This window comes from Astyanax mexicanus, chromosome 2 (genome assembly GCF_023375975.1).
Source record: "Astyanax mexicanus isolate ESR-SI-001 chromosome 2, AstMex3_surface, whole genome shotgun sequence".
Taxonomy (NCBI): domain Eukaryota; kingdom Metazoa; phylum Chordata; class Actinopteri; order Characiformes; family Acestrorhamphidae; genus Astyanax; species Astyanax mexicanus.
In genome coordinates this window covers 73,502,426-73,709,141 of record NC_064409.1, presented here as the reverse complement: position 1 = coordinate 73,709,141, position 206,716 = coordinate 73,502,426, and the positions used below count along the sequence as shown (strand labels likewise).

At 38.0% G+C, this 206,716-nt stretch overlaps 4 protein-coding genes and 1 long non-coding RNA gene across 8 annotated transcripts; 4 read left to right on the top strand and 1 right to left on the bottom strand.

Annotated features, from left to right (window-relative positions):
• The first annotated feature begins 3,805 nt into the window (after nt 1–3,805).
• Nucleotides 3,806–18,100, top strand: LOC103032643 (DEP domain containing MTOR interacting protein). Its single transcript, XM_022671979.2, has 5 exons — nt 3,806–3,945; nt 6,597–6,698; nt 10,362–10,432; nt 11,920–12,024; nt 14,173–18,100. The coding sequence occupies exons 1-5, from the start codon at nt 3,927–3,929 to the stop codon at nt 14,299–14,301; spliced, it is 426 nt and encodes a 141-aa protein (XP_022527700.1). The 5' UTR covers nt 3,806–3,926; the 3' UTR covers nt 14,302–18,100.
• Nucleotides 18,101–23,647: 5,547 nt separating this feature from the next.
• On the bottom strand, nt 23,648–27,735 carry LOC125799173 (uncharacterized). Its single transcript, XM_049475241.1, has 3 exons — nt 27,027–27,735; nt 26,496–26,597; nt 23,648–26,157 (listed from the first exon to the last, which is right to left on the bottom strand). Exons 1-3 carry the CDS (start codon nt 27,555–27,557, stop codon nt 24,013–24,015), a joined length of 2,778 nt encoding a protein of 925 aa, XP_049331198.1. The 5' UTR covers nt 27,558–27,735; the 3' UTR covers nt 23,648–24,012.
• Nucleotides 27,097–32,620, top strand: LOC111189493 (uncharacterized). 2 transcript variants are annotated; one of them, XM_049475245.1, is made up of 9 exons: nt 27,097–27,181; nt 28,304–28,393; nt 28,876–29,000; nt 29,233–29,679; nt 30,096–30,327; nt 30,406–30,665; nt 30,767–30,914; nt 31,260–31,369; nt 31,744–32,620. In XM_049475245.1, the coding sequence occupies exons 2-9, from the start codon at nt 28,345–28,347 to the stop codon at nt 32,053–32,055; spliced, it is 1,683 nt and encodes a 560-aa protein (XP_049331202.1). In that variant the 5' UTR covers nt 27,097–27,181; nt 28,304–28,344; the 3' UTR covers nt 32,056–32,620. The 2 variants fall into 2 exon arrangements, with proteins under 2 accessions (XP_049331202.1, XP_049331201.1); XM_049475244.1 differs by lacking the exon at nt 27,097–27,181 and adding an exon at nt 27,761–27,926.
• Nucleotides 32,621–43,766: 11,146 nt separating this feature from the next.
• Nucleotides 43,767–187,837, top strand: LOC103042852 (collagen alpha-1(XIV) chain). Of its 3 annotated transcripts, XM_049475238.1 has the most exons (49): nt 43,767–43,860; nt 44,759–44,858; nt 61,808–61,924; nt 72,804–72,809; nt 73,839–73,982; nt 75,370–75,459; nt 90,324–90,479; nt 91,669–91,788; nt 91,907–92,071; nt 94,008–94,169; nt 95,205–95,362; nt 96,056–96,185; nt 98,748–98,893; nt 100,276–100,405; nt 101,725–101,864; nt 105,541–105,667; nt 105,872–106,011; nt 106,107–106,239; nt 108,333–108,383; nt 109,723–109,868; nt 123,713–123,842; nt 124,076–124,198; nt 124,912–125,061; nt 126,327–126,443; nt 134,944–135,090; nt 138,427–138,501; nt 143,207–143,346; nt 146,094–146,217; nt 147,639–147,782; nt 148,573–148,737; nt 148,847–148,885; nt 150,616–150,754; nt 157,477–157,619; nt 158,866–158,975; nt 162,395–162,553; nt 163,562–163,639; nt 163,955–164,041; nt 165,569–165,622; nt 165,716–165,811; nt 168,406–168,459; nt 168,567–168,620; nt 170,177–170,230; nt 171,520–171,591; nt 174,504–174,539; nt 174,878–174,944; nt 178,207–178,395; nt 180,531–180,608; nt 182,121–182,273; nt 187,316–187,837. In XM_049475238.1, exons 2-49 carry the CDS (start codon nt 44,765–44,767, stop codon nt 187,567–187,569), a joined length of 5,586 nt encoding a protein of 1,861 aa, XP_049331195.1. In that variant the 5' UTR covers nt 43,767–43,860; nt 44,759–44,764; the 3' UTR covers nt 187,570–187,837. The 3 variants fall into 3 exon arrangements, with proteins under 3 accessions (XP_049331195.1, XP_049331194.1, XP_049331193.1); XM_049475237.1 differs by lacking the exons at nt 61,808–61,924; nt 72,804–72,809; nt 73,839–73,982; nt 75,370–75,459; XM_049475236.1 differs by lacking the exons at nt 61,808–61,924; nt 72,804–72,809; nt 73,839–73,982; nt 75,370–75,459 and having other exon boundaries at nt 187,271–187,837.
• Nucleotides 45,916–48,666, top strand: LOC125799186 (uncharacterized). Its single transcript, XR_007438015.1, has 3 exons — nt 45,916–46,208; nt 46,393–47,703; nt 48,316–48,666. It is a non-coding gene; the product is annotated as an uncharacterized LOC125799186 (long non-coding RNA).
• Nucleotides 187,838–206,716: the final 18,879 nt, after the last annotated feature.

Here is a 206,716-nt window from a genome sequence, read left to right as displayed (position 1 = left end):
AAGGTTATTTCAAACCGGCCTCAGTAAAATCTTAATAATAATAATGTTTTTAAGTTTCAAAAGGGCACTTTGGTTGATAAAGGGCAGAGTTTGTGGTGCTTTAGGACCACCTGATTGTCTATGTCTGCATGCCTCTGGTTGGTGGTCATCTTTGTAACAATGCTAAGTAGTTTCTGTATGTCCAGTTATAGGCTTTGATTTGTATGAATAGGGAAGGTCAGATTATTATTTAAAAATTAATTAAATTAAATTGTAATTAAATCACAGATAAAATCCAGTCCTTGTGAATAGTTTTGTATTTTTTAGCTCAGTAATGCACAGAAACTTGAATTGTTCAGCTTCCCCTGACTGATTTGCTTGCACAGATCTCCTTATCAAGGTGGGGTTTCCCTACTAGCGCACCATGATTGGTTATTTATATGTTGAGCATTACAGACAGTTTCAGTCATATTCAGCCAGTAAATGTATCTGTGCAGGGACCATATAAAGATACTAATTTGCACATTGATGCTGTTTCAGAGACTGATTTGTTCACATTAAAGAGAGATATAGTCTAATTACATTTATGGATGTTAACCGTTAAGATTGCCAGATGTCTGTCTCTCTCTCTCTCTCTATGTACACCAGTGCTGGTCTTCTTATCATTAGACTGTTATTGATGGCTGCAGCTGCAACATGTGGCAACATGACCCTGGAACATCCGTCCACCGCTCACATTCTCCTCCACCTCTGTCACTCAGTGAACCAACACTCACTAGTGTTTATGTGTTGTTTGTGTGTGTGTGTGTGTGTGTGTGTGTGTGTGTGTGTGTGTGTGTGTGTGTGTGTGTGTGTGTGTGTGTGACACTAATGATAATGACCGTTACTTGAATGACAGTATTAATCACAGTTACAGCATTAAATATGAAGATGACAGTTACAATAGTGACACTAATGATAATGACCGTTACTTGAATGACAGTATTAGTAACAGTTACAGCATTAAATATGAAGATGACAGTTACAATAGTGACACCAATGATAATAACCGTTACTTGAATGACAGTATTAATAACAGTTACAGCATTAAATATGAAGATGACAGTTACAATAGTGACACTAATGATAATGACCGTTACTTGAATGACAGTATTAATAACAGTTACAGCATTAAATATGAAGATAAGAGTTACAATAGTGACACTAATGATAATGACCGTTACTTGGATGACAGTATTAATAACAGTTGAAGATAAGAGTTACAATAGTGACACTAATGATATTGACCGTTACTTGAATGACAGTATTAATAACAGTTACAGCATTAAATATGAAGATAAGAGTTACAATAGTGACACTAATGATAATGACCGTTACTTGAATGACAGTATTAATCACAGTTACAGCATTAAATATGAAGATGACAGTTACAATAGTGACACTAATGATAATGACCGTTACTTGAATGACAGTATTAATCACAGTTACAGCATTAAATATGAAGATAAGAGTTACAATAGTGACACTAATGATAATGACCGTTACTTGAATGACAGTATTAATCACAGTTACAGCATTAAATATGAAGATGACAGTTACAATAGTGACATTAATGATAATGACCGTTACTTGAATGACAGTATTAATAACAGTTACAGCATTAAATATGAAGATGACAGTTACAATTGTGACACTAATGATAATGACCGTTACTTGATTGACAGTATTAATAACAGTTACAGCATTAAATATGAAGATAAGAGTTACAATAGTGACACTAATGATAATGACCGTTACTTGAATGACAGTATTAATAACAGTTACAGCATTAAATATGAAGATAAGAGTTACAATAGTGACACTAATGATAATGACCGTTACTTGAATGACAGTATTAATCACAGTTACACCATTAAATATGAAGATGACAGTTACAATAGTGACACTAATTATAATGACCGTTACTTGAATGACAGTATTAATCACAGTTACAGCATTAAATATGAAGATGACAGTTACAATAGTGACACTAATGATAATGACCGTTACTTGAATGACAGTATTAATAACAGTTACAGCATTAAATATGAAGATAAGAGTTACAATAGTGACACTAATGATAATGACCGTTACTTGAATGACAGTATTAATCACAGTTACAGCATTAAATATGAAGATGACAGTTACAATAGTGACATTAATGATAATGACCGTTACTTGAATGACAGTATTAATAACACTTACAGCATTAAATATGAAGATGACAGTTACAATAGTGACATTAATGATAATGACCGTTACTTGAATGACAGTATTAATAACAGTTACAGCATTAAATATGAAGATGAGAGTTACAATAGTGACACTAATGATAATGACCGTTACTTGAATGACAGTATTAATCACAGTTACAGCATTAAATATGAAGAAAAGAGTTACAATAGTGACACCAATGATAATGACCGTTACTTGAATGACAGTATTGATTGCAGTTACAGCATTAAATATGAAGACAAGAGTTGCAATAGTGACACTAATGATAACGACAGTTACTTGAATGACAGTATTAATCACAGTTACAGTATTAAATATGAAGATGAGAGTTACAATAGTGACACTAATTATGATGAGCGTTATGACAGTAATGACAGTTTTAGAGCACCCACAACAATGACTATGAAGATTACACTTACAATTGTAACAGTAATTATGATTAGCATTACATTAATGACAGCATTATGACACCCACAACAATGACTATGAAGAAGCCAATTACAAGTGTAACAGTAATTATGATGAGTGTTACAGTAATGACAGCATTATGACACCCACAAGAATGACTATGAAGATGACATTTACAATTGTAACAGTAATTATGATGACCGTTACAGTAATGACAGCATTATGATACCCACAACAATGACTATGCAGAAGCCTATTACAAGTGTAACAGTAATTATGATGAGTGTTACAGTAAGGACAGCATTATAACACCCACAACAATGACTATGAAGATGACAGTTACAATTGTAACAGTAATGATGATGACAGTGATAATGACAGCATTATAACACCCACAGTAATGACTATGAAGATGACATTTACAAATGTAACAGTAATGATGATGACAGTGATAATGACAGTACAGCGAAGATTGTGAAGATGATAGTTACTGTTATTAAAGCAATGGGGATAGTTACAGTAATGACAGTATTAATAACAGTTACAGCAATGATTATGAAGATGACAGTTACAACAATAATTATGATAATAATGAGAGTTACCGTAATTACAGCATTATAACACCTACAGCAATGACTATGGAAATGACAGTTACAATAGTTACAGTAATGATGATGGTTACAGTAATGACAGTATTAATAACAGTTCTAGCGATGTTTATGAAGATGACAGTCATAATTATGACAGTAATGATAAGGATGGCGGTTACAGTAAGGACAGTAATGATGACAGTTACAGGTGATGTTGTCTATGAAGATGATCATTACAGCTGTTACAGTAATGATGGTGTTATTATGGTACTTAAGAATTGTTAAAGCTGGTTATTGTTGTTGTAAAGTTGCCGCCATGCGTCACAGAGTGTTTTTATCTCTAAATAAGAAAGAGACACGATACTTATGGCAATGGAAAAACCCTGTGTGTGTGTGTGTGTGTTTGTGTGTGTGCATGTGTGTGTGTGTGTGTTAGAAAGAAAGAGAAAGAGAAGCAGCGAGTGTTCAGTTCTTATCTCATCCTGTCAGAGCCTGGCAACGCACCACCCCCTGCCCACACTGTTTACTCTACAGTTTAAACATTTACACATACACACACACACACACACACACACACACACACCCATACACCTGACACAGATCTACCCATACACAACCTTCAGACATCTCCGAAACACCACATTTGTGATTTGATGTAACTGGACTGACAGCACAATGGGACCCCGCACGGCAGGTGAGTCTAAACACACACACACACACACACACACACACACACACACAATACATACTACACATGTGTACACAAACACACACACACACATGAACACACTCCTTATGTTTCTTGACTAGACGTAGACTAGACCAGACTAGACTATAATTGTGTATTAAAGTACAAATACTAATAACTCTACTACTAATTTTATAGTAAATTCAATATAAAACGTATATTGTGTAGTTTTTGATCATTAGATTATCTAATTACAAGTTATAAGTCTTGATATGCTGCTGTCTGAAGGATATACAGCATGTTTGGCCTGCTAACATTGCTAACAACAACGGTTACATCAACACAGCATATTGTTTTATCAATGTTTCCTCCCACCTTTTTAATTTAACCTGCTTATAAATGAATATTTCTCACATACAGCAAAGCAAAACTGAAGTAGCAGGTGCGCATTATCATGATTACATTTAATAAATGCTTTTGTTTCTCTATAAGCTTTCTTTCATTATTAGCATTACGAGCATGTGGATTATATATGGTGGATTTTAACTTTCTGGACCTGGACTACCCACCTCTGTGTGTAAGTAAATATAGGTTTAAATAGGATCTCCGGTGGATTTGGCGTTTTTTTACAGAGACACTAAGACTAGGTCAGTGGCTGAACTGCACCTAGCAGGCGTAGTAACATAGCAGTAACATATGACATTGCAAAGACATTGTTATTAGTGTAAAAATGTCTTTTCATTTTTTCAAAATTTTCTAACTGTTGTTCTCCTCACTGCCTGCTGGTGTTGCAGTGCTGTCAGCCAATCAAAGGCAATATGTTTGCATGCATGAATATTCATGAGCAAGAGCCGAAATCCTATCATTTCTCTCAGACCACTCCTCCAGACTAAAGCAGCGTTTTCTCACAAAAAAACAGCTCACAAGGCATTCATTCATACTAGAGACCACAACTAGACATTTTAAAATAAATGAAAAAAATGTGATGGAATGAGACCTTTAAAGGATGTTAGTAGGGAATTAGCATCACTGATAAAAATAACTAAAAATAAGGGTCAATTTGTATTATTTAAAATATAAAAGAAAATATGCTAATTGAAATACTAATTTAAGTAATAAATGCAGCATTTGAGTAAAAGTAAGCTTTAAAACAGCATTTTACACATATTTACCACAAAAAAAGGTTTCTTTAAGCTTGTGTTGGTGATCAATTCAATGAAGTAGGTCCACACACACACACACACACACACACACACACACACATACACATTTTACCAACAATATTTTACCATAAATTAGAAAATCTAGATTTAGATAAACCTACAGTATGTTTAGAAAGTGATGCATGATATATTTACTTTAAAACATATAAGCTACAATAGAGCCAGTTCGATTGTGATTAAAGCAATAAAATAGTAAGAATAGTGAATTACTTGACCTACACACACAACGTTTGAATTGTGAAGCTAAAAGGTAACAAAATGATGTGCATTATTGCTGCATTGTGCTTGAATGATCTTTTTTAAGGTTATATGTGATCCTTCTACAGTTACACTGCGTAAAAAAATATACTGCAGAGAATACAAATCACATGTTGAGCGGTTTACATGCATTTCTGGACAAGCTGAGAGATATACAGTAGATCTTTAATCTGAATGAAAGATGTATTGTGGTACTATTGAGTACTATTTTATAGAGTAAGGATTTAATGCTAATATAACTCATATGATTATGCAGTGTTGCACAGTTTCAAGAAAGAGCTCTTGTGCGGCTTCACCAAAGTTAAGTAGTGCAGTAAGCAGAGCTCTGGCCTGGGAACACTGTTCCCCTTTATTACATATATTGAAAATGGTCCATCTCATATATTTGCAACAACCCCCTGCAAAAACTACAACTAAAACAAAACTGCAGTGTTATGTTTCAATTAAACATTAATTAACGTTAAAAAAGTTTGAACATGTATTTTTGTTTTTTTGAAAAACGAGTGAATTATCTGAATTAAACGAATACCAGTTCGAGGTAAGGAATGCAATTGCAGTAAATATTGATAGAATAATTAGTAATAGAGCTAGTAATTAAATATAAAATTTTTTTTTTTTTGGTTTCAGATATCTTTTGGATAATTAAATATGCACCAGGTCAAATTAACCCCAGAACACCATTGCTGTTCCTGACAAGTGAACATAATAGGAGGGTTAAGTAGCTGCAACAGATATATTGCTGTGGAATTATGAGCTCATGACCAAACAAATGTTCTGCTTTAATCTGTTATAGAATACATGACTGTGCTTTATCCCAGTGTGTGTGTGTGTGTGGGTGTGTGTAAATGCCTCTCTGATAAAGCTGTTATGTAAGTGTGAGATCAGGGGTGCAGTGTACAGTGGATAAATATTAGCCTGTTAGCAGGTAGTGTGATAAACACAGCAGATTTAGCACCACTGATTCAGACTGGAGCTCAGGGTGGAACCCAACACTCTGCTTTTAATGGGTTCTGGCCTTGAACTGGGTGATCCGGGTAATTCACCCATATTAGAGACAGAGAGTCATCTGTGCCAATCAGTAATCAATAGTTCTGTTCTGTTCTCTCTCTCTCTCTCTCTCTCTCTCTCTCTCTCTCTCTCGCTCTATCTCTCTCCCTCTATCTCTCTCTCGTTTAGCTGGGCCATCCAAACAGGAGAAGCTGGTGTCTGGGGGACGTCACGGTAGCAAAAGTGACAGTGACCAAGACGATTCTCCTGTGCTTAATAACCCAAAATCAGGTGTGTGTTTGTTTTAATTACTGCACAATTTCTTCACCATCTCTATTTACTTAATTATATACATTTAGACTAATAATAATAATAATACTATTAAATACAGCTCTGGAAAAAAATAAGAGACCACTTAAAAAATTAAAAACCTCTGGAATATAATCAAGAGGAAGATGGATGATCACAATCCATCAAACCAAACTGAACTACTTGAATTTTTGCACCAGGAGTAAAGGCATAAAGTTAACCAAAAGCAGTGTGTAAGACTGGTGGAGGAGAACCTGCCAAGATGCATAAAAACTGTGATTAAAAACCAGGGTTATTCAAATATTAAACCAAATATTGATTTCTACATTTCTAAACATTTATGAACATGAACATTGCATTATTTGAGGTCTGAAAACTTTTTTTCATCTTTTTTTTGTTATTTCAGCCATTTCTCATTTTCTGCAAAAAATCTCTAAATGACAATATTTTTATTTGGAATTTGGGAGAAATGTTATCTGTAGTTTATAGAATAAAACAACAGTGTTTATTTTACTCAAACATAAACCTATAAATAGCAAAATCAGAGAAACTGATTCAAAAACTGAAGTGGTATCTTCATTTTTTCCAGAGCTGTTTATCATTTTTTTTTTTTTTTTTTTTTGCTTAAAATTGTTTACTTTTTCCAAAAATAATTAGTGTGCCTTATGATTTGGTGCTCCTTATGTATAAATTCTACCAGTCAGGTATTAAGGAGCAGTAAAGCCACTCCACTGAAGTACAGAGTTATACAGGAGTTTCAGTTTAGTTCTCCAGCACCAAGACTGGAGCAGTATTAGCATTAGCCGCTAACCACTCTAAGCACTAGCTCTTTTGCTGCTGAGAGGTGAGTATTATCGGCCTGTAGCCTGCTGCTAACCCCAGCTAGCACTGCTGGAGCAGCATTAGCATTAGCCGCTAACCATGCAAAGTGTTAGCTCTTTTGCTGTTCAGAGGTGAGTGTTATCAGAGTATATTCCAACGGTGAGAGCTGCTAAATTAGAAGGAAAACATGGCGACACCCCTGTTCCTTACTTGTGTCGCTTAATCTGCTTTATAATCTGGTGAGCCTTATGTATGAAAAAAGACCAGAAAATAGACGTTTATTAATAATGTGCCTTATAATCCAGTGCACTTTATAATCTCAAACCCAAAGTAGACCCACAAAAGCAACAGAAAGAAAAACAACAACACAGAACAACAAAAAACAACAGCACACACACACACAGTAATATGAAAGTGTTATCAGTCTTAGCGGGTCATCTTTATGTATTAAATTATTAAAACTGATAAACAGTTCTGTACTACCTGTTCTGTATGTGTGGTACCACACCTCAGTGTCCTTCATGATCTATGATTACTTAAACCAGGTCGCTCAGTGCATTGAGATAAGGCTGAGATTATGTGTTCTAATGCCAAGTCTCCACTGCACAAATTGAACTGCAGTAGTTTCTGCGCCTGTGGGAGTAAAGGTTTAATAAAACTTGTATTGCAGTATTTTAATCATGCATCAGATCTTTTTTTGTTTTGTTTTTTGATTATTGGACACAGGTATTTGGGTTACAGTGGTAAAAAAAAAACACTGCAACTATGGTGTTACAACAATGTCAAAAGTCGAAGGCGCAAAAATTCCAGGTGAAAAAAATTAACCAGCGTGTTTTAACATTTTGCGTTTGTAAATTAACTTCTGGTGAGCAAGCAGAAAAAAGGAAATCGTGTGCGCGCTGAAGAAAATGTTGCTCTCAAGCTTCATTTTTCTCCTCTCTGGTGCTTTTTTTTCCTCACGCGCTGTGAGAATTACCTGCTGCAGCAGTTTATGCTCTGAATGTCTCAGTGTTTTGCGCTCAAATTGTGAAAGGGGTGGTTTTGACAGTTTGGGGGCGGGGCCAGGGTCACCTCCATCAGCGAACGCTATTGGCTGATATCTCCAGGATTTGTTACAGAACGCCTACCTCCATGAGCCGGAGGAGGTGGGGACAGAAGGACAGAAGGAGAGTCCTACTATCACAATTCCGAAAGCAAATTTGTTAGTTGAACTATTTAATGTTTTGACATTTTTTAGCCAAACAAATTACATGTATATTATAAAGAGGTTATATAGAAACAGTCTCTTCTAGTAGAGTCCTTGGCGTAGGTCCCGTCATCGGCCCAGGACTTGATACATCTGGGCTCTGCAGATCCTGTCGTGCATTGAAGACCAAAGAGGACCAACCTGGAGGCGGTGGGAAAGGAGGAGGGTAAGAACGACCATCAGCGTCTGAAAGGCAGCTAAGGTACTAAATAAGTGATCTTAATTAAAAGCAGAAGGGAACAGCTGATTGGATAGGCAATTAGGGGACATAGCATTGGAGTCTATAGTAGAACTTATGCTGCGCTTTCATTTAGCTAACTGGCTAACGTCTCGACTTTTGACATTGATGTGACGCCATATGCAACCTCCTCCTTCTCTTTTACTCTTTTAAGGCACTGACACTAAGTGGAGCAACTTATACTTGCATGACTGATGTTCAGTGACAATCAGTGAAAAGCAGATACTGTAAAAAAAGATGGCCGTCGTGTCTCCGTTCCCATTCATTCAGTGAAAATGAAGCCAAAATCTTCCTCCATGTTGGCGATCCTAAAACCCGAGTCTGCGCAGTAGAGATCAGAGGAGGGAGAAAGACTGTGGAGAGACAACCTACTCATTTAAATAACCCCGCCCCTGAGGGCTGCCTCGAGGTCACAGGCTGAGGAGCGGAGCTGACGGTCTGTTACTGGTCCCGCCCATAACCAGCCTTTTTACAATAACCACACCTTTTTTTAATAGAGCTGAAAAACGTTTTAAAAACGAATTCTGTGGAGATATAAAAAATTAACAATATAAGCGGAGGTTACACTAGCTGCTGCATTTAAATAATGGAGGTAGAATTACAGTATATTAGAAAAAAACGTGATTAAAAGTTGTTTGTTTTGCCATTGAAACCTATGGGGATGGGTGGGGTTACACAGCTTTCTGCAAACGAACAGCAGGGGGCGCCCGACCTGTGGTGGCTTTACTTTTGAGAGACGATGCTCTGTCCAGCTACACACAGTCTACGGTGAAAAGAAACCCTGGTTACTTTATTTATTATTTCTAAAACTGTTGTGAAACTGGCAAATAATTGCACAAGGCCATAACAACAATTTAACTATAAAACACAATGTGTTTGGCTTTAATCCTTGTTTTAAAGATGCAAAGATGAGAAACGTACTTAACCCTTTCTCATAATCAGATTCAGTTGTGTATGTAGGTTAAAGGTCAATAAGCTTAAAAAAACTAATGTTGTGTTCCAATAATTAGTGCTAAATGTATTTAAATCAGTAAAACGACAAGGGTGCCCAAATTTATGCTCCTGCCTAATTTTATTTAGAGAATTATTGCACTCTTTCTTTAAATCCTATTTTACTTTTTAAATATACTTAACTGAGCCAAACAACCAATTATTTATGAAGAAAAATCATAAAAATGATCAGGGGTGCCCAAACTTTTCAAACCACTGTAAGTCATGTGGTCATTGTCATGTAATGAGAGCAGTATTCTGAGATTCTGAGATTTAAAAAGCAATGTAGTGTCCACTTGTTAGTATATTATGAGTAATATTTCATGTGTTTTTTTTTTGTATGTATCAGTGGTGAAAAAACAGGTGAGTCCCGAGGAGCTTCAGAAACCTGGAGGGAAGTACATGAAGAGGATGTTCACGGTGAGCGTCACACCACACCCACATCCACCCATCTGTAATCAGAGTTTAGATACAACTATAATTTAAACACTTTAATGTAGATTTCAGATGTTTTTGAAGACAGGGAGGTCTTAAAGCTCAGGATCAAGGATGAAAATGTCTGCTTTCATCTTAAACACACTGCAGACTGTCTGAAATGACAGAGAGAAAAAGATCAAAGTTACAGTTTTTCTCAGTGCAATATGTTTCATGTCTGAAGTTTGCTTCTTTACTTCAGCACTGGGGCTTCAAATCTAATGCAATAATTAAAGCTTAGCTATTAAATAACATGATACACAATGCATTCCTAAATCATCAGAGTGAAGCTGTGTGGAGGTTACCTCTGCAGTTACTGACCAGCAGACTGTTGGATACTTTTTGTTGTCCTGTTGGCACCATAACTAATAAAAAACTGCAAAAAACCTAAATCTTAGCGAGTGAAATTGTCTAATTTCAAGGCATTAAATAAGAATTCTTGTCATACCAAACATTGTGTAAGTGTAAGAGGGTTTTACACACTTAAATGTGCACTTAAAATCATTTAATTTCCCCAAAAATCATCAGTGCATCTTATAATCCAGTGCACCTTATGTATGAATTCTACCAGTCAGGTTGTAAGAAGCAGTAAAGCCACTCCACTGAAGTACAGAGTTATACAGGAGTTTCACATTAGCACTAGCCGCTAACTGCGCTAAGCGTAACTGTAACTCTTACACTGTTCAAAGGTGATTATATCGGACTGTAGTCTGGTCCTGGCTTACCAGAACACTCAGGGTTCCTCAGTGTAGCACTGTTGGCGGCATTAGCCACTTCCTGCAGCTAACACTAGCAGTTAGGTGCTAATGCTAATGCTGCTGCACCTATCCTTAGTGGAAATCTAAGCCTACTGTACATAAACAAAAGTGCTTTACTTACACATATATACAGTTTAAAACGAACTTTTAAACTTTAAAAGAACATGTTTTCTTTAAGAATTACAGTTTTGTTTACGTAGCTTAGCTGAATTAGAAGAGAAACATGGCGACACCCCTGTTCCTTAATAGTGGGCAGTTGGGGCGAAGCAGACTGGTGATCATCCAACAACTTACTAATACATTTAACACTGGATGCACTTAAAAAATAGCATAAAAAACAGTAACTGGACTGAAGAGACAGTTTCTCCAACAAAGGCAGAATAACCCATTTTAATACACTAGATTTAAGAAGAACAATAAATGAGCAGGTGTCCCAATACTTTTATGAATAGTCTACATAAATGTCCATTATTTGTTAGCTTAGCTAAATTAATTACAATAATTAGTTAAACAAAACAAAAGAAGCCCATTTCAGACACCAACCTGATTAAATCTTGCAAGAGTAAGAGTATAGCTGCATGATTTGATAATAATGTTACTGAAATATCACTTTAATCTGCTTTAGGAATTATTTCAAACTGTATGCTTTGTATGAATGAATATGTGTGTATATAGATTGTGGGCGATGCCGTCGGCTGGGGGTTTGTCGTGAGAGGGTCTAGTCCATGTCATATTCAAGCTGTTGATCCCAGCGGACCTGCAGCTGCTGTTGGAATGAAGGTGAGGAACGTTGCATTCTGGGATATGTAGTACGTTAAAGAGAAGTGGCCCAGTTTGAGTTCCCAATCAAGTTTCCCTCAGGAAAAGTACAGGACATTTACAGGGGTTGGACAATGAAACTGAAACACCTGGTTTTAGACCACAATAATTTATAGTGGTGACGGACAGTTCTGGTGGAAACAGGAGAGTTGAGGTGCACATTGAATTCTGATGTGATTTGATCAGCCGTGGTTTTATGTTTTTTGAATGCAATCCTGTTTAGCACCCGAACATCCCTTTCAGAGAGCTTACAGCGTCCACAGTTAATCCTGTTGGATGTGGTTGGTCCTTCTTGGTGGTATGCTGACGTTACCCTGGATACCGTGGCTCTTGATGCATCACAAAGACTTGCTGTCTTGGTCACAGATGCTCCAGCAAGACGTGCAGCAACAATTTGTCCTCTTTTGAACTCTGGTATGTCACCCATAATGTTGTGTGCATTGCAATATTTTGAGCAGAACTGTGATCTTACCCTGCTAATTGAACCTTCACACTCTGCTCTTACTGGTGCAATGTGCAATTAATGAAGATTGGCCACCAGGCTGCTACAATTTAGCCATGAAACCTCCCACACTAAAATGACAGGTGTTTCAGTTTCATTGTCCAACCCCTGTATATTGCACACTGAGATGTCACACTGACAGTGGAAACTGACAGCTAAAATGTTAAGCAGTATCCTCATAATTAATACGAGTATAAATAGTGCTGCTGAGATCAGCAGGACATGAAGTCGTCATTACACTGGAATTTTGTGTGTATTACACTATAGATAAGATTCTGTGTGATGAAGGCAAGTTTACTGCTCTGGGCAAGGTCCACAGAACATTCCTGAGCGGTGTATCATCTAATTCTAATGGAACTGATATACATAAGAGTCTCAGATCAGATCCAGGAAACAGTTTGCTGAACTTTGAAATGTTCCTTGATGCAGTTGTATTAGTTCACTAATTTGAGAGAAATGCAAAACATAGACATGTAAACTCCAGTCCAACCCCCTGCCTCAAATTGTGTAGGTTCCACTTGTATGAGTAACACCCACTGAGGCATGGATTCCACAAGCCATAGCCAACATTGATCTATTTCGTAAATTGTGAATAATTAGCTTTTCTGACAAATTGTCTCGGTTCTTAAGACACTTGTTTAAACAAACTGGTAGTTTTTTTTCCACTGAAACATCAGACCTTCCTGATGTTTTTCAGATGTTCTGCCATTGTCTTTTATAACCATCACAGTTTGGATCTTGTCAAAAGTATCTTGGTCCACACCAAGCAGCCAAATATGGTCCAATCAAAGAGGTGGTCTTGATCTAGATGAGCTGAAAGGTGGTCGGTCCGGGTGGTATAATGTCTGCAGTGTAAAGATACTTTTTAGGTCTTTAGGAATTTCAGACCAATTACAGGAAGTTGAAGCAAATTATCGTTAACTATTCAGCAACAGAAGATGAAATAGAAGCCATGTAGCCATCTACTTGCCCATTTTTTTTTACCTCCTTCCAACACTTTGCCTTCAAGAACTCGCTGGTTACTTACTGCCTAATTTGTAGATCCCACATTTTGACAGATGCCATTATAACCAGACAATGGGCCCTATTTTAGTGATCTGAAGCGCAGGGGTCAGTTACGCATTACGCTGTTTGATTCAGGGTGTGAATTCTCAGGGATTCAGGGTGTGCGTCTCAGCAGAGGATACTGGCCTGAGCGTTCACACTGTGACGGTGCACCAGCAGCTCACTTAAGGAACCAAAGATGTAATGAGCAGGGAGATGTACACATGCTGAGGGCGTGCAATGCTCACAGCAGTCCTGCATGGCTAAGATAGAATTGGTTGACTGACTGTTGACTGTTGTGAGGTTTTTAATCAGTCAGTGGCGCAGCTGTGTTTTCCACCACCAAGATAGAAACACGCCATAAATTTAACTGAACACTCCTCACTTCAAGGCCACCACGCTCATCAGTGTATATATATTTTTTATAAACACTGACGATATTGTAATGCAGAGTGACAAAGTGTAAGATAGCAATGAGCATCGCAATGCGCCTTGCACAGGGTGTATGATAGGGCCTGATCACTTTGTTATGGCTGATCTATGTATGTTTGTTTTTTGTCCAGGTGTGTCAGTTCATAGTGTCTGTAAACGGAGTGAACGTGTTGGAGATGGACTATCGGACAGTCAGTCACCTCATCCTCACCGGTCCTCGCACTGTAGTGATGGAGGTGATGGAGCCCGTCGACTGCTGATGATACCGCTGAAGGAGTGACTCTGAAGACCACTGTAAGCTATTCTGATTAAAGGGTTCTAGACTGAACTTCCGCATTCACATCCCGTAAGTCCAGGTGATGCGCTAGGATCATCTAGACTTACTGGAGGATACTGTCTGCAGGATTTGCTCAGCAGGCCTGATACAGAAAGTTCTGGACGTGCAGACCAGTGTCGGAATCGCTCACCGTAACAATCATAATTAGCAGAAAGGGCAGAACTCAATATGCACAGCAGCAGCTGCAGCTGTAGCCCAGAATCACAATGATACCAGTCATACTTTTTACAGAGAGACTGTGAGCATCTGTAATTAGATTAGAAAGTTTCAAAAATAATGCTCTTATTTGATGAGCAGGGGTGCAAAAAAAAAATACAAGTACAAAGAAGCTACTTCACAATATGGGGCATGTATATTCTAAATGGGGTGTGGTTCAAAACTGAAAACATTAATGGAGGCAATAAATACAAAAAATACGTTTCATTAAAGTGGCAGTACATATTATTTTGTTTCTAAACTGAAAGCAGAAGCAACTTCTGAGTCGAAAAGGGATAAAATATTGTGTGTCGCTTTTCGCGGGAGTTCTTCTGGCCACGTCACACGTCTTTACGTACTTACATCACACGTACAGCCTCTAAAAGAGGATCCGGCTCAGTTTTACTGGATACAAGCGGCTGGTGGAGCAATGGAGACTTCAGAAGAGGAAACTCAGCTCAGTAGCTCATTCACTCATAGTAAAACCAAATAAACGAAGGAGTGAAGTTTCTGACTGAGCGTGCTCTCTTTCTCTTTGACTGAACATAACCTGGAATTGTATTCATCCGCTCTAAAAGGAGACCGCATCACACCCGCCCAGTTTAAAATGATTATTCCGTATGCTCGGTGTAAGTACCCATTCTCACCAGAGAGGGCACTAAGTCCTCTAAATCACAAAACTTACGACCGGCAAATTTCAATTGAATTGAAATACGTTTTTTTTATTATTATTTGTACCATCACTGACAACAATTTACTTTGTCCTGTAACATGAAATACAGTTTACAGTAGGCACCTATAGGGCACCAAATTATATTTAATCCCCTGGTGGGAACTTCTCCTTTAGAGGGGCATCTAACAGGGCACTTTAGAAAACCCTATACTGCACTGCATGTCATTTTCTCTATAGAGAAGGATGCGCTTTGGACACGGTTGAGTTAAGGGTGAAATAGAAGGCACTTAATGGCACCATTTGCTATGTGAAAAACAGAAAGAAACACATAGAAGGCAACTTATTAAAACACATTATCACATCTTAATTTAAATCCATCTTAGTGGGCGCTCCACTTTTTCCCTACATAAAGAGCAGTCAGTAGAGCACTTTGACTCTTTTTGTACCACTATAGAGGGCACTTAAAGGCATAGGGAGGGCCTTTTTAGCAATTTATAGCGCAACGCTCAATTGCGGATTATGCAGCTATATTTTAAAGGCATGTATTCATTCTCTTAATTAATCATGGTTGACCAATCAAGAGCTGAGTCAGCACCGAGCTCTCAAAACCCAAGAAAAACAGCAAAACAACAGTAATCTGCCCTTTAATCCGGCATATAAATGGCTTTTAAAAGGTAAATTAGAGCGTTTTTCTGAGATTAAAAACGTGAATTCAGCTGTAACTGGAAATATCTGCGTTGCAAAACTGTGCTGGACTGAGGAGCACAGCTTTCGACACATGCTCACGTTTACAAGCACGTGCCCAGCCATGTGGATGGAGGCCATGCCTCATGTTACCTCGTGTTTACTCCTGCTCGCCCTCCTTCTTGCGCTTCTCAGGCAGCAGCAGCCTGTCACTCACACAGACACAGAGACAGCGCTGAGTACCTACTTCTTGTGTCAAGAATTAAAACATTGTAGACTGTTGATGGGGTGTTAAATAGAAATGAGCATCACAACGTGCCTTGTGCAGTGTGTACAGTAGAGCCCAAATTGACATTAGGGTAGGGGTCAAAATTGGTAAAATGGTCAAAACAGTGATGAAGATACTAAAAGAAACATTGATCACTTTATTATTTGCTCATGTAGACAACGAAAGAAGGGCAATCCTGCATATTATCCATAACAATATCTCCTGATATCACTAATAATCTAATTGTATTATATTAAACCATATAAAATAGGCAGAAATCAGTTACGTTATCACACCAGTTTACAGTCATTTAAGGGTAAGTGGTTATTTTGCTGTCTATCTATGCACAATCTAGGGCCAGCACAGTGTCAGCAGTGGGGGATAAAGGAATTTGGGAAAACTCCTTGAAGGCATAACCAGGAATTCACTCTCAGTACTGAGACTCGAACCTTCGACCCTCCAGTTCTTAATCTTATATCTCAGTTTATCATTCAGCTACTGGCTGCACCAGTTGTCAGACTTAATCGAATTCATTAGTTATCTAAGACATGCCGTGACTGGGGAATATAGGTACAACAGATTATAGTGCTGATTATTCTGTATCTACTGTAACTGTAGATTAGCCCTAAGAGATCACTTCAGTTTTTGAATCAGTTTCTCTGATTTTGCTATTTATAGGTTTATGTTTGAGTAAAATTAACATTGTTGTTTTATTCTATAAACTACAGACAACATTTCTTTCAAATTCTAAATAAAATCTTGTCATTTAGAGCATTTATTTGCAGAAAATGAGAAATGGCTAAAATAACAAAAAAAGAGGCAGAGCTTTCAGACCTCAAATAATGCAAAGAAAAAAAAAACAAGTTCATAGATATAAAGTTTTAAGAATTCAGATTCTTATTTGGTGGAATAACCCTGGTTTTTAATCACAGTTTTCGTGCATCTTGGCAAGCTCTCCTCCACCAGTCTTACACACTGCTTTTGGATAACTTTATGCCTTTACTCCTGGTGCAAGAAAATTGGTCAAATCAAAGAAACTCATCATTTTTGAGAGGTCTCTTATTTAACAAGGAATTGCCTCTCAGTACTGGGACTCGAACCCTCGACCTTCCAGTTACTTCTTATCTTATATCTCAGCTTATCAGCACTGATATCACTGCTGATACTGGCCACTCTGATCCATTAGTAATCTGGAGCATGCCTGGACTGAGCAAACGCCCTGAGATAAGAACACCACCGTACAAAATGGAAAATGCAAACTATTTTTAAGAGTTAATATTTTTTATTTAATTATGTGAGGTGGATCTGTTATAATTCCTGTTTATATTAAGTTTTCTATTATTAAAAAAAGCTTATGTGAGTCCGGGCCCTGGTCTGCATGCCCTTTACCAAAGACTCTCTGTTACGTTTTCTCTTTTTAGTTGATTTTAGTTTTAGTTTTTATTTTTAGGCTAAATTAGATTTTTCAGTTTAATAATGACGATTTTTAACCATTAATTAATTAATTAATTTAACACTGTAATAAAACGCAATACCAAGAAAAGACATTTTATAAATCTGTATGTAATTATAATTCTGAAATGTGCTCATAGGCTTTAGTATTAAATCATATACTGTATGGTTTGATGTGTTTTTGTGTTGACATATTGCACTTGTTTGTGTCTGTGTTGTTTTTAATGTACAGAAATGTGATTGATAAGCTTTTAGTGAATCCTATCTAATGAATTCTCTACAGGAAGATCACATGTGTATGACCCAATTAAAAAATTAATCTGATTCTTTAAAATATTGCTGTATGTGTGATATAATCTATAACATAAGTGTAATAATTATAAGATAATGTAACAAACTGAATGCTTGACTGTGTATGTATGCACTTAGAATAAATGTATTTTAAAATAACATTTTTTTTTGTTGTCTGTTCATATTCAGTACTATAAAGGGCTAAAATAAGTGGGTTGTACATAGGCTTTAAATATGGAAATGTACACATAAATATATGTGTATTATTCTAATATTAAATATTAGACATGTGCTGCTGGGAGCCAAACTGCTGTGGCTAAAGACTGTGGTTAATTGCCCATGGTACATTACCATCCCACAGGATGTATTGAGGTAGTATGAACACTCGATGGCAGTATAGGCTGAATATACAGCTCTGGAAAAAATTAAAAGACCACTTCAGTTTCTGAATCAGTTTCTCTGATTTTGCTATTTATAGGTTTATGTTTGAGTAAAATGAACATTGTTGTTTTATTCTATAAACTACAGACAACATTTCTCCCAAATTCCTAATAAAAATATTCTCATTTAGAGCTTTTATTTGCAGAAAATGAGAAATGGCTGAAATAACTTTCAGAGCTTTCAGACCTCAAATAATGCAAAAAAAAAACAAGTTCACCTCCACCAGTCTTACACACTGCTTTTGGATAACTTTATGCTACTTCACTCCTGTTGCAAAAATTCAAGCAGTTCAGTTTGGTTTGATGACTTGTTATCATCCACCTTCCTCTTGATTATATTCCAGAGGTTTTCAATTTAGTAAAATCAAAGAAACTCATCATTTGTATGTGGTCTCTTATTTTTTCATCATTCAGTAATTCAGTTCCAAATCAGAAACTCATATATTATATAGATGTAATAAACAGAGAGTTATCTATTTTAAGTGTTTATTTTATTTTTGATTATTGATTGTGGCTTACAACCAATGAAAACCCAAAAATCTGTGTCTTAGAAAATTAGAATATTATAAAAGAACAATTCCTAGTTTTGGCAGTGTGCCAAGTCCTGCTGGAAAATGAAATCTGCATCTCTATAGAAGCATGAAGTGCTGTACGATTTTGTGGGAAAAAACTGCACTGATTTTGGACTTATAAAAATAAAACACAGTGGATCAACACCAGCAGATGACATGTCTCTCCAAACCATCACTGATTGGTGGAAACTTCACACTAGACCTCGAGCAGTTTGGACTGTGTGTCTCTCCACTCTTCCTCCAGACTCTGATCCCTTCATTTACTAATGAAATGTAAAATTTACTGATGATCAGTGATGGTTTGGAGGTAGTAGAGACAGTTAAAGCTCAACAAAAGCAGGAGGCTTTCAGCTGATGTGTCTGTCAGCTGATGTACCAGAATGGGCAGTGTCTTGTTGGGTTAGCGGTAGCTTGAAAGGACATGCTGGTGATGTGGGTGATGGGGGTCCTGGCCAGCAGGTGGATGCTTTAGATGCTTTATACCCATTTTGGCCATCAGTTCTGCGATTTCACAGAAGTAAAAGGTTGTTTTTCAAATTCAAGGAATTCCACAAAATGGGACACCATTTAGCTCCCTACACTCTCAGAAAAGGTAAGGTTGCAGCAAAGTGTTTTTAAGGTATACTGAGAATAGGAAAAAATGCAACTGAAAAGGGATGCCACCAATTTGTTGCTAATTTTCATGGTTTAAACAATTGTTTAATTGACAGTTTATTCCATAATGAAGTTTAAAATCATTTAAAGGTCAATATATAGTAAGAAAACTATGAGGTAGGAACAGTTATTTACAATTATACCATGTAAATCCTCCACCAGTGCAACCCTATCTCAAGACTAGATCTTCTGTACCTTTGGTTTAAACATTGGTCCCTAAGATTCCCTAAGTATTCCTGAGTTGGCAGCGACACCATCTCTTCAGAAAGGAGCTAAGGATGCTAGGAAAAACATCATGGCAGAACAACTTATTCCGAAAAAAAAACCTGGGGTGAATTTTTACTTCCTGGACCTGGACTACCCACCTTTGTGTGTAAGTATCTATAGGTTTACATAGGATCTCCGGTGGATTTTGTGTTTTACTGAGATTCTAAGACTAGGTCAGTGGCTGAACTGCACTTAGCAGGGTATTACACATGTTGTAAAGTAACATATGACATTGCAAAGACTGTTATTTGTGTAAAAATTACTTGTCGCAGTGCTGTTAGCCAATCAGAGTTGATATGTTTGCATGTATGAATATTCATGAGCAAGATCCAAAATCCTGTTGTTCTTTCACATCAGCAGTGTTATACCGGATCACCAGAGCACTTTTTTGTCACAAAAACAGCTCATACAAAAGACCACAACTAGACATTTTAAAATTAATGAAAAAATGATGAAATACAACATTTAGGAGACATATTTGTATAGTATTATGTTCCTTTACATTTGTTTTTCTCCTTTTAAGGTACACATTTGGACCTTAAGGATGATGCTACATATTTAAAGGTACATTAGCACTTTTTGTACTCAGGTAAACAAAAAATGTACCTCTACATCACCTTTATTGCTTATTTTTTGCCGTGTTTTGACCAAAAACTACTGACTGCCTATCTTGTCTGCATCCCCACCCCAGAGGCACCTCTGCAGGGTGGAACCGTGTTGAGATCGAAGGCCAGGCAGGAGTTAACAGGGGGTCAGGTTTACAGTTTAACCCGGGGTTCAGCAGCAGCGGCAGCAGCAGCTCTTTAAGGCTGTAGTCCGCAGCAGTTTAGAGCTCAGGTAGATAACTAAAACAAACAGCAGCTCAGGGCCTTGAAGGTCTTTAGTCCCCATTGTTTGCTATACTATAGATACCATTATACAAAAGCACTCCACCACCAATCTGCTGCTGGATCTACCTCCCCTCAGACTAATCCCCCCCCACCCGACCCCATCTAATTACCGCCTTCAGAAGTGCTTGATTAGCGTGAGTGAGGTATTAGACTGGGGTTGGAGGTTAAACCCTGCAGGAATGTGGGAGATCACTGCAGTACATTTCACTTAAAAGGGAATTCCACTGATGTTCCTGCACTGGGACACCTGCTCATTCATGTTTCTAACAAAAGCAAGGATACTGCAGTCTCTACTGTCCAGGAAAGGCTTTCTACTAGATTTTCTTTCAACTAGATTGCTGTGAGAATTTGATTGCATTCAGTAACTTCCTAACTCCCAATTCCAAAAGTATTAGATAGAGCACCATTATTCCAGACAACACCGGTGCCAACAAATTTGTGTGTGTTTGCTCTAGAACAGAGGTCACAAATAGGCGGACCGCGGTAGTTCAGACCCAGACGTTGTTCAATCCAGACCCAAACCGATAAACTACTGAGAAGGATTTAATTCTGACAGTGTTCATTTAAAGCGGCGGTACTTTTATTGTCTTTATGGTTTACATGCTTTGCAGCGCAGTAAACTTACAGACCAATCACGTGTGCTGTAAGATCACCAAACGCTCTCCTCTGCCAATCAGATCTGTGCAGATGCGAGCGTGCGGAGGAGCACACACAGGCGAAGCAGGCGATGAGAAGTCGGAGAATAAAGCGAAAAAAAAGCTAATACAGATGGTGCGCACCAGAAAAAGAGATTTAAATACTACCTTTATAAAACATACTAACAGTACTGTAACCGAGCGGTGTTACTTGGAGGAATTAAAGAGAAACAACTGAGACAAGAGTGCAAAATATTCCACTTTACTCCACCTGATCAGAACTCCTCAGCAAGAAAAAAAACTCCCTCTCTCACAGACGCGCTCTCTCTGCTCCCAAAACAACCCTACCTCAAAACTACGGCAACCCCCAGGGGACAAAAAGCATTGGCAACTTCCCCCTTCAGTTTTACCCACAACATAATAAAGTCTGATACAGCAATAATACTAAATAAAATAAAGCTGCTGTTTAAAAAAAAAAGCTGATTTTTTTTCAGCAAATATTTATCCATATATTGTACGATTTATCATTCATGTAATTATCATGACAGGCAGGCGCAAATCTAATATAAATAAAATTAAATAGAATAAATATAGCATTTTGAAACAAAGTTAACATACAGATTCACATTAATAGACTCGATAAGTTAAATTATTGAGGGTGTTTCCATTTATTTTTTATGATAGGTTGATAATGTAATTATTGTGACAGGCCTATTTAAAACAATACATATTGTTGAAATATACTAGTATGTGTCATTTGTTTTGTCTTTCAGTTGTTGATAAAACACTGCCAGAACTACTATAGGCTTCTTCAGTATACAGGATATAATACTGACTCATAACACAAGTTAAAAATGACGACGGTCTGGACCTCAGCCTGATGAAATTTTCTCTAACTGGACCGTACTGAATTCTAATTAAATACCCCTGTTCTAGACAGTCATATTGCTCACTGCTTTGAAGGCACTTAATAAAGTAAGTGGTGGTATGATGTGTCTAATACACTGCTGGATTTACATAATGATTGATTTATTATCCATAGGGGGCTAAGAGATTTTAACAGGTAAACTTAATAAAGGATTGTTTATTAGCTGATCAGTTGGATTCTGTGAAAAACACTATTTTAGGGCAGAGACCAGGGTTAAAAAAACTGCTTTAAACAACAAAAATCTGTCTAATTTCCACACCCCAGGTTGCCAGGTATAGAACAAAACATCATGGAAACAGTTGTGCTGCAGGCATAGTAGTGGGAGAGCTGGATATGTTTCTGCTGAACAGGTAATCACCAAGCTTCAGTAAGGTTTGCAAACCATAGCTAGGCAATTTACTAACCCCACTAATGTAGTAGAGATGGGCTTTTTGGGCATTGCAATAATCTTGCCCTTTGTGAAAAAGATAAATAAATATAGTGATTAATCACATTTTTGGAGGACTAAGTCCAATTGCACTACTATCCACGACCAGGCCTGATTACTGACAGACCTGTAGAATCAATAAATCGTTTAAATAGGTCCTGTCTAATAACCAAAAGCAGATAAAATATCTCAAAAAGCAGCACATTATGCCTCGATTTGAAGAAATTCAAAAACAGATAAGAAAACAAAGTCATTGATTATTCATCTATCAGTCAGGAAAGGTGTTAAAGTCATTTCTAAAGCCATGGAACACTGGTGAAGCTTCCCTGGAGTGACCGGCCAACTGAAATTACTCCAAAGGGGCCTGAAAACTCATCCAGGAGGTCACTCTCAAAAGAACCCAGAAGATCATTTACAGAACAACTGCTGGTCTCACTCGCCTCAGTTAAGATCAGTATTAATGATTCAATAATAAGAAAGAGACTGGGTGAAAATGGGCTCCATGGGAGAATTCCAAGATAAAAAACACTGCTGACCAAAAACAACACAAAAGGAACACATCTCACATTTACACTGCAAAAAATGAAATCTTAACAAGCAAAAAAATCTTGAAAATCAATAATAGTTCTTGTTTTTTTTCATTTAAGAATAATTTACTTGACAAGATTTGTATGTGTAAGATAAATGTTCTAGTTTTCAGAAAAGTTTTCTATGATTATCTTATTAAGATTTTTTTTCCAATTATAAGGAATTCCTAAAATGAAATAAGAAATTTTACTGTTATTACTGAAAGTGTCTGAGGCCCTCCGCTATAAAATAAGAAATTCAAGAAAACTTTACTTAATTTAAGAATACAATGTTCTTAAAACGTGTATGAGACGAAAAATACAAGACTTAAGTTTTAACATATTTTCCAATAAAAACTAAAGACAATATTTGACTGAAAAGTATTTTATTATTTTGTTTGCAATTGGGGCAGAGTGCATAGCTTCTATAAAAAAACAGAGCAAATAACATTAGTACAACAGGGTAAAAACATTCTATAAACACATGTCTTATCTTCAGAACATTTTAAAATGTATATGTTTATTACAAACATTGACCAGCCACTTCATATGCCTGAGCACATACAGGCATTCTTGACATAATAAAAAATCAAAAGCATAAATCAAAGAATGCAACAGGACAGAACAGTTACTCTATTTCAAAAACTCAATTGTTCCCTTAATTTGTTTCTCATAACTTAATTGCTTCTATACTATTCAGTAGTGCATCTGTGTAAGCCAATTACATCACCGAGATAATATTTCAGAGGAACGTAAGTGTGGTTCTTAAAGCTAATGGTGTAATAAGATGTGTAGTCAACAATCTTATCAGCATCAACAAACTCAGTAGCCTGAGCAAGATTTGGTACTTCAATTTCATAGCAAAGAAAACCACGATTGTAAGCTACAGTGTCATACACTTGACATTCAAAGCAATACAATGAAGAATCTGCAATGAATATGTCTTTTATAAGTCCAAATACAGGGGAACCTTCAACTTCATTAATAATAATCACTGACTTCTGGCAGACAAACTTATTGCCATTCAGCTCGAGCCATTTTACAGACACAATATGGTGCACCTTTTCTACACCCAAAAAATCCTTCAGTTTACCCTGTACATATTGTGCATCTCTCACACAAGACACTGGTCCCATTACCACCTCTTTTGAAAAAATTGGGTGGTCCATGCTGCTGACATTTTGACAGCTTTCATACATCTGGTTGTGCTTTACTAGAGACTTGCATACATTCTTGAAATTTAATTTTGATGACCACTGTTTGAAAAAGCAGTGTTTGGATTCAAATCTCATGCACATATGTCTCACCATTGGACCTAAAGCTTTAATCTGTGCTGGAATGTGAATCAGATAATGCTGCTTTGGTGTTATATTGTTCTCAGGAAACAATTGCTTCATGTTAACTAAGTGCTGATTGATAAGTGATTTGAGGTTTGATATGGTTGCAAGAGAAATTACTGGTGCAAACAACATTTGTACTATTTGTATTAATTCAGTAAGAGCTTCAGTGTATTCACTTCTTTCAAAACTGTCCAATACAAATGGTAAAATCTTGAGGAGGACAAGCATTTGACCAGAAGATTGCTTCAATTTGTTGTCATTTGATGACAGTGTTGTAACAGTTATGGGACATGGCTTGTCTCTGACATCAACTGAGTACGGATATCCTAGTACAGCACTATTGAATGTGTCTAGGTCAAGCTGTCCTGACAGGACCAGATGTTTCAACACACTTTTTATTTCTAGTGGAGCTACTCCTTCAAGTATTACATGCATGATATCTTGCGGAGTTTGCTTAATTAGATCAAATGATGGAAAGTCTACTAATTTGCTTTTCCTGTTAATTCCGTATGTGGTTTTCAAACTGTTTCTTAGGAAATCCGTAGAGGCTCTCTCAATTTCATTACACTGTCTGATGTGCCAACCTAATGTCCGTTGAACAAAGCTGTCCTCATCAAAGTAAATCTGCATGTCTTCAAAACTGCACTCGCAATGTCTACATTTGCAGAATGAAAATCCAACTCCCTCTTTAAACCCTGTAACCTCATGCTGAGCCAAGGTGTCACCGCAAAAAGAGACTAATGCTCCATATACAACTCTCTCACCCGCCACTGTTTTGATCCTCACACCATTGTACAGCAAATTCAGATCTTCTTGTATTCTATTCAGTATCACATCAATGCTACACTGAGCAATATCAGTTGCTTTTGCAATAGCAAGTAAACGGATAGCAGCCAGCTTAGACCTATATTTAGGATGTATGTTCCCTAAAGTGTAATACACCATTAGAAGTTTGTTTTTTGAGGCATGTGACCCCAGAGGATTACACAGTTCTATTTCGTCAGTATACAGTATCAGCTGTAGGGCATTGGGTCTAACAGAGAACAATGGATGCGATTTCAAAATATCACCATCAATTATGTCCTTTAAAAATCCAGCCCTGCATGTCTCTACACCTTTGTCAAACATGGATAGAACAACAGGATGTGAAAGTAACTGTTCCAAACTTTTGATCAAAGGTATGTAGTAAATGCACTCAGATCTAACAGCAAGAGCACGAGCGGGTCCTTGTCCTTTATAGCATGCAGACTGGGCAATCTCAATTTCTTGTGCTTCCACTACCCCAAACAGCTCCTTGACAGCTGAGTCTTGCATATAAGTAGTTGAAACTCTGGCAAATGGGTCTTCAAAATTATTAAAAATGTCCAATGACTCACTAAGCAGCTGATCTGTAGCTTCTGGATGTCTCTGAAATACCCGTGTCATCTGATTCCTCAAAGTGTCCAGCAGTGAAGCTTGGTAGTTCTGCACTCCAGCTACAATATCATTGACTGCACTCTGGGAGAAAGCAAAAAGGCCTTATTCATTAACAGTATCTTTACCTTATTCAAGTTATGCAGTACCTGTATTAATCAGTCCATAATGTAACTGCATGATTTCTTCATTTTGTTTATGTAATGCTTGACATTAACCACACAACATAATTTAGTTGGTTCAGAAAAACAGTATGGTTGGTACCTTTCAACATAATAGCAATCATTAATTCAGTCTACCTAATAGCTTAAACACACATCTTTTCACACTTATTACTGCATAATTATAACAAATTAACAGCAATCGCCTGACAAGAGCCAGTTGCAGTGTGTACGTACAGTATAAACAACATATTAACTTACCTGTGATAGATGGTGTTTCTCTCTTGCAGAAAGCACAAAGGCAGTGGCATGTTTCTTCAGTAGATCCACATTAGTATCTTCATGTATAGCACTTTCTCCTAGCTAGAAATAAAAACAGACATTATTTAATCATCTTTAATATTTAATAAATAACACATTTATTTGATATCAACATCTTAATTATTTCACGAGGACACAGGTGGGATTCGAATATATGTTGAATACGGCAGTTAAATCCACTTTAACAAGGAAAAATATTAACTGATACAGGAGTGATTAAACTTGCGCACCCCACAAACAGTCGGATAAACGCCTGAATGAAGTACTCTGAAAGAACAGTGAGTCGATTCCAAGCACGCCAACGTGCAGTCATTGGTTGAGTCGACACCGACTCATTAAAGAATCGACTCAATAGCAAATAAACAGACTGGTGGAGACAGCTGAAAGTTACGGGCGAATTTTTAACTTAGACAAAATTAACAAATAAGCTGCACCGGTACTCTGCTAGCTAAAAAAATGTCTGTAACTTACTTGTGAAGATTCAGGTAATGCTTCGTCCTGTTCCTCCTGGACTGTAAGCGTTGCGTCTTCAGTAGAAGCTGGCGGAGCGCCATCCGGGGCTGGAGCGGCGTGACCTCGGCCATGTTCAGCGGTCGAGCGGCCAGCATCACTAACAACACATCCAGGTATGCTTGCTGTGGTGGGTTCGCGTGCCTCAAGTGCTGACTGAATGCTAGGTACATCAAAATTCTCTAAACATCTTTCCCTCGGTTGCATTGGAACATATCTAGATGTACACGGCCCCGCACTGTCCTCCGTGGCTTTATCCGCCGTTCGGTCTCCACTGTGCCTCATACATTTGCGGCTGAGAAGATGCGAGGCATGGCTCCGTCTGACGTGGTAGTAAAAAGAGTTGTACACTCTGTATTCCTGAGTGCAGCCGTCAATGCCACAGATGACACGGAAATTCGGACTACGGCTGTGTACGGTATTAATGTGGTTCAGCAATGCTCTTAATGTCACTGCCACAAAAAGGCAGCAGATGAAGCAGCGCCAAATCATTTTACTGTGTAAATACAACCCTCATAACACAACCCTCGACCCCACAGCAGACCGCGAAAAGGATTGTTGTAGTGGCGGAAGGTTACATCAGTAGGAAAGAGTGGTACGTTGTAAACCGTATAAAGTATGTAACGTTAATGTTTTAAGTGGATACAACAAAAAACAAGGGCTTTAGTTTCTAATACTACTATAATTGGCTTATGTTTTATTTTAAATAAATAATACATTTTATAGCCAATTATTTTAACAGCGGATGTAGACACGACGGACGTAGTACTGCGGATAAGTAGCGCCCTTCGTCCTCCGAGAAAGCGGGAACCTCAGTTAACAGACGGGTTCGGAGGGTAATGCTAACTTAAAAGTTCTAAGGTACAGTATATAGCTACATTAGTTAATTATATTAGCTTCTATGATGTAACCAAAAAGCACTGTTACTTTAATAGTATATTTATTTTTACATTTGCGGTAAACTAGATGCATCCAGCTTAAGTGCTTACCTCACTCAGCCAGCTAGCCGTTAGCTAGCTTGATTAGCTAGTAGTTAGCTAACGTTACCTAATGTTTAGTGTACCGTTAGCTAACCGCTAGCTTAGCTAGCTAGATTAGCTAGTAGTTACCTATGTTTTTTTCTGTGTACCGTTAGCTATGAAAATAGCTAGCGTTGGCTAACTAGTTAGTTAACCTAGCTCTCCTAACGCTATCTTTGTGAGCCAGCTAGCTAAAAAAGAATCTGACTTTTTTGCTAGGACACCCTTGGGGACAGTAGTTATCTGGATACATCTCCCAGATGTCAGTGATGGAAAAACTGGACGCAGTGTCAGCGGCTACTTTGCAAGGTAAAATATAATTAACATTAAGTTAAATTGCATGTGCTGCTGCCCATGTGTGGTGGTAAATAACTGTGGTACATGCTTTTTCATATTTAAAGTTGTGCAGGGGTGTAACTTATATCATATTTTTCTTACTAATACTCACAGTAAGCTTATTTTTGCATGCATATTGTTTTCCTCTCCCATAATTAATATTAATTAGAATGTATGCATTATATAGTATGATTTATCTAAAAGCATATAGTATGATGTATCTAAAATAATTATATTAAGACCCCAAAAGATAAAACTTGGGAATTAGGCTTATATATGAATCCTGTACTGAGTTTTATCTTTATTTATTATTATTATTATTATTTATTATTATTATTTTTTAATCTGTTGATGCACATTCTGTAGCGCTGCAAGTAATACACATGTAAAAAATTATATTCAGGGGATTTTAATGGTAAGTTTAAAAATATATTTTTTTATATTTTTGTTTTTAGCTGCAAACATCAGTGAAGCCTTGTTACCAACTCTGTCCCGTGAAGATATCCGTGATCTTTTCCCTGGACCTGAACATTTTCTTAGGAGAAAAGCAATATGGAACCTGTTTCACACAGATCAAGAGGTAAACAGTAATTTAAGTCAGCCTACACTGCACATCATCATCAGGATTCAATCAGTTGTAACAAATAATTTTAAACAAAATCATAATTATTCCAATACATAATCTTCTCTTAATTGTTTCATCACTGTGTGATGTGAAGTTTACAGCTATAGTAACTTGTGATTACCAGCCAAGTAATGCTGCTAATGTTTTAGTTTATGAATTGTAATATTAGCTAAATGTTTATTGGCAGGGGCAGCAGACAGCATCTCCTAATCAAGAGAATGGTTCGAATGGCAGAGGGCTGGCCACTGTACAAGTCAACCCCTGTGTTTCAGAAACTCCTCGGTCCAGTGATCCTACACCTCCCCAACCTGATGTGCAAGAGACATTGGGCTCTCAGAGAACCCTTCAGCTCCCCAACCCTGAGTATGTTGTGTATACTGACAGTGAGCTGGAACATTTTAGAAAGCAGTATTTTGAAATGCAGCGTGTTGGCCAAGAACGTGGATGCACTCTTTCAAAAGAACTTCGCTGCCGATTAGTGAGGAACACGGTGACCAACATGGTGTCCATCATCAGAGCAACTACTACTGATTTCATGTATCCATCCAAAAATGATGTCCAGGCTATGGCAAAGCGGCTTGTGGAGTATTATCCAATGCTTCGTGATAACTCTGTGAACTGCAAACACACTTGGGTAAGTGTTTGTTCCATTTGTGAATCACCTTTTCATTAATGTCTCAAAAGCCATTTTTAAGTTTCAGTGATCAAAGACACAGTACACCATCCGTGATTGTTAATGAAAACTTCTATAAATTCTATTTATATAGATTAAAGATACATATTTTGAATAGGTTCTGGGCAATAAGGTAAAAATCTGTGTAATTTCAGTGTAATTTAATTCTGCTGTCATGAAGTATTCCATCGTGCTGGCTAAATTATTGATTAATTGTATAGCTTTTTTTTTTAAACACAATTTGTACTAGTTAGGATCTAGAATTCATGATATACAAAATAAGTGTCCCAAGATTAAAACAAATTGTGCAGTCTAAATGTTTAGTTGTAAATAGTAAAATTAAATGAGTGCATTACTTCAATGTCTTTCACATACAGGAATTGCTTTTCAAACAATTACTGAAAAGACTCCACAACATAAAGACACCAAAAAAGCGACAGGGACCTACACCACAAAGACGGAGGAAACGAAGACGGCTGAATTTTGAGTGTGCTGATGGTGATTCAAGCACATCCATCTCAGAGTCACCAGGAAGCACGGCATCAACTGTAATCTTAGACAGAACAAGAAGCAGCGCATCATCTTTGGATGGCATGAATTCACCTGCTGGTAAGTGTGATGTGTTATATATTTTTTATTATAGATTGTATTTGAACAAAAAACTGACTCCTTTGTTTTTAAAAACAGAAATTGTTGACCAGAGTGGAAAAGCTGCTGAAGATCTAGGAGTTCATTCTGGCACTGATAGTCAGCAAAGTCAAGCAAGGCACTACCGTACCCTGCAAGAGATGTATAAAAGGCAGAAACCTAACAAGGAGGCAGTTGCCCAGCTGCTTGACCTTGAGTTTGATGCTCGCAGAGCCTTCATCAACTCTGACACTTTGAGAGACCAGGACAGACCAGCTAACATACTGCAAGCATACCCCTGTTTCAGAGAAGTAGATAATGTAAGCAAATGTATTTATTTGTTGTATGCACCTAACTAGAATTTGAACATGTTGTGCTAAATCTTTCTGTGTGTGTTTGTGTTCTTGTTTATTTGGAACAGGTTATGGATGAACTTCGCCGCATTCTTGACAGATCTAACCCTGACTTTATTGCTGACCTGAAGACCCGCTGGGAGAGCTTTTATGGCAAAGCTCAGTTCTATGGAGTTTTTAAAAAGGTTCTGAGACCACCAACAACACAAGACAAAGGTAAGAAACCTTTCAGGAAATTCCAACCGCTTAAACACTTAAGCTTATACATCATGAGCTGCAGAGCTTCATGTTGCTAGAAATGAAAACAGATCCAGAACTGTGTTGTGCTACTCCAGAACATATTAGGCATCCACTATCCTACACTTGAGCTTGATGTTTAAATGAAATGATGTGCGAATATTAAGATGTAAATTCATTAATACCAATTACACACTACCCTGCTCCCCAGTTGAATTGGATCCAGCTTTTTGTGCAAAATATCACACTGATTTAAACACAAAGGAATCAAATGGCTAACACAAAAAATATACTAAACAATTCATCTACTTTTGTTTGGAACAGTGACACGCTCTGTAGCTATGATGAAGGCTCTGCCTGAGATGTTCCCTTCACCCGTGGCCCTACCTAAGAAGTTGGGACATGCAAGTGAGGCAGTGGTGCATGTTCTTGAGGTAAGAAATGTATAGGAAATGGCTTAGCCCTCAAATTTGAAATGTATATGAATTCTAAGACAAAACTGAGCTAGGGAATGCCTTCTGAAATACGTTTTGCTTGTGGTCTGCAAATTATATAATAAAGATTGTCTTGCATGAGTAGTGAATTAAGCCCTTGTGTGGAGGGCCATGGTTGTGTGCTCTATTCTAACAGTAAATTCCATATAAATTTAATTTCCTCATCAAGTTTCAGATTTCTCCTAAAATGTAGTTTAATTACAATTTGTGTTCTAAACTTCATAAAAATTACAAACCAAATTTAGATTCAAACTTTTGATTTAAATTAATTTTTCAGCATTATTCCATACTCATATTGATTTTCTTTGTTACAGCCCACAGAAAACCCAACCACCTACCTTCAGAGAAGACCAGTCTTCAGTCCAGTTCTGATCATTTGTGATAGCAACTGCATGCTGGCCATTGGGTCTACACCTGTGACAACTTTTCCAAAAGAAAACATTGACACAGGTGTGCTCTATCTTTTAGCATACTACTACACATTTCATCTGACCTATCCAAAGTGCATCGCAACACTCCTGTCAATACTTCAGACAGAAGTTCTGCAGGATGCCATTCATGATCGGGATGCAACTTCATCCTACAAAAAAACTTTGTCAGAGTGGAAAAAGTTCATTGGGGAGTAGTGAAAAGTGCCCTATGGCCATGCAGCAGTCGCTATCATTATCAGTAGGGGTGTAACAAATAGTGATTTGATTTATACTACTGATATCATTATTTGGTGTAGTCAGACAATTCAGTTAAATTGGGTTTATACAACCCTATCCATCCTGTGGTGCAGGATGACTTTGGTTGATGTTTGAATAAAATAACTGGTTATTTACCAAGTTTCATGTTTAAGTAATATAACTGGTTATTTAACCAGTTTAAGTTTCATGTTAAAAAACTGCATTAGATACTCTAGTTCATAAAAATGCTATTTCTCTGAGGCATGTGCATAAGGAAGTTTTGATTAGTTTAACTATTAAGAATAAAACACCTTACCATGAACGTGGTTTACTTTTGTTTATCTAAGCTAAAAGAGAAATGTATCTATTTGTTTTACGTTTCATACCAAGGTTGAGTTGCCACCACCCAGCATACTTTCACACTTGTTTCTCAGTAAGTTCTATGTAGCCTCATTGGAACTATTTTTGTAAGCATGTATTTCATGTCTCTGGAAATAATAATAAATAAAAAAAGGTGGAATGACTGGATGTGGTTGTTTTTACAATTTTTCAAGTAGAGTACAACATTATGACAAATTACTTAATATAAGAATTACAGTCTTAAATTAAGAAAAATAATTTATTAAATGATTCTTATTTTAAGATATTTAAGAGAAATAAATTATTAAAGGATTCTTATTTTAAGATATTTTTTGACCAAATGGTTTTATGAACATTACTAAAACAAGAATAATATGCTAGTTTTGGACTTTTTGGACATTTTTTATGATATTTAATCAAGCAAGTCTTGCTTAAATCTAGTCATAATGTCTTAAATTGGTTAATTATTACTGTTTTTTGAGATTACAAGATAATTTACATTGCAAGATTTTTTTTCTTGTTTCAAGAATTCTTAACAAGCTAAATTTTCTCACTATACTGGCAGATAATTTTGCTTGATTCAAGCATTGTTTTCTTATTTTGTTTTTATTTTTCTTATTTTTTGACCCTGATTTTTTGCAGTGTACCAACTAACATCTTGAAGATCTCCAGAACTTTGGGTAAATATTCTTTAGACTGACGTGAAAAAAGTGGAACTTTTTGGAAGGTGTGTGTCCCGTTACATCTGGAGTAAAACTAACACATAATTTCAGAAAAAGAACATCATACTGAATGTAAAACATGGTGGTGGTAGTTTGTGTGATGGTCTGGAGCTGCTTTGCTGCTTCAGGGTCTGGATAACTTGCTGTAAATAGATAGAAGCAGGATTTCTGCTGTTTACCAGGCCATCCTGAAGGAGAATCAGAATCCGGCCATCTGTTCATGACCTCAAGCTCAGGCATACTTGGGTTCTGCAGCAGGACAATGACCCAAAGCACACAAACAAAAAGTCCACCTCTGAATGGATTAAATAAAAAAACTAAATGACGGTTTTGGAAGAGTGGTCTAGTTAAAGTCTTGAGATTGAGATGCTGTGGATGATCTTAAACAGGAGGTTTATGCTGGAAAATCCTCCAATGTGTCTGAATTAAAACAATTCTGTAAAGAAAAATGGAACAAAATTTTTCCACAGGGAAGTAAAAGAATCTTTTTTTTAGTTATTGGTGAAGCTTGATTGAACCAAGTTATTAAGTTTAGGAGGCAAACACTTTTTTACTACTATAAAAAGTGTTTCTTTATATTTACCCAGGTTATATTGGTCTGATGTTAAAGTTTTTTTGATAATCGTAAAAATATCAGTATGAAAAAAAGCAAAAACTAAAGAAATATATAGGGGGAAAATACTTTTTCACACCACTATATACCAGTATGCTGCTGTACCATTATCAGTTTGCATGCCTGTATATTTATAATGTACATCTCTTATGATGCTCTGAGGGTTATTTCAGGATGCGTTTTTAGTCACACTGTTTGGCAGTATGATAATACTAAATGATGTGTTTAATATCTGTGTTTTATCTTGTTAGGAGCTTGTCCACGCTTGCTTAGAATGTAGAGCAGTAGGCTGGAGACACAGGGCAGGAGCTGTGCAGTCGGAGCTGCTTACAGTAAAGTGAACTGAGTCACTGTGTGCTGAGCTCCATGCTGGATGATTCATTGATTAGCAGTGATCTGCTACCAGCTTTTACCTGCACACGTTTTATCTTCTCATTTGTGAAAATGCACTTACCCGACAGTAATGTTCCCTACTTGAGATAAAAAGGGAAGAGTTAAAAAAAGAAATGTAATGAATTAAAGAGCATAATGAAGCAGAGAGCCTATTACTTGTATTTCATTATGTTTATTTTTTGTCCCAGTACATTTTGTCACATTGTATTTTTATTTAATTAATTTAGCTGGGCTTAAGCTCCTGACATGTCAAATGTCAAAATGTGCTCAAATAAATTAGGGGACAAAAAAGCCCTTACCTTTATAATAATCTATATTTATTTTAGCCCTACTAAAGCATGTACTTATTATGTATAAGCGCTAAGGCACTAGGAAATGTTTTGCCTGTTCTAAATTTTTAAACCTTGTAAAAAATAAAATAATAGAGAGTTCAATAAAAATCATTTAATTGAGCAATAAACTGCTCTGTTTCCAACCAAAACATACCAATTGACCCTTGTGTTTTCAACTAAAACTGCATGGTGTGCAGCTTGATATAGGGCATGTCAGTGTGTCTTTGCTATCATAACGGCAGGAAAAGTATGCATGGATTGCTGCAACTCCCTCCTTTACGCTTTCACCCACAAATCTCTCCATTAGTTTCAGTTGGTCCAGCACTCTGCCGCCCGTACCAATACCAGAACCCCATCCTTTCACGACATCACTCCTGTATTGCAGCAGCTTTACTTTGAGCTCCCGGTTAAGTTCCGCATTGGTTACAAAATTCTTTACTTTCAAAGCCATCAACAATCTCTCTCCACCATATCTTATAATATTGTAATTTAGAGCATTTATTTGCAGAAAATTAGAAATGGCTGAAATAACAAAAAAGATGCAGAGCTTTCAGACCTCAAATAATGCAAAGAAAAAAAAACAAGTTCATGTTCATAAAGTTTAAAGAGTAAAGAAATCAATATTTGGTGGAATAACCCATAACCGTGTTTTTTTAATCACAGTTTCATGAATCTTGGCATGTTCTCCTCCACCAGTCTTACACACTGCTTTTGGATAACTTTATGCTGCTTTACTCCTGGTGCAGACATTCAAGCAGTTCAGTTTGGTTTGACGGCTTGTGATCATTCATCTTCCTCTTGATTATATTCCAGAGGTTTTCAATTTGGTAAAATCATGGAAAATCATCCCAGTTAAGTGGTCTCTTATTTTTTTTTTTTTCAGAGCTGTATATATATATATATATATCTTAAATGTACATTTCTATCTACTCTCAGAAGGTCCAGAAGGTTCCCCACTGCCAACATTTTTTTCTTATTTGATTGACTGCACTTAGGCTAGGGGTAAAACTAGGAAAAAATACATATATATTGGTATATTTCACTTTAAGAATTTGTCTTATGCCGAAGCTGGTCCAGGGTCAACACTTCAATAACTTCTCCTTGCAGCTGGAGGAGTCCAAATACCTCAGGAATAGCCTACAGTGCTTGACCTGTTCAGTTACAGTGCAAAAATGTCAAAGTGAGAAGTTAGAATGGTGTCAGAGGATGAAATATTAGGTACAAAAAACTCGTAGAGACGGAGAGAAATCTGCAGGATATTTAACAGAATTAGAGCCAGTTTAAAACTCGGCTCTTTTCAGATTATATAACCTAAAGATTGAGCTCTGCTCTGTTTTTCTTTCTCTTTTACACACATTAGACTGCATTCTTTGGCTCCTAGAGTGTTGCATCAAGGTTACACACACACACACACACACACTCGGACACACCCAGCCAGTGTTCCTCGGCCAAAGGGGAAAGCTGGTGCTGGGATTTATGGAGCGCCGTTCCTGCTCTGTCACGGCTGTGACCCAGCTGTCATGGTGATGACGAGCTCATGCATTCCTCTCCGCGGATTCCGGCCTGTTCAGACACATCCAACATGGCCGACGGTGAGAGAGCTGCCCGGCTCCGCAGCCCCCGGCCGTGCACAGGAGCTTCACTTACACTGAACTCCGCCGGTACAGTATAGGAAACTCCTGAGGTGCATTCCTGTGATCCATACACTTCCATTCAGAATCTGCAATCTCTTCTTTCACTGATATTATTAAATCTGACTGTAGGTACATGCACAAGATATCAAAAAACAGCTATTAAATTCTCAGCGTTGGAGATTAGGTAGAGTCATATGAAAAAGTTTGGGCACCCCTATTAATCTTAATCATTTTTAGTAATAACTGATGGACACAGTAATACTTCAGGATTGAAATGAGGTTTATTGTAGAAACAGAAAATGTTCAATATGCATTAAACCAAAATTTGATCGGGGCAAAAGTTTAGGCACCTTTATCATTTTATTGATTTGAATACTCCTAACTACTTTTTACTGACTTACTGAAGCACAAAATTGGTTTGGTAACCTCATTGAGCTTTGGCTCTAGGAGTTTCCTCCTTGTTAAGCATTAGCCACTCCTCTAGGTCAGTCCAACTAAACAAGACCACACTTTAGATCCATGACCATGTTAAGTTGAATTAACAAATGCTTAACAGGATGCATTAGACAAAACGATCTTTCCTTTAAGCAGGGAAATATTATTTCTGTGTACTCTGTAATGTTATAAATATGAGGAATCTTGCAGATATGATTAACCATTTCAATCACACACTATTTTAAATAATAATAATAATAATAATAATAATAATAATAATAATAATAATAATAATTCTGCATGTGTGTGTATAGCTTTAATATAGTCTTTAATATTAAATTTGCAATGTAAAAAATCACAAAGAAAGAAAAATCACACTGTATGAGAAAACAGGTGTCTAAACTTTTGACTGGTACTGTAAATAGAGAGAAAACACAAATAATAATTAGGTTCTACCTGAAATACTCCAGAGGCAAGCTTGTAATAAGAAAAGTCTTTTATCAATAGCAATATCTTTCTGATATATAATTTAATGATAACAGGACATTAGGGCCATAGCAAATCATGGTAATGAAAATAATAATAAAAAAAAAATGAAAAATGTTCTTCCTAATTTTGCACTCAATTTGTTAGGCCAATTACTCAATCTCAATTCATTTTGACACTTTCATTAGTGATTCCCCCAACACTAGAATGGTAAATAGAGTATATAAAACACTATTTAGAGTTAAGTTTTTTTTATCTCAGTAGCATTATCAATGCTATGAATAATAACTATTGGAAATCAAGGCTCTACTGTTATAAGTAGAGATCTTTAAAAGACAGATGGAAGCTGGTGATTGGTCCAGACATGAGTGATACTGCATGCATTCGTCTACTGGTAGAAATTTCACTCAAGTTTTTACTTGAGTTTTGGAAACAACCCCAAAATCTTCCTATGCGGCACCAAAAAGTGTTTTACTGTAATCTCAGTTTCAGAATACCTTATACAGTATGGAATGATCCGGTCTACAGTATAATAACCTGACAGTGTGTGTCAGCATGTACTGTATAGGATACATCTCAATTCTCCTGAACTTCTTCACTCACATGTTGCATGGGTATTAGTGCAGTGTAAAATATCTATCCCCAGGGTTTAACAATTTAATCATCACATTCATCAGCTCCTGAGCACACACACATACACACACACACCCTCCCTGAAACTGAACGAGGTGACCCACATACTGCTAATCTCAACCTTTACCACAATAAAGAGCAAACACGTCATGATCAGTTTTTAAGGTGGCCAATTGCAAGTTGTTCTCCTATTTGAATCTCCTCTGAAGAGTGGCATCATGGACTCATCAAAACAACTCTCAAATGATCTAAAAACAAAGATTGTTCAACATAGTTGTTCAGGGGAAGGATACAAAAAGTTGTCTCAGAGATTTAACCTGTCAGTTTCCACTGTGAGGAACATAGTAAGGAAATGGAAGAGCACAGGGACAGTTCTTGTTAAGCCCAGAAGTGGCAGGCCAAGAAAAATATCAGAAAGACAGAGAAGAAGAATGGTGAGAACAGTCAAGGACAATCCACAGACCACCTCCAAGGAGCTGCAGCATCATCTTGCTGCAGATGGTGTCACTGTGCATCGGTCAACAATACAGCTCACTTTACACAAGGAGAAGCTGTATGGGAGAGTGATGCGAAAGAAGCCATTTCTGCAAGCACGCCACAAACAGAGCCGCCTGAGGTGTGCTTTTCCATACAGCTTCTCCTTGTGCAAAGTGCGCTGCAACTTGCAATTGGCCACCTTAAATACCTTTTCTCATGATTGGATACACCTGGCTATGAAGTTCAAAGCTCAGTGAGGTTACCAAACCAATTTTGTACTTTAGTAAGTCAGTAAAAAGTAGTTAGGATTATTCAAATCAATAAAATGGCCAATACTGCCTATACTTTTGCACCGGTCAAATTTTGGTTTGATGCATATTGAACATTTTCTGTTAGTACAATAAACCTCATTTCAATCATGAAATATTACTGTGTCCATCAGTTATTAGATATATCAAACTGAAATGGCTGTTTCAAACACCCAAATATTTAGAACTATAAATTATTAAGATTAATAGGGGTGCACAAACTTTTTCATATGGCTGTACATACTGCTGTGATTCCCATGTCTTTTGGATGTCAGTGTATTTTTTTGGTACTATTATTTTTGCTTTATCCACACAGCAAGTTCAGTTTTTTGGAGTAAACTCCCTGAGAGTTAATATCAACTCATTTTAAGAGTGTTCCATCGTGCATGACCATCTAATACACTCTATGACAGAGTAAAAGTAACTCATTAACTCTGGGAGTTGGGCTTTTAACTCTGTCCAGGAGTTTAATCTGAACTGTTGAGAGTTCAAATATTTATCCCATCTAGAGTAAAATACAGCTTTTAGCTGGAGCTAATTTTACCATAAACTCTTTCACAGTGTTAATAAATAATGCAAAAAAGAAGTTTTCAAGGCATTACCAGCACTTTGTCACAATTTCCAGTGCAGAAATGGTCACTTGCTGTTATGGCCAACAAAATGTAAGCTAGGCAAACAGCCATTATATAAAATATGATGAAATACCCCATGGAAGGTATATCTGGTGGGCAAGACTACACACTGATGGTGAGCTGGGATTGGGGGACACACCCCCAACTTGGAGAGTTGGAGAATAAACTCACAATTTAACACTTTCACACATTTTTGTTTAACTTCAGATTTTCGAACTTGAGAAATTTGCTGTGCACCTTTAAACATAAGAGCAAACTAACAACCCACTGCCGGCAGCTAAATGGCAAAGCTGCATAAGCGGGAGTCGAACCTACAACCTCCTGCTCATAGTATGGTGACTGTTCTTGTTCAATTGCTGAAATACAATTAGATTAGATATCTAAATTAATTCTCTGAGCAGTCAGAGAATTCTTAGACACATTTAAAATTATTTTTTTATAAAAATAGATCTAGGATCAATCTTGAAAGTTTACACAAAATACATTTTATGTAGGATACTGACACCTGTATTAGAATAACCACTAACTTTAAATTTTAGGCTATTAAATTATCACAAAAGTACATAAAGCACCTTAACACTGCAGTGCTGGTTTATTTTCTATCATTAATCAGACTGATTGAATCTGGTCAGACAGCGTGTGTTTGCTCACTATTCTGTTGTACTTAACTTTGTACTTCAATCCACTCTACAGTTTAAACAGTATAAACCCAATACTTTTACAGCAAACTAAATATCAATACTTTTACAGTAAACTTGATAAATCTTAACAGTTTTACAGTAAACTAGATAAATATCAATACTTTTACAGTAAACTTGATGAATCTCAATACTTGATAAATCTCAATACTTTTACAGTAAACTTGATAAATCTCAATACTTTACAGTAAACTTGATAAATCTCAATACTTTACAGTAAACTTGATAAATCTTATTACTTTTACAGTAAACTTGATAAATCTCATTACTTGATAAATCTTATTACTTTTACAGTAAACTTGATAAATCTCAATACTTTACAGTAAACTTGATAAATCTTATTACTTTTACAGTAAACTTGATAAATCTCATTACTTGATAAATCTTATTACTTTTACAGTAAACTTGATAAATCTCAATACTTTTACAGTAAACTTGATAAATCTCAATCTTTTACAGTAAACTTGATAAATCTCAATATTTTTACAGTAAACTTGATAAATCTTAATACTTTTACAGTAAACTTGATAAATCTCAATGCTTTCAATGTAAACTGGATGAATTTCAATACAAATATTAATTGGTGTAAACTTTACTGAATTCTACTTTACAGTGTAAATGTTGCAGCAGACTCTAGTCTTTGATCTTATTTACAATGAAATACCCACCTATATACTTAACAGAATAAAGTACTTTTCAGCTAAATATATAATGCATTCAAATGATAAACTTTTTGCCTCAATCAAAAACATACTGAACAAGGTATCACAGCTATGAGTTAAAGGTGTCAGAGATATTGGGCTTAGTGGCTGTTGCTTAGCTACAACAGGACATTTGCTATTGAGTTGTGGGATCTAGTGAAAGGTGCTGTTCTCGTATTCTCAGTGGTATTCTGAAAAAGGCCAGTTTCCTCCCACAGAAAGCTAATGATGCACACTCTTTAAAAAGAGGAGTAAAAGGAGCATATTAAAAAAATAAGATGGAATTAATCACAGTTATGAAAAACATGTACTTTTTATTTCCTGACTCTAATTCTGGTATGTATTAACTGGATAAATCTCAGTAGTTTTACAGTAAACTAGAGAAATCTCCGTAGTTTAAGGATAAACTGGAGAAATCATAAATGTTTTACAGTAAACTGGATGAATATTTATTGTTGTACAGTAAACTGGATACATTTCAGTAGTTAGAGAAATCAGTAGTTTTACAGTGTACTACATAAATCTCAATAGTTTAACAGTGAACTGGATCAATCTAAAGAGTTTTACAATAAACTGGATAAATCTTAGTAGTTTTACAGTAAACTGGAGAAATCTCAAATGTACTGTAAACTGGATAAATATAAACAGTTTTACAGTGAACTGGATAAATGTAACAATTTTACAATAAACTGGATAAATCTCAGTAGTTTTACAGTAAACTGGATAAATCTCAATAGTTTTACAGTGAATTGGATAAATTTCAGTAGTTTTACATAAAAATGGATAAATCCCAATAGTTTTACAGTGAACTGGATAAATCTCAGTAGTTTTACAATGAATTGGATAAATTTCCATAGATTTACAATGAACTGGATAAATCTCCATTTTTTTTTACAGTAAACTGGATAAATCTAAATAGTTTTACAGTGAACTGGATACATATCCATAGTTTAACTGGATGAATCTCAATAGTTTAACAATGAACTACATAAATCTCAATAGTTTTACAGTAAACTGGATAAATCTAAATAGTTTAACTGGATGAATCTCAATAGTTTTACTAAGAACTGGATAAATCTCAATAGTTTTACATTAGACTGGATAAATCTAAATAGTTTAACTGGATGAATCTCAATAGTTTTACTAAGAACTGGATAAATCGCAATAGTTTTACATTAGACTGGATACATCTTGGTAGTTTTTTTTACAATGAACTAGATACATCTTAGTAGTTTTACAGTAGACTAGATACATCTCAATAGTTTAACAGTAAACTGGATAAATCTCAGTAGTTTTAGTGAACTGGATAGAGTTTAATAGTTTTACTATGAACTGGATAAATCTCAGTAGTTTTACAGTAAACTGAATACATCTCAATAGTTTTACAGTGAACTGCATAGATCTTAATAATTTAACTGGATACATCTCATTAGTTTTACAGTAAATTGGGGAAAGTTTTACAGTGAACTGGATAAATCTCAGTAGTTTTACAGTGAACTGGATGAATCTCAGTAGTTTACAGTGAACTGGATGAATCTCAGTAGTTTACAGTAAATTGGGGAAAGTTTTACAGTGAACTGGATGAATCTCAGTAGTTTTACAGTGAACTGGATGAATCTCAGTAGTTTACAGTAAATTGGGGAAGGTTTTACAGTGAAGTGGATGAATCTCAGTAGTTTTACAGTGAACTGGATGAATCTCAGTAGTTTTACAGTAAATTGGGGAAAGTTTTACAGTGAACTGGATGAATCTCAATAGTTTTACAGTGAACTGGATAAATCTCAGTAGTTTTACAGTAAACTGCATAAATCTCAATAGTTTTACAGTGAATTGGATAAATCTCAGTAGTTTTACATAAAAATGGATAAATCCCAATAGTTTTACAGTGAACTGGATAAATCTCAGTAGTTTTACAATGAATTGGATAAATCTCCATAGATTTACAATGAACTGGATAAATCTCCATTTTTTCTTTACAGTAAACTGGATAAATCTAAATAGTTTTACAGTGAACTGGATACATATCCATAGTTTAACTGGATGAATCTCAATAGTTTAACAATGAACTACATGAATCTCAATAGTTTTGCAGTAAACTGGATAAATCTAAATAGTTTAACTGGATGAATCTCAATAGTTTTACTAAGAACTGGATAAATCGCAATAGTTTTACATTAGACTGGATACATCTTGGTAGTTTTTTACAATGAACTAGATACATCTTAGTAGTTTTACAGTAGACTAGATACATCTCAATAGTTTAACAGTAAACTGGATAAATCTCAGTAGTTTTAGTAAACTGGATAGAGTTTAATAGTTTTACTATAAACTGGATAAATCTCAGTAGTTTACAGTAAACTGAATACATCTCAATAGTTTTACAGTGAACTGCATAGATCTTAATAGTTTAACTGGATACATCTCATTAGTTTTACAGTAAATTGGGGAAAGTTTTACAGTGAACTGGATGAATCTCAGTAGTTTACAGTAAATTGGGGAAAGTTTTACAGTGAACTGGATGAATCTCAGTAGTTTTACAGTTTACAGTAAATTGGGGAAAGTTTTACAGTGAACTGGATAAATCTCAGTAGTTTTACAGTGAACTGGATGAATCTCAGTAGTTTACAGTAAATTGGGGAAAGTTTTACAGTGAACTGGATAAATCTCAGTAGTTTTACAGTGAACTGGATGAATCTCAGTAGTTTACAGTAAATTGGGGAAAGTTTTACAGTGAACTGGATGAATCTCAGTAGTTTTACAGTAAATTGGGGAAAGTTTTACAGTGAACTGGATAAATCTCAGTAGTTTTACAGTGAACTGGATGAATCTCAGTAGTTTTACAGTGAACTGGATAAATCTCAGTAGTTTTACAGTGAACTGGATGAATCTCAGTAGTTTTACAGTGAACTGGATGAATCTCAGTAGTTTTACAGTAAATTGGGGAAAGTTTTACAGTGAACTGGATGAATCTCAATAGTTTTACAGTAAATTAAAGTTGTACAGTGCCCTAAAATCTTAATAAATGTAAATTATTATGCGAATATTAGAGTTGGAGAAACTTGGTGGAAGTGTGTTCTGGCCCGTGTAAGAGGAGGTAACCCGCGCGCTGGATCAGAGCAGGGGGTCGGAGCTCCTGTGTCGGGCGGGGCGCCCCGGGGCGGACAGCGCGCGGCCTCCCTGAACCGCAGCCGCCCCGCCCACCTGCCCTCCCGCCTCAGCCGAGGGGGGGGGGGGGGGGGGGGGGGGGGGTGAGCTCACAGTCTCTCGGACGAGCTGCAGGAGAGGAGCGCGCGAGCACAGCGGCTGCGGAGCTTCACGCGACTGGATGCGCTACACAGGGTAGGTACGGCTCCTCTTCAGGCTGCGCGCACGTGCACTGCAGCCTTCAGGCTGGGTTATTGATCGCGAGCGTGCTGGATCGGATCAGGGCGCACGGAGGAGGAGAGCGCGAGCGACTGGATGCACGGGCACTTCTGTAGTGCAACAGCGTAGCGTGCGCGCGCTCTGAGACCGACTGAACTAGTAAACAAACAAGGGATAGATAGATAGATAGATAGATAGATAGATAGATAGATAGATAGATAGATAGATAGATAGATAGATACTAAAGGAAAGAAACACTGAGAGAGGGCAAGAGAGTGTGTGTGCAAAAAGAGACAGAGAGAGAAAGGGAGAGAGTAAAGCGAAAAAAGGCAAGAGAGAGTGAGAAAAAAGAGACAGAGATAAAGAGAGGGTAAGAGAGAGGAGGAGAGAGAAAAACAGGGACAGAGGGAGTAAGAAAGAGAGAGAACAAATGGGGAGAGAGAAGGGGGTAAGATAGATAGATAGATAGATAGATAGATAGATAGATAGATAGATAGATAGATAGATAGATAGATAGATAGATAAAAGGAGACAGTGTAAGAGAGATAAAGAGGGGGAGATGGAGTAAGAAACAGAAAGTCACTAGAGGAGAGAAAGAATGAAAGAGAGAGGGCAAGAGAGTGTGAAAAGAGACAGAAAGATAGAGAGTGAGAGTGTGTGGGAGAAGGAGAGTGAGTGAGAGAAGAAGTAAGAGAGAGAGAGAGAGGGGCTAAATGACAGGTAATGAGATAGACTAAGAGAGATAGAGGGCAAAAAGAGACAGACGGAGAGAGAGAGAGAGAGAGAGAGAGAGAGAGAGAAACACAGACACACTGTAAGAGAAAGTTGCTCGGCTCGCGCGCCCCGGTGTTAAACCCCTCGTGTCTCTCCGCAGCAGTAGATGAGGATGAGGATGAGGATGCAGGCGCGCGGCAGCAGCACGCTCTTCCTCCTGGCGCTGACGTCACTGCTCACCGGACCCACCCAGGGCCAAGGTAAATAACAACAACAACAACAACAACAATAATAATAATAATAATAATAATAATAGCAACTAAAGAGACACACACTCTCTTTCTGTCTCTTTCTCTGTCTGTCTCACTCTATCTCTGTCTCTCTAAACTCTGTCTGTCTGTCTGTCTGTCTGCCTATTGATCTCTCACACTTTTTTGTCTGTTTGTCTCTCTTTGTCTCACTCTCACATACTCTATCTTTCATTGTCTGTCTCTTTCTCGCTCTCTTTTTTTCCTATAATCTACTCTATGTTTCTCTCCATTTGTCTACTCTTTTTGTATTCTCTCTCTCTCTCTCTCTCTCTCTCTCTCTCTCTCTCTCTCTCTCTCTCTCTCTCTCTGAGAGTGTGTATAATATAAAGTGTGTGTGTATTGTGCTGTGTATTGTTCACTGGTTCAGTTGTTCATCCATTAATTAGTCGAGTCAGAGCTGTGACTTTTTCTAATTGTACCATCTGGACCTGTGCTAAAAAACGCTCCAATCAGGGAAACTGATAAACGCTGAGAGGACTGATAAAACCTGACGCTTCTGCAAAGCTGTTCCCAGACTGATAATGATGTAGACCTTCTAACTTCTCACTTTACTCTCTGGAGTTTAGCCTTAAACTGTATGCTGGACCAAAATAACTAGTCCAAGACTCTGTTATATTTATGGCGTGATAGTGGAATTGTGGTGTGGATACTTACAGATTTAGATCATTTCAGGTCATTATTAGGGATTTCTATTGGTCCATTCATCAAGAAATTTTAGTGTAAGGGACAGTTTGTCTGTTCAAATTATGTAGTAAACTAAAAATAGACAAAATGTTATCTGAACAACATGAACAGAAATAGAAATCTAGAAATTTACATGTGATAAAATAGAAATAGGAAAGAAATAATACTAAAAATGGACAATCAATTAAAAGCCTACAATTTAAAAGATTGCATTGATGGGTGAGTTAAAAAAAAAAAGATGTAGCAGGTGTAGGATCAACCTCAGCAATATTAAATGATGCAGAGATTCCCTATTATTAGGCCTGACCCCAATGATATTCTGTAAAGCTCTCATTTTAGAGATGCACATTTTTGTTACAAAAGAAAAGAAGTGAAGAATGTTTAGGTGCAGAAGTGAAGAATGTTTAGGTGTAGAAGTGAAGAATGTTTAGGTGTAGAAGTGAAGAAAGTTTAGGTGTAGAAGTGAAGAATGTTTAGGTGCAGAAGTGAAGAATGTTTAGGTGTAGAAGTGAAGAATGTTTAGGTGTAGAAGTGAAGAAAGTTTAGGTGTAGAAGTGAAGAACGTTTAGGTGTAGAAGTGAAGAATGTTTAGGTGTAGAAGTGAAGAATGTTCAGGTGTAGAAGTAAAGAATGTTCAGGTGTAGAAGTGAAGAACGTTTAGGTGTAGAAGTGAAGAATGTTTAGGTGTAGAAGTGAAGAAAGTTTAGGTGTAGAAGTGAAGAACGTTTAGGTGTAGAAGTGAAGAATGTTTAGGTGTAGAAGTGAAGAATGTTTAGGTGTAGAAGTAAAGAATGTTCAGGTGTAGAAGTGAAGAATGTTTAGGTGTAGAAGTGAAAAACGTTTAGGTGTAGAAGTGAAGAACGTTTAGGTGTAGAAGTGAAGAATGTTTAGGTGTAGAAGTGAAGAATGTTTAGGTGTAGAAGTGAAGAATGTTTAGGTGTAGAAGTGAAGAATGTTTAGGTGTAGAAGTGAAGAATGTTTAGGTGTAGAAGTGAAGAATGTTTAGGTGTAGAAGTGAAGAATGTTTAGGTGTAGAAGTGAAGAATGTTTAGGTGTAGAAGTGAAGAATGTTTAGGTGTAGAAGTGAAGAATGTTTAGGTGTAGAAGTGAAGAAAGTTTAGGTGTAGAAGTGAAGAATGTTTAGGTGTAGAAGTGAAGAATGTTTAGGTGTAAAAGTGAAGAATGTTTAGGTGTAGAAGTGAAGAATGTTTAGGTGTAGAAGTGAAGAAAGTCTAGGTGTAGAAGTGAAGAATGTTTAGGTGTAGAAGTGAAGAATGTTTAGGTGTAGAAGTAAAGAATGTTTAGGTGTAGAAGTGAAGAATGTTTAGGTGTAGAAGTGAAGAATGTTTAGGTGTAAAAGTGAAGAACGTTTAGGTGTAGAAGTGAAGAATGTTTAGGTGTAGAAGTGAAGAATGTTTAGGTGTAGAAGTGAAGAATGTTTAGGTGTAGAAGTAAAGAATGTTTAGGTGTAGAAGTAAAGAATGTTTAGGTGTAGAAGTGAAGAATGTTTAGGTGTAGAAGTGAAGAACGTTTAGGTGTAGAAGTGAAGAACGTTTAGGTGTAGAAGTGAAGAATGTTTAGGTGTAGAAGTGAAGAATGTTTAGGTGTAGAAGTGAAGAATGTTTAGGTGCAGAAGTGAAGTGTGTTTAGGTGCAGAAGTGAAGAATGTTTAGGTGTAGAAGTGAAGAATGTTTAGGTGTAGAAGTGAAGAATGTTTAGGTGCAGAAGTGAAGTGTGTTTAGGTGCAGAAGTGAAGAATGTTTAGGTGTAGAAGTGAAGAATGTTTAGGTGTAGAAGTGAAGAATGTTTAGGTGTAGAAGTGAAGAATGTTTAGGTGTAGAAGTGAAGAATGTTTAGGTGTAGAAGTGAAGAATGTTTAGGTGTAGAAGTGAAGAATGTTTAGGTGTAGAAGTGAAGAATGTTTAGGTGCAGAAGTGAAGAATGTTTAGGTGTAGAAGTGAAGAATGTTTAGGTGTAGAAGTGAAGAAAGTTTAGGTGTAGAAGTGAAGAATGTTTAGGTGTAGAAGTGAAGAATGTTTAGGTGTAGAAGTGAAGAATGTTTAGGTGTAGAAGTGAAGAATGTTTAGGTGCAGAAGTGAAGAATGTTTAGGTGTAGAAGTGAAGAATGTTTAGGTGTAGAACTGAAAAATGTTTAGGTGTAGAAGTGAAGAATGTTTAGGTGTAGAAGTGAAGAATGTTTAGGTGTAGAAGTGAAGAATGTTTAGGTGTAGAAGTGAAGAATGTTTAGGTGTAGAAGTGAAGCGTGTTTAGGTGTAGAAGTGAAGAATGTTTAGGTGCAGAAGTGAAGAACGTTTAGGTGTAGAAGTGAAGAACGTTTAGGTGTAGAAGTGAAGAATGTTTAGGTGTAGAAGTAAAGAATGTTTAGGTGTAGAAGTGAAGAATGTTTAGGTGTAGAAGTGAAGAATGTTTAGGTGTAGAAGTGAAGAATGTTTAGTGAAGAATGTTTAGGTGCAGAAGTGAAGAACGTTTAGGTGTAGAAGTGAAGAATGTTTAGGTGTAGAAGTAAAGAATGTTTAGGTGTAGAAGTAAAGAATGTTTAGGTGTAGAAGTGAAGAATGTTTAGGTGTAGAAGTGAAGAACGTTTAGGTGTAGAAGTGAAGAACGTTTAGGTGTAGAAGTGAAGAATGTTTAGGTGTAGAAGTGAAGAATGTTTAGGTGTAGAAGTGAAGAACGTTTAGGTGTAGAAGTGAAGAATGTTTAGGTGCAGAAGTGAAGAATGTTTAGGTGTAGAAGTGAAGAACGTTTAGGTGTAGAAGTGAAGAATGTTTAGGTGTAGAAGTGAAGAATGTTTAGTGAAGAATGTTTAGGTGCAGAAGTGAAGAACGTTTAGGTGTAGAAGTGAAGAATGTTTAGGTGTAGAAGTGAAGAACGTTTAGGTGTAGAAGTGAAGAATGTTTAGGTGTAGAAGTGAAGAATGTTTAGGTGCAGAAGTGAAGAACGTTTAGGTGTAGAAGTGAAGAATGTTTAGGTGCAGAAGTGAAGAATGTTTAGGTGTAGAAGTGAAGAATGTTTAGGTGTAGAAGTGAAGAATGTTTAGGTGTAGAAGTGAAGAATGTTTAGGTGTAGAAGTGAAAAATGTTTAGGTGTAGAAGTGAAGAATGTTTAGGTGTAGAAGTGAAGAATGTTTAGGTGTAGAAGTGAAGAATGTTTAGGTGTAGAAGTGAAGAATGTTTAGGTGTAGAAGTGAAGAACGTTTAGGTGTAGAAGTGAAGAACGTTTAGGTGTAGAAGTGAAGAACGTTTAGGTGTAGAAGTGAAGAATGTTTAGGTGTAGAAGTGAAGAAAGTTTAGGTGCAGAAGTGAAGAATGTTTAGGTGTAGAAGTGAAGCGTGTTTAGGTGTAGAAGTGAAGAACGTTTAGGTGTAGAAGTGAAGAATGTTTAGGTGTAGAAGTGAAGAATGTTTAGGTGTAGAAGTGAAGAACGTTTAGGTGTAGAAGTGAAGAATGTTTAGGTGTAGAAGTGAAGAATGTTTAGGTGTAGAAGTGAAGAACGTTTAGGTGTAGAAGTGAAGAATGTCTAGGTGTAGAAGTGAAGAATGTTTAGGTGTAGAAGTGAAGAATGTTTAGGTGTAGAAGTGAAGAATGTTTAGGTGTAGAAGTGAAGAATGTTTAGGTGTAGAAGTGAAGAACGTTTAGGTGTAGAAGTGAAGAATGTTTAGGTGTAGAAGTGAAGAATGTTTAGGTGTAGAAGTGAAGAATGTTTAGGTGTAGAAGTGAAGAATGTTTAGGTGTAGAAGTGAAGAATGTTTAGGTGTAGAAGTGAAGAATGTTTAGGTGTAGAAGTGAAGAATGTTTAGGTGTAGAAGTGAAGAACGTTTAGGTGTAGAAGTGAAGAATGTTTAGGTGTAGAAGTGAAGAATGTTTAGGTGTAGAAGTGAAGAACGTTTAGGTGTAGAAGTGAAGAATGTTTAGGTGTAGAAGTGAAGAATGTTTAGGTGTAGAAGTGAAGAATGTTTAGGTGTAGAAGTGAAGAATGTTTAGGTGTAGAAGTGAAGAATGCCATGTGAGCTCCATTGTTTCTGAATCAATGGTCTCTGAAGAAAGACAGGATTTCGGCTTTTGCTCATGAATATTCATACATTCAAACATATCGGCTCTGATTGGCTAATGGCACTGCAGTAGAGAACGCAACCTGTTGTCGTACCCCCCATCGTCAATTGTACAGGTTTGGCGGGTGTTTTGTCGAGTTGTGCTACCTTGTCAAACCTTGCTTCCCTAGTGTATATATAAAGTCTCCTAAAATGCATAATCAACCGGAGATCCTATTTAAACCTATAGTTTCTTGGACAAGATAGCTAACGTTAACTATAACGAGTAAAATTTCTCGAATAAACCAAATTAAGAAACAACAGAAGAATGTTTTGGTCCCAAATAGAGAAGACTGAAGATAAGAACATTTAAAATATCAATGTTGTATCATCATCGCATTGGTGGATCCCTGCCTGCAGACATTCCTCTGTTAATTATGGGATGCACAACTGAATAAATTACATATAATCCATGATGTTTAATTGCACACATTCTCTTTGTCTTCTTCTTTCTCTTTCTCATAACACATACTGATCAGATAATGAACTGCTGTTAGTATTGTTTTCCTTTGTATTCTTATTGATTTAATCTATTGTCTTAATCTCATCTGAAGAATGCTGTGTGTTATAAGTGTTATATGTGTTATATTCACTGTGTGTTAAACTAATCCTGTGTTTTATTGATTGTGTTGGTCCTATAACCCCCTAAACCTCTTCCTCAGCTGCTGTGTTGATTGAGATGTTCCTAAAACCCTCAAAAGGGTTGCAGATTCATGACCTGACTTCAGAGAAAATAGAAGATAATCATTTATAACTGCTTATATACACACACAGACTGTATATACAGTATTTATACAGTATGTATACAGTATTTTACAGTATACTTACCCACACTCTCATTACAGCTGGTCTTTAATAAAATAAAAAAATAAAAAAAGTTTTGTGAAGTTCAGTCACTCATACGTATAGTAGAAGATTTTTGGTATTTGAGAGGCAGCATCAGTGGCAGCACCAGTGGCAGCTGTCCCCCTTCCTGCAGTGCCGTTTCAAAAACGTCCAAAAGAGAAAAATCGTTGAGTCTTGAAGAGAGAAACAATAGGTTTCAAAATACAAAATTACTCTGCGTTCACACTGGCAGGTGACGAACAGTTGAGGAACAAATGACCAGTCATTTTCTTATAAGAGGACACAAATTGTAGCCATGATTTGGCAGCAAGCAACAGGTATTATGACAAAAAGAAGTGATATTCTAAACCAATTGGCCAAACACATTATTCTGACCAATGTAAAATGTGCAAAATATGGATATTTCTTATGTTTTATGCCAATAATGTTATTTTTTACATATTGTCTTCATCAAATTAAGAAAAGGCAATACATATGAGTCACAAAACTAATATCAACCATTTTTGCAGAGACTTTTAATTTTTAAATGAAAAGCTTTTGTGAAGTTCAGTCACTCATACTTATGGTAGAAGTTTTTAGGTATTTGAGAGGCAGCGTCAGTGGCAGCAGCAGCAGCAGCTGTCCTTATTCCTGCAGTGCCGATCCAAAAAAGTCCAAAAGAGAAAAATCGTTGAGTCTTGACGAGAGAAACAATAGGTTTCAGAATAGAGAAAGTTAGTTTTTGGTCCAGAAGAACATTAATGTCCAAAGGAAATGACTGGACCCAAATGTCCAGCTAAGATTAGTACACAATTACTCTGCGTTCACACTGGCAGGTGACGAACAGTTGAGGAACAAATGACCAGTCGTTTCTTATAAAAGGACGCAAATTGTAGCCATGATTTATTCAATTATGACACAGCGAAGTGATATTCTAAACCAATTGGCCAAACAAATTTTTCTAACCAATGTAAAATGTGCAAAATATTGATATTTCTTATGTTTTATGCCAATAATCATTTGAAAAATGTTATTTTTTACATATTGTCTTCATCAAGTTAGGAAAAGACAGTACATATGAGTCACAAAACTAATATCAACCATTTTTTCAGAGACTTTAAATTAAAAACTTTTGTGAAGTTCAGTCACTCATACTTATGGTAGAAGTTTTTAGGTATTTGAGAGGCACCGGCAGTAGCAGCAGTGGCAGCTGCCCCCCTTCCCACAGTGCAGATCCAAAAAAGTCCAAAAGAGAAAAATCGTTGAGTCTTGACGAGAGAAGCAATAGGTTTCAGAATAGAGAAAGTTAGATTTTGGAACAGAACAGAACATTCATATCCAGAGGAAATGACTGGACCCAAATGTCCAGCTAAGATTAGTACAAAATTCACACTGGCAGGTGACGAACAGTTGAGGAACAAATGACCAGTCATTTTCTTATAAGAGGACACAAATTGTAGCCATGATTTGGCAGTAAGCAACAGGAATTATGACAAAGAGAAGTGATATTCTAAACCAATTGGCCAAACACATTCTTCTGACCAATGTAAAATGTGTAAAAGTTTCATGCCAATGATTATTTGAAATTTTTTATTTTTTACATATTGTCTTCATCAAATTAAGAAAAGGCAATAAATATGAGTCACAAAACTAATATCAACCATTTTTGCAGAGACTTTTAATTTTTAAATGAAAAGCTTTTGTGAAGTTCAGTCACTCGTACTTATGGTAGGGTATTTAAGGTTTTTGAGAGGCAGCAGCAGCGGCAGCCGCAGTGGCAGCAGCAGCGGCAGCTGCAGTGCCCCGCCGAGGCTCGTGCAGAAAGCCGCCTCAGCTGGAGTGTGTCCAGTGGACAGGTTACGATCTGTCTCTGGCTGAACGAGGAGTGCATGCAGGCATTTCAGCCTCAAACGCTCGCTCACCTGCTGTACTGCGGCACACGCCTACCACTTAACACCCCCTCATCTGCCCTTTAAAGCTTACTTCAGACAAACGTGCAAGAAGAGCTGCTTATACAGACAGAGAGACAGAGAGAGAGAGAGAGAGAGAGAGAGCTTCAGTCAGTTTAAATCCAGCAGAAAAAGAACATTTTAGGTACATCCTCTTCTTCAACTAATCGTCCCTTTATTCTAAACCTGAATGTTCATTTTTTTTGGGTTTAAGAACTTTCTCTCTTCTGGACCTGAATAAGTCTCTTATCTTAACCTGAACACTCCATATGAGACAAGAAATGATCCAAAAAGGTCCAAAAGAGAAAAATCATTAGGTGTTGAAGAGAGAAACAATAGATTTCAGAATAAAAATAGGTTTTGGCCAAACGACTGGACCCAAATGACCAGATTAGCTTAGCTTAGAGTTATTCTCTGTTCACACTGGCAGTTGACGAACGGTTGAGGAACAAATGACCAGTTATTTCTTATAAAAGGACACAAATATTAGCCATGATTTGACGGCATGCAACAGGAATTATGACAAAGAGAAGCAAACACATTTTTCTAACCAATCACAGAAAGTCTGAGAGGTTCTGAGATGTTGGCTCCTTTTGGTCTCAGCAGTGTGATTTTGGACATAGAACAGAGGTTTATAAATGTTGTTTCTTCTGTTTTATATTATACATATTTGCTCAAAAAAGTGAAATTTGAAAAATGGAGCACGGATGAAAGTATCAATGGTTTAAAAGGTACCTTGCTACATTACCTAACATGCTAACCAGTCTCCTGCCAGTTTAAATGTAGGGTTATTTGTAAATGTGACAAAGCAACAATACACAAAATGCACAGAACAATTAAAAGCACTGTTTGGTTAATGTGATCAGAAAATGATTCATTAAACCACTCCTCCATGAAGTGTTTAACTATTGTCTGATAGCTGTTGCAAACACCCAAATATTTAGAACTAAAAATGATTAAGATCAATAGGGGTGCCCAAACTTTTTCATATGACTGTAAATTGACTCAAAATCAGTATCAACATTAACAAGTTGAGCAGAACGTTAAAGAGTTAATGAGTTAAAGTCATGACAGACCACTTCAGTCAGTGCCAGTTTGAGGGCAGCCTCTATCAGATGGGGTCTGATGTTCTGTTTTTGGAAATGGAAGAGTTCCACTTCATTACAGCTGGTTTAACATGTCGAGCTGAATGAAGTGGTGGCTGGCGCTGACATTCACATCTGCCGTTCTGGCACATTCTCTAATGTTCTTTTACACACACAAAAAACATGCTATGTATTTTTACATAATTAGCTTCATAATGAAGCTGTACTTGATCTTTGATGTTGTTCCTCCGTCGTTTCCTGATGAACGTTTTGCTCCCGTTGGCACGTATCCCACTGTTCACCACAGCGGGCTGCAGGAACGTTGTAATTTTGCTCTGGTTACAGACTTCACTCCTGGAGAACTTACAGTACACAAAGAGTACTGGAGAATTTAGCCGTGATGCTAATCCAGCGAATCATCATCTTCAGAGGCCGGTGATTAGCTGGGGTGGGTGTGAGGGGATGTGGGGTTAGAGATGAAACCCTCAGGAAGGTGACCCCTGGTCCACCGGCGCAAAGACAAACAGCAATCTGAACCCAGGAGGCCGAGGAGCCGCTGAGATCTGAGGCCTGATTCTAGTCCGCAGGGTAATGTTAGTGACAGTTTTATTAAAGCGCCAGACCTCAATTTCCAGGTGCAAATATCACCTGGACAAACGCAGCCGCGGAAACGGAAGCAGCCGCTCCATATGGTCCGAACCAGACTGTCATTTTCTTCCAGCGGATTTTAGCAGAGTAACTGTTACACTGAAAAAAAAAGACGAGTAAAATTCACTTAAAAAAGGTTTCACAACGTTCTGCATTTGCTTTTTTTAAGTAAATTTAATTTCAGATAAATTTAAGTAATTTCAACTCGTTTTCAAGACTTAAATGTTACACAGAGTAAATAAGTGAACTGAACTTCAGTTAATCCTTTCTTTTAGTAAACTTTACTTCATTTATTTTTGCTGAATAAATTATTTTTTATTTAGTAAATTTTACCTAATTTATTTTTGCTAAATAAGTCATTTCTTTTAGTAAACTTTACTTCATTTATTTTTACTGAATCAATCCTTTCTTTTAGTAAACTTTACTTAATTTATTTTTACTGAATCAATCCTTTCTTTTAGTAAACTTTACTTAATGTCTGCATACAATATTACCTAATTACGATTACTTCATTCATACAATATTACTCAAATAATTTATGATACATAATATATTATAATTTCTGAAATTTCAATATTTTTAGTTAAAAAATGGTAAAAAAAAAAAAAACAGCAGCACTTGTTGACTAGAGAATTTCTGATTTATTAGCAATACAAGAATAACCAACGCGTTTCGGCGCTCAGGCCTTCATCAGGGTTAAAAGACAAAAGTTAATCACATTCCAGCTTTTAAAACACACATGATTACAAAACAACCAATGAGAACACTCCAGATACTAAAGGTCACATGATCAGCCAATGAGAGGCTGGCAGCTCAATTCCACAGAGGAACCACTTCCAACAAAACTTCTTAAAAGTCCTTCTGAAATTCATAAAAACAGTTAAACATCCATTTTAGGGAAAAAAAAATACTTTTGCTCAAGAACACACATACAGAGGAAAAAAGGTAAAAACAACCAAACTGACGATACAGACACACATTTCCCCAAATTACCTACAGAAACTCTTTTATTGTAAAATCCTCATTCATTGGCTGATCATGTGACCTTTAGTATTTGGAGTGTTCTCATTGGTTGTTTTGTAATCATGTGTGTTTTAAAAGCTGGAATGTGATTAACTTTTGTCCTTTAACCCTGATGAAGGCCTGAGCGCCGAAACGCGTTGGTTATTCTTGTATTGCTAATAAATCAGAAATTCTCCAGTCAACAAGTGCTGCTGGGTTTTTTTTTTTACCATTTTTTGATCAGTGATTTTATTTCCAGGCACCTTGTTGTGCAGTGAAGTTGCACCAGATCCATCTGCTTCTAATATTTTTAGTTAAAACACATACGACACTGTCTCAACACATCAAGAATGTATTACATGCCATCCATGTGTTGAGACAGTGAGACATGGTCTGTTTACAGAATACATCTTTCAGATTATGTAAATATTTGAATGTGTGTTTTACCTAAAATTACATATAATTATATTGTATAAATAAAGTAATTGTAATTAGGTAATACTGTATGCAAAAATGAAGTAAAGTTTACTAAAAGAAAGGATTAACTGAAGTTCAGTTCACTTATTTATTCTATGTAACATTTAAGTCTTGAAACCGAGTTGAAGTTACTTAAATGTACATGAAATTAAATTTACTTAAAAAAAGTAAATGCAGAAAGTTGCAAAACTTTTTAAAGTGAATTTTACTCATCATTTTTTCAGTGTGGGACGGGACGTGGCAAAATCCACTGCACACATGTGCTGTGAGTGCAAACCACCAAAAACGACTCTCCTCAGCTCCTCTGAACTTCTGAAATGATACAGAATCTGGCAACGCTGGTGCATTCCAGGACTTGCACCAAACTCCAGAACTCCAAAACCCAAATGATCACCTGCAGCATTCATTTATGTCCAGCCAGACCTAATTGAAGCTTTTAAAAAGTGATTCAGTACTAGACTGAGAGATTGTGCTGTATGGTTAAAAAATGTTAACAATTCTAGGAAGAAACAGTCGGACATTGAAATCTCTTACAGGACACTTGGAGAAGCTGCCTGTTCACTCTCTACTCCACTTAATAATTCCAGATATTTTTTAAAGTTGCAGATTTACTTACATTTTTAAATACATTTGTACTATAATTAGAATTAGAATTTGTAGTAACATTTATTATCAGAGATGAAAGCTTTTTATGGAATGCTTGAATAGAAATCTTCAAGATTTAAGTTTGCAATATCAGGCAGAAAATATACAGAAATGCTGGCCTGTTAAAGGGTCAATATATGAGTTGACATTAGTTATAAGTAGAGGTGCCTCCAAGTCTCTCAAACTCTTAAACATGAGATCATATATATATATATATATATATATATATATATATATATATATATATATATATATATATATATATATATATATATAGATAGATAGATAGATAGATAGATTTAATAAAAAAATAATAATATATATTTTTTGTACATTTTCTGCCTGAAGATTGAAGATTTCTATTCAAGCATTACACAAAAAGCTTTCATCTCTAAGAATAAATGTTACTAAAAAAATCTTATTCTAATTGCAATAGAAAGTTTAAAATATGTAAGTAAATCTGCAACTTTAAAAAATATCTGGAATTATTGAGTGGAGTAGAGAGTGAACAGGCAGCTTCTCCAAGTGTATATATATATATATATATATATATATATATATATATATATATATATATATATATATATATATATATACAGTATATTTGCAGTATAGAAAGTGCAGCCATGCTGAGTCATAACAAGCAAGTCTACAGTCTAGTCAGTGTTTGTATTAAATTATGCTGTCTGCTACCAGTATACAGAACACAAGAATGCCACCTACCTAACTGAATTATACTATATTATCCTCCAGTGCCAGTTCATGGATTCCAGCCATTGTGTTCCACAGCGATTCCCCAGACTAGACTGAATACAGCGAAATATGGCACAACCTGAGTCATGTAGCGTCTAGCCCCGTGGTGTCAGACTCATTTTCACTGAGGGCCACATCGGCATAATGCCTGTCCTCAAAGGGCCAGACTTATAAATTTATATATAACTTATAAATGCAAGAAAATGTAATGTTATTAAATTAAAATATTTCAGTTGCATGGAAAAAATGCTTGCTTGTTGCTCTGTTAAAACATAAATCCAACATATGAACTCCATCAATCAAGGATTTAAATATTAAAATAAAAAAAAAAAACATCAAACACAAGTTATAACATTAACTTTGATCAAAACAGGCTTAATTAGCATAAAATAAAAAAATGTGAGCTGCTAAGAACATGTGTGACAGATGCAACAGCTAATGAGATGCTTAGATTACAATTAACATTTTGTCTGCAAAATTGCCGTTTAGTGGCGGTAAGCCATAACTTCGCGGGTAACACAATCAACGTGCATTGTGGGAAATGTAGTTTTTGGTCAAAGCACACTTCTGACCTGTTTATTTTAAGACACTAAGACCTTTCAAGCTCTCGCGGGCCACACAAAGGATGTGACACATATGATCTAGTGGCTTCCTTTTTCTTATTTCCAGGAACTCAAATTTAGGTTAAGACTTCTTAACTTTTTCACAGAAAAAAACAAACCAGAGCCTGGACAGCCCAGTCCAGATCAGTGCGTCACTGCTAACTGCGCTAGCTGACCGGTTCATCATGCACCGCTCACTTTAACAAACCTGCGCGTGTCTGACGTTACGTCTGCTCAATCAGCCGCTCGAGCTAGAAGCGAAACGTGGAAAATTCTCGACAAACAAACCCGCTTGTGCTGAAGTGGGATGAATTTTATCCTCAGAGAAAGCTGCGTTTTTCACAGAGTCACACAAACGTGCTGCAGAAAGCCCTCCCCGCTCTTCAGGTTGGTGTGTGTTTGGAATATTATTGCACAATGCTTGGTCTGATGCATCCTCCTGAATTGTCCACTAATCTCCGTAGTCGATAGACCATTCTGAACATTCTTTACACACCCACGCGCGACTCCCGGACCGTCCGGCGGTCTGTGTGGGTCCGTAAAGAACACTCCAGCATCTGTCTGGCTTTGCTTGCTAACTGAGACACAAACGCAGGAATGAGTTTGTGGGAACGGATTGCTGCACATAGATTTAGAGGTAGTGAACGGCTAGTTCAAGTGGGGACGTGGACTCTTAAATATGAAGGTGCTGAAAGGGTTCTTTGCAGGAGGCCAGAGAACAAGTGGTGCTCTTAGCTGAGATGGTCTAAACTTCTAAGTTGGTCATAATGGAGCAATAGAACAACCGATCTTTTTTTATAATTTTATTTCATTTTTTTCCTATTTTTCTTCCAACTTTAGCTAGGGTGTATACCCCCTATCACAAGTGATGCCACAACACAAGGAGGGTGAATTTAAAACTAGCACATGCCTCCTCCAAAACATGTGAAGTTAGACTCCGCCTCTTTTCGAACTGCTGGTTCTGATACATCAGCTCACAGGTGTCTTGTGCTAATCGACATCACCCTTTTTTTTTACATTGAATACATTTGGTCCCGTTTTGGTTTCACACTTTCCAAACTAGTCTTTTTACACTACAAATAATCCAAAGCATGATTCATTTGATCCAGTTTGAGACCACAGTTCTGGATGAATGCAAATTGTGGTGTTTTAGAAAAGTCTGAAGGCTGTAGCATTTAGCATTTATAATAAAACATACTATAGTTGTCATGCATAGACCTCCAATATCATCAAGCCGCCGGTGCTCAGAGGGAGCAAAATTGGCCCTGCTCCCTCCGGGTGGGTAGATGGCGCTCTCTCCCCACATCACTCCTAGGGTGATGTCTGCAGCACAGGGCGTCTGTGAGCTAATGTACCCGAACCGTGTCGCTGCTCTTTCCTCCAAGTGCGCTGTGATGCTGCTCAGCAATGCTGCATCAGCAGCAGCTCGAAAAGAAGCAGTGGCTGATTTCACATGTATCGGAGGAGGCATGGGTTAGTCTTCACCCTCCTGGTGTGTTGGGGCATCACTAGTGATAGGGGGAGTCCTAATGAGTGGGTTGGGTAATTGGCTGTGTAAATTGGGGAGAAAATGGGAAAAAAAAGACCTCCACTATATCCAAAATGACAATGGAAGAAGGAAAATTATTCATAACATGTTAATGGTGTTACATCCAATTATGACCAACTAAGATTATGGCCAGGACCAGGAATGAGCACCACTGCAGTGAGGAACCGTTCTTAGTGGATCACTGGGTCCAGTGGGTCACTGAGGACCAGTTTGAGAAGCAGAAGGTTTGGTGGAACCAACAGTGGTTCTTCTTCTATGGCTTTAAGTATTATGTAAAGAACCCTTTGTAGCACCTTTATTTGAGAGTGAATGTGTGTGAGTGTGAGAGAGTTTGGACGTGTGTTTGGATGTGTGTGTGTGTGTGTGTGTGTATAGGTGTGTGTGTGTGTGTGTGTGTGTGTGTGTGTGTGTGAGTGTGGTTTTGCCTGTGGAGCTGCAGCAGAACAGAGAGCACTAAATGGTGAATGTGGTTTGATGTGGTTTGCCTGTCTGTCTCTAAACGACGTTCTTTCGTTCTCCTCACCACGACAGGAATAGACTCAAAGCACAGCTATTCCAGAGTCTTCTTCAGCCTTTATCTCTCCCTCTGTCTCACACCTCCTCCTCCTCCTCCTCAGGTTCTCTCACGCTCTGTTCCTGAGGCTGTCACCTCCAACCCCAGCCCTGATCTGATCTCATTACTAACTCTCCTATAAACACACCTGCCTGAACACACCAGCCAGAGTGTGACTCCACTCACTGATATATATCTGTGCTGCTGCTGCTGCTGTCTCTCACCACCTCTCTCTCTCTCTGTCTCTCTGTGTTTCTGTCTTTCTTTCTCTATATATATATTCAGCTCTGGAAAAAAATAAGAGACCACTTAAAAATGATGAGTTTCTTTGATTTTACCAAATTGAAAACCTCTGAAATATAATCAAGAGGAAGATGGATGATCACAAGCCATCAAACCAAGTTGAACTGCTTGAATTTTTGCACCAGGAGTGTAAAGCATAAAGTTATCCAAAAGCAGTGTGTAAGACTGGTGGAGGAAAACATGCCAAGATGCATGATTAAAAACTGTGATTAAAAAACAGGGTTATTCCACCAAATATTGATTTCTGAACTTTACTCAAACATAAACCTATAAACAGGAAAACTGATTATAAAAACTGAAGTGGTCTCTTATATATATTTATCTCTCTCTCTCTCTCTCTCTCTCTCTCTCTCTCTCTCTGTCTCTCTCTCTCTCTGTCTGTTCTGGTGTTGTAGGTATAGTGTATTTTAATGGTTTGATCACAGATGGAGATCATCGCCTATCTAAGTACAGATAGAGCTCTGCCTGCTGTTAGACAGACTCATATTTCCTGATTTTGGTCATTTTATATCAGAGCACTCAGACTACACTGCAACAGATGACGCCCTGATTAAAGAAGTGATCCTAAATCTGATCCAAACATCTAATATTTATCATTACAAGATTTATTCTTATAAGAATATAGGGTAAAAATAAGGGTCACAAATAACAGTACTTCTGACAGTAATAAACATTGTTAAACAGTTAAGTAATGGCTGAATTAATTATATATTTGTACTAGTTCACACATTATTAAACATTACTAAATTTGAATCATAATAATAATGTTATAAATGATAATAAATTAAGATATTAGTTAAAATGATTTTGTAATGATTAATAATGTCTTAACTAGTGTCTATTAATAATTAGTAGAGTACTGTTCTTTAATATACTCTTATTGTAAAGTGTTAGTGATTAATTAGTTCGATTGTAATTACGTCTAGACTATATTATATTCCTATAGGTTTATATGAGAAATAATGTGGATAGTGTATTTTTTAAATAGATAAATTATATTTATATATTACAGTTATATAATAAATTACTGTATATGGATAAATGTTCATTTTTCAATTTTTATTTTAATAAATAGTGCAGATAATTTTTAATTTGTCACAATTTTTTAAAAGGAATAATACAGATAATTTAGCATTTTCTAAGTAATAATGTGGACAATTTAGCTTTTTTTTAAATAAAAAGTCATACAAAGAAATGAGACTAAATTATGTGAATTATTTATTTTGTTTTCAATCAAAAAATGTAGTAGTAGAAACATTTAAAATGTTATAATTTTAATAATTTAAATAATTCTGTTTAGACAATAAATATATTTCTTCATAAAAAACAAGTATTTTAGCTTTATTAAAAAAAACAGACATATGTTAATTTATATTTTTAAAGAAAATTTAAAAAATATTGCAGACAAATTTGAGAGAAAACTGGTTTAGCATATTTTTCTTTTCCAGTAGAATTAGACTTTCTCCTTAGTGCTAAAATCACTTACAAAGTAAGAAATTAGTTAGATATAAGCTGATTTCATATCAGGATCAAGTTCATTTATTGCAGTGTTGTTGTGTCTGTGCAGATGATGACCATGTGCTTGATACTCACTCTTTATAGAATGTAATTTTCTTTCAAAACATTTTAATTGAATTTTAAATGTTGTTTTTACCTGCAGACTGAGCAGATGTTTTATTGTGTGTGTGTGTGTGTGTGTGTGTGTGTGTGAGCAGTAGCTGCTCCGAGGAGATTGCGCTATAAGGAGCTGGGCTCGGGCATGCTCAGTGTGTCGTGGAAGGAGCCGAAAGGAGAGTTTGACAGTTACAGGCTGATCTACAGCTCCGGCTCAGGTAAGCGTCCGCACCGACCGGTGACTCAGTGTTCCCGCTCGTTTACACACATGTACACACACACACACACACACACACACACACACACACCTGTCTTTTTGAGAATTTCAGAGAGGTGAATCATGGCTGACCTTCTCTATCATTATAGAGCATCGTCATTCTTCTCTCTTCCTCAAAATCTGTTTTTTCTCAGTTTAGGACAGCTCTGGTCCTCTTCCTCATCCAACCCAAAATAACCGCTCAAGGGTACTTTCAGTGTTATGTATTATATAATACATACTATACTTACAATTCAATATATCACAAAATATTGTGATACTATAAGCAAAATATAGATAAAAAGATAAATTGAATTGAGTATAATCAAATTTTAAGATTTACATTTTTAACTGTCCTTGTATTAAACCACACTATCATGTTTATAAAATCAGAGAAAAAGAAATGTAGGCAAAGAAAACTGCAAGGTGTGTGTCCCTTTTAAATCCTGCGTAAAGATAACACATCATTTCAGAAAAAGAACATCATACTGAGTGTAAAACATGGTGGTGGTAGTGTGATGGCCTGGGGCTGCTTTGCTGCTTCAGGATCTGGACAATTTGCTTTTTTTAACCAATCATTTCTAAGCAGTAAAAATTACTCAAAACATGATTTTTTTTATTTATTTTGCAGTAGGCAGGGCTATGCTGCTGTTTGAGTGGCAGATTAATGTCAATTCTGTTGGACAACAGAAACATTGGGTCTGAAAGGGATAAACTGTAAATAGATTTTTGTTTGTTCAATAATTAATCCAAATAATGTTACATTTTCCAATATATAATGCAATAAATAAACAACATATTTATTTTAGGAAATAATTCAAATAAATGAGTATAATTTGCTAAACAAAATGAGTAATTTAGCTATTTTTCAAGAAGTATTATGAAAATGCATTTTTAATGATTTGTAACGAATAAAAAGATCATTTTTCACACCGTACAATCCCACCTAGCCCACGATCTACCCATTCGAGCCCCACATGGGGTAGATGTTTCATGTTGGGAGTACTTTGCCTTTGTGTAGTTCACTTGTTTAATACACAACTGCATTTTAGACGTCAGGAATCACTCTATTAATCTGTTATAAATGAGATTAGCTGTTTAGCTGTCGAGAGCAGAGTTGCTATCATCATCAGAATGCAGGAGAAATGTATTATCTCTTCCAGAAACTTCCTCTTCTTATTAACCTCTCCTCCTCCAGGGCTAATTATACAGGAGGTCTGACTGCCTGCTGTTTTGCTTTATGTCTTTATTATTGTAGATTAGCAGTCGTTTAACCTTAGACCTTCCCTCTCCCTCTCTCTCTTTCTCTCTCTCTCTCTTTTGTTTTCTCTCTCTCTTGTTTTCTCTCTCTCTCTCTCTCTCTCTGGGGGCTGATCATTCCTCCTGCTCTCTTCATGCACTACATTCCAGCACAGACAGATTGGCGCTGAAAAATGTGTGGACTGTACGGAGCTTTCAGAAAGCAAACAATTAGAACACACTCAAATTTACTGACAATGAATCATTATTAATAACAACAGCTTACAGACAATGAACTTCCCACAACAATCATTCAATAGATTTTTCATTTTCTTGTTGTTTTTCCTTCTCTTTATGTCAACATGTCCGATTCCAACTCACATTATACAGTTCTACTAACACTGTTGAGTGATAGGTAGAAACAGGTGTAGTAACATGTCCCATGACTTTTGCCATGTCATGCGGAAACTAAAGAAGGCTGCACTGAACTGTGGGATTCTGCCGGTCACTATCATTACCACTCACTGCTCTGTCCACTGTCTGTGGTAGTATTAGCCTTTTATGATGTACACAAATGTTAACGTATTTTCCGTGCTATAAGGCGAACCATTAATAAACGTCTTTTTTCTGGTCTATTTTCACCTGATTATAAGCAGACTTCCCAAGTCTCCCGGAAGTTGCGGGAGTCTACTGCATATCAGTAATGGCTCCCTGATGGGGGTGCATAAGTAATCAAAACTGTAATTCTTTAAAAAAAAAATAATCATTTTCTTTTAAAGATATACAAACAAGCATTGGATGTTAATCTACACAGATTTATCTCCTGAAAACTGTTTATCCTGTTTTGTCCAAGGGTGAGGGCTAGCCATGGTTAGCAAGCGTTTAGCCAGCCGCGGTTAGCAACACTACTTAGTCGTGGTTAACAGTGCTAACCAGCCGTGGTTAGCAATGCTAGCCAGCCGTGGTTAGCAGTGCTACTCAGTCGTGGTTAGCAGTTCTGGGCAGCCACAGTTAGCAGTGCTACCCAGCCGCGGTTAGCAGTGCTACCCAGCCACGGTTAGCAGTGCTGCCCAGCTGCGGTTAGCAGCGCTACCCAGCCGCGGTTAGCAGTTTTAGCCAGCCACGGTTAGCAGCGCTACCCAGCCGTGCTTAGCAGTTCTAGCCAGCCACAGTTAGCAGTGCTAGCCAGCCACATTTAGCAGCTCTAGCCAGCCACGGTTAGCAGTGCTGCCCAGCCACGGTTAGCAGTGCTGCCCAGCCACGGTTAGCAGTGCTGCCCAGCCGCGGTTAGCAGTTCTAGGCAGCCACGTTTAGCAGTGCTACCCAGCTGCGGTTAGCAGTGCTGCCCAGCCGCGGTTAGCAGTTCTAGGCAGCCACGTTTAGCAGTGCTACCCAGCCACGGTTAGCAGTGCTGCCCAGCCGCGGTTAGCAGTTCTAGGCAGCCACGTTTAGCAGTGCTACCCAGCTGCGGTTAGCAGTTCTACCCAGCCGTAGTTAGCAGTGTTTGCCAGCCACGGTTATCATTAAAGACTTAAAATATATATGCAGTATATGTTGAAGCTTTAGCTTATTTTGCATTTTCTGTTTAATTAACTAATACAACCATCAGAATTTTCAAAATTCCATATATAAAAACATAATTTCTTAGTTTTAAACTTGTTTACTACCCTGTTTTTCAACTTTTTTTGTAGAGCAAACTACATATCCTTAATTCCTTATCAAAGCTCTGTCACAGTTTTACCATAACAGTAGTTAAATTTTTAAATTATTTAAAGTTTTAAATAACAGTATTTGTCCTTGCTCTCTTTCTTTTAAACAAACCTATTCACCCAAGCTCATAATTGCTTTTTATGGTGTTAAATTTTCCCATGAATATATAGGTGAAGGTGTTCCCAAGCTATTCCCTGAGTAAACACTTCATGATCATTTTACTGTACATACTGCTATCCCATGACTTTTTGTATGTCAGCCTAGACATTTTTGAGTTTCTTAATCTTATTAGAAACATAATTTTGTGATGGGCTGGTTGGGTCTGTGTTCTCCAGATTAACAAACCTACAGTTAAATGTCATTTAATACATTTTAAACACACTCTGACAGAAGTTTAGTGATTATACAAGTTCTCTGGCATCTCCAATGTCTGGCATTTAGCTCCAGTGTTCCTACATGAGCTGCCTTCTGGCTTTAGCAGGCATCCAACTGCCTCGCTAAATTCACGTAACATGTGTAGCAGCTCCCACACTTCAAAAGACCCTCTTAAAGTTGATGCTGATGAAATTCTGATGAGAATGTTCTGCGGCGGCGGCTCTTATATTTGGATGCCTGAATGCTGGTAGCTGATTAGTCGGCCGGGGGAATTAGGGAGAGCGGGTAATCAGAGATTTGTCATTTCGTGGCCGAAGAGTAATCACAATGGCTGAAGGTCAGTCCATCACTGCTCTGCACATTTTAGTGCTTTTACTGTGCATTTTACCACTCTAATTTATTGATAACGGACAGTTCTGGTGGAAACAGGAGAGTTGAGGTGCACATTAAATTCTGCCGTGATTTGAGCAGCCGTGGTTTTGTGTTTTTTGAATGCAATCCGGGTTAGCACCCGAACATCCCTTTCAGACAGCTTCCTCTTACAGCGTCCACAGTTAATCCTGTTGGATGTGGTTGGTCCTTCTTGGTGGTATGCTGACATTACCCTGGATACCGTGGCTCTTGATTCATCACAAAGACTTGCTGTCTTGGTCACAGATGCTCCAGCAAGACGTGCACCACCAATTTGTCCTCTTTTGAACTCTGGTATGTCACCCATAATGTTGTGTGCATTGCAATATTTAGAGCAGAACTGTGCTCTTACTCTGCTAATTGAACCTTTACACTCTGCTCTTACTGGTGCAATGTGCAATTAATGAAGATTTGCCACCAGGCTGCTACAATTTAGCCACGAAACCTCCCACACTAAAATGACAGGTGTTTCAGTTTTATTGTCCAACCCCTTGATTATGTTAATGTATACCACATTGTGTTAAGTGGATTACTAACTAAGCAAATAAAAAAAAGTTTTTAACCGATATGTTAATGCCCACTGATGGAAAAGACAAAGTAAGTTAAGATCTGAGGTTTTACAGTATAAGTTAATTCAGTTGAATCAGTTTGGTAAATAACTTGCGTCTGTTGCCCTTTATATTTATGAACTGTAAAACCCAATAAGTTCAATAAACTCAAAACTTTTGTTGTAACCAATTACCTTAAAATATTTACGTTCATGTAATATAATTTTTAAGTACAGTGAATTTTACAAATATATTTACATATATATATATATATTTTTTTTTTAATTAACTTATATATTTTACAAAATTGGTTTTAGTAAGAATTACATAATTAATATCATTTCTGCCCACTTAACCAGAACACAAATATTTGATAGCATATTATTTTTTTTCTTATATCAACTGCTTTGCATAATAATTCTAAAGAAGAAAAGAAAATGCTAGATGCTAGAACACAGACAACAGGTACCAGCTCAGAAAATGACACTTGTTCCTCCAGCCTACAACACAAAAGCTAAGCACTTAATCATAATATATGCTCTACAAGTTTACCTAAGGTAGCCTGGGGGGAATCACTACACACTGATGGTGACACACCCAGTGGGGGACACAACCAGTATGCAAATCGATTGTGCCAGAAGCCAATGGAAAAGAAGCTAGCAATGGCAAAATAATATACTCAGTATGTATACTCTGTTTGAATGTGTATACGTGACCACAAATGTTCACGTAACTCAAAATAGTTGAGTAATGTTCGGAAATATCCAATTTGTGAGTGAAACAGGCTTAATTTATTTGAGTTCAGACAAATAATGGGTTTATGGTGTGTGTTATAACTGCTTATTAATGGCTTTTAAAGTAATTACAACATAGTTAATAACCATTAATCAATTTCTTTATAAACTCTTTTTAAATCCTTTATAAATTAGCCTTATTTTAAAGTGATAATGAGCATTTTTACTTGTACTCGAGTCTGGTTCTTTAATACATGTCTGCTCATAAAATATTTAAGTAAGTATAAGTATCGCAGAATCACAGTATTGTGATACCATTGTTACTGCGGGCACCGTATTGTGATAATATCGGTATCGGTAATTTTGGTATTGAGCTGGAATTTCAATTTAAGGGAGGGTTCAATAGCAGTTTCTAGTTAATGTTGGCAGTTAAAGCTGCTGTAATCATTTTCGGAAGCCAATCAACCCTTTTTTTTATGTTTTTTTAGGTTTAGATTCAGAGAGGTTGAACGGTTATAATGGTTTATCTCACCGGCTCTGTGCTCTTCCTCTCTCTGTTCAGGTAATTATCATGTCACCTCTAACAAAGAACTGGGTCACAAACATGACGAAAGTAGCCACACTGGCCTGGCTCTGTTCCAGCAGTCCATATAGCTTTGGCCCTGTTCCAGTCCTCTCCACTGTTCCCTGTTCCCCTTGACCCCTTGCTTTAATTATCCCTCTGAATGGCCCTATCTGCATGGAGTGTGTTCCTGCTGGTGCCCTCAGTGTTCTCCAGCGTTCAGCAGTGATGAGGGTGAATCTGCTGAAGAGCAGAGTCTGAATGGCTGCACTGATGTAAAAGTCCTTCAAATCCAGTCAAAACAGAGCTGTGTTCTCAGCTTATATCAGTCTGATGAAAGACTTCATAATTAGATGATGAGCTGACTCACAGTCTGAGCTGAAGCATGTTCAACAAACAGCTTATAACTTGCCTTTTCCCATTTGGCTCTGTGGACTCAGTCTGGTACTGGTGTAGCTGGGATTTAGCACACTGAAATAAATTGCCAAAAAATGCTATGGTGGCCAAATAAGGAGAGTGTAAAAATGTATATGGAACTTAAGCACTTTAGTACATCACTGATATAGACATCTGCCTGTTCTGAATGTCTGAATGCGTACTATCTGCATGGAAAGCAGATTAAAATCCTTTAATTTTCCCAAAAACCATCGGTAAGTATATATATATATATGTATACCAGTCAGGTATTAAGGAGTAATACCCAGAAGTGGAAAAAGTACTGATAAATTGTAATTAAGTAAAAGTACCTTTACTTTTCTAAAATTCTACTCAAGTAAAAGTAAAAGTACCCATCTAAAAATCGACTCGAGTAAAAGTAAAAATGTACTCAATTTAAAATGTACTTTGAGTAAAAGTTTCATAGTTACTTTGATTTATTTGATGTAAAAAAGTACAAACCATAAATTAAATGATTATTAAATTAAATAATTTGGACCTTTCATGCACTATTTGTTCAGACCACCCCATAAAACATTTTCAACATTTTCAAGAACAAGTGGCATAGGTTTCTATGATCCATTTTTTTTCTTTACTGTTAAAATTTTTAAAAAAGCTGATTCACACAGCGTCTCTCCCGCTAATCGTAATAAACACTGCATGGAGAAGTTCAGCTGCGCTATCATGGAGAACAAAACTCATTTTTTTTTTCAATTAAGAAAATTAGTTTTTTTTTTCCCAGCATTTTATTTTTTACTCAATAATGGGGAGTTTTGTAAAGTAGCGAAGTAAATGACTTGTGTCAAAATGAACTTGAGTGTACTGTTCTCGCTATGTGTTTTATACACTCAGTATGTTTAACATAGTTAAACAGCCAGCCAAACTCAGTTTTCACGAGCCAGGAAGCGAGCGCCTTGCTCCTTTATTAATAATCTTCATGGGTCACATGTGAAAGTTCAAGAGTGAAACTGCAACAAATACATAAACAGGAAAATCTTAGTGTCTCTTAAGTAGCTCAAAACATAACTAAACACAGTTGGCTAGCAAACTCCCAATAATATATATAACACTGAGCAACATCAGGTCTGGATTTTAGCTGAAAAAAAAGATTTAACATACGACTGTTGCTTTCGAGGGCATGAGAAACATGCAAACGAGAGGAATCTCACATTAGCTTCTGCTCTGTGCAGTGACTTTGTTTACTCTAGTTATTCCCATCCCATAATACACAACATGTGCCTGTATGTCAAAATAAGAGTCCTCAATAAACTAAATACAAAAAAAACTGCTATAGCTGGAGGGTGCTTATGAATTAGTTAGAACTACTAATGAATTTCAGTCTCTCTTTTTACTGTCCAAAATCAGAGGGCAGAACATTGAGTAAAAGTAAAATTACCTAATTTAAAAACTACTTTAAAAATGACAAATTACACATAAAATCTACTCAATTACAGTAATGTGAGTAAATGTAATTAGTTACTTTCCACCTCTGGTAATACTTGACTGGTAAGTAAGGCCACTCTGCTGAAGTACATCTTTATACAGGAGTTTCAGTTTAGTTCTCCAGCAATGAGGCTGGAGCAGTATTATCATTAGCATTAGCTGCTAACTGTGCTAAGCACCAGCTCTTTCACCGTTCAGAATTGATTATATCAGACTGTATCCAACACGTTTACAGTGTTAGAACAAACCGCTAGCTGATAGCGCCCTGGGTTACTGAAACACTCAGGGTTCCTCAGTGTAGCTCTGTTGAGCAGCACTTACTAGCACTGAGTGCTGCTAATCACCGCTAGCGCTTCTGCTAACTGCATTAAAATACTGGAAGACTAAGCTTACTGTAAATAAACAGAAGTGCTTTACTCGATTTTCAGGAGCAAATCCTGTGTAGATTCACATCCAGGACTTGAGTTTGACTTTAGAAGAAAATGTTTTTTTAAGAATTACAGTTTTGTTTACCTATGTGCTTCCCCCAGCTTCCCCATTAGAAGAGAAACATGGCAACACCCTTGTTCCTTACTATTGTAGCTTAAAGTGCGCCTTATGTATGAAAATAGATGAGAAAATAGACATTCATTGATAGTGCACCTTATAATATGGTGCGCCTTAAATTCCGTAAAGTATAGTAAGTCTGTTTTATATAAAACTGAATCAACTTTGACTTAGATTAATATTTGCAGCCAATATACAGCTCTGAAAAAAAACGAAGAGACCACTTCAGTTTCTGATCAGTTTTTCTGATTTTGCTATTTATAGGTTTATGTTTGAGTAAAAGTAACATTGTGGTTTTATTCTATAAACTACAGACAACATTTCTCCCACATTCCAAATAAAAATATTGTCATTTGGAGCATTTATTTACAGAAAATGAGAAATGGCTGAAATAACAAAAAAGATGCAGAGCTTTCAGACATCAAAAACGCAAAGAAAACAAGTCAATATTTGGTGGAATAACCCTAGTGGTTTTTAATCACAGTTTTCATGCATCTTTGCATGTTCTCCTCCACCAGTCTTACACACTGCTTTTGGATAACTGCCTTTACTCCTGGTGCAAAGATTCAAGCAGTTCAGCTTGGTTTGATGGCTTGTTTGATGGCATCCATCTTCCTCTTGATTATATTCCAGAGGTTTTTAATTTGGTAAAATCAAAGAAACTCGTCATTTTTAAGTGCTCTCTTATTTCTTTCCAGAGCTGTGTATCAGCCAGCTACTGTCATCTTCAGTTTCTGTTGGATGTTGAATAAGAAAAACCTCGACTAGTGAGCCACTGATTGAGCATGAGTTCTCTTTGTTCTATACAAAACCTTTGCCTTAATAAATAATCATTAAATAACTATTTTTAAGAATCAAGTTGACATCAAACCAACTAAATAAAAATCCACAAATCTAAGAAAAGATTATTTGATGAAACTCATTTGCTGATAAAGACGCTTTCTGAACCACTCTTTGACTGAGCTTGTGGGTTTTATGTACGTGTTGTTTAATATTCCAGAGCATTAATCCAAAAGACGCTGTGAGTTACCACGGTTTTCCCACGATGCCGAGCATGGAGAAATCACTTTGACACATGGCCTCGAGTGGATTGCTGCTTTTAGCGTAGAAAATTTGCTGCATTAATGCAGAAGAGTGTTTATATCCACTATTTTATAGAGTCCTGGAGCGAGCCTCGGCCGTGTTTTCGAACCCAGACTATCTGCTCCATAATTATCAACTTAGAGCTCATAAAGAGATTATTAAACACTTCCATGTGTCAAAACATCCTCATAATATTTAAGGCATGAGTTAGAGGGGTATAAAGCTGAATAGTACTGAGCTGTGGAGCAGTGGAGGAACTGTGTTCTATGAAATAATAGAGCTCTAACCAATACTTTTGGAATGAGTAGAGGAGTTGGGGATCAAGTGGTATAGTGATCATCCAACAATCATCCAATCTTGATCTGACTGATGTTCTTGCCATTGCTGAATGCAATCAGATCCTCAAAGCAATGCTCCAAAGATGAGTAGATGTTTTTTCCTAGACAGTAGAGACATTTACTACAGCAAAAGCAGTATAAACCCTTTTTAATGCACTTGATCTACTGTAGAAAGAATAAATGAATGGGTGACCCAATACATATTTCTGCATAACTTCAGCAAAACCAGGTTCAAATGGGCATGGACCGAAACTGCTCTACTCAGCTGGCCTTAGTGATTTTCTTTGGGGCATAATTAGATTCAGATGGCAGTTTTTGGCAATTGGCAATTCTGCAAAGTCTAAATGGACCAAAAACTTAGTAGTTGTAAATTGAACACCAAACGTAGTCATAAAGGTAATTCAATATAGTGTATATTATATTGGTATCATGGTTCCTTGGTTCTACCAATGGTATAGGCTATGTTGGAACACCAGTCTGAACCATCTGAGCAGAACAGGGTTAAAGCAGTTTGTATTCCAGAGCTGTGTGGTAAGAGTGAGACCCTCAGGGCCTTCAAGACCTTCAGAAAAGATCAAATCAAAAATCTGAAATCTCTGAAATCTGAAAAAAAGTAGAAATGTCTGTAGTTCATTTGTAGTCAGTGGACTCATGAAATACTGTCTGGAAGTTCTGCTAAGTTACTCAAACTTACAATCAAAACTGATATCTATGTGGATACGACCAAATAAACACCTCCAGCTCTGAGCCAGAACTCTCCTTACTAAAACGTTACTTTCAAACTACAGATTTACTGATATTCCTAAAGTCATGGGACACAGGAGTCTAGAGAGTCATACGGGTCATTGCAATCACAGTTGTAGAATGTTTTAGCCTCAACAACCCAATCACAGTTCAATTGTCTTCTCTGATTATATAATTCTAAAATGTTTTCCTCTATTAACACAGTTACAATTCTTCCCTCTGATTAAAGTGGCGTGAAAAAGTATTTGCCCAGTAGTGAAAAAGTACCGACCGACATTGTTCCAAAAGGGCATGGACAGCTCATCAAGGACGTCACAAAAGAACTCAGAACAAAATTTATAGAACTTCAGGTTTCAGTTGTCTCAGTTAAGAGCAGTGTTAAAACATGGTGGTGGTAGTGTTGTGGTCTGAGGCTGCTTTGCTGTTTCAGGATCTGGACAACTTGCTGTAATAAATTTAACCAAGAATTCTGCTGTTTAACAGAAAATCCTGAAGGAGAATATCCGGCCATCTGTTGCCGCCAAGGTTTTTTTCAAACAGGGCTAGATTGGATGGATATTTTTTTTTATTTAAAATGTGCTTTTTATATTTACGCAGGGTGTATGTTTGATACGAAAGTTTGTTTGATAATCTGAAAAATATCAGGATGACCTAAAAGCAAAAACGTGGTCAGCCGCGGGTCCGTTTGGGCAGTGGTCAGCCGCTTCCACAAGTGATTAATTGAAGGAGGGAGGACTAATTCAGTGGTGAGGATTTGGTTCGACTTTAGAAGGTCTGATAAACTTCAGTTTGCTGCAAATTGTGCCGGAGAGTGAAGCCGACCAGCAGCGGTAACGTTAATACATCTAATCTGTTTCACCACCTTAAATAACTCCACTACATACAATATTTTCCTTATACTGACTGAAGCACTTTTATAGCTTATGTTGTAACTAAGTTAACTAAATTACCTTTATGAATCCTTTAGGTTTGTTTATTTGACGGGATATCATGTTCCTTTTATGTATATGAATACTTCGTGTATTCTGGCTGAAGCACTTTTATAGCTTATGTTGTAACTAAGTTATTTATAGTTGATAAAGCCTATAGGTTTTTTTTTATTTGAGGGAAAAATCTTGTTGTTTTTATGTATATGAAGGCTTCTTGTATTCTTTATCCTGGTTGAAACACTTCTGCTTTGATCTGTTAAATATATTTACAAAAGAATAAGAAGCTCTGCCTCTGTTGTAATTAAAAGTTATTTTCAGTTAGTTAGTTATATAGGCTTATTTCCTCTGACCAATTCATTCTAGAATGTCCTCCTCTATTCATACAGTTCTACACACAATGTTCTATAATTCTCTCCCCTGTCCACATGGCTCTAGAATGTACTCTCCTGTTCACAGCTCTAGAATATTCTACTGCATTGACACTGTTCTAATATGCTTTCATTTGTTCCTATCATTCTAGAATGTTCTCCTCTATTTACACTGTTCTACAATGTTGTCCTTTGTTCAAGATGTTCTCCTCCTCCTCTCACATTGTTCTGGAATAGATTCTCCTCTATCTGCACAGTTCTAGAAAGTTCTCCTCATGTTGTTTTGTCCCCTCAAGTTCTCCCCTATGCACTCTGCTGTAGAACATTCCTTTCTTTCACTCTGTTCTAGAATGTTCTCCCATCACTTCTCCTTCACTGCATGGTGAATCTGTGTGTGTTTCTGGCCTGCAGGTGGGTCAGAGGAAGAGGTGCAGGTGACTAAAGAGGAGGCTAAAGCTGTGATAGCAGATTTTGATCACAGTAAAGAATACAGCTTCAGAGTCATCGCCCTCAGCGGCGCTCAGGAGAGTAAACCCTTACTGGGCAGCTATAAAGGTAAAACACCACTGTTTCATATATCTGCTTTCTTTTACATGTAAAGACCATCTTTATTTACTTGATCCACTGATATAGATCACAACCTCAACTTTAATACATGTACAGGAAGTAGAAAGTGAAGAATGTGTTCAGTTAGGGGCGTGTTCACACCAGTAGTTGGTTTCTATGATCCAGATCAGTAGATGAGTTTGTTTTTTTTTACTTGGAGAGTTTCTCCCTTTGTTTGGTTTGGTTTCACACAGGAATAAACCTAGGTGCACCAAAATGCTGCTTCACTATAGCTTTAAAACCAACCTGTTTCTCTCCGTCAGGAACTTCTTAACACTTACTGATATTTCTAACTTTTGTGTTTAAAATACTGCTGTTCAAGCATGTTCAAACCTCACCATTCCCTCGCTGGTTCGAATCCCATTTATGTAGCTTCAGCTGCCGGAGCCCTGAGAGAGCACACTTGAATACCGCGTTTACTCTCTCTGAGTGGGCAGATGGCGCTCTATCACCTCTTCACTTCTAGGGTGATGTCGATCAGCACAAAGTGTCTGTGAGCTGATGTATCGTAACCAAGTCGCTGCGCTTTCCTCCAAGAGTAGAAGGAAAATGGGAGAAAAAATTTAAATACTGTATTTTTCGCACTGGATTATAAGGCACGCTATCAATAAACAGCTATTTTCTGGTCTATTTTTAAACACAAGGCGCACTGGATTATAACGTGCATTGTGACACTAGTAAGGAACAGGGGTGTCACCATGTTCTCCTTCTAATTCAATAATAAAGCTAAGCTAAGTAAACAAAACTATCTTTCTTAAATAAAAATATTTCAGACGAGTCAGACAAGCCAAACCAGGGCTGGATGTTAATCTACACAGATTTCTTTCCTGTAAAGCGCTTGCCTTAAATTACAGTAAGCTTACATTTCCAGATTTCCACTAAAGCTGGAGCATCAGCATTAGCAGCTAGCCGCAGAGCTAGCGCCTAGCACGGTTAGCGGCTAATGCTAATACTGCTCCAGTCTCTGTGCTGGAGAACTAAACTGAAACTCCTGTATAACTCTGTACTTCAGCAGAGTGGCTTTACTGCTCCTTAATACCTGACTGGTTAAATTTATACATAAGATGCACTGGATTATAAGGTGAACTGATGTTTTTGGGGAAAATTAAAGGATATTAAGTGTACCTTATAGTGTAAAAAATACGGAAAATTCATCATCTCATTACTGTGACTCCTCTAACTAACTGAGTATATAATACTGCTCATTCAGTACATGTATTTTCACTGTGGGTGTAATCTATATCAGTGATCAGCTGCTGAATCAGGTGTATAAGTCAATGCTGTGGTCAGATAATGGTGTTTATGGCTGACTATAACTGTGCTCATTGACCCACAGCAACGAGGTCAGAGGTCAGTGACAGCAGCTCGCAGACTCACAGGGAGAAGCAGAACAGCGAGCCTGAGCAGGACAATGAGATCAGAAAAGGTAAGGTCAGAGGTCACGCTGGAGATGACCTCAGAACAGTGGGGTCAATTACGGGCCTGAATGGACAGTTCCTGAACCCATTCCAGTGCAGGGCACTACTCAGGGCAGCTGAGAGAAGTGTGTGTGTGCAGCTGTATGTGTGTGTGTATGTGTCCCAGCTGTCAGATGGGAGTGCTGTTTTGTTACTATGGAAACCCAGAAAAAGCCTCTAAGAGAAGAGACAGAAAAGAAGAGCTATGGATGAAAAGCAGAGGGCATCCCATTGAAAACGACACCTGCTGCCGTTCCTCCAGCCTAAAACCAGGAGAACCAGCCCAAAAAAGAGGACAGCAGCGCTGATTAACAAAACTGACTAAAACTAAGAGGAACCCTAATTAATAATCACCATCAATAAGCTGCACATGTTTCACATTTACAAGGTATGTACAGTTTATGTCACTCTGGGTGTTGAAACATCTTCTACAGTAATTCACTTTATTATAAAAAATATTACCACAAGAATTGTGGGGTTGCAATGCTACTTAAAAGAAAGTTAAAGTTACTAGGAACAGTGCATTATTTAAATATGGACAATATTTATGTAACGCAACATCTCAGGTTTCTCGGCATGTTTCTCGAGTCTTAGAGGTTCCTAATGGAGTCCTCTCATAGTCGTTTCCATGCAGTGTTGATATCTTGTCCAGTTGCATCCCACACATTTTCAATCAGGGATAAGTCTGTCGATGTAGCTGGCCATGGTATAGTATTTTCAAATCCTTTTTAACCAGGAAAACCAGCCAAAAAAGTGAATAGCAACACTGATTTACATAATTGCCTGAAACTAAGATGAACCCTAATTAATAATCACCATCAATAAGCTGCACATGTTTCACATTTACAAGGTAGGTATGTACAGTTTATGTCACTCTGGGTGTTGAAACATCTTCTACAGTAATTCACTTAATTTTTCTACAGTAATTATTTAATTAACAAAAATAATACCACAAGAATTGTGGAGTTGCAATGCTAAGAAGGAAGTTAAGGTTACTAGGAACAATTAATTATTTAAATATATGGCCAATATTTATGTAACGCATGTGTAACGCAACATCCCAGATTTCTCAGCATGTTGTAGAGTTGTAGAGGTTCCTAACGGAATCCTCTGATTATCAGTTCAGTGCAGCACTGAAAAGAGTGTAACAACCATGTTACATGTTACTAAAGTGCAATTTTATGTTGGTCTAATGAGAAAAATCTGGAGTTTTTTTGACATCACATCAGATCACTCCTTCTTAAGTGTTTCGGTCAGTCAGTTTCACACTCTTCCCATTGGTTAACGTCACCACTATTACACGTAAAGGGCGTGACCTCCCTCAACATCATTATGAAATTGTTCCCCTCAGGGTATCTTCTTTACTTACTGAGGGAAGTTTTATATAATGGCTAAATGCTTGTGAGCAGTGTTGTAGGCTGTAAGAGCAAGTTGCTGTTTTCTTTGGTAGTGTTCACAGTTGTGTTTCTGAAGCTACATGGAGTTTGGAGGTGTGTAGTGATGAACTCTCTCTGAAGCTGCATGAAGTTTGGAGGTGTGTAGTGATGAACTCTGAAGCTACATGAAGTTTGGAGGTGTGTAGTGATGAACTCTCTCTGAAGCTACATGAAGTTTGGAGGTGTGTAGTGATGAACTCTCTCTAAAGCTACATGAAGTTTGGAGGTGTGTAGTGATGAACTCTCTCTGAAGCTACATGAAGTTTGGAGGTGTGTAGTGATGAACTCTCTCTAAAGCTACATGAAGTTTGGAGGTGTGTAGTGATGAACTCTCTCTGAAGCTACATGAAGTTTGGAGGTGTGTAGTGATGAACTCTCTCTAAAGCTACATGAAGTTTGGAGGTGTGTAGTGATGAACTCTCTCTGAAGCTACATGAAGTTTGGAGGTGTGTAGTGATGAACTCTCTCTGAAGCTACATGAAGTTTGGAGGTGTGTAGTGATGATCTCTGAAGCTACATGAAGTTTGGAGGTGTGTAGTGAGTGATGAACTCTGAAGCTACATGAAGTTTGGAGGTGTGTAGTGATGAACTCTCTCTGAAGCTACATGAAGTTTGGAGGTGTGTAGTGATGAACTCTGCTGAAGCTACATGAAGTGTGGAGGTGTGTAGTGATGAACTCTGAAGCTACATAATGTTTGGAGGTGTGTAGTGATGAACTCAGCTGAAGCTACATGAAGTTTGGAGGTGTGCAGTGATGAACTCTGAAGCTACATAAATGTTTGGAGGTGTGTAGTGATGAACTCTGAAGCTACATGAAGTTTGGAGGTGTGTAGTGATGAACTCTGAACCTACATGAAGTTTGGAGGTGTGTAGTGATTGGTGTAGTGACTCTGCAGAAAGTTGGTGAACTCTGTGCACTATGCTCCTCAGCATCCGCTGACCCCGCTCTGTTATTTTACACTGACAGAGCACAGAGTCGCTGTCGTTCCCAGTCTCTTCCACTGTGTTATAATATCACTGACAGTTGGCTGTGGAATGTTTAGTAGTGAGTAGTGGAATTTCACGACTGGACTTGTTGCACAGGTGCTGCATCCTATCACTGTACCACAGTGCTGGAGTTCACTGAGCTCCTGAGAGCCTGAGACCCATTCTTTCACTAATGTCTGTAGAAGCAGTATCTGCAGCATGACTAGCTGCTGCTTTTATTATTAAACACCTGTAGACATGGATGTGATTAAAAGGTTTTATCATCATTATAGTTGCATATTAACAGTAACTTTAACATAAAACAATAATAAATTAGAATTTTACCTTGAGAATAGAAGCTCAATGCATGGTATAGATTTTTATAGATGTTAGCACTGAAAGTGGTACAGAGTGGCTCTGACCCTGCAGTGATTGCTGTGAGCTGGATTGAGAGTGGTGATTGATGGAGTGGTTGAGTGGTTTAGATGTAGGCTGTGTGTAGACGCAGCGGTGTGTGTGTGGCTGGAGTTTAAGGAGTGGTTTTGGGTTTGGAGTTGGTGTGTGAAGTTTGGAGGAGAGGCTGCATGGCTGTGTGTGTTAAACTGTCACATGTTCGGCTCTCGGCGTTTGATTCATGGATTTAGACGGAGTTAGATAAAAGCTGGAATTCTGCTAAAGGCATTTGGCTACGCTAACATGGCATTAGTGGGAGACGTGGTGTGTGTGTGTGTGTTTGTTGAGGGCTGTTATTATGAGGAAAGCTGGAGTAAACTGAGAGAAAGCTGAAGATTCACCGTCATTCAGCTCAAATACCACTTTTCTGAGAGAAAAAGAAAACACAAGTATTGGTCCCTTGATTTCAATGCAAAAGAATGTAAAATTTACTGATGGTCAGTGACGGTTTGGAGAGACATGTCATCTGCTGGTGTTGATCCACTGTGTTTTATCAAGTCTAAAGTCAGTGCAGTGTTCATGCACTTCATGCTTTCTCCTGCTGACAACTCTTTTTTAGAGTTTATAGAGATGCAGGTTTCATTTTCCAGCAGGATTTGGAACACTGCCCACACTGCCAAAAGTAAATGTAAAGATGCACCTGTAATATAATAACAAAAATCTATCACACTGCTGAGCTTCAGAATATTAACTGTGTGCATGTAAACTGCAAATATGAATTATGACACAAATGCCCTTAAAAATAAGATAAGATAAGATAGGATAAGCTAAGATAAGCTAAGCTAAGCTAAGCTAAGCTAAGATAAGATAAGATAAGCTAAGATAAGATAAGATAAGATAACATAAGATAACATAAGATAGCCTTTTATTGTCCCACTAGAGGAAATTTGCATTTTTACAGCAGCACAGACTATAAAAAAGATACATAGGCAGCTCAAAAAAGTAGATACATCTGCTATCTAAACAAAATAAATAGAAATCGACAATTTTACAGGCGATTATTTAGAAATAGCAACAAAAAAAAAATGCAGAAAAGGAAAAATTACATAAAAAAACCTACAATTAACAAGTTTGCATCGATGAGTGATTTGAGAAAAAACAGATTGCACATATCCCAGGTATTACACATAGGAACAGAACAAAAAACAAAATACAAAATATGCTGCTTATCACAGTATGTATTTTTCTGTAATTATTATATTATAATATGATATGATAACACCCTTAGGTATGGTGGCAAATTGTCAAAAAGTTAATATTTATAAGTCCCATTTTATCACATTTATTAGCAGCACTTCTCTATGCGGATTAGACAAGCTGTGTTCTCACTAGGGCTGCACGATATATCGTTTAAGCATCGTCATCACAATGTGCGCATGCGCAATAGTCACATCGCAGGACATGCAATATCACTTAAGGCAATTAAATAAAAAAACACGTCATGTTGCTATGTTTTGATTCTTGACACAAGAAGTAGACACACAGTGCTGTCTCTGTGTCTGTGTGAGTGACAGGCTGCTGCTGCCTCAGAAGCATGAGGGGGAGGGGAAGCGTTCACATGGTTGGGCATGTGCTTGTAAACGTAGGCACGTGTTGAAGCTGTGCTTCTCACTAGAGCACAGTTTTGCAGTGCAGATATTTCAAGTTACAGCTGAATTCTCACTTTTAATCCCAGAAAAAAGCTCTTATTTACCTTTTAAAAAAACTATTTAAATGCCTGATTAAAGGGCTGATAACGGTTGTTTGGCTGTTTTTTTTTTCGGGTTTGGAGTGTTTGGCGCTGACTCTGCGTTCTTGATTGGTCCAGATGCGAGACAGCGCACAGGTGGGGGCGGGGCATGTGATGTCACGGGCCCTGCATTGTATAATATCGCGATTATATATATCGCAGAAAAAAACATTTAAAATGTAATTTTTTTCCAATATCCTGCAGCCCTAGTTTTTGCATTTCTTGCACATCCTTGTCAGCAATGGGTGCAACTTCATGTAACTGAATAAATTCATAAGTAAGGGTGTACCATTCCCTTTTTTTCAGTTTTATAGCTCTCGTATTGGGTCTCTTTTCTGTCTTTCTCTCAGGTCTCACCCTCCCCCCACCCTTTCTCCCGGGGGCATACAGGTGTGCCTGGACGTCTCTGCAGCCTGACGTCAGTGTTAACTGCCCCTGTCTCTCTTTCTGTTTCTCAGGGCAGGAAGGATATTAGACACTAATACTGCACCTCTAATAGACCTTCCAGGGTTATACTTTACCCCTCAACACCTGCTACCTACACTTTACTCCCTCTGACTCACTGTAGTCATGGCAGGGTTTACAACAGTGTGTGTGTGTGTGTGTGTGTGTGTGTTGGTGTTTTTCTGCTGGATGTCTTCAATAATTCAGTTCAAAATGTGAAACTCATATATTATATAGACGTATTACACACAGAGTGATCTATTTTAAGTGTTTATTTCTTTTATTGTTGATGATTATAGCTTACAGCCAATGAAATGTCGCAAATTAGAATATTATATTAGACCTGTTGGTACCTTTGGCAGTGTGGGCAGTGTGCCAAATCCTGCTGGAAAATGAAATCTACATATTCATAAAAGTTGTCAGCAGAGGGAAGATGCATAAAGTGCTGTAGAATTATGCAGGAAAACACTTTACTGACTTCAGTCTTCAGTGTTGTTGTGAGAGACCTACTCGCTGTTAATTACTGTGAGAAACGCTGTTGTTGAGTCTTACAGCAATTTAGACGTGAGAATCAAACACTTGCACGCACTTTATCACGCGAGGAAGCTGTGTGCTATAGGCTAATAGGTGTTGAAGCGGTTAATTGTGTAGTGTTGAAGATCTGTGAAGTGTGTGAGCGGAAACAGGATCCCACTGATTTCCCATATGGCTGTATGGCAATGGCTCAGTGTATATGCAGGTGTGTATGTGTGTGTCTGAGTGTCTGAAACAAAGTTAAAAATAGTGTTGTAGTAAAAGGTCGCTATAGCTGAGTCAGAGTCAAGACCAAGACTTTTTTAAGTAGTCGGGTCCGAGTCAAGACCGAGACTGGGAAACACCTAGACCAAGTCCAGATTAAGATTTAAAGATAAAAACATTAAAAAATATTATAATTTTTAGCAAAATTATTCTTAATCTGTGTCTCTTCTAAAACTTAATCAGAAGTCACCATATGAAGTCAACTGAATCAAATTCTATTCATTTTTATTATGAAAAAACAATTATAATTTGCCGTGAAACAGCTTGTCACAAAAGTTAGCTAGCTCACTGCTAGCTTTAGTTCTCTCCCCAGTAAACATTAGTATTTTAGCTAGCTCACCACTAGCTTTAGTTCTCTTCCCAGTAACCTTAGTGTGTTAGCTAGCTTGTTGCTATGGTTAGCTAGCTCACCACTAGCTTTAGTTCTCTCCCCAGTAAGCATTAGTATTTTAGCTAGCTCGCCACTAGCTTTAGTTCTCTTCCCAGTAACCTTAGCGTGTTAGCTAGCTTGTTGCTACGGCTAGCTAGCTCATCACTTGCTTTAGTTCTCTCCCCGGTAACATTAGTATTTTAGCTAGCTCATTGCAAAGGTTAGCTAGCTAATCACTAGCTTTAGTTCTCTCCCCAGTAACATTAGTGTGTTAGCTACCTTGTTACTAAGGTTAACTAGCTTGTTCCTAAGGTTAGCTAGCTCATCACTAGCTTTATTTCTCTCCCCTGTAACATTAGTGTGTTAGCTACCTTGTTACCAAGGTTAACTAGCTTGTTCCTAAGGTTAGCAAGCTCATCACTAGCTTTATTTCTCTCCCCTGTAACATTAGTGTGTTAGCTACCTTGTTACCAAGGTTAACTAGCTTGTTCCTAAGGTTAGCAAGCTCATCACTAGCTTTATTTCTCTCCCTGGTAACATTAGTGTGTTAGCTACCTTGTTACTAAGGTTAGCTAGCTCATTCCTAAGGTTAGCTAGCTCATCACTAGCTTTATTTCTCTCCCCGGTAACATTAGTGTGTTAGCTACCTTGTTACTAAGGTTAGCTAGCTCATTCCTAAGGTTAGCTAGCTCATCACTAGCTTTATTTCTCTCCCCGGTAACAACAGTTTGTTAGCTACCTTGTTACTAAGGTTGGCTAGCTTGTTCCTAATGTTAGCTAGCTCATCACTAGCTTTAGTTTTCTCCCCGATAACATTAGTATGTTAGCTAGCTCACTGAAAACATCTTGCTAATTTGCCCTTATCTCTAATTTGCAGTGGTCCCTGAGGTCTCTGTTATCAAAATGTGGCACAATTTACATTTTGCTGAATGTTAAGTTTTTGATCAGGAAGTCCTGCATACAAATTCACAATGATTCACATAAACAATGATTCACATATAACTCCAGCAAGACAGGGAAAAAGAGCACATTTAACTTAACATCAGACTATTCAAAAAGAAAAGTGCATTGATTGGATACTGAACGAAAGCAGGAGTAGCTTGTAACTTTCTCTACTGTCCAGAGAATTCAATTCAAATAGTTTATTGTCATCTGCACAGTAAGAAACAAGTTTTCTCGTACAATTAAATTCTTTCTTTGCTCCTCACCAAGATAAAAGGTGAAAATATACAATAAACAAAGAAATAAACTATCTAAATATTAATATTAAATTGGTGTTAAATTCACATCCAGGATGGAAATATATACATGAAAACAGTAATGTGTTATGGATATTATTTACAAAAAAGTACATGTTATCTACAGCGGGGGAATATGAAAAAAGTGCAAAAAGTTAAAAGTGCAGTTTTAACATTTTTGCAGTAGAAGACTGAATGTTGGATCATTGCTGTGAGGATTTGACTGCATTCTTTGAGAGCAAGATCATTGCTGAGGTTCATGTTGTCGCTAACTGTCCAACTCAGTACTGCTAAAAGTATAGGATGGAGCTCCATCATTCCAGAGAACACAATTCCTCCACTGCTCCACAACTCAATACTGGGGCTTTGTTTGGCTCATAGCTCCAGACAGTCCTAATCTAATGGCAATACTTTTCTACAGAGACTAGAAAAGCTGTGTGTGTGTGTGTGTGTGTGTGTGTGTGTGTGTGTGTGTGTGTGTGTGTGTGTGTGTGTGCATTTGCACATCTGTGTCAGCAATGGGTTCAATTTCAGTAGAAGTAGAAGTGGTGTCCATAAACATTTGGAGACACTGTGCAGTTGCATGATGTACCATTAAAATGATGATTTATGAACTGCCAGTACAGAGCTGTTAAGTGTAGTGTAGTATGTAGTATGTGTTCATATTTGTGTATGTGTGTGTATTTGTGTGTGTATAGGGGTGTGTGTGTTTATTTCCAACTGCGTGCATTCCACATCTGTACAGACTTGATAAGGCATGGCATTGTGGGTAAAGGCTGTGAATCTGTAGAAATGAAGATAGATAGATGGTGGTGAGGTCAGGTTTAAGTACGAGGCGAGTTCCAGCACGACCGATACGAGCGGACATTTATTCATTTACATTAAACACGTAAAGCTCATTCCAGTGCAGTGCTGTCATATTTCTAACCTTATTGAGCAAATTACAATGAATTTTACATGATTTTCACTAGCAGCCGGAGGTTGTACACTGTAAAAACAATATTCTCCATTGTAGATTAATACTTAAGTCATTCAAACTATAAAGGAAAATATATGGAAACCATAATGTAATTTATATTTTAGATTCTTGCTTAGATGACAGATTTGCTCATCTTGGCTAAATTTTCTCAGTCAGTTTTATGAGGTAGAGTCATCTGGAATGTCAGGCTTTCAGTTAACAGCTGTGCTGAACTCATTAAGAGTTATTTACTTGAATTTCAGACCATCCAGACGATCACACTACCACTAACATGTTTTACATTCAGTATGATGTTCTGTGTTAGTTTTACACCAGATGTAACGGGACACAGACCTCGTCAGTCCAAAGAATATTTACTCAACGTTCTGGAGATCATCAGGATGTTTGTTGGTAAATGTGAGGCGGGACGCTGTGTTCTTTTTGGTCAACAGTGTTTTCTTTTCTTTTGTGAACTCCTGGATGAGTTGTCCATGCCCTTTTAGCATAATTTCGGTCGGCTGGCCACTCCTGGGAAGGTTCACCAGTGTTCCATGTTTTCTCCATTTGTAAATATTAGCTCTCACTTACCAAAATCTAGCAACACCATAACAACTACCTGAGGTACCATAGCAGTCACCTGGAATACCATTTTAATCATTTAACAGTATCATCGAAGCCACCTACTAACACCATAGCATCCACTATGGGACTGCCTCAGGAAAGGAAGAGCAAAATGCTTCACAGAGTATTTGTTTTACACTTTAATGGTACTAAATTATAACTTATGTGTTCCTTATTTGTAGGGAGAGTGAGAGAGAGTGAACAAAGGAGCAAGAAAGAGAGTGACAGATGGTTCGAGCGAAAGAGAGAGAGCGATAGAGAGAGACACAGTACAAGCGCCTAACCCTGCGTTCACACTGGAAAGTGATAGGTGACCGGCAGCATGTAGACAGTTTGAATGATCTGTGTTTCTGTGCTCTCTACTTGTGTGTTTCCAGCTTCCAGTCACAGCTAAACTTCTTATTGCAGGCTATGGGCTAAGTCAGTAGCGAGATGCCAATAGCAACAGTGCTACAGCTACACTTTCCTGGTTATGTTCATTGGTTCCACAAGTCTCCTATGGGCTGCCTGTACCGTGTATTCTGCGTGCGTTTGCGCATACTGAAGCGCGACCCCCGTAAAGTGACAATTCGTAAAGAATACATGTACCATTTCACCCCTATCACACCATAGTTTTATATAAAATACAAATTGCATTAAAAAAACAGACATCTCGATAACAGATAATTTCTTGAGCCCGACCCGACCTGGCCCCAGGAAAGTGGTGGGAAATCTCGGCCCAACCCGGGCGGGCTCAGGCTCAGAATCTAAACTCTACTCTACACTCACAGTTCTTCATTCTGAAGTTTAACTCAATTACTCAGAGACTCCTGTGGGAAGATCTCAGCAGGAGCAGCAGCAGCAGGTGGAATCAGGACGTCACTGCCAATCTCAGACAGATGATGTGTTCATTCAGCCGCTGTCTCTACAGCTCCAGAGACTGGAAGTGCTGCTCGATTCACAACGAACTATAACACACCAACCTGTCAGACGCTGTCTGGAGCAAACCACAGCAGATTTAGTCATTTACGTTGGGGTGTTTGTCAGTATTAGCCGTCTGCAGCAATAATCTGTCAGACTTTGTCAAACTTGATTGATGAATGTAATGTTCAGTTGTATTAGTTTGTATTGCTTTTTTGTTATGCTGATATTTTACAGATTACTAAACAAACTTTTATATCAGACAAATATAACCTGAGTCAATATAAAAAGCACTTTTTAAATGATAATTTTATTTATTAAAGAAAAAAAATGCCATCCAAACCAATCTAGAGCTATGTGAAAAAGTGTTTGCCGCCTGAACTTAATAACCTGGTTGTGCAACTCTTAGCTAAAACAACTGCAATCAAGCTTTACCGACAACTAGCAATGAGTCTTTCACATTTCTGTGGAGGAATTTCAGTCCACTCTTTCTTCTGGAGAGGTTTTGAGCAAACATCCACAGCATCTCAGTCAGACTTTGACTAGGCCACTCCAAAACCTTCATTTAGTTTTTTTTTTTAAGCCATTCAGAGGTGAACTTGTTTGCATGTTTTGGATCATTGTCCTGCTGCAGAACCCAAGTACTCCTGAGCTTGAGGTCACAAACAGATGGCCGGATATTCTCCTTTAGGATTGTCTGGTAAACAGCAGAATCCTGGTTCCATCCAAGTTATCCAGACTCTGAAGCAGCAAAGCAGCCCCAGATCATCACACTACCACCACCATGTTTTCTGAAATTATGTGTTAGTTTTACGCCAGATGTAACAGGGTGCATACCTTTCAAATAGTTCTGGGGATCATCAAGATGTTACTTGGTAAATGTGTGACGGATGGTTGTGTTGTTTTTGGTCAGCAGTGTTTGTTTTTTATCTTGAACCGCTCCCATGGAGACCATTTTTACCCAGTCTCATTTTTATTATTGAATCATTAACACTGACCTTAACTGAAATGTTGTTCTGGGTTCTTTTGGGATCTCTTGGATAAGTTGTTCATGCCCTTTTGGAGTAATTTCGGTCAGCTGGTCACTCCTGGGAAGGTTCACCAGTGTTCCGTGTTTTCTCCATTAGTGAATATTAGCTCTCACTGTGGTTCTCTGGAGTCATAGCAGCCACTAGCAACCACTTACCCACCACTAACCAACACCTAGCAACACCAAAACAACCACCTGAGCCATCGAAATACCATTTCAACCACTTAAACAAATCAAAGAAGCCACCTACTAACACCATAGCAGCCACTAGCAACCACTTAGTAATACTATAAAAACCACTGACCACTAGCAACACCATCACAACCACCTGATATACTATAGCAGCCACCTGGAATACCATTTCCACTTAACAGTATCATAAAAGCCACCTACTAACACCATCTCAGTCACCTAGTAACCATGTAGTAAAACCTTAAAAGCCACCTACTAACACCAAAACAGCTACCTTGCAGCCACTTAGTAAAACGGCAACTACACTGTAACACCATAACCCCCATCTACTAATGCTTTAGCAACCACCTACTGTCACCATAGCAGTCATTAGTAACCACTTAGTAACACCATAGCAGCCACATACTAACACCATAGCTCCCATCTACTAATGCTATAGCAGTTAATAGTTACTTTCACCATAGCAGCCACCTACAAACCCCATAACAGCCACTAGCAACCACTTATTAACACCTAGTAATACCATAACAACGGCCTAAGATACCATAGCAGCTACCTGGAATAACATGGCAACCACTAAACAGTATCATAGCAGCCACCTAGCAACCACTTTGTACAACCATATCAGCCACCTACTCACCCCATAGCTTCCATTTACTGATACCATTGCATCAATCTAGCAACCATCTAGTAAACTCTTAAAAGCCACCTACTAACCATTACTACTAACCATAGCAGCCACCTAGCAACCACTTAGTGGTTGAGACCATAGCAGCTTTCTACTAATGCTATAGTAGCCATAGCCATTTAGTAACCACTTTAGTAACCACTTATTAACAGCAGAGCTCCTATCTACTAGCAACCACTTAGTAACACCATAGTAACCACTTATTAACACCTAGCAACACCATAACAACCACCTAAGATACTATAACAACCACCTGTACTAACATTGCAACCAATTAACAATATCATAAAAGCCACTTACTAACACCATAAATACCACCTACTAACACCATAGCATCAACCTAGCAACCACTTAGTAAAACCATAGCAGCCCCCTACTAATAATGTAGCAGTTACTTTCTAACACAGTGTTTTATGGAGTAAAATGACTGGCTCATAAATACTTGTGTTTATGCAGTGTGTGTGTGTGTGTGTGTGTGTGTGTGCATGCTTTATGAATATGTATATCCATATGTAGACTGAAGCATTAACTGATATTACAGTATAAGTGAGTGTAATGTGTTTAAGTTCCTGTGATGTTATGATAACAGTGCTCTGTGCTCTGTTTCTCTGCAGGTGATGATGGTGTAGCAGCAGGTTTCAGATAAGGCCGCTCTCAAATCTCAAAGATTTTCTTTTATTGGCTTATGATTACTGTAAACAGCAGAGGAGTGATGATGGATCGCCAAGTAAAAAAATACCCAATACATACCTCTGTGTGTCTTCTTCTGTGTGTTTTAATCTCTCTCTCTCTCTCTCTCTCTCTCTCTCTCTCTCTCACACACACACACACACACACACACACACACACACACACACACATACACACACACACAGACGATGGGTTTCAATTTCAGCTTTGATCAAATATAAGGAGATAGAAAGAGAGGGAGAGTGGTGGAGAGAGAGAGAGAGAGAGAGAGAGAGAGAGAGAGAGAGAGAGAGAGAGAGAGAGGAGGGTGGTTCATATATCTGCGTGCCTCGGCAGGCTCACTGTTTGCAGAGTGTTAAATGTTTTAAACCTTTCTCGTACTCTCTCTCTCTCTCTCTTTCTCTCTCTCTCTCTCTCTCTCTCTCTCTCTCTCAGTTTCTCACTCACTCTCTTCACCCTGTTTTCTTCTCTCTCTCTCTTTCTCTCTCTTTTCTCTTTCTCCCGCTCTCTCTTTTCTCTATTTCTCACTCTCTCTCTTTCTCACTGCCTCTCTCCACCATCTTCTTCTCTTTTTTCTTTCTTTCTTTCTTTTTTATTTCTTCTCTGTTTCTGTGTTCTAGTTTCTCTCTCTCTTTCTCTCTCTCTCTTTATCTTGTTCTCACGCCCTCTTTTCTTCTCTCTCTCTTCTCTCTTTCTCTTTCTTTCTGTTTTTCACTCCTTCTCTCCCCCTCTCTTTTCTACTATATCTTTTTTTTCTGTCCCTGTGTTCTAGTTTTTTTCTCTCTCTCTCCCTCTCTCTTTTTTCTATATCTCATTCCATCTCACCCCCTCTCTTCTTCTCTATTTCTTACTTGCTCTCTCACTCACTTTCTCCCTCTTTCTCAATTTCGATTTCTCAATTCCTGTCTCTCTCTCTTTTTCTTTCTCACTCCCTCTCTCCACCCTATCCCTCTCTATGTTCTTGTTTCTCTCTCTCTTACTCTCTCTCTCTTTCTCTCTCTCACTCTCTCTCACACACACTCTTTCTCTCTCTGGCTCTCTCTTTCTCACTCTCTCTACCCTCTTTTCTTCTCTCACACTCTCTTTATTTTTCCCTCTCTTTATTTGTCCCTCTCTTTCCCCCCTTTATTTTCTATCTTATTCTTTTTAGTGTTCTACCCTTCTCTCTCTCTCTCTCTCTCTCTCTCTCTCTTACTCTCTATCTCTTTCTCTCTCTCACTCTCTCTCACACACACTCTTTCTCTCTCGTGCTCTCTCTTTCTCACTCTCTCTACCCTCTTTTATTCTCTCACACTCTCTTTATTTCTCTCTCTCTTTATTTGTCCCTCTCTTTCCCCCCTCTATTTTCTATCTTATTCTTCGTGTTCTACCCTTTCTCTCTCTCTCTCTCTCTCTCTCTCTCTCTCAGTACTGGTTTGTTTCTTGTCGTTCTGCAGCTCTGCAGCAGAGTCAGATTAGATATGATCTGTAATTAGTTTACATAACACTGCTGAGAGAAGGAGGACACGCCATCAAAGAGCCCGAATATTAAATGTAACAGAAACCCGGCTGAGAAAAACTTTCAGCAGGAGATCATCACTGTTTAAAGTACCTGGAGATACATGGTTTGAAATATGGCCGAATATTTTCTGTGCTCTGTGCTTTTGTGGCCAAAAGTTTGTGGACATCTACATTTTACCTGTATTAAAGGGTAATAACACTCAGTAGCTTTCATTTTTAGATGTAGTACTTTTTGTGTCCAATAAATATGTGGAACTGTTATATTTGTACTAAATTAAATTTATTTTAGGGTCATATTGTCCACCCCTATTGTCCTAGGAACTTTACTGTGAGAATTTCAGTGCATTGCTGGTCCTCCAAGCATCCAACTCCACTAATAACCCCCCAGCAATCATTTACAGTAGCAGCACCGTAACAACCACCTGTGATACCAAAGGAACTACTCAGCAATACCACAGTGATCACAAAGCAACACAATAGCAACTAACTGGCATAGAGTACCAACCATTTATCTCCATTCTATAAGGGACATGCAGTAGTTCTACTGCATCACAACCTAATACTGTTATACCCAGTACTATTAGCAGTGCATTAGAGTTATGATTATACTGTACAGGCTGTGCTTGTGTGATGATCTCTACATCTCTGAAGCTGGACATCGTTCTCTGGTTATTGTCAGATTGTCACATTGAAATGATGCTGAAATGGAGCTAACCACTAAACTATGCTATGCTAAGCTAAGCTAAGCTAAGCTAAACTTTTATTTTATTTTTTATTATTAAACTCCTACTCTCATCTCTCTCTCTCTCTTCGTCTGCAGTGGATGTGTTTGTATGTAAGACCCCGGCGATAGCTGATATTGTGATTCTGGTGGACGGCTCATGGAGTATCGGCCGTATCAATTTCCGGCTGGTGCGGATGTTCCTGGAGAGCCTGGTGAACGCCTTCTCCGTCAGCTCGGACCAGACTCGCATCGGTGAGAGGATTTATGCATCACTAACAGTTATATCTGCAATAATATCATCATTGGGTCGCCATTGTCTTTCTGCTACATGTAGAATAAATTCAAACTAGAAGCATCTGAAACATTATACTGCAGAAAATCACCTAGCAACAACTTTAAAAGCATCTTTGAAATTATCTGGCATAGAAACCTTTAAGCAACACTATAGTAGCCACCTAACAACCAGCATCATAGTGACCATTTAGCAACCACTTTGTAACACGAAAGCAACTTAATTTGCAACATCACAGTGGCCACCTACTAACACCATAGCAACCACTTAACAATTAGATATAAATATATATATATATATATATATATATATATATATATATATATATATATATATACCGCCTCCTCCAAAAGTATTGGAATAGTGATATTAATCCCATTGTTTTCTGCTGTAGACTAAAAACCGTTGAATTAGACATTAAATGATTAGGCTGGAACAGTTTTAGCATGAGCAGTATAAGCATTAGCTGCTAAGCGCTAGCTCTTTTGTCGATCAGTGGTGAGTATTATCAACTGGTAGCCTATTGCTAACCCTGGCTAGCACTGGTGGAGCAGCATTGGCTGCTAGGTCTTTTGCCTTTCAGAGGTAAGTATATCAAACTGTAGTTTACCTTGTTTACAGTGTTAAAACAAGCTGAGTGGGATTCAGGGTTCTCAGGGTTCCTCAGTGTAGCGTTGTCGGGCGGTGTTTACTAGCGGTAGCTATTAGCCGCTAATGCTAATGCTAATGCTGCTGCACCCAGCCTTAGTGGAAATCTGGAAATCTAAGCTTACTGTAAATAAACCGGAGCCCTTTAATCACCCAAATAGCCCAAACAGTTTTCAGGCGAGCAATCTGTAAAGATTAACATCCAGCGCTTGTTTGACTTTGAAAGAAAATGTTTTTTTAAAGAATTACAGTTATGTTTACTTAGATTAGCTTTACTTAACCTGGTTACAAAGTGCCTCAGAATCCGGTGTGTAAAATATATAGAATTTTACAGCATAAAACTTTAAAGTAGTGTAAAGAAAGATGACAGAAAGATGATATGACGATTTGTTCTCATATAATATACATATACATGTAGTATGAATGCATACTATGTTAAATAAAATGCATGAAATGTGTGTGTGTGTGTGTGTGTGTGTGTGTGTGTGTGTGTTTGGAAAGGATTGGCACAGTACAGCGGAGACCCCAGGATTGAGTGGCACCTGAACACACACTCCACTAAAGAGGCTGTTATCAACGCTGTGAAGAACCTGCCATATAAAGGAGGAAACACACTAACAGGTACACACACACACACACACACACACACAGTCTGATCCCTGGTGTGATCTGTCTCTCCTTTAGTATTTCTTACACTCATCTTCTTTTACTCTGTGTGTGTGTGTGTGTGTGTTTCCAGGTCTTGCTTTGATGTATATATTGGAGAACAGCTTTAAGCCGGAGTCGGGATCCAGGACGGGCGTTCCGAAAATCGGAATTCTGATCACAGATGGGAAATCTCAGGATGATGTTCAGGGACCTGCTAGGAGTCTGAGGGAGGCGGGGATTGAGCTGTTTGCAATCGGTATCTATCCACTGCACCTCCACACAGTACACATACATCGACATGCCAAATGTCACGGGACGGACACTATTTGTGGTGTCCCATGACTTTTGGCATGTACTGTGGATGGTTTAGAGCGCTGCACTGAGCTGTGGGATATATATGTGTGTGTCTCTGTTCACACGTCATTACCACCCTCTGCACTACAGTGGCCACTGTAAATGGTAATATTATCTGTATATGATGTTTTACAGATTACAGAATTGAGGAGTGTTAAATGCCCACAGAACGTGAAAAAATGTCCTCACTTAAAGTTCATATTGCCTGGCCGTTAGTATATTCACAAGATAACACCTCACAACTTATACAGGTGTAGGTGTTCCCAAGCTGTGCCCTAAGGTAATACTTAATAATTAGTTTATGCACTGCTCTCCTATGACTTTTGGCATATCAGGGCTCTATTGTACACACTGCTCAAGGTGCATTGCGATGCTCATTGCTATCTTACACCTCATTAACAGTGTATTTTCACACCTTGTGCCCGTGCCGTTAAAAAAAGGTTGTTTCTATCTTGACGTTGAGAAATACAAGTGCGCCACTGAGTGATTAAAACCCTGTCAACAGTCAGCCGCCCAATCCTATCTTATCCATGCAGGAGCGCAAACCCAACTTTTACCTCAACAGTAAACAGAATAAAGAATAAAATAACATTGCTGTTCCCTTAAATGAGCTGTTGGTGTATCTTCACACTCTTTCTCTTACTATTTCAATCACAAACAAGCTTATTTATGGTCCCAATATTCAAATAACTGTATATATTCTCTGTTGTGCTCTTCTGACTGAACCGTCAATCAGGAGATATTCATGAATATGAAATACGATTGGGGCTCACAAACATGACTGAATATACAGTAAACAAGGGAACATTAAAATGGAAATAAACAAAACAAAACACTCATTATAAAATGCTTTGAGAGTAGTTTTGTAAGACTGAACCTGGCACTAAAGTATGTATCAGAATACAGGAATTAAGATTCACTGCCCTGCACTGAAATCTGGTGAATGAAAATATGAGAAAATCAGATTTTTGACCACATATCCATATCCACTGATTATTGGTTCTTTGTCAATATGGATGGATCTCTGTAGAGTCCGGCTACCTTTCACAAGAAGCTTCTTAAAAGCCACTGTTTACATACCATAACGCTAGCTTTCAGCTCCGGACGCCGCCATCACTGTACTGATAATGACAGACATATATACATAGACTCGGCTTTGTGCAGTCTATGAAATATCTATGACATTATCAGTACAAAAATGGCGATGCCTGGAGATTTACCTGCACTATGGGATGTAAACAGTGTTTTTAATAAGCTTCTTGTGCAGTTTTTTTGTTATTAGTGCCTTATTTTAAATATCAGAGCTCTTCGGATTCTACCAATTAGATGCGTAGCTACTTTGAGCCTGGATGACGCTGTAAAAAGCAATTTATTGGGGCAAAATATAAAAAATTATGTGCAAAAAGCACAAAATTACTGGATCTCAGGAAGCTGTAGGAGAGTGGAGGTGGGCTATTCAACAAAGATAAGTACTTTTTACTACACCAAAATCCATTTTACACTAGAGTTCCCCTTTAAGAGTGACAAACAGGCACAAAAATAGGAAATAATAAAGGGGCAAACACTTTTTCACACCATTGTAACTGAGAGATCTTGCTTGAGAGGTTTGGTGAGCAGTGTGTGTTTAATTTCCCCTCCTCCAGCAAACACAACTCAATGATAATCAGATATCAGATTCTTCCTGAATGAAGTGAAGGAACTTATTGTATTGAAGGAACTGAAGTGCAGTGCTGCAGCTCTTTCCACACACAGGAAGATATCGATCTGCTGCTGTTTCATCTGCCTTTAGATCAGTGTCCATGCTGAGACTGAGTCTGTGTGTGTGTGTGTGTGTGTAGGTGTGAAGAATGCTGATGAGAACGAGCTGAAGGCGATAGCGTCTCCTCCTGAAGAGACGCATGTGTATAACGTGGCTGATTTCAGTGTGATGAGCTCTATAGTGGAGGGGCTGACCCGGACGGTGTGTGGGCGAGTGGAGCAGCTCAACCGAGAGATCAAAGGTCAGCACCTGAGGGACATGTGACTATGATCACCTGACACTGTATTAAATACAGTACATTAAGAAATTCTGCACATGTAATTATATTTTACATTTTTTAAAGAGATGAGAGTTTTGCACATCTTGGCTGGATTTTCTCAGTCAGCTTTATGAGGTAGAGTCACCTGGAATTTCAGGCTTTGAGTTAACAGCTGTGCTGAACTCATCAAGAGTTAATTACTTGAATTTCTTGTCTCTTAATGTGTTTGAAAGCATCAGTTGTAAAGTAGTGAAAAGCTAGAGTTTGTTAATAGCTCTATTCAAGTAATGTAAAGGTCAGTCACTTCAAAACATTTCAAGAACCTTGAAAGAATCCTCATGTGCAAAATCATAAAGACCATCAGAAACGTAATGATGAAACTGGCCTTTATTAGGACCCCAGGAAAGGAAGAGCAAGAGTTCCCTCTATTGCATGGGATAGGTTCACCAGAGTTACCAGCCTCAGAAACTGCAATTAAGAGAATCTTAAATAAAGCCAGGGTGATGGATGCAGATGAAATCGAAACTTCATGTGAAACTTTGCTCTTTAGTGGACAAGCATTGGTTTTGAAGAAAAAAAAATAAGAGGCCACTTAAAAAATGAGGAGTTTTTTTTTATTTTACCAAATTGAAAACCTCTGGAATATAATCAAGAGGAAGATGGATGATCACAAGCCATCAAACCAAACTGAACTGCTTGAATTTTTGCATCAGGAGTAAAGCAGCATAAAGTTATCCAAAAGCAGTGTGTAAGACTGGTGGAGGAGAACATGCCAAGATGCATAAAAACATTAAAAAACAGGGTTATTCCACCAAATATTCATTTCTAAACTTTTAAAAGTTTATCCTTTGCATTATTTGAGGTCTGAAAGCTCTGCATCTCTTTTGTTATTTCAGATACCATCCTAACTTATTTTTTTAATTATATATTTGATACATAAAAATACGTAAAAACAGAAGTGTTAAATCATTATACATATAAAATCTCGTTTTGTCTTGATCTTGTGTATAAATGAAGGAGAAACCGGCCCATCTACAGCTCCTGCCGCTCCCCGCGACCTTGTGACCTCAGAGGTCACTGCCAGGAGTTTCAGAGTGACCTGGACTCACGCCCCCGGCACTGTGGAGAAGTACAGAGTGGTGTATTATGCTTCCAGAGGATCCCAGCCAGAAGAGGTGTGTGTGCCCTAGTGAAAAAAGTAGATTAAAGTATATTAAGCATTATTATACTATAGTTAACCAAAGTGTTCTGTTAGCCACTTTCTTATTAATGGGGAGTCCTCTGTGATTTTATTTCTGTCTGGAACGAACATGTACGTGTTTTTCTCAGGCGTCCTCTAAGAAAATTATAGGCTGAATTATCCACTGTTTTTTTTTTTGTGCTGAACTCCGTGGTCCTCTGGTTATTTTAGTCCTGTCCAGACATGCATCTCTGAGATTCGTTTCCTCGCATTTAAAAAATAGCTATTTGTCCACTGCTACACACCGTAATTACACTTTGGGTACGCGTTTCCACAGAGATCCACGTAAAACAACAGCAAGTGGCAATGGAGGAGCTACTGAACTCAATGTCATGTGAAGAAGAAAGCCTAAAAACTCACCGGTCCTCCTGTTTTTACAAATGCAGTCCTGATGCAAGAGTTTTATCACTGAGCAGAAGTGTAAAATATTTTTACAGACATCCCCCTGAGAAACTAATCCCTTCCAGATAGGAACTAAGACACTTATTTCCTTTTAGTGATGGACCTTATGATAAGAACATCAGAACAGATTAATTGGTCAGTTCTTTGTGAGTGTGTACTGTTCATATCCACTGAATGCTGTGTGTGTGTGTGTGTGTGTGTGTGTGTGTGTATGTTGTGTTTGCAGGTCGTGGTGAATGGTGATGAGAACTCGGTGGTGCTGCAGCATCTCAACTCTCTGACCGAGTATCAGGTGGCCGTGTTCGCTGTCTACAGTAATTCTGCCAGTGAGGCTCTGAGGGGCAGCGAGACCACACGTGAGTGACCCGCTGTGACCATTACTGCTGTAATGGTTCCTCTGCTGGGTAATAACCAGTGTAATCTACAGCAGCCATTCTGCTCCATAGACCAGAGTACTGAACCTCAGTGTAACAGGTCGTTTTCATTTTGCCTGAACGGAGAGGTGGACTCATATTTCATATATATGGCTCTACCATTGACTTTTCATTACCAACTGACCCCCCAAAAAAATGCATATGTGTTTGTGTAGTTGCAGAAAAGATGAAACATTTCTATTATATGGACAAGAAGGAACATTATCTTACTTCTATTAGAACTGTGTTGTCAAAACAGTTTTGAAAATTACACTTAAGTGACCCAAATTTAGAAAAATTCAACCCAAAAAAGCATGACTTTGAGAGAAATTACAGTGTTACAAGGTAGAATGAGATACTGAGTGACAACAGAAATTGCTACAATGTATGTTAGTAGTTTGTGTTTTGCTGGCACAGTGAGTGGATCAGATACAGCAGTGCTGCTGGAGTTCTTAAACACCTTAGCATCACTGCTGGACTGAGAATAATCCCCCAACCAGAAACGTCCAACCAAAGGACAAGTTTACGCCCAACACTGTAAACTGATTCAGCAACAGATTCAGATCTTCGCTCTCTGACTTTACTTTATCTACAGGGTGTTTCAGCTGTAGGTAGGAGTGTGTGTTAATAGAGTGGAGGACAGTGAGAGATTAAACACAGTGTTTAAAAACTCCAGCAGCACTGCTGTATCATTAATAAATCTAGACTCCTGTGGTTGGACAGTCCTGTGATGTAAAAATGACTGTAATTGCTCATGTGGTTTTGTGATGTGTGTATCTGTGTGTACATATATATATACACTGCCTGGCCAAAATATTTGCTTGAACCTTTATCATTGATTGCTTTGACGCATTCACTGTTGCATTATTTCAATAATCTTCTGCAATGTTAGAAGATTTATTTTAATCCAGTGTTGCTGGATTAGTTTTTCACCAAGATCTTGCAGCAGCATTAATGATGGTAGAGTCTGACCAACCGCTGCACAAAGCAGCTCTTCTCCATCCAGCACATCCCAAAGATTCTCAATGAGGTTAAGATCTGGACTCTGTGGTGAACTCTCTCAATCCATGTGTGAAAATGATGATCTCATGCTCCCTGAATCCTGAACTCTTTCACTATTCCAGCACCATGAATCCTGATATTATCATCTTGGAATATGATCGTGTTCATCAGGGAATAAAAAATCCATTGATGGAATAACCTGATCTATATTCAGTATATTCAGGTAGTCAGCTGACCTCATTCTTTCAGCACATACTGTTGCTGAACCTAAACCTGCAGACCAACTGCAGCATCAACCCCACATCATTTACTCACTTAAATCCAGGTGGAGACTTTTTTACTTTTGGCCAGACAGTGTATGTATATGTGTATATATGTATATAAATATGTGTATATGTAAGGTGTGTTGGTGTGGAATATGTAATTTGTAGTGAGGGAGCCAGACTACAGCCCAGCAGCTCAGTGGACCTCATCGCTGTTTCAGACAGAGAGAATCCACCAGGGATAAAATATATTAGCAGGATTAATACTCTAGTCCCCTAGTACCCTGTTTTCTTATTAATGCACACACACACATACACACACACACACACACACACACAAACAGAGGGCTGATAGATGGCTGTGATTCCAACTGACCTTATGCGAAAGTTAATGGAACTCGAGAGAAAAGACAGGCGTGTGTGTGTGTGTGTCCCTGCAGACTAACAGACTGATAGAGAGGTGGATGGACTTTAAAAAAAACCCTCTAAAGCTGCAGACGAGCTTGAAGACTTTGTGTTTGCAGTCAGCAGTGTCTGATATGTCTGGAAATATAAATAGATAAATATACAGATCTCAGTCTTTCACAGCACTGTGAAGCAAATTTAAGAAATATATCTATTTTTGATTAAAATAGCACTGCCGAGGTAAATGTAAGGGCCATTTCACCAAATATGTGCCATTTGCTTGTTGTACCTCCTCCTATTCAAAATAACTATTCAAAACATAAACTGGTCCATCTCAGGCAGCTTTACTTAGTTTTTCACAAAGTTTCTAAGCTAAAGATGACAAAAAAAATCACTCTTGTTTATGTCACTCTTTCCTGTTACTGAAATTCACTTCTGTTATTTTTTGAGTTTTGAGTAACAGGACTGAAAAGCAGCTAAAAACTCAGAAATGGGTTTTTAGCATAGAATTAGCAAAAAAAATTAAAAACAGCTAAATGGCGGCTACACTAATAGCATGAGAATACCGAGCACATTCTACTGATTTTCCCAACATTTTATTTTAAAAATAAACAAATAAGATCTATGAATTAATGTAGGTAACAGGAAAGAATGTTGAGATTAAAAATCATGATTAAATCATTTTTAAATTCAAATATTTGATTTTTTTAAGTTACTGAGTGTAATAGAATTCTTTATTAGAGGAAATGCATGCTAGTGTAGCTCCATATTCCACACTCAACAAACTGCCAAGACAAAACATGCCATCAGCTGTGTGTATATATGTGTGTTTTAGTGGCTTTACCCATGGTGAATAATCTGGAGCTGAACGACATCACACACAGCAGTATGCGTGTACGGTGGGGAGTTGCAGAAGGGGCTTCTGGGTATATGATCCTGTACGCCCCGCTGACGGAGGCAGACGTATCAGATGAGAAGGAGGTAAGAGAGCTGCCTAACAAATTAATCCTTTACCGTTCACACAGTAAAAGGAATTTCCTGGATCCTCATTTAGCAACTTCTCAGATTAATTTTATTTTTAGATGACCAGACCTTTGATTTGTACTGTATATGCTGTATTTTTCGCATTATAAGGCGCACCAGATTATAAGGCAAATTTTAAGTGACACTAGTAAGGAACAAGGGTGTCGCCATGTTTTAATTTCCTTCTAATTCAGCAGCCAGCAGCGAGACCTGTTAAGCTAAGCTAAGTAAACAAAACTGTAATTCTTAAAAATATATATATTTTAAAGTCAAACGAGTGCTGGATGTAAATCTACACAGATTTCTCTCCTGAAAACTGTTTATTCGGGGGAGTAAAGCACTTAGAAAGCTGAGATTTCCACTAGCGCTAGCCTTGCTTAGCTTCTAATTCTTCTCGACAGAGCTACACTGAGTAACCCTGAGTGTTCTAGTAAACCAGGGAGAAATTAGCTAGAGGTTTGTCCCACGTAGCTTCTTTTAACACGGTAAACACACAGACTACAGTCCAACAATCTTACCTCTGAACATTGAAAGAGCTAGTGTGGTTAGTGGCTAATAGTAATGCTGCTCCAGCAGTGCTAGCCAGGTTTAGCAGCAGACAACAGTCCAATAATACTCACCTCTAAACAGCAAAAGAGCTAGTGCTCTAGAGGCTACAGGCCGATAATTCTTACCTCTGAACGATAAAATAGATAGCGCTTAGCATGGTTAGCGTCTAATGCTAATACTGCTCCAGCAGTGCTAGCTTGCGTTAGCAGCAGGCAACAGGCTGATAATACTAACCTCTGAACGACGAAAGAGCTAGCACTTAACGTGGTTAGCAGCTAATGCTAATACTGCTCCAGTCTTGTTGCTGGAGAAAGTTTACTGAAACTTCTGTATAACTCTGTACTTCAGCAGAGTGGCTTTACTGCTCCTTAATACCTGACTGATAAAATTCATACATAACGAGCACTAGATTATAAGACACACTGACGATTTTTGGGGGAAAATTAAAGGATTTTAAGTGCACCGTATAGTGCAAAAAAATACAGTAATCAGAATTACATGCTATTCAATGAGGGGAATAAGATCAAACAGCTCAGCATGAGTTTTAAATTCATTTTCTTGTTCTTAGTCCAGATAAAAAGAGAGAATTGCATTGTATATATAGATATATATATAAACATGAATGTGTCTAAATTTTATTTTAGATGTTTTATTATGTCTACTATTGCAATGGATTTTTGATTTCTTATATTTTTTGTTTTTTTTTTCTCTCTTTCTGTATTAAATCTGCATGATTTCAGCTGTAAAAATGTGCTTTACAGATGAATTTGATTGAAATTGATTATGTTTAGGTGAAAGTAGCAGACACTGTGACTGAGATTGAGCTGGAGGGTCTCACTCCTGCAACTGAGTACACCGTCACTGTCTACGCCATGTACGGAGACGAGGCCAGTGACCCCAGGACTGGCCAGGAGACAACCCGTAAGTGTGTGTGTGTGTGTGTGTGTGTGTGTATTGCTAATATTTAAGTAACTATAATAAACAGGTGTCATTTACATCTCCAACTGAGAGGCATTAAGCACAGATTGCGTGTCTAAATAATAAAGCTATTATTATTTGTGTACCAAATATGAGGCTCCTTAATAAAGGCTTCATAAATAGTTTATAAAGGAGTTTATAAATGGTTGTATATTAAGTTGTAAATACTTTATAACATTAATAAACACTTAATAAACACATAAATAGAAAAACAACAGTGACAAAAACTTATGACATATCTAATAAAATAATATAGAAATTAAGATTAATCATTTAATGTTATTATAGTTAAATAAAAAAAAAAAACAGAAATGTAAGATAAGTATCCAGTAAGATCTGAGGTTTAACAGTATAAACGAATGTGGAATCAGTATTTGGTACATGACAGGCCACTGTTGCCCTTTCTATTTATGTGTTGTAACTGTTTATTAATGGTTTATAACCTAATTAACAACCATTAATAAACTTTTTTGTAAACTATTTATAAACCCTTTATAAAAAAGCCTTATTTTAAAGTTGTATCATTAATAGTCAGATTTACTACCCCACTGCTTTTATTTTTTTACACCGATGTAAAGTGATGAGTGATATTTCATATTGATTGGCATGTGGGCTTGAGAAATGTCAGATATTTTAAGATGACATTTTTAATAATTTTATTTCAATATTTTTCTTATTTTTTTAGCCCCAATCTACATGGCCAATTACTCAACCCACTCATTAGGACTCCTATTACCCCTATTACTAATGATGCCCCACATTCCTCCAGACTAGCACATGCCTCCTCTGATACATGTGAAGTCAGACTCCGCCTCTTTTTGAACTGCTGCTGATGCAGCATTACCGTGTAGCATCACAGCGCACTCGGAGAAAAGCGCAGCAACTCGGTTCCTATACATCAGCTCACAGATGCAGCCTTGTGCTGAGCAACATCACCCTTTTGAGTGATGAGGAGAAAGAGCTCCATCTACCCACTCAAAGAGAGCAAGGTCAATTGTGCTCTCCCGGGGCTCTGGTAGCTGATGGCAAGCTACATGAACGGGATTTGAACTCCTGATCATAGTGGCAGCATCTTAGTCCGCTGGACCACTCGAAGCCCCTGTTTGTATGGGATCTTAACAGTGTTTACACCCAGTGAAAGTTTTGAAAGTTGCAGTGTGGATCTTTGCTTATATTTTGTAGTATTAATTCATTTTAAAATAAAAGTATTTAATTTGTCAAACGTTTAGGATTAGATGTGAAATTCTTTCTCTCTCTCTCAGTTCCTCTGACTCCTGCTCGGAATCTGCGGATCAGTGAAGTGTCTCACAGCTCGGCGAAGCTCACCTGGGAGGCAGCGTCTCGTAAAGTGAATGGATATCGGATCATGTACGTGAAGACTGACGGAGTTCAGACCAACGAGGTACAGAGAGCTGAACAGCACTCACTGAACACACGCTTAACTCAGTTACTCTCATAAGATAAGATAAGATACTTTTATTGTCATTGCACAGTGTACAACGAAATTTAGCAGCAATCCTTACGGTGCCTGAACAAAAATAAAATAAAATAAAATAATAACAGCTCTATGTACAGATACACAAAATTTACAGTGGATGTATGAAAATATAAACAATATAGTAACACGTTTACCCAATAATAAATAAATACAGAAAGTGCACAGTGCGTTATAAGTCCGGTTATTAAGGTTGTTAGTTTTTATTTTTCAGTTCCTTGGTAGTGGTCTGAGAGTGTGCGTGCGTTTTGCAGTGTTCAGTTCTCGTACAGTACAGGGGTAAAAACTGTTTTTCAGTCTGTTTGTCCTGGAAGTGATGGACCTGAAGCGTTTTCCAGAGGGCAGCTGTTGGAAAAGATGATGTCCAGGGTGGGAGGAGTCTTTCAGGATGTTGGCTGCTCTGCTGAGACAGCGAGAGCTAAACAGGTCCTCCAGACTGGGTAGCGGGCAGCCGGTGATCTTCTGGGCCACGTTGATCACTCTCTGTAGTGCTCTCCTTTCTGCCACTGTGCAGCTACTGTACCAGGTTGAGATGCAGTAGGTTAGCACACTCTCAATGGCACAGCGATAGTAGGACACCAGCAGCTTCTCTTGAATGTTGTTTTTCTTGAGAATTCTCAGGAAATAGAGTCTCTGCTGTGCCTTCTTGATTGCAGCTGTGGTGTTTGTGGTCCAGGAGAGATCTTCAGAGATGTACGTACCCAGGAATCTGAAGAAGGGGACTCTTTCCACACAGTCCCCGTTAATGAAGAGTGGTGTGGGGTCTGTGGGTTTCCTCCGGAAATCTATAATTAGTTCTTTTGTTTTGGAGGAGTTCAGAGAGAGATTGTTCTCGGCACACCACTTGCCCAGTCCCTGAACTTCATCCCTATACGCAGTCTCATCTCCTCCAGATATGAGTCCCACCACGGTCGTGTCATCCGCGAACTTGATGATGGTGTTGCTGGAGTAGGTGGGGGTACAGTCGTGTGTGTAGAGCGCATAGAGGAGAGGACTCAGCACGCAACCCTGTGGAGCTCCAGTGCTAAGAAGTGTTAAGAAGTCCCTAATCCAGATGCAGGTGGGTTGGGAAAGTCCAAGGTCTGCGAGTTTGGTCACTGGGGATGACCGTGTTAAATGCAGAGCTAAAGTCTATAAACAGCATCCTCACATAGTTCCCCTGGTGTTCCAGGTGTGTGAGTGCTGTGTGAAGGGCAGTTGTGATGGCATCTTCAGTGGACCTGTTTGCTTTGTAGGCAAACTGATGTGGATCGAAGCTGGGTGGGAGAATGGCTCTGATGTGCTGTAGAACCAGTCTCTCAAAGCACTTCATTATGACCGGTGTGAGTGCAACTGGGCGGTAGTCGTTGAGGTCGCTGATGGTGTTCTTTTTTGGCAGCGGGATGATGGTGGCAGACTTCAGACATGGTGGTATGATGGATTTTGACAGGGACTGGTTGAAGATTTTGGTGAAAATGCCACAGAGTTGGTCTGCGCATATTTTCAGCACCTTTCCTGTAACACCATCCGGACCTGCAGCTTTCCTGGGGTACACTGCCTTGAGTATGCGTCTCACCTCATGTTCTTGCACTGTGAGGATGTGGTTATTGGAGACTGTTGGATGGCTTGTGTTTGTCTCCACTGCACCCACTTCATAGCGAGCAAAGAAGCAAAGGAAATCTGTGTACAAAACCCTCACACACCTGATTATAAACAACTGGACTCACTGCGCATATACAGCAATATTACAACAATAAGGGTAATAGATTTACAGGATATACTGATTTCAAAAGTACAGTAAATAACAGAGGGTCAATTGATTAACTGGTGTAATTTGAGTATCAAGGTACAGTGATTAACAAAATAAATTGATTAACCAATGGTAAATTAACTGAGGGTAAATTCAGTGTTAGGATATACTGATTAACAAAATAAATTGATTAACTGAGGGTAAATTGATTATAAGGATAAATTGATTAACAGAGGGTAAATTGAGTATCAGGATATGCTGATTAACAGGATAAATTGATTAACTGAGGGTAAATTGATTAACAAATGGTAAATTAACTGAGGGTAAATTGAGTATCAGGATATACTGATTAACAAAATAAATTGATTAACTGAGGGTAAATTGATTATAAGGATAAATTGATTAACGGAGGGTAAATTGAGTATCAGGATATACTGATTAACAGGATAAATTTATTAACTGAAGGTCAATTGATTAACAAATGGTAAATTAACTGAGGGTAAATTGAGTATCAGGATATACTGATTAACAATATAAATTGATTAACTGAGGGTAAATTGATTAACAAATGGTAAATTAACTGAGGGTAAATTGAGTATCAGGATATACTGATTAACAATATAAATTGATTAACTGAGGGTAAATTGATTAACAAATGGTAAATTAACTGAGGGTAAATTGAGTATCAGGATATACTGATTAACAATATAAATTGATTAACTGAGGGTAAATTGATTATCAGGATAAATTGATTTACTGGGGTTTAAGGTGAAATTGAATAACAGGACATATAGATTAACAGGATACATTGATTATCTGGGGTAAACTGATTAACTGAGGGTATAATGATTAAGTACAGTTAAATTGATTAATTGAGGGCAAATTGATTAAGTAAATGGAAATTGATTAAGTGAGGACAATTTGAGTAACATTACAGACTGATTAACAGGATAAATTAATTAAGTGAGGATAAATTGATTAAGTGAGGACAAATTGAGTAACATTACAGACTGATTAACAGGATAAATTAATTAAGTGAGGATAAATTGATTAAGTGAGGATAAATTGATTAAGTGAGGATAAATTGAGTAACAGTACAGACTGATTAACAGGATAAATTAATTAAGTGAGGATAAATTGATTAAGTGAGGATAAATTGATTAAGTGAGGATAAATTGATTAAGTGAGGATAATTTGAGTAACATTACAGACTGATTAACAGGATAAATTAATTAAGTGAGGATAAATTGATTAAGTGAGGACAAATTGAGTAACATTACAGACTGATTAACAGGATAAATTAATTAAGTGAGGATAAATTGATTAAGTGAGGATAAATTGATTAAGTGAGGATAACTTGAGTAACAGTACAGACTGATTAACAGGATAAATTAATTAAGTGAGGATAAATTGATTAAGTGAGGATAAATTGAGTAACAGTACAGACTGATTAACAGGATAAATTAATTAAGTGAGGATAAATTGATTAAGTGAGGATAATTTGAGTAACATTACAGACTGATTAACAGGATAAATTAATTAAGTGAGGATAAATTGATTAAGTGAGGATAAATTGATTTAGTGAGGATAATTTGAGTAATAGTAGACACTGATTAGCACCATAAATATTTGAGTGAGGATAAATTGATTAAGTGAATTGATTAAGTGAGGGTGAATTGAGTAATAATAGACACTGATTAGCACCATATATATTTGAGTGCGGATAAATTGATTAAGGGAATTGAGTAAGTGAGGGTGACAGCGTGTGTTGATGAACGGAGTGTATATTGATTTGGACAGAAGTTCTCATCTCTTTGACAGTTTGTCAGCTTTTTTAACTTTATCTGTCCTCAGGTTGAAGTGGGACGGATCACCACACTGTTGCTAAGCAACCTCACCTCTCTGACAGAATACACAGTGGCCATCTTCGCCATCTATGATGAAGGGCAGGCCGAGTCTGTTACCGACAGCTTCACCACCAGTGAGAGCAGCCAATTTACACACACACAAACTCTCCACTAAATACCACACACACACACACACACACACACACACTTCACTAAATACCACACACGTACAGAGAACTGTGAATTAGGATTTTGTGTCAACAGTTGTATGAAAGCTTGATGGCAGTTGATTGAATACGGACGGTGTGTTTGTGTGTGTGTGTGTGTGTGTGTTGCAGAGACGGTTCCAGCGCCGCAGAGTCTGAGGAGCAGTGATGTGTCTACAGACCGGTTCAGAGTGAGCTGGCAGCACGCGGCATCCGACGTCACACTGTACAAACTCACCTGGACACCTGTCAGAGGAGGAGATACCAGAGAGGTACTGCAACCACGCTAATACACACACACACACACACACTTACGCAGTTAAACAGACCTGAATATCTGTTTCATTCTCTCTCTCTGTCTCTGCAGTCAGTGATTAATGGTAATTTGAACTACTATGTGATTACTGGTCTGATGCCCCTGACGGAATACGAGGTCTCTCTGACAGCCATTTACAGAGACGAGTCAGAGAGTGAGACCATACAGCTCAGCCAGATTACAGGTAACCTAACAACACACAACAGTCCCAATAAGTAACACACAACAGTCCCAACAAGTAACACACAACAGTCCCAACAAGTAACACACAACAGTCCCAACAAGTAACACACAACAGTCCCAACAAGTAACACAAAACAGTCCCAACAAGTAACACAGTCCCAACAAGTAACACACAACAGTCCCAACAAGTAACACACAACAGTCCCAACAAGTAACACACAACAGTCCCCACAAGTAACACACAACAGTCCCAACAAGTAACACACAACAGTCCCAACAAGTAACACACAACAGTCCCAACAAGTAACACACAACAGTCCCAACAAGTAACACACAACAGTCCCAACAAGTAACACACAACAGTCCCAACAAGTAACACACAACAGTCCCAACAAGTAACACACAACAGTCCCAACAAGTAACACAGTCCCAACAAGTAACACACAACAGTCCCAACAAGTAACACACAACAGTCCCAACAAGTAACACACAACAGTCTCACCAACACTGAAACTACAGGAATCCTAGTGACACACAAATCTATAGGTACCATATTTTTCACACTATAAGGTGCACCGGATTATAAAGTTCACTCACAATAAACATCTTTTCTGGTCTATTTTCATACATAGGGTGCACCGGATTATAATGCGCATTATGTGACACTGATAAGAAACAGGGGTGTCGCCATGTTTCCCTTCTAATTCAGCAGGTCTCACTACCGGGTGGGTGGTAGCTAACTAAGTTAGGTAAAGCTTAGTAAAGTAAACAAAACTGTAATCCTTAAAACAGTTTCTTTTAAAGTCACACGAGCGCTGAATGTTAATCTACACAGATTTCTCTCCTGCAAACTGTTAAGTTAACTCTCCTGTAAACTGTTGAGTTAAGCGCATCTGTTTACTAACAGTAAGCTTAGATTTCCTGATTTCCACTAAGGCTGGGTGCAGCAGCATTAGCTTTAGCAGCTAACTGCTAGGAAATGCTAGTAAATACCACCCGACAGCATTAAACTGAGAAACCCTGAGTGTTCCAGTTTGCCAGGGCGATATTAGCCAGCAGTCTGTTCCACTTACCTTGTTTTAATGCGGTAAAGAGCTAGCACTTAGTGCGGTTAGCAGCTAATGCTAATACTGCTGAAGCAGTGCTTGCCGGCGTTAGCAGCAGACTACAGTCCAATAATACTCACTTCTGAGCGGTAAAAGAGAGCGGCCTAGTGTGGTTAGCAGCTAATGCTAATGCTGCTGCAGTCTTATGATGGAGAACTAAACTGAAACTCCTGTATAACTCTGTACTTCAGCAGAGTGGCTTTAGTAGTACTGGTGGATTTTAAGTGCTCCTTAGTGTGAAAAATATGGTAAACTAGTGACACACACAACTACAGGTAGCCTTGTAACACAACAGTTTCAACCTCTCTGAACTACTGGTTACCTTGTAACAATCAAAAATGTATCTCGATTTTGAACTGAATGTAATCAAGCAACACAAATAAAATAATTTTTAATTAATTGAAAAACAGAAACACACATCAAACACATCAGTAAGAGAGTCTAAAACAAATCCTTACTGAAACTCTGTATATCAGTATACTGCTCTGTGTTCCTGTCTAAGGATGATTAATCTCGCTATAGCAGTCTGAGCCATTTCACTCAAAACTAAACACAATATGTGAAACGAGTCATTTTAAAATAGATCACAATAATAATCAAAACAAATTAAAGTAAATCTGCTGGAATTTTCTCAGATATGATGAGAACCAGAGCTTAGACAGATTATTTCAGCTGTAAATGCTGAGCTCAGAATCTCACAGATAAGCTTATTTTTACTGATTTGTTTTCCTTTCTCAGTTCAGTGTAATTCACATCTTTCATCAACGGGAAGTTTGGCTGTTGTGTGTGTCGTGCATTTAAATGAAGAGTTGTTGTTTTGTTTTGCTCAACTGCATTCAGTTTGGAATGTATGTACTGTAACTCAATTTGTAGAATTCTTTGAGTCTGCCTTGTTTCTAATTAAGAATTAGCATAGTTTCTTTCTGCGAGATTGACTGATGTATCTTTAATTATGGACAGATTTTACTCATTTGCGTGTCTTTTTCAGCTCAAAGAACAACAACTGTGGCAACCACAACTACCACCACTACTACAGCAGGTATGTGACATTATTAAAATTAAAATAAAATAAAGAGTTCTTGGTTTAAGCTGATTGACAACAGTATTGTATGTAAATCCTTCGACCTTGCAGAAGCTTGAGTCAATAGAAAGAGAAGCAGTGATATGTAGCTTGATCTGAGAACCTGCTGGAGTCAATATAATGTTGGAAACTAGATAAAGCTAGTTAACCAGGTAATGTTAGGTGTTGCCTGAAATATACACTGAAATATTGGTCATAACATTAAAACCACTGACTGGTGAAGTGAACAACACTGAGAGCCCTATTTTAGTTAGCTATAGTGCAGCGGTCAATCACAGTTCGCATAGCTTGATTTAGTGCGTGTCGGTGTGTCTTTGGTATCGAGAGGGGGCAATATGCCTTGTGTGGCTTGAAACACGCAAAAGGCGTGTTTTTTGGGCGTAACATGAAATAAACCAGTCACTTGTCATTCCCTTTAAGAGGCAGGTGAGCTCTGACATTGGCGCATTGGTATCTTAGACTACTGGGTCAGAATATCTTTAAAACATCATGCAGGTGAGGTGTTTTTAGTATGCAATGGCAATGTCCATAGAGTGAGACTTGCAGAGCACTGCTGAGTCAAAACATTATGTCCAAAACAATGTTGGGCCATTTGCCATTAATACAGCATCGACCTGCCCAGATTTGAACTTTACAAGATCTCCTGTAGTATCTGGAAACAGTGCACATTGCATTGAGTTGAGATTTGTTGAATTTGGTGGCCAGAGCAACATCTGGAACTCTTCCTTAGACAATTGCCTTTGAGTAATACATTTGTGGTATTCCAACACTATTTAAGTTGGTGGCATACTGAACTTTGAAACACCATTCAAAGTTCTAGCAGTGAACCAGCTATAGGGTCATAGACGATACAAATATGTGTCTACAGAGTTAAAATGGGTTGTTAGTTAGATTGCTGAGTAGCATCAGCATCACAGTGCACTCGGAGGAAAGTACAGCGACTCTGTTCTGATACATCAGCTCACAGACGCATTGTGCTGATCGACATCACCCTAGAAGTGATGAGAGGAAAGAGCACCATCTGCTCTACCCACCCAGAGAGAGCCAGACCAATTTTGTCTCTTGGGGCTTCGGCAGCTGATGGCAAGCTGCATGACCGGGATTCGAACCAGCGATCTCCCGAACATAGTGGCAGTGCCTAAGTCCTCTGCCCACGTTTCCTTTATTATTTGTAAGAATACTGTTGTCAATCAGCGAAGTATCTGTACCTGTGTGAACATTAGTGTTTTGCATAGAGTCTCCTAAGCCTTGTGTTATCTAAAGTTATGTCTGTGTGTGTGTGTGTTTGTGTGTGTAGTAGTGCGTCTGGGTGTGAGGGGTCTGCAGCTGAGTGATTTCACTACATTCAGCATGGGTGTGTCGTGGGAGCTGCTGCGCTCCACCGGTGTTCGTCAGTACAGAGTGTCCTACATCACAGCGCGTGGAGATCGAGCTGAACAGGTGGTGAGTACAGATTTCATCCCTCCATCCAACCAGAACTTCCCGCTGATAGACTACAGCCATCACTCACACTCCACACACCTCTCCACGTTCAGGTTCAACACACCTTCTATTGATAGACCACTCAGCCTGCTTGTGGGAGGTCTTTGAGCGTGACCTTGTACCTTGTATGCAGTGTTGTGTTTGATCCATGGCTTCATTATTCATCATAGTCTTATGATTATGTGACATGTTATATTAGAGGTCGGTAAGATGTGGAGCGATTTGGACAATATGAGACCTCTGAAGGCATCTATCCATCTAAAAAATGTTATGTTAAGATGTTGATCAATGTTTCGAAGAAGTTTTAGGAAGGTTTGTCAGGATTGCAGCAGCAAGGGAAAAGAGCTGAAGCAAATGCAAGTAAAGTTATATAACAACAAAAGCCAACAAACCATAAAACAAAAAGAGTACATAAAGGAAAACCGCATGCAACTTAAACTGACAAGAATGTACAAGAACCAACAAACTAACACGGAAAACACAGGGGCTTAAATACACATGGAGGGAACAAGTAACAGGAAACACATGGAGAAGGTAATGAGGGGGCGGGGCTACAAATAAATAAAGGTGGGAGCACTGAAGATATGGGTGGAGGCAAGGAGAATTGAAAACCAGAGAGGGCCATGTTCATAGAAAAGGTAAATGAATATACCAGAGGGCAGGAAAAACATGGAACATGACCAGGATGTGACAAGGTTAGTCTGTAATGCCAGGAACATTCTAAAAAAACATATCACGTACTAACAGTTTGCATCACAACGTTATTACAATGTTTCACACATAACCTTCCCAGCTATATAAATACTTACATTATAGAAACGTTAAAACTTACATTCTTAAAACTAAAAATTAACATCAAATCAAAACATTTAAAAGTTAAATAAAAACTTTCTAAGAACATCCAGAAAATGTTCTACCAACCAAATAGAGATTTATGGAATATGGTGGACAGAGCAACTTTTCCTCAGATATGTTTCAACGACAATTGCCAAATAATGTGTGTAGAGTTGTGAGAACATTGTCCTTCTGAAAGAGAAAACTGCTACTGATGACTACCATCGCCTTGTGCCTGACATGTACTTGATCTACTATGATGTTTAGAATGGTGGCGTCAGTCCTGACAAATGTGATGCTGGTGTTCCCACTCCCCCAGTTACTGATTATTTGCACCTGGCCTCTCTTGTATAAATACCCCTCAGTTTGCTCTGTACCTCGCCGAGTATTGAGGCTAAAGCTAGCTCTTCTATGGCGCGTGTTTATTGCCTGTTACCGACCTTTTTTTGTTTACCACTATTGATTCTTGCCTTGCCCTCTTGCCTATTGTTTGTTTCAGTTGCCGATCTATTATTGTACCTTAGACTATTCCTTTGCCTTAGCCCTTATTTGCTGGATTTTCTGTGTATGACACTATTTTTGTCTGACTAAGCTCTGGTATGTTGGTTACATTTGCAGCCAGACTATTATTGACCCTGCCTGTCCCTAACTACTCCTTTAAGTCTAGCCTCTTTATTAATAAACTGTGTGTTTGATATCTGCGTGTGTCTGGCCAGCGTAACAGGTGGCATGTGTCAAAATACCCAGATACAAGCTTTCCCAGCAGAACATTGCCGAGAGCAGACAAAAACAGACCAGACTATACCATTTTTATGTGATTTAGAAGAAAACAGGACGTCTGGCATTATTTCAGACCTGTGACTTTGTTGCGAAGAATGTCTCACAATGGCGGCTCATGCAATTACGCTGTTTTACCTCTTTTAAAGAGGTACAAATGCTTCTTGAATTGGTGGCTGATGAAAGAACTCAGCAAGAGCTGCGGCATAATTAGCTAAGGTTGTTGGAGGTAAAGGGGATGATTGGGGGACCAGGTACCAGATACCAAAAGGAAGTTGGGAAGAGTCGATTGGTGTAGGGTACTGTGCAGTGGAAAAGTGAATGAGCCAAAGGCCAAATCTACCACTTTTGAATGTAACAAGTTGGAAGCAGGATGCAAATGCAAGTGGGATTTATTTGTTACATAACGAAAAGTTAGTCAGTTGCGGATTGCGCAGCTGGATTTAGGGCGTGTCTGTGTGTCTTTGGTATCGTAAGAGTGGCTCAAAACAAGCAAAAGGCATGTGGTAATTATTTTAATTAAATGGATGTGTTTTATACGCTAGTGAAGCTGTAAAACATGCCAATCAGTGTGTCACTTGCCATTTCCTGCACGTTCACACTTTGAAGATACACCAGTAGATCATTTAAGGGAACAGTAATGTTATTTTATTCTTTATTCTGTTTATTGTTCAGTTAAAATTTGGGTTTGTGCTCTGCAGTGTGCCCGTGATTGTGTGTGGGTGTGTGTGTGTGTGTGTGTGTGTTTAGTAATAACCTATAATAGACTTTGACAATTGACTGTTGTCTGGGTTCATTTCAGTCAGTGGCGCACCTGACCACCATGCCCATCAGTGTCAATTTATTCATAAACTATGTTAACAGCATGAGCACAAAACATGAAAATAGACTATTGTCGGTGTGTAAGATAGCAATGAGCATTGCGACACGCCTTGTGCAGGGTGTACGATTTTTTATAGACTTTTCAAAGGTGTCTTGTGTATGGGTAGCATAAGAAAGACAAGCAAGAAAACAAGACAGGAGATGAAAGGACCAAAAAAAAAAAGAGGAAACACTATAAACATGGGATAAGGTATAACATTTAATACTTATCAACCAGGTAAAATGTGTTTATGTAGTTTTTTTATTTGTTTGTTTCTGCACTGTTCAAAATTCAGTTTTTATGCACACACATATTTTAATTAATCAGCTAATGTTTTAATTACACAGCCTTATATTGGTTGAATCAGAATAAGAAATGGCAAGAACTTTAAGTCCGCAGTACTGAGACTGAATCCCACTGGCCTGCAGTCGTCAGGCTGTTTGATTGGATGGTGCAGTAGCCGAAAGCAAGGCTGGTTTGTTTTAAACATGCCATCTTCTTTTTTTAGCATGCCGTTTTTACATATTCCATTTGTGTCTGCTTGATGTATGGGCAGGATTAGGCTGTGTCCTAAAACTTTAAGTTTCAGCGGTTGCAGCAGTGCTGCTATAAAAAACACACAAAAAAAATGCCACTAAATTATATGTTTTCTCACAAAGCGTTTTAAGGTTTTTGCTTTTTCTTCCAGGGCTAAATTTGCGATTTTGCGATTCTTTGTGCCGATATCTCTAATTAAAGCGCCTGTTTGAAATCAATAGCGTGTGTATAAATTAACTGGCAGGGCATCAGCACCCTGCGAGGAGTGGACAGCTCCGTGGGCGTAACAGTGGTTTCGGTTGATTGAGTTTTGTAGCTTAAACGGTTCCCCGGCTCTCTTTGATTTGGGGCCGCTTTGCCACCTGGCTGAAATGTAATTTTCTGCCCAAAGTATAAATACTTCATGAAGAGTGCACACGCTATAAAATGTCTTTGGGATTGGATTTAGAGTGAGTGTGCACGTATGTGTGAGCGTGTGCTCGGGGATGTGCTATTTCGGGGGCCGGAGCCGCCTTTCTAAATCTCAAAATTGATTCGTCAGGCTTTAAAATCCTCTGGTGTCTCGGTGCTGAGAGTTTTGGAGGCCGAGCTGGACCAGTGGAGAGTGAGAGAAAGTGTGTGAGAGAGAGAGAGAGAGAGAGAGGGAGAGAGAGGGAGCAGACGGAGACAGGAGCGGTGGTGCAAATATCACTTCCTACCCTGAGTAATCTTAGTAATTAAACCAGCACATTATTATTTATTCTCATTGAGTCCCGCTGTGGCCCTGCACCTCGTTGGCAGGGCTCATTTAATAGGGATCAGAAGTTGTCCCATTGCACTGTGCTGCTGGTACAGTAGTTTGCATGCCATTAAAGAAGCATTAAAGCAGGTGTTTAATATTCAAGTTTATAAATTTAGTCTCTGTATAAAATACTGTCATCTATAAAATTGAGAAGAGAAGCTAAAAAAAGGAGCAGCATAGATCTAGATCTGTTTCCTTTACTCCATTAGGATTAGCCCTATTGTTCTGGCACAGTATGATGTATTAAAGCAATGCTGTATCTAGTGTTAAGCCAAGCTTTACCATTAATTATTAAATTAGGTAAAGCTTTCACACTAACACTAATTTCATCTAATTAAACAGTTGGGGAGATACAAAAAAGTGCAATCACAATTTAAATTAGTACAGGGGTTGGACAATGAAACTGAAACACCTGTCATTTTAGTGTGGGAGGTTTCATGGCTAAATTGGAGCAGCCTGGTGTTCAATCTTCATTAATTGCACATTGCACCAGTAAGAGCAGAGTGTGAAGGTTCAGTTAGCAGGGTAAGAGCACAGTTCTGCTCAAAATATTGCAATGCACACAACATTATGGGTGACATACCAGAGTTCAAAAGAGGACAAATTGTTGGTGCACGTCTTGCTGGAGCATCTGTGACCAAGACAGCAAGTCTTTGTGATGTATCAAAAGCCACGGTATCCAGGGTAATGTCAGCATACCACCAAGAAGGACCAACCACATCCAACAGGATTAACTGTGGACGCTGTAAGAGGAAGCTGTCTGAAAGGGATGTTCGGGTGCTAACCCGGATTGTATCCAAAAAACATAAAACCACGGCTGCTCAAATCACGGCAGAATTCAATGTGCACCTCAACTCTCCTGTTTCCACCAGAACTGTCCGTCACCACAATAAATTATTGTGGTCTAAAACCAGGTGTTTCAGTTTCATTGTCCAAACCCTGTGCATCACTCATTTGTATGGGGTCATCGCCAAGGATATCGGACTGTAACCTGTGTATTTACCATGTTAAAACAAGCTACGTTGGATAAAGCGCTCGCTAATATCGCCCTGGCTTACCAGAACACCCAGCTTTCCTCAGTGTAGCGCTGTCAGTTGGCATTTATTAGATCTAACTACGGCTAGTGATTAGCTGCTAGTGCTAATGCTGCTGCACCCAGCCTTAGTGGAAATCTGGAGATCTAAGCTTACTGTAAATAAACAAAAGCGTTTTACTCACCCAAATAAACAGTTTTTAAGAGAAAAATCCAACACTCGTTTGACTTTACAGTTTTGTTTGTTTGCTTAGCTTAGCTTTGCTTTAGCTTCCCACCACCACCACCCAGCGGTGAGACCTGCTGAATTAGAACGAAAACAAATGGCGACACCCCTGTTTCTTACTAGTGTTGCATAATGCGCCATTTAATCCAGTGCACCTCATGTATGAAAATAGACCAAAAAAAAAACGTTCATATAGTGTGAACTACACGGTAAGCACCAGATCCCCAGCTCCGATACATCAGCTAACAGCCTGTGCTGAACAACATCACAATGGGAGTGATGAGGGGAAGAAGAGTGGCATCTACTCATGCCTATAGTGCTCTCTCAGACTCTGGCTGTTGATACTAAAGCATGACCAAGGATCAAACTTGCAGTGTGCTGAGCGACTCAGAGCCTCTGATTCACTTTATTTTAAATAAAAAATTAGATAAGCAGGTGTTTTCAAATTTCTAAGCCATATTGTATATTTATATTTAAAAAAATGCATGCATCAAAGCTTAAAAACAAGATCTAGCTGCCATCCTCCTGGTCTGAAACCTAATAACCTATTAGCAAGCCTTACTAGCCACATTAGCCTCGTAGCTCATATTCTCATCATTTCTGTACATTGCCATTTTTAGCTGATCCATCTCCTCAATAATTAGACAGGGTGGAGTATTCCATAATCCTGACCTTCAATTTCCCTGATATAGCTTATCCAGGCTTTCCCAGGGACACTGAGATCATTATTATAGAATAACCTTCAGTTCAAGGTAGATATTTTGAACTTTTATGATTACGAGGCAGAGCTTTTATAATACACAGCCTTAGATGGTCAGTGTTCTCACTCACCTCTCACCTTCATTAATGTAGAAACTGCTGACTACAGTTATAATACTCTATATGGACAAAATAATTGGGACACCAATCCATTTTTACACTCTTTCACAGAAAAATAACACACCAAGAGATTCATTGTTGGATTGGATCTTGGGTACAGTATGAGATGCATTTAAGAATGTATGCGTACAGGTTTTGTATGGCATCCTACGGCATATTTACACACAGTTGTTGCAGCTGGACCTGTAGATCCTGTAGCTCTACACTCGTAGATTACTGATTACTGTTTTGGTGTGTTTTTTCTACGCTTTTCTCAGTTTCTCTTTCAAGTCTTATAACACAGTAATTATATCAGACAAACACATGCCCTGATCTCTTTTACTCCAGAAGACATACGGCTGCTCAAAAATATAATCATTTAAAATGTAAAAGGAAGCAGAATTGTTATATTTTCCTGGAACTGATCATGTTTTGGTCAAAAGTTTACCAAGCGCCTGTTTTTTTTTGTTTTTGTTTGTTTTTTTTTTACTTATTTTTAAATGAATACACTTTAAATATATTCACACCTAAGAAAAAATAGTTAGACTAGAGTGTATAAGAGTTGAAAGCATAAGAATATTGATGATAGTTCATTACATGGCTTATTAATTATTACTTTGACAAAATACATGGAGAAACAGCATCAGGCAGATTACATTTTCTTGAAAATCACACCTCTAGGATACATGTAGATACTAAACCTAAACCTGACACTCAGAGCAGCCTATGCCTTTCAGTATTTTAATCAGGACACACAAAGAAAACTACTGTATATACAAAAATGTAAACTTTTTAGTCTAAATAAATAATTTAAAAAAAATTGTGAAAAAAGTAAAATATATAAAAGCTATATAAAGTGGTGCGCACACCATACCTAGCTTTAGTTTGAGTAACGCAGGTAGTTTCACACTTTTTTTCTGTGGACACTTTTGAGTATTTATTTACTGATATTATTTGGTTTGAAACATCATGTAAATTATGTTTGAAGCACTAAAGATAAATAATATTGTTTGGGGAAGGAGATCTCACTTTTTTAGGTGTTTTTCTCAATGGGCTTCTTGTAGATTTAGCTTTACCACACTGGGATGTGATCACTATTTTTAGAAAGAGTAAGTTCTGCCCTTTCTAACCGTATATGGATTATGTTTATGTGTGAAGGGATTCCTGAGTAATTAAGCTGAGAACACAAGGTGCGATTTTGGATGGAAAATCTGTCCATAGAGTTTTAAAGGTTAATGCACAATTAGTTGGTGTCCCTTGTATCACTACTAGGGGTAACTGAATCTCATATACAATGGCTTCCAGATTGTCACAGCAATGGCATGATTAAAGCGCTCACCACAAGACCTCCGTATCTAAACCCAACTGTTTAGGTAAATCATCTATCAATCCTGGATTTAAAGGACACAATGATCTTGCCATCCTGCTTCTCTCAGTCCAATCACATGCCTCACCCAATGTCTTTTAACCCTTAGAACCCCATTGACGCAAATTGTGTCAAAATCGCGCATTGTTTATACAGCTTAAAGAAGACTTCTGGTGTAAAATGGACTTTTGCTGTAGTAAAACATGATAAAAAGTACTTACTTTTGATGAATAGCACACCTCCATTCTCCCACAGCGTTCTGAGATCCAGAAATTCTAACAGTTTGTCCAAACACCCTTCAGACTGGGTAACACGGGGCATAATTTGCCCCGATAAATCATTTTTTACACTGTTATCCAGCTCAAAGTAGCTCCACACCTCTTTGCTAGAGTCTGGAGAGCCCTGACATTTAAAACAAGGCATAAATTACTTGATTAATAAAAAGTGCACAAGAAGCTTATTAAAAAAAAACACTGTTTACATCCTATAGCTTCAGCTCCGAGCGCCGCCATTACTGTACTGATAATGACATAGACATATATATTTATATATACATAGACTCTACATAGCGTAGCAGCCGGCACAAGGAGGCAGCCTATGCGGAGTCTATGTATACAGTATATATGTCATGTTATTTTCAGTACAGTAATGGCGGCGCTCAGAGCTGAAAGCTAGCATTATAGGATGTAAACAGTGTTTTTAATAAGCTTCTTGTGCACTTTTTAAGTTACAAATGCCTTGTTTTAAATGTCAGAGCTCTCTGGATTCTAGCAAGGAGGTGTGGAGCTACTTTGAGCTGGATAACGGTGGAAAAAACGATTTATCGAGGCAAAATATGCCCTGTATCACCCAGTCTGAAGGGTGTTTGAACAAACTTTTAAAAGTTCTGTATCTCAGAACGCTGTGGGAGAGCAAAGGTGTGCTTTTCATCAAATGTAATTACTTTTTATCTTGATTTACTACAACAAAAGTTCATTTTACACCGGAGTCCACCTTTAAAAGGCCAACTCCCACTTTATAACTAGAGAGTATTCTATGGTTATGCACGATAGTATACACTTAAAATGAGTTGATATTAACTCTCAGAGAGTTTATTCCAAAAAAAAACAGAATTTGCTGTGTATTTTGTATCAGTCAGTGTATATTTTTGCAGCCTTTCAGATTTCAACACACCCAAAAAAAGGAGCATATTCGAAGTACATTTGATCTGATGGGACTGAGGCTTTCAGCTCAGACTGCTTTTAGAAGGAATCAGCCAGTTGGAACAGACATCATTTACATATATGAGTCTTTAAGGCATGGTGTCGAAAAAACAGCCTGTTTAATTCTTAACGAAGGGAAGTTGGAATTTGGTCATGCAGAAATTAAATGTGACAGTTTTTTGGTACATAAACCCACACAAATCCAAATCATATTCAAGGAAAGCATTATGGGATTTTAATGCTGGTGCAGCTCACCACGTTTAGCAGGAGAGAGACTGACATAATGAGTTATGAGTCTATGAGACGCTTTAGAAACGAGGATTTGTGGAATCGTTTGGTGTTGGAGGATAATTGCAGAAAAGGAAAAACATAAGGATTTGGACACAAATCTAAAACTATTCTGAAACTGTTGTGAAACTGAACAATATTTTTAACCAGTTTTTTTTATAAGTGGGGGGTTTTACTATTTTCCTCAGATTCCTATGAAGTCAGCCAACCGCAACTTTCTAAGCTGCTGGTAAAGCCGGGGTCACACTACGCGGTTTTTACCCCAAATTTCATCCCTCAATATCTGGGCTGTGTCTGTGCTGGTTGGTTCTAGTCTGCAGATTTTTCTTCAGTCTAAGTTGACAGTTGAAGGGAGGCATGTCTGATCTTTTTTATATATATATTATATACAGCTCTGGAAAAATGTAAGAGACCACTTCAGTTTCTGAATCAGTTTCTCTGATTTTGCTATTTATAGGTTTATGTTTGAGTAAAATGAACATTGTTGTTTTAATCTATAAACTACAGACAACATTTCTCCCAAATTCCAAATAAAAATATTCTCATTTAGAGCATTTATTTGCAGAAAATGAGAAATGACTAAAATAACAAAAAAGATGCAGAGCTTTCAGACCTCAAATAATGCAAAGAAAACAACAATCAATATTTGGTGGAATAATCCTGGTTTTTAATCACAGTTTTCATGCATCTTGGCATCATGTTCTCCTCCACCAGTCTTACACACTGCTTTTGGATAACTTTATGCTGCTTTACTCCTGGTGCAAAAAATCCAAGCAGTTCAGTTTGGTTTGATGGCTTGTGATCATCCATCTTCCTCTTGATTATATTCCAGAGGTTTTCTATTTGGTAAAATCAAAGAAACTCATCATTTTTAAGCGTTTTTTTTTTTTTTTTCCAGAGCTGTACTAGTGTAATTCAGTCAGTGACTTAGGGCCCTATTTTAAGTGATCTAAATCGCACCCATCAATGCGTGCACAAGGCGTAAAAAAATTGACTGTTGATAGGATGTAGTATAGCAACGAGCATCGCTATGTGCCTGGCAAAGGGTGTACAATGGGGCCCTTATTCTCCACAATTTGTGTTAACTATCATTGAAAAATGAGCAAAGGAATGCAATTTCTAGGCTTTTTTTTAGCTAGTTTTGTATTTTAAACTTTTGTGTGGTGTTCATATTTTTGTTACTCGTTTACTTTGTTACTTGTATTTAATTCAGCAAAATTAAGCAATTTTGCATTAAAATGCTTTACACATGCTTGCTTCACCTAAATTGCAAGCAATATAAACAGCTTACATGGTTAATATTTGCCCTTTACCTTTCTTTTGTTACATTTCTTTTAAAAAGGGCTACTCTTTTTTATTAGTTTTTTAATAAAATGTAAAAGAAAATGAATTAAACTCAAGATATGAGTAGAAAATTTGTTTAGTTTCAAATTTACAAATGAAGCAATGTTTATTAGCCAAACATACTGTATGTAATATAAATGTGTGTGTGGGGGGGGGGGTGGGGGTTAGTGTGTGTTTATGGAAAATGTGTTTTGATATATGTTTTTCACAGAAAATGAGCCAATGCCAATGAGTTTGAGTTAGAAAAAATATTTTTTTAGTATCATTTGATGAAAAATGAAAACGGGTCCCACAGACCCGAACACCACACAAGGGTTAATGTTATGTTCCACCTTATATAATGAAGCAGGCAATAATATGTACATACATGTCCGGTCCACAGTTTAGCTGTGCTGTCTATAGCCAATCAGAGAAGAGTAGGTTGGTACATCACACACAGTCAAGAATTAAACACAGAACAGGCACCTTTCAAACATAGAAAATGAGCTGAAAACGGCAGCAAATTTTAGAATTACAGATCTATATATCAGAAGGACAGTTAATATTACTATTGACAAAATGAAGATTATTGTGTCTTGCTTTATTTGTTTTTAAATAAATAAATAAATAAATAAAAAACATATCACAGACACACCCACACTGCAAGCCCGGAGATTCTGCATGGTGGAATGCTTAGAAAAATACAATGTGGTAGTGGACTCGTGTACCCTAATCCTACATATATAAGTTAATAGTATATATTTTAGTATGTAGTATTCTGTGTTTAGTCACTGCATCTCCAGATCTGGTCTGAAGTCCTTGAGCTGAGCTTAGAGTGTTTCTTTAAGTGGAACTCTTGTGAAGTGCAGAGGGCTGGAAATGCGAGCGAGTCGTTATCGCCAGAACCCACAGCGATTACCGAGGCGAAGGTTTTACGTTTTATTGCACTGTAAAAGAAAACTCGGGCCCTGAGCCACACTGAGGGCACGTATTATGAAAGAACATTTGGCAGCACCTCAACATGTTTCTGAAATAGATTTCTGAAAAACATGTTTGATGGCTTTGTTTTCTTTTCTTTTTCATTTGTGTTTGATTGCTTCAGATTCATTCCTTCTCTAACTCTTGCTCTTTTTTTGCTAGGGAAGTGCTGATGAGGGCCAGTTTCATCATAATTTTTGATGGTCTTTGCCGTGACTGCAATTGAGGATACTTTCTTGAAATGTTTTTTTTTTCTTGAATTGCTTTAAATTTGCTCTTTCTCGTAAGGTTTTCCTGTTTTTGGAAGCCCATTCATGTCATCTTAAATTAACCAAAAATACGAAACTGCTATTTTATTATTTTGAGATAGTAAGTCATTATTTTGAGATAGTAAGTCATTATTTTGAGATAATTAGTCATTATTTTGAAATACTGTCATTATTTTGAGATAATGTCATTATTTTGAGATACTAAGTCATTATTTTAAGACACTAAGTCATTATTGTGAGATACTAAGTCATTGTTTTGAGATACTAAGTCATTGTTTTGTGATGACAAGTCATTATTTTGAGATACTAAGTCATTATTTTAAGATACTGTTATTATTTTGATATACTATGTCTATTTTGAGATACTAAGTCATTCTTTTAAGACAGTCATTATTTTAAAATACTAAGTCATTATTTTGAGATACTAAATTATTATTTTGAGATACTAAGTTATTATTTTGAGATATTAAGTCATTATTTTGAGATACTAGCTCATTAGTTTGAGATTCTAATTCATTATTTTGAGACACTAAGTCCCTATTTTTAGTTTTTTCCAACTATCACAAAATAATAAAAAATAGTATAACACAATAATGACTTAATATCTTAATATAATGACTTACTTTCTCAAAAGAGTGAGATAGCAGTTTACTTAATAATAATAATAAAAATGTGCTGGATTAATTTTTTTATATATATGGTGGGAATGGGCTTTTGTATTTCTTCAGCGCACTGAAACAGACAATTCTACCAAACACAATAAAATTCAGGGCTAAAGATTTGAATGGATTGGGAACATGTTTGGTCCAAATGTCTGCCCTGTGGCTATAGCTGTTCCCTCCTGCTCTTCAGAACAGTTCATCCATGTTAGACCCGGGGCAAAGACGATCAAAACAGCGCTTAATTAAACCCTGAAGAATTTAACTGACTTATTTATTTAGCTACAAATATTCTTTTAGAGTTTTTATTGCATGCATGTTTATACGGATTTGACTCCAAGTCTCTGGATGTCAGAAGCATGCAGAGTAAGAAGTGAGGAGACGGCATGTGGAGATGGGAGAGGTGGCAGACAGGCAGAAGGTGGAGAGAGTGTCAGAGTTAGACAGGCTGGAGAGTCACTCTGCATTGATTTAGAATAGAACAGGATGGATTTCAGCAACATTTCAGATTCCAGGGAGGAATCAGAGGTCAGCGTATAAAAGGACAGGTTTTATTCCATAGTAGATGCTTTTGATACTACAGCTTTCCACTGTGAAATACAGGGTTTGGACAATGAAACTGAAACACCTGGTTTTAGAGCACAATAATTTATTGTGGTGACGGACAGTTCTGGTGGAAACAGGAGAGTTGAGGTGCACATTGAATTCTGCCGTGATTTGATCAGCCGGGGTTTTATGTTTTTTGGATACAATCCGGGTTAGCACCCGAACATCCCTTTCAGACAGCTTCCTCTTACAGCGTCCACAGTTAATCCTGTTGGATGTGGTTGGTCCTTCTTGGTGGTATGCTGACATTACCCTGGATACCGTGGCTCTTGATACATCACAAAGACTTGCTGTCTTGGTCACAGATGCGGCAGCAAGACGTGCACCAACAACTTGTCCTCTTTTGAACTCTGGTATGTCACCTATAATGTTGTGTGCATTGCAGTATTTTGAGTAAAACTGTGCTCTTACCCTGCTAACTGAACCCTTCACACTCTGCTCTTACTGGTGCAATGTGCAATTAATGAATATTAGCCACCAGGCTGCTCCAATTTAGCCATGAAACCTCCCACACTAAAATGACAGGTGTTTCAGTTTCACTGTCCAATCCCTGTATTTGAGACAACTGACTAGATCAGGGGTCAGCCATTAAGTTACGATACTTTCCAAGCCATTAGGTTGCGGGCCACAAAAAAAAAAACTGTTTTGGAAAAAGAAGTGTAATGGGATGGAATGAGTTTTACAGACTAGTAGCTCTCCAGCCCAGAGGGTTGTTGAACCCAATTGTAGAACAGATTATCTCAAAGCAGGTAAACCCAAGAAGAATGAAAAAAATATATATATAAATAAATAAACACACCGCTCCTCATGCCGGATCGAACCTGTGTCATCAGGGTCATGGTCCAATACACTATCGCTGCCCCAGCTAGTGTATTGGGACACGGCCGGGGAAAAACGCCCTTATAAGGAGATAAGAAGAGCCCAAGAACGGGCGTAAAAATGAGAACGTGAAAATGAGAAAACTAAAGTCATGCTGAGCACATCAGAGAGAGAGAGACAGGGAAGAAATGTAAACAAAAGCTCACCAGAGAAGCATTTTATTATTTATTTATTTTTTTAAATTATCGTTCATTATAGTTTAAACAACCTCATGGGCCGGATGTTTCATGCCACCTATTGCTGACCCCTGCTCTAGGTGAAATGCTGAAATTGTTAATATCAGCTGTATCAGTATATAATATCAGTGCTGCTGTGTGTTTTGTGTAGATGATGGTTCCTGGTAATCAGAACGCAGTGGTGCTGCAGCCTCTGCTCTCTGATACGGAGTACAGGGTGAGTGTGACAGCTGTTTACGCTGATGGAGATGGACCGTCCGTCACTCGCTCTGCTCGCACTTGTGAGTATTCTCTTAGTGAAACGTTCATGAATAATGCAGTGTGTGCTGTTTAACGGGCTTTAGCAATAATGTAAATGTGGACAAATGAATGGGGTCTGCAGGCGTATCATGTATATATATATATATATATATATATATATGTATATATATATATATAAATGTATGAAATGTATCCTGACCCTGATTTAACCCACGATCTCCTTCTCTTTTATTAACCCTCTCTCTCCACTCAGTGCCTCTCTCTGCTCCTAAAAATCTGAGGGTATCAGAGGAATGGTACAATCGCTTCCGCATCACCTGGGACACGCCCCCTTCTCCCACTATGGGCTACAGGATCGTCTACCAGCCAGTCTCAGGTGAACCCACACACACATAGCATTTCTCACCTCCAGAAATGGTTTAATATCTGTACTATTTGACCTTCTACTCCATATAGCAATAACAATATTAGAAATGACTTTAGACTTGATAATAAAACACAGTGGATCAACACCAGCAGATGACATGTCTCTCCAAACCATCACTGATCATCAGTAAATGTTACATTTCATTTGTAAATCAAGAGATCAGAGTCTGGAGGAAGAGTGGAGACACACAGTCCAAACTGCTTGAGGTCTAGTGTGAAGTTTCCACCAATCAGTGATGGTTTGGAGAGACATGCTGATCATCTGCTGGTGTTGATCCACTGTGTTTTATTATCAAGTCTAAAGTCAGTGCAGTTTTGTTTTCCCACAAAATCTTACAGCACTTCATGCTTCCCTCTGCTACTGACAACTTTTATGAAGATGTGGATTTCATTTTCCAGCAGGACTTGGCACACTGCCCACACTGCCAAAAGTATCAATTGGTCTTATATCACTTTTGGCTGTAAGACATTATCATCAACAATAAAATAAATAAAGACGTCAAATAGATCACTCTGTGTTTAATACATCTATATAATATATGAGATTCACATTTTGAACTGAGATACTGAAATAAAGTAACTTTTCAGTGATATTCTATTTTTTAGCTGCACCTGTACATTTTGCAGTCTGTTGAAGTTTGTATGTTAATGATCTGTGTGCAGGGCCGGGTCGAGCTCTGGAGACGTTTGTTGGGGACGACGTGAACACCATGCTGATACTGAACCTGCTGAGTGGCACAGAGTACAGCGTAAAGGTCATCGCCACCTACACCACCGGCTCCAGCGAGGCACTGACCGGCAGAGCCAAGACCCGTGAGTTCAGCACCCAGACCACAGCCCACAGTGCAGCATAGAAGAGCTTGACCGTGCTGGTGGCACATCATGACCAATCTGGTTGCCCGGCATGTCCAAGCATGATCAGAATCAAATGCAGCATACACCGGTTACAGTCCCCATCACCCACCACAGACCAGCTGCCCACCATCCAGTTCATGCCACCTGCCTCGGACTAGGTGCTCACTCTCCACTACAGATTACATCCAAGTTAATAGGAACTTTAACTAGATGTTTTCTAACTGCTAGCTCTATATGTATGTATAATGACTTTTTAATGTTTAAGTTGTCTGACCAGAGGAGGATGGGTCCTTCTCTGGAATATAATCAAGAGGAAGATGGATGATCACAAGCCATCAAACCAAACTGAACTGCTTGAATTTTTGCACCAGGAGTAAAGGCATAAAGTTATCCAAAAGCAGTGTGTAAAACAGGTGGAGGAGAACATGCCAAGATGCATGAAAACTGTGATTAAAAACCAGGGTTATTCCACCAAATATTAATTTCTGAACTCTTAAAACTTAATGAATATGAACTTGTTTTCATTACATTATTTGAGGTCTGAAAGCTCTCCAACGTTTTGTTATTTCAGCCATTTCTCATTTTCTGCAAATAAATGCTCTAAATGACAATATTTTTATTTGGAATTTGGGAGAAATGTTGTCTGTAGTTTATAGATTAAAACAAGAATGTTCATTTTACTCAAACATAAACCTATAAATAGAAAAATCAGAGAAACTGATTCAGAGTGGTCTCTTAATTTATTTTCAAGAGCTTTATATTAGCCTTGATAATACATGTGATAGTACAAGGTACATGGGAGCCTTGGTTCCTGCTAAGGTTCCTTCCTTCTCCAACTCTAAGGAAGTTGTTCCATGCCTCCGCTGCTCACTGTGTTTAACACTGTCTGGAAAAAAAAAATAGTCTCCATCTGGATGTAAGTAAGTAAAAGATGTGGGGTTGATGCTGCAGTTGATCTGCAGGTTTAGGTTCAGCAACAGTATGTGCTGAAAGAATTAGGTGAATATAGATCAGGTTATTCCATCAATGGATTATTTTTTTCTTCCCTGATGAACACGAACATATTCCAAGATAATAATGTCAGGATTCATGGTGCTGGAATAGTGAAAGAGTGATTCAGAGAGCATGAGATCATCATTTTCACACATGGATTGTTCATCACAGAGTCCAGATCTTAACCTCTTTCTCTCCCTCTCTCTCCCTCTCTCTCTCTCTTTCTTTAGTTTACCTGGGTGTGTCTAATCTGAACACCTATCAGGTGAGGATGAACAGTATGTGTGCTCAGTGGCAGCCCCATCGCCATGCCAACCAGTACCGTGTGATCATCGAGTCGCTACTGAGTAAGTAAACTGTAAAGTTTTTTAACATTTTAAACCCCTACTCTTACAGATCAAATATCATTATGAATGAATAATAAATATGCCAATAACGTATTAGTGTTTACTTAATAAATAATACGGAAACAATTGATTTACTTATCTTTTTATCCACTTCTTTTACTAAAGCAATAAGTGCCTCCTAGACATCAATGTACAACCTTATAGTTACTGAGTTAATTAAAAAACAGTGGTTACCTGTTGAGGTCGAGCTAATGCAGATATTCTGGGATTTCACCATTTATTCTAGTCAATTTGTGCACTTTTGTATTTTAATATACACTATGTTTAAAATACACTATCAGTCAAAGGTTGGACACACCTCAGTGTTTATTAATCTCATCCAAACTATGATAAAAAAACACATGGAATTATTTGGTTAACAAAAATGTGTTAAACAAACCAGGATATGTTTTATATTTTAGATTCTTCAAACAGCCCTTCTTGTTTAGATTAACAGTTTTGCACATCTCGGCTGGGTTTTTTTAGTCAGCTTCATGAGGTAGAGTCATCTGGAATTCAGGCTTTCAGTTAACAGCTGTGCTGAACTCTTCAAGAGTTAGTTACTTGAATTTCTTGTCTCTTAATGTGTTTGAGAGCATCAGTTGTAAAGTAGTAAAGATGTAGAGTTGGTGAATTACAGTGAATAGTTCTATTTGAGTAACGTTATAATCCATATTATGAGAAACAAGAACTACTCAACTAAGTAAAGAAAAAAAAATCTAAGAACTTTACAAGTATCCTTGTGCAGTGCAGTCGCAAAGATGTCAATAACGTCATGATGAAACTGGCACTCATCAGGACTGCCCCAGAAAAGAAAGATCAAGAGTTTCCTCTGTTGCACAGGATAAGTTAATCAGAGTTACCAGCCTCAGAAACAGCATCAGATGTGATTTTAAGGTGAATGCCTCCTGTAATCTCGGTCACTTACTGACCATGTTTTTATAGGAGTGCTAAAGTATATGTTTGTAGTAAAGATGTGTATGGAGGTCTACGTATGAGGGTGTATGAGGGGTTTTGTGTTAGTTGTGTTTGTGCGTCTCGGTTTCACTCAGTTAGAAAGACAGAAGCCCGAGGCTCAGCCGGATATAAGAGCCAGACACACACACACTGCACTGCATACTTATGAGACTCTATCACTTACAGCTTGTGTGTGGATGACTTGTGTGTATATATACAGGGGTTGGACAATGAAACTGAAACACCTGTCATCATTTTAGTGTAGGAGGATTCATGGCTAAATTGGAGCAGCCTGGTGTCCAATCTTCATTAATTGCACATTGCACCAGTAAGAGCAGAGTGTGAAGGTTCAATTAGCAGGGTAAGAGCTTTAACAGTTTTGTTCAAAATATTACAGCAATGCACACAACATTATGGGTGACATACCAGAGTTCAAAAGAGGACAAATTGTTGGTGCACGTCTTGCTGGAGCATCTGTGACCAAGACAGCAAGTCTTTGTGATGAATCAAGAGCCACGGTATCCAGGGTAATGTCAGCATACCACCAAAAAGGACCAACCACATCCAACAGGATTAACTGTGGACGCTGTAAGAGGAAGCTGTCTGAAAGGGATGTTCGGGTGCTAACCCGGACTGTATCAAAAAACATAAAACCACGGCTGATCAAATCACGACAGAATTCAATGTGCACCTCAACTCTCCTGTTTCCACCAGAACTGTCCGTCACCACAATAAATTATTGTGGATCCCCCATAAAAGAGAAAATTACCCCAGGACCTCCTGAGAAACTAATCCCATCCAAATAGGGCTATACACACACTTCTAAACCTTGTGCAAAGCCTTTCCAGTAGATTTAAAGCTGTATTAGCTAGCTGCACAATCTGGGACAACATCTTTATTAAACTCTACGTATTAAGAGAACATGATATGACTGAAGGCAGACAGGTGAATACTCTTTAACAATATAGTGTACATAAAAACTTAATGATAATAATGATACCAGTCTTACTACACCATTTTTTCCTCGGAAATTAGTGAACTCTAAAATGAGCTGTTTTAATTAAAGCACTTCACTTTAGATGAGTGTCTGTAAGAAACACTGTAATGATCTAATTACTGAAACACTCTGCTGAATCACAGGAAGAAGCACACAGATAACAACATCACATCACACTGTGAGTGTCTGCAGTTTCAGGATAGACTTTTTACAAGATTAGATCGAATTAATGATTTCTTCCTTTCGACACCTCATTAGCCATTATGCACTTTCTGCTGTTATTGACCTGATACTGAGTGATATAAAGCAATGCTGATACAGTTGTGAGTTTTTGCTTTTTTGGCCTTTTTTTCAGAGAACATGAACGATAACACACAAACATTTATTTATTGTTTCCACTTATGCTTAGTGGTTGGGGGAAGCCATGTATTGTTAAACTGAGAAAACTGTATTTTCTCTTTTTAAATCATAATGACAACCATAAAACATCCAAATGACCCTGATCAAAAGTTCACATACCCTGCTAAATTTGGCCTGATAACATGCACAGAAGTTGACAAAAATGGGTTTTAATGGCCACTAAAGGTAACATCCTCACCTGTGACCTGTGTGCTTGTAATCAGTGTGTGTGTGTGTGTGTGTGTGTGTAACTGGTGGTTACAGATGACATAGACTCTGCCTTGTGTTTTAACTGGATTTTAATCTGAAAAAAAAAAAAATAAACAGCCTTTAGCTCTGAATAGGTGGGCACCTCTTTTCTCTTCTCCACTCCTCTCTCTCTCTATATTACACATCATGTACAAAAGGACCATATTCAATATTTACAGAGATTTACAGGCTCACACGCTAATAAACTTAATAACAGAGTAACAGATGTGTAGCTTAGCATTTAATAGGTCAAAACATGCTCGAACTAGCATAACTAGCTTAGCCGTTTAGCCACTTAGCCTAACTGCTCTACGGAAAATTTAACACATATAAAATAAAATAAAAAAATCTCCAAACCTGATGAACAGAAATAAACAGCCTTTAGTTTTTAATAGGTGGGCACCTCATTTTCTCCTCTCCACTCTTCTGTTTAGTTAGTAGAAAGCATATAAAAACAGGGAATAATTAGCTAGTTAGCCTGCAAGTTAGCATAGACCATGGCATTAGCAGTGTACAAACATGCATATAAAAGTTTTAAATCGACTACTAGCAACATATTCTACTCCACAGTTGTTTTAATCGATTTGGGGACATATATAGAGGAATTTAGAGTTTTATGACGCTCTTAAAATATAGGATTAAAATCAGTGCACTCCATTACACATCATGTACAAAAGGAAAGAGGCAGGCTAGGAAATATAAGAGGGTGAAAGGGTAGGAGCCGTCCCAACCTAGCCACTCCATATTAATATAGGCAAACATAAAGAGAAGAAATTTGGGGAATTCTAATATTAAAACACATGTATATTTGAACTCTGTTACAAGTGCATACATGCTGTGTGAGTTTCTGGGATCCAGACAGACTGTGAGTTGTGGGAAAAGCAAAAGAATTGTCAATGGATCTACTAGAAAAGGTAGTTAAACTGTATAAAAAAAGGAAAGGGATACAAAAAGATATCCGAGGAATTGATAATGCCAGTCAGCTGTGTTTAACTGTGATTAACAAATGGAAAAATCAGAGGATCTGTAAAAACCCAACCATGGTCAGGTAATTTCGTCCAAAACAGCCATGAAAATTGTTCGGGATGCTAAGAAAAACCCATAAATAGCATTAAGTGTTTTAAACTATTGCTCTTTAAGGGCGTATATGTGCATTTACAGTGCTAAACTGAAAGCAGCTCAGCATGCTAAACACAAACACGTGTTTTGTTGGTGAGGGGAAGTCAGTCAGGCCTGGACATGCTGGCTCATTGAACTGTGACTAAATTTCCCTTTCTGAGGAAGTGAACGCTCACAATCCAAGTCTGTCATTTTCTTCTTCTGAACGAAAGAACTACTGAAGTGTGACGAGAAGGAATTTACACTAAAACTAAAAAAAAAAGTTTTTATCTTTATGTGGTTTGTCATTTCACACAGCTTTGAGGTACCACTCATATACACATAAAGAGGCTTGGATAGCTCTAGACAACTTTATATACAATGATAGGAAGTAGAATTGCATGATATAAAAAAAACACTAATATTGCAATATTTTTTCAGCAATATTTATAAAATATTGAAAAATACAGGAGATGGGGATCAGGAGATTGCTGGTTCGAATCCCGGTCATGCAGCTTTCCATCAGCTGCCAAAGCCCTGAGAGAGCACATTTGGCCTGGTTCAAAAAGAGGCGGAGTCTGACTTTACATGTGTTGGAGCAGGCATGTGCTAGTCTTCACTCTTTTGGTGTTAGGGAGTCACTAGTGATAATGGGGGGTCTTAATAAGTTGGTTAGTTAATTGAACGTGTAAATTGGGGAAAAATGGGATAAAAATTACAAAACAAAAATACAGAACTTTTCACCAGATTTCACCAGAAGTCAGAGATCCAACATTAATTATTTGAATATATCTGTGTATCCATGCTTGAAGTAAAATAGATAAAAATGAAAACTGTAAGAATTTTTCTTGCAGAACAAACAAGCTGAACATACACACATGAAAATAATATGATTTTCTCAGCCAGCTTTATGAGGAAGAGTCACCTGGAATTCAGGCTTTCAGTTAACAGCTGTGCTGAACTCATCAAGAGTTAACTACTTGAACTTTTTGTCTCTTAATTATAATGTTTAAGAGCATCAGTTGTAAAGTAGTGAAGAGGTAGAGTTACAGGTATACAGTGAATAGCCCTATTATTAGAGTAATGTTCTAATCTATATTATGGCAAGAATTCAGTGTTTTTTCATGTAGCCAAGAGTATCTGTAACACAAAAATAGCGTAAAATATTATGATATTTTTTTGGGTCATATTGTCCACCCCTACTACTCGTAGGTAGGTAGGTAGGTAGGTAGATATATAGACAGACAGACAGACAGACAGACAGACAGATAGATAGATAGACAGACATACAATATACACAGATAGACAGACAGACAGACAGACAAGATACACAGACAGACAGATAGATAGACAGATAGACAGACAGACAGGATACACAGATAGACAAGACAGACAGACAAAATACACAGACAGACAAGATCAAAAGACAGGCAGACAGACAAGATACACAGACAGACAGACAAGATACACAGACAGACAGACAGAAAGACAGACAAGATAAACAGATAGACAGACACACAAGATACACAGTCAGACAGACAAGATACACAGACAGACAGACAAGATATAAAGACAGACAGACAATATACACAGACAGACAAGATACACAGACAGACAAGACAGACAGACAGGATACACAGATAGACAAGACAGACAGACAAGATACACAGACAGACAAGATACACAGACAGACAAGACAGATAGACAGACAGGATACACAGATAGACAAGATACACAGAAAGGCAAGACAGAAAGACAGACAGACAGACAGACAAGATACACAGACAGACAAGACAGACAGACAAGATACACAGACAGACAAGATCGAAAGACAGACAGACAAGATACACAGACAGACAGACAAGATACACAGACAGACAGACAAGATAAACAGATAGACAGACACACAAGATACACAGACAGACAGACAAGATACACAGACAGACAGACAAGATATAAAGACAGACAGACAAGATACACAGACAGACAAGATACACAGACAGACAAGACAGACAGACAGGATACACAGATAGACAAGGCAGACAGACAAGATACACAGACAGACAAGATACACAGACAGACAAGACAGACAGACAGAGACAGACAGACAGGATACACAGATAGACAAGACAGACAGACAATATACACAGAGAGACAAGACAGACAGACAGACATAGACAAGATACACAGAAAGGCAAGACAGAAAGACAGACAGACAGACAGACAGACAAGATACACAGACAGACATATAATATACACAGACAGACAGACAGCCAGACAAGATACACAGACAGATAGACAGACAGACAGACAGACAGACAAGATAAACAGATAGACAGATACACAAGATACACGGACAGACAAGATACACAGACAGACAAGATACACAGACAGACAAGATACACAGACAGACAGACAGACAGACAGACAGACAGACAGACAGACACTTTGTGGATCCTGAAGGAAGTTCAGTATAATACAGTGCTGGCTGAGTGTAAGTAACTGGCAGGAGTTTGGTTTTTCTCCATCGTTCAGCCACTCTCAGGCTGCAGTGCTGAATTAATCAGACGTGTTTGTTTGTTTTTCACTGATTAAGTTCCTCGATTTAGGCATCAGGCTTACTGAAATGGCCTAGCCTCCATGCAGGCAGTCTAAATTAAATATGAGGAGATCAGGCTCCTTTCTTTGTTTGTTTGTTTTTAGTGTGAGACTTAAATGAAGAGATTGACCTTGAATCTGAAAACCTGAGCCTCAAGCTTCAAGAATTACCATTTATTTATATATATATATGTGTGTGGTATAGTTAAGAAGATCGTTTTATATGTGTTTTAAAAGGGTGCTAAAGCAGTTCCTGGAGTTGTACTGTTTTGCCAAAGCCAGTTGCCGTAGTCTTTGTTGTCTCTTGTTTTGGGTGTAAATGCGGGATGTATGAAACACTTCAAAAAACAAAAAAACACATAAAAACAGACAGGAGATTCGTAGCTGTTGTGCTGCTTGTTTGCGCTGCTATTTTAGCGCTTGGTTGTGGTATCACATCAGCTCAGATAAATCAAAGAAACGTGATGAAAGAAATGACTGCAAGCCACAGACCCTTTTTATAGAAGCTTATCTGCTTTATCTGATCCGGTTGGAGATAAACAATGTGGTCCTTATCAAACAGCTGCAGAATCCAGTGTTGTATGGCTGGAAGTAGAACAATATGTTGTATTGTTATCACAGAGAAGTTAAGCTTCTGAAAGACAATAGCTCTGCATACAGACAGACAAACTGGAGGCTGTGGGTGAAAGCTTAAAGGTCTCCTTCGGCTAAAATCCACTTTTCTTGTTCTGTTTAGACTAGCTAAAAGTAAAAATACACCCCAGAGTTTTGTTCTAACTGCCTGGGCAGCTCTTCTGCAGCTCAGCCAACAAAACGCTTGAGTGGATTTTTACTTACTGGATCTGGACTACCCACCTCTGTGTGTAAGTAACTACAGGTTTAAATAGGATCTCCGGTGGATTTTGAGTTTTACAGAGACTCTAAGACTAGGTCAGTGAACTGCACTTAGCATGGCATTATACATGTTGTAAAGTAACATATGACATTGCAAAGACTGTTTTAAGTGTAAAAATGTCTTTATTTTAAAACATTTTTAACTGTTGTCCATCTTGCTGCCTCCTGGTGTTGCAGTGCTATTAGCCAATCAGAGGCGATATCTTTGCTTGTATGAATATTCATGAGCAATAGCTGAAACCTATCGTTTCTCCCTGCCCACTTCTCCACGGGACTAAAGCACTGTTATACAGAATCACCAGTTTTTTTGTTTTTTTTTCACAAAAAACAACTACTAGAGACCACAACTAGACATTTTAAAATGAATGAAAAAACAATAGAATAAGACCTTATATTACTTATATTACTGCATTATCAGACTATGAATCACCTGAACAGAATGTTCCTCAGATATGAATCCCCTGCTGATTCTATTGATCCATTTTGCTGAAATTAAACAGCACTTAAATAGAACCTGTCTGACAGTGTGAAAGGAGCTTTTGGGATAAAAGGTCCCAAAAAGCAGCACTTATCTCTGCCAGCCTGAAATGCCAGAAAAGCTCTGGAACTCCAGTAAAGATACAGATAAATGGATAATCATTTAACCTGTGTTTTCTTATTTAACTATTAACACTAGATGAATGATCTGCATAAATAGAGGTTAGAGGTTCACAGCACTGTAAACTGTCTTATCATAGGTTTGCACACTGTTTGTTCAGTGTGTTCAGTGTCAGGTTGCTGTCACAGAGCTGCTAAACCGACAGCCTCAGGAGATCCTTTATCCCCAGAGCCATCAGGCTTTTTATCTCCAGCCATTGGGGACAAGAAGCTGCTACAGTCTGAGTTAAATCCAGTTTCACTATATGGGCATTAACACATCCACACACACAGTCGTTTTTTTTTCTTCCTACATGGTAAATGAATAACAAAGTCATCCAGACTATGAAGGAACACATAAAGAAATACATTAACTCTGATAAATGTATCCCGTGCAACAGAGTTCATTTTTGCTCTTCCTTTCTTGGAGTGGTCCTAATGAGTGCCAGTTTCATCATAACATTTTTGATGTTTTTTTTTTTTTGTGACTGCACTTAAGGATTCTTTCAAACTTCTTGAAATGTTTCATATTGACTGATCTTCATTTCTTAAAGTATTTTTTTCTTTACTTAATTGAGTAGTTCTTGCTTCTCATAATACGGATTTCCTATTGTTACTCATTTCCCGTTGCAGATGGTCAGAAGCAGGAAGTGAGGTTGGATGGCTCCGAGTCCAGGCATTGCTTTAACGAGCTGAGACCAGACACTCAGTACAAGATCAGCGTTTACGCCCAGCTGCAGGACACCGAGGGGCCGGCCGTCACCACCATCCAGAAAACATGTAGGTTTTATTAACATAAATACATTACATTTCGCTTAAAAATTTCCCAGTGCAGTGAGTGAGCCTAATATGCTGTATGATTGGCCGACAGATGTCTATTATGTCAGGTACCAATCTCCGTTAAGAATACACAGGAATGAAGAACACTTGATGTCCATTTCAATGGACACGGGGTCTGAAAGGGTTAATGAAGTTAATATTTATTAAGCATAATTGAAAATTCATTATGTTTACAATATAAATTATATATTATATTTTTCGCTAAATCTAAAGAATATAACTGCTTTAAAAAATCTATGCATTTACCCAAAAATGATCACATTGGATCATATCACGTCTCATGGCATGTAAACATGACAATGACAATATTTTTATTTGGAATTTGGGAGAAATGTTGTCTGTAGTTTATAGAATAAAACAACAGTGTTCATTTTACCCAAACATAAACCTATAAATAGCAAAATCAGAGAAACTGATTCAGAAACTGAAGTGGTCTCTTAATTTTTTCCAGAGCTGTATATTAAGGAAATCATCCTGAGGCCACAAGCTAATATATTAAGGCCACAAAATACTATCAGTTGATCTTGTGTAAATACATTGATTAGCCAAAACCTTTAGCTTATTTAAGAAGGTGGTGCCTTCCACAGATTACCGTATTTTACGGACTATAATGTGCACCCTATTTTATGGCGCACTATTAATGAACGTCTGGTGTATTTTTTTCAGGAATGCTATAATAATTATAATGATATAATTCATATTCAATAAACATAATTAAAAATTAATTATGTTAACAATATTCTATATATTATATTTTTCGCTAAATCTAAAGAACATAACTGCTTAAAAAATATATGCATTTACCCAAAACTGATCAAATTGGATCACATCACGTCTCAACATGTAAACACACTCTCACACACACGCGCACACACACACACTCAGAGTGTGAGGTGATAATTGCTGCAGTCTCCATGTTTGTGGTGAGCTGTCGTATGACACAGGTTGGATTTATGGCTTTGTTTTGAATTGAGTCCTAAAATGTAAAACATTGCGGCTGTCTGTGTGTCTGTGGGTTCCCCAGCGGCGGTGTGGGCAAGTCCCGTAATTGCCAGCATCTCACACACAAACACACACACACAAACATGTCGTCTGGAGCAGCTTTACACTCACACACACACCAGCAACACACTCCGTACAGACGTACACGGACAGGGGGTAATCACACCCGCAATCACAAATCATCACACCCATAATCAGACAGATCAGACGCAGCAGAGCTGCCACGTTTCACTCTCTACACACATGCACACTCTGATTCCCACGCGGTCACGTACATACGTGTACACATGACATGCAGTGTATGGAATGTGTGGACTAAAGTATTCTGACGTTCTGCCACTGATCAATAACTTCAGAGATCCACACCTGCTGTTAGAGCTGAAAGGGGGACCGACTCCACACTGATGACTATGGGTTCAGAATGGGATACCAGTTAAGCTACTGTCTCCAACTACTCCAGTGAACATCCTGGGAAGAAATATTGAGATGGTAAGGAACTATAAGTACCTGGGGGTCCACTTGAACAATAGACTGGACTGGTCAGACAACACACAGGCTCTATATGAGAAAGGTCAGAGCAGGCTCCATCTGTTAAGGAGGCTCCGGTCCTTTGGAATACAGGGTGCTCTTTTAAACTCTTTTTATGACTCTGTGGTGTCATCGGCCATCTTTTATGGATTACCTGCTGGGGGAATGGTATCACAGCAACAGAGAGGAAGAAACTGGACAAGTTGATCAGGAAGGCAAGTTCAGTACTGGGCCATGCACTAGACCCAGTGGAGGTAGTGGGAAAAAGGAGGATGCTGGCCAAGCTGGCAACCATAATGGAGAACACTTCCGACCCACTACAGGAGATGGTCACAAGACTGGGCAGCGCCTTCAGTGATAGGCTTCTCCACCTGCAGTGTGGAACTTGAGAGATACCGCAGGTCTTTCCTGCCTTCAGTAGTGAGGCTTTATAACCACCACCTCCACCACCTCTATCTATCTATCTATCTATCTATCTATCTATCTATCTATCTATCTATCTATCTATCTATCTATCTATCTATCTATCTATCTATCTATCTATCTAGGTGTAAAGTATAGGTGTTGCAATGCATTTATAAGTTCATGCATGCATCCTATGTGTTTTATCCTGTATAAATACATTGATTAGCCAAAACATTACGACATATTGCCTAATATGCTTTGGTATGTTGGTCCTCTGCGTGCCACGAAAACGTCTCCATCTACAAGACCTTTAAAGGAGTCCTGTGGGATCTGGCACCAGGAGGTGAAGCCACCACAGATTACCATATTTTACGGACTATTATAAGGAGCACCATCAATAAACATCTGGCCTATTTTCATACATAAAGCGCGTCCAGCTTATTTGGCACATTTTAAGCGGCAGTAGTAAGGATGTCACAAGGATGTCGCCATGTTTCCCTTATAATTCAGCAGCAGGTTAGCAACAGTGCTTAGCTCTAGTAAATGCTGCCTGACTGCGCTACACTGAGGAACCCTGAGTGTTCCAGTAAGCCAGGGTGGTACCACCTAGCTAGTTTTAACACGGTAAACACACAGACTACAGTACAATATACTCACCTCTGAACAGCGAAAGAGCTAGCTCTACAGTTAGCAGCTAAGGCTAATACTGCTCCAGCCTTAGTGCTGGAGAAGCTTCACTGAAATGCTGGTATAACTCTGTACTGCAGCAAAGTGAATTTACTGATCTTTAATACCTGACTGGTAAAATTCATACATAAGGAGCACCGGATTATAAAACTCTCAGTAGATTATGGTGAAAATTAAAAAAAAATAATGTGCCCCTTATAGTGAGAAAAATATTGTAAACTTGTTGACCAAAGTTAAACAAAGTTGTTTAAGGTTCTTTGCCAATTTAAAGGCTCTTCATACAGGAAGAACAAATGGAAGAACAATTTTGCTTGTTCTTTAGTGATCTTCACCTATTAATTTATATATTTAATAAATAAAAAAAAAACCTCAGCCAATATTCCTTATTTTGTGCTCACATATACAGAATATGCAATATTAAATTTACATATTTTGTATGTATATGTTTTTATTAAGTTACATTCGCAGAATATTGAATTAAACACTCTGCTCTATGTTTCAACAGTGATGACCAATATTCCAGAACCTACATATTATAATAGTTTTAATAAAGTGGTGATGTGAAGTGTATGATCCAAATAGTTTCATGCTTATTCACCTTCTTCCTCTGTTTCTTTCTTTCTGTGTGTGTGTGTGTTTTATGTATTTCTGCAGTCCCTGTACCCACCGCTCCACCTACCAGACCCCCCACCACCACCCCCCTGCCCACCATTCCTGTTGCTAAAGAAGGTAAGCCTTAAAATGTCAATTTAATAAAAAAACAAAAAAACAGCTTCAGAAACACACCCTGCTCTATTCACCAAGACAATCCTCCCACTGAAGACACATTTAGAAGGTCCTTTATTTTCTTTTTGAACTTTTCTTTGAATTTTTGAACACAATTAATGCAATCATATATTAGAGTAAAAATCATGACAAATGCAATGTTATTCTTTATTATTCAATAATAAATATACTCTGTATTCTCTCTTGGAACCACTATGTAAAATGCTGGCTGACAGAGCTAATACTCATCTGGTTTATGCTGTACTTGCATAAATGTATTAACCTCTTAGGCTCCAAGCCTATTTTTACCATTTTCCGCCTGAAATTACATACTCAAATTTGAAGGCTTATCACTCTAATATTAAATAATTCAGAGTCAATGTGTTTTGGCAGCTCTATATTTTGCTATAATGTGTTTACAAACATCATATAAAATTATAAACTGTTCCCTTTCACTTGTTAGATATTATTGTGATCTGAAGCAGTAATGGTCTTTTCTTTCTCCAAAGGACTGGAAACTTTATAAGAATAAAAACTACCACTTTTATAACCCATTTTGCAGTAATAAGGCTGGTTTTGTGTGGTCCACTCCTATACAAACAGAAATCCGCACTGTCTTTTTAAGATCGGTCTTTCTGCAGAGTGGGAACTCTCTGAGAGTCAGAATCTGTGGCCAAGCAGCTCCCTCCCCTTCCCTTTCAGCTGGCAGAACTCTGCACCTGATTGGCTGACAGACCTCATTTGCATACCGTCATGTCCAGTAGGCTCCGCTCTGTCTGGCTGTGTATTGGGCTTGGCGCAGCTTCGCATAAAATGCGTTCAATAAGAAGATAAAGTTTAGATTAGTTTCTTTTCTGCATCACATTATTTCAAGCACTGGTTGGATATGAATGCGGATTACAGGAGACTGGATTGATGGATTTTCTTAAGTTTGGACGCGTTTTGAAGGTAAGAGAGTGGGGGAACCGCTGGTGGGTGTTATGAATTATGAATCATAACTTTCAGAAGAAATGCATTTTTCGCCTTAAATGTTTATTTTCTGAAAGGAGATCCTGCTAAATAGGCTAGATGACTGAAAGCAGAGATTCTAAGCCTTAAAATGGCATATTGGGTGTCTATATTGAACCTATAAGTATTCATAAACACAGCCAGATATTAAATATCAAATATTTCTGGCCCACCCGCCGTGTTAAGAGGTTAAAATAAAGTGTTCAGATTTAAAGCTGGCTATCTTATCTTCTAGCTTGAAGATAAGAGCTGTACAGGACTAGAACAGTAACATTAGCTGAGCTAAATTTAAGCTCCATTTGGCTTTAATTCATTGTAGCATTGTCAAATGTGCTCCAGACTCTACAATAAACAGAATAAAGAATAAAATAACATTGCTGTTCCCTTAAATGATCTGCTGGCGTATCTTCACAGTGTGAACACGCAGGTCAGTTTCCTCTTCTGAGACACATAAAGCTCTGCGCTGTTAAGATACCAATGCGCCAAAGTCAGAGCTCATCTGGCTCTTAAAGGGAATGGCAAGTGACACACTGATTATTTTAGTCCACGTTATGCACAAAACACACCCATGATTAATTAAGAGAATTAGTTTTGAGCCACGCAAGACCACTTTAGATATTGACCAGCATATGGTATGATTTTGGTTTGATAGTTTAGCTGTTCTTCAAGCATCATCATTCTTAAGAAAGACCAACATGATCATGAACACCTTCACTATGAAATACCAGCTTAGCCCATTCAAAACCAGCTTAATCTCCATTTTTCAGCAGGGCTATTTCTCTCCCTCTTGTTCGGTTCATAGAGATATTAAGACACAGTTAGGCATCATCACACGCCTCTGCTTCTGTTCATGCTGGAAACGCAGTCCACAGTTTGATGAGTCTGTATTGTGATAAGTGTCCGTGCGCTGAAATCTCTCCTGGCTTCAGTTTTAAAGGTCAGTTTGTCTGGCCTTTGTCATCTCCGCTCCCAGAGTCGCCCAGCAGGAGGATCAATATCATAATTTATCTGCTAATTTAGCCCAATCAGAGTCTCAGACTGAGGGATCAGCATCACGCTGTTACCCTGGGAGACGGACCACCACCATCAGCCGTCTGCTGGAGACCCCTCCATTCAGTCCTCAACACACTGATTCACAAATCTCACACACACACACACACACACACACACTTCAGCTAATCAAGAGAGAGAGAGAGAGAGAGAGAGAGAGAGAGAGAGAGAGAGAGAGATTTTCACTTCCAGACCCAAACATTGAAAAAGTAAATACTTTAAAGTCTATAAGTCTATGTGTACGACAGAGAGACAGATAGACAGATAGACTAAGAGTGAGTGTAAGATTGAGAGAGATAGAATGAATGAACGAACGAATGAACGAATGAGAGAGACATAAGAGTGAGTGAGTGAGGTCAAGAGGGATAGAAATAGAGAAAGTGAGTGAGAGAGAGATTGAGAGAGAGACAAAGAGAGCAAGTGAGAGAGAGAGAGAGAAAATGAGTGAGTGAGAAAGGGAGAAAGAGTAAATGAATGTGTGTGAGAGAGAGATACATAAGAGTGAAGTAAGTGATGGAGAGATTGAAAGAGAAAAATGGAGAATGAGTAAAATTAGAGAAAATGACTGACAAAGAGAGAGAGAGTGAACATGTAATAAATTAAATACTTGTGAAAGTGTGTGTGTGTAAGAGAGAGAGAGAGACAGATAGAGAGAGTAAGTGAGAGAGAAACAGAAATAGTAAAATGAGTGATATAGAGATTGAGAGAGAGAAACAGGGAGAGAAAGTGTGTGTGAAAGGGAGAGAGTGAATGAGTGAGGAAAAGTGAGGGAAAGTGAGTTAACAAGAGAGTGAGCGAGTGACTGAGAAAGAGAGAGAAAGAATTAAAGACAGTGTGTGTGAGGGAGAAATAACAAGAGAGTGAGAGAGAGAGAGAGACAGATAGACTGAAAGAGTGAGAGAAAGTGTGTGAGAGAGAATGAATGAGAAAGAGACAAACGAGTGAGTGAGATAGAGAGACAGAGATTGAGAGAGAGACAGATAGAGAGTGAGAGAGAAACAGAAATAGTAAAGTGAGTGATATAAAGAGTGAGAGAGAGAAACAGGGAAAGAAAGTGAGTTAATGAGAGAGTGAGCGAGTGAGTGAGAGAGAGAGTGGAAAATTGAGAGAGAGAGAAAGAGAAAGTGAGAGAAAGAATTAGAGAGAGTGAGAGAGTGTGTCTGAGAGAGAAATAACAAGAGAGAGAGAGGGAAAGAGAGAGAAAGAGAGATAGATAGAAAGTTCCACCTGAGTGCTTGGAGTCTCTCATGTAGAAAATCAGAAACCTTTTTTTCTGCACTGATCAGAGTGTGGAGGTGTGGAAAGCGCTGACTTTTGCACTGACATGCCAAAAGTCATGGGACAGGCACTAGGTACTACCATTATGTCACGTGACTTTTATTAATGTAGCCCGTGGAGAAAGAGAACATCCAGGACACAATGTAAAATGTTGGGGTTCTTTTATTTGCACGTTACTTTCAGGTTGTAATGAGTAACTCGTCCTTTCTAGCTTTTCTTTAGAGCTGAGCAGAGTAAAATATAAAGAAATAAAAATAAAAGTTTACATCAAAAATATACGGCAGTGGGTGAACGACTGTAAAACACTAAAATACAGAGATAGAAATTCGACATTCGAAAATTTAAAAAATAAATACACAGCCATTACATCCAACTTAGTTTACAAATTTCTAAAATAAAATACAAAACTCACATCTCGGATCCCTTAGAGACTCCCCGAACACACCAGGCCTCTTTAGCCCTCAACCACCTGCTTACAGGTCATCTTCAAAATAAAACTGAATAAAATAAAAATAAAATACAGATACACATGAATTTTGAGTTATAGTCTATCTTCTGTTTAAAACTAACACACTGTATCTGTCTCCAAAGATTCTATGGCTGAATGCAGCCCGCATGGCCTCACATTAAATCTAAATGCATCTTTGAAAATAATGATCAATTCACACAAAATATGGTCATCCTCAGTTTATGTACACTTTTAGGAACTGTTTTATACCTATATTAGAGATTATAAATGAAAAATGACTTATTTACCATAAGATTAACTTTCCTCCAGCCAATCTCTGCTCTGCCCAGGAGAACTGCTGCTCACAAAATGGCCTCAGATAAATAAATGGGAAATATAATCACCCACAAGACCACTCCCTTAAAGAGACAGCATCCTTTTACCCAGTGCTTATATAAATGCACAGAAAATAAACATTTATACATTTTTAACAAAATACATTGCTTGAAAACAAATATATACATATGAAATAAACAAAACAAGTCAAAAAAACTCTCTTTAATAAACAAAAAAATAAATTTTATTGCCACCTGGCTACATTAATATTCCACAGAAGCTAAAAGATGCTGCACTGATCTGTCACTGAGAGCCGCTTGTCTCTGGTGATGGTATATCACCATTTCTCTTAAGCCTAATGAGTTTATAGTCGTATTACCTGGCTCTATATGAGCATGCTGGCCAGTGATCAAACTCACTCACAAGGTAACACCTCACAAGTTATGCAGGTGTGGCCATTCCATGAGGTAACACTTCATGGTTCATTTACGTTCACATTTTTCAGTGTGAAAATAAATCACTGCATATATATTTCTCTCTCTCTGTCAGTGTGCAGAGCTGCGAAGGCTGATCTGGTGTTCCTGGTTGATGGATCGTGGAGTATCGGTGATGATAACTTTGTGAAAATCATCCGCTTCCTGTACAGCACGGCCGGGGCGCTGGATGATATTGGACCCCGAGGAACGCAGGTCAGATATAAATTTGATTAATTAAAATTCAATTACGAATTCAAGGTCATGCTGCTTCGGCATCAGCAGCCGGAGTCCGAGAGAGCACAATTGGCCATTCTCTCTCTGGGTGGGTAGGTGACATTCTCTTTCCTCAACACTACCAGTGCAGTGTTGGTCAGCGCAGGTGTCTGTTTTGAAATCAAATCACAGTTTTATTACCTAAGCCTAGGTGCGGTCAAATTGCTCCAAAGGCTTCATTAGCCTATCCATTAGTCTTAGTTATGACACTACTGAGAATCTCATTTTAAACATATAAATATGAATATACAGGGATTGGACAATGAAACTGAAACACCTGTCATTTTAGTGTGGGAGGATTCATGTCTAAATTGGAGCAGCCTGGTGATCAATCTTCGTTAATTGCACATTGCACCAATAAGAGCAGAGTGTGAAGGTTCAACTAGCAGGGTAAGAGCACAGTTCTGCTCAAAATATTGCAATGCACACAACATTATGGGTGACATACCAGAGTTCAAAAGAGGACAAATTGTTGGTGCACGTCTTGCTGGAGCATCTGTGACCAAGACAGCAAGTCTTTGTGATGCATCAAGAGCCACGGTATCCAGGGTAATGTCAGCATACCACCAAAAAGGACCAACCACATCCAACAGGATTAACTGTGGATGCTGTAAGAGGAATGTGTCTGAAAGGGATGTTCGGGTGCTAAACCGGATTGTATCCAAAAAACATAAAACCACGGCTGAACAGATCACGGCAGAATTCAATGTGCACCTCAACTCTCCTGTTTCCACCAGAACTGTCCGTCACCACAATAAATTATTGTGCTCTAAAACCAGGTGTTTCAGTTTCACTGTCCAACCCCTGTATATAAACATAATATAAATGTACCGTATTTTTCGGGCTATAAGGCGCACTTAAAATACTTATTTTTTTCCCAAAAATCGTCATTGCGCCTTATAATGCAGTGCGCCTTGTGTATGGATTTTGCTTGTGTTTACTGACCTCGATTTTTATGTGGTACACGGCGCTCTGTTGTGCAGAATTCCTCACCCACGCCAGAAAAAGATCCCCCTCTTGGGCTAGCGCGCGGTTACCTTTGACTGCCGTACTGCCTCTCGGCTGTGGTTCAGGGTAGCTAGTTTCCACTGTAGCTCCGTGGCCAGAACAAGGTGCCGGTAAACTTTCCTTTCCACCCGTTCTGGGGTAATAGCACAAACTGTTTCTTTTTAGCGCCCACTTCTAAGTAAAGTTAACCTCTTAACACGCGCTGGCCCACCGGCGGGCCAGAAATATTTAATATTTCATAACTGGCTGTGTTTCTGAATAGTTATGAACAGTTACAGGTTCAATATAGACATCCAATATACCATTTTAAAGCTTAGAATCTCTGCTTTTGAGCTATTTAGCGGAATATCCTTTCAGAAAATAAACATTTAGGGCGAAATATGCCTTGGTTATGATTTTAATAATTCATAACTCTCATATTTGCGTTTATCGTTCGTCCATATTTCATCGAATGCGGTCATGTCATACACCATTCGAACCGTCTGGCTCTCCGGATTCCAGAACTGTGCTTTTACTGTAGGATGTATGTTTCATGAATTAGAGCTGCGTCAGAGCGCATGTTTCCAGTAATAAAAGGCTCTCCTTTTGTCCTGGGGTAACCTCCGGTCACTGCCGCCACCCCCCGAACACACACCCGCGCTCAGCCACAGGTCCTACCTTCAAAACGCGTCCAGACTAAAGAGAATCCATCAATCCAGTCTCCTGTAATCCACAGTTATATCCAAACAGCGCTGGAAATCACTTCATCCAGAAATGAAACTTATCCAATCTTTATCTCTGTTTTAAAACCGTTTTATTCACCGAATTCGGCACAACACGCTATTATAGTCAGAAGCCTCGCGGAGTAATGCGGTACTTGCTGTGCTTCAACATAATATTATGGTCTGTCGGAGCGTTGCGGCTACCGTTGTCAGGAGCCTCGCGGAGTAATACGTACTTGCTGTGCTTCAACATAATATTATGGTCTGTCGGAGCGTTGCGGCTACCGTTGTCAGGAGCGTCGCGGAGTAATACGTACTTGCTGTGCTTCAACATAATATTATGGTCTGTCGGAGCGTTGCGGCTACCGTTGTCAGGAGCCTCGCGGAGTAATACGTACTTGCTGTGCTTCAACATAATATTATGGTCTGTCGGAGCGTTGCGGCTACCGTTGTCAGGAGCGTTGCGGAGTAATACGTACTTGCTGTGCTTCAACATAATATTATGGTCTGTCGGAGCGTTGCGGCTACCGTTGTCAGGAGCCTCGCGGAGTAATACGTACTTGCTGTGCTTCAACATAATATTATGGTCTGTCGGAGCGTTGCGGCTACCGTTGTCAGGAGCGTCGCGGAGTAATACGTACTTGCTGTGCTTGTTGATTTATTGCTCAGAGATGTTGTTATTTTTCACAGATATTGTGAAGGATTTATTGCTCAGAGTTATTGTTACTGATATAAATAAAGTTTCATTTAGTGCGCCTTATAATCCAGTGCGCCTTGTGTATGGACTAACACTAAAAATAGACCGTTCACTCATCGTGTGCCTTATAATACGGTGCGCCTTATAGTCCGAAAAATACGGTAATGTTGTGTATATCTATTTTCCTGGCATCCTCTTGCTGAGAGGTTTTCTTATCTCATTACAGAGAGTCTGCTTTTCTTCATCACTTCTTTCTTCCTCTCTCTCTTTCTCTCTGGCAGGTGGCCATAGCTCAGTTCAGTGATGACGCTCGCACTGAGTTTAAGCTAAACTCTTACGATGACAAAGAGAGTCTGCTGGACGCCATTCAGAAGATTTCATACAAAGGAGGAAACACTAAAACAGGCAGGATCTGCTGTTCTAAACTTTATACTGAGTGTGATTCAGAGACACTATACTACTTTGAGGGGGAAAAACATAAAATTTGCATCTATCCAAATTAATCATGCCAGAATTAAACTATTTTAAAAGGGCAAAAAAAGCAGAAATGGAAGATCGCCAGTTTAAATCCCAGCCATGCAGCTTGCCATCAGCTGCCGGGTCCCTGAGAGAGCACAATTGGTCTTGCTCTCTCTTCCGGGGGGTAGATGGCGCTCTTTTCCCTCATCACTCCTAGGGTGATGTTGATCAGCACAAGGCGTCTGTGAGCTGATGTATCAGAACCAAGTCGCTGCACTTTCCTCGGAGAGCGTTGTGATGTAAGTCTTCACCCTCTTGGTGTTGGGGCATTACTAGTGATAGGAGGAGTCATAATGAGTGGGTTGGGTATTTGGCTGTGTAAATTGGGGAGAAAATTAGATAAAAAATAATTCAAAAAGCAGAAATGGAGACGTTTTTGACAGTTAATGTTAGTGCAGTTATCTGATTACTGAAGTGTTGATGTAAACAGTTAGCTTCACATGTTTATGCATGAGTATAAATCTGATTAGCCTGGTTCTTGCAACCCTGCCGTTTTTCAGTTATCTGATTACCAAACTGCATGTGTGTTGATCAGATTACTGATAAAAATCAAATTTTCTGCGTTTACAAGCAGAATCCTAATCAGATTTCTGCAGTTATCTAGTCATTAAGGAATTCGCGAAAACAGTATACTTGGATTTCTCATATCGGATTATTGCATATAAATCTGATGTAGGATACCCAGATGTGGACTTTTGCTCATGTATACATTTTTTTCGAATTATCCAAATGCATTACAGACAAAATCAGATTTTATTGTATTGCAGTTATTGGATTATTAAGAGCATCACTAAATCCCTCACTTAAAGATATATATATATATATATATATATATATATATATATATATATATATATATATATATATATATATATTAATATAACAATAAATCGAAAGTCTAGCTGTTGTAAATAATGAACATATATTTGCATATGAAGACAGAGAGGAACACTAGCTCTTCCTCCCGGTTGTAAAAGTGTCTAAAGGGAAAGCATCCTCAGCTTTGTTCCTCAGTGTTGGTGGTTTTTGAGCTTAACCATGGGGGTATTGTATAGTCTAGAGGGGTACTCTTCAGTCACGGTGGTCCTATAGATCAAAAAGAGAAGAAGAACGCTTGAGGGAGCCTGAAAAGACATCATTATGTCGTTTGAACTTCCACCCACACAACCCCCACCCCCCACACCCCACCCCCACAACCCCCTCACCCCCACCCACACCCACAGCAGGCTCTGTAAACCATCACACCGGATAGTGCTTTGTGGTGAACTGACCGCTGACCTCTGATAATTGGCCTGTCTGACCTGCAGGAAGAGCCATACAGCATGTGAAAGATGCTATCTTCACCGTGGCGGGAGGAAGTAGGCGGGGCGTGCCCAAAGTGCTTGTGGTCCTCACCGACGGACGTTCCCAAGACGACGTCAACAAGATCTCCCAGGAGATCCAGATGGAGGGTGAGTAACCTGCTGCTCTGTGTGGATCTCTCTCTCTCTCTCAGTGGATCTGTGGATTTAGATTTACTGTCTGACTGGCAACAACTAAAACACTGTTAGAATAAACTTCTGATCCAGTGGCCCCAATATATAGCATACTGAGGTTCAGCTTCACACAAGTCTCTTAAAATAAAGCTCTGGGCAAATTAAGAGAGCACCTCAGTTACTGAATCAGTTTCTCTGATTTTGCTATTTATATGTATATGTCTGACTAAAATAAACATTGTTGTTTTATTCTATAAAATACAAACATTTCTCCCAAATTATATATTCCAAATCTCCCATATTGTCATTTAGAGCATTTATTTACAGAAAATGGGAAATTGTTGAAATAATAAAAAATGTGCAGAGCTTTCAGACCTCAAATAATGCAAAGAAAACAAGTTCATATTCATTAAGTTTTAAGAGTTCAGAAATCAATATTTGGTGGAATAATCCTGGTTTTTAATCACAGTTTTTAATGTATCTTGGCATGTTCTCCTCCACCAGTCTTACAAACTGCTTTTGGATAACTTTATGCCTTTACTCCTGGTGCAAAAATTCAAGCAGTTCAGTTTGGTTTGATGGCTTGTGATCATCCATCTTCCTCTTGATTATATTCCAGAGGTTTTCAATTTGGTAAAATCAAAGAAACTCATCATTTTTAAGTGAGCTCTTATTTTTTTCCAGAGCTGTATTTTCCGGAGTCTTAACATTGCAGCTTGAAACTTTTTTTTATTTGTTTGTGTGTGTGTGTGTGTGTGTGTTACAGGTTACATTGTGTTTGCGATTGGGTTTGCTGATGCTGATTATGGGGAGTTGGTGAGCATTGCCAGTAAACCCAGTGAAAGACACGTGTTCTTCGTGGATGATCTGGATGCTTTTAAAAAGATAGAGGAGAAGCTCATCACCTTCGTCTGTGAGGCTGCTACAGCAAGTACGTCTGAAAGCAGTGTTTATCTGTGTGTGTGTTAGTGTGTATGAGTGATTTAAAGAGATACATGTCGGTTTTGACCCTGTTTTAATTCTGTGATCATGTTTTACAGCTTGTCCGTCTGTCCCAATGAGTGGCAGCACACTACCAGGTCAGTTACACACCTATAGTACCGGACACACTGCTGTAAACTCACAATACCGTATTATTTTTCACACTATAAGGTGCACTTAAAATCCTTTAATTTTCCCAAAAAGCATCAGTGTGCCTTATAATCTGGTGCACCTTATGTATGAATTCTACCAGTCAGGTATTAAGGAGCAGTAAAGCCACTCTGCTGAAGTACAGAGTTATACAGGAGATTCAGTGAAGTTTCTCCAGCACCGAGACTGGAGCAGTATTAGCATTAGCTGCTAACCCCGCTAAGCACTAGCTCTTTCACCGTTCAGAGGTAAGTATTATCGGCCTGTAGCCTGCTGCTTACCCAGGCTAGCACTGCTGGAGCAGCATTAGCATTTACCCGCTAACTGTGCTAATTGCTAGCTCTTTTACTGTATCAGAATGTAGCCTGCGCATTTATCTTGTTAAAACAAGATACATGGAACGAACTGCTAGCTAATATCACCCTGACTTACCGGAACACTCAGGGTTCCTCAGTGTAGAGCTGTCGGCGGCATTTACCCACTAATTTAGTCGCTAATGCTAATGCTGCTGCACCCAGCCTTATTGTAAATAAGTAGAATAAGAAGCACTTTACTCACCTAAATAAACAGTTTTCAGGAGAGAACTCTGTGTCGATTAACATCCAATGCTGGTTTTAATTTTTAAATGTATATATTTTTTTAAGAATTACAGTTTTGTTTACTTAGCTTAGCTTAGCTTTACTTAACTCAGCAATACCCAGCATTGAGACCTGCTGAATTAGAAGGAAAAAAAAAATCTTTTAAAGTCACATGAGTGCTGGATATTAATCTACACAGATTTCTCTCATGAAAATGTAAAATTATTTAGGTGAGTAAAGCGCTTCTGTTTATTTATAGTCAGCTTATATTTCCAGATTTCTACTAAGGCTGGGTGCAGCAGCATTAGCGGGTAACCGCTAGCTCTAGATGCGGTTAGTGGTTAATGATGCCCGACAGCGCTACACTGAGGAACCCTGTTGTTTCGGTTCTGGTAAGACAGGGTGATATTAGCTAGCGGTTTGTCCCACGTAGCTTGTTTTAACATGGTAAATGCACAGACTACAGTGCAATAATATACACCTCTTATAGGTAAAAGCTTGGTTAACGGCTAATGCTAATACTGCTCCAGTAGTGCTAGATAGGGTTAGCAGCAGGCTACAGGCCGATAATACTCAACTCTGGAAGGCTAAAGAGCTAGCGCTTATAATGCTCACCCACACACACAGCAAGAGCTCCCCAGAAATGCCTTTAGCCTCGCCAGTCATCAGATTTATCACCAAACTAGCATTTATGGGACCACATAGGACAGCGGCTTCAACAGTCTGTGAGTGTAGAGCAGGATCTACAGGCCCAGCTACAGCAACATCTGTGGGTAAATCTGTTGCAGGATGCCATAAGGAACCTGTATACCTTCATGCCCAACCTTACAGTATCTCATTTAATATACAGGCATGTAGAGGCACCAACCAGGTTCTAGAGCCTCATTTGACACCCCTGTTCCTTACTAGTGTTGCATAATGCACCTTATAATCCAGTGTACTTTATGTATGAAAATAGAACCGAAAATAGTCGTTAATTGATAGTACACCTTATAATCCGATGCACCTTATAGTGTGAAAAATACATTAGTTAATCATCATGCTGATATTTCATTGGCCGTTGTTGAGTGTTTAACCTGGATGATGCTCTTTTTGAACAGGCTTTAGGATGATGGAGATGTTCGGGCTGGTGGAGCACCTGTACAGTAATCTTGAGGGCATTTCATTGGAGCCAGGAACCTTCAACAGCTTCAACAGCTACAGACTGGCCAGCGACGCACTGCTGGCACTGCCTACCAGGTACAAGCTGTTTAACACATTTACATAATGCCAGGAAACACAGATGGTACAAGTACAGCTTTATGTAGTTTAAGAATTCAGGAAGTCAGCTAGTGTGCATTGTTTTCACTATGGTAATGTAAACATAAGCCATAGAATGTAATATATACTCTAGAATATGAAGGAACACATAAGCAATCATGTAGAAACTTAATAGTGTTAAACCATCATACTCTTATCTGTGGAGCTGTTAATTGTGGTTTCTGAGGCTGGGAACTCTGATAAACTTATCCTGTACAACAGAGGAAACTCTTGCTTATCCTTTCCTGGAATGGTCCTGATGAGTGCCAGTTCCATCATAATATTTTTGTGCATTTTTGGGACTGCACTTGAAGATATTTTAAAAGTTCTTGAAATGTTTCAGATTGACTGACCTTAATTTTTTAAAGTATTTTTTCTTTATTTAGTTGAGTTGTTCTTGCTTCTCATAATCTGGATTAGAGCATTACTCAAGTAGAGCTATTTACTGTATACCTGTAACTCTACCTCTTCACTACTTTACAACTGATGCTCTCAAACACTTTATTAAGAGACAAGAAATTCAAGTAATAAACTCTTGATGAGTTCAGCACAGCTGTTAACTGAAAGCCTGAATTCCAGGTGACTCTACTTAATAAAGCTGAAATTGAAGTAAGAGGTGCTACTTCTATAAAACTCTTATAAAAATCTAAAATGTAATATTATATAGGGATAATATAATATGTTTTTCTTCATAGTTTGGATGAAAATAATGAAAAACCACTGAATTTAAGGCGTGTCCAAACTTTTGACTGGTACTGTGCTCAAAAAGGATGAATCTAGATTTTCTTTGGGATAAGTATCCCCCTGAGATCCAGACTTTTGCTTGGTGTGCATTTTGGTGTGCTATTGGGATTCGTAGGACCTAACAAGTAATAGCAAGTAATAACTAAACTTTGTTTTTGTACAGAAAGTATTTTTTGCCAAAGAAAAAAAAAGAGAAAAAAAATACAGTTTCATTATTTTAGAACAGTAGTTTATTTAATTAGTTTATTTTAACATTAAAAATTATGCTTCTCATTTGGGATCTAAAGGACCCAGTTAATCCAAAAACTAGTAAGGAACAGGGGTGGCACCATGTTTTCCTTCAAATTCAGCAGATCTCGCCGCTGGGTGGTGGTGGGGCGGTGACAAAGTTAAGTAAAGCTAAGCGAAGTAAACCAAACTGTAATTCTTAAAAAAAAAAAAAAATCTTTTAAAGTCACATGAGTGCTGGATATTAATCTACACAGATTTCTCTCATGAAAATGTAAAATTATTTAGGTGAGTAAAGCGCTTCTGTTTATTTATAGTCAGCTTATATTTCCAGATTTCTACTAAGGCTGGGTGCAGCAGCATTAGCGGGTAACCGCTAGCGCTAGATGCGGTTAGTGGTTAATGATGCCCGACAGCGCTACACTGAGGAACCCTGTTGTTTCGGTTCTGGTAAGACAGGGTGATATTAGCTAGCGGTTCGTCCCACGTAGCTTGTTTTAACATGGTAAATGCACAGACTACAGTGCAATAATATACACCTCTTATAGGTAAAAGCTTGGTTAACGGCTAATGCTAATACTGCTCCAGTAGTGCTAGATAGGGTTAGCAGCAGGCTACAGGCCGATAATACTCAACTCTGGAAGGCTAAAGAGCTAGCGCTTATAATGCTCACCCACACACACAGCAAGAGCTCCCCAGAAATGCCTTTAGCCTCGCCAGTCATCAGATTTATCACCAAACTAGCATTTATGGGACCACATAGGACAGCGGCTTCAACAGTCTATGAGTGTAGAGCAGGATCTACAGGCCCAGCTACAGCAACATCTGTGGGTAAATCTGTTGCAGGATGCCATAAGGAACCTGTATACCTTCATGCCCAACCTTACAGTATCTCATTTAATATACAGGCATGTAGAGGCACCAACCAGGTTCTAGAGCCTCATTTCAGTTGTACAGTTTTCCCCAATAGATGTTTCCTTTCACTCGAATACCTACATCTCTCTCTCTCTCTCTCTCTCTCTCTCTCTCTCTCTCTCTGCGCTGTGTTATTATGGCACGCTGTGTTTAATACGCCGTGTCTAATGTAGTCCTGCACTATTGCACTATTCTTAACTACAATTACAGAGTTTCCCCACTCTTTCAGCTTCATTTAATTTCTACACCTGCCTCTGATGTGGGCAGAGCAGTGTATACTGTAAAAATCACAGGGTTATACCATAGCCCACACACACACACACACTCACACATACACGCACACACACTCCCACACACACACAATGGAGCAGTAGGTTGCATTTAGAAGGGGAATGTTAATTCTTAAAACAAATGTTTAATAAAACAATACTAAACAAAAAAATAACACGGTACCACTTTAAAATAAGACCACCTTTATAAAGGATTTATAAATGGTTTGTAAATTAGATTATTAAGTATTAAGTATTAAGTAAAAAAAAAACATTGATAAGCAGATAAAACACATTAATTAAAAAAGCAACAGCAGCAACTTAGTCATTTAATTTATGGTAAATAATTAAACATACGTATATATATATATATATATATATATATATATATATATATATATATATATATATATATATATATATATACAGTGAGTCCAAGAAGTATTTGATCCCTTGCTGATTTTCTTTGTTTGCCCACTAATAAAGACACTATCCTTCTGCACTTTTAATGGTAGATATATTCTAACATGGAGAGACAGAATATCAAGACAAAAATCCAGAATATAATTTTAAAGAATATATTTTAATTAATTTGTATTTCAATGAGGAAAATAAGTATTTGATCCCTCTTGCCAAACACACTCAATACTTAGTGGCAAAGCCTTTGTTTGCAAGCACAGCGGTGAGACGTTTGTTGTAGTTAACCACAAGTTTAGCACACACACCAGGGGGAATTTTGGCCCACTCTTCTTTGCAGATCCTCTCTAAATCATGAAGCTTGGTGGGCTGTTGCTTGGCAACTCTGACCTTCAGCTCCCTCCATAGATTTTCGATCGGATTGAGGTCTGGCGACTGGCTGGGCCACTCCATGACCTTAATGTGATTTTTCTTGAGCCAATCCTTTGTTGCCTTTGCTGTATGTTTAGGGTCGTTATCATGTTGGAAGACCCAACCACGGCCCATTTTCAGATCCCTGGCAGATGGGAGGAGGTTGTCCCTCAGGATTGTGCGGTACATGGCTCCATCCATCTTCCCAGTGATGCGGTGAAGTAGCCCTGTACCCTTGGCAGAGAAACACCCCCAAAACATTATGCTTCCACCTCCATGCTTGACGGTGGGCACAGTGTTCTTGGGGTCATAGGCAGCATTTTTCTTCCTCCACACATGGCGGGTGGAGTTGAGGCCAAAAAGTTCAATTTTGGTCTCGTCTGACCACAAAACCTTCTCCCAATAACTTGGTTCATCTTTCAAATGATCATTGGCATACTTGAGGCGCGCCTCCACATGTGCTCTCTTCAGCAGGGGTACCTTTCGGGCACTGCAGGATGTGAATCCATTGTTGCGCAAAGTGTTGCCAATTGTTTCCTTGCAAACTGTGGTCCCAGCTGCCTTCAGGTCATTTGCTAACTCCTGCCGAGTGGTTGCAGGACGATTTCTGACAGTTCTCAGCATCATTGCCACCCCACGAGGCGAAATCTTCTTTGGAGCACCGGGCCGAGGTCTGTTGATTGTCATGTTATACTCTTTAAACTTTCTGATAATTGCACCAATAGTTGTTACTTTCACATCCAACACCTTACTAATCTTTTTGTAGCCCATTCCAGCTTTGTGAAGGTCAACAATTCTGACTCTGAGGTCCTGTGACAGCTCTTTGGTTTTACCCATGTTGGAGACTTGAAATCTGCGTGATCTGTCTGATTCTGTGGACAGGTGTTTTTCACACAAGTGATTAGTGAGAACAGGTGGCTTCAGGTCAGGTAACAAGTTGATTGGGAGTGTCTAACTGGTCTGTAAAAGCCAGAACTGCTAATGAATACTAAGGGATCAAATACTTATTTCACTCCATGAAATACAAATCAATTAATATATATTCCTTAGATTTATTTTCTGGATTTTCTTTTTAATATTCTGTCTCTCCATGTAAGAATACATCTACCATTAAAAGTATAGAATGATCATGTCTTTATTAGTGGGCCAACGAAGAAAATCAGCAAGGGATCAAATACTTCTTGGACTCACTGTATATATATAAATATTTTGTTACCACTTTAAAATAAGACTACCCTTACAAAGGGTTTATAAATAGTTTATAAATGAGTTTATTAATTATTATTGATTAGGTTGTAAATGCCTTAAAAATCATTGATTAACAGTAACAACACACCGATTGAAAAGGCAACAGTGATCCGTTGTTTGCTTAATCATTTAATTCAACTTGGTCATTTAATTAATGGTAAATAGTTAAACATACTTATAAATGTATTAATATGGCAGGTGATCAATATGCTGATTGATGGAAAACACAAAGTAAAATCAGTATCTAGAAAGATCTGAGGTTTGACAGTAGAAATGAGTGTTTTTATCATTTTCAGCTCACTGTTGCCATTTCTATTCATGTTATTTATTAACTGCTTATTAATGGGTTTGAAGTGTTTGCAACCTAATTAATAACCATTAATATACTCCTTTATAAACCATTTATAAACCCTTTATAAAGATAGTCTTATTTTAAAGTGTTACCAAAAACACTACTGTTGTCACTATATTATCAGGCGTGAACTACACTATATGGACAAAAGTAATGGGACACCTGCTCACTCAGTCTTTTTAATTAGTTTCAAATCGAATGTATTAAGATTAAATAGACATGGGGACAATATCTTCATGTTTATCTCCTCCAGAGCATCCTATTGGCTATTTTATTGGCAGTCCACAAACATTTGGACATATATAGAAGTGTATAAGACAATGCAATTGGTATTGGATATGACGTTTGATTGACTCAGAGTACTAATATTCTATAGTATTTTGAGGAACAGAACTAATAGAGAACTAGAAAAGACTGTTTCTATTTAAAAATAAACACTATTTGTAACATTTTATTCTCTTTTACTGGAATAAAATATATTTATAAAAGCATAAATAAATGAATTACATATATGGCTTTTCTGTGGTTTAAATATAAAGCTCATTAGCTGTAAATATAGAAACACCTTGTTAATATGTTTAACAGGAACTGTGAAGCTCTATGGTTGATCGCTCTTATCCTCTTTGTTCTGCATGTACTGGCTCTTCACTGCCATCTGGTGGAGTCGTACAGAGTTTTTAAATTTTTTTTTTATATAGTTTTCACTCTTTCAATCAAGCGTGTTTTTACACCTCACAATATATAAAAAGATTTATGTGTTGATTACATTGTATTTTATACGTTTAGTACGTTTAGTTTTGGTTTCACACTGCAGTTTAGTGATTGAGCGCACTAAAGAACTTTACTGCATCCTGTTAATTGAAGAATATGAAACCTTTATTTCTGTTTATATATTAGGGTTATTATATATAAGGAGTAATTTACAGCGGTATTAAATACAGGAACTACCAGAGTTTATTGTTTAATGTGTGATGATTTAACTTTTAATTTGGTCAAAATATTGCTTTTACATTTATTCCCTCACTCACACTCAAAAATACTGTATTTTCCTCACTATAAGGCACATCTAAAATTCTTAAATTTTCCCATAAATCGTCAGTGCACGTTATAATGTATGAATTTTACCAGTCAGGTATTAAGGATCAGTAAAGCCACTCTGCTGAAGTACAGAGTTACACAGGACTTTCATTTTAGTTCTCCAGCATGAAGACTGGAGCAGTATTAGCATTAGCCGCTAACCATGCTAAGCGCTAGCTATTTTGCAGGTTTAGAGGTGAGTATTATCGACTTGTCGTCTGCGTGTCTACCGTGTTATGCTACGTGGGACAAACCGCTAGCGAATATAAGACCTGCTAAATTGGAAGGAAAACATGGTGACACTCCTGTTCCTTACTGGTGTCACATAATGCACCTTTAATCTGGTGCACCTTATGCATGAAAATAGACCAGAAAATAGACGTTTCTTGATAGTGCACCCTATAATTCACTGCACCTTATAGTGCAAAAAGTACGGTATATCTTACACCCTGCACATGTGACGGCACAATGCTCATTGCTATCTTACACCCCACCAACAGTCTAATTTCACACGTTGCACCTGCATCATTAACATAGATACGATGCTTGTGAATATAGTGTATCAACACCGATGGGCGTGGTGGTCTAAAAATGAGGTGGGTTCAGGTACATTTCTGGCGTATTGCTATCTTGGCAATGGAAAACACAGATGCACCACTAACTGAACACATCCTAGACAGATGTTAACAACGCATCCTCAACTAGAGGGTTGGCGATATTGCCCTAAAATATTATCATGATATTTTATCATGATAAGGGTTTCAAGAATACTCTACTGCAAAAAAAAATAGTAATAATATATATATATATATATATATATATATATATATATATATATATATATATATATATATATATATATATATATACCATACCATTTTAAATGAAAGCTTCCTTTACATGAGCACACGCACACACAAGCTTTTACACACTCCACGTTGAGTTTGTTCAGGTATTTCTCTTATTCTGAGTTGCTGATCTGTGTGAACTTTTAACTCCAGGTTTATCCACCCCGAGGGTCTGCCGTCTGATTACACCATCACCATGCTGTTCCGCCTGCTGCCCGAAACCCCTCAGGAGCCCTTTGCCTTGTGGGAGATTCTCAACAGCAGGAATGAACCATTAGTGGGCGTCATCCTGGACAGTGAGTAGAGAGACCAGTTCAAACATCTGTAGATCATCTGTAGATCCATAGATCCTGGGGTCTAGTTTTCAGTCTGGGCTGTAAAGCCATTGTTATGTGGAAAAAAATGGGGACAATCTATAAAAACCTTTTTTATATATATTTTTAAAAATCTGAGCGTTTAATGTTAAATTTTGCAATACTGAGAGATGGAAATAATAATAATAATAATAATAATAATAATAAAGACCTGCAATACTAATTTAATTACTTTTAATAAAACAGTTGAAGGAATGGCTTGAATTAAAAATGGAGAGTTCTGGAATCTTATACATAATACAGCTGAAAGAATTCTGCATGGAGGAGTGGGAAAACTGTTCTCACAGTCTATATTATAGACTGGTAGGCAATTACAGAAAATGCCTAGAAAACGTGACTACAAAATAAAATATATAAAGTTAAATAAAATAGTTATTAAAAAGTTATTTAATCCAAAGGGAAATACCATCTTTTATAGCGTAAGAAGTGCCATATTTTTCCTCACAAGACAATTGAATGACCTTTTGTGTTTACTTATATTACCTCTATCTCTCAATATCATTCAATTAAAGATCAAATCCCATTTAATGTATTTAAATATACTTATATGCCACATGTCATGGGACAGGGACTAGTATCATGTCCCATGATGTTTGTCATCTCTCACGGAAGCTCGAATTTCAATCATGCAGCTTACCATCAGCTGCCGGAGCCCTGAGAGAGCACTTTCCCCTCATCACTCCTAGGGTGATGTTGATCAGCACAAGGCGTCTGTGAGCTGATATATCAGTTCAGCAGCAGTTCAAAAAGAGGCGGAGTCTGACTTCACATGGATCAGAGGAGGCATGTGCTAGTCTTCACCCTCCTGGTGTGTTGGGGCATCACTAGTGATAGGGGGAGTCCTAGTGAGTGGGTCGGGAAAATGGGATTATTATTGTAAATAAATAAATAAATGAATAAAAAAGGCCTAATTCACAAGAGAACACCTCACAACTTGTACAATTGTGGAAAGATCCAAGTCATTATATAATTTAACAGTTTGTGATCAAGTTACTGTATAAATGGATGCCCCCAAGGATTTTTGGTATACTAGTCTATTGTGTAAATCTCTCTATTTTTTTATTGGTATCAGTTGTCCATATGTTTCACTTTGTTATAAAGGCAAAGGTTTTCATCTCCTTCTTGTTTGACTCTCTCTCTCTCTCTCTCTTTCTCTTTCTGTCTGCAGATGCAGGAAAGACACTGACGTTCTTCAACAGCGATTATAGGGGTGATTTTCAGACGGTAACATTTGAAGGTCCTGAGATTAAGAAACTTTTCTATGGAAGCTTCCACAAGGTCAGCGCTCACACCCCCCACATTATCATTATCAGTATTTCTGTGTTTAATCTGGAATTTTGCTTCAATAATGCCACCTGTTTTCCTTTTTAAAAGCTTTTTTCTTAAGCAAATTTCATTTTTTTATTAGGTTTTCTGTTTCCTCTAAACCTGATCCTCAGTATTGTTGGTTAGTGTCCCCAAGCTCTTGCCAAACCCTTAAAACCACATCCAATTAGTGCTTTTGTTACCAAATAATGATACATGCAGCTACAGAATGAGCCTATCCCTGAGATGCTCTGCCAAATTCTGCTCTCCAGCATTATGTTAGAGGAACAAGCTCCAGAACTTCTTATGTGAGCTGCCAACGTGGAGAACTGTTGTCATAGAAATTCACTCACTCAATCTGTCACTCTGACTGAATGTGAATCACTAAATTGTCTCTATTTGTTCTATGATATGTTCAACTGGCTCCAGCAGAGTTCATGGATACAACACAATGTATAAAAATGTAACTTTTTAAACATACATCTATTACAGAGGTGGGCCAATGTAGTGTTAGGTGTAGCACAGCAGAGTTACCCAGACCTGGAATTAAACCCCAGTCTCCTTCATTGTAGCTCACTGTCAGGCGGTGGTGTTATCCACTGCACCACGCCAACCACAGCTAAGGATTAGAACCAGCGAGCTTCCCAACATAGTGGCAGTGCTTTAAACCGCTAGACCACTCAGAGCCTCATGACAAATGAGAAAGGAAAGATTCTGGTTGTTTATTTTGTTGTGTCTGTAGTTCAGCTTCACATCTCCTTCACATTAAATCAGTTACTGAGGCACATCAGTTTATTTTACTGGTTTAACAGATAGTCCAGATAGAAGGTAAATAAATAAATAAAGCAAGAAAGAAAGAAAGAAAGAAAGAAAGAGTGAGTTTGTTATGAGATTTAATCCATATTTCAACATAAATAAAACGTAATCTACATGCAAGAAATCCCTCAAACATAATATAGCTGAAAGAATGCTGCATTGAGGAGTGGGAAAACTCCTTGTTCTCCCAATCAATATTGCAGACTGGTAGGCAGTTAAAGAAAATGTCTAGTTAAGAAAAAGTGAGAAAGAAGGAAAGAAAGAAAGACAGAAAGAAAGAGTTATGCGATTGATTCCATATTTCGGCATAAATAAAAAGTTGTCTAAAACATAATACAGCTGAAAGATTTCTGCAAGAAGGAGTGGGAAAACTGTTCTCTCAGTCAATATTACAGACTGGTAGGCAGTTAAAGGAAATGCCTAGATATGAGAGAGAGAGAGAGAGAAAGAGAGAGGGAGAGAAGAAAAAATAAAGAGAGAAAGAACAAAAGAAAGAAAGAAAGACAGAGACAGTAAGAGTTTGTTATGAGATCTAATCCATATTTCATCATAAATAAAAAGATGTCTAAAACATAATACACCTGAAAGAATTCTGCATGGAGGAGTGGGAAAACTGTTCTCTCAGTCAATATTACAGACTGTTAGGCAGTGTTAAAGGAATTTCCTAGATATGAGAGAGAGAAAGAGAGAGGATAAAAAAGAAAGAAAGAAAGAAAGACAGAGACATTAAGAGTTAGTTATGAGATTAATCCATATTTCAGCATATATAAAAAAAGTAGTAAAGCTGTGTTTACTTCACTAGGCTCTGAAAAAATACTGAATTTTGATATGATATTGATATGATGATAATTAATTTGCCTAAACAAGTAAACTTATCACACCAAGGAGTGCATGCTGAAGAACGCAAACAAACAAACAAAAAATACAAAAATGCAAAGACAGACCAGGATAGACACAAACCAGGACTAAAGCGTGATGGAGAACAGTGTAGTAATGAAGAGGTTCAGGCTTGGTTCATTTGAAAACTCTCCAGAAAGGCCAGTTTTATATAGTTTTAGTGTGTTTATGTTATTGTCTGTATGACTGAGCTGCTTACAGCTGCATTATCACTGTAAATGTAGCGTTCAGCCACCTCACCCTCTAACCGCACCCTCACCGTACCCAGCACAGTGTCTGTAACTGCCTCTTCTGTAGACTGTGTAAAAGAAAGTGTCCGTTTCTGTACGCGGTTCCTCTGTAATCTCCTGCTCCTGTGTTCTGATGATGGAGTTGTTGTAGGTGTTCTGCAGGAGTGCCGGCGCTGCAGATCAGACCTGCATAGGCTTGTTAAAGCAGCTCTGATTGACAGCTCACAGATCAGCCTGTATAAAACCATACAGCAGAGCCACTCACTGCCAACACCACCAATCACAAAGAGAGAGACTCTAACTGAACTGCACACAGACAATACTCATTACTTTTACTCATATATATTTATACAGCTCTGACCAAAATAAGAGACCACTTAAAAATAATGAGTTTCTTTGATTTTACCAAATTAAAAACCTCTGGAATGAAATCAAGAGGAAAATAAATTATCAAAAGTCTTAAAACCAAGCTGAACTTCTTGAGTTTTTGCACCAGGAGTAAAGGCATAAAGTTATCCAAAAGCAGTGTGTAAGACTGGTGGAGGAGAACATGCAAAGATGCATGAAAACTGTGATTAAAAACCAGGGTTATTCCACTAAATATTGATTTCTGAACTCTTAAAACTTTATGAATATGATCTTTTTTTCTTTGCATTATTTGAGGTCTGAAAGCTCTGCATCTGTTTAGTTATTTTAGACATTTCTCATTTTCTGCAAATAAATGCTCTAAATGACAATCTATTTATTTGGGATTTGGGAGAAATGTTGTCTGTAGTTTATAGAATAAAATAACTATGTTAATTTTACTCAAACATAAACCTATAAATAGCAAAATCAAAGAAACTGATTCAGAAACTGAAGTGATCTCTTAATTTTTTCCAGAGCAAAATATTTATGTTTTTGGCTTAAACAACTGCAGTAATACCCGGGTCAGTTTTTAAAGTGGATGTGTGAAGGGTTAGTAATGGAAAGGCAAAGAGAAGGGTGTGGATTAATGCGTAAATGTGTTTATATATTCAGTCATTACTCGATACGCTGTGTGAACCAGTAGGCTAAAAAAACTGTTACATAACACAGTAAGATACTGACACTATACCACAAATAAAAGAGGAAAGTATTATATAGGAATATCACCAGAATAACACCAGAATATTACCTGTAGAAAAAGTAGGAGCACATCAAATGAGAGAGAGAGAGAGAGAGAGAGAGAGAGAGAGAGAGAGTGAGATATAGTGAAAGAAATAAAGAGTGCTCAAAGACAAAGACTGAGTGCTCCATGGAGCCCCATACATCTATATATTATAATACTGCTTTTTGACAACATTAAAATCACTGATTTTGGCTGTGTGTGTATAATGATGTGTATTTTGTTTGTGTGTGTGTGTAAAATGATGTGTATTGTGTGTGTGTAATGGTGTGTATTGTGTGTGTGTGTGTGTGTGTGTGTAGCTGCATATAGCGGTGAGTAAGACGCTGGCTCAGGTGATGGTGGACTGTAACCTGGCTGGAGAAAAACCCATTAATGCTGCTGGAAACATCACTATTGATGGAACGGAGGTTCTGGGCAGGATGGTTCGCTCCAGAGGAGACAAGGACAACTCCGCACCGGTACGCTGTGGGGATGAGTGTGTGTGTGTGTGTGTGGTATGGGTTGGGGATGAATTGGGGGGTTGGGGATGAGTTAGGAATGAGTTGGGGAGGTGGAGATGAGTTCTGAATGAGGTGGGGATTAGTTAGGGAGTTGGGGATGATGTGAGGATAAGTTGGGGAGTTGGGGATAAATTGGGGAGTTGGGGATGAGTTGGAGATGAGGTGGGGAGTTGGGGATGATGTGGGAATAAGTTGGGGATGAATTGGGGATGAGGTGGGGAGGGTAAGTTGGGGAGATGGGGATGAGTTAGGAAATTGGGGATCATTTGGGGAGTTGGGGATGAATTGTGGAGGTGGGAATGAGTTGGGAAGTTGGGAACGAGTTATGGAATTGGGGATGAATTGGCGAGTTGGGAATGAGTTGGGGATGAGTTGTGAAGGTAAGTATGAGTTGGGAATGAGTTGGGGATGAGTTGTGAAGGTAAGTATGAGTTGGAAATGAGTTGGGGATGAGTTGTGTAGGTAAATATGTGTTGGGAATGAGTTGGGAGGTTTAGTAATAAGTTATAAAGTTGGGGACTAGTTAGGGAGTTGAGATTAGTTGGCAATGAGTTAGGTATAAATTAGGGATGAGTTGGGGAGGTGGGGATGAATTGTGGATGAGGTGGGGATTAGTTAGGGAGTTGTGGATGAAGTGTGGATGAGGTGGGGATTCATTGGGGACTTGGGGATGAGGTCTGGATGAGTTGGGGAGTTGGGATAAGTTGCGTATAAGTTGTGGAGGTGGGGATGAATTAGGGAGTTGGGGATTAAGTGGGGAATTGGGGATGAGGTGGGGTGGTGACCAGTCAAAATCCTGACCTTGCTGATTTTTCTCCAACTGAATGCAATCAAATCCTTATAGCAATGCTCCAGAATCTATTATAAATTATTTTCAGTATTTATTATTTGAATTGTTTATAACAATGAAATGATCTAATGCTTATGTATATGTGTGTGTGTGTGTGTGTTTGTGTGTGTTTGTAGTTTCAGCTGCAGTCGTTTGATATCATATGCAGCACATCGTGGGCTCGTCGAGACAAGTGCTGTGATCTTCCCAGCCTGGTGAGCTGATCATCACACTACATACAGTGTGTGGTAGAATAAAGTGCAACAGGAAGTGTGCATTACCTCACGTCTCTGATGTGATCACTGTAGTAGATCTTTAGTAAAGTAAAGTTCTTTGAAAAGTTCTTCCAGCTGTTAAAAATAATGCAGTCATTCCTGTTGTTTTCATGATCTCAGATTGTGCAATCAGACCTCAGTGTTGCGTAAGAATAGATAAGGGTGTGTTTTTATTTAGACTGGTACATTTATATCTGCTTCTGTTTCTCTTGTTGTTGTTGTTGTTTATGTGTGTTTTTGTGTTTTTTACTCCAGAGAAAGGAGGCAGACTGCCCGGCTCTTCCTCGGGCCTGCACCTGCACTCAGGACAGTAAAGGCCCCCCCGGCCCCCCGGGACCACAGGTACGCACCTGAGCATCACCTTCACCTTCACTCTGTTAATTATACACACATTGCTGATACAGTAATAACACACTGCTGAGGATGGGAAGATATTTTTGCAGTTATTAATAATTTTAGCTTGTTTTCTCTCACAATAAGCTACACTGAACCATCAGAGTTGCAGAGCTACTGTTATAATATTCTCATCCAACTACAGAATGTTGGGTCTGACTGTGCCATACAGGCTTGTATAAAGCTTTATGATCACAATTACTGAAAAAAAATGATGTGTAAAATTGACTTAAAAAAAAGTTTCGCAACTTTCTGCATTTGCTTTTTTTTTTAAGTAAATTTAATTTCAGAAATATTTAAGTAACTTCAACTCGGTTTCAAGACTTAAATGTTACACAGAGTAAATAAATGAACTGAACTTCAGTCAATCCTTTCTTTTAGTAAACTTTACTTCATTTATTTTTACTGATTCAATCCTTTCTTTTAGTAAACTTTACTTAATTTATTTTTACTGATTCAATCCTTTCTTTTAGTAAACTTTACTTAATTTATTTTTACTGATTCAATCCTTTCTTTTAGTAAACTTTACTTCATTTATTTTTACTGAATCAATCCTTTCTTTTAGTAAACTTTACTTCATTTATTTTTACTGAATCAATCCTTTCTTTTAGTAAACTTTACTTAATGTCTGCATACAATATTACCTACTTACAATAACTTCATTTATACAATATTACTCAAATAACTTATGATACATAATATATTATAATTCCTGAAATGTATATAATGTTAGTTAAAACACACATTTAAATATTTACATAATCTCAAACATTTATTTTGTAAACAGACCAGGTCTTACTGTCTCAACACATGGATGGCATGTGATACATTCTTTTTAGTATACAAAAGAAAAAGTATTACATGCCATCTATATAATCTATAACTTAAAATCCAGCGCTCGTTTGACTTTGAAAATCATTCCCCTTATATTCATAGGCACCTTATATATATAAAATTAATCTGAAAATAGATGTTTATTGATAGTGTATTGATAGCCTTATAGTACAAAAAATACGGTAACCTGGTAATGCCATAGCAACAACTTGAGATATAATATCCAACACTCCACAAAAGCATAGGCAACACTAAGAATCCACCTGGAAATTATTTTACAACACCATAGCAACCACATGGAATACCATAGCAACCACCGAGCAACCACTTAGCAGCACCAAAGCAACAATCTGTGGTGCAATAGCTACCCTTTATCAAGACAATAGCACAATATCATCCACTTATGGACATCACAGCAACCAGCTGGGATACCATAGAAACCAATGGGAACTGCTTTACAAAAATAATGACTCAAGTTCAATAACAGCATGCATTTCTTACTGTCACAACAGTATCTTCTAGGTTTTTAAGCTAAATATTTTTTTTTGTTCATAGTTATTTGTACAATAATGTCAATGTGTGTGTGTGTGTGTGTGTGTGTGTGTGTGTGTGTGTGTGTGTGTGTGTGTGTGTGATCCACAGGGCAGTGTTGGTATCAGAGGAGCGAGGGGGGATCGGGGAGAGCCGGGACCTGTGGTACGTTCCTACATACACACTCACCTGCTACACTTAACCAAACACCTGTGAACCAGCCTTAATTATAATGGAGTTATTCATCGTGTTCTATAGGGAGCAGTGGGTCCAGTGGGAGATGCTGGATTATCAGGACCCCAGGGACCTCCCGGCCCCCAGGGGCCCAGTGGAAGATCCATCAGAGGCCCACCGGTAACGTCCACACAAACACTATTCTATAATATTGCTGACACAGATGTGCAAATGCACACACACAGCTTGTTTAGCTTGTCAACAGAATAGGACTCTCTGGAGCAGATAAACATGAACATATTGGCTCCATGGCTAATGCCAGGTGTGGGCTAGACTAGAGGGATATGAATTTCCCCACAAGCATTGGTCAGTGGGTGGAGATCATTTAACATTATTGCGCTTTTGTTGCTAAATGCAGTCAAATTCTCACAGCAATGCTTCAAAAATGATAGTAATAAGCTTTAGCTGGACAGTAGAGACAGTTACTCCAACAAAAGCAGGAATTCAGGAGCAGGATGAACTGTTCTACTGTTATTGAACTACACACATCATACAATGAATTAATATTTTTGTTTATTTTAGAAACATTCTAAAACATCTCATACGATCCAGGACTCAAAACAAAGATCCTTATTGAACCAGTGTGCTCATTTTCTTAAAAATCAGTGTTTAATTTTTTTTTTATCTATGTTAGATATTTTAACTTTTTTAACGTCTTTTTATTTTTTTAAATGATCAAAACTCATTGCTTTTTAGAAGGGTGTAATAGCATTGTTATGATGTTATTCTATTTTATTATCATTATATTAGTGGCGTAGAATTTTGTTGTACTGTATTTTTCTCACTATTAGGCGCACCAGAATATAAAGCGCACTATCAATGAACGTCTATTTTCTGGTCTATTTTCATACATAAGGCGACACTAGTAAGGAACAGGGGTGTCGCTGTGTTTTCCTTCTAATTCAGCAGGGCTCACCCCTGGGTGTTCCTCCAGGTTCATCCCAGGTAGCTTGTTTTAACACAGTAAACGCTACAACAGTTCATCTACAGTTCAATATAGTTACCTCTAAACATCAAAATAGCTAGCGCTTAGCGAAGTTAGTGGCTAATGCTAATAATGCTCCAGCAGTGTTGGCCAGGGTTAGCAGCAGACTACAGGCCGATAATACTCACCTCTGAACGGCAAAAGAGCTAGCGCTTAGCATGTTTATCGGCTAATGATAATGTTGCTGCAGCAGTGCTAGCCGTTGTTAGCAGCAGACTACAGGCCGATAATAGTCTCACCTTTGAATGGCGAAAGAGCTTGTGCTTATATCACTTATGGGAAAAATTAAAGGAATTTAAGAGTGCCATATAGTTTGAAAAATATGGTAATTACAAAAATATTGTTTACCCTAATAATTGCCAGAACAATAAATCATTTGTTGAAACTGAAACAGGCCTTATTAGTAGGAGCATTGAAATTATTATATTCTAGTATTAAAATTATAATAAAGAATACATTTGCCCATAAAGCATATGTAGACCGGTGCTGACTTTTGTGACTTGTGTGTGTGTGTGTGTGTGTGTGTGTGTGTGTGTGTGTGTGTGTGTGTGTGTGTGTGATTGAATGAGTGGGAGGTTTCCTTGTCCTAATACCCCTCATACATCTCCACACTGTAGTAAATGGATGATATATGATACAGTAATGTAATGATAGGGTAGACCTCCTCACTGCTGACAGATGTCTGCTGGATTCTCATATCTTGTAAATGGTTCATAGGACTGACTTTAAAATCCTTTAGTTTAACCAGCACTGTTTATTGAACTCTGGACAAGTGGTTTGGATTTGGGTGGATAGTAGTGATAGATAACACTAGCCAGTTAGCATGACAAGCTAACATACTGAAGTTAACAGTAGAATAGACGTAAATACGGACTGGAATAGCGCAATCGATCCACTGCTCGGAGAAATGTTCCAGACGAGCCCAGAAACGGTCATTCATTCAGCACAAGAAATAAAAACTCTGAATATGAGGAAGTAACTAATTTATAGCCCTTTTAAATATATTAATATTGTAGCTGAAAAGATAATATTAACACACACTGAACTGAATTTATTTGTTAACTGGAGAGAGAAGGGAACTGTGGCTAATTTTAATACTGTAATGCCTACAATGGCTTCAGAAAAACAATATAAATTGATGTTAAACATGTGTCTGACTTGTATAATAGAGCTTTTGAAAAATATATTTTAAATACTTTAACATTGAGTATTTTAGGTCCATGTGTAATATTTAAGGAACAATTTAAAAAGGAAGCCGTGTTAAAGTTGTTGACATATCTTTTTCTAAGGTCTGTTATTTACATTCTTTTGCTGTTTTTCTGCTAATGAAGTCTAATTTCTTCATATATTGTGTATATATTTTGTGGGACAAAGTAAACCCTATAGTAACCAGAGCCTTAATTTAAAGCCTTAGTGTTTTATATTATATGCACTCCTAACAGTAAAGAAAGTCACAAACCTATATAAAAGCCCAGTCATGCAAAAATAAATAAATAGATAAATAAAATAAAAATACTGTGATATACCGTGAAACCGTCAGAATCTGGAAAAATATTGTGATATACATTTTTGGTTATGCCGCCCAGCACTAGTGGATAGTGGAAACAGGAGGGGCAATCGTCACCATGTTTAACAGAAAAGTAATAAAAATAATAAGCAAGTGCCCATACTGAGTAAGTTGAGATACTAATGCAAATATTTGTGTGTGTGTGTGTGTGTGTGTGTGTAGGGTGCCCCAGGGGAGAGGGGGGAGAAAGGTGAGGCAGGACCTCGGGGGACTCAGGTAAACTCATGATATCTACATACGCCACACTGCACTGTACCAGACTGTGTTTCACTCTGGTCTTATTCTGATCACTCTACTCTCTCTCCTCATGTGCTTCTCTACAGGGTGTTCCAGGATCATCAGGGTCTCCAGGAAGGGAGGGCCCTCCAGGACCCAGGGTAATGTTTTTTTTTTTTGTTGACTTAGGCCCAATCCCATTTCACCCCTTGGCTCTACCACTTAGCCTTACCCCTATGTGACCCTTGAAACAGCGCTTTTTCAGAGGCACACTCACAAACCAGGGTTATAAGAATCATCAGTGGCAAGATAGCAGCACAAGCAACCAAAGGAACCCACAAATTAGGGTCTTTTCCTTGTTAAAATGATTTTAACCACTATATTACCATAGTTTAATGTGTAATTCTGATGGTGTATGACAATTTTCTTCATAACAAGCATAAAAAAATCACTAGTAGTTTGTTTCATTAGCAAGGAAGCTAACAAACTTTTCCATCCCACCTTAAATGGTGCAACAGGTGGCAGAGGCTGCAGTTAACCAGCAGCTAGGTTGCTGAACTTTATCGCTTCACTGATGTAGCTGTACCTGTATCAGGTTCTTGAAGAGTTCTCCCAATTCTTATAGGGAGGATTTCACCCCTTCCCCTTGTAACTTGTACACTTTGAGTGACTGGATTTGTATCTGTTCCAGATGAGTCTCAGATCTCCTTCTGGAGTGGATGCTTGTCAAGCAAACAGTATAAAAGCCCAGCCTACTAACAATACACTCCTGAGGTACTGGGTTTGAACTAGCTCTAGACCAGGGGTATTTAATTAGAATTCAGTACTGTCCAGTTAGAGAAAATTTCGTCAGGCCAAGGATGATGAAAAAAATATATATAATAATAATAATAATAATAATAAAATGCTTCTCTGGTGAGCTTTTGTTTACATCCCTCCCCTGTCTCTCTGTCGCGCTCGGCGTGACTTTAGTTTCTGCCCGTTCTTGGGCTCCCTATCTTCTTATATAGGCATTTTTTTCCCCGGCCGCGTCCCAATTCACTAGCTGAGGCAGCGGTAGAGTGTTGGACCGCTACCCTAACAACACAGGTTCGACCCTGTGTAAGGAGCGATGTATTTATTCATTTATTTTTTTCCTTCCTGCATCTGCACAGATCTGATTGGCATAGGAATTTACGTATACCATAAACACAAGAAAAGTTCTGCCACTTTAAATAAACACTGTCACAATTCAATATTTCTGAGTAGTTTATCGGTTTTAGGTCCATATTGGAAAACGTCTGTCTATTAGTGGCCTCTGCTCTAGACAAACCTGAAACTGAAAGTTCAGCAGTGAAGAGGTCCCAGTGTTAATGTGTTAATGAATGAGCTTCTTTTCCTCAAGAACGTGTAATTCTACTTCAGCTAAAAACAGACTTGAGGACCAGTGACACAATTGTCTAGCCTTCTTCTTGCAGAGAACACCTGGTTCTCTGGTTCAACGTGTGTACGAGACTCATGCCTCCTTTTAAACACACAGTGTCTGCTGTCACCGTTAAAGGAAGTCTCTCAATAACACGTTTTGTGACCTTTCCACAGGTTTATACCTGGATTTAACAGTCAGTCCTGGCAAAGCTGGCCACTCAGAACAGCTCAAATGTTAAAAAAAGCTGAACAGAAGCACTTGTGACAGCTCCATTTAAGATTTTTGCATTAATGATTGTGTATTGTTCCACAGGGTTTACCAGGTAAAGACGGACCGCAGGGCAGAGTGGGTCCCCCAGGCACTATTGTGAGTACACACACACATACAGCAATATGCATTATATCACTTCTTCTACCCAATATTGAGTAAATCTCCCATGTGCTGCTAGAGCAGATCTGATAATTCAAGGCATGGACTCTACAAGACCTCTGAAGGTGTCTTGTATCGGTAGTTAGAAATACGTTGGAGAGTTGGGGACAAGTTGGGGACTTGGTTAGGGACTTGGGGTCTTTAATGCCACCTCTTGCTTCAGAATGCAATCAAGTCCTCACAAATCCCCACAATCTAGGAGACAGTCTTGTTCCTTCAACAGTAGAGACAACTGTAGCAGGATAAACTTATTTTAACACCTGATTTCAGAAGAACTTACAGTGGTGTGCAAAAGTATCCATATTCCTTGATGTTTTTTTACATTGTCACCTTACCATCACAAACTTATTTTATTGAGATTTTAAGTGATAGACAAAATCAAAGTAGCACATAATTGTGAAGTGGAATGAAAATGATTCACTGTGAAACATGGTGGTGGCAGCATCATGCTGAGCTAAATACAGGGAAATCCTGGAAGAAAACATGTTGGAGGCAGAAAAAGACTTGAAACTGGAAAGGAGATTTACCTTCCAGAAAAACAATGACCATAATCTTACAGCCAGTGCAACATAGCTACAGTGGAATGGATTAGATCAAAGAATATTGATGTGTTAGATTATTAGAATGGCTCAGTCAAAGCCCTGACCTAAATCCCTAAAATAAGTATCTGTGACAAGACATGAACATTGCTGTTCACAGATGCTCTCCATCCAGTCTGGCTGAGCTTGAGCTATTTTATAAAGAAGAACGAGCAAAAATCATATCAGACTTCAGTCTGTTTCTCAATACAATACATTTAAGACACAATGTGAAAAGATTATGAAAGAATATTTTTGAAAGCAATTGTATGAATGACTAGGTGTCCCAATACTTTTGCACTTAAAAAGCCACATATAGTGTAGCATTAAGTATTTCTACTAGGTGAAACTTCCCTGTTATTCTCCTTCTTTCATCTCTTTCACTCTCAGCCTCTCTACTGTTCTACCCGCTGTTTGTTCATGCGTCTCTAAAGCTTCCATAAGCCTTACTATTCATTTTTGGTGTGGACGTTTCGGGCCGTTGCCCAAGTTCTCACACAGTCCTCTTCAGTCAGATTTCACAATCCGTCCTCTTTCATCCCTCCGACGTCTATCTCATAGATAAACACGGATTTAACTGTTCCACGCTTTCCTCCAGCTGCAGGCGAGTGCTTATCTGCTGTTACAGCTGCTCTCTGTTCTCTGCAGGGAAGTCCAGGAGCACCAGGGGCACCAGGTCAGAACGGCCCGCCCGGACCTATTGGAGAGCAGGGACCACCGGTAAGTCCAGAGTGGAATATAAACAATGACTGTTCATGTGTGGGTGAATATATTGACTATAGACCTCTCTCACAGTCATTGTGTCATCACGTTCGGCTCTGAATAGTAGCGTATTGAACTTTCACTGTTAAATAGCACACTCGTCAACTTCCAGACACCCTCAGAAATCATTATCAGGTTTCAGCACAGCCAACAGGAGGACAGTTAAAAGTTCTGAAAGTCCTCCATGCAGTAAACTCTGTGGTAGACTGATGGTGCATGCACACTATGGGATGTGATGGGAATCACTACCTCCTCCACCAGCATCCACTGGCTTCTTTGGGGTGTCACTTAAAAAGGGAAGCATCATTTTCTAAAGTTGTGTATTTACATTACATTACATTACTTAGCATTTACTGGACACTTTTATCTAAAGCAACTTAAAAATAACGATGTACATTAGCAATAGAGGACATAGAAGTTCAAGGCAAAAAAACATTTAAGTCAGGGGCTAAAGGAGACTAAAGGGAAATAGCGTTATAGAGGAGTGAAGGAGGGAAGAAGGAAATGAGGTTAGAAGTAGTTTGAAGTTAGTTAGAGGTGTTAGGAGAGTAAGTGCACTTTGAAGAGCTCTGTCTTCAGGAGTTTATTAAAGATAGTGAGAGATTCTCCTGATCTGGTAGTAGAAGGTAGTTAGTTAGAGGTGTTAGGAGAGTAAGTGCTCTTTGAAGAGCTCTGTCTTCAGGAGTTTATTAAAGATAGTGAGAGATCCTCCTGATCTGGTAGTAGAAGGTAGTTAGTTAGAGGTGTTAGGAGAGTAAGTGCTCTTTGAAGAGCTCTGTCTTCAGGAGTTTATTAAAGATAGTGAGAGATCCTCCTGATCTGGTAGTAGAAGGTAGTTAGTTAGAGGTGTTAGGAGAGTAAGTGCTCATTGAAGAGCTCTGTCTTCAGGAGTTTATTAAACATAGTGAGAGATTCTCCTGATCTGGTAGTAGAAGGTAGTTAGTTAGAGGTGTTAGGAGAGTAGGTGCTCTTTGAAGAGCTCGGTCTTCAGGAGTTTACTAAAGATAGTGAGAGACGCTCCTGATCTGGTAGTGGAAGGTAGTTTGTTCCACCATTGGGAAACTATGTATAAGAACAGTCTGGGTTACTTTGTGAGAAAAATACTGTGTCCAAATGCTTTGTGCCAGACAAACACCTGTTTTCACACTTGTAGTTTGTTTCTATGGTCCAGATCAGTTGATGAGTTTATTTATTTGGAGATTTTCTCCCTTTGTTTGGTTTGGTTTCAAACAGGCACAAACCTTAGCACACCAAAATACACACCAATAAACATCGCGAGCACATTGTCTCCTCTGATTGGTCAGAGTTGTCTGACATGGGAGCAAGAAAGTAAGTATAGTATATAGAGAAGATTCTCTGTTCCAGTGCTGAAAATCTGCACTTACAAGCTAAGTATTTTCAATAGGAAATGCAGTGCAGAAGTAAACGTAGTAAACGGAGTCAAACAGTTGCGAGCAGTGAGCGCAGCACAGACCGCGTGTGTAAACAGCATGTAGCAGCAGCGAAAGCGTTTGTTCATAGCTGTGGTAATTAGCATTATCTGGCTAATATATATCATATTAAACTGCGCCATATCAGCAGTTTAGCTCAAATGAAAGGAGTATATTTGATAGCCGGGTCAGATCGAGACCAGATCGCGTTCTCACCACACGCAAACCACTCCAGAGTTCGTTTGGGACTGTATTGAGACCACCTCCTCTAGCAGGTCTTTGTCTGGTTGTTTTGATCCAAACGTGTGCAATTACTGTTTTCACACCTGCTCAGTTGAACTGCACTAAAGGTACAAACCAACCAGAGTCTGTTTTAACCGGAACAAATAGTGCTGATGTGAAAACACCCTTTATTGCCTTTAACCAAAGCATTTATCATTTTATGTGAGCACTTCCTGCTAGTTCAGAGAGTTGTGTGGGTACACAGCTAGCTAGAATATCATAAAACTGTGTTTCTTATCACTGTGCTTATAGTCTCATAAATCTACTTCAGAAGATTGGCTGTGCTCCCCAATGTGTGTAGCCTAAACATTCTGTAAATACAGACGTGGAGAAAATCAGTTGGTACCCCTCGGTTAATGAAAGAAAAACCCACAATTGTCACAGAATCTGAACCTGATAAATTGAATCTGATAAAAGTAATAATAAATGTAAAAAATATATGAAAATGATTTTGAACCATGGTTCAACAGAATTATTTGGAAAAAAGTAAACTCATGAAATTGACCTGGATGATGAAGTATTATGTAGTTTATAGATATATAAATACTTATAGATATTATAAATATTATTTATTTATTATTTCATTTATATTATTTAGTTTATATATATAAACTAAAACCTTTTCTTTTTTATGTTCAGCTCTACCCGTTCACATTTAAAACATTAAAACAAAAAATTAACCTGGACTTAATTAATTTGGTATTTTGTGGTTTGGAAAATAGGAAATACTCCGTAGGGTAAACTGTCCCATTTCAGTACTGCCATCGCAGCCTACCCATCCTTCAAAGGACACACCTTCGTAGACCGCGTCCTTCGAAGGATGCAGCCCCTGAATTGGGACACAATGATGGTATTTTTACCACACTCAACATGGACCAGAGGAAGCGACATCTCAGGAGATTAGAAAGAAAAATGATAGACTAGCATGTTAAAGCATGTATACATATATATATACATTGCAGATGGTTATATATATATATATATATATATAAATATATAAAACCATCTGCAAGCAGCTTGATGTTCCTGTGACTACAGTTCAGCAGTGTTTTACAGATAGCCGTAGACTGAACAGACATTCCTATAAAGACTTTGACATTAATCACCTGATAAGACTAAAGTTTTAACCATTTTTTATCTCCTCTGTGTCTGTCTTAGGGTACCGCAGGCACCAAAGGAGAGAAAGGAGAAAGGGTAAGTCCCCTGATATGATTGTTAATAGAACCACAAAACGCAATGTTAGTATAGACAAGTATAGTATCTGCAGAGAAATATGCATGTGTGTGTGTGTGTATGTGTGAGCATGTTGACCCACAGGTAAAGACAATTTATGGCTCATCTCTAGAGCTCCATCATTACAGTGATTATTGAAGCATCCTGATTCAAATCTTGCGGTTTATGCTCTGTAGACCAGAGCCCAGGTCGTGTACATGAAGGTGAAGATGGCACTGTAAATCTGTCTGAGCTGTACCTGTTAAAACATGTATGTGTGTGTGTGTGTTTGTGTGTGTGTTCGTATTTGTGTTCTACAGGGGGATATGCAGTCTTCGTCTTCAGTACAAGCCATCGCCAGACAAGTGTGTGAACAGCTCATCCAGAGTGAGTCTATACAGCTCTATTACAGAGCGCAGCGGTAGTTTGGACACACCTTAAATTCAGTGGGGTTTTTTTTCTATATTTATAAATGTTCTGCATTGTAGATTAATACTACTCTCATCCAAACTGCGAAGACAAACGTATGGAATTATTTATTAAACAAAAACAATATTTTATATTTTACATTTACTTGCTTGGATGACAGTCAGCTTTATGAGGAAGAGTCACCTGGAATTCAGGCTTTCAGTTAACAGCTGTGCTGAACTCGTCAAGAGTTAATTACTTGAATTTCTTGTCTCTTAATGTGTTTCAGAGCATCAGTTGTAAAGTAGTGAAGAGGTAGAGTTACAGGTATACAGTGAATAGTGAATATTTGAGTAATGTTCTAATCCATATTATGAGTGTTCTTAAAACCATCAAAAAGTTATGATGAAACTGGCTCTCATCAGGACTGCTGCAGGAAAAGATAACCACAAGTTAACAGCTCCCCAGATAAGAGCCACCTAAATGCTTCAAAGAGTTTTTTGGTAGGAACTAATATCACGTCCCATGACTTTTGCCATGGTGCACTGAACTGTGGGATATGTGTGTGGGCTCTCCTGTGTTCCAGTCGTTTCCACCCACTGCGAAGTCCACTGTGGGTGATAATATTAGCCTTATATAATGTATTCTTGATACACACAGTGTCCAAACTGTGGATCAAGGAATATTAAACCCTGCAAAACTAGTCTAAACTGAGTCCTGTTAGTTTAACCTCCTAGGACCTGGCATCCACATGTGTGGACATCACATTTTGGATTGGGTTGTCTAGACTACAGCACTAAATTTTGCTCTACAAGACCCTGGTGTCCTCTTATGAGGACGTTGTACTGTCTCCTAGTGGTGGCAGAAGAGTTTAGGAGAAGAGTTGTTTTTTTGCTGAACAACTCAGCAAAAATGCTGCTGTTTTCAGGCACAAAATAAATGTTTTGCACATCATCACTACGATTTCATTGGGTTCTATCAGAAAATATAAAACTAAAGTCCTCATATGTGGACATTGTTTTTCTCAGAAACTACATCATGTAAAAAGATAATTCTTTGTTTTTACACTAATCAGGTGCCAATCAGCCCAAATAGCAAATCAAAATAAAAACATGCATCATAGGAGGTTACACTATTCTGTTATTAGTGCATACCCATTAAAGCAAACAGAGATATATACATATCCAAAAACAGCAACGTTGCATTGTCATAACCGCAGTGCTGCAGGAATTCGTTTTTTTTAATAGGCTGCCATCTGGACAAAGCACTCTGGGACGCTTGCACTTTAAGTGCTTGTGTATAAAAATATTATTTTAGTGCAGCCCAGAATTTCTCCAGAGAAATCTATGGCTGTGTCCCAAACCACACTCCTACTCTACTCACTACATTATTAAAAGCTTGTGCACTATTTTTAACATGCTATTTAATGTAATGTTTTATGCTTTGTGGTTTGGGATACAGCCCTTATGTATCCCAAAGTCCATATAGGCAAGTCAGAGTTTAACTTGCAACTTTGGAGTTATTTCCAGTCATGCAATACCAGCCATCCAACTCTTTTAAAGGAGAGAGGCTAAAATACTGGAAACCAAACGTTGGATTGCCCTTTCAGGAACCTATTTTAAATCATTGATAAAATTTGTAAGAACTTCATGAATAGTTTGCAGAGTTTAACTCTATAGTGCACAAAATACCTGACTTTTCTGCTCATTATGGCTGCTGCACCTGCACAGATCTCCTTAACGAGGGGGCTTCTCCACTAGCATGCTGACTCTCCTCTGCTCTTCACACAATCATCAAGCTAAATGACTCTTTTAAAGTTGAATTTTCATTATGTAGGTGATCTTTAAAGCTGATGTCTATAAGTTTTGGGCCCTCTCTGGTGAGAATGGGTAATTGCACTGAGCATGCAGAAGAATAATTTTAAACTGGGCGGGTGTGATGCGGTCTCCTTTCAGAGCGGATTAATCCGATTCCAGGTTATGTTCAGTCAGAGAGAGAGTTTGTTTTAACTATGGGTGAATGAGCTACTGAGCTCTGAGTTTCCCCTTCTGAAGTCTCCAATACTCCCCCAGCTGCTCGCGTTCAGTAAAACTGAGCCGGATCCTCTTTTAGAGGCTGTACGTGTGACATAAGTACATAAAGATGCGTGACGTGATCAGCAAAAATTTCCACAAAAAGTGACCTGACATCCCAGTTTTTAGAATGAATATATTAGTCTTAGCAGGGATGGTTGTTTCACTGTCGTTACACTGGTACCAATAAACACAATATTTTGTCCGTTCTCCACTCAGAAATGCTTCTTATTTTAGTTTAGAAACAATAATACGGACTGCTACTTTAAATATGTTAATTCACATACATTTTCATTTTTGTAGACATAACTACATATACTATAAATACATAGGGCCCTATTTTAGTGATCTATAGCACACCGGTCAATTGTGAATCACGCAGCTTAATTTAGGGTGTGTTGGTGTGTCTTTGGTATTGTGAGGACGCAAAAAGCAGGCAGAGTGTTTTTTTGGCGGGCGTAACGTGAAATAAACAAATCAGTGTGTCAGTTGTCATTACCTTTAAGAGGCAGGTGAGCTCTAGCTTTGGCGCGTTCATATCTTAACAGTGCTGTGCTTTTGCGCATCTCAGTAGAGGATACTAACCTGCACATTTACGCTGTGAACAACGAGCTCGTATGTGTGTGTGCAACGAGTGTGTGTGTGTATATGCGTGCTAAGACTGCACATGGCTAAGATAGAATTGAGCAGCTGACTGTTGACAGGGTTTTAATCAGTCAGTAGCGCACCTGTATTTCCTGCCACCAATATAGAAACATGCCAGAACTTTACCTGAACACACCTCACTTCCAGACCACCACGCTCATCAGTGTAGGTTTATTCATAAACTGTGGTTTAAGATAGCAATGAGCATCGCAACGCACCTTAACATAAACCTTCTCATTCTTTTTACTTCAGCTGTTTGCAGATGTTCTTCACTGGAAACCCTGCAGGCCTTAAGATTTTAACACTGACTGTAAAACTGTTGGTTTATGAACACAAGCCTTATTTCAGCCTGGGGTTCCAGGAGGATTTCAACACCACCTCCCCCCCAGTTAGCTGCAGCTACATCAAACATCCTCAGGTTTTACAATAACTTGTAAAATAGTGTGTATATATGTGTGTGTATGCATGTGTGTTACTGCTTCTGAACCTGAACCCTATACTCTTTACTCTGTCTTGGTTTTTAGGTCACATGGCTCGTTATAACTCCATCCTGAATCAGGTTCCCAGTCAGCCGGTGTCGATCCGCACTGTTGCCGGACCTCCGGGAGAGCCGGGCCGCCAAGGACCACCGGGACAGCAGGGAGAGCAGGGTCCACCCGGGCGGCCTGGGTTCCCTGGATCTAACGGAGAGAACGGCCAACCTGGAGGCAGAGGTATTGATCACTGTAGAGATCAGGAGTGAATATGGGGTTATATGGTGTTTAGTGCAGTAGAGACGAGCAATATAACAATATGGATTTGGGGGTTATTTTACAGAAGGTTTGTCAGTTAGCCTTGTAGCCTTAGCTAACTCAGATAATCAAATTTACATTTACATTTACATCTACTGTATTTAGCTGATGCTCTTATCCAGAGTGATTTACAGTTTTATTTCTATTACAGAGGTGGACCAGTAATGTAGTGTTAGAGGTCTTGCCCAAGGACTCTTATTGGTGTAGAGCAGCATTCAGTCACCCAGACCAGGAACTGAACCCCAATCTCCCGTATAGCTCACTGGCAGGTAGTGGTGTTATTCACTGTGCCACACCAACAACTAATTATAAATCTGTTGGGCTGAGAAATCAGGGTGAGATTCCCAAAACCACCACACCCAAATGTTAACCAATGTTAACTCTTTTACAAATTGACACTATACATAAGGTGCACTTAAAATCTTTTAATTTTCCCAAAAATCATATATCAATCCTTATGTATGAATTTTACCAGTCAGGTATTAAGGAGCAGTAAAGCCACTTCGCTGAAGTACAGCGTTATATAGGAGTTTCAGTTTAGTTCTCCAGCACCTAGGCTGGAGCAGCATTAGCATTAGCCGCTAACTGTGCTAAGCACAAGTTCTTTAGAGGTGAGTATTATCAGCCTGTAGCCTGCTGATAACCCCAGCTAGCACTGCTGGAGCAGCATTAACATTAGCCACTAATCATGTTAGCTTTTTCGTTGTTCAGAGGTAAGTATTATCAGACTGTAGTCTGCGTGTTCACCGTGTTTAAACAAGCTATGTGGGATGAACTGCTAGCTAATATCACCCTGGCTTACCAGAGCACTCAGGGTTCCTTAGAGTAGCGCTGTCGGGCTGCATTTACACACTTAGACACAACACATTCACACTTTCATCATAATAACTAGAAAAAAAAGAAAAACAGAAGTATTTTCTTCAGAGAAATTACAGATGAAACCAGAGAGCGGTGAGTAATGTTGGAAACTGGAGAAAACTGATACAGGAAGACGTCTGGCTGACCCACATGGAAACAGCTTTAGCCTTTAGCTCAGATTAACATGATTGGGCTAAGTCTCAGTTTGCAGTGAAAAGAAAAATTAGAGGTCAGACAGGTAAAGAACTGCAGTAATAAAGTCATTAATAAGATGAGAAAATAAAAAAAGCACTAATACTGGAATACTAAACAATAGGGGTGTTCTAAAAAATTACCTGTAGTGTACAATACTGAATAATTAATCAATATACAGTAAGGAATTACAAATGTATTCACTTTAATATAAAAATAATCTAGTTACATTAAATGACATCTATATACAGTAATGAATAATACATTTATATACATTAAACATTAAGAAAATGTGCATAGTAATGAATGACAAACCTGTATACAGTTTTTAATATACAGTATACAATGTAAACTATATGGAGTAAAAAAAAGAAATCTAATAATGAACAATTTTACATTAATTCATATTAATTACATGAAAATATATATATATATATTCATTCAATTTAATAAAATTATCCAATAACGTTGCATTAGCGGCATGCATATGCTAGCATGAAATTGGCATAAATGATTTATTAATTTTGGAGGGAAATAAAACTAATCAACTGTGCAAATTCTCTCTGTGTGTGACCTATATTATTTTATAATTATTAAAGGTAAATCATATAGTATATCACAGGAGACATGATTCACAGATTTCTTATTTCAGCATTTCTATTTGATATTTTTTTATTTTTGTTTTTATTTGCTATTCATTATATTTATAGTCTATTTCAGCAAGTTTTTACAGCATATATAACACGTGCATTACTCCATGCAGACGTTGTCTGTGTTCAAGAGACTGTGCAACAGTTTAAACTGTGCTCTGTCTGATCAGTGACAGACAATTGAAGTGAATGTGAAAATATTTTGAATGGAATTTCCCTTCAAGGCTCTTGTGTAAAAGTGAGCGACTGTCAGAGCTAAAGTGAGACGTGAGGAACAGGAATGCACCCTGCGTTCCACTGCTGAACATGACTGAGGGCTGCTAATGAGTGTGTGTGTGTGTGTGTGTGTGTGATCAGGTCTTCCAGGTGAAAAAGGAGAGAAGGGAAGCCCAGGTGTGGGCGTTCAGGGCCCCAGAGGACCTTCAGGACCTCCAGGTAAATTACCTCACACATACACACACACACGCCTAAATACTCATCCCCCCCACCACACCCTTCATTCATTCACCTGTGAGTGCTGAGCTGAATGCAGTGCATTATGGGAATTGTAGTCATCTAAAAAAAAAATGCTACACAGTAACCCACACACACACACACACACTCTAGAGCTTAGATTCTCTGCCCGAACCCGACCCGAACTCAATTTCCCACCACTTTTCTGGGCCGGATGGGGTCAGGCTCAAGAAAATGGCCTGATTATCACAATATAGCAAATCAAACTGTTTTTTAAATAAAAATCGCATGTTTTCATGTAGCTCTGAGGCTCACACACACATGAGCTCCTCCACTTGTCCAAATTTGACTTGCAGCACTGTGTGTAGCTGTTCTTAAAGTTCTTATTCCATCGTTTTTTCATTCATTTTAAAATGTATAGTTGTAGTGTCTCATATAAATTAATGCAATGTGAGCCGTTTTTCTGGAAAAAAAAATGCTCAGGTGTTTCTATTTAGCCCTGCTTTAGATTACTGGATTAGAGGTCTCTGTAGAAAGATAGGGTTTGTCTCTTGCTCATGAATATTCATACATGCAAATATATCGCCTCTGATTGTCTAACAGCACTGCAGCAGAGAACATCTACCTACCTTCCCCCCACAGTCAATTTTACAGCTCTAAAACGCAAAGGACAAAATGTTTTCAGAGATACAGCCTTAGTTATAAAGATATAGCACTTAGTGCTATATAGGTAAAGTTAACCCTTAAACTTCACTTAAGATCAGAGTCGTGCGCCCTACGGCCGAGAGCTGGTCTTCCCTAGTGTATATTTAAGGTCTCAGTAAGACGCAGAGTCAACCGGAGATTACACAAGATAGCTAACGCTAACTAGCTCTATAAACAGAACTGTAAACAGAGCTGTTAGCTCCTCCTTAGCTATAGCTCCTAATGCTGTAGCCCAAATTTAGCGCTGCCTCTGGGCGGTCCTGAGCCGAGGTGGGCGAGGCCATGAACCCACTGGTTGACGTCGACACCTTAACGTCTATCTGATCAACTCGTATTTCTGAGGATTTTCTTTTACTAGCTACTGCAGACAAGGGAGGCTGACGAACGGTTTCATATGCAGCATCATATACAACTTAGAGAGACCTGTATTATTTCACAAAGAACAAAAAAAAAATGGATTTTAGCAGAAGGACACCTTTAAATAATAAGTCTATGCTTCTTCAGTGTTGCAATGTTAATTAACATCATTCTAAACAGATTTCGCTCTTTCGAACAGCCCAAAAATGTTTTTAAAAAGCTCGGTTTTAACACTCTTACAAAAAAATGTGGGGTTTAAATCAGGCTCATGCTTATAATGACTGTTTATGGGGTGGAGTCAGGCTCTGGCATTTTTTGCACCCAATCTAAGCTCTAACACACACACACACACACACACTGCTAGTTGTTATTCATGACATTAAAGTTTCATAACATGTATCTGTATGTGTGTGTGTGTGCTCTCTCATTCAGGGCCACCTGGTGAGGGGAGGACTGGTGGTCCGGGCCCTGCTGGCCGTCCTGGTAACTCTGGGACCCCGGGCAGGCCGGGCATGCCTGGACCAGTAGGACCCGCAGGACCCCCGGGCTACTGTGATCCAAACTCCTGCGGATACAACGTTGGGGGTGAGTCTCTCTCTCTCTTGCTCTCTCTCACACACACACAAACAAACACACACACAAACACACACACACATTCACATATGCATGACAGTAGTTAACCACTAAACATAGGGGCTGTAACTCTGGCTTTAACAGGTGTTAACAGGTTGGTTTTTGATGATTTGGATCATGCTCAGATTCCAGGTGTGTGAGCATAATCAGATAATATGTTTAGATAAGATAAGGATTAAATATTAAATATTTAAATAAAATGTTAATGTTAGTCACTATTACTGTTCCGAAGGTTGGTTTAATGCTCAGTAAATTATCTTTAGTTTATTTGATGGTAGATAATCAACAACTGCTGGTAGTACTTCCTAGATCTTCCAGCATCAGCTGTGAGTGGTTATCAATAAATTGGAACTGCTGAGCTCCACACCTGCTGATAGAACTATACAGGGGGCCAACTACACACTAATGACTATGCGTTTAATATGGGATGACATTAAAAAAACCTCCTGGAGATATAATGTGTAGGCGTTCCAACTAGAGGTGTGCCATATCATATCAAACTCTAGCCATTTAAAACTATTTACATTTTTTAAAATATTGTTATTGCAAAAAAACTTTGATATATCATGATATTATTTTAGGGCCATATGGGCATTAGGGTACACCTTTTCTGCTGTTTGTAGCAAAAGAGAAACTCCCACTTTTCTTATTTCCTATTAAATGTCTATTAGAGATAGATTATATACGTCCAGTAATTTTTTATTTCACTTAAATCCTGGATATATGGAGTTCATTATTAGTATCTTCACTTACTAGATCATTGACGTTTGTTGCAATCTGTTGAAAATCTCAATTAGGGCTGTGCCATATCATATTCAAATATTGCGATATTATTTTAGGGGCATATCGCCCACCTCTATATCGTTGCTGTCCAATGAAAAACAATTATCTCCATTTTTGTCGATTTTAAGTTTGCTACATAATTTGATTGGACAAACTGTCACTTACACTGTGCCAAAATTTTCTGATGAAAAGACCAATAGAAACTCTTCAAAATGACCTGGAATAAACTCTTTTTACATTGACTTCCACTGAAAGTTTAGAGGGCTTTTTCTCTCTCCTGTAAAGTTGCTGTTTTGAAGCTGTTTTTATTGATCATCAAGAATATATAGTGTAGCTCTAGATCCATATACTCCCCATATATAAAACATACCGATATGTTAATGCCTGATGTGAACAGCCCCAAAGTTATAAACACAGTCATTACACTCTGGGGTTGATAAATGTGCCAACACGTTGAATCTGATGTTTCTCAATGTTTCTATTAATATCTTTGTGATAATACATATAGAACAGAAATATAGAATTTCACAATCTTGTAAATGCATTTTATGCATTTATGTGAGGTTGTACATGACTCTCATCCAGGAAACATCAGATTTGATGCATAAATGCATTTGTCAACACCAGAGGGTTAAACATATCATCCTCATCATTTCACATATTCATGCATCACTGTTTTTACACCATCAGATCAACACATCAAACAGTTTTGATGTTTTAAATGCGTTCTTGCATGTGATTGATTGTACCTGTTATTCAGTTCTGAATGACTCAAGTGTCTGAAGACCTAGAGCTACTGCATGATCCATGTCTGAACTGAACATGAAGGTAGCTGATGCTTAGAGAGCCTTTTAAACCAATGTAGAGATGGACAGTGTTAGGTTTGGAGGTCATCAACAATTAAAGTATTTTTTGCACTATAAGGCGCATTTAAAATCCTTTAATTGTCCCAAAAATCGCCAGTGCATCTTACAATCTGGTGCTCCTTATGTATAACAATTTAACCAGTCAGGTATTAAGGAGCAGTAAAGCCACTCCACTGAAGTACAGTGTTATACAGTAGTTTAGTTCTCCAGCACAGAGACTGGAGCAGTATTAGCATTAACCGCTAACCGCACTAAGCGCTAGCTCTTTCACCATTCAGAGCTGAGTATTATCGGCCTGTAGCCTGCAGCTAACCCCGGCTAGTAGTGCTGGAGCAGCTTTAGCCGCTATGCACTAGCTCTTTCGCCATTTGGCGGCGAGTATATATGACTGTAGCCTGCTGCTAACCCTGGTTAGCACTGCTGGAGCATCATTAGCTCTAACCACACTAAGCATTAGCTCTTTCGCTGTTCAGAGGCAAGTATATTTGACTGTAGCCTACTGCTAACCCTTGCTACCCTTGCTAGCACTGCTAGCATTAGCCATGCTAAGCGTTAGCTTTTTCGCCGTTTAGAGGCAAGTATATCAGACTGTAGTCTGTGTGTTTACTGTGTTAAAACTGATAGCGCTCTGGCTTACCAGTTGACCGCTAATGCTTATGCTAATGCTGCTGCCGTAGTGGAAACCTGGAAATCTAAGCTAACTGTAAATAAAAGGAAGTGCTTTACTCACCCAAATAAACACAGTTTTCAGGAGATAAATCTGCGTAGATTAACATCCAGGACTCGTTTGACTTTAAAACTAATTTTTTTTTTACTTTTTTTAAAGAATAAAAGTAACAGATCTGATCTGTTACTGAACCTGTCCATCTATCTCTTGTGTGTTAAAAGGCTCTCGCTTGTATTGTTTATTGTGGTCCTCGGTGCTGTCTAGATCTCCTTACACTCTTAAAAATACCGATGTTTTTAAGCATGTCAGATCCAGAAAGCAGTGTGTGTATATGTGTGTGTGTGTGTGTGCATATGAGTGTATGTGTGTGTGTTAGTGTTGTAGTTACGCTGAATCGCTCCATGTATTCTGCACCTAAGCATTCATAAGCATTGCCCTTATGTTAACTCTGAGTGTACAGCTGTGTTCACGCTCTGTGTGTGTGTGTGATGATGATGATGATGAAGGCGTGTCAGGTGTACAGAAGTTCATGCCAGCTGTTGACATAAGAGTTCCTGCCAGGCATGTGAGATATGCAGTGCTTTTGTGCAGACAGGGTTGGGAGGGTTACTTTACACTGTATTCCTATAGAGATTACTGATTACCTAACCTTACACCTAACCCTGTTACATAAACCAATAGACTACTAGATATATAATCAGTTACTGTTTTAAAGTTTTATTTATTTATTTATTTATTTAATAAAGAATGAAGCCATGGCACAAAACGTAAGATTTAAAAAAGTAGGTAACACATTATTTTAATATTTATATTAAATTTAAGGACTACAAATGCCTGAATTAAAAAATAAGAGAGCACATCAGTTTCTGAATCAGTTTATCTGGGCAAAATGAACATTGTTGTTTTATTCTATAAACTACAGACAACATTTCTCCCAAATTCCAAATAAAAATATTGTCATTTAGAGCATTTATTTGCAGAGAAAGAGAAATGGCAGAAATAACAAAAAAAGATGCAGAGCTTTCAGATCTCAAATAATGCAAAGAAAACAAGTTAATATTCATAAAGTTTTAAGAGTTCAGAAATCAGTATTTGGTGAAATAACCCTGTTTTTAAACACAGTTTTCATGCATCTTGGCATGTTCTCCTCCACCAGTCTTACACACTGCTTTTGGACAACTTTATTCCTTTACTCCTGGTGCAAAAATTCAAGCAGTTCAGTTTGGTTTGATGGCTTGTGATCATCCATCTTCCTCTTGATTATATCACAGAGCTTTTCAAAACTCTAAAAAAAGAAACTCTTTTTAAATGGTGTCACAATAAATTATATATTGTCCTTACATTTCATAGAGTTAATGCATATTTAGTATATTAAACTCCATTAAATTATGTACCATATCTATATATAGTGTGTATAGTACATATGTCTGTCTACATATATACAGTATACATATATACATATACTCATATCCATAATATGAGAAGCAAGAACTACTCTACTAAGTGAAGATAATATGATTTTAGAAATGAAGGTCTGTCAATTCGAAACAATTTAAAAACTTTAAAAGTATCTTCAAGTGCAGTCGCAAAGACAATCAAAAATGTAATGATGAAAAAGGAAAGGAAGAGCGAGAGTCCCCTCTGTTGTACAGGATAAGTTCATCAGAGTTACCAGCCTCTGAAACCACAAGTTAACAGCTCCCCAGATAAGAGCACCTAATTTTGGTTTGTTTAACACTTTTAAGTTACTACATGATTCCTTATGTGTTCCTTCATAGTCTGAATCACTTCAGTATTTATTTACAATGTAGGAAATCTAATTACGAAATATTATAATGTGTGTTCAGTTACTGCCCAACCCTGTGTGTATGTGTGTGTGTGTGTGTTTGAGTGTTTGTCCTTGTACTGATTGATATCTTTATCATTTGATTGATAAAGAAGCATAATCACTGTGACGTTAGCAGTGATTCTGATGTAACCAAGATCACTGTCTTACTGACCTTTCGCTCTCTTTCTGTCTGTCTCTCTGTCTGTCTGTCTCTGTGTCTCTCTCTCTCTCTCTCTCTCTTTAGTTGACGACCAGATACAGTTTGTGAATGAGTACTGAGCAGTAGGCTCCATTCACACACACTCTCTGTGTGTAGGTTGTTGATGGTGCAGATGCCTGGAGGCTTTTTCTTAACACACACACACACACACACACACACACACACACACACACATTACCACACACACACACAAACTCACACAGGGCTGCATTGTTGTTAACCAGCCACATGTTGCTAATTCAGTACTGACTGACGGGGATCATATGTGTTGGTGTTTATGTATGAGCTTATCTAGCTAATACACACTCACACACTCACTCACACACACACGCAAATGCACGCACACACACACACACACACACTCACTCGTTCTAACTCCACGTGCTGCTTGCTGCTGCTGCGGGTGCACTGATGTCACCAGTAACCTTGTGCTTGTGTGTCCTCTCCGTCCACTCTATGGGTGTGTCTGTGTGTGTGTGTGTGTGTGTGTGTGTGTGTTATGTGTGTGTGCGTGTGTGTTATGTGTGTGTGTGTGTGGGCTCGTTGTCCATTTGCCTCTGTGCCGTGCCGCTTGGTGGTGGTCAGAGAGGGAGTTTGACCGTGAAGTGACTGACCGCGATATTCCCATAGTCCAACTGCCACCAAACTCGTACCAAACGTACGGCGCCGAGGAGGAGGGAGGGGAGGAGGACCCCTACGGAAGCTACGGCACGTACCCCTCCTACTACCAGCCCAACTACCCCCAGCCCCGCCCCGTGGAACCGGACGACCCAGTCATGGCGGAGGAGCTGGAGGAGCTGCGGTCGCCAGGAATACAGCGGCAGACTCGCAGCGTATCGACGTGGAGGCGGGGTCAGAAAGGAGATCCGGAAAAGATCTATTAACCTCTATTAAATAAAAAAATTAACTCTGGTTAACCATTTTTTAAACCCTTAAAGGGATACTCTGTGGCCAAGCAGTCAATAACACAGATTTCCCTTTAATAAATGCAGTCAATCAGCCGAGAAATGTTTGGTGTCAGAAGTGGCTTTGAGCTGAAGCTATGAGGCTAATAGGAATCTAGAGCTCAGGAAATTAGCATTGCTAATGTGGGTTATGACACTGATATGCTTTTAGAAAAGTCTGACAGACATAGGTGGATTTGTCCCCCCCCCCCCAAAAAAAAATTAAACCGCAGAAAAAGCAGAAATGTTTTTAAAGAAAACTTTTATTTTGAAAATTGTGCTGAAATCTGAATCCCCGCCATGAAAAGCCCCCCTCTCGAGAGCATGTTTCTAATAAAAGTTAACTAAAGCAATTATCTCCGCTTTTATCTCAGCCAAGAAATGTTTGGTGTCGGAATTGGCTTTGAGCTGAAGCTACGAGGCTAATATATAAATCTAGAGCTTAGGACATTAGCGTTGCTTATGTGGGTTATGACACTGTTATGCTTTCAAAAAACTTTGGTAGAGTATTTTGAATGAGTAACATTCACTGTAAGCATTGGCGTAGAAAAACATCAGAAATAGGTGGATTTGCCACCCCCAAAAAATGATACCGCAGAAAAAGCTAAAATTATTTTAAAATAAACTTTTATTTTGAAAATTACCAATACTTTTGCAAATATTGTGTTCCATTACAAAAGTTGTATTTTATAAAATTTTTATAAAATTTTATCAGTTTAAAGATAAAAATAATCTTCTGTAAATGCCAGTAGTAAATGTGATCATTACTGCACAACAGTGAACCTTTCAAGAAAAAAAATATGCACTCTCATTTCCCAAAAGTTATTTAAAAGTCATTTTTGCTTCTTTTCTAAGGAAACTTTAGACACCAAACACGTCCTGGCTGATTGATTAAACTAAAAGTGTTGAAATTGTGTGAATTTGAACAGTGGAATTTTTTTGGAGCAGTGGTGTTATAATACATGACATTACATTGTGGTAATATGTGTAGATTTTGGGCTCTGAGACCCTTTTAAAGAAGAACCCCGGGTGTTGCTGAATGAGTGGGATTAAGAGAAGTGATTGGGGTCGAGCAGTGCAGTGAGATGTAATGTGTGAAAGTATCCAAGTGCCTGAAATACAGTGAACTCTCTTTCTCTCTCTCTCTCTCTATCCATCTTTTGTCTCTCTCTATGTTGTTGCTGTCCAATAGAAAACAAGTATCTTCAAAACAGCAGCTTTACAGTAGAGAGGTAAGTCAATGTAAAAAACGTTTATTTCAGGTCATTTTTGAGAATTTCTATTGGTTCATTCATCAAGAAATGTGTCACAGTGTGAGGAACAGTTTGTGTTTTCAAACTATGTAGTAAACAAAAATTGATAAAAATAGAGATACTTGTTTTTCATTGGACAGCAACGATCTCTCTCTCTCTCTCTATCTGTCTCTCTATATATATATATATATTGTTGCTGTCCAATGGAAAACAAGTATCTTTAAAACAGCAACTTTATAGGAGAGGTAAAACCTTCATTCCTTTCAAAAGAAATCAGTGTAAAACAATTTATTTTAGGTCATTTTTGAGACATTTTTGAAATTGTGACAGTGTGAGGGACAAAAATAGAGATTTTTTTCATTGGGCAGCAATATATTGTATATTTCTCTCTCTCTCTCTCTGTCTATCTATATATCTGTCTCTCTCTCTATCTGTCTCTCTCCATATATATTGTTGCTGTCCAATGGAAAACAAGTATCTTTAAAACAGCAACTTTATAGGAGAGCTAAAACCTTCATTCCTTTAAAAAAAACAGTGTAAAACAATTTATTTTAAGTCATTTTTTAGATTTTTTTTTTATTTTAGGTCATTTTTGAGACAAACAAATAACAAAAATTGAGATATTTTTTCATTGGGCAGCAACATACTGTATATATCTGTCTCTCTCTCTCTCTGTCTCTCTCTCTGTCTCTCTCTCTCTCTCTCTCTCTCTGTCTGCCTCTTTCTATATTGTTGCTGTTCAATGGAAAACAAGTATCTTTAAAACAGCAACTTAGCAGGAGAGAGAAAAAAAAACATTCTCACTTTCAATAGAAATCAATGTAAAAACAGTTTATTTTAGGTCATTTTGGAGAATTTCTGTTGATCCATTCATCATAAAATTTTGACAAAGTTTAAAGGACAGTTTGTGTGTTCAAATATTGATAAAAATAGAGATACTTGTTTTTCATTGGACAGCAACGATCTCTCTTTCTCTCTCTCTCTGTCTCTCTCTCTCTTTTTTCCAGTCATTGTAAAATAACTTTCATATCAACCATCATGTACAGACCACTTTTTGATGTGTTCAATAATATCAGCTCTAACTTGTGATTTAACCCCATGAAATCTGCGCTTTTATATCATCTGGTCCTGCAGACTGATTCATTTCACCCTCTTCTGATCCCTGTGTAAAGTCCTGAGTCCGGATGCCTCTGTATTAAGTGCCTGTTTATAATATTAATCACATGTACGTATGTTAAGATAATTCTAGTGGATTTTGTAGATAAATATGTTGATAAGAGTTTCTCTCAGCTATGATGACAAAGAACAGACGTTTGTTCATTTTTTTAATGAAATTTTGGCTGAAGTTTTTTTTTTTTCCTTTTTTTCCTTTTTCCTTTAATTTTCATCCTTCAGATTTATTTTATTCCGATTATTTATTTTGTTTCGTTGGTAGTGTCTCTGCAGTGTGATGCTTCTCAGTTCATACGGTACAACGTTAACGTCGTATAAAGCGTCTTATAAAACAGATGTTTCTCACCTATCAGACGTTCCGCTCATGAATTACCTGCTGTTGTACATTCCAGTTCACATATGCTCATAAGTTTATGGAATAGGACGGTGCTAAATGTATTAATATATATGTTTAGATTGACTTTGTGAACATTTATTGTGTTTGCCCATGAGTCGTGGGTATCGTGTAACGGTGTCAGTGTGATGACCTTGCTTAAAGATTTGCTTTATTCCATTTTAAACCCATTTTAAAAAGTGTTTAAGGAGAGTGTTATCATCACACTCTCAAAGATTCATCTTATTTTGAATCAAACTTGTTTTTACAGCAATAAAAATATAATAAAGTTCCACCAAAAGCTATTGTTCTTAATTTCTCAGTAATTGTGTGATCAGGATTTACCTAAATCCATGATAAATCTGTTCTTTAGGGGGTTTCTTCAGTAGTTATTTTATTTCAGATTGCAATTCGTCTAGTCAGCCTGTGAAAAGAGCATGGCAACCTTGTTGGACGTGTACTTTTCAATCCTTTCCATGATTGGCAATCACACACAAAAAATAAGCTTTGTAGTAGAAGGAAAAACTTTTAATTTACAAAAAGCTGAATCTTTATATTAGAAGGGAAAAACCTTCATTTTACAAAAAAAAAAGAATTTTTATAGTAGAAGGAAAAACCTTCCATTTACAAAAAAACTTAAACTTTATAGTAGAAGGAAAAACCTTTAATTTACAAAAAAATTTAATTTTTATAGTACAAGGAAAAACCTTTAATTTACAAAAAAAAACTTAATTTTTATAGTAGAAGGAAAGACCTTCAATTTACAAAAAAAAAATTACAGTAGAAGGAAAAACCTTTCATTTACAAAAAAAACCCCTAAATTTTATAATAGAAGGAAAAACCTTTAATTTACAAAAAAAAAAACAATTTTTACAGTAGAAGGAAAAACCTTAAATTTACAAAAAAAATGTAATTTTTATAGTAGAAGTAAAAACCTTTAATTTACAAAAAAAAGTAATTTTTATAGTAGAAGGAAAGACCTTTAATTTACAAAAAAACTTAATTTTTATAGTAGAAGTAAAAACCTTTAATTTACAAAAATATATATTTTTATAGTAGAAGGAAAAACTTTCAATTTACAAAAAAAATGAATTTTTACAGTAGAATGAAAAACTTTTCATTTACAAAAAAACTACATTTTTATAGTAGAAGGAAAAACCTTTAATTTACAAAAAAAACGTAATTTTTACAGTAGAAGGAAAAACCTCCAATTTACAAAAAAACGTAAGTTTATAGTAGAAGTCATCCACAGATCCATTAGACACACATTATACCCAGCCTGCAGCAATGAGAATACTTCTCAGAAGATAACAGGACAGTTGTAGCTCTGTTCACATTAAAAGCCTCATTAATATAATGTATTATGAGTTTTTGCTGAGATTTGATTTGAGAGTTAACATCCATGACTAAACTATAATTTGTGACTAAAATCTGTAAAATCTTGTAAAGATAGGGTTTTAAATGTCCACACAGCCTTGAAAAGTCAGATTTACTTCACTTTAAAAACCTAGTGTGAACAGACTAAAAAACATCGGATCTGTGTGAACGTAGATTATTTTATTGTGGAACAAAAAAACATTTTATAGTATCTTGAACTTATATAGAATCTGGCTTGAATGGCTTATTTTGGGACATTTGGCTCATTATTCTTCCTTGATGTACAAAGAACCCAGAAGTCTACAGAAACATTTTGTCTGTCAGTTAGAAAGAAAGATGCTACCAGAGGTGGAAAAAGTACTGAAAAATTGCAATTAAGTAAAAGTACCTTTACTTTGCTAAAATTCTACTCAAGTAAAAGTAAAAGTACCCATCTAAAAATCTACTCGAGTAAAAGTTAAAAAGTACTCAATTTAAAATGTACTTTGAGTAAAAGTTACATAGTTACTTTTATTTATTTGATGTAAAAACCCCATGTCAGACCACCCCATAAAATATTTTTAAGAACAAGTGGCATAGCTTTCTATGATCCATTTTTTTTTTCTTTACTGTTAAAAAGTGATGGTCATATAGGTGACTGGTGACTATAAACCGTATTTTTATAGTTTTACAGTATTTTTATTTTACTTGCCATTGCTATGCTTAATGTTCCTAGTTAAAACTTAAGGAAATATCATTAAAAACATGAAAACTTACAAAAAGATTGTTAGCAACGGGTAGCAAAACTCGACAGAACACCGGTTCCCCCGAGCGGCGCACACAGACCCCAGGCTACACAGCTGATTCACAGCGTTTAGCTGCGCTGCCATGGAGAACAAAACTCATTTTTTTTTTTATTCAAACTATTTTTTTTTTCCCCCCAGCATTTAATTTTTTACTCAGTAGCGGGGAGTTTTCCAAAGTAGTAAAGTAAATTACTTGTGTCAAAATGTACTTGAGTAAAAGTAAAATTACCTAATTTAAAAACTACTTTAAAAATTACAAATTACTCATAAAATGTACTCAATTGCAGTAATGTGAGTAAATGTAATTAGTTACTTTCCACCTCTGGATGCAACCAAACTGATCATCATTCAGCAAGATAATGACCCAAAACATTCTGTCAAAACTACAAAGATGTTAATCAAGAAGTGAAAGGTTCTAAACTGACCTAGTCAATCTCCAAACTTAAACCCTAAAGAGCATGCCTTTGATCTGCTAAAGAGGAGACTGAAGAGAGTAACCCCCCAAAACAAACACCAGCTGAAGGAGGCTGCAGTGAAAGCCTGAAAAAGCTTTACAAAAGAAGAATGCAAAAGTTTAGTGATGTCCGTGGGTCATAGGAGGCTTGATGCAGTTACTGCAAGCTTATGGTTTGCAACTAATTAGTAAGTCTATTATTAAATCTAATAAGTTTATGATTTCCAATACTTTTTCTCAAAAGAAATATGGGTGAGTTCAGACAAACAGTGCAATCTTTTGAACTGTGTATCAGATTCAGATGTAAATGCATGTTGGTTTTTGCCATCAAAATCAAACGTTTTACAGTTAGTATGAGGTTTGGCCTCACTGTTCAGAGAGTTTTGAAGGGGAGTGAAATTAAACACAATAAATTACAAAGAAATCAGCCCAGAATGTTTAATTATATAAACTATGAGTAATAGTGTTTAAGAAATATAAAGACTGGATTGGGGCACACTTATTGAATGGAAAAGTCTCTACTGTTTCAGTTCATAAACCCACACAATATCTTAGGTGGGCCTAAGGACATGTAGCATGAGATACATCATGAGGGTAATGATGAATAGAAAATGAACAGAACTTGCTTTAGGGAGTCTTTCTCTCTCTCTCTCTCTCTCTCTCTCTCTCTCTCTCTCTCTCTCTCTCTCTCTTTATCTCTCTCTCAGCAGACTCAGGTAATCTCCCAGTTTCAGGCGTGCAGGGTCATGATGCTAACACAGTTAGTAAAGTATTTAGGTCAAATAAAGGCGTGCAGAGGAGAGAGGACCACAGAGACGGCTGAACTGAACTGAGAGGCAGATGTTCTCTCCTGCCTGGTAGAACCAACAACCCTGTTATTTACACACACAAACACACACACACACACACACACACACACACACACACACACACACACACACACATGCATGCATTTCTCACATCTGATTCATAAAAAAGCACACATAAAACCTACATCAAGTAACACACAGACCCTCCCAGACTCTGATCTCATTCTATTTCTCACTCCACACCCCCTTCATACTCTATACCCAGTCTACCTCCCACCCAGAAATGGAAACTCATACAGAAGACCAGCATAGGACCCATGCTGGTCTAAATGCTGTTTTTCATCAGGGCCTCTTTGGTTCTCAAAGGTGGTAATGGGTTCATAGGTTCACACAGACTGCAGGATCTATCCAAAGTGCAAAAGCACTTGTCACTGAGCACAGAGCGTCCTCTAGGGGTCATAATCACACTGGAGGTGCCCTCTAGCTTACAGTTGTCTTTTGTTGAATCAAATTAGCTGCTGTTTCTGCTCATTAGAAGCTAACAGATGTTATTTTTCACACTTTACCATCAGTGTGACGCTGCCTTCACTCAACAGCCTGTAGCTTAGTCGCATAGAGGGCAATAAAAGCCATTATGAGCAAATGGAAACGTAAAGGTGATTTTATCTTCACTGGCTCTATTTTATGACAAGTCTTATACTTCCTGACAATCCAGGGGATCAAGCCAACAACCTCCTAGACCCAAGCGCACAACACCGGAAACCTAAAACAACCACTATCATATACAGAAATCAATAACCAATAATCTAACCAGCCACCACAGTCTTCATTGTATGACAACTCATACACTTTCTGCAGGTCCAGAGGATCAAACTAGCAACCTTCTGGGTTTAAGAACCCAACACTGGCAGCCTTGAACAGTTGTTTTGATTCCACTATCTTATAACCAATAACCATCTAAGTAGTGACCCATCACTGCCTTATTTGTGTGAGAACTCCTTTACTTCCTGCCAGTCCAAGAGATAAAACCGACAACCTTCCAGACCCAAGAGTCCAACACTGCCAGCCTTAAAAACAGTGTTTTTAATCCCACTACCTTGTAATCAATAACCATCTAAGTCAGGGGTGTCCAAACTACGGCCCGCGGGCCATTTGCAGCCCGTTTCCTTTTTTGGAGCGGCCCGCGAGGTATTTTAGAAATAGAATGAAAGTTGTTAAGTAGGTTTTTATAATGTGAGAGTCAAAGTTTGAACGCTAGGTGTCAGAATAGGGCCAAAGATTCTAAAAGCAGAGAGAGTGCGCATTTCTAGCGCAGAAAAACGGGCCAAAGAGTCTAAAAGCGGAGAGAGTGCACATTTCTAGCGCAGAAAAACGGGCCAAAGAGTCTAAAAGCGGAGAGAGTGCGCATTTCTAACGCAGACAAACGGGCTAAAGAGTCTAAAAGCAGAGAGGGTGCGCAGTTCTAGTGCAGAAAAACGGGCCAAAGAGTCTAAAAGCGGAGACGGTGCGCATTTCTGGCGCAGACAAACGGGCCAAAGAGTCTAAAAGTTGCCATAATGAAGGAGTTTAATATTAAGAGACATCATGATATGAAACATCAATTTGAAAAATCTTAGTTTACACAACACTGTCAAAGATAGATAAAGATAGTAAGTCAAGTAAAATGGTGTGTAAATGAAATAATCAGGAAAAAAAGTATTGTTTAAAGTGGTATATTTCATTATTTGTGTGGCCCCTGACTTCAAATATATTTCTCCTTCCGGCCCCCCAAAAAAAAGTTTGGACACCCCTGATCTAAGTAGTGAGCCACCACTGCCTTCATTGTATGACAACTCTTATACTTTACTCTTATACAACACTGCCAGCCTTAAAGACAGTTGTTTTGATCCCACGGCCTTATAATCGATAACCATCTAAGTAGTAAACCATCACTGCCTCTATTGTATGATGAGTCTTATATTTTTTGCAGGTCCAGGGGATCAAACCAGCAACCTTCTGGGCTTAAGAGCCCAACATTGCCTGCCTTAAAGACAGTTGTTTTGATCCCACTGCCTTATAATCAATAACCATCTAAGTAGTAAACCATCACTGCCTCTATTGTACGACGAGTATTATACTTACTGACAGTCCAAGGGATTAAACCAACAACCTTCTGAACCCAAGAGCTCAACACTGGCAATTTAAAACAACCACTATCATACACAGTAAGCAATAACCATCTAAACAGTGAGCCACCACTGCCTCCATTGTATGGCAAGTCTTATATTTTCAGCAGGTCCAGGGGATCAAACTAGCAACCTTCTGGGCTCAAGAGCCCAACACTGACAGGCTTAAAAAACAATGTATTGACCCCATTACCTTAAAATATTAAATTAATTAGAAAGCCATCTCTGCCTTATTTGTGTGAGAACTCCTTTACTTGCTGCTGGCCCAGGAGAATAAACCAGCAAAGGACCCATGTATTGAACTCCACTACCTAGGTTTTAAGCCCATAACCAGCAGCCCTCACACAGGGTTAAAGAACAACGGTACGGTTGAAGAAAAGACAATTAAGGGTCTTGCTCAAAGCTCCAATTTGCATAAGAGCCCAAGACTAACAGCTTAGTGGACCTATCTTATCAACCCTGTGATCAATAATCCAGCTCTCTAAAGTCTGAACCATTCCAGACATGGGTACTGAACCCATAACCTGGTAATCAGTAACCTCTTTAACCACCACTGTGGTTCTTTAACCAAAACTGTAGGCTCCTGGGTGCAACAGTGACAGTAACAGATACCCTATGGGTCCACTTTTGCGCTTCTGACCAGGCCAAGGAATCAAACCAGCAACCTTCTGCTCCCAGGACCACTTCTCTAGGCTTTAGTCCACAGAACATCCCACACAGGATCAGACCCAAACCCTAAAACTTGTAATCAGTAACGTCTTTAACCACCACTGTCCTGCTGTAAGAAAACTGTATGTTTAAGGGCCCAACAGTGCCAGTTTAGCAGACCTGGGGGTTGAACCTACATCCTATGATGTAAGAACGACCTCTACACATCTGTGGAGATTTTTAACTAGATGATAGATCATTGGTTTAAGGATCTGATTGCATTCAAGCACAGGAGCATGAGTTGGGCAGGTGCTGGTGTTGGATCATCAGTTCTCAAACTCCAGCTCATACCAAAGCTACTTGATCATCCCATTATTCCAGAGAACAGAAAGCTGAGGGATTTTAAACCCCTCTAGCTAATACTTGCAAATGGGCATGGCAATTTTGTGGGCATATAGTCAGAAAGCCTTCACTACATAACCACTTTAAATTTCCCAGCATATCCCAGGATAAATTTTCAATGCAAATTTGAAAATGCTAATTAAACAGTGTTGCATTTCTCATGTGGGTGCGCATAATTTAAGGCATAATTCAAATTCCAATTCTAAATGTGTATTTGCGTTAGCATTTCTGTGCACCATGGCTGTCAGATTTCGTACGGGAACAGGAAAGTCTTTTTGGCATTTCCTTTTCTTTGTCTTAACGGTGTGTCTCTGACTTATTAAAAACTGAATAACAACCCCCTCAACAACCCACTACTCTGCAATTGCATTTCCTTATCGTTGTGCTCCAGCGAGGCCAAACTGGAAATGCAGCTCAACTCTGGGATTTTCTGGGAGTCAAAACCATTTAAGGTGGAACAGAAATCAGACGACAGCTTCAGCCTTGCACAAAGGAGAAACAGGAGAACATAACGCGAAATAGAAACTCTATTTATAAAGAGGAGAAATGCTTAAAATGGGAAATAATAGTTTATTTCAAATTAGTTTACAATGTCTCAACATTTCAATAACTATTATCAATATATCACATAATATATAGATATAAATTCTTTGCTGTTTACGGTACATAATAAGAAGTTCCTATTAACATGAATGAGCTGGTATATCAACACTGACTTAAACAGTGATTTTATAATTTGAATGTTTCATTTATTATAGAAATATAGCCCTTGTACGATTCCAATTTCAGTGTCTGAATATACTTATTAATAAAAAACAAAAGCGATTTGAACTTATTGTGTGAATGTATTATTATGCTACTGTATTATCATTATATTAGTGGCATAAAATGGTCTGAGAAGACAATAATATAATTTATCGCAATTATTTCTGGAATGCAGATTGGTTATAACAACAGGCCTAACTGCTTAAGGCTCTAAGGTGCTGTCTATAATTTAACCAATAAGATCTACCGTATTTTACAAACTATAAGGTGCACTGAATTACAAGCTGCACTATCAACGAATGTCTATATTTTTGATCTATTGTCATACATATAGCACATTTTGTGGATTATAAGGCGCATTATGCGACAGTAGTAAGGAACAGGGGTGTCGGCGTGTTTTCCTTCTAATTTGGTAAGTCTTACCGCTGGGTGATGGTGAAGGGGTAGGTTAACTAAATTAAGTAAAGCTAAGCTAAGCTAAGTAAATAAAACTGTAATTCTTAAAAAAAAAAGTCAAACGAGCGCTGTATGTTAATCTCAGAGGTGGAAAGTAATGAATTACATTTTCTCAAGTTACTGTAATTGAGTACATTTATATGTAATTTGTAATTTTTAAAGTAGTTTTTAAAATAGGTAATTTTACTTTTATTCAACTACATTTTGACACAAGTAATTTACTTTGCTACATTGGAAAACTCCCCATTACTGAGTAAAAAATAAAATGCTGGGAAAAAAAACAATTGTCTGAATTAAAAAAATTATAATTGGGCGTCCTCATGCAACACAAAATGTGCCCCGCTGGACAGAGCTGCCAGCCTTCAAAATTTCCACATCAAACCTGCGAAAGCATGTGGTGTAAGTATTTTTATCATTAAACAATCTGCTTGAATGTTATAAAAACATGTAAATAGCAGTTAAAGCATATCAATGGCAAGTTAAAAATTAATAATAATGAACTGTAAAACTTTAAAATTACGGTTTATAGTCACATATATGACCATAACTTTTTAACAGTAAAGAAAAAAAATGGATCATAGAAACCTATGCCACTTGTTTTATGGCGTGGTCTGAACAAAAGGTTTAAAATATTATGTGGAACAATAGTTCATTAAAAACGATTTAATTTATGATTTGTTTTTACTTTTTAACATCAAATAATTAAAGGTACTTTTACTTAATTACAATTTTTCAGTACTTTTTCCACCTCTGGTTAATCTACACAGATATCTCTCCAAAAAACTGTTTATTTGGGTGAGTAAAGCGCTTCAGTTTATTTACAGGAAGCTTAGATTTCCAGATTTCCAATAAGGCTGGGTGCAGCAGCATTAGCACTAGTAGCTAACCGCTAGCACTACACTGAGTAACCCTGAGTGCTCCGGTAAGCCAGGGCAATATTAGCTAGCGATTCATTCTACATAGTTTAACAAGGCAAACACGCAGACTACAGTCCGATAATACTTAGCTCTGAGCGGTGAAAGAGCTAGAGCTTAGCACGGTTAGAGGCTAATGCTAATACTGCTGGAGGACTAAACGGAAACTCCTGTATAACTCTGTACTTCAGCAGAGTGGCTTTACTGCTCCTTAATACCTGACTGGTAGAATTCATACATAACATGCACTGATGATTTTTGGGATTTTAAGTGCCCCTTATAGTGCAAAAAATATGATAATAGAATTTATGATGTGAAATTGTTAATTGTAGGGAAACTTATTTTTACAGTGTTAAAGCCTTTAATTTACAATCCAAAATCACCAGTGAACTCACCCGCTCAGAAAAAGGTGAGCCTAAGATCTTTCTCACTACCTCAATACAGATAGATACATATCCAGACAATATGTGAGATTTTTAAACCCTCATTAGATCTAGAACGTGGCTTGAACTGTAATAAAATTGTTAAACACAATACAATACTGATATCTAGTGGTGAAAGCCTGTAATTACAAGAAGTACACATACAGTAAATGTGCTAGAATGGGAATGAGATTCAGAGGTCATTAATCTACTGCAGAATGTGATTCACATTACTCATGAACACTATACTATATGTCCAAATGTTTGTGGACACCCCTTCTAATTAATTAATACATTCTGGTACTATACTGGTTGGATTCATTTAATGCGCCCTATGACTTAAAACCATATTAATCCATATAATATTATGTATTACCTAATATTGTGATTAGGTATTATTGTGTAATATTGTGAACACTGCTCTTTAAAATTCTTTTAAAAATCAGCATATAGACCATAAATAGCAAATAGAAGTTTAAAACTTTTCATTTTAAAGTTTTGATCTTCTATTTGCTATTTATGGTCTATATGCTGATTTTTTTAAAGAGCAGTGTTTTGACTAAAACAAACAACAATAGTTATATAAATATTAAATAAATATACCAATTTTGGTACCACATTAAAATAAGGCTCCTTTATAAATGGTTTATAAAGTAGATTATTAATGGTTCTTAATTAGGTTATAAACCATTAATAAGCAGTTACAACACATAAATAGGAAGGGCAACAGTGGCCTGACGTGTACCAAATAGTGATTCCACATTCGTTTATACTGTTAAACCTCAGATCTTACTAGATGCTTATCTTACCTTGATCTTATCCATCAGTTATCAGTAACATTTTTTGTTAATAACTTCATTAATTTAACTATAATAACTTATTACATTACTAAACTGACATTTCGTCTATTTTTATTACATATGTTAAAAAACACACTGTCACTGTTGTTGTTTTTTTCTATTTATGTGTTGTAAGTGCTTAATAATGTTTTTAAAATGTTTACAACTACTCTCTAATCTTTTATAAACTACTTATAAACTTCTTTATAAAGGAGCCTTATTTTAAAGTGGTACCAAAATGTTATAAAATTATAACCGACTACTTAGTGTCCATGTTTCCTAACAATGGTTTATTACTTACTTGCTTACTATTTATTTATTTATAACAGTGGCATAAAACAAAATATTTTTGACCAGTATGATCAGAATGACTTATTATTAAATAAAAGAAACAACTACACTGTCAAATCTATCCATATTACACTATCCTGAAGGAATTACACATATCTAGTTACTATCAAATCCTCACAGCAATGCTCCAAAATCTAGTAGAAAGTCTTGCCAGGTCAGAAGAGACAGTTACTCCAACAAAAGCAGAAAAAACTTGTTTTAATAGCAGAAGAAACAAGGAGTGAGCATGTGTCCTGAAACTTTTGGCCCTATCTTTGTCTGTGTAAGTCCCTGTGTGTTTGTAATTCACAGGCCCGGGGTGTGGGTGTGTGTGTGTGTTTTTGTGTGTGTGTAATTCACAGGCCCGGAAGCGGAGTGTAATTTTGTGTGTGTGTGTGTGTGTGTGTATACACTCCTCACAGCAGAATCATCTATTAAAAGCCTTTTAAATGTCATTATCTTTAGTTCAGGTCAGAGAAATTTCTTAATATTACGCAGCAGGAGCCCATAAACCATAATGATATAATCAATGTCTCTCGCCATGGAAACCGAGGCTGGAGGTTCTCTCAGACGTCTGTGTTCTGCTCAGACATTTTCCAGGTCAGTGAAGAGAAACTGAACCAGGCAGGACTGGAAGTATCGCACTAGTGCGCCTCACTGGTTCAGAGGTAATGGTCATGTTTAGCACTGCACATATTAGACCAATTTTAATTATATTATTTTAGTCCAAATGGCCATTAGTACAAGTTCTCGATTTTACCATCATACATCTACAACCACTAACTCTAACATCACGCTAAAGTCCATTTACCTCAAAAGTCAGATGTCAGAGCTGGAAATGACGTCACACCCAAGCTAATTACATTCCAGTTCAATGCTCCAATAATTTTATACCATTTCAGGACATTTACAAAAAAAGAGGCCAGAGTCCACTTTACACAAACTCAACCCAAATGGAAAACTCTTTTACAGTCAGATGAATCAAAATTTAAATTTAAAACAGAGGCATTTCTGGATGATTTTAACATATGGCTTCTTCTCCTCATGATATATAGCAAAATTGAAAGTGTTAAATGAACTCTTTATGTGTTAAATTTAACAATGTCCTAGATAACATTAGATATCACTAGTGTTAAAATTGTGTTAAAGAGTTAAAAATGTATTCAACACTGTATGGACTCATACTGTATTTTAACTCTATGCAGCACTGCATCATCAGTGTTAACACATTTTACCCCAGTGGGTAAAAAGAAAGTCTCAAAATTGTTAATTCAATTATTTTTTTTTTTTTTAAGTTTGTGAATTTATTTGTGTATATTTCCTGAACTTTACCCAAAACTACATACGAAAGTATCTATAAAATATTATAAAATGTGTGCAATCCCACAGAATAAATTACTTTTTTTTAATCATATTTAAGCTTTATTTAGAACAAGATCAAAAACAGCCAAAAAAGAAGCAAAGGTTCTCCCATAATACAATGACTCTTGGATAGAGATCCTTATTCACTATCCAGCCCAACACCAAGAGGGGTAAATAACGATAAAGAGTCAAGAGACAGAGCATGTTAGGCAGAGTTAATATTAGAAAAACTACCAGAGAATTAAAACATGTTTACACTGTGATTTTAACACTATATATATTTACTTTGTACAGCTTTAAGCTGCATGTTTGGATCTGTGTTCACAGAAAACGGTGATTTTTTGAAGGTTTCCCTGATTAGATGCAGTGATTTTCAGTCGAGAATCAGTACAGTCTGTTTTTAATGCAGTGTCGCCTGAGTACAGACTGTCAGTTATGTCCCTGGTGCACAGAGATTTCATTAGTTTCTTTCAACCTTTTGATGATATTGTATACTGTAGATAGTTCACATTTCCAAAGTCTTTACATTTTAACATAGAAAAACATTTTAACATTGTCTCTTTTTTGCCAGTGTTTTGCAGACTGGTGAATCTATGCTTATTTGTGTTTCTGAGAGACTCTGCCTATATAAAACACTCTTTTTATATTCAGTAAAATTACTTGACCTTTTCAACTTAAAAAAAAAATAGTACTACCTACTTTTCTTGCCTTTTTTGGGACATACATAGATAGAAGTGCTATTAAACTGTATAATACAACTGCGTTTTAATACTGTTGATATGCGTTGGAGCTATCTTGGATTCTGAACACTGGGTCTAACTGTGTTCTCTGGAAGAATGGAGCTTCATCCAGTACTTTTGGGTGTTTGAGTTGGAGAGTTGAGGATGATAATATAGTTTCTCAGCCCCGCCCCAATTTCAGTAGAGGGTTCTGATTGGACAGTGATTACATTTCATTTTGGCATGAATTCCGTGCTGCTCCTAGAAAAAAAATGCAATCCTGTGCATTGTGGTTTGCTTTTGAACATTCACAGCCAGTGCCACACAGTGGAATAAAATGCAGTTGAGCTGATAGAGCATTTTAAGGAGCGTTTAGTTTTGAAAAATTAAATTTGTGTGTATTGTTTTTGTCAATAAAGAGATCAAGTGCAGTGAAATTTAATGTAATAGTGGTTTTGCATTTTATTTTGGTACTTATCCTGCATGTTAGTGAAGAAAAGCAATGCTTTTCCTTGGTAGTGTTTGATTTTCAATTTGGCACTAATTCCTCTCCATAGATGAGGTTGGGTGGTGAACATCCAACATCCTGACTTTGCGAAATTCTCTTACAGCTGAATGCAAACAATCAAAATCTTCACAGCTATGCTCCACAATGTAGTAAAGAGCTTTCGAAGCTTCCCTGAACAGCAGAGACATTTACTCCAACGTAAGAAGGATAAAATTTGATTTAGCAAGAAACAAAAAAGCAGGTGTCCTAATACTTTTGTCCAGTTATCAAATTGCTAATTGGTGCGGCTCAAGCTTCAGTGTAAAACTAAAGAAGCAAACTTCAGACAGTAAACATGTTTTGGCTGTTTGAGAACATTTGAAGTGAGAGTAAACCCTCTCAGTGTAAGTGTCAGTTATCTCTCGGTGGGCAGAAATCTGCCGCATTTCTCTGTAGCGCTGGACTCGGCTCCTCTGCGTCTCCACAGTGGCGCCTGTAATTGGGATCCCATCCGGCCAAACATCAGTTCAAATATGAAAGACACAGCAAGGGGCCGAGACAACAGACAATCTATCAGCCAAATCTGCATGTTAAAGCGAGTGCACTCCATGGCAGACCCATGAATAAATTCATGTTCCTATCCGAACATCTGCCAATTCACACTCGCACACACCCCTGTACATACCCAATTAAAGAGCAGGGCAGCTCCCCCCTGGCTCCACAAGACCCGGCTTGGGTCCGTTCCTGCATCTGACCATAAAATATAACTCAAATCAGGGAAGACATCCTGAAATAAACAGCTCAGCCAAAGAGAGGCTGAAGAACACAACATTAAATCTGTGGTTTGACGGGAAAATCAGCACAGTGCTCAGAGACCTGAGGCAGGTTGGGTTCGATCATTTTTTTCTGTCAGTCAATTAAAAATAATAGTCAGATTAATCACATTAATTTCCCTTCTACTTAAGACTAACTGTATTTTTTTGCACTATAAGGAGCACTTAAAATCCTTTAATTTTCTAAAAAATCAACATTGCGCCTTATGTATGAATTTTACCTGTCAGGTATTAAGGAGCAGTAAAGTACAGTGTTGTATAGGAATTTCAGTAAAGTTTCTTGAGATTCGAGATTGGAGCAGTATTAGCATTAGCCGCTAACCACACTAAGCGCTAGCTCTTTTGCCGTTCAGAGGTGAGTATTATCAGCCTGTAGCCTGCTGCTAACCCCGACTAACTCTGCTGGAGCAGCATTAGCCACAAACCGGGCTAATCGCTAGATCTTTCGCCGTTCAGAGGTGAGTGTTATCGGACTGTAGTCTGCGTGTTTACCTTGTTAAAACAAGCTACAAGGGACTAACCACTATCTAATATCACCCTGGCTAACCAGAACACTCAGGGTTTCTCAGTGTAGCGCTATCGGGTGGCTAGCCTTACTGGAAAGAAACGGAAGCGCTTTACTCACCCAAATAAACAGTTTTCAGGAGAGAAATCTGTGTAGATTACCATCCAGAGCTTGTTTAATTTTTTTTTTAATTACAGTTTTGTTTACTTATCTTAGCTTTACAGGACCTGCTAAATTAAAAGGAAAACATGGCAACACTCATGTTCCTTACTAGTGTTGCATAGTGCACCTTATTATGAAAATAGACCAGAAAATAGACAATTCATTGATTGTGCACCTTATAGTCTGGTGCGCCTTATAGTGCAAAAAATACAGTGATTGTTTTCATGATTAATTAAGAGAATTAGTACATGCTTTTGTGCATTTCAAAGCATATTTTTTGCGCCCTCACAATACTAAAGACACACGGACACGCCCTAAATTCTGCTGCGCAATGCGCAATTGACTGGTGCACTATAGATCACCAAAATAGAGCCCATAGATATTTTAAGACACAATCCCTAATGCTAGTGTATAAATCTGTGTACAAAACATGGTAAGTGCAATAGCAGCTTTATAGGCAGTTCATGTCAATCACTTGTGCTATGCTTTGCAGCAGGCTAGCAGCAGGCGGCCTGTTGGACCAATGACAGTGATTAAGCAAATCAGAATACACCTACCATTTGGGTTATTTATTTATTTATTTCAATAATATAAAATAGATTAGTAAAAACAAGATGGAAATACTTAAACTGAATAATTAAAGTATTATTGCTCTTTGAATGTGAAAGAGATCGTTTGCTGGCTGTTGCTAACTCTCGTTGAAAATGAATGACTTCCATCCGCTGAGGCACTTTCAAAGTGTTACCATTGAATTTTAGACTAAACTGAAGCTGAGAAGAGCAGAAAGAGCTTAAGAAAACCTAATGTATCACTTTCTGCTTTAGGCCGGACCAGGAGAACTAAACCTCAGATACTGTATAAACACAGCCTTAGATAAAGACCACGTCCAGAGCATCTGGCATTCCTGTAGGCAGTCAGCCTGTGCCTGCAGGCCTTATTAGTTTTCAGCAGATCAGTGTCTGCCAGCTCCAGTCCAGTAGTCCACCTGCACTGCAGTTGTGTGTCTGCCCTGCTGTAACACACTCAACTCAACTCATCAGCTCATTAAAATAAACAGGCAGAACCCTCCTCTCGTTTTGTAGATCACCAGCATGGTGTTCCCCCTCATTAGCTAATGATCAAGTGCTTCTGGAGCCAAATGAGGAGCGTTTGTGTTCGAGCAGGACAAACATCAAACTGCCCGACGCAGGTGGTCCACCAGACTGGAGCTGGAGAACTCTAAATACTCTAAATAGACCACTCTGTAGCTGTGGTCGATGAGCTGATCCGACTCAATACGTTCTGTTTTATTGTGTCTCTAGGCATATTAGAACCTGAAGTGGGTACTAAATAATGAGTAATAAATGTGTTTAGTTCTTTGTATCAAGAACTCAACTAAGTAGAGTAAAAATTATTTAGAAAATGAAGGTCAATCATTCTGAAAAATTTCAAGAACTTTAAAAAAGTATCCTCAAGTTTAGTGGCAAAGACCATCAAAAACATTATGATGAAACTGGCAGTCATCAGGACTGCCCTAGGAAAGGAAGAACAAGAGGTACCTCTGTTGCACTGGATATATTGAAGTCTCAGAAACCTCAAGTTAACAACACCCTTCAAGTATTTAGTTTTGTGTTTTGGCTTGTTTAACATTTTTCAATTTACTGATTCGATTCCTTATGTGTTCATTCATAGGAGTAACTAAGTTAAGTAAAGGTTAGCTAGGTAATCAAAACTGTAATTCTTAAAAAAAAATAGTGTTGGATGTTAATCTACATATATTTTTCTCCTGAAAACTGTTTATTTGGGTGAGTAAACCACTTCCGATTGTTTACAGTAAGCTTAGATTTCAGGTTTCAACTAAGGCTGGGTGCAGCA

Coding starts and splice junctions, on each gene's coding strand:
- LOC103032643 (XM_022671979.2), top strand. Junction 6,699..10,361: donor GCTTAATAACCCAAAATCAG/GTGTGTGTTTGT, acceptor TGTATGTATCAG/TGGTGAAAAAACAGGTGAGT. Junction 12,025..14,172: donor CAGCTGCTGTTGGAATGAAG/GTGAGGAACGTT, acceptor TTTTTTGTCCAG/GTGTGTCAGTTCATAGTGTC.
- LOC125799173 (XM_049475241.1), bottom strand. CDS start 27,557: ATGATTTGGCGCTGCTTCATCTGCTGCCTTTTTGTGGCAGTGACATTA. Junction 26,598..27,026: donor CATTACCTGAATCTTCACAA/GTAAGTTACAGA, acceptor TTTTATTTCTAG/CTAGGAGAAAGTGCTATACA. Junction 26,158..26,495: donor AGAAACACCATCTATCACAG/GTAAGTTAATAT, acceptor GCTTTCTCCCAG/AGTGCAGTCAATGATATTGT.
- LOC111189493 (XM_049475245.1), top strand. CDS start 28,345: ATGTCAGTGATGGAAAAACTGGACGCAGTGTCAGCGGCTACTTTGCAA. Junction 30,328..30,405: donor TGGCATGAATTCACCTGCTG/GTAAGTGTGATG, acceptor TTTTAAAAACAG/AAATTGTTGACCAGAGTGGA. Junction 30,666..30,766: donor GTTTCAGAGAAGTAGATAAT/GTAAGCAAATGT, acceptor TATTTGGAACAG/GTTATGGATGAACTTCGCCG.
- LOC103042852 (XM_049475238.1), top strand. CDS start 44,765: ATGAGGATGAGGATGAGGATGCAGGCGCGCGGCAGCAGCACGCTCTTC. Junction 148,886..150,615: donor GAGTGGCAGCACACTACCAG/GTCAGTTACACA, acceptor CTTTTTGAACAG/GCTTTAGGATGATGGAGATG. Junction 171,592..174,503: donor TTGGAGAGCAGGGACCACCG/GTAAGTCCAGAG, acceptor TGTCTGTCTTAG/GGTACCGCAGGCACCAAAGG.